Source organism: Mastigoproctus giganteus, chromosome 9, assembly GCF_048544385.1.
Source record: "Mastigoproctus giganteus isolate SK-2022 chromosome 9, ASM4854438v1, whole genome shotgun sequence".
NCBI classification, from domain to species: domain Eukaryota; kingdom Metazoa; phylum Arthropoda; class Arachnida; order Uropygi; family Thelyphonidae; genus Mastigoproctus; species Mastigoproctus giganteus.
The window spans coordinates 9667873-9956230 of NC_143583.1; positions in this window are offsets into that span (position 1 = coordinate 9667873).

A 288358-nucleotide genomic window follows, 5' to 3' on the forward strand; every position below is an offset into this window, starting at 1 on the left:
TTTCCTATAACGACTGCTTTCGCCGTTTATGGCACCAGACAAAACGGATATCTTTTACACTGAGTACCACGGATGAGTTAATCTGTTTTAGGCGAATATTAGATGCTTGTGTTAAACGCCGAAGTAACTACGGCAATGAGATGAGAGTATTCTGTGGTGGATTTGCCTGTTTTCAGGACGAAAAACCAATGTCTCCAGGAAGAAAACCGTGCAACTCTAGCCTGAGATCGATTAATTCAGCCACGTTGTGAAAATATTCCATAAAAAATCCTTCCGTCATTAAAATTATTCGAACATGGACTTTTTCCTCTGGATGTGGCGTGGATAGTGATTATATCCACTTGATACACGCGTGGGTACCTCATTCACTTAATTATCTCTCTGCAAATATCACCAAAATTATATTCAGTAGACGCACAGCTATTGCGGTTACACTGCACAGACTGAATGCTGGTACTGAATGATATGGATATCCACGTCATTCAATATCAAACATGATCGGTACAAGGAAAGCCCACCATTACTAATTTTTACAATCAACTGCCACTCATTATAGAATGTTGTAAAGGTGCCGAGGCTCTGTAAAAAAAAATGATGCTGTTGTTGTTTCGGAGCATTAGCAACTAAGGCCATATTGCTCCGGGATATGCGGTGGTCATTCCCTGACCCTTCCACATCCTCCGTATTTGGGGGGGACGGGCTTGAACCCCGGTCTAATCAAGAAGCGTGTGCTAACACTGCTGCTGCTCCTTCCCACCTGGCTACGGAGGCGCCCCGAGGCTCTGTGATCGGAGACGAATATAGTTGTCTTCCAATCTATACTCCATAAATTACAAAAACATTAAAGAACCCTTCAGATACTGTCTTTTCTAGGCGTCCCCTACACGTGCAATAGTAACAGAAGTAGTAGTTTTAGGATTTTCAGAGCATCAGCGACTGCCATGTTGCTCCTTTTACGTTGTCTGTAAATTGCGTGTATTCTGAGGTCAATTTTCTGTTTTCTGGACGAAAAACCAAAGTTTCTCGAGAGAAAAAAAACCATGCTACCTTAGCCTGAGACCGACTAACTCAGCAAGGTTGTGAAAAAAGCCCATAAAAATTCCTCATGGCAGCAACGGGACTCGAACTGAGATCTTTTCCGCCTGGTGTAGGGACTGCACTTGTGAATTGGCTGGCGTATACACACCAATATAAATCTCGTCGTTCAGTTCATGCAGTCTGCGCGTGTAGCACAGTGGTATCGTCACCGTCCTCCCCACACCGAGTGGAAAAGGCCCGAGTTCGCATCCTGTCGATGACGCGAGAAACTTTAACGGGCGGCTTTTTTCACTCCGTGGCTGAGTTAGTCGGTCTCAGGCGTAGATAGCAAGGTTTTTTCCCCGCAGGATCTGGGGTGGTTTTTCGTCCAGAAACACAGACAAATCGACCATAGAACACATGCAATTAATAGACATAAGACACACAGCACGGCAGATGAATTTCATTATTCGGGTGGCCTAAAAATAATATTATATTTTTTTTGTTCCGTTTATACAGTCTAGGTGCCTTCGTAGCCAGGTGGGCAGGAGCAGCAGTGCGTAGCACGGACTTCTTGATTAGACCGGGGTTCGAGCCCGTGACCACCAAATACGAAGGATGCGGAAGGGTCAGGGAATGACCACCGCATACCCCCAGCCCGGATAACGGGTGAGGGCTGGCGTCAGGAAGGGCATCCGGCCGTAACAATTTCATGCCAAAACACTAAAAAAAAACAAAAAAAACCGCTGACCTCATATATAAAAAATGTGAAAAAAGGCGAGGGCAAAAAAAAAAACAGTTTATGCAGTCTGCGCGGTAGCACAGTGGTATCGTCACCATCCTCCTCATACTGGGTGGAAAAGCCCTTGTTCGAAACCCGTCGATGAGGCGAGGAACTTTAATGGGCTTTTCTCACTCCGTGGCTGAGTTAGTCGGTCTCAGGGGTAGACAGCAAGGTTTTTTTTTTCCCCAGAAACTGGGTTTTTTTTCGTCCAGCAAAAGAGGCAAATCGACTAGAGAACACACCAACTTACAGATATAATACATATACGAGAATATGTAAGAAATTACGGATGGCTCTAACATAATAATTTTAATTTTGTTCGGTTTATGCAGAACCAGTAATTTGAAAACCAGTATTGGTCGTGGACCCGAACTTCGAGGCTTTCAAAGTTAGATGGGAGAAATCCCAGGTGCCGTCCGACACGAACATACCAGTAACGTTTCTTTGCGCACAACCTCGACTAGTCTGGATCTCATAAAATCTAATATGGATGTTCATCAAAAAAGGTCAAATTTTATGACTCATCAACAAAAAAAGAACAGTCTGGACGGCATCACAAACACAGTTCGATAAACGATAATGATGGTAGTTGTTACTTCTCGTTTGTCGCATATGGAAAACATCACGGAGCAGGTCCAAAAAGTCATAAAAAGTGTCCTCTCTTGGATCTGCCCTAATTACGTACTATGGCACCGACTTCGACTGCCAAGAGCGAAAGCAGTGGTGTGTCAATGACTGAAAAGTCCAAGTCAGTACCGAAATACTTAAGTGGACCTCCATTAGTACAACAACCATTCATACTTAGCTGTCCATAAGCCAAATATCAAGGCAATCCATGCGAAACAGCGTCTAGCGTGTGTTGCTCTCGAACAACATTAGTAGTACTGGTAGTGTCTGAAATAATGGTATCCATTACTTAATTGTAGGTAGTAGTAGTAGTGGCATGTGATGCAAGAAAGCAAGTGTATGAGCTTATGCAGAATCAGCAAAAAAAAAAAAAAAATATCACACCATTCATTCCCTCCAAATGCCTGTCCAGTTCCTCCTTAAATTTATTTAACCTAACGACTTCCACAACGACAGATGGAAGTTTGTTCCAGCAATTAACCACCCGCTGGCTAAAGGCAAATTTCAGCACATCTATTCTACATCTGTCTTTTCTTAATTTGAATTTATGTCCCCTTAGGTTCGTAATCTGAAAAAAAAAAAAGTGGAAGGATCCCATCAGAATTCAGCGTGCTCAACCAATTCAAAGCCTTATACACCTCAATCAGATCACCGCGCAGGTGCCTAGTCTCCAGCCACTGCAATTTGTAGAATCTAAACCTCTCTCGGTAGGAGTATCCCTTCATTCCCCTCACCAATCTTGTTGCCCTTCTCTGTACACGCTCAAACAAATCTAAATCCTTCCTAAAATGAGGCCTCCAGACCTGTACGCAGTACTCAAGGCGTGGCCTGACCATTGTCTTATACAGAGGGACAATCACCTCCTTTTCCCTGCTAGCAAAATTCCTATATATCATTGACAAAAACCCCATGACCTGTCCTGGCAGCCTGTCTGCATTGCTCAGAAAACTTCATATCTGACTGCACAATTACTCCCAGGTCTTTTTCATTTTCTACCACCTTAAGTGTAGTACCACACAGTTGGTACGTTTCTCTGGGGTTACTTCTACCCATATGCAGTACTTTGCATTTGTCAAGGTTAAACTTCAGTTGCCACTTCTTAGCCCATCTGCCAAAATTATCTAGATCCTGTTGCAGCAGCACACTGCCATTACTGTCATTAACAACCCTACCAACCTTTGTATCATCTGCAAACTTCGATATTAAGCCTGATATACCTTCATCAATATCATTGATAAATATACAAAACAACAGTGGACCCAATACCGAACCCTGTGGGACTCCACTAATAACATTAGTCCACGAAGAGCAGCACCCATTGATTACCACCCTCTGTCTTCTCCCACTTAACCATCCTTTTATCCATTGTAGCAACTTACCCTTAATACCATTATGCTCCAATTTGTACAATAATCTCCCATGCGCAACTGTGTCAAAAGGTTCTGGACAAGCATGCATTACCTACAGTAAAGTGTGTTAAGGGTCAAACGGTACCAGGGGTTTCCCTCATCTCTGCGTCGTATTCATTGTGATTGACACCATTCGCTGTAAAACACCAGAGATTTAAAAGTGTATGGATCTTGAGATGTGTAATGTTGTGTACCGTTGTTCTTCTGGCCGTTTAGCCGCCAGGCCACTGCTGAGGCCCGACGTAGTGCCCACACTTCGTACCGTGGAAGCAGACCAGGTACCCAGTAGTTTGAATTTTACTCTAGCAGGTCCTGCCACTTTTCCTGGGATTTCGGTGGCTTGGATCAAAAACAACACACACACTTTGTGGATCGATTGCATGGGGAGGAGCGTCCCTTGAATTTGAAAGGTCGAAAGAGTGAGCGAAATCATCATTTGGAAATTTAGATTTAGATGTGTGAGGTATTCGCTAGTATGCAGATAGACAGGGGGAGACTGAAGACTGGGGGAGAGAGAGAGAGAAGTATGGGGTTAACAGAGAAGGCAACCCCACTTTGGTGCCAGTGAGGCATGCCCATGCCCCACCAGGAGGAAACATGGGTGGCGAGGAGGGGAGGAGACAGGGGAGAGGGAAAAACAGTGTGGCCGTTCCGTTGAAACCTGCCTGTTAGTATTAGCAATTCAAGTAGACTGACCAGCGTTAATATTTTATTAACGGACCTTGTCACCATCGTCAAGAGATCTCAACATCACCATTTTTTTTCTGAGATCATATCAGTAAAAATTTTAGAAAAGAAAATTGGAAATCTCTTTTTTTAATGTTTAAAAAATATACTAAAGAACTTTAAAATTATATGTAAATTCTTCTGGACTCGACCGTATCAAGAATTAAAGGAAATTTATTAACTGATACATTCTCTCATCAAAGACTTTGCAAATGTTCATAATTTGGATAAATATCCCTTCTGGTTTACCAAAGAAATGACATAAACCTGAGAGGAATTGTAGCATAGCAGCTATGGGAATGCTGATAAATCAGTACATCTCCAAATCTAATAAGAGATTGGTCGTGAAACCCAAAACCTCAATAATCCTACCAAAAAGGTACATAACCAAGTTCTTTTGAAACCCTGTCGTAACCGATTAAGATTAGTTCAAGGCCTCCATTCAATCCATCAGCTGTTAAGGATCATGTGTCTTAAATCATCAACACACATAGCATATTTTCATGATATATAAAAATCCTTTACGGATTTTTATAGATCATAAAATGATGCCAAACGCACATCATGCAAAATCCTTAAAAGATTTTATAACATCCTATCATTTTAAAATGCCAGAAATAATATTTTCTGACATTGTATAAACTATCACAATTAATGAAAAATATCAAATGTGGCATTAATTACTACAGAATTGGTCAAGAGTTAATTATTTCGTAGATATCCCGGCGGAAGAACATCAGCAAATTATCACCAACTATATTCCACCTACCGAAATTATAAGTTCACAGAATACGTTTCACAAATTAAGCAGTATGAATATTCACTACAGAAAACTGTATCAAATTAAACTTTTCTAAAATTTCTTTTATACAGATCAAAGCGAATTATTTAATTTCTGCGTTGGACCACCTATCTAATGATTAGAATGATTATTCCCATTATAATGACATTGTCTTGACAATATGCCATTATTTATTTATTATTATTTTTTTTTTTGGAAGAATTGCGTACCTCTTTTAACGACTCTAATATTATCCTTATTTAATCATTCACTACATGAAGGAACTCATCCCAAAAGTTTTAAGCAGGCCTACGTATTTTCAAAACATAAACGACAATTAAAACTGCAAGCTGCGAACTGTAGAACTACAACGCTAATAAATCCGTTAATAAAATATTACACACTAGATCTCAAAAAAACTAGCTAATTATTTTCATCACTAGCATTTTGTGTTGATGAATTAACCCTATTTCATACTGGTGGGTCTATGGCTACAAACCTATTTCTTTCTGACAAACTACCCTTTAAGTAATCTTTAATGGCGCTTGAGTCGATACTGTATACACCGGTTTAGCCAACACCATCAAGAGATTTTAAAACAAACTGAAAAATTACGGTATTGATGATCCCCTTCTCAATCGGGAACCCGATTGCCTTATCAGTTGACATCAGGTCATCTATAATGGCTCAACATATCGACAAATATCCTTTCTTACAGGCGTCTCTCGGCGCTTCCCCTTTGGACCATTACTATGTTGGTTATAAATGAACTAACCAAAATCCCAAGACCAGAAGTAGTTCATTCACCACTATATGCAGATGATGTCAACTTCTTGGCCACTTGTTATTCACGTACAGATTGCACCGATTGTCCATTTTTTCTCTCTGGGCTAATGAAAATAACCTTTCCATAAATACGAAAAAAGCACAAAATAATATCTTTAGTGAACCGCGAAAATTACTATGGTGGAGTCATATATTATAGCTACACTATAAATAATCATTCTCTGACTATTTTATTTAGAACCAATGCAGTAAAAGATTTTAAAATTTTCCAATTGCTCATTTACTATTCATGTAGATGCAGCAGGTAAGCACGCTTTTAAGAGATTACATTTCATTAAACGTTTTTCATATTCACTAAAAAGTCCCAAATTAGCTAAGAGTCCATTCGCTTAATTAGTTTAACCGCTATTGGCAATTTCTTGTGTAGTGGGACAATCACGAGCCAATTCGCATTTGAAAATATTCAAAACCAAACTATAAAACTTTTGTTAAAATTGAATGATAGACAAAAATGCTTGTTTTAATCATATTTATTATTTAACGATGTACCACTTACGGTCATTGATTTTTAGACAGTTAACAAGTGTATTAAAAATTATTCATAACGTTCTTCGCAGTAAATCTACAATTCCCTGGTATTTCTCTAAGTTTTGCTAAATATTCCAATACATTCTACAAAAACCAATTTTTAATTTTATATCAAATATATAGAATATTATGGAAAAAAAAACAGCTGAATGCGTTTATTACTGAGCCTTTTGAATAAGGAAGAAATCCAGCATAATATTTTATGATGCGATGAATTCGCTATGGTTGATGTATTCTATGAATGTTCTATGTATTATATTTTTATTCTATGGATGTTCTATGCAGTTTGTATGTAAGTGTAAGTAAATATAATGTCTCCAATTAGATTGTTAGATTCCTCTGAATGCCTGTAACGGGAATCGTATCCTTGCAAAATTTTATGAAAAAGGAATTTTATTATTATTATTCTGTCTTAAGATCATTCTATATTTTGTTATTTAATGTTGTGTTTAATATTGTTATATTCTTCACATGTTGTTATTAGAAACCATTCCCTTATGTATTTATTAATAAAATCCATTCTTTCCTTTCCGCAACATGACTTACCAGTGGAGGAAGTTTTTGATCTCTTTATTCGTGGAAAGGAATATCACCGATTTATTGTAGACTGCTGTCAGACTGATGTGTTTTTGAATAGAAATTCTGCCTTTTACAAGAGTCCACATAAAATATTGTTAAATAAACTCTAATACTATGTAATTTTGTATTTATTTTGCAGACGGTTACTTAATGAACTCGAAGCGAAAACATTCCCTTTAACTAGTTAACCTTAACTACTTTTTCACCATATCTGAAGGCTTTTCAGTAAGCGGTGTAGAAGAGCACTTATCTTTAACAATCCAGTAATTTTAATTCTCTCTCTCTCTCTCTCTCTCTCTCTCTCTCTCTCTCTCTCTCTCTCTCTCTCTCTCTCTCTCTCTCAACTTCCTTCCTGCTCCTTCCCGTTATCAATATTAAGATTTTCAGACCCTCTTAAATCTACTGCATCTCATTCATAAATTCATAATGATTGATAAATATATTTCATTGATTCCATTCTTTCTTTTATTCACACGTATTATGAAATATTTGCGATAATATTTTTTAAGTTAACTTTTTTTATTTAATTTAGCGCTTCAATGATTTTAATAACAAATTTGGAAAATATTCCGAAAAATAAATTCTTTAATAATGTTCGAAACTTATCTTGGTGATCACATTTATTGTCAGTGTAGTCTGTCTCCAAAATTAACACCTTGGAGTCGTACTCCTGGAGGATCCCACAACTTCATCTCAAATGACTTCCAATTCTAGTCACACGAATGGAGTAACCCACTCTGATAAATTTCTTCCGAAACAGATGCTCGAAACACTCATTAAAATAGAGATCAACCAATTATATTTGGAATCAGCAGTTGCTTTCCTTGTGAAGGCATGCCAGATATGTTGCAGATAGTGGAGACAGAATAAGATTTTTAAAAAAAAGGAGCGAGATCCGTTCAGAAGTGATACTAAGCTATACTATACTGGTTATTAACTACTTCCCTTGGAAGAGATATTTATTCAGGGTTCAATACCGAGGAAACTTGGTGGACCCCAGAAATAGCCGTGCTTCGACGCCAGATGCAAAAAGCTAGGAAAGATTTCCAGAGAGCCCGTAGGACTTGGCCTGCACATGAAGTGGAGGCTTTAAGACAGCGCTATCGAGAAGTCAGAAATCAGTATACGGACGCGATACAGAAAAGCAAGAAGCGTTCCTGGGAGCGTCTAGTATCCACGACAGGAAGAACTGACCCCTGGGGTGTAGTTTACAAGGTGACTACAAACAAACTGCCCAGGGGGGAGGTGATCAGCACCACAAGGACCTCGCAAGGAGACTATACAACCACTTGGGAGCAATCAATGGGTAATATACTCGACACAATTTTCAAGGAACCCGCGACCCTAACTCTGCAAGAACAACATAAGATTTGCGAAGAAAATGAAAAATATATCACCGCTGCGCTCGAGCCCCCCTTCACCCATGAGGAACTCGGCGCGGCTGCTACCAGGATCAAAAACCGCAAATGCCCGGGACTTGATATGATCGAACCGGAGATACTGAAAAAAATAGTAGAAATTGCTCCGCAAATCCTACTCACCCTCTACAACAGATGTTTGGAAACAGGGAAATTCCCTGCAGCATGGAAAACTGCAAACACCAAGCTAATTCTGAAAAATCCTACTAAGAACCCAGAATGTCCATCATCATACAGACCCATCGCTCTGCTCTCAGTAGTCAGTAAATTGTACGAGAGGCTACTCCACATGCGGATACAGAACCACTACGAAAGGGCAGGCCTAGCAGCTAAAAATCAGTTTGGCTTTAAGCCAGGATCCTCTACGGTGGATGCCCTTGGAAATCTGCTTAGGAAAGCACAAGAGTGCAGGAAAAAATATCTATTGGTCATTTCAGTCGATTTTGCCGGGGCGTTCGACTCACTTTGGTGGCCGAGCGTCCTGAACAGACTGAGAGAAGCTGCAGTACCAATCAACTTATACAAAGCAATGGAAGACTACCTTTCAGGCAGAAGAGTGGAAATAAATACAAATTATCAAAAAATCACAAGAAACATACATAGGGGATGTCCGCAGGGGTCTGTCTTGGGTCCTCTCATTTGGAACATGGTCTTGGACGATTTCCTGTGCCAGGACTTGGGGCTGGCTGAGGCCCAGGCCTTTGCGGACGATCTCATTGTTACTATTGAGGCAGATTCCAGAGTCCAACTGGAAAACATCGGCAATGAGGCAATGCAGAAATTACAATACTGGGCCACAAAAAACCAGCTAAAAATTGCACCGACGAAAACCATATCCATCTTGCTGAAAGGAACTCTTCAGGTACAGCGTCCGCCCCAAATAAAAATAAATGGCCTGACCATCAAACTCACCAAGCAAATGAAGTACTTAGGAGTTATCTTAGATAATAACCTATCCTTCATACCTCACCTGAAACACATAAGAATGAAAATAAGAAGATACTCAGCCCTAGTGGCTAGGATTACGAGGAAGGATTGGGGACTGAAAAAACGAACCCTAATGCTATATTATAAGTCAACCTTCATTCCAGCAATAATCTACGCAGCTGCAGTATGGTACACCAAAACATCACTGGTAACCAACAAGAAAATCCTGGATATGACACATAGGACCATCCTATTGACAACCACACGAGCTTGCCGCACGGTAAGCACACCTGCACTGCAGGTGCTTGCTGGCGCGCTACCCCTGGATTTAGAAGCTGTGAAAGCAGGACTGCTCTACTTGCACTCAAAGGGAGTGGCCGCAAATCATCAGGACTTCACAATCAACCCAGCAAGCAGTCAAAAAACGGAAAGAGCCCGACTACAGACCTACCTCCTTCAGGAGTGGCAGCAAAGATGGACAGAGACGACAAAGGGCGAGATCACTCGTAAATTCTTTCCAGAACTGAACAAAATATACCCAAGGCAACCGGGTTGGTTCTTCCCGGGCTTGCACCTGACCTCATTACTCACAGGACATGGACCCTTCAACCAGAAACTGTTCAGCTTCTGCCTCGTCGATGACCCAAATTGCACGTGCGGGGAGGTCGAAAGCTGGGACCACCTGCTTTACGACTGCCCACAATACGAAGACCTCAGATGCACCCTCATCACGAAAATCCATTACCTCCCCAAAGGACTTGAACATCACTTCATTGACACGGAAGAGGAGTACCGAGCGCTCTCCCAGTATGCACAGGACCTCTTCACAAGGAGAAGGGTGTTAATTGCTATACATCGAGACTGATAGTACAGTAACATAAATCGCATAAGACAGAGACAATTCCTGGAAAAGAAAACTGTGGAAGAAAAGAAAATGAACGGAAAAGAAAGGAATAAAGAAAATAAGGAAAAAAGAAGAAGAAAAGAGAATCAACGGAGAAAAAAAAAAAAAAAAAAGGGGGGGACAGGGATTGCCTCATGAGTGTCCCAATCTGAATCAAGTGGACAAGAATAGAGACAACAAACTGCAGCCTAGCTCCCAAAGCCTCACGGCAGCCTGAAGAGGGCACCCTAGCCCCCTTCACCTTTAAACCCTACTCCCCCGGGGAGACGATTCTCTCGTCGCCCCCCCCCTCATTTCCACTCTGGTGGGGCATGGGCATGCCACACTAAACTTGGGGCTGTCTTCCCTATTGGCTCCATATTTCTGTCTTTCTCCCCCCAGACTTCAGCCTTCCCCCCCTCTCTATCTTCACGCTAGCGAAGTCCCACACACCTAAATTTAAATACATCCAAAATATCTTCACCCACGTTCTGGCCCAATTCAAGCGACGTCAACCCCACGATTGACGTTGGCACATGTATGCACGTTGTGTGTACATATATGTGCTTGTATACATGCATATATGCATGCAATATAAATACATTCTTTTTTTTTTTTTTTTTTTTTCTTATTATCCTTTTATTTATTTATCCTTTTATTATTATTTTATTTCTTTATTTATTTTATTTTCTTTTATTTATTTATTTATTATTATTTTTTTTTTTTTTATTATTATTATTATTATTTATTTTTTTTTATTTATTTATTTTATTTATTTATTTATTTATTTATTTATTTTTTTTTTTTTTAGGTCCTAGCCACTGAAATCTCAGGAAATTAGGTGGCAGGACCTGCCAGAGTAACTTAAGTCTACTGGGTTCCTGGTCTGCCTCCACGGGGCTAAGGTGGGGCAACGTTGGGCCTCAGCAGGGGTCCAGCGGCTAAACGACCAGATGAACAACGGTACACGGCACTACACATATACAATATCCATACACTTTTAAATCTCTGGCATTTCCAGTGAACTGGTACACCCACAATGAAAACTACGCGGAGATGGGGGGAACCCCTGGTGCCGTCTGACACTAAATACACCTTACACCTTACACCTTACCGAGGAAACTCATTACGATAGCCTCACGTAATGAAAGATTACCTTCATATTTTTTATATATAACGGAGCCATCAGAGTATATATTTCTATTTTATATATTGTTTCTTCGTAAACTGAGAGGTTTGCCCTGAATCATGGATTTTTTTTTTTATTTTTAATTTGTATCTGAAAAATAAAATATACATATATTAAATTTCTAATCTTAGTCACAGCATACTGCATTCTCCAATAATAATCGTTTTAATTTAGTCTAGTCTGTATCTAGTTTGACTAAATTTTAAATAAATAAATCTAAACACCGTTCTTATAAAGTTATGGAGAATTTAGATGCTCTTTAATCACATCAACATAGATATGTATCGTAAAAGTCTGAGCTAATTCATTAGCCCTTGATGTCATTTTTCTCATTAACGAATAAGCGCAAGCTTTCTCCTCTTGTATTTACATAACTGGGGAATTTTTGAAAATATTTGATATTTTATATAGCTGGCGCCTCTATAACGGATAACGCGTTTTCTCTTCTTCATCGCACGTGCAGCCAACATCAACGAATAAATTTATTTATTTTATCTGTTTAGTTGTACAAAGAATTAAGTCATTCTTCACAAAGCGTATATCGAAATAACACTTTCAAATTACTTCTCTTGAAAATGAAAAGCGAAGCTCGAAAGAAAATTATTTAAATATATTAATCCACACTCGATCAGTAGTCATTACGTGTAAAAGTGGCCATGGGCAATGTAATGAATAATTTAAGAAACAAAGCAGAGTATTTAATATTTGTTTTTTATTGTTTTTTTTCAAAAGGTAATGATACTGGTTGAGCAATATGTAATTTAACTAGATATTAATTCTGAAAGTAAATTAATTTTGTTTAGTCCTATTTTAAATATATATTGCCTTTCTTGAGTAAGCTACTTAAAGAGTGTTTGAGAACAGAGCATCTTTCTTTTTCATGAATATAAATAATGAAATACTTTTTATTTATGGACGCTCCAATTATTTATTGATGTCACTTCATTGTGTAGTGTTATTTGCGGGGGTAAACCTACCAATTAGAACCGATAAGTGTTTGCATGGACTGCCCATGTTGTCGCATATCTTATTGGGACATGCTTATGTTTTGTGGAGGAGGTAGCTGTTCGCATGCCTTTGATTACTTATTTAATTACTTATTAGCAGTTGTGGTATTTTCATAAGTGGCGATTAGTTCAGTAAAATATGAATACCATTTAATGCATTCTCATAACGACAGTGCAATGTAAGTTAATACCGCTTGTCTTTTAACAAAATTGAAAATATTGTAGCCTTATTTCCCTGCAAGCGAAATACAGATTAGAAGAGAAAAAATCTTAATAAAATATAATATTGATATTAACAAACCGATACCATTATACATCTAGAAGAAACTTGCACATTGTGCCGATTACCTGTAGGTTTTTAAGTTTTTATTATTATTTTTTTTTATTATTATTTTTTTTTTTCATCAGGCCCCTCCTCTACCTCATCCCTGAATAGGTCAGATAGAATACACAGAATGCTTTATGCATACTAGCGTGTGAGGAGCAGAAATGATACAAATCAGCTAGCTGAACTTTTGAAGCTGAGGTCACAATTTAATGATATTCACATGTTAAAATTAAAATAAAGCATAATTGGCCAAGATTTAACTAATGAAACAATTAGCAAATCAACTTCTTCAACTCTCTTTCCTACTGCTCACGATATTTCGGTGAAACGTGGTCCACAGTGAAAAAATACAAATAGAATATTATTACTTCAGTAACAAGTACCATGTTGTTTGTAACTTAACAAATACACCATGCCATAAGTTATTTATTTATTATTATTTTCATTTTTAACTTATTTTATTTTAATTTTTTGGTGGGGAAAGAATAACTCTTCACCATTCAGTTATGCTCTCCAAAAGTTTAGATTAACATGTCTGGTTATAAATTGTGACTATTGCGTATCCCGTTGGCAACTGGCAGGCCCAAAAATAACTCACAATGTTTCTTTTTTCATGTACATGTAAGCCCTTAGTATTCTTCTTCTAAGAATCTGCCCTTTCACTATTTCATTACTCACGTCCTTATTCAAGATGGGAAATATCGAAAAATTTTTCTTCTTGTATACGAATGAAATGCAACCCTCTCAAGTCTGCAAGGACTTGGAGAGTGAATGGATTTTTATAAAGTTTTTATCAGTTTGCTTGATTTACTTAATTTTTAATAACAATAACGCAAAACTTTCATGATGATTTGAAGTCGGCTACATATTTGTTCTTCACTATCTTTCATAATCCAATGCTACATATCTCTGCATTACGAAGTTGGACACTGACACGTATTCCGTGGTGTATTACCATAAATCATTGTGAACTACAGTAATAAAAGTCACATCGCTTGTACATAAAATACAAAACATTCTTATTCAACACATCCTGGCAAAATTCCAGGAGATCACTTTTTCAATAAAAGCTAAATCCAGATTTGCAATAAATATTCATTCAGTTATTTTATTGTAGATTTATTCTTATACAAGTCGATCAATAAAAGGGTGGTTGTCATCATGAATCGCTAAACTCTATATTTCTAAAACCTGTAATAACTACATTTCATTTTCTCCAATGATCCTCTTATATTAGGCCTTAATAAATGAACACAAATAACTAATTAGAGCGGATTAACTATACTGGATAGATGAAATGATACACTTCATTGCAAAATCGATTTGCCTACTTTTCAAAACACTGTTTTTTCCTTGTTTTATATGACCATTAGAAACCAACAGGAAATTAGTAAATTTTACAGAGGAATGGTACTTCATGTCAAGATACGCAGATTAGTTAATGGTCAGCTCCAAGAAACTCTTTTCAGCACGACTTCAGACTTCAGGGATTGTCAAAAAAGTGGTAGTAATAATAGTAGGATTAGAGTTTTAGGAGTATCGAAAACTGAGGCCATATTGCTTGCATATACTGTTTGGAAATTGCGCGTGTTCTGAGGTCGATTTTCTGTTTTGCTTGAAAAAAAACCCGAGTTTCAGGGAGAAAAAACCATGCTACCCACGCCTGAGACCGACTAGCTCAGCCCCATTGCGAAAAAGGCCCATGAAAAATTCTCACGTCATCGACGGGATATTTTCCACCTGGTGTGGGGAGGACGGCAATTCTATCAACTATGTCACTCACGAGGGCCAGAAAAGTGGCAGCAATGTTGTAATGCAAAAAAATACAAGACCTTACGCTTGGGGTAACAGTAACTCCAAAAATAACGTATACGCTTGGTGAGAGTGAACTAAAACAGGAGAACGCCGATAACAATTTTGGAGTTGAGATGCGAGCGGACACGAACTCTCCGAGCATTGTACACAGGGAGCAAGGAAAGCCCAGTGTGCTATCAATGATTTATTGCAAATTTTCTTGCATAAATAGGGAAGTAAGAATCCCTCTGAATAAGGCAATTTTATAAAACCACACTTGGAACACTGTGTTTAGATATGAAAGCCGCCCCAAAAACAAATCGAAATTCTTGAAAGGGTCCAAAAACTAGCAGCGCACATGGTGAGATAAGTAAAATGGCGTCCGTATAAGGAAAGACTGCTAATATATGAGTACAGTGATGGAAAATTAGGATTCTTAGACGAAATTGATTGAGGTGTATAAGGCCTCAGAGAGATTAGAGTAAATTAATGAACATGTTATAAATGATTCCAGAACTAGGGGCCGTAATTTCAAATTACAGAGAAAGAGGTTCATACTGAAAATGACTGCTGAAAGTTTTCTTTTAGCCAGCGATTTTTGAATTACTGGAATACGTTGTCTCCATGATGTTGAGGATGTCAGCTTCGGAAAATTCAAAGAATAACTAGATACCTACGTGAGAATGGAGTCAAATAGGTAGTTTATTTATTTATTTATTATCTTTTACTTAATTAATTAATTGCTTTTTTTTTTGGCCGGCGCAACAAAAGCTTTCTTGCGCCATCTTGATAATACTAATAGTAGTAAACTAATGTTTCTTACAGAGTATATGAAATCAAAAAATATGCTAATAATTATGAATGGCATAATAATATAAAGCTGGAGCTCATATATTAGTTTTTTAGGAATCAGAATGATCTCATTCTGATTCCTGAAAAACTGAATAACTATTTTGCATGTACATTCACAATTAAGTGTTTAGGGAAGGGAATACCCAAATTATAAATGGGAGTAAAATAATTTTGTGATAACTGAATAGAACGTGCTAAACCTAAAAGTAAACATAGCACTTGGGGCTGAACGAATCTAACCAATTACAGTAAAAGGATAACTGCATACCTACGTGAAGATTATGACAGCATTCCTGGACTCGAGATACGTCACTACAAATTGGAAATGTGCACGTCTGTCCATTCACAAATGGGTGGGGGGTCAAAGGGCGAAAAAAAAACTTTCGAAAAAACAACATTCAAGTTATTTTTCTGATATTTCTATCAGGTCTCCTGATTGAGCATCAGCAACCTTCAGAGAAAAAATAGTTATCTGCTGAATTGATTTTAGCGACATGGTTAGCTGCAGCAGAAGTGTAAAGTATTTTCCATTAAACTTATTAAAGAACAGCATGAAGTTTGAAGCTCTTTTAGACTTGTGCTGCTGATTCTTCATGAACGAACTCCACTCCTGAACGACTGAATATCAAAACAAAAAAGCCCCAGAAAAAACTCGCACACTGACTTCTGAAACGTTATATTAAAAAAAAAGAAAAAGCAGTAGTGCTCTGGTGTAAATCTTGATGGACGGTGTTTAAGAAACGTGTAGATTGTATTTATCGCACGTGGTTTAGGAAAATCTCTTGAAAAATAGCGCGGAATATCGTTAAGCAAACGCCAGCACTCTGCTGCTTAAATCCACCCATCCAAGCCAAACAGCTCACTTTGCTGAAAATTTTAAGGACAGTCGATGCCACTCGAGACCCCACTAACTTTTTATATCCCCTCTCCGCTGGCAGAACATTTTAAACACACTTGTTTACTTTAAAAGTGTTTGGGAACGTCACTCCTGAATTAAGCTTTAAATTTCCCTTCAATTTTAGATCGCTCTCCAGTTTCCAATGAAGATGTTTAATGTGTCACCGACTGTACTAATTATTGCGCTTCTCGTAGATATGAGCGAGGTGTCCATTACACAAATCATCCGTTATATAAGCTCAAGAAAAAAAGAGACTATTGTCTTCTTCCACTAACGAAAATCTTATTAACGATATTACTTTTTATGCACAGAATTTTTTTAACCGCAAGTAATTACAAACACCATTCAAAGATAAATTAAAAGCAATACTCAAGCTGTCGGAACCACCTTAAGACAATAACCGCATTAAAAAAAACGAAATTAATTAATGTCCAATTAATTAGTCGTTATATTATTTTATGCAAAAAGCTGTGAGATGCTGTACTGCAGTCGCCGCTATAAACGACAGTTTTAAAGAAGGCGACGAGATGAGTTCTTGAATTAAAAAGAACAGTCAGAAATGAATTCATTTAAAATTGCAAAAAGATATTCATTTTGGCACCGGGTAAGAAGATAGGACGTAATTTCTAAAATAAAAATAGACTGAGAAATAATCGATGTTATTATTGCCGAATTAAATTATCTTAGCTGAGAGAGACAGAAGGGGCAAAACAAATAGACACGCTGCTCTTCCAAAATATTAGAACATCGTAATGTTTCCTAAACTTGAACATCACTGCATGTTGTTTCTCACAACTCCAACAGCTATTAGTAATTAGATATTTTAAGTAAAAGGCTGAAGCTGGGGAGTATATTAAGAACCGGGTGTCTGCCGCTTAATTGTTTTGGTTTTTTTTTTTTTCAATGTCTCGAGTTGTTTTCGCCACACGCGGTTCTGCCATCCGGTATGATAAAAAAGAATACGTGATTTTTCAGACTAACACAACTTTTCCTATTCGTCGATTATTCAATCACCATGATTTAGTGTTGGTAGATATCCGCTGTTGTCCCCCAGTAGTGTAAGAGTAATCCTGAAGAAAATGGGTGCGGATTGCCCACCTTATTCCAAAGTGAATGACACTGCCTTACACTTTCCTTTTGCTACCACATCACTCACTTATGACCATTTGTTGCTTTGTAATCAATGCAGTGTTGTTACGCCTTTATAACAGTTCTTGAATAGAGAGAAAGAGAGAGTGATGAACTAACAATCATCTCTCTTTCAAACTCCAACAAATTTGGGGATGTTTCTCGTGCTTGGTACAAATGACCACTTAGCAAATGCTGAAACCTTATCTTAATGAGTACTATCAGGGAGAAACCTAGTTCGCCTTTTGATCTATTTAATGTTTTAGTGATGAAAAAACACAATTTTTTGGGATAAAAAAAGTATGCAACTCTTTCACAAAATCGTTTAAATAAACGATTAACTGCAGAGCATAGTATTAGTATTATTATTATTTTTTTTTATTTGGTAGTTATTGGCGCATCGGCTTCTGTGGCCATAATGCACCTCCCAAGGTTTTTGCATTACTTTGATCCAAGCCCGAGGCGGGATTCGAACCCGCGACCTTTGGGTTGCTAGGCAGGCGCTTTACCCACCTGGCTAGCCCGGTCGGCATTCGTATTATAACGGCTAACGATGCAAATAACGAGCTTTTTTTACATCTTCCAAAAAAAAAAAAAAATCCTATCACTCATACCCTTCAGGTGGTAGATGACTTTCGTCAACCGGTGAAATACCACCACTTTGCTTATTGGAGGCTTGAAGTGGTGAAACCCATGTTTAGTCTCTAGAGCAAAGTTTCCGGCATCCCCCTCACCCCATACTTCTCCTTCAACCCATGCATGGTACTATGTACTATAGGTTTGATACCTTTCGTGTTTGGGGTTTTCATTAAAAAAAAAAAAAAAACCTTCTCGTCTTCAAAAAATGTCTGTCCAGTTCCGCTCTGAACTTTTTTTTTTCCAAACTATCAACTCAGACCACTGTTGCAGTGGCAATTCATTCCCATGATTTACAACACTGTCCAAAAGTAAACTTATGAAATCCAGACTTCTGCAACTCCACAAAATTTTATATTTGCGCTCCCTGCTTCTTCTTCTCTTCTCCCTCCATCTCAGAGAAGACAGTAACGACTTGGAAAGAACGGATTTGCAGAAGCACTTTCTAAATTTTTACCATCTTCTTATACAAAGGGACAAAGATAATTTTTCTCCTACTTGCACAGGTGGTCCTGTACATCAGAGACAAGACATGCCTTTCTAGCCAGCCGTTTATACTGCGTTGAAAATATCATGTCTGACTCAATCGTAACCCCTAAGTCTTTTATGTCCTGGACCACTTTTAACTCCACTCCCCTAACTTGCAAGTAACTTCTGATTTCTGTTCCCTAGGTCCAAATCTTACATTTAGAAATACACGTCGGTTGCCATTGCTCGAAGGGAGGTAAAAGGGAGGGTAGTTTTATAAGGGAGGCGAAAATAGGGAGAGGGCAGTGTGATATCCTATCGAAAAATTGTTTAGTGATAGAGATGTTATAATTTCACTACATAAGTTGGTGATGTTAGGCGATGATATTTGTTAAGAGCCAAAAGGAACTAAGGCCATGAGAGGTAAAAAAAAAACTATTTATTAGGGTCACCTAAAAAGTCACTTCAACTACCCATGTGTGTTGTGTCTGTAAATTGCGTGTGCTCCCTGGTCGATTTTCCTGCTTTGCTGCACGAAAAACCCCGGGTTCCAGGGGAATTCTTACCCAAGACCAACTAATTCGCCCTCAGCTTGTAAAAAAAGTTAATAAACGTTCACTTTGAGGCAGGATTATAACTCAATCCAGGATTATACACTGTTTAGAAGGATGGCGAATATAAACCCTGTGCTAACTGCCAGGGTGGTAGTTGTGAGATCACTTAATCAGGTATGGAGAGCCTAAACATGAATCTAAACTTATTGTTTCTGTAACAAAACCTAAAATGATATTTAAAGAAAGCTAAATTATGTGTAACCACCAGTCATCAAGTATCAAGGAACTTCCTTTCCACTTGCAAAGGCACATAAATATCTTTGTGTCCTACTTGACGATCGTATTTCCTTCTTTCCACTTGTCTATAAATATTAGGAAATGGGTGTTGCTACAATCTTCATAAATTCTAGTAATGACTACGGGTTAAAGAATTATACCTACGTCGGTTGTTTGTTATTTGGTTTTTAGGAGCATTAGCAACTAAGGTCATATTGCTCCGGGGGTATGCGGTGGTCATTCCCTGACCTTTCCGCATCCTCCGTATTTGGTGGTGACGGGCTCGAACCCCGGTCTAATCAAGAAGCGTGTGCTACGCACTGCTGCTCCTGCCCACCTGGCTACGGAGGCGCCAATTATACCTACACTTACTTTACTTACTTTATAATACTATTTTCACACATAGTAACGTACGCCTATTGTGTCTGGTTTGGACGCACTGCTCTTCTCTTTATCCAGGCACGATTGGCAACCACCCAATAATCTTTTCTTTTTTTTTTTCTGGCAATGTTAAGAATGTGCTGAACAATATCTACTCCCCCATTACAGTTTTAGCAGAAACTCCACTCTTCACCTTCATCCAACACATACAGGAATTAATTACCATATCAGAAAAAGTATACCATCATTAAATTTTGTAGTTATTTCTTTGATGTTACAACTGCTAAAAATTAAATGATTAAATACTGGAACGCTATCCCTAACATCTCATTTACTTCAGCCATGAATATACAAAAGTGGGTTTTCTCTGGACTCTTCACTGTATTACCTTTTAACAGTCTATATTTCGCTTTTAGAGAACCATGGACTATTAAAAGGTAAGACGAGTGAAGTCCGCGGTTCTATGGAATTATCATGTTTTGTCTACCAACAACTAAGGCTAGTATCATGTTTTGTCTACCAACAACTTCAGAAATATCAACCTCAACACATGAGATCTCTCCAGGAATGAACCTGGCATACCTTATTTAGCAAATTAGCATGATCTTATTTCAAACCAACAAAGTTTCACTGCCTTACTTTTGGAATTTCGACTATCGAAAATACTATCAATACTTATATTCTAAATTCCTTCTATGTCTTGGACCCCTACTGATGAACTCAAAATACACTGCTGTTCAACTCTTCATGCGTATAATTTAGGATTGTCTTCTGGAATAACTTATGAGTAGAAAGTCTTTCATTTCTTCTTTTTCGAATTGATATATACACTGGTTCAAAAAAAGTGCATCACCCCTTAAAATTGTAATTGTCGTCCGAATAACGTAAGTATATGGCAATATTTCTTACAGATTGCATCAGATAAGATTGGCACGCGTATGTGATGACGTAATATTGCATCAGATGTTACTTTCAGCTATAAAAGTACGCTCTGCAACAGTTGCAGTCATTCCTTGCGTGTATGTCAGGATGGCGATTTACGTGCAGTTGACGCCACGAAGAAAGAGTGATATTGTTACTTTACGCGACGAAGGATGTTCTTCCTGTCATACTGCTTATAGAGTGTCTTGTAATCAGTCGACAGTGAGTAGATTTCTTTCCAAACTCAAGAATACTGGTTCCGCTGATATGAAAAAAGGAACCGGACGCAAATGAGTCTCTACGCCAAAACAGAACCGCGTTTTGAAGCGCTTGTGCCTTAAAAACCGAAAAGCTTCTTGGTCTGAGCTGAAAAGAGAATGGGAAGAACATACAGGAATGGTAGCAAGTGCAGTACAGTCAAAAGACGCCTCTTCAAAAATGAACTTGAAGCCCGTCGTCCTAAGAAGAAGCTCCTCCTCACACAAAAAATGAAAAAGGCTCGATTAATTTGGTGTAAGGAGCATGTCAAATGGACCCCCAAGCAAGTGGAAGTCAGGTATTTTCTCGGATGAGAAGAAATTCAACCTGCGTGGCTCTGATGGGAGACAAACGATTCGCCGTAGACGTGGTGAAGAATACCATCCAGACTGATGGTGTCTACAGTGAAATTCCCTACTAGCCAAAAAAATGATATGGGTGTGCATTGCGTATCGCGGAGTAGGTCACCTGCAGTTTATAAAAGATTCCGTAAATGCTAATGGATACCTGGCTATATTGGCAGGCAAATTGCTGCCAACCATTAGAGACCATTTTAACCTGCCAAATAACTGCATCTTTTCTTTCAGGACGACTCTGCTCCTTGTCATCGGGCAAAAAGTGTAAGTAGGCACTGCTGTTGTTACTTTAGCTTCATTTCTGCATTAGAGGTTCGACAGTAATGTGTTTACATTTGTTACAGGTGAAAAAATGATTAGACGAACGATACATTACAACTGTTAGCTGGCCAGGAAACGGCCCGGCCGGACCTAAATCCTATAGAGAACTTGTGGCATCGTGTGGAATCTGCAGTTGCCAGAAAGAAACCAAAGACCCTTCGTGAACTTCAGGAAGCCATAATTCGTGTTTGGAACCACGAACTATCCGTTGATTATCTTCAGAAATTGATCTTCTCAATGCCTCGACGGTGTGCTGCTGTCATCAGGGCCAGAGGCGGTTCAACTAAATATTAGTTTGCACCTGGTGAACTTTTCATTTTGTTTTTCATTTAAAATGATAAACTGAAACAAATTCTGATAACATTTCAGCCATAATTGTCGTGTTTACCAAAACTGTTGTATAAAGGTTGCAAATTCTCATTTTGGAATATTTTGAGATCACCTGTCAAATATTACTTAGCTTGCCTTAACTATTAATAGATATCTTTTGTTTATATTTCTATTTGTGATGCTAGTCATTAATGTAACATACCATCGCGGAAAAGGGTTAGAAATGTGAAATTCCTAGGTCATGCGCTTTCTTTGAACACCAGTGTATATGCATGTGATTCTGTGTGTGCTTGTGAGTGTGTATGGATGTTTTACCGACCTCAAATGAGGTGGGACGCTGTCATCTTTGGATTGAGACTTTTGTTTTCCCACTGATGGGGAACTAGCAGGTGATACGGAATTACTAGTACTCACAGGTCTTGCACTATTCTAGGTATGGGATTTAGTCCATTAAGGCAGTACATGCAGAGTTGTATCCTGCCTCCTCGTGGCATGGACGGATACAGATAAACATCTTTCTTGGTGATCGTTGCTTCCTAGTAGCAAATGGCCAGAAACAAATGCAAAAAACAGCCCTGCACTCATTTCTATTCCCATATTATTAACCATTCCGTGTATATAATCACGAGTATTACTTCTACCTCTCATCATAATAACTACAACTAAAGCGCCATCTGTGTTCAAAATTGGAGTGTGTCTATGCTACTGGTTGTTTGTTTCTGTAGAACTGCAGACTTCACTCGTCTTACCTTTTAATAGTCCATGCAGAATGTATCTTATATTGGCAACTTCATATTCATATTTGTGAACATGTATTGTGTCTTATGTAGGGTGGCTCCTGAACGCTAGTTACATTCCGCAATGGAATGTAAATTTGTGATGATACAAAACTCTGTAAAATGGTAGAAATGAGTGCAGGGCTGTTTTTTGCATTTGTTTCTGGCCATTTGCTACTAGGAAGCAATTGCCATTCAAAATGTAATACCAATTGCTATTCAAAATGTAAATTAATTTTAACTTATCCAGTATACTTTAATTTAATTAATTAAATTCATAAAGATTTTTTTGAATAAATAAGATAGTAGGCCCTATGTAAATTTTAAAGATTTAAATTTATTCGGGCTTTTTTTTTTTTACTTAGCATACCACCAAGTGGCCCGTGAACACGCTCAATTTAGGAAGACAGCCCACATAATCCTTGTCTGTCCTGGTTTAACAGGAGATTTAAATGATTTTCAAATAAAGTTTACTCCCATGGAGATAAGCCCAAAATCGCTCGTTATTTCCGTTACATACAAAATCGTTCGGAAATGTTTGCCAGGGTGGTGTATATACACAAGACTCATTGTTTTGTCGCACTGTTCAGAACACGGAGTAAGAGAGTAGGTAGACATTAACTATTACATAACAGCACATTGCCAAAGTTCGGGAAACGTCGGAGAAACAAATGATAGTAGGAGTACAGCTGGGAGGAAACAGCTGGCAGGTTTGGGATACTGCAGCTGGCCGAGTTTGAGAAGAAAGCCCAGAAAAAAATACTAGTGAGATGTTGTACATGCTCATTTATCGTATTGCCATTAGCAGAGGGTTCTGGCTGTAAGTGAAGCAGCTTTCTCATGCTAGGGTTTGTTAAAATATACCGGTAACTTGGGGTAACGATCTTACCGTTTCCAGATTTGGCGATGGAAATATATTCAGTTACGACCTGTTTTAATACTCTTCGCATTTACAGTTACAATGCTTGTTGAGGAAGAAGTTGTTTCCAATATGTATTGAAAGTTTGGCTTCAGCTGGAATTAAAACTGTTTGATTCCAGCTGTTAACTCAGTTATTTCGTCAAGCGAGCGAGTGGGAAGTTCTGATAGTTTTGGGCAGCGAGTTGTAGATCAATCCACACAGAAGATAGGAATTAATTGAATCACGCGTGATTTAATTTCCCCAAGAAATTGTTCTTTAAGTGTTTCCTAATGTGTGTGAGGAGGAGAAGGCGAAATGTATCATACGAGCGCACTCAAACAGTCCCTTTCCTATCGCTATCTCGATAATTGCAATAGCCATGTGCATAGCGGAGTTAACAAGTCCGATGTGGAGATGTGTGATGAATAATAATTAATGTCGTAAATCTAATCACAGGTGATTAATGGGAGCTCCGAAATCACATTACCAAATCTCGTATTTACACCTGCTTACAGTAATATGGACTAATGGGGAAATGCTCTGCGGATTCAATTCCGAAATTAAGTATACGAATCAGTCTATTAGATTCTACACTGCATTATCAAAAGAAATGGGATACCAAGCAGCAAACTGACAGATAATATACCGAAATTTCGACTTCTATTACTCTTGCATCCTTTGTGCCCTCTAGCCCATCTATCTGAATAGAATGTCTAATGCTTACACGAATGCCTTCGACGTAATAACCTTCGTTATTTTCCGTCAGTATGGCAAATAGTTGCAAAAATGTAATATACAGGGTCATAAAGTCCTTGTGCAGTTTTAAATTTTCATAACTTCCGTTCTATAGATGATAAAATCAATCTGTAAAAAGGGTGAAAGAATTTATTACAGATTTACATACATTTATTCTTCTGAATTTTAATTCTCAACATGTCCACCGTCATTACGTATACAAACTGAGTACGATTCTGAATTCTACAAATACGTTTTGCAGTTGATTTTCAGTAACCCCTGAATCACATTAGTTATGCTAGTCCGAAGATAGTCTAAAGAGCGAGGTTTTGTTGAATAAAAATAGCCTTAACATGTCCCCATAGAAAAAAATCCAATGGGCTTAAATCTGTTGAATGTGCTGGCCGAGAGATCGGTCCACCTCTCCCAATCCATCTGTTAGAAAAATTTTCATTCAAAACTCCTTAACACTAAGAAGGCGCACCAGCTTGCTGAAACACTGTATCACCTATGTCCGAAATGCATTAGTTCAGGAATAAAGTAATTCTGCAGCATTTCCAAATAACTCCCACTATTAACAACCCGTCCTTGACCTTTCGGATCGTGGTTTATCATTAACGGGACCTGTTTCTTTAAACCTTTTCATTACATAACTATGATTTACATCATAGTTATGTAATTCCTGTGTTGTCCATCTTTGTTGTAATGGATTCTAAAACGTTTTTGTATTGCGATTACAGACTTTAACTCGGCCAGCCACAGCACACAATTTACTTTCTAATCTACTGAAGCCATTCTTCAAAGGAAGTTTTGCTAAACTACAATAATATAAATGGTTCACTCTTAGTGCATACTAAACTTCACTAAATTACACTTCTAACGTTTTTTTGCAGATTGATTTTATCATGTATACAACGGAAGTTATGAAATTTTAAAACTGCACTTTGTAGAATAATGACCTTGTAGAATAAATCACATGTTAAGAGAAAAAACAAATGAAATAATGCAACGGATGAATTTTTATTTCAAATAATTATTAAAACTGACCGCTGACGAAAACCGTTAACTAGTAATCTCTGAAATCATTCCCATGTGTACTGCTCCGAGAATTTCGCCTCCAATAAGGCTGTCTACTGGAAAAAGTTAGTGCAAGAAAAATCGCACAAATGTCTATCCGTATGCCGTTGTATTTTTCTATAGATTTTTCTTTTTCTTTTCGTGGTAGCAGACAACATGGAAGGCATTTTTTCTGCTACTAATAAACCATAAATTTGGAAAGGGCACCTTCCAACTATCCCTGTGATTATCGACGATGCGCTTTTGTTCTCCAGAAGCAAAAAAAAAAAAGTTTTATCTAATTAGCCAACGAGCTAGAAACCCTCATTGAATAGAGAAGATAAAAAATATTTAATTAATGATACCTTGGTCTTTACCTAACAAACTCTAAGAATTGATCTTCGTTCCTAGCGTCCAACCTAAACTTTTTTTTCCTTTATTTTTTAGATTCAGAGGAGCCGACTGTTTACTACAGCCTGGTCATGCGAAGTTCAGACATTCAGGTAGGATACTTCGGGTTAGCGCGACTCATCACTTGAGGAAAAATGTAGATGTTGTCATCTGGCAATCGATTAGGGTCAACGGAAATCGGCCATGAAGCAAACACACTCTAAAGGGGTGTCTTTGATCAGCGAAGCAGAAATGACCTATGTTAAGGAATTAAGGACATTAGATGCAGCTCTCTTCGCTATTATTCGCCTCACTACGAGTTTGTTCCTTGGTGTAGACTCTTCTAATTCATTTTCAGACTTCTTTTCAACATAAAATCAATCGTTCCGATTTAAAATTATGTATCTATTTTTAAAAATCAAAAATAGGTACATAAGAGTTGAAACTTCCCATGCCGGCTAATAAAAGTCAGGGACTTTACAAATGCTTTACAAAATGAAAACGAATAAATAATTTTATCAAGACAGATCTCTGTATAGAGATAACTGTGCATACAGTTGCTCTATCTGCTCACGTATTGTGATCACTTCGGCACTCAGCTTAATTGATAAAAATTTCACTCTCTGCGATGTCAAAAATTAAACAACTAGAACTGCAATTCTTAACATGCTGATACTTAAACTACATATTCATAATGCGCTTTATTGCTAACTGGATATCAATAACAATTGAGATATAGCTATTTCATATCTCTGTTGTGATTAATATAATAAACAATTAGTACAATTCATGATATATTTAATAAACTGATAACAAAATAGTGAACCTTCGCAAAAAAGCAAGTTTTATGCGCGAACCGAGAACATTTCTGCGCATCCGCCATATTTCCCATTCATTCTCCAATCAGCACAAAGAATTAAAATATAATATCCAGTGCTTCAGCTACAATATATGGTATTGATATATGATAGTCTATGGGAGATATATGAAAAAAACATAAATAACTGCTGAATTTCTATTAGTCCGATTTTAATGGTATTTGGGAAGACATGGAAAATCTTTCCAAAAGACTTAAATACGAATATGTATTAAGAACTGCTGGATTTCTTTTTTGTCCGATTTCAATGAAATTTATGATGGGTCGACAAATCCTAAACCACTCAGATATAAAATTTCATGAAAATCCATTCACTGAGAGTCGCGTTAAATACGTGCGGCATGACAAAATCGCAGATGATGAAGACAATGGGCGCTTATGCGAATGCGGCTAAATATAATTTTCAATATCATTTTCATTAATTGTATCGGCATCAACAGTCAGAGTATACCGGATTTATTGCTTGTTATTCGTTTAGAGAGAGATGGATTCGAAACTCGTTCGAAATCGAAGGAATTGTTGAAGAACTTTTCAATCGAGAGCAGATATTTCAAGCAGGGGAGGTGCAGTCTCGTAAGTTATTCAGGATTTTTCATTCAACATAACATGTAAATCGGCCCTTGATCAGATGGGCAAGGACCGTCTTGTCATGTACCACAATACCCAATTAAACAGACTGCAGTATCATGTGAAGCGGTGCAATATTCCCAAAGAGATCGGTGTGCCAAGGGAACCCTACTCTATTCCCCAAGCGATCAGCTAACAATTTTTGTCAGTAGCAATGGGCAGTCACTTAATTTGAATTGCTCTTCTACCATGTAAACTGCCTTGTATTTTGCATGGCCATCAGATCTCTTTTCAATCAGGGGTACGGTTTAATGTGAAATATGTTCAAACAAATATTTGAACATATTTTGTTGTCAATTTACAATGGTTTCATTCTAATTGATAACCAAATATATTCAAATATTTGTTTTAATTGAATGCGCAGAGTGCGTCAAGTGCATACCGAGGTCACTTTTTGGAAGTACTTTATTGCCTTTGTTTCCACACGGTCGAAGCACTCTCCATTCCAAATTTCTTCTGGCCAAAGCGACACACTTAAAACGTAACCACTTTATATAGCTCGAGATATATTCTTCTTCTTCTTCTGGTTTTATAACCCAGGGTGGGTTCTAGCTTTCTTGACGATGTTCCAGCAATAAGTCCTCCCAAAAGCCAAACTTCTCCAACTTCTTATTCTCATAATCTTTAAGTCCTCTTCTACCTCATCCATCCATCTTTTCCGCAGTCTTCCTCTGGCTCTTCTTCCGGTAAGTTTCCATTTCATTTCAGCTCAAGATATAAATGGCAAACAAAAGCGATTTTAATGAAATTAACAGTACCTAAAAAATAAAAATAAAGAAAGAAAATAAATAAACATTTCTCAAGATTTAAATATAGAATTTCATCTGTACCTGTCCATTTAGAATCCAGTTGTAATGTGCTGGCAGACGGACGTAAACGTCGAAGACAACTGGCATTTTGTACCTTTGCTAACGAATTTAAAAAGAACACCTTTTATTGATATCAATTACTTAAGTAAATACATATCTTCAAGAAACAACAGGCATAACGATTGCAGAAAGTATCAACATTAGAGTCATTAATGCCAAATGGAGATCCGAAATACTGTCCATGGAAACTGTAAAGGGCGAAATGCAGGAAGAGATTTGTGCATTTGAATTTCCATTGTTTTCATCACTGGGGCCACAACATCCACATCAATCACCGTGTCGACTTCTTCAAAAGAAATTAAAAAACAGATTGTCAGATTTTTTTCCCTTTACTTTTTCCATCATTTTTGATGGTCACAACTCTTCTTTCTGAACTTATCAAAAACAGAAAAGGTCGCTGTCATTACTCGAAGACGAAACCGGAAAACGGATTAGACAGCACCGTGATGACCTCAGCTTCCGGAAGCCTCGGAGAAAATAACGGACACAAAAAAGTTGTCCGATTCTTCTTCTTTGACAGATGCCAAGGGAAACAATAGACGCCAAGTCACGTGACAAGATCTATAACAATAGCCTTGAGTATCACACACATATACACATCGCAAGTAGGGGATTATCTTACATCGGCCGTCCAATACAGCAAGAAAACAATGCGGAGGCACCGTCACAGAAATAATTACTTCTACGAAGGAGATTCCTAGGGATTTGACAAGCATCGACACTTGCAAACAAACCTACACTGACACTAGCGCAGCGCATACCAACCACATTCGCATTTCGAATTGCACTACAGACACAATCAATATCACCGAAAGAAATTATGTAAAGAGATTTATAAGAGATTAACATTTAGAAGCTTTAAACCACTGGTGTAGAAGGTTATTAAATTTCAACTTTCAGTAAATATTCCTAGTTTTGTTTACTCTTATTCAGCTAAATAAAACAGGCAAACAATTCCTGAAACAATGAATGTCATGCTATGTACTGACATTATGGATAATGCTACAGTTTTGTTTACTTTTATTCAGCTAAATAAAACAGGCAAACAATTCCTGAAACAATGAATGTCATGCTATGTACTGACATTATGGACAATGCTACAGTTCATGCACTCCGATAGAAGTATGAGAACGACCCTCTTCTATTCAGTATGATTGGGCACCATGCCATACTACCCAGCTTGTAGTAATTTGATTTGAAGACATCGGTATGCACTGGCCTGCCCCGAGCACAGACGTGAACCCCATCTGGGATCATATGGAACTTCAGTTTCTGGCCAGGACAACATTTTCACGATATCAGCAAAAATTATTTTTAAAAAAATTGGATATTTTAGAATAATTCAAATAACATGAAGTAACTAAAGAAAGGGCATTAGCACGTACTGTCATATGAAACGTGGTTACGCAATGGGTTGTTTTTGTAGGGTTTTAGGAGCATCGGCGACTAAGACCACATTCCTCTGCGTCTGTAAATTGTGTGTTCTGAGTCCGATTTTCTGTTTTCTGGATAAAAAACCCGAGTTGCCGGGAGGAAAAACCATGCTACCCTCCCCTGAGATCGACTAACTCAGCCACGTTGTGCAATTGAACCATGCCTGCTTTCAACATTATGAGCTTTGGTTTGTTCACTGGTATTTTTATTTGAATATAATTAATGATTTCCTACGAATATTTACCTACATTATTTGTTTCAAAACAGTGGCGCTTTCTTCGGGGGCCAAAAGAGTCCAATCTGGCTGCAGGTAATTTAAGGTTTGTTTTTGAATTGAAGGTAATCTGATATCTTAGTATTTTACAGGATATTTTATTCTCAGAACAAAAGAACCCACTGCTAGAATAAACAGATTCATCAGAGCGTGCCATCTGTTGAATGGGAGCCTTCTTTTTGTCTCTTAAAAAATGTAGCGCTGACTGCTCTCAGGCGTGCTCTTGTTTCTTAGCAGAGAAGCTTTTTCTTTCCCACAGCGCTATAAAAATATAATCCCAGGTTACTAGAGCTACAATACAGGTATCGCTGTCCATCCCAGCTCCTCTCAGACACACTCCCACCTGTAGCTCTGAATAGAGTACGTAAAATAAGCCACTACACTACATTAGGATGCATGACTCTAAATGGATCCTGCTGAAATTTTATTATGCTGGTCTCCACGGTGGAAAGGCATGTAACAAAACTTGCATGTTCCTCTCACAAGATAAAAGTCCCTTATCCCCCACAGGAGCTCGGCGATAGCACGCAAACAAGCAAGTGCCATAGGTTTTTTTGTCAGTCTCTTGTTCTCCGGAGATAAACACTTTATTCTCGGGTATCCAGGTTTCCCAGCCTCTACTTATCTATCATGGAGATCTTCCAGGTCGCTACCCAATGACACTAACCATGCGCTTTTCGTAGCATCGCCTCATCTGGCAGAAACGAGCTAAAGAAATATTCCACTGAAAATGCGCCATAAACAAATAAAGCTATTCCTTATTCCGTATTAAGTGAATGAGGGGACAGGAAACAAAAGAGACATTCAAGAAAACAACAGTGGGAAGCTCTCCGTGCATAATCATCAAGTTGCTTCGCGACAAACACCGGTGACACAGAGGAACAGATATCTCCATCAAAGTTGTGTACACATTAACCAAGAATTATGCACAGACAGTTTAAAGAGTTCTTTTACGGATGTTTATTTTTTTAATTTTTTTTTTTCTTTGTTAGTTGTTGGCGCATCGGCTTCTGTGGCCATAATATACCTCCCAAGGTCTTTGCACTACTCTGATCCAAGCCCGAGGCGGGATTCTAACTCGCGACATTTGGGTTGCCAGGCAGGCACTTTACCTACCTGGCTAGCCCGGTCGGTACGGATATTTATGTTAAACTGAGAACCGGTTTATAAAAAGTTCCAGTTTTCTGTTTGCGGGATGAAAAACGAGCGCTAGTTTCCGACAGAAATCCTCTACACTACACTTGAGACTGATTAACTCTGACACGGTGTGTAAAATCAATCGAAACCTTTTTCCGATATAAGACAGCGATTTTATTTACAACGTTAGTCGAAAAATATAACTCTGTTTGTACCTCAGCATGACCACATAGGATAGGAAGTTTCAAGTAATCGTTTTGACCAGAACACGTATTTAGCAGTCATGTGGGTTGAACCATATTCGACCTGAGGCAATGTACACCCGCAGTCTGAAGAGAATTCCAAATATATCCAGCAAAATCCTTGATTCCCACAGTTGAAAAGGGAGTATGTATCGGCGAGAAATAAAGGAGGACTCACTAATAACTATTCTCCAGTATTTTGGAGGGTAGTGTATATGAAAAGCGTGCACACACAGGCCAATTCCGCCAGCTAAGCCCTTTATAATCCATGAACCTTTTTTAAGTGAAGTGTACCTTTTTTTTTGAAGTGTACCTTTTTATAAATATTTTAACCTGCATTATTATTCCTTTCGAACTATAGTAAAATTATCTTAAATATTACAAATATCACTGAATATTTATTACCTTAAAGTAATCTGTACTTTAAAATGTTCTTTGGTTCTTTCTTGTTCTGAGAAGTCATTTTTTTCTGCCTACATCTATTATTGTAATTTGTTTGTGTCCAAATCTTGCGAACAAAATCTTATGAAGTATTTATCTCATCAAAGTCATCTTTCTAATCTCTTAATGGAAACATCTCTGGCTTTCTGAGCACTATCCAAGCTTTTAAAGGTTGTGGAGTGCTGCAAAGTGAAATGAAATACTTCGTAGTGATCTGAGCGTAGAAGGATAACTGAGCGCAATAATGGGATGGCGAACGATAAAGAATGCCAAAGTAGATTACGAGAAAATATTGCTTTCCTTTATACAGTCGAGCTAAAATTAGGGCAATTAGGGTGTGATGAAACTGAAGGAAATTATTTCGTTGTATTCAATATTTGTTTTCTGTGGAATACTAAACTGTTTTCGAAAAATTGGTCAAAAACCAGTAATTTTCGTCTTGGATCATAGAAGGTTACGTTAGGCTAATGTTGGAGGCGTAAAGGGCCATACCCGCATCAAAGAAGGGAAAACATTTTCAGACCCATCTCTTCTTCTTCTCAGAAGAGAGAGAGAGAGAGAGAGAGAGAGAGAGAAGATTTTTAATCCTCTTACTAACCGCACAGAGAGAGAGAACCACAATACATACTTATACTCAGTGCCCCCTCTGAAGTTGCGCTGACAGCTTAAGCGACCATTATTGTCTCCACTCAGAACATTGGAGAACCCTTAACGTGTCGGTTCAGAGAATGATAATGCGACAGTAAGAAATTCTTAGTTAAAGTGCCATGAATTAGAAAACTTATAATGGTATCACTTTCCATAGTTCTTTTTCAGTTAGCAATAACAGCCGATAACTGGCATATTGTTATAAAGCACCACTGTTCTTACACTATCTTAAGGCATTATTTTATCTACTTATTTTTTTTTTAATTCCATTATGGAGTCATTGTGCTTGCTCCAGCAGGATCATCACGGTTTTATCTGCTATTGAAATTATTAGACATTTCTTGGGCCGGAAAAAATTGGTCAATCTATTTTATCCGGCTAGATTTCAGTCACGTGAAGGAAGTTTCGAGTGCCATCACGGAAATCGAGCAGCGTCTGCACAGAAAACTGTATCGTCTGCTAGGCAGACAATGCAGCTTTCTGATATCGTCTGTTTCTCCTCGTCTACTTAGCAGACTGTAAAACGATAAGCATGTCCATTGTTCAACAACTCTTCATATGTTCTTACTGGTTTAGAATTACAAGCAGTGGCAATATGATGCAAGGAAGCAAAGCTAATACAGCCACAATGGGCAAATAATTTGGGGAGGGGGGCTCCCCAAATTATTTGCCCATTTCTTTCAACAATTTGTCCACAACATTAGGCGGAAGTTTATTCCGACAACTGATTATTCTTTTTCAGAATTCAAATTTCTGCGGATCTATTCTAAAGCTATTCTTTTCAAATTTATGCTAACTTGTGTTGAACTTCAGAAAGAGTAAATATGTCATCAATATTTACTTGTTTACTTAGCCCTTTTAAAACCTTGTACACTTTAATTAGGTCACCTCACAGATGGCTAGTTTGCACAGATAGCAAGTAACAAAATCCAAGTCTTTCTTAGCAAGAATACTATTTTGTCCAACAAATAATCTTGTTGCTCGTCTCTGCACCCATTTTCCACCAGATATGTGTCCTCAAAAGAAGATGTTTCTAAAGCTGTACTAGTATGCAGTGTTCCAGAAGCAGTCTTGCCATTTCCTTATAACAATGGGATAATCATCTCTTTTTCCCAGTTGAAAAAATTCCTGTATTTCACTGACAGAGCTCCCATGAGCTGTTCTAGCAGCTTCTTTGTGCTGCAGAGGGAGAACTTCATGTCACATTGTACAATTATCCCTAGATATGTTTCTACACTACTTTGAGTTTATAACTTCCCAAATGATATTTTACTCTGGAATTACTGGTACCCAAATTCAGTGCTTGCATTTATCACTGTTAATTTTCAGTCATCATTTTACAGCCCGTCTGCGTCCAGATCTTCCTGAATAAGTGTTACCCTGATTATTATAATTAACTACCGTCCCCATGTTTGTATTAACAAATTTGGACATTAAAATTGAAATACCTACATCAATGCTATTAATAACATTAAAAGTAGTAAGGGGCCTAATACGAGCCGCTCTGGAACTCCACACATTGCATTAGTCTTAGTATTAGTATTTAGTATTAGTAACGGCCGTATGGTGCAAGAAAGCCTATGGCTTATGCTGCACCAGCCAAAAAAAAAAAAAAAAAAAAAAAAACTACAGAGCTTTACAGAGCGGTGGCCATTTATAATAACCACTCTTTTTCTCCTACCACTTAACCATTCATTTATCCATATGAACTTCCCCCAATGCCACACTGCTCCAATTTATAAAACAATCGTATAGGCGGTACAGTGTCAAAGAATAATTTGGATTTCCTTTGAAATCTAAGTAGATGGTGTCAAAATTATTCTTTGCATACAGTTCCCGTGTGACAACTTCATGGTAGCTAATCAGATTTGCGAGACATGATTTCCTTTAAGAAACTCTTTCTGTGATTAATTTATGATTCCGCTTCTTAGTTAAGCTATGCTATCTTGCATAGCTTAACTAAAGATTATATTATTTTCCCTGTCAGCTTAAGCTAATATTTATATAGTTAGTCACTTCAATTTTAACGCACCCTTGTAAATAGGGGATAAGCCAGTGTTCAAACGCAGAATATTGATTGATTATCAGCAATCTTTAAAGGACCATCGATAGACAAACCAATTTTATCCAATGGACCAATGCGATTCATCCCTTTCCTTTTAGTGTAACACACGCAAAGAATTCCTTGCTGCTTTTCTTTACACTCTAAGTCAAGAACTTTTCGTAATCTGCTTTAGCCTGCCTAATCCCCCTGAGTACCTTGGTTACACAGTAGTTTGTACTTATTGTAGGACTCTGTATCCTCTGATAATTTATAATCATCCTGTGCATTATGTTTCTCTGCTCTAATCTCATTAGTTAATCTGACATCCACTTTGGTCTAAACCTTGAACAATATCTTTTAATTGGTATTAAATGCTTGGTTGCCTCTAAGGTTACTTATCTAAACATCCGTTTGGCATTTACATTTTTTACAACATCCATTGGGTCCCACTGAAAACAATTAAAATGTCTGAGTCCGTTATAATCACCCTTGCGAAAACAAAATCATTTTCTTTCACCCTAATTTTTTTCTTTTAATAAATTCCATATCAATATACAGTGATCACTGCCCCCTAAAGTTTCCTTAATCTGAAGGTTCTTAATACACGAATAATCACTGCTGATAACCAGAGATCGAGGAAATTTCTTTTTCCCTTGTTATCTCTCTAACCCGTTACTGTAGAAAGCAGTCATCCAACAAATCGAGAAATGCTTTGTTCAGTGTAAACTACCAACTCATGATTTCCAATCTATCTGAAAAATTAAAATTACACACGATAAGACATTCTGATTTACTGGCCTACTCTATTCCTTTGAACACATTGCCATTTCGCCAACTCATCAGAATTCTCTTTGAATTAGTTTTGTCTCTTTCAAGGAAAAAGTTTTCCTTTAAAGGATAATTTGGACTTTCATATTTTTGTTTCACACTGAAGATGGACAACAATACTGACCCTAAACTTCTGCATAATCTTTACTTTAGAATATATATAATAAAGTTTCTTTTCACCTTGCTAAATGTAGGCTACATCTTGACATGCATTTTAATCCACGTAAGTAACTGAGAATCGTGGTGATATTGAACTGAAAGAAAGAAATCGTACCTGAAAATTCATGTGCGTATGACAGTAACTTCATGTGCAAAAAATTCTCGAAGTCATGGGGTCGGGTCTCTCGACAACAACTTTAGAGCAACTTGGTGATTTAATTTAATTAATTTATATGATCAGAGATGGAATTTTCAGCGCTGTGCCACGAACCCTCTTGATATTTGACGCATGGTCAAATACCAAGAGGGTTGTACAGTCCAATGGCCAACAAAACGGCTGTCGCTTGAACTGAGTGATGATAACAAAAATTAAAAAAAATCTATACTCGATGAATAAAAATAGCAACATCACTACTTTTAATTTGTGAACTACGTTGCACCATTGTAGTGTACTATTTAAACCGCTATGAATATTCATAAATTCTATCTTTTCTTTCCGAGTTACACCCACATATTTGCGCCCGATGTCCGAATAGACCGTCATGCTGTTTTTTTTCTTTTATTTTTTTTTATTTGTGAGCGAAGTAGCGAACTTCCTTGCAGGAACTATACTGGGATGAGTTGACTGTTGTGAAGAAGTTTGTTAGTTGATAGTGAATCACGTGATCGCTTAGTTGGCAGGGTGCCCGCTTGAGCCACACATGACTGCCGATTTTTCCTCCTCCGACCTATCGAGGTAAAAAGGAAACTTCGCTAGTTGGAAGGAAAAATCGAATTTTTTTTTTGTTTTTTTCTTTCTGTCTCTCACAGTGTGTTAGATGCAAGTGTACCATCTGGCGATATTAATTATACATTGCGCAAGCGGCTCGGAAACAGGCCACATTGGCACCCAACACACCACAATAATCTTGTTAGGTGCCGATTACAATGGAAAAATATTAATAAGTGGGAGTGGACGATGAACTAGAACAGTACAATTGGCCTAATTACATCAGACTGGAGATAAAAGACCTGTTTGAATTATAATCAAAAGCACCGTGAAGATCTCGCGTTATTTGACTATCCTTATGTAGTCGAAATACCCGCTGTTTTCGAAACTACACCACGATTCCAAACCGAACAGTTTCCATGAATTAAATATGTATAAAAATGAATGAATTTATAACTTTATCTCCGATTTTTTTTCTGTTAATACCGAATGCTATTTGGTTTTTAAACAGGATTGTTCTGACACACACGAGACAAAGCGTTCTAGGACGCCAGCTTGTAGCGAAACGCATTATTCAAATCGGTCATTAAAATTCCTCAAATTTTCATAGGAAGCAGCGAGCTGTGGTTAGAAACATAAGAATAGGAAGAAAAGGAGTCGGTTTATGAATTTGAGAACGAAATGCAAATACGTGGCTTTCGCGTACAATAGACTTCGGGGATGACACTCCGCTCCTCGGATACACATTGTTTTCTTTGCTGATATCAGTTTTGTCATCCTTCTAACAAAATTTATCTGTTATGGAGCTCGAATGCGTGGTGAATTGTTTTCAAACACACGTTCCAATCACTCTACCATCCACTAAGCGAGTATTTTATCTTAATGGAACAATGGCAAAGTGATGTAGTAGAATTATTTAAATTTCTTTACTGAGTATTTTGCTTTAATATGTAAATTTACAGTTAGTTTTTTTTTTTTTTTTTTTTTTAACTAATGCCACTAAAAGGTTACATGATAAGAGCCGAAGCGTGCGGCTTGGTACAGTTTATTAATTTTAATAGCTCTCTTACTTTCTTTTGAATGAATTTTTGACCAGAATTTCGTTTAATTTATATAATCAAAATTTATAACCCAAAACCGCGTAAAAAATCTCAAATATAGCGTATAATTAAGTAATCATAGGTAACGTTATCAATATTAAAACCGTAAGGCACATGCTCAGTACCAGTAACGATTTTTTTCAATGAATGCTCCTCGGAACAATCTTATTGAAACATTATAAATTGTCATGTGTGTCCCGATATTATCCATGAGATACGCACTTTAACTTTATCACAAAATAAAACTCAAAAATTTTATTTGTTCTGCTAAGTATACACTCAGTGATCAGTGGATTATGACCACCCCTTATGTAATGGACTATGCCGCATAGCTGGCAGTATAAAAAGCAAAACAACTTCGTACGATAGCACGGTGGTAATCAGCATCTGGTCGTGCAGGTCAAAGTACCAGTTATGGGATGTAGTAAAGATATCACGGATTTCCACAAGGGCATGATTGTGGGAGCTCATGTGTCTGGTGCTTCCATAACGGAAAGGGCACGTCGTGTTGATTGCTTATGGCCCACTGTGGTTAAAGGTATACAAGGAACAGTGTTGAACAAGTCAAACCACCTCCTGCCGACAGAATTGTAACAGATTACGCAAGGTTTTTTGGTAAGCGTAGGGTGCAGTGCGTTGTACGGACTCAACGGTGGGGCACTGTGGAACAGTTGACATCGCAATGCAGTATGGGAATGCAAAAACAATTTCCCAAATGACGATGCGTCACACACTCAGATGTATGGGTTTCACAATAGACGACCCAAGAGACACCCTTTCCTTACCACTGATCATCGTCGACGGTGAATGCTGTAGTGTTAACAACAAGCTGGTTGGACACTGGAGGACTGGAAACGAGAAGGCTGGTCGGATGAGTCCAAATACCTGGTGCAACACACTGATAGATGCTTTTGTGTGTGGCGCAAGCAACATGAGTCCGTGTATATGAATCAACGTTTCACTAGTGGGTCAGGAGACCATTTCAATCCTGTCATGCTGCATTTCTTTCCGGGCAGAATCGGGATCTTCCAAGACGATAATACGCCGTGTATTCGAGCTCGCAAGCTGCACGAGTGGTTCAAGAAACACAGCTAAGATACCACTCATCTTGATTGGCCTCCAAATTCGCCTGACCTCAATCCAATTGAATACCTGTAGGATGTTTTAGAACAGGCGTGCCTTATGTTATCCTCTTAAATTAGCACACTCTGTCAGAATATAGAAACGTTCCGTTTCGGTTGGCTTTTCCAATGTCATTTCACCGTTTGGTGTGGGTTAGAAAAACGGTATACATTCATTTGAGAATTAATATTCCAGCAATGGGTCAATTTAAAGGAAAATCAGAATGAAAAAAAAAGGTGTAAATATTTTTCAGAGAAATTGACTTCAACAGCTATTAGATTTTTGAGATCGCTCGTTAAGCAGTTGTAAGCCTTTTAAAGGCATTTGAACTGACCAACACCAATTCCTTTGCTACATTTCGTTTAATATCTTCTACACCGCCGTTAAATCGTTGTTCTTTCATCGTCCTTCAAGTGTGAGAATTTCGGGAAGAAGTAGTCCGAGCGAGATAAATTAGTGAAAAAAAAAAGAAGATAATCGCTGCAGAATGTGTCCTAAAACATGAACCAGCTCTGTTTTACTCAAAACTAAGCCTTATTTTCTCTAATTTTTTTTAACTAAACGATCCAAAATATGTGCATAATACTCCTTATTCAGTCTGATAGAACAAATTCCTTGTGAATACCACTGTCAACGACACGAATTGTTTCTGGATTCATGTGGCGCTGTTCTTTTCATCCTTCGAAGAATCATCGAACGATCAGAAGCGCGAACTCCACCGTTTTTGTAGATGAATTTGGAGCATTGTTTGCCTCCACAGTACTCGTCGTCTTCTGGATCTTCCTCGCTGTCCCTAGCAAAGCAGTGAAAAAACGAGAAAGACAGATTTCTCGAACATAGAACAATTTTCATTTCTCATGACACATCGATTATACCATGTTTGATAACACTAAATATTTCACTAAAGACAGTTAACCATAGCTAAGACTTAAGTTACAACAAACAACTCACTGACCCCACTGTTATCACCTGCAAATCTTCTTTCATGATATAACTGATTTCAGAAGCCGTGTCTATACTGACCCAAACAGATTCCCCTAATATTGGGGGCCTACATCCATCCCGTTTCATCTCAATAATAATGGTTCTATCCTCGATATTAAAAAGAAAGAAAGAAAGAAAACGCCATTCTCGCTCGCTTTCCACCATTTCCCTGATGACGGTTATCTGCGAAAAAGGCTTCTTTGTCATTCGCTTAGGAATGGTTATCACCCTCTCTTGATTGTCTGCATTTAGCCCTACTAAGGTTTCCCTGAACATACGTGATGTTCGCATTTTTTTAAAATTCTTTTACTTTAAACTAATGATATTTTATTTTCGGGATTTATCCTACTTACTCGTGATCGCTGCACCCCGATTTAACTCGTCTTTAATACTTTTTCGCTTGATTCCGACACGGATTTTTTTATTTTTCTTGAAACAGGTAAACATTTTATAATCCTTTAATGGATTATTTTTTAGATAAATTAGTCTAGCCAATTGAGAATATCCTCCAAAAACAACATTTCCTGCTATCTTATTAAAATGTAAAAGACTTGGGAAATAACGAATGAGATTGAATCCTTATATGGAAATAAGAACAAAGATTTAGAAGGTAAATCATATTTCCTACGTATCTTCTCCAGCTGTATCAGAATGTTGGCACTTGACAGGCTACCTGACACCACATGGCTTACTCTCCTTATTCTCCTGCTCTCTGTGTGTGTCTAACTGGCTATATGAAGTCATTTTGGCGCTAAATTAAAATAAACATCTATAATGATTCTATATTCACATAAATATTTTATTCTTCTCACCAAATTAATCGCCTACTATGTAGAATGAATAAATGCGTTCTGAAAACGGCTTCCTTTTCCGAGAACATACAGTAACATCATTAAAATCATGAGTCCACACCACAACTAAATCTAATGATATATTCTCGAAGACAAACTAAACCACCAGAACCCAGTGTAAATTATGTTACGATTCACTTCATTTCTTTATAATTTGAAAAATAAATGGCGAAACCTTTCGAAACGTAATGTTCCATTCTGAAAAGTTGGATAGTTTCATTATCGGAACATTCTGAAACACTTAAAAAGAAGGATGGGGCCCCTTATCTATGTCGGTATTTTTTCTCATGTGTCCCCAAATTAAAAAAATAATAATAATAAATAAATAAAGTTCTCTTTTTTAGTATCATATCAGTGTTTAATTCTAATCCCGCAAAGGATGATATTCAAAGAGGGTACGAATTTTGAAAAGCTCTTTTTTCAGTGGAATGTACCGAATATCATATTGGGTCTGAAATTGTCCACACAATGGAATATAAGAAGTATCAAACTAGGTGAGCTTCGAAGGTCCACCTAGCGTTAATGTTCAATTATTTTGAAGCCGCATTTATCCATTAAGATATACCAACCACAATTAAAAGGACAGATGTTATGAGTCGGTTTAATTTAAAATATTGATTTAATGCAATTCAAGCCGGGTTGGATTCCACTGTTGCCCATTTGCCTGCCTAGGGCAGAAATCCATCCCGGGAATCTACGAGATTAAAGCATTTCTTGAGGTGAATCAATTTTTCTACACTCATAAGAGAAAAAAGGCTTCCAACAAAGTCTTGTAAAGAGAAGTACTTGCTGCTATTCAACATTCTTTGCGGATGCCAGGCACGATCGGGACAGAGGTCAAGTGAGAAGGACCGACATGAATCAGAGTTAAACGTTAATTCCCTTAGCTGCAAGCGCACCCGAAACTGAGATAGATGGGATGTGCTGGGACAAAATATTAATCCTACTTCCAGGGACTAATCGAATAGCCATCGTTGAGGCTCACTTGTGTCAAGGATTGCGTCTCATTTGCACATATTGATTTTTCCATTACAGACGCCGGCTGCCGTGTAGATGTGGTTGTTTAGGATGAGCGCTACACATAGTCTGCGAACCCTCAACTTTTGTCCTGCGAACAGTGGAGAAAGTGGTGCCGATCGCGAAGAGATGCAATGATAGGTGGGACAAGGAATCTCATTACTTCATCTCTCATTAATCTTCGGATCGAGTGCTATCCAAGACATGCTGACTCTTCCCCAAGATTTCGTTGAAATGAAGACAGCTTTCGTCTTTGATCTCACAGCCTAAGTAGTTAGAAGTAGAGCTGTCTGGCATTTGCTTTTGTTATGACAAGAAAGGTTAATTTGGTTTCCCTTTGCTCAGAAAGTAGAACAGAAGCGTTTGAAACAAAAATTTATAGCATATACTCAAAGTCAGATAAATAGGTTTATATATGTGTTCGTTACTCTGAAAAGATGCACAATTCGAATACAGTGAATTTAGTATTCTAATCAGAGCTCTTTTCCCGTTATTCAGACTATTATTTTAAGTAGAATAATGGATTTAGACGGATGTCCTATCTTTAAAGTAATAGACCAAAGGCAACATTTAGCAGTAAAATGAAGAGACGCGAATTTTAAAAATTGATTCCTTATTGTTTGACTTATTTAATAATTGGAATGATGGAATTGTAAACTAGAATAATTTAGTACTTTTAACTCACCGTTTGAAACTTATTAACCAGTTCTTTTAAGACTGTTTGTTGCGTATTCTGAAATTGTGCTGGCATCTGCTGAGACGGCGACTCATCATACTTGAATATTAATTATTTGGCATCAATCTGACACGGATATTCTGAAAATAATAGCATACATAAAAAACTTTTTCATTTAACTTATTCCAAAAATAAACACATCATTAAAGCGCAACTACTTATTATAATTCACGTAAAAGCATCTTGACAAACAGTTCATAGATCTTGAAGAAGTATATGGCCGGAGATCGTTATGTATTGAGCACAAACAAAAAGAATAATAAAAAATAATCAAATAAAATAAGAGAATTCAATTTTAAAAAAAAGTTGCCGTATCCCCATCCATTCAGTGAGAGCCTTTCCAACCCTGCGCTCTTCAAATACAAAGCCTACAATTAACTTGATAGTTTCTTTCCAGCCCAAGACAGAAGAGAACAGAATACGTCCTAGTAATTTTGGTGGAAAGAAACATGATGTGTTATTGTGCTGTTCTTCTTTTGGGTAAGTGTCTGATTCCACTTTGAGCTTGGGAACCTAATGGATTATGCAGTTCTCCGATGAATTATTCTATTGACTACTCGGCGGAGTCTCTTGCTCGCTCTTCCTACTGAACTGGACTGTTGCTTATCTGACTCCCGTAACGGACCTTCTCGAGTTCAAAATTGAACAGTTCCTTATCGTTCAATTTTGACAGTTCCTTATCGTCCAGGACTCTACAACCAACTCAAGCCAGGGATAGAAACCTGTAAAGGACTTACTCAAACTTGAAATAAAAAATCTACTTGACTGTTTTACCAGCATCGACTTGCTAACCCTGGAACATCCAAAGTAGGATTACCTGCTAACTTTCCATATGGTTTGGTAGGCTCCAGTGGTCTTGACCACTCCACCGCAAAATATAAGTCACACTCAGCACTCTCGCTGAGTGGTTTTTCTACCCTTCTGGAGTTATCCCCTCCCCTTTTCTCCTGGTGGGGCATATGCTCCACTGTCAATTTACGGGATGCCCTTACCTACATCCCCTTACTCTTACTTTCATCCCCCATCTTCTTCCATACACCCTGTATTGCCGCACTCTACCTTATTTTTTATTTATTTTTATTATTTATTTACTTATTTTATTTTCATTTATTTTATTTTATTTTATTATTATTTTTTAATATTTTTTTATTTATTTTTTTTATATTTTTTTATTTTATATATATTTTTATTTTTTTATTTTATATATTTTTTTATTTTATATATATTTTTATTTTTTTATTTTATATATTTTTTTATTTATTATTTTTTTATTATATATATATTTTTTATTATATATATTTTTTTTATTATTATTATTTTCTATTATTATTATTATCATCGGTTTTTTTTATTATTATTTTTTCTTTTAATTTAATTAAATTTTTTTATTTTTTTATTATTTTATTTTATTTTATTATTTTATTTTATTTTTTAATTTAATTTTATTTTTTAATTTAATTTACTTTTTTATTATTTTATTTTATTTTATTATTTTATTTTATTTTTTAATTTAATTTTATTTTTTATTTTAATTTATTTTTTTATTATTATTTTTTTTTTTTTTATTATTATTTTTTTTAATTGGTCTCCGTTCAGAAAGCTCAGGCGACCCTGACGGAGACCTGCCAGAGAATAATGGGCAGCCTGGCTACCTCCTAGTGGTGTGTGTGGGTAACGTGGGGTTCCACCAGGGGCCCTGCGGCCAAATGCCAGGACACACAACAGAACCCAACACAAAACTACACATTCAACACACTACACTTTTTCTGGCATTTACAGTGTTCTGTATTTCTTCACAGTGTACATATGGCGCAGATGTGGGAAACCACAGGTGGCGCCCGACCCTCACACTATGCACACTATGCAGTTCCTTATCGTGTCTGCGTGGGTAGCACAGTGGTATCGTCACCCTCCTACCCGGGTGGAAAAGGCCCGGGTTCGAATCCCGTCGATGACGCGAGGAACTTTAGTGGGCTTTTTTCACTCTGTGGCTGAGTTAGTCGTTCTCAGGCGTAGATAGCAAGGTGTTTTTCCCTCAGAAACTGAGGTTTTTTCGTCCAGCAAAACAGGCAAATCGACCAGAGAACACACGCAATTTACAGACACGAATACGGGTTAACGTAATCATTTACGGGTAACCCTAATATAGTAATTTTTTTTAATAGTTCCTTATCGTAGACCAAAATAAGTTATTTTTTATTATTATATTTTTAATAGTCTTTTACTTTCTATCCTTTTCATCACTGACTTTTTTCCTTGGCCTTATAGGGTGAGATTTCTTTTACTGTATAGTACATAACTGCTCAGAACAAGTTGCATAAGTTGACTTTTCTCCATGGGATAGGGATGGTAACCAGTCACTGGCGGTTGTTTGCTACTCTTTTCTAGGGGAAGGCGCCAAATCATTCAACACTGCCAACATAACATGACTTATGGTACACAGACACCACTTTGTTGATTGGCTTTACCAATTGTTACACAAATTGTTACACTCTGGATTTTCCCATGTGCCGGTAATTGTACATATTATGAATAAAATAAAATAAAACCCCAAATGAGTTCTATCGTGCAGAATTTTGATGGGCGGCGTAAATTCATCTTCAATACGCTATACAAAAGGAAAACTTTACAGAGTTTGAATGGATATCTTGAAGAATCTGGCTAGACTTGAGATAAAGAGATCTCTCCAAGATCTCTCTTTTTTTTTTTCTTGTTTTGGACTGAAACTGCAGTGTTGCTCGTACTGAATTTTACGTAAACTATAGTTTCCGTACTTTAATATTCTTATTCTTAGTTGCATCATTATGATATAATTCAAATCCCTGTCCTTTCTTTTCAATGCACAATGTACGAGAGGAGCAAGCTGCGTCTCTGATCCTCCCCATCACGCGATGTTAATTTTTTTTTTTAAGTACTGTAAATTTCTGGCATATTTATTGCCATTGAAGGCACTGCTATTTGCTTAAGGACCTCTTCACCCGAGGCCATACTGAGCTGATCAAAGAAGAAGCATTACGGTTTTCCCAGTAAAATATTTCTTGTTTTTCACCTTAAAAACACTCGAACAAACACTTCTAATTTTAGGCCACTAATTATATTTAGGAGCAAACGCCATTCAGGGTGAAATGAATAACGAAAATGGCCCAAAAAAAGACCAGTGCTCAATATTAATGCTGGAGGCAGATGTCAAGGACAGAATGAGAACAGAACAAAGGGAGTTATTAAGATTTCTCTATTTCCCTCTACATTAAAAGGGTCCCAAGTGACGTTCGAAGCCTCCTGTAGCTGAACATTAAGGCCAAAGAGCCTCGTGGGAATCATTTGGACAAGTCAGGATCTATAGAAGCCACTTTTTCAACAACTTTGAACACCTTACCCAACAAGAGTCTTTTCCTCAGTGTCAGCGAATAAGTTAAAGAAGAAAGTTCCCTAACTAAAAGATTTTCCCACGCAGAAATCATAGCGGTGTTCCACCTGCACTAATCAACAAATCGGCCCAAAAAAATATCGATTTTTCTTTTATGTCGGCGTTTTTGATACAGCTTGTGCGAGCTAATAGAGAATGTCGCCAAGCTTAATTTGTCTGACGCCAACATTATGGGACAGTGGAGGTCGTTCCGTGTCCCTACCACTAGCGGTCATCATTTGTCTCATTACCGCCACACAAACAACGCATTACCCGGCTGTCATTCATTACAGTGGGTGGTAGGCAGCGCCAGACGCACGTGCCAGTGACGGCTTGCCGGCAAAAAGCGCAAAAATATTAAAAAAGAACATCTTCATTTCTTTAAGCACTCGATGCCGAACAGGTCGCATCAGCTGGCGAGGGACGAGACCAGGGGTCTGATGGCGTTAATTTAGCATTCAGAGATGACAAAAGCATTTTTTGCCGAAAACTTCAAACTGCAATATGGGATGCCAATAGACTTTTTCCCCAATAGATTTTACTTAATTCACTGGCAAATTTCTTTGGTAGGGTGCAGGTTGCTATGGTACTGTATTATGTCTATCCTGTTCCATAGTTACACCATTAAGAGGAAAATCATGTTTAAAAAGTATCCTTTACGCTCAAAGTCTGCAGTGAACGTACAAAAACTGAAAGAAACATAAACCTCTCAATCAAATAGCAAGGAATAAGCCGATTATCAAAACCTTTGTCAGCTTTTCATCGAACAGATATTCCCTAAATGACTACACAAAAGGTTAGATGTGTATTAAGGGCCAAAGCAACTAAAGCTATGAAGCGTTAACATATTGGGTCTGAAACTGAATGTATGCTTCGGCCAGTTTGCTGTTTTTAAGACGATAAATTAATTTCGGAGGAAACAAACCTCGCAATTCTCGCTTGAGACTGACTTACTCAGCCACACTGTGAAAAAATTCCATAAAAAGATTAATTTGATTACTGAAAAATTAAGATGTTGGCTTCGAATTATGTGCTCTTAAGAGAAGCGCATAATTCGAATAGGAATAATAACTGTGGGAACATTCAATGTGAGGTTTATTAAAGGGAAAGAAAAGAAACAGTGGGAGAATTATAAAGTTGAAAAAGTTAAGATTTGCTTTGCACACTAAATGAAACCGAAAGGGAAATGTGTAAAAAATATGGGGATAAAAATTCAAATAAATACAGTGCGATGCAAAAAATTGAATTAACAGCTAATAGGGTAGAGATTTAACACGTGAATTATTGAAACAAACAATATTCTTTGGAATTGGAAGAATAGTGTACGTAAAACTGAAAACGTTCTGAAGACTGGAAACAGTTTCTATGCATCTTTCTTCAACATTGGACATAAAACAAAAATTGACCTTAGTCAAATGTGTTCCTCATCCGCCCTACAGCAGGGCTGTACGGCGGATGAGGAACACATTTGACTAAGGTCACGTAACATTCGTATGACGTGGCACAACATGCTGGTAAACCATTCCTTGATTGTCAAAAAAAAAAGATCAAGCCATAACTTTGCTTTTTCAGTGTTGGTGATGATGTAGACTTCCAAATAAAGGATACGGATAAGACATGTCTCATCCGCTGTTATCACCTTTTGCAAAACCTCACCACCTCCAGTAGCCATCCATTGCAGCCCCTGAAAAACCTCCACGCAACTTGTTGTTGCTCAGATGTGAGTAGTCTTGGAACCAAGCGTGCACAAATCACGTCTTATGCAAATAGTCACCGTGCGTGCTTCCTATTGATATGCTCAACATCTCTGCCAGTTGCCTTACTTTTATACGACAATATTCTCTCATGATTAAGGAAATAGTTTTTGTGGATGCTGTTGTGCGAGCAATGGTTGGAGCTGCAAGACCGCCGATTTTTTTGACTGAATCACCATCTTTAAACATTCTAAACCACCTCCGAGCTATGCTTTATGGAAGCGCAGATTCACCATAAACCACTTTTAACATTTATACGCTTCATCTAATGTTTTCTTGAAACTAAAACAAAATTTGAGAGCTGCATACTGTTCCTCGCGAGTCACGTCCAGCTTTACGTAGGTGAAATTGAATAAACTTGAGCGACCGCCAAGATCACACCGTGCGCACGAATCAACTGCGCAGTTACTATGTGATGAGGTTTGGTATGGTCTAAAATTCCACAGCTCACTAGAAATGGGAAGCAGTACGGTTGTTCATGAAAAATTATGACCAATATTTAGTGAACAGCCCTCGTAAAATCTCTTCCAATATTCTATGAGGGCTGAATGTCGGAGGTATTCTGTCCGGATGCTAAAGTTACATATATAAAAACCATAGTAAAAATTATAGAGACGAATGCAGCTGAGACAAGAGGTAAAACAGCAAGTATTAAAACAAATAAATGAAACTGCAGAAATGAAAGATTTAAAGAAAATAAATCATTAAGAGATAAAACTAAGGAATCAGGAAGCAATATAAAACGCAGCCTATTAATGAGTGAATATATAACAGGGGGGATAAGAACGGGAGAAAATATAGGATGGAGAATGATAGACTGACAAAATATTAAAGAACTGGAGACTCATAGGCAAACCAAGTAAAGGAAGACCAATAAGAAGGTGGAAAGATGATCTATCCTAACCCAACAAGCAATATGCTTAATGGGAAAGTAAAAAGGAAAGAAGACTTTTCCTTTTAAATCTCAGCATTTTCTTACCACAGCACTCTCAATACTTTCTTCCACTTCGCCCACCCTGCCGCTATTCTGACTCCATCCACTTTCGTTTTCTGTCATTATTCCCCTGTATTTAAACCCCTTACTCTTTGGATTTTAATTCCCCTAGATGGATTAACTGATTTTGTTCTTCCGATTGATCTAGTCTCTTTCGTCCTCTTTTTGAACGGTTCTATATACTCTGCGTTGACGGAATTGCGCTTAAGCGGCCCATGTGCTCTTCCTCCAATCGTTTACTATTCGTTCTAATTCCTTTCTATCATATACAATTCAAAAATGAAAACATTAACTATTATTATTCAAAATGAAAACACTTTAAATTAACCATTTTCTTAAATTGAGAATAGCTAGCAACGACAATCAATCTATCCATCCCCACACTTTCTGAGCTACAGGGCATGCTTAATCTGTAATCCCGCGCTTTACTATTCTTGTTTAGAGTCACTGACCGGGCACAACTGTTTTCATCGACTTGACCGCTAGTCACGGCTTCCCCATATCCAGCTAGAATTTTCTGTGAGAGTTAAAAAAAAAAAAAAAAAAGCCTTGGCTTTTACTGCAGCTAAATCAAAAGTTATTTTAAGGTTTTCCAACATTCCAAATCGCTGTTAACCTTTTCCTGTTGTACCGCACGAAGATCATCTTCGCCCTCTTCCAGTACAGTTTCCAAGTCATTGTACTGACATTGCAGTCGACCAAATCATCCCAACGATAGCCAACAACGTTACTGCATTGGTTTTATCACTAATTCCAACCTGGGTAATTTCTGAAAAAGATTCGGCACCATTAGTAAGTGCACAAAATTATTTTAGCAACTTTTATTGGGCATTAGAAAATTGGTCTGGCATATATCACTCATTTTTGACGCCACCAGCGAGTCATTAATACTTCTATATTTAACCTCCGGCCTATGATTACGACACCGAGGTATTTCACTCTATCTGGGCCTCCATTAAATTCTCGCTTTTCAGCAAAGTACATCAGAACTGTTCTGATTTCATTAGGCTGCCCATGTTTGCCCATTTCTTGATGTTGCAGTTTTAATTCCCAAGCGTAGATAACGTTGTCAGTTAATAAGCGAAACCTTAAAGAGAAAGAAATATTGAAGAAATTTTAACTTTTAATTTGAACTCATTCATATAGACTACAGACTCATTCATTTTCGAAAAGGAAAAAAAATATTTTCTCCTACAGCAGACTACACTGGCATAAATAAATGTTTGATTAAGTATCCATAAATTTGATTAAGGATCCACCAATCAACCATTAGTGGGTGGGTGATTGGTGGAACAGACTTCCATCTTTTGTTCTGGAAGTTGATAGCCTAAATATTTTTAAGGCTGAGCTGGACAGGCATTTGGAACGAATGGAGAGGTGAAATGGGAGGTTTTTTTTTTTTTTTTCGGCTGTTGCTTCACCTCTACTAATGCTAAAAGTATCAGTATCAATAAGCACATATAATGCAATATCAAAATTATAAAACACACCTTATATTTCAATTGTTTCCAATGCATATAGCATGTTTTCATTTCATCCAAGCCCTTGTGGGAAGAAAAATTGGTATAATCACCGTCCTCCCACACTCAGTGGAGAAGACCCGAGTTCGAACCTCGTAAGTAATGCGAGGAATTTCTATGATTATTTTTTCACAACGTGGTTGAGTACATCGATCACAGAACATACGAAATTTACAGACATATTACATACGGCGCAATTATTCCCTAAGGTACTGATTGATGCGCCTACAAAAACAACCAACCATTTCATCCAATTAATTCGCCCTAAATAAATATCTGTTTATTTATTATACTAGGGGAACATCGGGTTTTAGTCACAAAATGTAGTAAGTTTTAGGAGCATCAGTGACTAATGCCATATTGCTCCGTGTATATTGTCTGTAAATTGTGTGTGCCCTGAGGTCGATTTTCTGTTTTCTGGACGAAAACTCCGAGTTTCCGGAATAAAAAACCATGCTACACTCGCCTGAGATCGACTAACTCAGCCACGTTGTGAAAATGGCCCTAAAATTTCTCACGTCACCGATAGCATTCGAACTCAGGTCTTTTCCACCCAGTGTGGGGAGGACGGCGATCCTACAAACTGTGCTACCCACGAGGGCACCCCGATAGCCGTCTAGAAGAGAAATAGCTCACATCAGAGCACAAAGACGCATATATAGTATACAAATATGAGTCTTATTTACATCGAGAATCAAGAATATAGACACACATAGAAAACAGGATAGAAGACATAGGTATTGGTGGACTTACAGAGAAAAATATATATCAACTATAAACTGCTGACAAAAAAGTGTGAGCAAGGGATAAGAAACTGTCGCATTGAGCCACCCGTGAACGTGTCCGTTCAATCTATCCATTTTTTTTTTATTTTATTTTTTACAATCTATTTTAAAAAATCCATAAATTTCATGTGTTCTCTGGTCGATGTGCCTGTTTTGTTGAAATAAAAACCAGAGTTTTCGGGTTAGGAAAACAGTACTGTAGTCGCCTAAGACCGACTAACTAAGTCATGGAGTGAAAAAAGCTCATAAAATGTTCCTCGCGTCATTGACGGATTTCGAACCCGGACCTTTTCCATTCATTGTGGGAAGGTGGTGATTATAATCACTGCGTCACCTGCATGGTGGGCGAGGGATAAGGAAAGAATCTATCAAGGAAAAAGATTCGATTAGTGACAGAAATTAATGATGGCTTCTGTCTAGTAATCCTGGGGGAAATATGCCAGAAAACCTTGTCCCAAATAGGAGGGGCCCTGCCAAGAATTCCAGAAGACTTTGGAAACTGCCTGTAAAGATTTAATGTGAAAAAACTTCTTGAGTGGAACGAAATTTTTAAGGTTTCTGTCATTGTATTGCAAGTGGTGGTTTCAAGGTCAGTTTTTAGGTTAGCCCAAGTCGATGTTCCACCGAGAGGAGACTCTTAATGTGGAATGGTATCGCAGTTTGTCAAATTTCAGCGGCATATAAATTGAAGAAAGAAGATTGGTTTTTATATAGCAAAGAATAACAACTGGGTTGGAGACATAAAGGTGCTGTTGCCTCAATATTAACATCTTATGGAGAGTAGTTTTAAGAAACCGTTCTGAGAAAATATCAATGGACTTAAAACGTTCATGTTATGTCAAGGGTATGAATTAAAAATGTTCAAGGGTAAGCAGCGTATAACGCAACCGTTTGACGAGATTGATATTAATTACTTAAAGCGGTCCCAGCCAACGAATGGCAACCCCGCTGTCAGTTACACGTAATTTAGCAGTATTCTTATATACTCCCTCTCCTGTTTGCCCAAGTACAGGGAGGGAAAAAACCTGCCATGACCAAAAAAGATATGAACAAATTGAAAAATAATCAAATTACATAAAAAATAAATATACATATAATTAAATTTCAGACAAAGTCCAAACTTCATTGGAAAGATCTGCATCTGTTCACAGTCTGTTGGAAAGCCAGGAGCTGCCGACAGCAGAAATTCCAGCACAAGGTGCTGCCGAGAACAGAAATGCCAGCACAAGTAGCTGGAGTTGCAGTGGATATAGCAGACTCAAGCCTCCACGATTTCACAGAACTCTAGGTAATTCGGTATATACCATACCGCATTACAAATCCAAGGCTTCCAGATGCAAAAGAGTCTTCCGCCTAAGAAACATTGCAGTTTCAAAGGCTTGGAAAACCAAGAAGTTCTCCTGTTGATCAACTAGAATTGTCTCGACGAGACAATTCTAGTTGACGATAGTTTGTCTCGACGAGACAAACCGTTTGACGAGAGGAAAAATTTCTAAACTTTTCTCTAGAGCCCTGGCCTTGTCACACGTAACTTTCGTTGCTTTAAACGGAATAAGATGATAATGCCAACACTTATTAACAAGTCTGCGGCGTTTTTGCTGGGTAGTCACTAACCGAGATGTGTCTGCTCTCATCCTCAACATTCATATTTATTAAATTAAACCAAACTGGATTCTTTGCACGATGCACACTCCTAAATTACAGAAAAGGGCGTACAGTCCTCACATCTCTTACGTCTCTATTAGCAAAGTGGAGAATTCTCTCGAGGAAAGAGGTTGACTATAATGAACTGTGTAATGGATTACGGCACTCTGCTAACCTCCCCGTGATAAAGTGGTAAGCTTTATACCAAACAATGATGACACTTGCAGACTGACGGGGCAATCTACAGCCGAAGCTTAGAAACTTTAATTAAAATATTAGAATGGAATATAAAAATGGATTTAATTGGATTATAGTGCCTGCTACAAATATCCGCGTCTACTCACATTGCCTGGTACTCTGTGTGGGAGCAATTTATTTCGAGGCTGTGAGAGATTACTGACTATCATTAAATAATAACTCTTTTAAAATGGGTGCACGACGTCTGAGTAGACAAGAGATCGCAAGAGCATCGCTCGGACAGCTGTGACATTCACTTGTTCTCGATGGAATGTAATGTCATCAGCATCCCGCAAAATAACAATTCATCCATTGGTGCTGACCAGTAATCGCTCACTGCTCTCGAGATTAATATTAATTCACCTTTCTGTGTATATCTTCAAAAGAAATGGAAGGAATTTAAAGTCGAAGATCGATTTTTCCATCGAAACTAGGTATATAGAGTTTACCAGTTAGACGTATCTGATTATTTGAAAAGACCCACTGAAATATTTAGTAGTTTCCCAAAGTACCGATAGGACAGAAGGTTGTACGATGCACTTAAGAAACCTCCCAAGAGAAAAAATTCTCCAGTATCGTGGTTATCGACCCTGGATGGAGTAATAGAAAACTTGCAAACCACCTGTACCCCATTTCGAAAAGTCAGACATCTGGAAGAACAACAATATTAATGAATAATAAGTAGAGAGTCAGCATTGAGTATTCTGTACCTCCGCTCGCAAGAGCAATTGCTTTATATCGACAATCACTCTTAACTCCCTTGGAAAATTTATCACGGAGTGCCGCACGGACAAGATACAAGCTATTCTAAACTACAAGAGTCTTACATGAATATTTGCAAGCTGTCTTAAAGCAATAAAAAGTCCACGAAGCTCCTTATCTACTGAGCGAATAAGAAGTCCAGTGGATAATCTTACGAACAATTTATGTATATGTTTGTGCACGATACGGTGTTTTAAGATGCTTTGCTAGTGAACTAGGGTTATAGTACTACGGTATTTTAAGATACTTTACTAGTAATGTGGTGTTAGTTTATTATGTTTGCTCAAAGTTTATACTCCCAAACAATCATAAGGCAATATGATTATTAACTTAATTAGTAGCAATGTGCATATTTTAACTTGGTTAGTAAAGAATTTTGGATAATACAGCCACAATCATGAGAGAGTAATGAGATACAAGTTAAGAGTTATGAGACAGTGTCGTCGCTGTTCGTAATAAATAAATAATTTTTTTATAAATGGAGCAGCAGATTTATATTATCTGTCATCTATGCGTGATGAATACCTATCATGTAGCATCTGTTCGTACTTCTACTGCCTTTGCTGCATTCCTTCCAATCGCAAGCTGTATAGAAAAGCTCGGAATCGTTGGAAGTGTGGGGGACTGTCTCCTTATCTCTAAATCTTCCACTCACTCCTCCAGTTTTTGGTCATATAATACTGATATTACTCCGAATGACAGTTGTAAAAGATGTTTAGTCAGTCACATTGATGATCTGAAGCTTGTCTTTAAGGAACCTAATTCTGTCAGAGAACGTTATGAGGCTATTAACACTGCATACAGCAAATAATTTCTAAGCTTGTAAGATCAACTGACAAAAACGTCATCCGAAATGTAATCCTTACAGCATAGTGATTCTTTGTTATGTAACCTTCTCGAAAGGCAAATTGCTGTAACAAGTAATCTCTTGGGAGCAATAACTAGTCTATTGCAAAATGTAGAAAACATTTTTCAAATACAGAGCACGGATTCTAAGCATGACGCTTCGACTTACCCAGAATTTATTTCCGGTTCTACCATAACTGAAGAACGTTGTTGTTCAGGAGAGAAAAGTTTCCAATTTTTGGAAACTTTGCTCTCCTGAACAGCAACGTTCTATTCCCTGTTATCCGTTTGAATATGACTGTCTTGATAGATTAGTTCTCACTACTGATGATATCCAGTCAGCCATTTCTCGGGTTAAAGATTTCACTGCTCTGCTCCTAAAACTCTCCCTGCTCTTTACTTCAAGGGGGTGCCTACGTAGCCAGATGGGAAGGAGAAGCAGTAGTGCGTAGCACACGCTTCCTGATTAGACCGGGGTTCGAGCCCGTGACTACCAAATACGGAGGATGCGGAAAGGTCAGGGAATGACCACCGCATATCCTCGGAGCAATATGGCCTTAGTTGCCAATGCTCCTAAATGACAAACAAAAACAAACAACTTCAAGGAAAGCAGTTCGTCACTAGCTCCAGTTCTTACAAATCTCTTAAATTACTGTCTTCTTCATGGTAGGACCTTTCAGCGTTCAAAGAGGTCTATATCTTCCAGAATTATAAAAAGAAACAGGGTGGGGTGATAAAGCTATGCCTAATAACTGCCGACCTATTATTATTATATCGAATACAATTGCGAAAATTTTGAACTCCTACTTTATAAACAACTTAGTTCCTATCTTCACCCTTTTATCAATAATCATCAGTATGCTTTTCTTCCCAGGAAATGAACTGTTTCAAATCGGGTCTTTTGAAATCTAGCAAATCCCTTTACTGGATTTGCTTGATTTTCTGCTTATAAATCATAAGCTATCCGTAATAATTGATGGTACTTCATCGACTCCGTTTACTGTTTCGCAAGATGGTCGTCAAGGCTCACTCTTGGGTCCGCTCTTCTTTATTGTTTACATTAATGATCTGTCAACTTTATTTCGGTCCGTTAATGTTGAGTGGCAACTGTATGCAGATGATATTAAACATTACAAAGTTATTTATTCTTCAACTGATAGCGACGAACTCCAATCCTGTCTTGATTCCCTCTCACTCTGGCTCAATAAAAGTAACTTCTTTCTAAACCCATTAAAATGTAAATTATGTTGCTTTCGCTCAAATCGTGCAGTTATACCCTCCTTGTTTACTGATTATTATATTGTAAACTCTCTAATTGAAAGTACTGATACAGTCAAGGATTTAGGTTCCCTATGTCGAAGTGAATTTCATCCCGCTTCCCATGCTGATCATGTAATATCTCAGACTTCCAAACTTATCGGATTAATTAAGCGTTCTTCCTTGATTTCTAAGACTGATAAAGTTATAATTCTTCTCTACAAGCAGCTTATTCTTCCCATTTTTGATTATTATTTGGTCCCCACAACAGGAACATCTTTCTCACAAACTTGAGAGAATTCAAATTAAATTCATTAAATTCTTACGCTTTCGAAATCGCCTTACGTTTGACCGTCGAAACTATGGAGCTCTTTGTGGTAGCTTCAGAATCGTTCTTCTTCACTCCAGACGACAACTTCATGGGTCTCTTTTTGTCTACAACATCACAAACTCCATTATTGATTCTCCATCTCTTCTTCAATAAAAACCTTTCAGTATATCCCCTTGAATTCCCATTATAAAACAAATATTTCACTATCTCTCGTACTCAACACTTACTTGAAAGTTCTGTTCCGTTTTTTCCACAATTAATCTATTAATCACAACATTGATTTTACACTTAAACCGTCTAGCTATACGAAACTGCTCTTTACTCTGTTTTCTTAATCCAAATTTTGTATGTATTTTAATACTAGTGAATGCTTTTTTTGTTTGTTATTTGGCTTTTCAGGAGCATTAGCAAATAAGACCATATTGCTCCAGGGAGATGCGGCGGTCATTCCCTGACCTTTCCGCATCCTCCCTATTTGGTCGTCAAGAACTCGAACCCTGGTCTAATCAAGAAGCGTGTGCTACGTACTGCTGCTCCTGCCCACCTGGCTACGGAGGCGCCTGAATGTTTTGTATTGATTCTCTTAATTCTCAGCGTTCTCACTATTATCTAGGGTCTGCATTCCTTGTGAGAACTTTTTAAATAAATAAATAAGCAAATACAATACAGTTACAATCGTGCGCATTGATCATAATAAATGTGGCAGTTTATCCCAAGAATGAAGTTTTCCTTTAACTTTTGTAAATCAAATGACATCAACAAAATCTTAAGTGCATGTATCTCATTTAAGAGTTTGCGTTATTTCTGTATAACACTTTTACTGGAGGAGAAATGGTTTACTTAAACCTCTTAGCGAAAAAAAAATATCCACGTAAACAATTTCGTTAACAATCAGCGAACTGAAAGGAATCCAAACACGAGGATATAATTTTGAAACTGGATTAAGTTTGTGCGCAGTAAGATGCTTTCGTCACCCTCTACTTGTAATAAAGGCAACTGAAATGACGCATGAAATCCTATATTTAGAATGTGTCAACTACATTTACCTTCATGTAAACTGTACGGATCAAATCAAAATGTTCCTTCTTGGAACAAGATTGCAGAAAGCGCAAATCTCTAATTTTAGAGCACCCATTTTATAATTCAACAGCAGTATATTGCAAAATGAATAAATGGGAAGAAAAACCATCTCAAGTTGCAATCACGTCTTTTGGATTTTAATAAAAGTGTTCTACCTGTTAAAACTGCATACTTACTTGCTTAATTCAATGTTCTAGCGTTGTATGGTGTTGACTCAACAGGCTTGCTGCTCTCCCTGATGCTTCTGTCAACTGCGAATACAGATGATGCAATTTCCTTGTTTTCTCTCGCTCTTAAAAAGAAAATTTCTAAGGCCGTTGATGTTTTCTTTTTTTTTCTGCCCTTTTTGTGCTAAAAGTGTTTGGCCACTTCGTGTATGCTTATTTTTGTTTCAACTTGGGAAGGACTGATGTCGTTATCACGTTCATACTAAAATGCAATACCGTGTTTTCATAACGGGTATACACTGAAGTAATTTCACCTTTCCGTTTTTAACTCTGAGTCGAGCCCAACTAGGGAAATTAGCCAGTTCCGCTGGGAGAACACATTAACCCAGGCACTAATGGACTACATCATAGCATATGATGACTGGGCGGTAATTTTTCTGTTCCCTCTCCTAGCAGTAATGATATAACTTCGGATTCGTAAACTTCAAGTAAAACCTGATAAAGGAAGCATCAAAATATTTAAGAAAAGTACATAAATTAGACAACAAGTAATTAGGCTAATTGCACATCTTATAAGACGCTTGTCGACTCAAGCAGCAATGGGAATTGGTAAAAACAAAATTGCAATGTATGAGCTGCTGCTTGCATTGCAGGGAAATTTGATTTGCCAATTGTTAATATCTACATTTGCAACGTATCACATTGCAAGGGACGGGCACGAATGCATATCTTCATAGCGGCACAATAGAGATGTCCATGGAATTTTAAACTTCTTATTGTCCTTCAATAAAAAAAATCTAAAGACAGTATCCACTACGCATCTTTCTGGCGAATATTGTTTTTTGTATTTAAAATAGTTTTGAGTTCAGTTTTCTAAAACACGGCGAATCTTTGTGACCTTTTTGTTGCCGAGCAACACGCACGTTTGGGGATCAAATTTATGAACGGTTGGAGTCCATCTTCGAGGCAACGGCAAAGATTGGTAAATCGCCTAAGCTATTGAAAACTTCAACGAGCTTAAAATCAGAATGGTAGAAAGAGGATTGTTAGAGATAGTCGGGAAACTATCTGTAAGCCAATAGAAAGAGCCGTACGGATTAGTTTTTAACAAGGTAAGAAACGATAAGATCATCAAGATGAAAAGGGATTACAAACGTTTCAATAGAGGAACATCAACTTGCACGAGACAAAACTGGAACTCCGAGTCAATTGAGATAAATCGGATTACAGAAAAAGAAGTTTGTTATTGTTCGGGTGTGTTCGGAATTATCAAGAAAAAGACTGAAAATAAAATTTGCAAAATATCAACAGTGCAGAGTTGCAGAAACTTCTACGTTGTGTCTCTTTCACAAGAACTCTATAAACACAGAAAGGTAGTCTACGGTACAACAGGAGTTGAACGAAATGTCTCTTGTTCAGTTATTACTGTCTCGAATTCGTTTTCGACACCATTTCTGTGGCCAATTGTTAGACAAGGTTTTAAAGTCACTCCGGATGAAGTCACAAAATGAGTGAAATCTACTTTACAGATGACTGATATCGAGAAGGCGGGTTAGCAGCTCTGCATTAAGAAACTTATCAATTTTATGGTCGAGCCGCTAGCGGTGTCTGGGTGAAACGGTCTCTGTGAATTATCACACCACTGTCGGTGCCCTCTTGTACGACACTTCACTGCATCACCCCCAGAAATCGGTGGCTGCCTTATGCACTGTAAGAACTTTATAAGTTATCCAATCTAGCTATCACCTTTATTTTAAAAAAAATTAAGCGATATATCATACGAAAAAGACTAAAACGTTTTCGTCTATCACTTAAAAATGGCCAAAATTCTTTATCGTAGCCATCGTGAGTTATGCTTTTCTTGTTAAACCACATCAAGCGATAAAACGAATTGAAAAATGTCCGCACTCTAACAACTTTTTCAATACGGTGCTTGTTCTTCCAAATACCAAATGGGAAAGGCCAGTTGATATCATTAATGAAACAAATGAAGGCGAGCAGCAGGCAGAAGCCTCTTTGGTAAAATGAAACCATGTGCTGAGAGGACATAACGTGATCGTTCATAATTAACTAAATGCGAATAACACTACTAAACTATTATATCGAATTTTATCACGCACATAAATTACTTAATAATTGGTGACTTTTGATTTCTTATTGAACCGTGTCGTCAGGACTAATCAGGAGAGATTCCTAACTTTATACGATGGAAGATGGTTTTCTAGGAAATTCTCTGAGGCAGATAGTCTTTGTGGTGAGAGGCTGAGAGGTTTGATCTCCTCCTTAGTTGTTTTTGTTGTTGCTGCTTAAGGGTTTAATGACACAGGGGCATCACATTCCAAGATATATATCTTTCTAGATTTCTTACTGCACCTCATGTGTTGTTACATTTATTTATTAAAGCGAATTTGCTAAATGAAATAAAACAGTTCTAAATCACCAGAGTTGCCAAATATCTGTTGAACGGTAGGTGAATGAATTCGGATTATTGCAAACATTCTAGAAACATAATAATTTGGAATTTCTGAATCGAGGACACACCAAAATAATGTGTTTTTACTGAAAGTTTAACTTGGAATTAAGCGCAAACAGGGGCATTTTCAATTATCTGATAGATGATAAATGCCTAAAGTGTGTGTGTGCGTGCGGCTAATTCGTAGTCAAGCAAGCGTTACTTCTCTGAGATTTTTCTGATTGTGAAGTCCCACATTTATCGATTAGGTTTTCTTTCATATAATTTATTGTTGGTTTGGTTTCTCCATACCTCGGCTCATTTGTCTTCACCTGCTCATCTAAAAATTGTCTAAAGGCAGTTTAAGGGACTATCGTTGTTTTGTTTGGTAGGTGTGAAGTTGATTTAGCTGCATTATCTGCGTTGCCATTGCCTGCTGTTCCACAGTGTCCTGGGATCCAACAAAGAGTTATATCAGAGCGATTTTTTCACATAGATTGATTAAATTGCCCATTTCCTGTAGAAGCGGGTGATAAGAAGAATATTTACCCCGTATGGTTGAATGATACTGAACGAATCAGAATATATTAATAGAAAGTGATGACTGCTGGCATATTTCGTTTAATGCAAGCGGGATGGCATATAATCTGCCGAAAGTATGTTGTATTCAACTGGAAAGGATTTTAAGGCTACGTGGAAATACAGGTGTTTCACTTACATGTGAGTGGGACTTAAAACTATCCGAATAGATTATGAATTTCCTAGTGTGTTCCGAAGAATTATTAGCATGTAGCTGTTAGATGTTAAGTGATCGAATAGTACTTTTTATCAATATCTACCTCAAGTCTATCCTATGTATCTCCTCCGTAGTGAATCCATGAATTCGCTTAGGCGGAGATTGTTGAAGCATGGTTTCGGCATGATAACGCATCAAGTCACACTTCACGCGTGTCTACCGCAGGACCAGCTATCGCCCTTGTTCGGAGATCGCATAATTTGAGAATTTGGTTGCCGTGCTCGACATTATATTTCTGTTTTTGTTTGTATTGTTTTGGAGCTACATCCAAAACAATACAAACAGAAATAATCCACGCACTCCAGAAGAAGGGAAAAGCAATATATCCAGCATCATACCCAACATGCTGTAGTCAATGTTTTGAATATGCTTCATCGTGCTCAGTTCTGCTGTAGTCATGATTGTGATCATTTTCAAATTTTTTGTGAAATATTAAGTAATGTCAAAGAATAAAGTTACTTTTAAATTTAATGTCTCTATAGAATAGAATAGAATAGAATCTTTAATTGCAGCAATGATAGACATACAATTAGTCCCGTCACGGCATGGTGGTGCCAGGGGTTTACAAAACATATTTACAAAAGATACATGAGAAAAACATAAGTTACAACAGATTATTAACAAAGCACAGTTTTACATTTTCAGTTCGACGAGGATACCCTTCCTGTATTTTTTATTATTGACCACTTCTTGGAGGTCCTCGACGATGGCTTGCAGTGAGCGCAGCATTTGCTTTGGCAGAAATCTGTCGGTTAGTACTAGCCGGTTGCGGTTTGCTAGCAGCTGTGCTGAAGACCGGAGATAAGGGGGAGGAATGCGCCAAGAGCAGTGATCCCAGAAGTTCGGCTCTGTAATTTTACCGGTGGCCATCTTGATGGTGAACAGCAGCCTTCTTTCTCCGATGTAGGACTGGAGCCTGCGTAGTTGAAGAGTTTCTGCTAACAGCGTTGATCTGAGATCTGGGGGAAGGTGAAGTTTACTGTTGGCCCATTTTAGAAGCCAGAATTCCGCAGAGAATATTCTTTTAATGTTGGATTCAGCGGCCGAGGCCCATATCTCTGAAGCATACAGTATTGTCGGGTAAAGGATTGATACGATGTATCTTTTTACCAGTTGTGGGTCGGTGGTGTGCAGCAGCTGTTGTTTGGGGATCCAGCGTAGTGAATTCAGCCTCGACTGTATGAGGTTTACGTGATCGTTGAAAGATAGTTTGGAGTCAAAAACGACCCCCAGATCGTGCGTTTGAACACTTGGAACTGAGGAGCCGTTAAGCACAGGCTCCAATGTTGTTGGGCTGCCCTTTAGTGAATAAATTATTTGTGCCGATTTTAGGGGGTTGATTTGAAGGTTCTTATTATCATATGTTTTCATTTAAAATTATCACACTGAATATACAGAGATAAAATAGGTACACAACCAACTGCGCGCGCAAGCGAAAGAGAGAGAGAGAGATAGAGAGAGAGAGAGAGAGAGAGAGAGAGAGAGAGAGAGAGAGAGAGAGAACGAAGCAGGATACTAGAAAGAAAGGACGAAACGGAGTACTATAGAAAGAGAGAAAACGAAATACGAAATAGAATAGTAGAGAGAGAAAACGAAACCCGAAATAGAATAGTAGAGAGAGAAAACGAAACACGAATCGGAATACTAGAGCGAGAGGAGAGAGAACGAAACAGAATGCTAGAGAGAGCGCGCGCGAGAGAAAGAGCGACTATCCCAAGAGACAAATGACACGGAGAATTCATTCTGTGATATGATCGTCTCATCTCATCTCAATGATTTCCCTGCCTGCATTCGCATCCATTCGTACTGACTTGATTGCTAGATGGGTTCCAATGCTATAACTGCGCTCCGTTGTATTTTCATCTCCCCACTGAGGTTCTCGGCTCGCATAATAATTTAGAATTGTGCGAAGCATGTTGTTAAGTTTCTACGAGGCATTTGAACGAAACAAAAGAAATTTTAATAATAGATTCACGAAGGCTTCCACTGTCGAACCAGAAGAATGTCTATTTGACCGACATTTCACCAATCAAGATTGATAGAAAGTTTTTAAAAAAATACTCATTTAAGACAGACAGTGAGCTCCAAAGAATATCGTAAAATAACAATTAAATAAAGTCAAATAAATAAGAAAAACCTTAACTAGTTTTTTTGGAAAAAGGAAACCATTCAGCACATTTTATTTTTATGAAATTCTCAAGTGGAAAGTATAAGTACTTAGCGCAGTGCGTGTGTTGAAGGTTGAGAAGACCGAACATCCGTAATGACATTAGACTTGAATTTCTGTAATTTTCAAGAAACACATGCGAAGAAACGTTATTCTAGAAAACAGAAGAAATGTGGAAGATAACGGGTTCCGTTTATTAGAAATTGGATGGCAAATGATACTGAAGGGGATAACCAAGCTCTAACCTTTGTAACTCGATGTATAAGAAAAAAACAGACATGCATAGAAGCATTGCAGTAAACGTATTTCCTATTATTTGATTAAATGTTATTTGATTAAATGATATTCAATTTGAGCTGCTGAACAGCAGCTTAAAATTCGACTTTAAACAAAAGTTTAAAAATGGCATTGTGCCACCAGATGGCAGCACTATGACCAAAGGGCTCAACGGTCTTTTCATGTTTACTTTTATTGTTGATCAGAAAAAAATCTCACACAAAAAAAAGAAAAATATTGACTATTACATATATTTATCGATCATCTAATGTCTTGTATCACAGAGAACGGTACATAACTGATAATAATCCGATACATAATAATCAAGTGAAACAGGATGCAAGGGAATTATATTAATTTAAGATAATGAATTTAAAAACAGAGAGAGAGAGAGAGCTTAATAAATGTAGATCAGACGGCAAGCTTACGTAGAAGAATGTGTCCCGAATTTGGGCATCCTTTGTACAGAAGTAATTATCACGAAATATCTTTTAATTCTGCTGAGAACTCGCTGACAGGAGAAGAGAAATGCAGAGTTGAGCTCCGAGACAATCTGCTTGGTGGCTGGCCATGCAAATAAAAAGATTTCCACGGAGGAACAGATTATTATTAAACACGTGCGTTCAGAGATTACCTGTTTATTTATGCATGAATCGTGATACAAACGGAGCGCGCTCTGCTATGACGGATAACTGAACACCACATACCTGAGGGGGGTTTTATGCTTTATTGAAGAAACACACGCACAATCACCGGGAGATTTGGCTGAGGGACTCGTAAGGTAATCCCCATCAGAAAAGCCAGCAGCTGCAGCAAACTTTAGATTATCCTCAGCGCAGAATGTCTCTCGGATGAAAATATAAAAAAAGTAGTCAGTGCTGTGGTTGGGGATTATGTCATTAGCCTGCTACTCGCCGTGCCCCAATTACATCTTCGGGAAAAAATAAATTGCTAATAACAAAGCAGAATTATTTCGTTAGCTTTCGCTGTGTTTAGAAAAGCCTGAGGATACGAAATGAATGGTCACCATAATCAGCAGAGAGAGAGAGAGAGTATACCGACTTGTCAAAAGTTGTGCATGCTCTACTCTGAAAACATGGTGACTCCTTCGAATCGTCCCTAAGCTTAATCATATATTTCCCTTTCATAAGGAAAATATATGATCCCCTTATGATGGGTGTAGGCGGCTGTGTGTCCACGGTATGTTCATAAGATAAATTCAAAATAAAATTTCCAGCATGTGGTTTTGTTCACGTTCACGGTTGGATAAATGAAGGAGTGGACCTTAACATTTTAGATACCTTTTAATTCTTGATTAAAAAGTAAACTTATATGCTTGAAAAGTATACTTATACGCTGGAATATACAGTACTTAGTTCCAGACGAGGGTTGAATATCTCATGCCCATCGAAAATCAAAAGTTTTCATCTAGAAAAATAAGCACAGCGATCACAGAATACGCACAGTTCACAGATAAAATACACCGCACAGCCTCGGTAACTTGGATGCAAAAGAAAACACAACTGCTCACTTGTTAATATCATTCACGTTTGATCCTGTTTGATCCGCAAGGGGGTAAAAATCTAGGCCATCACTGGGATCAAAAATTTAGCCCCAAAGGTCACTGGATCACTACAGCAATCTGTTTATCTAGTATTTATTGTAATCATGTGGATTTTTAACGGTTGGTTTAAAAATTGTAATCGACAGTTCTCAGGAATAGTTTAGGGTTGCTTAAAATACTCAACCGCTCAAGTTGGTCCATGGGGGGTACGCTTGCGGTATTCAATTACTGACGCCTTCTCTTCTGTCAAAGGAGGCGCCTGTTTAATAAAGCAAGACAAAGAAACCTACCATTTCGTAATCTCTCTCTCTCTCTCTCACTCCTGTGCCTCTTTCAATAAATTCCATCGTTTCTTTTTGTGAGTTACAAGAAAGCGCACCCAGGCTCAGTAATTGGCAGGAAAAGCAGGAATTATCAGAGAGAGAATAAAGGAGGAGTAAAGTGATGTGTAAAACACTGATGTATGACCTGGTCGGGGTCACCTCTTCCTTTCGGTCGTTCTGTTCTTTGCTGATTGAAAAACCATGTGCAAAGTAACCACCAGTTGCGTTGCATATGTTTTTTTTTTTTTTTTGAGGATTTCTTCTTGTAAGATCTACGATACTCGATTCTTAGAAACGTCTTAAATAGGTGTGGCTAAAATTAAATGAGAATTGGTGCTTACCAACAGCTTACTACTGGGTATGTCAACAAAATGCATATCATGCTGTACAGATCAGTTTTTCTTTCGTTGCAATCGGTTAAGTTTTAACTGAACTATGTCTTTTTAAGTGAAGCCCTCGTGGGTAGCACAGTTGGTAGGATTGCCATCCTCCCCATACCAGGTGAAAAAGACCTGAACTCGAGTCCCGTCGATGACGAGAGGAATTTTTATGGGCCTTTTTTCAAAACGTGGCCGAGTTAGTCGATCTCAGGTGAGGGTAGCATGGTTTTGCTCCCAGAAACTCAGATTTTTCGTCCAGCGAACAGAAAATCGACCACAGAACATTCAATTTACAGACAGTATATACGGAGCGATATGGCCTGAGTCGCTGATGCTCCTAAAACTCTACTACAACAGCAACAACTTTAAGCGAATCAGTGTTTTAACATTCGACGGAAAAATGAGTGATAGTAATTTAGTGCAAAGAACTGTTATTAAATGATTGGCGAAACTCGGTAAAATGGTGCAGAAACGTTGGAGATGTCATGGAAAGTGTGCTGTGATGACACCGTGTGTTAATCACTTGTGTATGAGATTCCGAGAGCGATGGAAGATGTCCACAATGACAAGAACACCGCTAACTTCAACAACAGACGAGAATATGGAAAACAAATTCAAGAGATCGTATGCCAAGACCGTCGGATAAGCTTCGACTAATCGCAGAACAGTTACACATCAACAAAGAAACAGGAAGAACAATTTTGACAGAACGGTTGGGCATGAGAAAGGTGTGCGCGCGAATGGTTCCCAGTGAGAGAGTTTTTAACGAAAACAAGATCACAGCATTGGAGCACCCGCCTAATTCTTCAGATCTGGTACCGTGAGACTTTCTGTTCCCGAAAATTCAAATCCACTTCAAAGGAAAACGATTTGAAGACATAGCAAACATTCAGAAAGACACAAGGCAGAAATTAAAGGCGGTACCTTCCGAGGACCTCCGCTGCTGTTTTAGATCCTGGAAATCGCGAATGAAGCGCTGCATAGGCGCGGCTGGAGAGTACTTTGAAGAGGATAAACATTTAAATTGTTGTGTTTAAAATAATAAATGTTTTTTGAAAAATTGTTTCTTTTTAGCCATACCTTGTGTGACACGTTCTTACAAATAGATATTTTCTTTCTTGTTTGAATCGGAGTTGTTTAATCAAGCAGGAGAGTCAGCATTTGTGAATTGTTTGTTACTTTCAATGTGCGAGTTTAAATGCCCGAATTTTACACATTGATAGCTTGTAACTAACCCTTCCGTTCCTCTTATATTTCTACAAATGGAGTTTACTGGGGTCAATAATAAGATCATGATGCTGTTATCATACACACAGAGGTCAAGTGAACATTTAAAACTAAGGAGCTGATGTGCGTAAGCCACTAACAACTTTGTAGGGATTCGGTTTACATTATTATGCGCACAAGGTCTCAGAGCCCACCGAATGCCCAAAGAAGAAATATCACGTGATGATTTGATGACAAAAAGACTGTTGACTTTCTGAACTCACTGTCGCCTCTTTATTGCAGTATCTTTATTTTCTTTACTTCCAGTCAGCGTTAATGAATTCTTACAATGAGATAACGCATCCTACCTTGAATTTCTCCTCCAAGAAAATCTGCATACAATTAGCCAGGTGGCATCCGAATTCATTACGCCGCAACCCCACTAAAAACTTGTACTGTTTTGCGTAGATTAAGCGGTGCTCAAAGGCTCGTTGGTTGGTTTCCAATTACGTGGCCGATAATGAAATAGCGGTTTGATTTTAATTGACAACGTACCGCGGAAAAACACCAGCTGCCGTAATTTCCGTGCAGAATCCCATCCAAGTTTGCGGCATCGTCCCAGAAATGGGCAGACGATAGGTTAATACAATTCATCATCTTCTGGCTAATTTGCATAAAGAAAATTAGCGTCTTATTAAAATGCGGTCATTTTTGCTAAGACATCATGTCTCGAGAAGTAATTAATGAAGTTGGTTACTTCGCAAAAGATTATTAAACACAGTCAGGTGTGTCTTGTGGGTGGGCTGAGTGACGGAAGAAAGATAAAGACTTTTTTCGTGCGCGGGCGGCACATAAAAAGTCGCAGATTTTAGAAGCAATCAGACGAAGTATTTTCTAAAGAAATACAAATAGGGAAAGAGAGGAAAATATTTCTTCTCTTTCCATGTCGGCCATTTCCATTTAACGACCAATCCTTCCCCCTGACGTCATCCCGCCACGTGACGTTAATTCTGACACGTCAGGGATGTGGTGGTTTTGCATACAGCGTCTTCTTCTCGAGTTTGACGAGAATAAAACTCTATCCATCTAGCCCCCTTGGGTTTTGCCCTACCGCTTTACGCGAAAGAGCCCGCGAACAACGAAGTGGAAATCAGTCACAGAGCGCTCCTTGGGGCACCGGAGAATTCCCTTTCTAAGTCGCGGCTTAATTACTACAGAGTTGCAGTGCAAAAGGCTAATTACGGTTCTTGTCTCAGGATCCGTCGGTGTATGTGTGTGCGCGCGAGAGCGCATGGCTGAGAAATTAGCCCTTGATCCTTCTTAAGATAAAGGTTTGCAAACGTTTCTATGGTTCGTACAGGACGTTTAAGGAGGGTGCGCGCTAATTGAATCGGGCACCTCAGGCGAGCACGCGCTGGGAGGATGCAAACATGTCATGATGGATGACTGGATGAGTTTTCTGCCACAGCAATTTCTTTCTGGCGCTAAACAGCAACTAAGGGATGATTTACGAGCCTTTTGCCGTTCGAGCCGAACTTCGATGGCCGAATTTATTCTGAACGCAGAGCAAGAAGTAAAAACCGGGATTCAGGATATGCAAATCCTCCGAACAGATTTTAGGCCCCATTTGCTGCGAAATCTTTCGTAGACGATTCGCAGAAATAAAATATCGCATTGCAGGCAAATGAAATATCTCTCTGTCGGCACTGTGAGTATTATAGATCAACGTGCCTACAACAAAATCATCCCACGTGCTCTCGAGGACCCTCTAATTCATCTTTCTCTCCTCAGTCGGAGCCGCCAGGTTCGTGAGAGGAATCCTGATTCGAACAACACCGCTGCATTTAATGTCGCGTTCCTCCCTCGCGGCAAATGACCATCTCCATCCATCCATCCACTGCAGCGAACTCTTAAATTTCTTTCCGGAATAACCGAAGAGGCTATTCAAGGAGCTTGTTCATTTAAAAGATTAAAAAAAAAAGGCTTTTTTTTTTTCAGAGTCAAATTATGCAAGACGTTTTGAAGAATCTTCGAAATTAAATGCCTCCGATGTCCCTGTTATCGATAATATGGCTATTTACATTTCAGGCGTGTTAGCAAATAGTAATAATTCATGACTAATAACAAAATAAGTCAACTCATTTATATGAAGATTTGTCAAAAAGATTCCTAAAATAATCTAAATAAGCGTTGAAATTTTGAAATGAATAAGAACGCCTGTTCCAAATTTATAATATTTCTGTAGAAGAGAAACCGTAGCTACGAAATCGGAATATATCTTGAAAATTTGGTAGGAATCCACAATTTCGATTTAATGCGAAAACATACTTTCATTTTTCTGATTGATCTTCAAAGTGTTCCAGGGACCAATGAAAGATGTGCTGAAAATGTCTTATCGATTAAACTTTTTAAGTAATTACTAAACATCCGACAAAATACTTCCAATACAAGTTAAGTAATATATGCATTGAGTTATTTCAGACACAGTCTATTTTTTTTATTAAAATTAATTGGATTTTTTTTTTCTTTTTCTGTGATTTACTGAAATTAAGTAAATATAGTTATCTTCTCATCAATTAATTATACGATCATAACTTTATACAACACTTAATAAAACTATAGAGAGATTCATTAAGTTCTCGAGACTTGGCCGTTCAGTTTAATTGCAAAGATGTAATATATGAAAAAATATAAATTAGTTTTTACAAAAAAACAATTTATATTTTTTTAAAAAAAACTAAAAAAAATTAGTTTTTTTTTGTATGAACCAATTTATTTATTATAACAGGAGTTCTCTGCCAAATAATAGTATCGTGCAGGAAATAAGGCGCATCCATTTAAAAGTATGCAACAATGTCTGAAGTTCACCAACTCACTCTCACAAAGATTAGAACTGCAGTCCATCCGTACATTTTGACAGTCCAGAACTGAACAATACAAGGAGTTGCCCAATCCAGACGATAACAAGACTCAAAACCACAAGGAGCTGCTTAGAGACCACAAGCACTTCGTAATTCATTTCACAAATATACGTGGTCTCAATTCTAATCTCAACGATGTCCATTTCCACTTGCATTCGGCCAAACCCCATGTACTTTTTATGTAAAAATCTCAGTTATCGGTTGATTCAACTGCTGCTCATCTCAGATGCCCAAATTATTCGCTGTATGATTCCTTTCGCCTCAAAGGTGGTACTTGTGCATATGTCCGTTCTGATATTCCCTGTAAGAGACTTGGCAATTTGGAATCTCTTCTCTTTGATCCACTCTGGCTTAAAATCTCTCTACCTCATTGTGTCAAATTGATCTGTCTCTACCGTTCTCCCAACTCCACTGATCACTTGGAGCTCTTTGACTTCCTCTCTTTGCAACTTGACTTTCTCCAGTCCAACTTTCCTAACAGTGAGGTAATTTTCCTTGGTGATTTTAATGTTCACAACTCCAGCTGGCTTCCGTTTTATAGTCACACCGACCCAGCAGGTCGAGATGCTGAGGCTTTTGCAATTACTAATGACCTTGCATAGATTGTTCACTTACCTAAAAGAATACCGGACAATCCTAATCATACAGCCAATAACGCTTGATCTTTTTCTCACTAACAACCCTTCTAAGTACACGGTCGAAGCGAGAGGTCTTTTAGGCACTTCAGATCAAAACTTGGTGATTGTCTCTTCTCCAATGAGAACCTTTATCTCATGGCTATTCCCAATCTCGTGTTGTTTGGCATTACAAGAATGCAAAATGGGATGACCTGCGAGACTTCTTTTCTTCGTTTCCTTGGTCGGATTACTGATTCAAAACTTCTGATGTCAACGTTTGCTCAGATCGTATCAGTGAAATTATTCTTTCAGGAATGGAATCCTTTATCGCACACTCCCCTTTAAAATCTCGTCCTTCATTTAAACCTTGGTTTTCGAATAAATGTGCTAAGGCTGTTCAAGAGAAGAATGTTGCATATCATAATTGGCTTGTTTCTAATTCTTTAGTTTCATTTTCTGCCTACACCAAAGCTCGAAAAAATTGTAAACCAGTTATTAATCAGTCCAAACTAAAGTTTGAATAGGCTAAGAGTAGAAAACCTGCTTCTTGTCCTAATGGTAGCCGAGCATTCTGGTCTTTTGCCAAATGCTATTGGCCGCAACTTTTGCCCATCTCTGCTCCCACATCTGTCCAAACCAGATGGTTCTGTTGTCACTTCAGCCAAGGATAAAGCTGACCTGCCAGCATCCCATTTTTCTTCCAGCTCATGTATTAATGATCTTGGTAAAACACCTCCCACCATTCTCAACATTCAATGCCTCCTGTGGTCTTCCGTCAAAAGGATATCAGAAGGATTTTTATGGATCTTGATGCTAAAAAGCTCCAGGCCCTGATGGTATTTCTCCACTTGTTCTCAAAACCTGTGCTCCTGAACTTACTCCTATTCTTTGCCGCCTTTTTTCACTTTCTTATTCCAAAGGTGTTTTTCCTTCTGCTTGCAAATTTGCTCATATCCAGCCAGTTCCTAAAATGGGTGACAAATCCGTCCCATCCAATTATCGTCCCATTGCAATTACTGCTACTCTTTCTAAAGTAATGGAGAAATCAATTAACTGCCAACTCTTAAACTACCTAGAAACCTTCCGTCTGATCAACGATCTCCAGTATGGATTCCGTCAGTGTCGATCCACTGGTGATATTCTGGCTTATGTTACCCATTTATGGACTAATTCAATGGAAAGGTTCGGTGAAACACAAGTAGTTGCTCTTGACATCTCAAAGGCTTTTGATCGTGTTTGGCATAAAGGTCTTCTAAACAAGCTTCCATCTTATGGTTTGCCGACTGTTTTTAGTAATTGGTTATCCAGTTTTCTCTCTGATCGCTCACTGAGGGTGATGGTAGATGGCTCTCTGTCTTCTAACTTCTCCACTAATGCCGGTGTCCCCCAAGGTTCAATTCTTTTTCCCACTCTTTTCCTCTTGTATATTAATGACCTTCTTCCATTGACTGGAAATCCTATCCATAGTTTTGCCGATGATAGCACATTGTATTCCACTTTCGATTTTGAGAAACCTTGTCCTGCTCAATCAGCTTCAAGTTCTCGAAAATCTGCTACCAATTCCTTAAATGCCGATCTTCAAGTAATTCTCCAGTGGGGCAAAGACAACTTAGTTGATTTCAATCCTTCTAAAACTCAGTCTTGTCTTATATCTCGCAAAAAGGATTCTTCTGCTCCTATGCTTATCTTTAGTGACACTCCGATTTCTAGGCAAAATGATATATCTCTTTTGGGGATTACCCTGACTTCTAATCTCTCTTGGCACAAGCACATTACAAATATTGCTTCCTCTACATCTAAAAAACTTGGTTTTCTCTTTCGCTCTCGGCGTTACTTTTCTTCCAAACAGCTGCTCACTCTGTATAAATCACAAATCCGCCCTTCCTGGAATATTGTTCCCACATCTGGGGTGGTGCCCCCAAACCTCTCTCAGGCTTCTTGATTCCATTCAGAAGAGGGTAGTTAGGTTAATTAATGATTCATCTCTAACAGAGTCTCTCCACTCGCTTTCTCATAGACGCACTGTTTCTGCTGCATGCCTTTTCTACAGATACTTCCATGGGCACTGTTCTTCTGAATTGGCTTTTATAATTCCCGCTCTCTCTGTCAAAACATTCCGAACACGTGCCGCCACCAGCCAACATCCATTTACTGTCCAACTTCAAACCCACACAACCAATTTTTCATCTTCTTCATTTATTCATTCAGCTGCCGTTTTCTGGAACAACCTTCCTTCATACGTATTTCCTGAAAATTACAATCTACAGAAGTTCAAGTCCAATGTCAACAAATATCTTGTTTCGTCTTCTCAACCTCCAACCCAAGCACGGTACTGAGTACTATAGATTCTAATACCTCTCGTGTTTGGGGTTCACATAAAAAAAAAAAAAAAAAAAGAAAGATGAAATTAACTTTCCTCCGTCGTTAAGAATGATGTCATTTAAGGGTAAGCAACCCACCGTTAAACTGAACGGTACCGCATACCTTATGCCTATCCTAATCAAGACTTCCGTTAGCTATAAACCAACTGATACATATTCAGATCTATGTCAGTCCTTTCTCTCTAGCCTAATCATCCTGGTTCTGTTCCAATTGCAAAAGTACATACATGAATCTTCTTCAAAAACCTTCAAGGCAAAGGATTGAAACGCTAGAAAAAGTGTCCTTCATTGCAAGAAGACATGCCTCACATCCTAGCATCAATGACTGATGATTAGGCACTTAATAAAACTCGTGGAAATTAAACAACATGTATTCTCAGTCCTCTCCTTTCCCACAAACGCATATTGTGCGCTCACTGACGCCCAAGGCATTTAGTTTAGCAAAATTCTATGTCCAGTAAAAAAGAATGTGGATTACAGATTTGGATTAAACTAAGTAAGCATACCGCTGCCAATCTTGTTAACATAAGAAAAACATTTTTGTTATCAGTCCTTTTACGGTACTGTCCACCTTTCCTGCCACAAACAACCTCATATCCTCTTCTCTTTCTCCTTGTAGCTACGCTCACATTGCGCTGCGATTGGATATTCTCTCAAGCTTCCATACTTTCCGATGGTGAAAGCACATTGACCTAAAAAGTATACTCAAATGAAGAAGCATTCTTCCTGCTAATGCCTGAAGTGCATCATTAGACACTGTTTGCCATGCCATACTGAGCCGTAACAGAATTGATCTCTGAATTGCAAATATCTTGCGCACATTTGCCTTTTGAAATGCACAGTCAAGCAAGAACACCATAACTAACAATTGGTAAAAAGACAATATTAGAATAGTGCTCTGCCTTTAACTCTCCACTACGATCTGAGAGCCCTCGCCTCGTGCTCTGCCTTTAACTCCCACTACGATTCTTGCTCATAGTGACAAAACGGATCTTCTGCACAATGGGACTGATGTGGAACACAAATCTTAGACCTCTGTCTATTTTTACCCCTAAATACGTTATTGTTTTCAAGCACTATAGGATTACACCTTCTATCTTAGTGACTGGGTTCCCCGTGACGGAGAGATGCCCTTTTAAAAGAATGGAGTTGCAGTTGGTAGGTGATACTGTCAACCTACGAAGAAAACACCAATCATGGAGCTCTGATAAAAACAAAATTTGAACGTTCTTCTAGTTGTAATCGTGAGTCTCCTTCCGCAAGTATGACCATGTTATCTGACTATGCTATCATCCGTGTGTTGGATATGTCTGGAGTAGTCAATAATTTAGCACTAAATTCCACATGAGTGGCCCAAAGACAGATCCCTGCGGACAACCCGAACCACTCGCTTGGGCTATTGGTCCGGTTGCTTGATTTTACCATAACAAATCGATCTTGAAAAGTCTTTTAATAATTAAATAAATTTTAGAAGCGCACTGGGCATTAAGAAACACCATTGGTACACTGTTCCAATCATATTGCCTATATCAAAATGCGCCTTCAAAGTCTATGAATAGATCCAAACAGTACTTTTTTTTCTCACAGCTTTTACCAGTCATTGTCATCCTTTCCAGGGCATCGTCCGTTTCTCTCCCTAACGTAATTCCATAATGATCATCCGACAATGAACACCGCTCTCGAACTGCATCTGAAACTCTTGTCGCTAGCAGTAATTCATAAACCTTGCCTACAACAAGGCATTTGGGCGAAATGAACCCACCCTATTCTTGAGCTTGGCAGAAGATTTCAAGATAAGTTTCAATAGTCTCTGCTTCCATTGGCACAAGAAGATCCATTGCTATCTTCCATAGCTACTGGATCTTCTGGTAGACCCCTGCTAGACGGATGGACAGTCATGGTGAAGATGATAACCGCTTATGAATATATGCTGATACGCCTAACAAAGGCATAAGTTACATGGCCAGAAGGGTTAGCATACGTGATTTCGAATTTAGCATTTATGGCTCTAGCAAATCACTAATCGCAGTGTTATTCATAATAAAAGCAAATGTAATAGTGTGTGAAATTCTCTACCTTGCCACTAGGATTCCGTATTGGCCTAATATAAAAACAATACAGGTATTCAAAAGTGTTGCGTCTTTTGTTGATGGCCTGCATAATAAATATAAAATTCTACGTTTATATTATTCTCTATTTATAATAGTCACAATGCATAATGGTAGCCGTTTGTCATTCTATCCGTTAGGACTCGTTTTGGGAAAGAAATACAGAACGCTCGATTACATCAGCGTTTTCTCTCTCCTCATTTGGGTAGTGAGCATTTATTTTCTGGGACGTTTCATTCTAACAGTTAGAATGAAGCAAAGAAATAAGAGGAAATCATATTTATTAATTGAACTTTTCATTATGAGAATTAAGTGAACCACAAAAATACTAACAAGCAAGCGGAATTAAACTAATTAGCAGTTATACGATGCTTGGCACCATCCAGTCAGATAAAAAACAAGATGAAAACAGAAGGATACCGCCTGATGAAGTGATTAAATAAAATAATCAACATTCTCCATCTACTAGGACAATAGTCATCAAGAGGAAAAAAGGTCAAAAAGAAATTTAAAAAAACCCGAATGCAATAAAAATCCTAGAGCGTAAAAGATAAATGTCAAGCCAGGAAAAAGGAAGAAAAGTAGCAGCATTTTTTGGTGGGTATTAGAATACTTGCATAAGAGCCTATTGTCTTCACCGTGTCTGTCCGTCCGCCCATATTTAACAGAGGCGCTCCCAGTAGACGAATTTTCATGAAATTTCATATTTGTTTCATATAAATAGATTTGTTGAGCAGCCCCGAAATTTCATTAAAATGGGACCAATAGAAATCCAGCAATTATCCATATTGAAAAAAGAAATTCATGTATTAAGTTTTATTTTAATGCAGTAGGGTTAGCTTTAAGTATTCCGTACACGCTTCACATATTATCTAAGACTTATCAACTTGGTGTTGCTTGTGAACAGACGTTTATAGGATGGGGGGATGGAGCGAGTTTGTTGTTTGTCATTTGGTTTTTAGGAGCATTAGCAACTAAAGCCACATTCCCTTGACCTTTCCGCATCCTCTGTATTTGGTGGTGACGGGCTCGAACCCCGGTCTAATCAAGAAGCGCGTGTTACGCACTGCTGCTCCTTCCCACCTGGCTACGGAGGCGCAATATGGAGCGAGTGAAGAAGCATAAAAGTATAGGGGAAGGAGCAATAAATTTTATGCCCTTGTAATTAAACGGATAAGTTTTGAGAACGTAAAAATATATTGTTGTTGTATTTGGGGATTTTGGCACAAGGGCCTCTTGGGCCTGTACGTGGTCAACTTATGACTAATTCTAGATGCTATTATGATAAGAGATAATTATACAAATTTCTGCATTTCAAATAGTTAAACAGTTCTTCGAAATTTGCATCACTGCCGAGAACATGTGATACAGTTAAGGGTTCTTGTAAGTTGTATAGGGAGCTAAAGCTGGATATTCGGATAGTTGATCGTTGGGGACATTCCATGAGATTATGCTTTGTTAACTGTGATTGGCAAAACAAACACTGAGGAGGGTTCTTTCATATAGGCAAATACAGATGAGTTAGATGGGAATGACCGATACGGAATCTTTTCAGAATCATTTCTTCTCGCCTGTTTCTTTTATCATGGATTTGAGTTTTTCAGAGTTGGGACCATTGTTTCCTACATGTTGTTTTAATAATATATTTGTAGTTAGTGTAAGGCACTTTTGGTTGACAGGAAGATCCAGGGATCCAGCAGAAGGTAACCTTCTGGTTGGCGTAAAAATATAGAATTTATGAAGTGCTCCAATAAGTTATAATCTTACTAATGCATTGATAAGAAGATAACTATATTTATTTTTTATTCACTTAATCACATAAAAAGAAAGAAAAAAAATAGAATGCTCCTTAACAGAATCAAATTATTGGATGTTACTTAATCATTACTTAATAAGGAAAAGCTCAATCGATATCAGATTTTCACTTTTCAGCGTGTTTCCGTTTTGTCTCTGAAATGCTTTTAAGAGTAATCAGAGCCCATATCCCCCTTCCTCTGACCACATAAATCTATTCATACAAATGAAAGTATATTTTGCGTATTACTCTAAAAAAAAAAAAAGTCGAATCGAGGCGAAATTTTCAAACATCGTTCTTCTCTTAGTCCTTGGAAAAAAAATTCAAGTCAAATCATAATTTCAGAGAGCCCATTCCCTCCCTCTACAAAAATCGGCATAAATGAAGTTTTTTTGGGCATTACTAATCTTCACTAAAAATGTGACTATGAAATTTAAGATATTTTCATTCTGTTGGTACATTGGATTGTTCTAAGTTCAATTCCCATTTCATACTATACCCTCCCCCAGTTTCCTCCTACAGAAATATTACTATAAATTTGGAACAAATAAATTCTGAGATTATTTTGAATCTTTTTAATAGATTTTTATGTTGATGGGTTTATTTATTTTGTTATAAATCATTAGTTATTACTATTTGCTAACGAGTGAAATGTAAGGCACTGCATATACATTAATTAACTTTTTTTTTTTTAAATTTGGTTGATAATGACGCTGATATTTTGTGCTTTGCTCGTTGCCACATGATGAAGGATTTGAGCTAATGATCAAGGATTTGGTGACATAAAAGGATTTGAGTTAATCTGTGCCTTTTATTTTAATGATTGCATATACTGTTTTATTTACAACTGATTATATTGTATGCACAATGGCGTTCAAAAAAGTTCGTATTCTAACTTACTTCCAGTGAATATGATTATTCAGTATATTTTTCAGCAGATATGTACATCTTCTTTTACGTCAATGTACCAAAAATCTCAGTTTCATGAAATCCAACCCTTCTTTTTGTAGATGATTTCATGAACTAAGGAGTAAAACATTTTCCAAATGAAGAAAAATGAACTACAGGCGGTGATAAAAAAAACAAGAAAAAAACCTGTCTTTGAAAGGAATGTTTCCACTTGAAGTTTATGCTGAAGTAGTGCAGATATTGGGTGATAATGCTCATGCATATTCTACAATTGTGAAATGTCGCACAGAATTTTCTTGAGGCAGGGAATCGTGCGATTATGTAAATCATTCCGGACGACCCTCCACAACCACTACTGAGGAAAACATCAATGGCGTGCATGACCTAGGGATGCAAGACAGACGAATGACGTTTAGGTATACAGTATAGCTAGGTCTGTAGGCATTTCAATCGGAAGTGTCGATTCAATTCTGACGAAATCTTTCAAAATTAAAAAGGTCAGTGCTGGATGGGTCCCACGAATGTTGACAGATGAGCAAAAGGAATACCGCAAATGCATCACCAACTTAAACATGCTTCGTGAGGATCCACGAAATTTCTGGTCCTGAATTGTTAAAATGGATGAAACAAGGGTTCATCACTTTGATCTGGCATTAAAAGCAGCATGGAAAACTGCGAAAAGTTGTATTGCTCCTTCATGACAATTCACCCTGTCAAACCTCTTAGACTGCGATGACCGCCATAATTGCAATGACTACAGGATTTAAGTTGCTTCGGCAACCATCCTATTCTGCAGATCTTGCTGCTAGCGACTTTTACTTGTTCCCCAGGCTTAAGGATGACATCCATGGGAAGGGGTATGCCTCTGACTCTCAGGTGTCGCAGCTGTAGGTACGTGATGTGATTGGAGGACCAAGATTTTTTTTTACCCAATGAGATCAAGGCACTAGAGACTATGTAGAAAAATAAAAAGAGAATCACAATAGTATGGCTTCCTGTATGTGTTAGAATACAAATGTTTTGAACCACCTTCGTAATTAATCAGGGCTGACAGTAGAGGAACCAGTAGCAGGAAGTGATCACGGAGTTCTACGGTGGATGATGACGAGAGAGAGGTAGCAGAAGTAAAAGGCAAAGGAATGGGTTTTAATTTCAGAAAAGGAAATTACGATGCCTTAAGGTACTACATGGCCTCTATTAACTGGGTAGATATCGCGCTGAGAATGAATACAATTGAACTGTGGTACGCTTTTAAAACATTAATCACAGATGCCTTGAATGCGTATATACCATTAAAAAAATACTCCACGAGAAGGGTTCCAAGTTGGATGAATAGTGAAGTTGCCACATTACTTGAGCAGAAAAAGGTGGCATGGAAAGGTTACAGAGCAATAAAAAGTACTGAAGCCTATAACAGCTATAAGGTGATCTGTAATAGAGCCACAGAAAAGGTTCGACAGGCAAAGGCAGTTTATGAGAAATCACTAGCAAACAGAGCAAAGAGGGGGGATAAAGAATTCTTCACATATATAAATGCCAAGAAGAGCAGGACAAACCAGATCGGACCTTTACGTAAGGGAAAGGGGATAGTAATAAATACACCAGCTGCCGTTGCAGATGAACTCAACAGTTATTTTGCATCGATATTTACAAATGAAAAGCCTTTTGTGGCAATGGGAAATTGTGGGAGCGAAGTTAAAAAATATGTAATTAATGATATTGAAATTTCGCAAGATTATTTAATGAAAAAACTTTCGAGCCTACAGACCGGTAAGGCTCCTGGAGTTGATGGAATATACCCTATAATCTTAAGAGAGGCGGCAAGCGAGTGCATTGAACCATTGAGGCTAATTATGCGAGCATCACTAGGCTCTGGGGAGATTCCCCTGGATTGGAAAAGTGCAAATGTATCTCCCATACATAAGGGTGGCTCTAAAAGTGAAGTTGGAAATTAATGACCTGTCAGTCTGACTTCAGTAGTAGGGAAAATCATGGTGGCAATGATCAAGGGTGGAATTCAGGATCATCTGGATCGAATTGAAATTCTCAAGGATACTCAGCATGGTTTTGTAAAGGGAAAATCATGTTTAACAAATCTGGTTCGCTATTTCGAAAGGGTCACTCACGAGCTGGATTTAGGGAATAATTTCGACATTGTTTATTTAGATTTCAGCAAAGCTTTTGACTCAGTCCCACATGAGCGGTTGCTTTATAAGCTGGAACAGGTTGGAATCACTGGGAAAATCCTTAGATGGATAGAAGGATGGCTTCAGGGCAGGAGGCAGAGGGTTGTGATAAATGGCTATTCCTCAGATTGGGTTGATGTAAGAAGTGGGGTTCCCCAAGGATCAGTATTAGGACCACTGTTGTTTTTAATTTTCATAAACGACATTGATGAAGGGATAGAGGGCGTGATGTCTAAATTTGCAGATGATGTTAAAATTGGTAGAGTAGTTAATGATCACTGTCAAGCTGAGCTTCTTCAGAGAGACCTAGATAGACTTCAAGAATGGTCAGAAAAATGGCAGCTGTGCTTTAATCCAACAAAGTGTAAGGTATTACACCTGGGAAACAGTAATCCCAAAAAAACTTATTCACTTGGTGGAGTTCAACTAAACCCAGTACTGGAGGAAAGGGACTTGGGTGTTACGATACGGTCAGACATGAAATTCTCTGAGCATTGTAAACAGGTTGCAAGGAAGGCCCATGGTGTCCTATCGATGATCTATCGAACTTTTGCAAGTAGAGATAGGGACGTGATAATCCCATTATATAAGGCTTATGTTAGACCACACTTGGAATAGTGTGTTCAAGTATGGAGACCGCACCTAAAGAAAGACATCGAGCTTCTTGAAAGGGTGCAAAGAAGGGTAACTCGCCTGGTGAGATCGGCAAAAGGGCGTCCTTATGAAGAAAGACTTCGAATATGTGGGTTGCAGAGTTTGGAAACTAGACACCTTAGAGGAGATTTGATAGAGGTGTTTAAGGCTCTGAGAGGCATCAGTAAAATGAATGAGGACAAAATTTTCAAGATTATAAATGATGCTAGAACTAGGGGACATAAATTCAAGTTACGGGGGAAAATGTTTATATTGGACTGCAGGAAGTTCTATTTTAGCCAGCGAGTTATAAATTACTGGAATAAGTTGCCTTCATGGGTGGTAGAGGCCGACAGTTTTGGGAAATTCAAAGGTCATCTGGATAGTACTTTCGGGTGAGGAAAGCGCATAGGATGATAGGTTTAATTTCCTTTTTATTTATATTTTATTTTATTTTTTTTATTTATTAATTATTATTATTTAGTTATTTATTTGTTTATTTTTTGTTTTTATCATTGTTTTGTTCGGATTTTTTTTTTTTTTTTTTTGGCTGGTGCAGCATAAGCCATAGGCTTTCTTGCAGCATGCGGCCGTTACTTTTTTTTTTTTTTTTTTTTATGGTAGTTGTTGGCGCATGGGCTTCAGTGGCCATTTTGCACCTCCCAAGGTTTTTTTGCAGTACTTTGATCCAAGCCCGAGGCGAGAATCGAACCCGCGACCTTTGGGTTGCCGGGCAGGTACTTTACCCACTCGGCTAGCCCGGTCGGCGCGGCCGTTACTAATACTAATAGAACACTTCCTTGGGCAACTCAGTTGTTCATGTGGATAAATATATTTCTGATTTAAAATAAGTATGATTTTTTATTTACATATGCTACATGAATTGAATTTCATGAGATTCAATTGTAAACACCGGTCTACATTATTTAGTACATAAACAATCATTCGTAACATTCATTCTACTTACATCTCCAACATGCAGAACTTAAAAATTAAAATATTTAAATTAGCTATATACTAAATTAATCAAAAATTTTGATTTATTGTATTTTGCTTGCATTTATTTAGCAAATTTTTAAATTAGAATTGCACTTTTAATGGATGATGCCACAAAGATACCCTTGGGTATCGTTGAACGGGATCGAATATTTTGCTCTAAATTCCGAGCGACTGAATGTACAAACGTCAGCATCGCTGGAGAGAAATTAGAGAAAGGGGACTCGCGCGCAGCTCAAAGACGCTCCCCAATCAAAGGAACTCCTAATGGTGCGCGACAAATTGGTGCAGGCAACGAAGACTAAGGTGTCCTGAAGGTGTAGAAGTGACCGTCTTACACCCATCCCCCTCTCTTTCTCTCCGCAGACACGAAAGCCACCGCCATCCACTCGCGGAATAATTTAAGCCCGCCGGTATTTACTGATGAGCCATCGTGCAGGGGGTGGAAGCTGCGCAAAGCCTCGGTGACTGATGCCACGTCAGCATCGGCCACCCATGTACTATTAATACAGACACGATTTTCTTGTTGATTCTCCTCTCCTCTCCCTCCCTGCTCAGCGCGTGCTCTTGTTTCGTGCATCGGAAGCAAGTGCGGTATCCGACTCGGGCCGAGTGAGAGAGAATTTATTTATTTATTAACGAGAGGTTGTTTGAGCAATCGCTTTGAGTAATGTCGCGCTTACGACTGCAAAACTTTACGCACGTGTAGGGACTACGGGAAGGCGTCGGTTTGTTAGCGGGACTTCCCTCTAGTGACATCAGCCAGATCTGAAATCGGCAGATTTGTACGGAGAAGAATAAAATGCAACATTGAAGCAAATCCCGGTGGATAACGCCTTGCAAGGGGCGTAATGAACGATCTCTTGTTGTTGTTTTGTGTTTCTGGAACTTGCAAATTGTCTTCGTAGTTCCTATTTGTCGCTTGGTTCTCTAAGAAATCTGCTTAGGGAGTTGGTTGGAGGTAGACTTTTCGATTATTCTGTTTCTTTCTATTTCTTCTTCTTCGAATCAGAAGAGCAACAACAGGAATTTAAATCGTACGCTGCTGTTCCCGAAGAGAGAGATTTGAGTCCGAAAATAAGCAGCCAATTGCTTCTAACAAAAACGATTCCTCTCGTATGAATACAAATCAGAGGATGCAATTAATGTTCTCACGGCTTTCACTTTTAAACCAATAAGCAGTCGTTCTAATTCCCACAAAAGAAACAAAAAATAAGAATAAAAAGCCTCTTTCGACAGAACTTCATCGATTGTTTACGACGAAATGAAGTTTAATAATGGAGTTCTGCGGTGTCAGGATTCATCAATTTTAAGTGCGATTTCGTGGAATTTGTGCGTCGGTAGGAAGCAAAAGGCGAATTATTTTTACTAATTACTTTTCTTACGTCCCCCTCTTCTTCCCAGGCGTTAGAAATTAGCAGAGAACTTGCAATCAATTCTAGAAAGAGTAAATATTTAAGGTTTTATCGGATAAAGTAATTGAGTGACATCGTACATTAGATTCTCCAAAGCCCTCGCAGCTAACAGATTTTTTTTTTATATAATGGCTGCTTTCTAGATCTCTCGCTCTTTCAGATTGTACCTCTTTTCAAGTAGTTTTAGTCATAACAAGCTTTAGGGTCCAGTCATGAAGGCAAAATGCACCCATCAGTCTATAAATGACACATTAAATATATCAGAGCTATTATTGACCCAAGTGAAAGACAACATCAAGCAGGCAGACAGTCAAGAGAGAAGCCAGGGGATGACAACCCATTTAAAGTAATCGTGGGGAGGGCAAGGGTGTAAGGCCTCAGCTCATGTTCACTGTATCTGATTAAGCACTTGTAGCTGTTCACGAACAAATATAATCAGTTAATTCTGGCACTGCCTCTATTGTACGAAGAAACTATGAGAAAATATAGTATTCGAAAAGCAAGACAACTCATATTTATTCTGCATCATGGCCTCATGAAAGTGAGGCCATGATGCAGAAGAGGAGATGACGATAAACTAAACGTGCTTGAAATTCTTCTAGTGAAGAATCCTCCCCTAAAGCTCTTGGTAACACGTCATCTCTTCGACCAAGATTGAAAGAAAATCTGATAAACTCATGGTACTATTTATGGGCTCATTTGATAAATCTAAGCGCACACTCTACAAGTTATTGCTTAGCACTGAGGATGAAGAGAAATATTCCAATGAAAGAAATTCTAGATATTTGGGGAAGAAGTCAGATATCACTGTGATTGTTTTATAGAACACAGTGATTGCTTATAGATTGTGGATGTTACATATATTACAACTGAAACCTAATCCTGCACTACACAACCTATAATTCTGTGGATATTTTTTCTCCTGATTGGACTTCATATCAAAATAGCTTTTGTTTTCCATGATATCAAAACAGCTTTTGTTTTCCTGTCCCTTGGTTATGGGGTAGAATTTCACTTGCTGGCTTCATTTAGAGACACGATTCTCTGTTGGTGCTATCAGATTGGGCACTTGATGTTTCACTGGCATCCACAAAAATACATGGATATGGGATTTTTTGCTTTTCCTTTATTTTATTTTTTCTTGTTTTTATGATTTTTCCTGTCCTCTGTTGCTTTCTTTTAAAGACGATTCTCTGCTGGTGCCATCAGATTAGGCAGTCGCTGATACGGGGCTTTATTCCCTCTTCCTATGAATCAAAATCTCAATAGTTCTACCCATTGGTAGGACAGTACGTGTAAAATTGTCGTCCATCTACTCCCCGTGAAATTTGGGTTACTGGTACCCCAGTAACCCAAATTAAGGATAATGGGGCATTATCCTTAATGCCCCATCGTTCCAGTTTGTACAGTCGTTTATGTGCAACAGTATCAAAAGCCTTCCTGAAATCCAAGTATATGATACCAAAATATTTTTTGCATCCAGTTGCTGGGTCACTGCATCCAGTTGGTCAGCAAGGTTGGTTACATAGGTTACCAAGCATTCATTTGATTAGTAACCTATCAGATTAGTTAGACAAGACCGCTCCTTAACAAATCCATGCCTCTCTAAATGGTCTCGCATTACTTCTCGAACCCTGGGACATCTCCAGTCCGTAGAGACCACCCCTGAATCCAAGGATGCTTTCATAATTAAGGCTAGGAGTTTGCTTACCTCTTTTGCTGCCTCCCTTAATATAACTGGATAGACTCCATCGTGCCTTTTTTTAAGTCCTTCATTAACAAATTCTCTTCTATTTTCCTTACAGTTATCACAAAGTCATTTAGCTCCTCGTTAGAATTTTATAAACTTCTGATATCCCCTTCTCTAAAGAATTCTTCATGTATGACTGTAGATGTAAAATACTTATTCAATTTGTCCGCAACCTGAGCAGAATCATCAACAAATAACCCATAGTCATCAAGTGGCTGAATTGGTAATATACGCAGAGAAGGTAATATACCCTGCTGGTAATATACTGTGATCTGCCTTTGCCTGCCTAATCTCCTTTTTGATTTGATTACAGACTAATTTATATCTACTACAGGCTTCAGTATCACCTGATAATTTATATGCATCCCATTCACTTTTATTCTCTGCCACGTGTCTCAATAGTTCATCTGGCTTCCATTTAGGTCTAAGCATTGAACAGTATTCTTCATTGGTATGAAAAGCCTAGTAGCTTCTTTGATTACTTCCTTGAATACTTACCATTTATAATTTGCTGTTGATAACATCATGTATATAGTCACTAATAAACTGTTAGACTGGTCATTGATAAAATGAGTTAGAACTTCGCACTTGGCAGTCTTAAATAACGATAAGTGATTGAGAAATTAGAATAAGTCCTATGAATAAAACTATCGGAAAAGGATGGACAGACGTTCTACCGTGGGCAAATGAAGAAAATTGGCACCATATAGATATTTTCACTGAAGAAATAAAAGCAAGAGAAACAAAACAACATCCAGGAATAAGACCAACAAAACAATGGCTAGATCTTTGTTTAGGAAAAGTGATGGTAAAATTATCTTGCATAAAGCTTAGGAGAAAGTCTTAGAATTGCGAAATGGGTAAGATGTTTAGTATTTGCCGCCCATTGATGGAGCTGTCGTAGAACTCTCCATGACAGGTAAATTTTTATTGTCATTTTTTCGTCTCATATATTGCAATCATAACTACGGTATTGCGAAGTTGGCCCAATTGTGTAAGCAGAAACCTCACCAGGTCAAGGTTGCCACACAATAGGCCTGATTAATTCCCTCGATCATTAAGTGCTTTAAATTCCCTAATGGCCTCCTCCCTAGCGCCAGCGGCCTGAAGTCTGTAATTAAATCTGCTGAAAGTCACCGTAGCAAATCGTCTTGAAAGTAACTCCTCTTCTGAGCTTAACTGAAAAGTCAGTTGAAAGCAGAATACTGAAAGTTCACTACAGTAAAATTTGTCGGAGTTCAAATATGCTAAGCCCTACCCAGAAGAACGTCATGTGCGCCGGAAAAACCACATGTAGCCAGTGTCAAAAGCCTGCGTCTCTCACTGTGCAGTGTGTCAGCTGCGCACTTAGCCTAGGGGCTTGCTGCGTAAATAATCTCTCAAAATTGTCAGCTTCTAAGAGAAAATCGTACCTGTGCCAAGCGTGCAAAACACCTGTACATAAGAAGGTACCACCAAATAGAAGGACGAAAGCGAAAGGAAAGGAACCGCAACCTAATAACTCCACTAACATAGATAAAGCGAAGCCTCTTTCGGTAACCAACGCTGGCAACAGTCTTGTAAGTCCTGCAGTCTTATACAGCTCACCGAACGCTGTAGCTGTCAATGAAATTGAATCTGCATGTGAGGTGCCACCCAGCGTCGAAGATTCTATGTATGGCGACGTACTATTAGCTCGTAAAACAGACGAGCTGATGCCGGAGAAAACACCCGGACATAATGAGAATGACAAAATAGCCGGCGAACACAGCCAACCTGCCGTGTCTACACTAATGTCTGGAATGGATTTTGATATCGGGATAGAGCCTCCCGTGAATGGGTATTACGATGCTGATGTCAAAGGCAATGTTACCGCCTCCATTAAGCCAGGTACGTTTCGAGCGCAACTCTACAGAAATCAATGCAGACGGCGGCATACTAGTGATAGTATTGTGTATGTCAGCCAACATTATAATGAAACCCTGACTGATACTGCTAACAGTGGAAATACTATTGTAAGTGTAAATTTAAATGAATATAACCAAATAAATCACAGCGTGAGTCTAGATGCCCCAAGTGAAGTATCAAACTCGGCTGCGGAACCTTGCCTAGGAACAAAAGAAAAAGCGGAGTACCAACAACCAGATAATACTACATTCCTTCGCCTAGACGACCAAAAACTGGAACTCATAGCGAACGAAATAAGGCATCTAATAATCAACACTCTAGACACTCAACTAATGTCTCTAGTCAAAGCCAAATTATTAAAACTCTCTGAAGATCACGACAATCAGGGTACGATGGCGAATACCCGCAGGGTCAATTCACACACGTCATATCAACCAAGGGTGAGGTCACTTAATGGTCATGATACTAGAGGCACCCAAAACCGTCAACACATGACGAGTTGTGTTCAATCAGTTCCAGAAGCTAGTGTTATCAACGGTATAAATCCTTCGCTAGAAATTGAAACTCAGAATTGGCAGCATTCTAATCTCTCAGTACCTCATGAGGATAAACTGAGCACAAGCAATTCATGTCATAGAACGGAGAAGTTAAGTCTCACACCTGCATCGAGTGACTGCTGTGTGAATAATATCATTTTTCCCACATTAAATAACCCTAATGCGGTAGGTCCTAAGGCCAGATATCTCTACACAAACCAACCAACTGAGTTTCAGAGAGACCACCTAACTCATATGGGAAAATGCATCGACAGATCCACAACAAATAATCCAGTCGCAAATTGCCTTAATGAAGAAGTTACTGAGTGGCCGTATCAAGAAGCTAATACTTCATGCACCAGTCTGCCGGATTGCCCGCCAATCCAGAATGCTACACACTGTCTCAGTAGCCTTATGCCGAATAGACTGAATAACAAATCATATGGGAACAGAAATGAAATTTTCTTCAAAAGAAAAGTTGTTCAAAGACCTCCCGTCCCCTCCTACACATCTAGTCGTAGCGGGTACAGCCCAAACAACTCCATCCTGGCAGCTGGTACACAATACCCTACCAATAACAATTACGGTAGATTGTCAGGTGCATCATTCTCCTCTCGAATAAAACCCATGATCACAAGACCCATCCAACAATCTAAAGCAATCTTTGTTTCCCGAGTCGACCCTCAGACTACTCCAGACCAAATTGTGTCTGAATGCCTACGACTCATGAACATAACTGTAAGAGTCACCCTACTGAAGAGGGCAGCCACATATGCGTCCTTCAAAATTGAGTGTGATGAAAAAGATATTAATAATGTTGCCGCCACTTCCTTCTGGCCAGTGGGAGCTCTCATCAGACCTTTTTATCACAACGGCCAGCCGAGATTAAAACTACCTCGCTATGTATATCCCAGTAAGCCAACCACAAACTCACAAGTATGACGCCAAAGGAAGGAAACCAGTCCATCGCAGAATATATGTACCCCGTCAGTTACACAGGATACTGAACCGCTACCGGATCGCCATTCAGATGTTAATCGAATTTCTACAATAGTCACTACCCGACACATGATACAAAGTAAGACTATACCCCGTAGAAGACCTACTAGGACACAGATAAAACCATTATCCATGGGGAAGATTTTTTATCAGAATGTTAGGAGCATACGAAACAAGTTGGACACATTGGAACAAATGCTCTTGTCACGGTCTGCTGATGTTATCTGTCTTACAGAGACCTGGCTCCAGCCACATCAAGAGTCTCTGGTCGCTGCTGACGCTGCTGGATACAATGCCTACTTCAAATCCAGATCTGTAGCGAGGGGTGGAGGAGTAGCCCTGTTTGTACGTGACATAGCACTTCAAATAATCTCGGTCGCCTACTCAGATTCAGAGTTTTATGAGGCATTACTCGTCACTCTAAAAGTCCACTCAGCACTCTTGGATATAGCAGTCATTTACATTCCACCTGTCCCTAGTCTAGAAATGATAAATAATGTAGTAGACTGGCTTCTCAACAAATTACATGTGTCAGCCACCCATATAGTATGTGGAGATTTCAATCTTACACCACAGCTCAACAACCTACTGGACACCATGTTAAATAAACTACAGCCATGTTCCATCTCTCTTATCAATGACCAACCTACAAGAGGTGAAAATAGACTTGACCTAATTCTGTCTTCTGGTAAATGTATAATTGATGTACCCCCCGAAATGTTCTTTCCATCCGATCATAGCCCAATTGCAATGCTCATAATGCTACCGTATGTGGACTTCAATGTCAAAAAAAAAAAATTAAGAACCAGCTTGTCACTTCGCCAGCCTTTCTGGACCCAAATAAATGCTTATTTGCTGCCAGCTGTATCCCGTGGGAATGTCTACTTAAATGTGATGCCTTATTTGCAACAACTCTCTTAACAAGTTGGATCAACTCTATTACAGAATTTGCGGCTTCCAAAGTAGTAAGGATGTCATCAAAATCTAATACCTGGTGGAACTCTAGCCTATCTACATTGTTTAAACTAAAGCAAACTCTGCACAGAAAATGGAAACTGTCTAATGACACACAAGATAGAGGTAACTACTCGAGGGCCAGAGCAATATTTAATAGGGAAAAATCTAAAGCAATCAACCGCTACATAAAAGACACACTTGACAGGGGAAAGCTACCTCGTTGCACACATAAAAGTGACACAAATCAGAGGCTGGACAAAGAAGCGTGGATGGACCACATCAGCAGATTCTCCAGCATATATCCTGAGTCTCAAGTCAGGGAGTTTGAGTGGGATCAATTAGTTGACAATGAGATGGAGTCTATTCCTATCACTAAAGAAGCACTAATACAGAGTATTAACTCCCTCAGGCTAACTAACACAGCTGGAGTTGATGGAGTCCCCCACTTCATGGTAAAGTGTCTTAGTCCTTACCTAATTGAACCACTCCAAGCAATTTATAGCTCTATCCTTGCTTGCCGAGTTTTCCCTGAGAGCTGGAATAAGTACGCTGTAATTCCAATGCCAAAAATTACAAAGCCTAACCTTGTGGAGCACTATAGGCCAATATCTACTGCATCTACCCTGTTAAAAGTACTGGAGAAAGCTCTGTTGCCAAAGTTGTCGAATCAGATACTAGCTGGGCAGCCTCAACAAATTCATTATTCAATGACTGCAAGATCAACAATAACTAACCTCCTCACAGTTCAGGCCACGATACTAAATGCTTTCCAAGCCAGAAAGGAAATTGCAATAATTTATGCAGATATAAAAGCAGCATTCGATAGTCTGGATGCATGCCTTACTTCATCTGCTCCAACACGCCTTCCAAATAAAAGGAAATTTGCTGAAGTTCCTACAGGCCCTACTTACTTGTCGGTCCATTTATTACCGCACAGATAATCAGATCCTCCAACGCCAACTCCATGCAGGAGTTCCACAGGGTGGAGTTTTATCAGGACTCCTCTTTACCGCCATGATGATCCCGTTCTGCAACGGTAGGGATGATGTATGCACTTATGCAGATGATATTAAGATCCTAACACCTATCCAACCGTCCATGAACAATAGGGCATTATGTGAGCAGATTAATTATAAGCTTCTGAACTTATTCGTGTACTTGGACAAATTTGGCTTGGTCCTAAATCCGCAGAAGACCGTAATCATGGTGTACTCGCTCAAAAAATCGCCTACGCTCGTACACCCGAAACTTCATGGCAAACCTATCCCAGTTGTTGAGACGCATAGAGATCTGGGAGTAACATTTGATACGAAACTCACGTTCAACTCTCATATTGACCTGACTGTAAAGAAAATGAACTACTTACGTTGGGCAACAAAACAGCACCTCTTGCACGTGAAACAGACTGCAACAACCGCACGATATTTAAGAACCACAGTGTATTCAGCCATTTTGTATGGCGCTGAATTGTGGTCGTCAGCCACCCCTACCCACATTAGGAGAATATATGCAAGTGAATTCTGGCTGCTGAAGTGGGCAAACCATAAGCACCACCTCCCACAACAGTTAAGGACCACGAAGCTCTCTGAACAGCTTAAACTGCAGCGTTTACCAGACATCATTGCCTGGAAACGATTAATAACCACAATCAAAATGATGACTGGCACGATATCATCACCATGCTTCTGGCAGCTTTGTGAGTGGCACATCCCGCCATCTGCATTAAGAGGTACAAAATCCTTGAGAATGAAGTCCAACAGACTGAAGATGGCCGACAGGTTTATACCCGCCAGTGCGTTAGAATCAATTCAGTGCCTAACACATATCGGAATTGACCTACTAAAGCTCATAGAAGACCCGAATTATAGGAAACAAACCGCAGTGTGGCTCGCTGAGGCTACTGTTGCCTAGTAGTTGTGTGAATTTCTGTCAAGAACTATGTGTACGCAATTGAATAATGTATATCTCGCACAAGTTGATCAGTGGATGTGATGTTAAGATGAACTTTTGTATTACAATTGCCAGGACTCTAGACAGAAATGTAGTGAAGGGTAATGCAATTTATATGTCATCTTTTCATGTATATTTATTGTATATTTGTTGCCCTTTCTTGTATATTTTAGACATTCTTTTATTCACATTTTATGGTAATCCCCTGGCATTGTCTGCCGTGAAGGGAATTTGTCGCTTACCAATGTACTCATATATTTTAAATTTGGTAGGACAAATAAAGATTTATTTATACCAAATGTGGTTTGGAATTATAAAAGTGGTCTCAGCAGAAGCAAGTTGGAAGTTCTCAGCTTGAGGGTCAGCAAAGATTTTATCAAGATTGGCACTATTCCTAGTTGTAGGTAGGATGATGGCTTCCACACAGCTTGTGATATTTGAGCGAAGTGATGGCGAGGCTGAAGTCGCGATGGGAATGTTTGACGATTTGCGATGGAGATTAAGCAGTAGTTACGATTTCCGAAGTGAGAAGAATACACTGGGGGAGCAGTGAGCCACAATGACAAAGACAGAAGTGGTACGGTATGGCTTTAAGTAGAGGAGTAGGATGCTGATAATGGGAGACAAATAGACGAGAACGAGCAGAGCTGCAACTTTGGAGGATAAAACTGTACATAAAAAATAAAAACGAGCATTTTACAAATGGTAGTCATTAACAATTAACGCCCTCTTCAAGTCGGCACTGCCGATACAATTCGAAATAAAATTAAACATAATAATTAATTCTTCTTTAATCTATAAAATAAATATAAATATTTGTTCAAATGTTATACCGTATATACATTTATATAAATATTTCATGTATAAATTTATATAAAATATAATTAAAACTCATTTGTATTTCTTTAATTTATTGATTGATTTAGATTTCGTGACGAAGCAAGTAAGGTCATGCAGCAATCCATGTAGTGTGGATTTGCCCGTTTTCGAGTAGAAAAACCAAGCATAATCGTTCTGAACGTTATCTGATGCGAGTAGAAACAATTTACAAAGCTGTCTTGTAAAATAGCTGAAAGATGATTGTACTGGTGCAGACTGTTGATCCTGCGAAGCGAATTTTTAATTTTCTCCACGACCAAATAGTAGTAAAGGAGAAGTGCACACGATGATGAATGTGCTGACACTGGTGTGCCCAGACAGTGGATTGTGTGATAGGAGAACAACTAAACAGAGTGTGCTCGAAAACCATTCATTCAGTAAAAATTGTTACACCGCAAACAGAGATATTAATCGATGTTTGTGTTTTTCTTTACATGAATAATGAGCGATAAGCCTTTTTAAGGCATGGCATTAATTAAATACCAAACATACGTGTTGTGCACGTGAGTGAGAAGTTCTGGGGAAACGGGTGTCACTGCCAACTGCCTTTACTAAATTTAGTGAAGTGACGTGTGGTGGCGACATCGGTATACGTGGTTCGAGACACGAAAGCACGAGGTTCAGGTGCAGACGTGTCGCGACGAGGGCCCTTCGATGAGCTATCGCATTAGTCGACTTTTCATGCTGCGAATGGGAAAGCAGCGAGAGCTCAAAGATGTCGGTGAATGGCTTGCACGAGGCCACAAGACTACACTTTAGGTGTTTGCGCGAGGCAATTGGGGGTGGCTGGTGAGTGTAACATTGCTCTAGTAATGGCGTATTGTCAATGGAATGGTTTCCTTTACTCGAGTAGCTTGCTCTGGCGAAACAGGAAAGACGTGTTACGGACCAGAGCGCGCGCAAGAAAATGGGATAATTTCTGACTAACGGTTTCAGTTAGTTGCGTTGCCCTGATGAATTGTCCAGCACTACGGCGGGGTAACCACCTAAAATGGCTTTCGCAAGTACTTTTGTGATGTTTTCTGATATAATGACGGGCACTAAGGTTAAAGCGACACCTACAGGAAAAAAAAAAACATTTTATTGCACTTTTCTGTAAAGTTTCAGGGGGAGGACTCCGAAGTGCAGTAAAAATCAAGGTATTACCTCCGTAAAACCCGATCGCAGACAGACGTTCGCTTCCTTTATGGCTCGGCATCGCGCTTAAGACATCTGAATTAATAGATTGCGTTCGGAACTCAAGCCAGCACTTATTCATACCAAATGCGTGCCATTTATTCGAAGTGACTTTGGGAAGTAATGCATTTTATGCAAATATTCAGATGACTTCTTCCTATCAAAATATCCAAGTAACACATAGATTTGCTGTTTGGAGTAGATTAATTAACTTGACGGATGTTTAGTTCAACTGGAAATTATACATCTATTTACGAATCTCGTTTATTCAACTCGTTCTCTCTCTTCCTTATTTGAAGTTCTGCAATCACAAAAAAAAAAAAAAATAATAATAAAAAAAATACGGTCGTTATTTAATAACTTTCAATATGGGCGAAGAATTTCATTAAGGAGCACGTTCGGAAGAGATGGGAAGGGTCGAAAGGAAAAGGGAGTCATGAAAGAGGAGTCACTCTCTCAGAGGTTTTTTTTTTTTTGTGAAACGCTCTTTTAAAGCGATCATATTGTATCCAGAGTAAGAGCAACTTTACGTGATCGTTCACTATAGGTGGAGCACAGTGACATGTCATTATCCCTGCAGTAGAGGGATAATGACAGTCGAGGTATGTTACCAAATAATTTTTGGAGTATGGCAAAAATCTCTTTACGCAACTTGAAAACGGCGAGCTAATTATGATTGCCTCATTATGGAAGACATCAACCGACCTCTTATAGATCATAAATTGTGGCCTGGCAATTCGTCATCAGGAACCACATTTTTGAGCCATATGGATGGTTTTTATTAAAACAATCTCACATTTCGCTCAACAATTGTTAAACTTTTATACGCAAATAAATCCTTAAAAATCTGCAATGATGATCTTCCCACTGTATCCAAACCAACCACATCTTCTAATGATTCTAAACGGTTCTTTAATCCCAAGGGTCTACCCTCACACAGATCTAGGAGTGATATTTGAATCAAAGCGCCAGTTCCACAGATATTTTGAAACTCTTCATATCAAAATGTTGAGATTGAGATAGATAGCAAAGTAGCATCAACTTTAACGCTGCTTTACTATCCATCTTCGAGACTCTGCAACTTCCATTAAATACATCTATAGAGTGATTCATCCCTCTGTGCTCTACAACTCAAATATCTCAGCTTCACCTTCCGTATTCACTCCAACGAATATCGGATGGTCAGGTGGCTTGTACGCAAACATAACCTCACAAATGACCTCCACACTACAACCATTAGAGTAACTCTCAATTTCACAACCTTGAAATTAAAAGTTGAAGACTGACTGACTACCACCATAAAGCAGATTTCTGGGATATTTGTTAATGGAAAATCCCAGTTCAAACCCTCAGAGACTATTCCTGTCTCTCTGTAGCAACTATAATAGACTCCACCTAGTTGGCCGCTTCCTTCCTACCAGCATGCTTCAGACTGTCCAGAACCTAGATACAGATCTCCACCAATTTGTACGTAACAAAACGTATAGAAAAGATGTCATTGCAAGATTAACATTGTAGGACAGAAGATTTACACCACAGTGATATCACCGGAAGTCCAGTTGGAGAGTGTTTATTATCTTCTGTTACCTGTTTCTAAATTTCTATAATTTGATTTTGCTTTATATTTATGTAGTAGTCTAATTCAACTAATTCAACCTTAATAATAAATTCATCTATTAATTGTCCATCTCAAATTTAAGTAATGGGTTGACAAATTAGTTTAGAAGCCTAGTGACTCAGAATTCCTATGTCAGCTGTCTAGCCTTAATTCAGCTTTTGATGTAAAACCCCTGGCTATTGATCGCAATGAAATAAAGATTTTGATCATTTTAGTAGAAGTTTTAATAGTGCTTCCTTCCATGGTGATGGATATACTCCATCTCTGAGGCAAGCATTAAAAACACTTAGCAAGTGGGTTAGTATCACCTTCAAACTCCATTTTATGACCTCACCTCAATGAAGTCTATTCCTGGGCATTTGTTGTCCTTGATTTTTTTTGTATGGCAGTATCTAACTCCTTCATGTGGAAGCGGTGCTCTTCTCCATTGCCCCTGTAACTTTCATTGAGAAACTCTCTTTCCAAGTACTTCTTTTTCAGTATCATCACCTTCCCATGTGCATTCAGGCCACTTACCAAATGATCTAAAACCAAACCGATGCTTTCTTCCCACGTCCGACAAGTACCATCAGTAGCCTGAAGGGAACATGTGATATCTCCCGCTGGATGTTTAATTTTATTAGTACACGTTTTGTAAACTAAACCCCGAAGGTCATTGTTTCCTAGAACAATAGTATTCCTTTTTTCTACAATATAACTAGGTGAAAAAAATCAAGTTTTCATGGGGAACACGTGGATGTATTACCAACCGATTATTATTATTATTATCATTATTGTTTTCTCCATCAGGGAGAAATAATATATATATTATTCCCCCCGCGCCCACCCACACCCATCTAAACCACCATTGCGAGATCGCTGGCGTGAGAAAGACCTTCCTTACATTAATAATATAATGATTGACTCTTCTATTTCATAAAAAGGTTCTTCCCAAATAAGATAACTTAGTACAACTAATTGATGCTGATCTTTTACGACTTCCGAGGAATCCAGATGTCATGGAGACATCAGGGGACCTACTTCTTAATATAATTAATTTTTGGTCACTAAACTTTTTTCTCGTTCCACTCATTCCTAATTCAGATTCACTGTAATCTCTCCCCCCCCCCATCGCTGTGACACAGAGCCCCACTAGTTAATCAGATACCACAGCCGTTTTAAGATTACCTAATGCCTTGACGAATCAATTAGAATTGCGCTCAACAAAAAACGACTGTGCCATACCGACATAATAAAAGCACTCAAGTGTGCTCTATCCTGGTGGTTACATAACAGACAGATACGTCATAAACGTAATTTTCAATGGAATATATATATATATTCATGTCTGCGTCATGTTTCCCAGTCACAGTGCACCTTTCTGCAAAAATGTGGAGAGAATAGATTTTCTGGATTTCTGCAGGGGATTTATCCATCAATAAGATGGACACTACTATGAGCTTAGCCCCTGGTGAAAAAATTAAATAAAAATGATAATTTATCAGAAGGTAATTTTTGACAGAAAAAATATTCGCGTCGTGACAAGAATTTTCTGATTTTTCGCCATACGACTCTTGGCCATTTCTAAAATTAAAACAGGACACGAAAGAAAATCGATTTAAATAGACCCAAGAAATTCAATCGAATATGACATAAAGCTTCTTGGTGGATAATATATGCTCAATCTGGTAATCAAATATAAAAGAAATTCTTGAGCCCATCTGGGTAAAATTTCGAAATCTTTTAGCATTAATTACGAGGTCAACTAGACGTTGCATTTTTCGAAACCGAAATTAAACAATAATTATTTGATATGGGACCAGACGATTCTGATTCAATGGTGAAACCCATCATCTGGCCACATTTCGAATAAATCATCCCAATGAGCCTCAATATGCAACTGTCTGAATTATTTGCGTTCTAGATATTCCGCTACCTGCATCCCAACTGAATAGGCCTAAAACCGTTCCGCACTTTTCATCAATAAGTTTTTCACACCTTTCCAAATAAATCGACTGTTCAGTGGAGATTGGAAGTTATTCTACCATTTTTCCCAGCTCGATAGGATCTGTGCCCTCTTCCACGAGGCATTCTAATTAAAATGGAAATGATTTAAATGGCGAGAGAATTTATTCTGTTCCTTATTGACCACTCCGCTTTTTCTTCTCGACACCCAAGAACCTACAGAAGATGCTTATCTAAATTAATATTAATGCACTGGGTCAAAGAATGAATGACTCTTTGATGGGTTGGTAAGTTTCGACTGTAACAATCAAACCACAGTCCCTTATCTTCATTGATTGCTTTCAATGAGCTTCATTTGCATACCATAACACAGAATTATCAGATTCTGTATTCTGTATTTCAGATACGCGAAGCCAAATTCTTAATCATAAAATTATTAACACATTCTTTCGATCCCTAGAACTCTTTCATGACTCCTCGACTGCGTTTTTTTTTTTTTTCAGATCGTTCTCAAAGTATGTTGTGTCAATGCCCTTCATACTAACAGATCATCAATAAATGTTCTCTTCGCTCTTTCTTCAGTTTAATCGCAGCTTTGCCAACCGTAATGACACGGTGTGTTTCCGACATACACAATTACGATATAAGAAGTGCGGACGGTTTTCGGCGGAGCCCTATACCATTGAATGGGCCTCTTCCTCTGGCTTTTGTACCTTTCCTCCAATTACCTTTCCAGTACGTCCCTGAATGTTGATTTCGACCGATTCCTCCTCACACGTCGCTCTCAATCTAAGTGGTTTCGATCCAATAGCAGAAAAGAAAAAAACAAGATTATCTGACTCTCGCAAGCACGTACTTTTTTCTATCACCCACTCACGAGCAGCTTTTTTTTTTAATCCCCACATTCCTTTTTTTTTTTTTCATTTTCATTTCTCTTCACTCGCCGAAACGGATCTTAATAATATTCTAACCAGAAAGGGCTTTCAATTTGGAGTCTTCTTTCACGCGCGTGCCGATATTGGAGACATTTCTAGACGGGATGCTAAACACCGCGAGGTAATGTTCTTCATGAACCAACTCCCTGGAAACGCTACAAGCAAAATCATTTCGAAGTATCGAATTTGAATAATCGACTGTGTTTTATACGCAAATATACTTTGTGCCACAAGAAATACGCGCGAGCAATAAGCAGAACTGACAATCAGAATTTCATCTATTGAGCGAGAGCCCGTTACGTCTATCGAAAAAACTTCGAAAAATGGAAATTGTGATTAAGGAGAACTCCTCTGTTGCCTGTAGGAATCTTAACTATTTTACTAGTCAGCGTGACAACAATCTGTTCGGTAGTTAATGTAAACCGATGCAAAAGTCTGCATTCGGGAATTTTCACAAAAAAAAAAAGTCTGTAATGATTGGCTAGATTCGATCTTGTGAGAAAAAGAACCGCTACGTATTTCAAAAGTATTTCAATAACGTTTGTGAAGTCCCCCAAGGCACGCTCTGTATTCGATCAACTAAAATAAATTCTGTGAAAATGTTTCTTCCCCAGTAAGATTCATCAAAAGAGAGACTCGCATATTCCAAGCTAGTAGTTAAATCCATCCGCGGATTATACACAGGAACCTACATACTGAAATGTTCACTGAAACGCGAATACAGAGCGAATTATGTCTCCACGAAGCCTGATTAAAGGCGTTGATCGACTATGACACGACAAGTGATGTGGATGAGAGGGGAGTGAGATCCTTACATCTCGTTCCTCTCCATAGATGGACCAAAGTCGAATTGCCATTCATATTGTGACCGTGATATATACCTACCACGATTATGGCTCATTCAAATTTCGTTAAATCATGGTGCTCGCCTAAGTTTTATGCTCTTCAAAATCTAGATTGTAAGTCGGTGGAAACTCTAATGCCTGCTGTTTCACGCTGTCCTAAAGTGGAATTATTCGGTCTCATACGGTGAACACAATAGGTTTATTTATTAGGAAGATTGCACTGCAGAGAGCAACAGAAATCTGATATTCAGCACATTAGATGTACTAACCGACTGAGCACAACTAGTGATCACTTCGCTGAGCCCCTGTTGCTTTTTATTTTTCGCCAAGGCAAGTAAGGGCAGGTGCAAATTTGTTTGAAAAACCAGTCATGATGTGAAAAACGACCATAGAAATTCTTCCGCCGAGACGCACCCGAACCGAGATCTTTTCCAACTTGTGGAAGCGATTCGCTGTTCCCCAGTATGAACGGCAAACATGGAGTAAACAAATTTTATGCTATACACTGGAGCTTTAAGGCAAGAATTAATAGGAGGCACAAACCAAAAGCTATAGTACAGTACCTCTTAATGTGTGTTTATCCAGTCATCCTATATGGACCTCCTACATACCAAAAGCGTGTTTATACGTTGCAGGATGATGAAAAGTTTGAATCGGCGTGTGAACAGCCTACCCACGATATCAAAATCAGTCCTCTGTGCCACATTTGCCATTTCACAGTGGAAATACATTGTAGTCTCGATTAACATAAACATATTGCAGCAACTAATTTCCCAACGGATGAATGCCCCTGCAGTTAACAATTTTGTGACTTATCTTCTGAACCTACAAGGAGAGAGAAGAATCTGTTTGGAAGAAGACTTTCAAACGTTGAATATTTAAATAGATTATTTCCAAACAACGTAGCGGAATTCTCTTCAAATTGATCCCCGGGAGTTTTTGTTATGATGGAACGCAAGGACTTCAAGGCTGCAGGAAATATGTATATCAATTTCTCCAATTCTACACTTCCCGTTGATTATCCAGGACTCTGACAGTTATAACTTAAGAACTTGTTTGATTGAATAGCTAGCCTTTCTCTTTCAGCTTCTCCAAATTGCTCTTATGAACTGTCAATACTTGGAGGGACGTTTATCTAACAGCCTGCATATGTAGTTGTGTATGTGTATTGATAATATGTTATTTTGCACGTTATTTAAACGACATATTGCATAACTGAAAAAGTGTTAAACAATGAACATCCTTCTAACAAAATTGCTGTTCAGGATTTCATCCCCGGATAGCAATCCTATATTAAACTTATAAATACATAAATCAATAAACGTATGAATTTTAACTCTTGAATTTACTCTAAGATTAAAGTTAAAATTGAATACTTTACATAATTTCTGAGAAAAATTCTTCGTTTATAGGTTAACTAGTGACGGGCTTCAACGAATAATTAGTAATCAAGAGATTTCAGTAATTCAAAATATTCATTCGTTAAAAATCACCAAGTTTATTCGAAATTCCAATGATACAGGAACTTGACTATGGAATTTCGATAGCTGGTTTAGTTTAGAAAAGGAACACCGTATACACAAAATCCTCTTTAAAAAAGTCGCACCCTCTGTTACAGCAATATCAGTTTCTTCCAAATAGGTTTTCCCCAAAATCCTTAAAAATAATAAATGAAGGAAGACATCTATTTTCTTCTAAACATTTCACATTGTATTCTGTTTTGTGAAGGTTAATTTGTATACTTTTGTATTTAAACAAAACTAGAATTACACAAAAACTGTGGATTCTGAAAAAAACTTCTCCTCTGTTTGAAATCAGTATGAAAGAAGTTAGGTGATGTGCGCATGGTTTTACATTTGAGGCGCGTTCGATTATCAAATAACAGTGGTTATAAACTTATATATTGTAATCAAGAAGTATCTGCCTTGGATATACGTCACGTGAACGTGAATGGCAGCTGTGAGTCAGGTTTGTGTAGCATTTTTAGAACAGAGAGAGAGACAGATACCGGGGTTATGAATTAACCTGCCAACATAAAATGTGGCATACACGTCAAATAAGTACTGAAGACTTCCAATGGATGGGAGCAGCTATTCTAATTTTAATTCACTGTATCTCTGGGGCGGTGGGGGGACTAAGCAGACTATGGACTCGCAGTTAGTCATAAAAGCTTCCAAAGGACCAACGACATATGCTGAAAGTTTGCTGTTGATTGAACAGTTCCCTCTACAGTAATATCCGTTTGAAACCAATACAGATTTCTCTAAGGGTGGATAATTAGTATCAGTATTAGACATATGCAAAGAAGCTTCGGGCTTCCTAGCATGACAATTCGAAATTGAATAAAATTATTCGAAACAATCTGTCAAAGAAAATGAATATATACTAACCATCATTCGGAATGTCCATAGCGAGAGAAAAAGCTTTACTAACCGATATGTTGGCCAAGATGCTGGAGATGTTGAGGAAATAAATCTACTAACCATAATCGAATGAATCGACTCAACCTCACGATTATGCCCATCTCGGTTATTTTGCCATTTAAATAATCAAAAAATAATCAAATTAATTTTTCCATAATTTAATCAATCGAATAATTAGTGGTTAGTAACTGCTAATCATTAGAATGAACTAATATTCTGCCCAATATTTTTATGGAGAATGTGTTTAATAACATTCAATGTAGCAGCAGCCCTTCTCCATCGTAACATTTTTTCCTATATCTGCATTGCCGTGTAATGAAATGAAACTATAATTAGCATTTGCAATTTTCTGGCTTATGGCATGCAATCTATGAATAATAATTTCTGTTATTTAGTAATATTTTGATATTTTATACCGTATATACTTCACTTAAAAAAAAAACTTCGCATTTCTATGTGACAGACATGAATAGCCTTAGGTAGTTTCAGGAAATTAAGATCTTTACTGTTTTTTTCATATCCAAATAAGGTGCGTGAACATTAATCACTGTGTATCATAAACTGAAAGAACACTGAGACGTACAAGCTTATCTTCCAAATCCTGTAGTAATCCACTGTATTTAAGCTTGTCATTATAACTGCCTAATACCATACTAATTAGTTTGACATTGTACAGTTCGTTACTAACTGGATTTTTCTCCGCATTTTTGTACAAATCTGAATTATATGACAATTTTCTTATTTAATTATTTTAAAGACATCTTGTAATCCCCATCCTCATGATCTCTTATATTTCTTACTTTATCACAGACGGTTCCCTCTGTACTAGATCAGATAGATCCACTAATAATACATAATAATAATAATTACTACCATAACTATTATATTTTCATCTTTCATATACATTTCAGACTCCAAGGACGAAATTCTTAATTACAGACCTGTAAGCTTGACGCCTGTTCCAGGGAAAACAATGACTGATCAGGTATACAGCAATTACAGTATAGATTTAGGAATCAAAATAATTTTGACATACTATGCTTTTTGACACGATTCCACGTGAAAGACCGCTGTACAAATTGTAGCAGTGTGGCGTTAAGGGCAAGTTACTGCTATGGATAAAGGGACGGTTGAGTGGCAGAAGACAGAGGGTAGTGGTTCTAAACAGAGACTGCTCTTCTTTGACTAATGTTATTAGTGGAGTCCCACAAGTTTTATTGCTGGGCTCAGTACTGTTAATAAAGAATATTTATTAATTATATTGATAAAGGAATATCATGTTTAATGTCTAATTTTGCAAATAATGCAAAGCTTGGCAGGATAAATAATGTAGAATCAAGGCATAAATACTGCAACAATTAGGCAGTTGGGCTGAGAAGTCGCAATTGAAATTTAATATTGATAAATACAAGATACTACATATGTGTAGAAATATTCCAGAATAACAATAGATTACTACTGAACGTTGTGCACAAAACGAAAGGAATGACTATAGGACCTGTGGTGTCCCTGACTGAAGGACATCAAATGGGTATTCTTACCAAGAAAGACTTCAGTTTTGCAAATTGCAGCGCCTGAAAACTAGAAGATGCAACAAATTTGTGAAGAGACGTTATTGAATTGTTTAAGGTTTTATATCGATTGAATGAACTAAATGCTGATGGCATCCTTACTCCTCTTTGTAAAATACACTTAAGGGGACATAAATTTAAATTGAAAAAATAATAGCTGCAGGACAGATGTGCGAAGATCAGCTTTCAACCAGAGAGTAATCGACTACTAGGTGTAACTGGTGTTATAAAAGCGGATAAAATTAAGTTTATATAAATTTAAAGAAAGGTTAAACAAACTGTTAGAGGGATGTGTAGATTAGGCGAGCAGGGTTTTTTAGATAATACTGTATAAGCTTGCTTTTGATTTATCTTTTTCTGCTACCAAGTCAGTATAAATATTTTTACAATTAAATTATGTAAAACTCACACTACATGCAGGTTTAATCGCTCATTACCAAAAATATTTATATTAATATGCATGAAATCCGAGATCTCAGTGAAATAAAATCTTCCGTATATGCATTCCATACGTTTTACCTAAAAGTAATTTATTGGTTTTAAAACTATATTAGTCTATTAAGTTGGGGCAAACACTAAATGAGGAATAGACTACACACACGAGAACTATACCTTCGATGATAACAGTGATTAGAATCTCTGAATTTAGGCCTTTTCACCGTGTGAAAAGGCCTAAATTTGAATCCCGAACAAGCTGGGATTTTATGGGTTTTTACCACTGCCTTTACTCTCGGGAAACGTTTTATTGATGTATCACGACTGATTTATATTTTCATTTACTGATCACTTTGTTATCACGAATCCATTATTGAAGTCTAAAAAAACCTTTCTGTAATTCTGACTCCATTCATTTTTTTTCAGGTAACATTCGTTGTTGTTCAGGATTACCCATCGCGCAACCCATTTGTCAACGATGCGTACTAAAGTAAGTATGACAACCGGAACCCATGATGCCATCGGATATAGGGTGAGATATTTTTAAACATGTAGCAGAGGCACTATGACAGCAATATAGCATTTATGATTGTGATGCGCTATATAATCTTTTCTCAAGAGGAGCGTTATTTATTTTGAAAAGTTACCTACAGTGTGTGTACTAGAGAATAAAAATTACAAGAACAGCTTACATACTCTGGATGAACTGAAACAATAAGGCTGCCTTCCTCCATTAATGAATACATTTTTCATACAATTTTATCAAACCTACTAAGAGTATACATGTATAAATGGAGTAATGGGCAACGTGGAAACTTCCAGCGCATCCTACAACAGCTTTAATGGAATTCTGAATTATTTTTAAGAAAATTGTGTTGTATTATCACTCATTTATAATTGTATTGTGGATAATAATAATGCAATAAGTTGAAATAATGCGGTTAATGCATTATAAATGGAAATAATTACAATTATATACATAATTGCAGTTGTAATTATAGAGATTAGGTTGTTGATTGATTTATGTTATTAAGGATATACATACATGAATTTATAATTAACTATATTAATTAATATAATTAATTCAAAAAATTAATACGAAAATTTCCCCAAAAGCTCTCTCAGCGCAATTTACCTTTATATCATTTCATACATTGATTGGTTGGAGGGTATTATCTTTTAAAAGGACAAATTTTTAAAATATTATATAATTCAATCAAATTAATGCTTTTCGTTTTTACATACTTCGTGTAATAAATTCACTTGTGTCAAAATTCTAATGATATAAACTTTATCCTGCATAGAAATTTAGAAACTTCCTTTAAGAAGAAAAATTCCCGTTTTACTTGCAATATTTGTAGAGTTACTAAGATTCTGTTACAGTAAACTGCAGATATGTGAATATTCGCCAGTCACTGGTGGAAGAATACGGCTTGCAGCAGAGCTCAGAATTAAGACGTGGTCCTGTAAAATTGATTCACGTGTTGATCTTACAATGTTTACAATGGACAGACTCGTTGTCGAGTCTGTCCAAAAGTATCTTTTGCTAAGCACCCCGAGCGAACGAGTATCTCTGATCCTAATTTTCTACAGACACAAAGAAAAAAAGCAAATACTCTTAGCTCTGTGCTAGGAAACAAATGTCACATCCGTTTCCTCCCCAAGGAAAATGTTTGAGCACCTTCTGGAAAGACAGGAGAACGCTGTTATGTGTAAACATCCACCGTCAACGTGCCTTATCTCTGGCCCTACGGGAGGAGTAAACACGGAGAAAAATAACGAAAGTAATCACAGATCTCAAATCAATGAATTCGCTTGCGTCGAGCGCATTACACTCTCAGAAAACAGCTGGTGGGTAGCGATGTTGATTTAGCCACCAGCACTTCATGCGTGCATGGCCTGGCCGAGCAATAATCAATCAATCAGTCAATTCATCAGCATGCTGTCCGGCGCTGTTTCACAGGCATTGCCTGGAGGTCCACAGAAATTTTTATCGAAAGCGATGGGAGAATAGTTTCCTCCCTTTGACGTAGAAGTGACTTGTCTTTAAGACCATTGCGGATAATATGGTATAATTACAGGGAGTTGTCATGCGAGTGAAATGCCCATTGAAGAAATATACACAGTAGAACCATTCAAGCTTTCAAAAGAGTGCAATAAGTTTCACAATCCGATGATGGTCGGACATATTTCATTTTCCTATATATAACGTTCCTCGTTTTTAGGTCCACTTGTTATTACGCTTATTCCTATGACGCGTTAGTATCGTTATTGTGTGTGTGTGTGTGTGTGTGTGTGTGTGTGTGTGTGTGTGTGTGTGTGTGTGTGTATCTAAGAGAGGTTTGATTTTTTTTATATATATGGATCACACAGTTACATAAACTACACTTCCATAATAACATGTTCTAATTTTTATCTAGATTTGAAGGCGAGAGGATGAAAACACCACATTAATTCGATATTTCTTTTTACTTTAATAACAGAGATCGATTACAACATCCAATATTCTTGTATATGTAGGAATAAGTGTTATCCTTAAGAATATGTGCGCAGATAGCTGTTATTACCCAACATCACGTGTTTGAAGACGATGTCCCTCAGTTGGTGTAGTTGTAAATTCTCAACTTTCAGCATCATTCTTGTTGAAAGAATTATCCATCGATTTTTCTATAGCTAAACATAATTCACAAGAACTTCCTTGGCCCCTCCAATATTGCCCAAACACGCACATATTTTCCGATAGCTGGCGAAACATTTCCGGATAGTTAATTTAAACATTAGCGGCAAAGTTCCCCAAAAGCTTTCTCAGCGCATTTTCCCTTGCATCACAGCACCGAATTTAAAGGATCTATTTTAATAGCTTAATTAACCTCCTTTAACAGTCTAATTATTCTCTTTTGATAGCTTAATTATTCTCTCTTAATGAGCTTTTAAGCATATCTGACAGGTCTACCAAACATCGTTTCATGTTTTGCCTTTGTTCCAAATTATCAATGACTTTCGGCCCACGATATCCTGTTCTTGCTAACAAGGGGCTCATGATCAGGGTATTATTACTGTTGTGATCTCAGGTTTTTTTTTTTTTTTTTTTTTTTGCAATTAACGTGTTTGATTTGGGACTTATTGTTATCAATGGTTACTCACTTGATAACTTTTTTTTCTTTTCAACAGGGAGGGGAAAATCTTTGTTCATGAGTACTTCCGGTTGGCATCTGGTCAAGTTTCATTGTTAAACTTGAGATTAAAGGAGTCTGAATGTGTTGTCTTGCTTTTTGTATCAGCCGGATGTATTTTTCAATTTACTGTCTCGCACACTCTCTCTCTCTCTCTCTCTCTAGCTTTGTTATATCATCACAGGATAACTTCTTGATAACATGCGATATGATCACAAGTTATCGAGAAGTTCTGAGTAGAAATTTTTGATATCGAAATCAGAGTTCTTTGTTCTTATTATCATAAACTTTATTGCGATCAAGGTATCTTAACACAAATTATTTTCTTTGTATTAATAAAGGGTCTGACTGAGTGTTTCGGACCCTCAATCGGAACTTTCCGTTTTTCTTGGTGTCCTCAAGAAATCTGAATCCGAGAACCAGAGGTTCAGGCTCGGGATACATTACCTCGTTATCATATATTCACAAAGCACAAAGGAGTGACCACGTCTCGTTAGAAAGAGCGATGACCACGGCTGTTCCTTCATGGTATGAAAAGACGCTAGGTGACCGTTTGATGACTTTATCGACCAAGGCCTTGTTCAGCCGTCCCACGACGAGGTTGGTCACCCATTACTCTCTGTGACAAGGGGCATAGTACCTCGCCACTAGAGCGATCCGTTTTCACGCCTCAGGAATGACATTCGCCTGCGCCGTGCGAGCCCTGCCGCAATTTCCTAGGACTTGCTCGTGCGAGTCGGTCAAACTTGGATATTTCTCCCCGCGAGCCTACTGATGATGCCACGGTTCGTTTCGCCGATCACTAACAAGCGATCTTTAGCCGCCAGAAACAATAACGACACCCCGTTGGACCATGATTGACTCTCCAACTTGTCGACGGATGACTTAAACCAGAAAGAACTGATGGTTCTTCTGACGGTTTTCTGCGATGAGAGTTTTACAACCTTTATCCCTTTAATCTGAAGGGGCCGCTAATTAATGAGATTAACAAGTGGCTTTAAACTTCCCGCATTCATCGTCCAAACTTTAAAACCGAGAGCAACTTTTTCGATATTTCTCCGCTACTTGAAGAATACAACACAGGTAAGCAGAGACGCCTGTGATATCGTTCAAAGCAACAGAAAATGGCATCTTTCCATCGGTCTACTAACAGCGAAATGTTAATTTAATTTTCATGGATGGCCTATTAAAATAATAATATATCATTCAGAAGTTTGATAATCATTTGTCTGCATCACGATCATTATAACTGAAAGAATAATTTTTTGAAAAATGCGAAAAAAAAAGCGATTCGAATATTCTGTTCATAGTATACCAGTGCAGACAGTACGGTTTATTCGTGTATTAATACCTCACATCGGGTGGGGGTGGAGAATCTCTACTCCATCCGCCTGAGATCTACTAAAGCCCTCTAAAAAGTTTCTGCTGACTATAGACCTTCTGGAGTTTAGACGAGTGGCGGGGGAAGATTCAAAAAATATTTATATTTACCCAGAAATAGTTGTGATAGAAAGATGAAATGTTTTGTGTTTGATACCTTGAAATCTCTACAGTTATCAGACAACTTTTCGACCTGACCTTTTTTTTTTTTTTTTTTTGCAGAGCTGAATGAAGTGAAGTGCACAATGGATAAAGTGGAATACAGGTCACTGATTCGGTTCCTCTTTCTGCAAGGGAAAACACAAAACATTCCACGAAGAAATGGTAGCTCTTTAGGGAGAAGACTGCCCAGGTTACAGTGTTGTTGCACACTGGTATAGGCAATTCCAATGCAGAAGGATCTCAGTACATGATGAAGAAATTCCATAACGCTCAGCAACTGAAGTAACAGAAGAGAGTGTTGCAAAAATTGAGGCATTAATCCTGGAAGATCGCCGTATTAGCATCAAAGAACTAGCTGCAGAGCTCCACACTAGTACAAGATCTGTGGAGAACATCATCCATCAACAAATTCATATGAGTAAAGTGTCTGTGGGGGTGGGGTTTTAATGATGAAAAAATCTATCTCTATTTATCCCTGGCTGGGTCGCCAATTGTGGGGGTGGGGTTTCTATCTTATATATATTTTTATATTACTTTTTATTTTGTTATTATTTGTTATTTATATTCCCCACTTTGCATCTGACTGGTTATCTCACAGAAGAATTCCGGTTCTGAGGGAGTTTCTATATTAGAGCACTCCTCCTTTGGGTTTTGCTGTGTGTTCAGAAATGACCAAACTCCATTTTCATTAAGTGAAATACAATCAGTTTATTATACATACTTACAAATAAAAGATAAGACAAATCATTACACATTATTCACTTCATATATAGGTACAAGGCATGGATCACGTTCCTGGTCATTAGGCTCTCCCATCCATCATCTTCTTCTTACTATAGGCCCACTAACATCTCGTACAATCAGTTTAATTTAACTCTTTCTTAATTACAATTGACATTTATTATTTATATATTTATATCTTTCTTTTTCATACCTATCTAGCACAATCCTACATTCTTCTTCATGGTTGATACAATTCTTCTTCTGGAATTAAATGTCCACTTTACAAACTATTCTATTCTATTCTCTCCCCAGCACTTTAAAGTTACATGTAAATGAAATATACATGGGATTATTTATTTCTTCATTCCCTCAAGTAAACTCCAGCATTTAGCGACTAATTTCTCTACATCAGTGACATTATGTAAGTAACATACATCTGTACCTGCTCTATAGGCTAACCCGTCCAAAATTATTACTTTTACTCCATTGATTAATCAGTAAATAAATCATAACTGTAAACCATCCTTCATTAACTATTTCTATGATATTTCCTTACTTATCTATACCTTAACTTAACTCTTAACTGTATGCTTCCCTAAATCTCCCTTAATATTTATCTATCTTCCCTGCAGTCCTTTGCAATTACATAGAGGTAAATTCGTTGTTTAACCACTTACTTCTGGGGATTTGGATCTTACCGCTAATACAACGTGTGGCCTGTGACTTTCTGCTCTGCATCGGGTCCTCCATTGGTTTGGGAACGTTCATCTGGAATTCTAAACTTTGCCAGGGACACTTTCCGCTTTGACGATCATCCTGGTGTCGTATCCTTCTTTGCTGTGCCGGATCATTCTGTAGGAGCCGCTTCTCATCACTTTATTTCTACAGGACGGTACAGTTTTCTTCTGTTAGCATTATCTCGCTGTCCTTCTTTCAAATATATTTCTCGGTGGACGCTTTCGGACTTCTATGTTCCATCTCGAGAAAGTTCCCCTTTCTGTAACTCATCTATACTTCATTAAAACTATCAGAATTTAGTGAACTCACCATAACTGGTTCTACTGGTGGATCGCTTCCGGGGACTGTTTCCTGGGCCTATCTTTCCAAAAAATCACTCTCGAAGAAAACTTTATCATCTTCGGAAAAACTTTATTATCTCCAAAAAAACTTTATCACATCTCGAAAAATCATCTCCGAAAAACTTCATCACATATCTAAAACATCTTATCACATTTTCACTTTTTCCACACACCGTTTTGCACGCGCTCTTCCCCTTTTATTTCCCAAAATTTAGTAACGCCCCTCCTTTCCTCAACCAATCACTTCTATCTGACCATCATCGTCCCCTTCCGGTGTAGAGAGAACTTCCGTTTCTATAGAATTCTCGAATATTCTGGAAAAGACCAGAATTTCGGAGCTCAGACTCCATCCGGAAAACATCTGCGTCCATTTTCTTGATTCGTCTCGCCTTATTATAAAATGACCACACCTGCTCTGTTTGCAGTAAACAAGAGCGCCCCCGCTGGTACCCCTATTGTCATCTCTGGACCAAACCGTCCCTTGCCATACTATCAGTTGACCCCCCACTGTTCCGTCTTGCTATCTTCGCTTGCTATTTCCGGTGTGGGCACTGATCGTATATCTGTTTCTAATGTTTTTCTTCAAGGTATATTTGCTTGTACATTAAATTTAACCTTCTCTTAAATTAATTCCATTAGCGCGAGACCCATTATCTTAAACAATATTAGTGACTTTAAGTGTTTTCTTTTGTGGTTTACAATATCACTATCTAGCGTTCTTTCTTAAATTATATTTAAATTTAACTTGTAAGACTTTGTGTCTTACATGTCCATTAGATGGATTCTCAGACCGGTCTTCAGCATAGCTGCTAGCAAACCGTAACCGGCTAGTACTAACCGACAGATTCCTGCCAAAGCAAATGCTGCCCTCACTGCAAGCCATCGACAGGGACCGCCAAGATGTGGTCCATAATAAAAAATACAGGAAGGGAATCCTCGCCGAACTGAAAATGTAAACCTGTGCTTTGTTGCCTTCCAATAATTTGATGTAACTTATATAAAAATAAAATAAATTTTCTATTTATACTCCGGGACGACCAAATGTTCAGAGGAGTTCACAAGATAGATAGAATACAAGAAACAGCACCGTATTCAGTAGTGACGGGTTTGAACCCCGGTCACTCAAGGCACGTCTACTTATGTTTTTCTCATGTGTATCTCTTTTGTAAATATGTTTTTTAAACCCCTGGCACCACTATGCCGTGACGGGACTAATTGTATGTATATCATTCTGCAATTAAAGATTCTATTCTATTCTGATCCCTTTCCAAAGAAGGAAAGGACACTATGCACATGAAATGTTGTAGGTGTGCCAGAAAAAAAAAGTGAAATATTGCCGCATCCCCGACTTGCGGCCTCGGGTTTCTGCCTCTTTCCTACTCTGAAGTCATTTCTTCGTGGAAAACAATTGCTGCTGATGATGAGATTATTTCTGCTCGTGGTTTCAAGGACAGTCAGAGGACTTCTGCAAAACTGGCCTGCGGAAATGTATTGAGAGGTTGCAAAAATATGTAAATTTGACTGGTGACTATGTTTAAAAAGTGTAATACATGGTGTTTGTTCAACCTTCTATCACAACTACTTCTGGGTGAATACAAATCTTTTTTTGGACCGCTGCCCCTCGTATGTGTATTTGTCTATGCACGTGTTTAAGGGCCAATTTCCGTGGCTGTTTGCAAAACCATAGAATACATCACGGGAAAACTCTAGTACTTTGCCTGAGATTAATTCAGTCCCATTTTAAGCTACCCTAAAAATGGAACTGAATGCAGTTCCTATCCTCAGTGATGGGACAGAAACCAGAACTCTCCAAACAAGTGACAACACTATTATATCATTACGGAGGCAGTTAGAGACGTGTACGAGATTTGATAATTAAGTTCAAGACCAAGTCAATGCACATAGGACCACAAGGCAGCAAGTCGTGGCAGCTGATCTATGTGAATGCTTCCCTCTTCAAGGATAATTGTTTATACTGTCATTCGTACGCAGTCCTGCTGGAGTTGTTGTTAACATCGTGTTAAGAATGTAATGTTTAACAAAGAACACTAAGGCATTAAATCTGAAATATGTAATAAGCATAACGGAAATCAAGATTGAACATTAAATTTGGCGATATGTTAGACTGAAACCTACAAAGTGGTAAAAATCACGGGGGCGAAATGGATGCTCCTATTTTTTCCATCGGTTTGCAAGACTACGTAATGGCCACGAGAGCTGTCGACGTACAAATAATGCTTCGAACAAATCCGTACATGAATTGCGCCTGATCGTCATATATCACCCTTCGAATGACGGAAGAAATTCGTATTAGCATAGAAACAACTCGTGTAATTATAATAGAAAATTTGGGCAAACAATCTCTAAAATGTCCAACAGAAGCTGCTCAGAGGCCAAACCTTAAAAAGAAGAGATCATTCAAGCTATTCACGTTGATCACTCCTTCTTAGATTCGATTATAAAGGTGGCGCTTGTGGTGTTTCTAATACGATTCACAAAAACAAACAAAGCATTGAATTCAGTGCTTTGTTTGTTTTTGTGGATCCGAGACACAGAAAGTTTAGCTTTCAAAAAATATATATAAATAAATAAAATGATGTTGATCACTCTCTTCGACACAAGGAAATTTATTCTACCAGACAGGAGACTAAATAAGAAGAGCTTGGGAAAAATTTTGATTCGTTCAATTAAAAGAATTCACCGCGTTAAACGAGAGCTGGTTCCCCTTAAACTGCACGGATTATCAGAGTTTTTGGCAACGCGTGAGATTGCGGACCCCACCGTAACCCTATTTCTCTGATTTATCATAATTTCATCGGTTTATAATAGCTTATTTTATTAATTTTTCTTATTCTTCGAAAGATTTTTAGCACGCAGATTCTTAGGAAGCAAAGCTTGGATCGATACCTTTAAAAAGCAAAACCCAAAAGCGGACCCTTTATGAGATCGTTCCGATGGAGGGAATAAAAAAAAAAAAAAAAAAAAAACCAGAAAGAAGGTTCAGCCTACAGTCCTCCCTCCATGACCCCTCAGGCGTGACGACCTAGCTAAAACAACCCACGAAGACGACTACAACCATTAATAAGAGAGCGTGTGCCTTTTCCACATCACTTGGCAAAGAGACAGTTAGTTGCCACCTATCGGCGACCGTATCGCACATTCCCGACCCGCACAAGATAACGGAGTATCGTGCGCCCGTAAATCTCTCGGAGTTTAGATTCTTCCAAGGACAAGGCACGGTGAGTGTGGCTTTGTTTGCCCTCCGGCGCTGTCTAAATGGCGGATAAACTCCATTCGGAATGGCTTTTAGCAGCAGTGTGACCGGACAAGACGTTGATCAATGGCCAACTGGAGCGAGACTCCACGGCGAGTTAACATCAACAAGCATTCACTTCCGTAGCAACAGCAAGTGGGAGTGATGTACAGTCCGCTGTAAGCAACGCAAGGGTGGTGTTCGTGTGCATTCAGTCCGTGTTGTTACTTTCTTCAGGAACAAAACTTAATCAGACCGCGCCAATTAATAATGGACGAGACATTTGCCGATAGCAACTCATCGGGTTGCTATGGCAACACTAAAGATGCGGCCCGAAGTTCATCAGTACGTAGCGAAGACAGGGTGAATACAGCATGGCACTAAACAGGGACGTACTGTCGGCGATGTAATCTTATCGTGATCCCGTTTCCCCCATTAAGAATGAATGCAGTAAGGAGTGGGAGACAGATGCACTTCCCATCGGGCGAAACAGATGCATTACACCCCCACCCTCCTCAGCAGCTTCAGAAGAGTCATCAGTGAACACATCAGCATAAAAACGCGAGTCATTTGCGTGCACCACTTTGGACATTCTCAGCTGGAGGGCTATTCCCCCCTTCCTCTCGCTGGCTTATGCCACCATTCACAATATAACTTTGGTACCTGCTAGTACATACAGGCGGGATGGAGGGAGGATTCTTGACGAGTTTTACATTTCTTGAGTGCACAATCACAATGGGATAAATAGAAGCAGAATACACGCCCACAAATATTCCCGAAAGACTTGTGCCCATAATAAACATTACGCATAAAATAAATGCCTAATGATGGATTATATCCCGTGCGGTGGGAAGCGCAAGGTGTTCTCTACCAATGGAACAAACAGGTGGCCATCAGAAAGAAATCAGTATGTGCATAATAGTTGAGGTGATCTATTTACCTATCTGCACAGTCGTTAGCCCCAACATTACTTGCACACAGTGGAGAATATCACTGTTTCTTCCACTCGTGTGTTTGTGTGTATCGATGCACAGACACATTACTACATAATATATCGTTTTTATAATGAGAAAAATTCATAGAAGAAATCGTATTTCGTTGGTTATCGATCTATGTCGAAGAACGATGTAAAATGGCTTGTACTATTATTTTAATAATGTGTGTACATGTAGTGACCGCTGTGAAAATACTTCTCATGGAGTGCACTGTCTTCAACCGCTTTGAATGAAAATGACAGAACTCGTACATTACTTCCTTCTCAAGTTTCAGTCCGTGTAATATAAATACCACATCCTCCTCATGCGTGGCAAAACTCTCAACTAAAGGAGCGAGGAGTATCGAACGTGACTGTGATGCACCTATCTGACACCAATAAATCTGGACGTAATAAAAATAAGTCTATGACTGAATCCGTGACAATTTTTAATATGTCCCTTTCTTTGTGCCAACCTTTTCCGAATGTATCATTTCCCAGTTTCAGAATTATGATGAAACTATGCATTTCATGTGATTAAAGACAATGTCTGAGCCTAAAGACATTGTCTTTAATCATAGATGAACATATACGACTCTTCGTTAGGTATTTCTTTGAAAACCAAAGTAACTTTTGCTGCATAATTAAATATACCGGAGGAGGAAATGGTTCATATTTGACCGGAACATTTCTTAAGAACGCATATAATTTAACGAAGTTCATTAAATAATGCAGGCTTCAAGAAACACCAATCCTTCTGCCGTCAGTGCGAGAAACAAAATATTGCTCAAAAATGTGTCTAGTTTAGTAAACGTACGCATTATTTAATTGCTCTTAAGGCGTGAAAGAGCCTTAAATCCTTCAGAAGCTTCTGGCACGATATGAAGAATCATGCTCTAATCAGGTGGAATTCAGTAAAGCCCAGTTAGTATCACCAGAATGAAAAGTAATGCAAGGACACATTATCATCAGCTCTCTATGAAAGATTTCAGAAGGAAGAGGGGATGGCATTCTGAATCGCATCCTAACCGTTGATGAAATATCCAAGTATAGTCCATCACTATACTTCCAAAAGTAAACGTTCCAGTATAAAAATGCACGCATTCGCCGAGGCTCAGCAAACATGATGGCCATCGTGTTTTGGGATACCAAAGGACATTATCCTGTTGCTCTCCTAATGGACAAAAAAGTGCACCATCCAGTTCCTCTTTGACGTTACCAAACTGTCCAGCTCGACTACCGTAGCAGATAATTTATTGACAAACAGCCCGGAAGTAAATTTCAGACACAGTGAGACCACCCTTCTACAATTGCCTAAGCTTTTATATATGTCGTCCCCTACTTCTTGTTGTCTCTCCTAACAACGAGAATATACCTCCTCTGTGCATTAATTTACTAACTCCCTCCTTTCATACTTTAATTTTTATTTAACACTCCTATCCCAAAAAGGTGCACGGGGGTCAAAAAATGTGGCAAATCTAACGAAAAAAAACCGAGGTCTTTGATCAATCTGAAGATATTTATTATTTTTCTCCACAATTCCATCTACATATGCCTAACTTGACTGTGAGTGTATTGGCTGAACTGGGGCGGAAGTTCCTGTCTGTCCTTCTTATGGTTTTGATTTGGCACTCGGTATAATGAATCCGATTAGATTCGTGTTATCATTTACATCTTCGTTTCCTCAAATGAGGCGAACTATTTCTTGTCTCTACAAGAAGAATAGAACGAAATGACTATTTTTATTTATTTATTTTTTTTTTTTGTTCTTATCTGTCAGTATAAGAGGAAGAATAAATCTGCCGATGTTTCTTTTAAATTTAAAATGCCCGTTAAACTGTTAAATTCATTATTGAGGAGGATATTGGGGAATGTTTGCGAGTTAGTAAATAAGAGTTCGATAAACAACAAAGTATGTGCGTGGGGTTCCGATCCGCACGCGCATTCATTGTTGATTGTAATTTGCATTTTGTTGTCATGACAACCTTTCGGGAGTTGAAACAACTTTGGGAAGTGATAACAGCGAAGGGAAGTCTTTAGAGGGATATTAAGGTTTAATAAGTGGGCCCCAATAGTGGGGGCCTCGGCGAGATAATGGAATATCACCTGGCCGCAGAATGGATCAATGGAATCTTGCAACTAACTTCTTCATAACTCATTCAAAGCACAAAGAATGAGAGACTGCTGGCGGGGAATCAGGAACCTTTCCCACATCGTCATCTCCCACGCTAATAAAGTAAGCGTTGCACACACACAGACGCGGAGACGGCGACGCGTGAAGTATGCCTTACACGTGAGCAGCAAGCGTAATACGTTAGTGGAGCTAACAAGCTTGTTTATGCATGAACAGAGGCAGGCAGCTTGCGGAAAGTAGTTGAAGAGATGTTTACACATTAACAAGGCCTGAACTGTGAGCGAGGGAGGTAAGAAGTTTACAATACACACCTTCTGCTCGGAGCGATGTTAACAAAACAGAACATTTCGTGTGTTAGGAGGAGGGTGATGGGGGAAGACAAAGCCTTCACCTTTAAACGTTGACGAATTTTGTACGCACCGTTTCAGGGCCATCTCCATTTGGTTTTCGCTAGAAAAGGCGAGTGTCGCCCTATACTAGAAGTTAAGTGGGTTCTCCCCCTGGTTTAAGAGTGTTCGGGACTCTAGATATAAATGGCATATCCAAGGGAAGGCGAGTTCCTTTTTTTTTTCGAATTCTAGAGGATGTTGGCTGCTCGTGAAAATTCTGACTTTATATTGAATTTTTTTATTTTATTTTTATTATTATTTAAATGAAAACTGTTTACTTTTCAGCCTTTTTTTAAAAAAAATTTTATCGCTTGGAGCCTAATAAAAGTATTCCCAGAGAGAGACTCGGGTTTAGTTGGTTCTGAAGATTCGAGACCAGACGTTTAGGTGATCTTGATCAAACTAATGAAGACTAAAGCCTTAAATACTTTAATAACCCCACAAGGGGTTGAGTATATTAAATAATGCAGATTTCTTTTTAACTTCACATGTGGTAAAAACTTGAGAATATTAAATTAAAGATTGGTTTGGTTTGGTTTTGGTTTTATTGGCGCATTAGCTACTAAGGCTATAATGCGCCAAGACCAGGTCATTTATAAAATTTTTTAAATTTTCAGTGACCTAATTAGTTAGGTCACTATGTCAAAAGGTATAACAAATATATATAAGTAAAAAATGTAAAAATTTTATATACGAGTAAAAATATTTATTGTTTTTAAAAAGCTAAAAACAGCAGATACATTGTCATTGTCAGATAAAATCTGACTGAGTGTATACGGCTCAGTCAGATGGTTAAAAGCGGTAAAACGGATATTGGTAAAATCTGGACATTCAATTAAAATGTGTCTAATTGATAAAATTGTGCCACAGGACACATAGGAGGGTCATCAGCCCTCAGCAAAAAAGAATGAGTCAAATGACTATGTCCTATGCTGGTCCGGACAAGAACAACTTCCTCCTTACGATTCCTGCGCAGACTAGACTGCCACGGTTCAATTACAGGCTTTATACGATATAGTTTATTCCCAGTCTGTCCATTCCACAAATCCTGCCATTGGGAATGCACCTTCTGCTGTATGGTTTGCCTGTAGTCTGTATAGGGGACTGACAGGCAGCGATTATTATTGGGGACTGCTGATTTGGCTGCGGCGTCAGCCAAATCATTTCCCCTAATCCCAATGTGGCTGGGAATCCAGCAGAAGCGGATATCATATTCACGTCCAAGGAGGACGTGAATCTTCTGCTGAATACTAGACAGAACTGGATGAGGATTATATCTTACAGATATTAAAGCCTGTAACACACTGAGAGAATCGGAATATAAAATGAACCGTTGGCATTGACATTCACTAATGTGATCCAAGGCTAACTCTATAGCATGCAGCTCTGCAGTAAATATACTGCATTCAGAGGGAATCTGCTCCGATGTAGAGCTGTCTGTAAAGACAGCAGCAGATCCCACATATGATTCCGACTTCGAGCCATCTGTGTAAACTGGCGCGAAGTCAGAATGTTCAGCTCGGTGTGCTGAATAAAGCTGCAGGTAGACCGACGATGGAGTGTCCGACTTTCCTCAATTTCTAAGGGACAAGTCACATGCCGGGACATGAGCATGCCAGGGTGGAAAGGGTTGCTTTGGTGTTTGGGCAACTTGTCTACCTTGATATTAAGTTCTTTGAGTAGCTCTTGGAGACGAATACCAAAAGGACGATTGGCAGTCTTACGGGTGTTGTACAAATTTTCCCATCGTGGCTCAAAAACGAATGGCCACGTAGGATGGTCTGGCAGGGATTTCAGTTTTAAAGCGTACTTTAAAGACAACTGCTTACGTCGAAGCGATAACGGTGGTTCGTTTGCTTCGACGTATAAGCTCTGGACAGGAGATGTGCGATATGCTCCAGTAGCAATACGTAGGGCCTGATGATGGACGGGGTCCAGCCACCGCAGGACACTGTCTCTGGCTGAGGAATATACCTGGGACCCATAATCTACTTTGGATCGCACAAGTGCACGGTAAAGCCGAAGAAGAGTACATCGGTCTGCTCCCCAAGATGTAGAGGAGAGCGAGCGGAGAATGTTAAGCCCACGTGTGCACTTTGTGCGGAGTTGACGAATATGTTCCAAAAAGGTTAGTTTTTTATCGAATATGAGTCCCAAGAATTTTGTGTTCGCTGCTACTGGAATAGCATTTTGTCCGAGCCTTAATTCAGGTTCAGGATGAAGATTACGCTTGCGACAAAAGTGTACGCAAACGGTCTTCTCCGGCGAGAACCTGAAGCCATTAGCAAGTGCCCAGGAATTCAGACTATCGATGGCTTTCTGCAGTTGTCTTTCAATAACCCTCATGTTGCATGACTGACAAAAAATGCTAAAGTCATCAACATAGAGGGCACTGTTTACAGTCGGAGGAAGTTGTTCCGTGATGGAATTTATTTTGATGGCAAAAAGCGTGACACTTAATACTGATCCTTGTGGTACTCCCCTCCTCTTGGCTAAAGGAGCGAGAGAGTGAGGATCCCACACGAACTTGGATCGATCGATTGGCTAAAAAGTTTTGAATAAAAAAGGGCAGATGCCCTCTTAGGCCTAGGCTATGTAAATCTTTTAAAATGCCAAATCTCCAAGTTGTGTCATACGCTTTCTACATGTCAAAGAACACCGACACCAAGTGTTCTCGTTTTAGGAAAGCATCCCGGATGGATGCTTCCAATCTAATAAGATGGTCCAAAGTGGACAGGTTCCTTCGGAAGCCGCACTGGATGTTGGAGAGAAGGTCGTTTGATTCGAGATACCACATTAAACGAGAATTGACCATTCTCTCCAGGATTTTGCAAAGACAGCTAGTCAGAGCAATAGGACGATAATTGGTGGTGACTTTTGGATCCTTTCCTGGCTTAGGAAAGGTAAGAACGATTGCCTTTCGCCAGGAGTCCGGAAACTGCCCTTCGGTAAAGATTCTGTTATACAGAAAGAGCAGACAAACCATAGATTTTGGTGAAAGATGTTTAATCATTTCATAATGGATGCCATCTGGTCCAACAGCACTTGCTTTGGAAAGAGTGAGGGCTCTTTTCAGTTCCTCTATAGTGAATGCCCCGTTGTAGGGATAGAGGCCCTTGGTCTTAAAATTAAGTGCTTGTTTTTCCAGTTTATGTTTCAGGACCAGGAACTCTGGGGAATACGAAGATGTTGCAGAGATGTTAGAGAATGTTTCCCCAAGAGAATTAGCTATTGCAGTTGGATCTGCAATAGCGCATCCATTATAATCTAGGATTGAAGAAGGGCGGGATGTATATTTTCCCTTCATTTTCCGGATTTTATCCCAGACTACCTTAGAGTTGGTAGACTGGTTAATAGATGATGTAAAACGGATCCACGATTCCTTTTGACTCTGACGGCGGATATACCGTGCTTTGGCTCGTGCACGTTAAAAGGCTATAAGGTTGGTCGTGGTAGGATACCGGCGGAATATCCCCCACGCTTTGTTTTGAGCCTTTTTTGCTGCTGTGCATTGTGAATTCCACCAAGGTTTGGGAAATGTTCGAAACCGGGCAGATGTTTTTGGAACAGCATTCGCAGCTGCTTGGACAATATTTTCTGTGATGTACTTAACTGCATCATTGATAGGCTCTTGACTGACTGTGCTAAGATCAAAATTTGCCTGATGTTGGAAGGCAATCCAGTCAGCCTGATCAATCTTCCACCGTGGTAACCTAAAAGGAAGACATGGTCTTCCACTGCGTAACAAGGTTATCACGGGGAAGTGATCGCTTCCGTAGGGATTCTCCTCCACTTCCCAAATGAGTGAAGGGAGTAGAGAAGGGGAGCAGATAGAGAGATCAATGGCAGAAAAAGTACGGGTAGGCATGTGTAAGAAGGTGTTTGTTCCAGTATTTAGAAGGGAAAGGTCATTGTCATTGAGCATACGCTCTATGACTCGTCCCCTTCCGTTGATGTTAGCACTACCCCACAGGGTGTTATGTCCATTCATATCCCCGAGAAGTAAGAAAGGGGGAGGCAACTGCGTTAGAAGATCATCAAGGTCTGCCTGGGAGATGTCGGTCCCAGGTGGCAAATAGATAGAGCACACAGTTAATAAAAATCCCACCGTAAGGCGAATTGCAACAGCCTCTATGCTAGTTGTAATTAGTAAGGGCTGCACTGGGGTCTGGTTACCCACAAGGATAGCTACTCCCCCATGTACAGAGCCATCCGCAATTCTGTCCTTACGAAAAATTGTGGTGTTATGCATCGTGGGATCGTCATTTGCCTTTAGATATGTCTCCTGCAAGCAAAAGCAAACTGGCTCGTGCTTTTGCAGGAGGGCCTTGATGTCATCAATATTTCGCCGGAATCCACGACAATTCCATTGTAGGAATTTAGCCATTATTTTGGCTTGGTGGGTCCATCAGGCGGCTTCCGAGGTGCTGAGGGCTTACTTTTATCAGTCTTGGATTTGTCTTTTTTGGGGAAGAATGGACGCTGTCCCGTGTCCATTTCCTCCTCCGCAAAGAGTTCCAAGACTGAATCTTCGGGTACCTCCTTCTGCTCGACATCCATCTTTTCTTGGGTACTAGGGGGGACTTCCCCTTTCTTATTCTTTTCTTTCGTAATTATCTTTATTGCTTGTGGAGCATTAGGAGGTACCGATATAGGAGTGGCAGCCGATTGGTCTTTTTTTTGTGCAGGTTTTTGAGAACTTAAGAGATACCGCGCAATGGGAGTGAAAGACCCCTTTGGAGGAATGGTCATGTCCGTCTGAGTTCCGACGGAACATCTCCCTGCTACCTTCTGGGCGTAGGTAGGTTTGTTGATATTCAGGGGTTTGACCGATTTCCTTGCCTCCTGGTATGATATATTTAGCTCTGCCTTCAGCCGTTGAATTTCTTTTTCTTCTTTCCACCTCTGGCATGTTCGTGAGTAGGCCGGGTGTTCGCCTTCACAGTTAATGCAGGTGGGTTTTGCGGCTGAACATGCTGTTGTTTCGTGGTCCTTTGCACCGCATCGAGCGCATGCAAGGACTCCACGGTAGGCCATTTGAGAATGTCCATACTTCTGGCATTTAAAACACCGTAAAGGGTTCGGAACGTCCCTCGGACCATGAGGGTAGGGGCGTGGCATTGACACGGTTGACCCTCGCAGGCGAGCCTACTAGCCGATTGATCCTAGCCGGGCCTTCCAGGACCACCCGTTTTGTCGAAGCAGGGGCCAAAGTGGTGTATTGAAGCTGGGCCCCTCAACCACCAGGATCCCCCTTTCCGAATTTCCACGGGTCGCAGCGCACGGCAAACATGCCGGATTCCATTGATGTAAGCCTGGAACCTGGGCTGTGGGCGTTGGATCCCAGTGACGCTAGTCTAGAAGTCCAGCAGCGTCACTGGGAGGTCCCCTCACCACGTACAGGTGCCCACGTCGAGGGGTTAAATTAAGGAAGGTTAATTTTAAACTGAATAGGTAGGAACTGAGAGCTTATGTAAAAAAGTTAAGTAAGGACTGCATAAAACCTGGATATAAGCCTGACTTCCTTACATTATTTTGTGTTTATTAATACTAGTGCTACTACATTGGAGATACGAAATATTTTGGATCAGTGAATTGGCTAATTTTATCTATGGGAAATTAAAAAGTGGATCATGGCGTTGCCAGTATCGAATCTAGTCTTAATTTATATTTACATTCTGTGGTGTAGCTTTTAACTGGACATAGAAATCGGCTTAAATATATATACTCGAAATACTCGAATATATATTCAGTCTATATATATTCGAAATACTTTTAAATTAGTACACAGCTTGATATATTTGATTATCCATCTGAATAGCTGACTGATCATACATATCTTTCTCAATATCGTCTGTTGGAAACAATTTAGTCAATACGTCATCAACGGTATCTTCCCAGCCTGTCGTCTCTTGAGAATCAACTGTAACTGACACAAATACGTCCGAGGAACGCAAATTGTTTCTGTAAATTTTATACAACAACCCCCATGGGTTTTGATTTTCAGATTATTTCACAAATTCCTCCAAATTTCTCATTTACGTGCCACTATGGCTCTACAGAAAGTGTTTTTAACTGTTAAATACGTTTCATGCAACCTATTTACCTCCTCAGGCTTCCAATCACGATGACGCTGATATTGTCGTCGCGCACGATACACAGTTCCACGAAGGGCAGTCGATTCACTTGACCACCAAGGACAGGATTTGGGACTCCAGACTTTCTCCTTAGCTAATTTATTTGCAGCTTTGATAATGGATTCCTGTATGGTATTATGGAGAGATTCCATCACCAACTGATTTGCTTATTCATAGTAAAATCAGCAACAACAGAGTAATCGAATACTGCCCAATCCAACTTTTTAAGGGAATATCTACTATGCTCCAATGGACATTGTTCACTGTCAACAAGCCTTAGACCAATATCAACAATGAAGAAAATAGCACAGTGATCACTAGATGCCTACGTTGCAACTGTTTGCCAATCCCGCACTAGGCGCGAAGACCAGCCGAAACCATAGATTACGACCTGTTTATAACATGCAAATCATGACATGCTATTTAACTCTTCAAGAAGGAGACCACGCGCACCCGTCGTTGCACTATGCCACAAGCCGAATTTCGCGTTGATATCAGAAGTAATAACATTATTTGGTTTTAATATATTCAGAGCATGCTCCATATAATCTAACGATACATGGAAATTCATAGACGATGAACAATATAATAATATTATATAAAATGTCACTGATTTAAATGTAATCATCACACAAGTGGCATAACTATTACACAAGCCATAAATAATTGCAACATCAACAATTGTTCTTAGTAAGAAAAGGGATTATACTATTAAATATTGGAGATCCTAGCTTTAGTCTATTTCCTTTACCGTCATATCAGAGTGATGGCAACGACTCGCCATGTTGAATGGCGATTCGTTGTTACAAATATTTTTATTTTTTTTATTTTCGGATCACGGACAACAAAGATGACTTCGGCAGCACTACCGTGACCTTTAATTCCACCCAGCGGTGATTAGCGCCGTCATTTACTAGCCCACCGAAATTGCATCGCACATTTCATGAAGCAATTACAGGTCAGACAGCGGCAGCGATTCTCGATAGATGAGATAGGCTCTACTATGCGTCCATAAAAGCAGCCCCAGAATGCTGCGAATTAACTTAAAATCAGGTTCGATTATTTTCTGAATTAGGGCCAGGGGAAACTAAAACCACAACGCACTGGAGCCATGACAATGAAATGCGCTCTACTGCATGTTTTTCCTGGTTGCGAAATCCGAAATAAAATAATTCAGCCAACTTGAACAGGCCCCAATAAGTTCCTTATATAATCATCAGGATTCTAATCCAGGCCTTTTTGCACAGATGCAAATAACACTGCCACTAGAATACCACTCAGGCCAACTTCAGTGATTTTCTTAAATAATAAGACCAGTGTTCATTGAATGACGTGTATACGATCCTTATTTTTATTATTTTTTTTTTTCAAAATTAAAACTCGAACATTTTGAACCAACTACAGCAAAATGAAGTCTCTGACAGGACTCTGTAGTTGACGTTATCGGTTCATTAACTTTCATATTTGCATATGTAAGAAACACATGCAAATATGACACTGCAGAACAATGATACCATATTTATTTATTTACAAGCTTCTCGTCCACAGAACACGCAGACCATAGATGCTGGTGAAAAAGCTGAGAATTACAGAGAATCAGTGGAAAGGAGTCACTAGTATTAAAACATATACAAAATATGATTTAACAAAACAAAGTAAAGAGCAATTTCTTATACATCGATGGTTTAAGTATGAAATCAATATTGTGATTTTTCAATATCTAATGGAAACGGAACAGAAGACTACCAAGTAAGCGTTGAGTACGAGGGACAGACAGTGAGAAATTAGTTTTATAATGAGAATTCAAGCGTGGTGTTTTGAAAGGTTCTAGTAGTATCATATGAATGTGATATCACTACTCCATCCAAAATGCTCTTGCAGTAGTGGATGATCTTACAAGAGCATCCAAAATGCCTGGCTTAATTAAAAGTGCCTGTTGTCATTTCTTGGCCGGCATTCCAAAATTGGCTTAACTAGGTTTGTTCTTCCAATTTTAGAGTCTGCTGCAACAGATATGGACTCCCCCCATAGAAGGAACGAGCTTCCATTTTTTTTTATATAAAACCAATATTAAAAGTGAATTTTATAACTTGTTTTATAATTTATAACTATTATGCTTTAATATACTCTTTAAACTAATAAAAATGTAATTTATCTAAATTATAATAGAGTAATATTTATGCGTTTAATGTTTTTCTGCTATCTTTAGGCGTATAATTATAATATTATATTAATATTATATTAATATTATACTTTATAGTGTTTAAAATATTGCATTTACTAATGTTTATATATTTTTAATATTCATTGTTTAAATAATATATGTATGTGTATCTGTACAAGTATGTACATGTGTACGTATATGTGATTATTATAGCGAAAATTTATAGCCTTACAGTTGCATGATTAACAAAAAAAATTCTTTAAAAAAAACATCTAAAACCAAAATAGAAATAACAAATATCCATTATGGTATACATAAAACTGAGAAATAAACTGAACACTAAAATAAATTTCATACGAGTATATTGATTCGGTATTTATTAGGTTTTACGCCGCCAGGGTACAACCAGTTATGTTTCGAAAACATGCCAGTAGAAGACAGGAAACTGCATATCCAAGAATACAATGACAGAGTGGCAAGTTCTGCCATGTCTGTTAATCAAACAGTGGCCTTAAGTTACTTGCTGTTAATGTGATCCATTTTGCGAGCTGCAGAGGCGTCCAACCCGCAACCATGTAAGCAGCCTTCAAGTGTTTTGCGCCCATCGAGTTGAACTAAAATGTAAACAGCCAAACAGAATGGAAGCAGCAAGTTTAAAGTTAAAATGGAAACAATGGAAATCTCTAGAGCGACTTGAAAAGCAATCAGGACAAGATATTGGGTATAATGAAGAATCTAGAATTACGGATATAGGGAGATTTAGCGCGAAGTTTGGATTGGCAGAGTAGATCAAAAGGTAGAAATGAAAGGCCAAAAAGGGTTGGGTGGACATTAAAGCAGAGGTTGGCTTTGAAAAAGACCCTGTGAACAAATAAATTTCAATAATTACATTTCAGTTGATAACGGCTGGGAAGATGCAGCCACTCAGCAGTAACTGTGGTATTCGGAAGAGTAACATGTAAACTTTCTCGAGGAAATTCGCTGTGTGGAACCAGATCGTGCGAAACAGATTTGGAAATTTTGTTTTGAGGAGTAAAGATGTAGTTTTAAAGTGTGCATATTGGTCTAGGGCAGGTTTTCATCACTTAAAGATAGAAACAATTTCCAGATGCAAGATGCAATTTTACATTGACAAATGCAAATTACTGCATATGGGTAGAAGTAACCTCACAGAAACCTACCAACCTTGTGGTACTACACTTAGGGTGGTAGAAAATGAAAAAGACCTGGGCGTAATTGTGCAGTCAGATATGAAGTTTTCTTAGCAATGCAGACAGGCTGCCAGAGCAGGTCATAGGGTATTGTCAATGATATACGCGAATTTTGCTAGCAGGGAAAAGGAGCTGATTATCCCTTTGTATAAGCCAATGGTCACGCCACGCCTTGAGTACTGCGTACAGGTCTGAAGGCCTTATTTTAGGAAGGATGCAGGGTTGCTAGAACGAGTACAGAGAAGGACAACAAGATTGGTGAGGGAAACTAAAGGGTGGTCTTACCAAGAAAGGCTTAAGTTCTGAAAATTGCATCGTCTGGAGACTAGGCGCCTGCGAGGTGATCTGACTGGGGGTGTATAAGGCCTTGAATGGATTGAGCAGGCGCAATTGTGATGGGATTCTTCCTCTTGCTCAGATTACGAACCTGAGGGGTCATAAATTCGAATTGAGAAAAGAGTTGTAGAATAGATGTGCGGAAAATTGGCTTTAGCCAGCAGGTAGTTGATTGCTGGAACAAACTTCCATCTGTCGTTGTGCAAGTTGATAGCTTAAATAAATTCACGGAAAAAACAAACGTTTAGAGAGAATGGATGTGTGAAATGTTTTTTTTTTTTTTTCGGATGATACTACATAATTCTTGCATCATATGCCTCCACTACTACTAATCCTGTTTCGACAACGCTTGAAATATAGTAATTATTATAAAAGTAATGGCTGACATTGAGTTACTACTCAATTGTGAATCCTTAAGCTTAATGTGATGTAATAACATATAAGGGAAAAAATAGAGCGGAAAACAAAATGGCAAGAGGAAGTCGACGAGAATCAAGTGTAGCATTCCATTGGCGAACTACGACCTGTGGCTTATTGTGAGCCAGGGTATAAGTGTATTGAAATTGCCTAGTTCAGCTCAGGTGCCTAGTTCTATTAACCAGAAAAACTAGGAACTGGAGACGTAAAAATATAATAGTCCGCGAAAAAATATGAGGTATTCTTATCAGAAAGACGGTCTGGACGGCTTGGAAAAAATGTAAGTGGTTCAGAACTATCAATAAACATTATTAATTGAGTAAGAACATAATTATGTTATGCAATTATAGTAGAGAAGGGGGCTAATGTTCAGTAAAGTTTCAAGCAATTTGAAAGTTTATCTTAAGATAAATTTTATCGCTTATTGGATGGATCTTTCAAATTGCAGTTAACATGACATATTTTTATATTGATAAGCGAAGCAGTACTTCTGATTAGTGGTAAAAGGAAGGAAAAAGAGGCCCCTTCTTGGTAGCACAGTGTTTAGCAACTCCGTCCTCCCTACACCGCGTGAAAAAAGATCTATTTTGAGTCCCATCGCTGAAAGGAAGAATTTTTATGGGTTTTTCCCAAAGTGGCTGAGTTAGTCGGTCTCAGGGCGAGGGTAGCATAGTTTTTTTCTCCTAGAAACTTGAGTATTTCGTCCAGCAAACAGAAAATTGGCCACAGACCACACGTAATTTACCCACGGTATACACGGAGCAATATGGCCTTAGTCGCTGATGCTGATAAAACCCTACAATTACACAACTAGTAAAAAGATAAAACATATGACAGGTATAGAAAACACATGCACATAGGATTTTAGGCGTATCAGCGACTTAGACCATATTTGATTAGTATATATGTCTGCAAATTGCGTGTATTCTAAAAAAAAAAAAAAAAAATCCGGCACAACAACCAAGTCAGTAGAGTTTACAATAAATCGTCAATACAAATATTTATCGTACTTAGTAGTCACGAGCTTGAACCTCGGTCCACTCAAGGAACGCGTGCTATGCACTCTCGCTCCTGACCACTGGACTACGTCAGGCCCCTGTATTTATTTTGCTGTTTGCTGAACTAAAAGCCCGAGTTTCCAGGGGGAGGAGACCATGCTACACTCGCCTGAGGCCGACTAACTCAGTCACATTGTGAAAAAGACTCAAAAATTCCTGGCGTCATTTGAAGTCGGGTCTTCTTCTCCCTGTGTGGGGAGGACCGCGATTATACCAACTGTGCCATCCACGAGGGCTAGAGATAGAGAGAAACAAAAGTACTGTTTAACGAAATAAGTGGTATAGAAGAAAGGTAAAATATTGAACATAAATATCAAAGTATGATAAGTTGAAAATTAACGTTGTAAATATGGAGAATTGGAAATTATATTTTATTACTAAGTTTGAAAAAAAGGTAATTAGAGTACAATAGATTGAATGAAATGATAGATTTGTCCTTTTGAATGATAAGTATTTGTGAATGGCAAGTTATGAATTATAAGTATTATAGAAAGAACTTAAAATAAATGAACATTAACTGAGAAATTTTAGTATGAATTGATGCACATTTGTTTAGAAGGCATTCTATAGACAAGATTATACAGTTATAGGACTTATATTACTACAGTGTTATGCTGATTATTAGTATTAGTATTAGTAACGGCCGTATGGTGCAAGAAAGCCTATGGCTTATGCTGCACCAGCCAAAAAAAAAAAAAAAAAAAAATCCGAACAAAACAATGATAAAAACAAAAATTAAATAAATAAATAATAATAATTAATAAATAAATAAAAATAATAAAATGAAATTAAAAATTAAATAAAAAGGAAATTAATCCTATCATCCTATGCGCTTCCCTTACCCGAAAGTACTATCCAGATGACCTTTGAATTTCCCCAAACTGTCGGCCTCTACCACCCATGAAGGCAACTTATTCCAGTAATTTATAACTCGCTGGCTAAAATAAAACTTCCTGCAGTCCAATCTAAACATTTCCCCGCGTAACTTGAATTTATGTCCCCTAGTTCTAGCATCATTTATAATCTTGAAAATTTTGTCCTCATTCATTTTACTGATGCCTCTCAGAGCCTTAAACACCTCAATCAAATCTCCTCTAAGGTGTCTAGTTTCCAAACTCTGCAACCCACATATTCGAAGTCTTTCTTCATAAGGACGCCCTTTTGCCGATCTCACCAGGCGAGTTACCCTTCTTTGCACCCTTTCAAGAAGCTCGATGTCTTTCTTTAGGTGCGGTCTCCATACCTGAACACAGTATTCCAAGTGTGGTCTAACATAGGCCTTATATAATGGGATTATCACGTCCCTATCTCTACTTGCAAAAGTTCGATAGATCATCGATAGGACACCATGGGCCTTCCTTGCAACCTGTTTACAATGCTCAGAGAATTTCATGTCTGACCGTATCGTAACACCCAAGTCCCTTTCCTCCAGTACTGGCTTTAGTTGAACTCCACCAAGTGAATAAGTTTTTTTGGGATTACTGTTTCCCAGGTGTAATACCTTACACTTTGTTGGATTAAAGCACAGCTGCCATTTTTCTGACCATTCCTGAAGTCTATCTAGGTCTCTCTGAAGAAGCTCAGCTTGACAGTGATCATTAACTACTCTACCAATTTTAACATCATCTGCAAATTTAGACATCACGCCCTCTATCCCTTCATCAATGTCGTTTATGAAAATTAAAAACAACAGTGGTCCTAATACTGATCCTTGGGGAACCCCACTTCTTACATCAACCCAATCTGAGGAATAGCCATTTATCACAACCCTCTGCCTCCTGCCCTGAAGCCATCCTTCTATCCATCTAAGGATTTTCCCAGTGATTCCAACCTGTTCCAGCTTATAAAGCAACCGCTCATGTGGGACTGAGTCAAAAGCTTTGCTGAAATCTAAATAAACAATGTCGAAATTATTCCCTAAATCCAGCTCGTGAGTGACCCTTTCGAAATAGCGAACCAGATTTGTTAAACATGATTTTCCCTTTACAAAACCATGCTGAGTATCCTTGAGAATTTCAATTCTATCCAAATGATCCTGAATTCCACCCTTGATCAATGCCTCCATGATTTTCCCTACTACTGAAGTCAGACTGACAGGTCGATAATTTCCCACTTCACTTTTAGAGCCACCCTTATGTATGGGAGATACATTTGCACTTTTCCAATCCAAGGGAATCTCCCCAGAGTCTAGTGATGCTCGCATAACCAGCCTCAGTGGTTCAATGCACTCGCTTGCCGCCTCTCTCAAGATTATAGGGTATATTCCATCAACTCCAGGAGCCTTACTAGTCTGTAGGCTTGAAAGTTTTTTCATTAAATAATCTTGCGAAATTTCAATATCATTAATTACATATTTTTTAACTTCGCTCCCACAATTTCCCATTGCCACAAAAGGCTTTTCATTTGTAAATATCGATGCAAAATAACTGTTGAGTTCATCTGCAACGGCAGCTGGTGTATTTATTACTATCCCCTTTCCCTTACGTATAGGTCCGATCTGGTTTGTCCTGCTCTTCTTGGCATTTATATATGTGAAGAATTCTTTATCCCCCCTCTTTGCTCTGTTTGCTAGTGATTTCTCATAAACTGCCTTTGCCTGTCGAACCTTTTCTGTGGCTCTATTACACACCACCTTGTAGCTGTTATAGGCTTCAGTACTTTTTATTGCTCTGTAACCTTTCCATGCCACCTTTTTCTGCTCAAGTAATGTGGCAACTTCACTATTCATCCAACTTGGAACCCTTCTCGTGGAGTATTTTTTTAATGGTATATACGCATTCAAGGCATCTGTGATTAATGTTTTAAAAGCGTACCACAGTTCAATTGTATTCATTCTCTGCGCGATATCTACCCAGTTAATAGAGGCCATGTAGTACCTTAAGGCATCGTAATTTCCTTTTCTGAAAATAAAACCCATTCCTTTGCCTTTTACTTCTGCTACCTCTCTCGTCATCATCCACCGTAGAACTCAGTGATCACTTCCTGCTACTGGTTCCTCTACTGTCAGCCCTGTTATGTCATCTGATTCATGTGTGATGATGAGGTCTAGGATATTCTTTTCTCTAGTACTTTCCCTGACATGTTGATACAAATAACAGTCATCTAGTTGATTTAAAAATTTTGTTCCCCATGTCGAGTTTCCTTCCCATTTACTCCAATCAATTAGAGGCAAATTGAAATCACCCATAATAAGGCATTGACGCTTACTTGCCCATTCCATTTGCATGTAGAGGCTTTTGTCATAGTCTTCACAATCACCTGGTCTGTAGATTACGCCTACTCGCATTGTACCTTTGTTTCCAACTATCTCACACCATACAGACTCTATACTAGCATGTGAAATGTCTGAATCTGGGAAAGCTATCGTCGCACTCAGGCTGCTTCTGATAAGAAGCATTACCCCACCACCCCTTCTATCTACTCTATCCTTCCTAAATACATTATACAAGCCGTACTGAAACTCATCATCCCCAATTTCCGGGTGGCACCACGTCTCCGTAAGCCCTATTATGTCCGCGTTACTTGTTTTAACCAGCAGTTCGAATTCGCTCATTTTATTGACGACACTTCTAACGTTACTGTATAAACAATTAAGATTTACTGTTCTTGTATATTTAACAACCCTAACACAACCCTTGAAGTTTTTTAGGCTCTCTTCCCTGATATTAGCTACCTGCTCACGTGAAACGTCTTTGCCCCCAGAATATCTAGATAATACGTCCAGTTGGGGTAACAGATAAGAACTCTTAAGGTATGTGCAAGAGTTACATTGACCAATATTATCAGATAAACGCGTGTCAGTATTACCCACATCCCCCCTAACTAGCAGTTTCCCTGAGCCTTTAAGGTATCCTCAATAATACTGGCAAAAACTTTTGCACCACCTTTGTTTAAGTGTATCCCGTCTCTACAAAACAAATTCCTTCTACCTACAAGTGATTATACTATATAAAAGATTGTGCTGTATAACATATTATACGGTTATAATGTATTATACAATTATGTAAATACCCTACCTATTCAACTATACATGGTTGAATGCTATACAATTACTCGTATATTCAGTAATAGAGATAGTATTTTAAATTGGAAATAGCTGTTTGCAGTGATCACTATGTTCCTTGAAATGGAAATGTCACGAAGGCGTAAATTATAGGTATGTTATTTTCGGAACCTCACTACAACCACTACTTCATATCGCTCCCAATATCATCTTATATGCAGATGATTTAAAAACCTTTATTATCTTCAGCTAGTTGTCATATAAAAAATTAATCAGGATACCAATGAATGACTGGTGACTCTAGTCCGGTACCTCCTAACCCTCAACTTGACTATTAACACAGAAATTTTTCCCAAATTAGGTATACTTTCCAGAAAAAGTCTAAGCCGGAAGGGGGGGCGGGTTCTCATTCAATGTTTTCCAGTACCAAAGTGTCTTCGCACAATGATATAGGCGTGATCTTTGACAAAAATCTCTCCTTTTCCTGCTATTGTAGTGATACTGTTCTTCACAGAGACACAAGGCGGAGTTGAACAAACGTTCTAGGTGCCGCCCTTACATATACACATGTCCACATGCTATTGTGAAGAAAAAAATTAAGAGAGCCAAACGGCTAATTAATCAAGGAACTAGGAACTATTACAATATACAGAAGACCAAACATGTAATGCGATGCACTATCTCATCCTCGTATATGGAGCTGAAATACGGTCAGGTGTCCACAAGCCATGCATAAAAAATTCCTCTTCTTTGAATAGCGAGTCCTCAAATGGTTCAACCAAAAATTAGGATTTCCATTTACTATATTCAGACAGCAAATGCATCAGAACCTCAAGCATATAATAATAAAACAAGCAAATACAATCAGTGATCACTGAATTCTAACAACCCCATCCATAACGGACTATGCCGCATAGCTCGCAGTTTAAAAAGTCGAAGTTTCCTAAGCTAGAGCAGTGATAATTTACATCTGGTTGACATAGTAAAGATATCAAGAAGTTTCAAAAGGGCATGATTTTGTGAAGCTCATGCGTCGCGTGCTTCCTTGTGGGAAACGGCATGTCTTGTCTGTTTCATAGGTGTTCGTGGTAAGCGAAGGGTGTTGTAAGGGCAGTGTGTTTTACAGCCTCAAATGCAGGTCACTCTGTGACAGTTGACTCAAATACAATATGGGGAATGCAAGAACAATATGTTGGCAAGAGTTAGGGTTCCTAGAAAGAGCTTGCACATGCACAAACGTTTCATTAGTAATGTGTGTGTGTGTAACGGCAGCTCTTAGGAGCTCATGTGCACCTTGCCATGTTTAATTTTTTTCCCGGAAAGATGATGATCATTATCTTTCGGCAACGCAGCGCATTATCTTCATCCAAGATGATAATGCGCCGTGTCATCGGACCCACACTGTGCACGAGGAGGTAGAGGCACACAGTGAAGATATCACCCATCTTTATTGGTCTCCAAATTCGCCTGACCTCAATCCAATCGAACCTCCGTAGGATGGTTTGGAACGTGAGGTGTATAGACACGCAACCGTCATTCGACATTGTGGAAAGCCTTGCAGGCACCATAGCTGCAAATCCCTACGGATGTCTTCAAACGTCTAGTGGAGTCAATGCGTAGGCGAATAGAGGCTGTTATTCGTGTACGAACGGTGGCCCAACACGGTATTATATCTCAGTGCATATCTCTCCAGTACATATTACAATCAGAAGTGGTTGTTTCTCCCAAGAACATCACAACTATAGCGCCATCCAGTCAGAACACGCGGACGAGACAACTCTATCTATAAAGTAGATAGGCTTGCACAAATGGACACGCTATTCTCCAACTCCGCACTTTAACTAATTAATCAAAATAGGTTCGACTGTCACAAATTTGTTTCTAGCAAATCTTACATACATGAAATTTCCAACTTGATCATAAATAGCTGAAGCTTCATCACTGCAAATTCTGCCTGCCTTAAGACTTAGGCAAATTGTGAGAATACTATTTGTAATTATACACGATTAACTGAAGTCGCATTGTAGAGATATTAAGAAATTAAGAAATTTAAGAAATTTTAAGAAATTTTTAAATCAAGGAACCAAAGTGAATATATAAGGACACGGGACATAAAATTAGTCAGCTGTGGTATTTGTGGAATAGTTAAACAAATAAACGTAATTTTTACGTTTATTTGTTTAACGTACTGAAATTAGAATATATGATTAACACATTTTATCTGTTCATAGCAACACTAGCTATACTGAAGAAGCAAGGGGTTTCGCCACTGAAAACAGTGTGATCTTGTTGGAGAGCGGAAAAAAGAATTATAGCATTTGGCACCCCTAAAGAACATCCTGTTAAGAATTCGCTGGCGTTTTAGAAGGAAGTAAAAAGCGTTTTATTGGAATGGAGTGAGTCGAAATCATGAGTCCAAATACAAAATACAACTAGAAATCAGCGGAAAACTGTGGTCAAACGTCCATGTTAAGTGACCATCGACAAATATCGCCTCTAGTAAACGAAACACGATTTCAAACATGGGTATTTGTAGTAAGGTACACAGAAAACGACTAATGTTAACAGCTATGCAAAAAACATCATAGATAATATGTGCAAAAAGGCATAAAAACTGGAACTCTTGATGAATGGAAAGCTGTGATGTTGCCTGACGAATCCAAATTTTGGCCCAACTCTAATAATGACAGGCACCGAGTTCAGAGGAGAAGCATCAGACATTTCGTCTAGATTTGAGGATATTTTAATTATAATGAAGTGGGTGATTTTGATGTGTGGGTTCCCTAATTGATATGCACAAATATTCTGGATGATTTAGATATTTTTGTTTCGTTGCCTTTTATTATTAGCCGTAATGCAAAGGAAGCATGTGGTTTTGCTGTACTTGGCCAAAAAATTAATTAATTCTTTTTTTAAAAAAAATACTAATAACACAATATAATAAATAATACTATACAATAAAATAAATGTTGATTTGGCTCCATCCTCATTTCGACATATGTTCAGCTAACCTTTTAATTTCCCCAAGTTGTCAGCATTTACCACCCATGGAGGCAACTTATTCCACTAATTGCCAACTCACTGGCTAAAAGAAAACTACCTACAAGGCAGTAAAATCAACCCCCCCCCCTTATTTGAATTTATAACTTCTAGTTCTGGAATCATGTTACCAAGTTACCAATCAATCTAGTTACCAAGCAATGTAGCCCACATATTTGAAGTTTCAGATGCACGTTCTTTTGTGTAGGCCCGTTTTCCCGTCTTTGGACCCTGTCAAGATACTAGACGTCTTCTGTTAGTTGTAGTGAATTTTGGGTGCGATCTCTATACTTGCTCTGCTGAACATTTGAGAAATACTCATAACTTCGATACTCCAGTATGATAACCGTCCGTTTCACAGGCCTCTACTGTTTTAAACTTGCACGAGAAACATGAGAGATTGGTGAAGCATCTAAATTGACCATTCAAGTCACCAATAAGGCGTCAGTATAATGTATTTGTATTCGGTAGTCAATTTGTCTGTTCGCTGGAAGAAAAACCATTCAATCTTCGGCTGAGCCAGACTAATTCAGCCATGAATCGTGTCCTACATTTCTATTAATAAAGAATTTTATTATTATTATTATGTTGTGAAAAAAAACCCATTAAATTCCAAAACTCAGGCCTTTTTCACATAGTGTGGGAAGGACGGTGAATATATCCACTGCGCTACCCACGAAGACTCAAGTCAACAGAATTAAATCCTATACCTTGAACGGAACTTGAAACACAACAACAGTATCCATGAAACCTGAACCTACCAACTAGAATTCTTGAGCTGATTGGTGCTAAAGGAGTCCCCACAAATTCTTAATTTAAAATTACAAAGATGACATTTTTTTTAAATTGGGGTGCTAATAACAGATTGTAAATTTAAATGAAGAGGGAGATGGTCATTTCTTGGGTAATGTTTCGTCTTTATGCATATGTATACGTATAAAGAGCTTGTTGTATAATAAAATTATTCTATTTTGTGTTTTGGCCTCAACTTATATCTTATATGCCTTGGCACAACATACAATCTAGTATGCAAGATTCAGTCATGCAATGTGTTTTAAATTAATAATGAAGTTGTAAATTAATAAGTTAAATCTAATTATACATAACGTAGGGGAGGGTCAATGATGCTAAACAGGTACCAACAATCTATCAAGTACCGTAATCCAGTTTTCTAAAAATAAAACTAATTTAGGTTTTTGCCTGGTGTTTTAGAGGACACAATCATTCTTGAAGACAGGTTGTGGAATGATATATAATATAACAAGGAGCTTTACACGTGTAGAAAAAGTTCTGTTAAATAAGATATATTTTTTAAGTAAGAAAGCTGCAAGCATTTGTAAGTCCTTAACAGCATTAATAATAACATTACAAAAACCAGATATGCAGCATTATTAAAGTATTTAAATTCAGAAACCAAAAGAATTAATGCATAAGTTAAAACAGCATTGACTGCACACTCTTCATCGATGTAATGGTTTTGGCCATAATTGTTAATGGGTCTCGATATTAGGCAAAACCTAGATCTCGAGACCCGTTTACAAATATGAAAACAATAACCAAATAATTAATTTATAGTCTGGCTAGTGGTGTTCTTGTTTTAAATAATTGTAATATTTTACACGCTATTGGTGCATCACATCCTCTGTTGAATTGACACAGCTACCCGTTTAGAAGATGGTTCGCCACTAATTCGAACTCGCTCTCTCCTAATTCAAGACACAACTGAAGCATTCTCCACTCACAATTTAATATAAAACGGACGACTGCCACTTGGCATCAATAAATACAAGAGCCAACATCCTTTCCCATGAAGAATATACCCCTGGAGACATGGAAACTGATAAATTGTTTTTCCTTGTCAGAAGAAGCTGAAAAACATGTTGGTGAGATTATTAATTCAATTCTCTCCATCACAAAGATTCTTTGGGGGATAGATCCCATGAAACTTTCAGCAGTGGTGCGTTGAACAGTTACTGCGGTCAGTATGGTCCGAATATAATCTCATATATTTTGAAATAATTCTGAAAATTTTATTTTACTTGTGTCCAATAAATTGGCTTTCTAAGCTGGAAAATATACTGCTTTGAGGCCAGGGTTTTCGGTAATAAGTAACTTTTCTTATGGATAGATGGTCTCTCGTCTCCCCTTAGCATCTGTACTATAGTCTAAACAGGGATATTTATTTACGTTTCCTCTTCGATTACTAAAGAGCATGATTATGGTTTCATTTCACAGTGGCTTGTATAAAATACATTCACAAAGAAGAAAAATTTTCCACCTGGACGTCCCTGGTTCTGAATTCTCGGTAATAGCGTTTAAATCTCATTCTCTTTACCAGCACCGTGAATTTTAATTTGTCATCCATGCAATTAGTATGCAGAAAAAGATCCTACACTATATCAACATCCATATTGCTAATTCATGAAGGTTTGTTTTCGTCTCTGCCTTTAACGTTTTGCCCCTCATGAGACGGCAGTTACATACGTGCTGGATGGTGGTTATATTTTGACTTAAGTAGCTGTTGATATATGCGGGAGAGATCGAAAGCCTTCCCGCCCATATAAAATTCCGATCACGACCATCTCAGTAGGTTTGATTCGAGTACGATGAAGTGGTTCTGCCGTAACAGGTAACGATTGGACAAAGCCTCTCCATTATTCCCTGACAAGACCGTGAAAAACGACGATGTGTATGGAGCCTGAGCGAGGAACATTAATTATGTACATGTTAGCCGTCCGGACAACTGCAAACACGTATTATAAATTATGGCTAACGATTTCGCGGAAAGACAACATCATATAAAAGCATATTAAGCAGCACGAGCGTTGACGTCCAAAGTTAGTTCGGCCATGTGAGTGTAAAGTTTGCGAAGAATTAAATCGATTGTAAGAATTTTATTGGCTTTCAAGATGTTGCCAAAAGAAAACTGTTGACGGCAACGCCAAATCTCGTAGCACGGCGAGATATTATCCCACGGCCATTTCCTTAATGCTTAAGCATCTCGTGGCACGACTTCTGTATAAATAAAGAAAGAGTTATTTTAAAATGGCGCCATTCATTCAATGAACTCGAAACCGCTCGTGCGTTTGGGCCATTACAGACTACTTTGAAGTTTTCTCCCAGAATGCAACACGCAAATAAAGTCGCGGCTGACAGGTTGAATTGGTATTCTGAAACACACACACTATACACAGAACACGGTTCTAAACTATTAGTGGATGCATAGGGAGGCCAGCAAATTTACACGAGCTAATATTTTTCGAACCAGCCACTTTTATTTTGAAGATTTTTAGAGACTTTATGCCAAGTACGATCTACGATTTTGTTGACTAGTATGATGTTCATTGTTATAATTTACCTTTGCAACCCCCTCCCCATTACACTGAATTACTAAACATTTAGGCGATATCAGCTCGTCCATCAATCTCTTTAACAATTCACTTCGACCTCTTTATATGTTGTTGTTGGGTTTTAGGTGCATCAGCAACTTATTGCGCTCTATCTAATATATATGTAAATTGAGTGTTCTGTGGTTAATTTACTGTTTTTCTAAAGGAAAAACGAGTTTCTGTGAAGGAAAAACCATGCTAACTCAGACAAAAAAGGCCCATAAAAGTTCCTCGCGTAGTTGACAGGATTCGATCTCGGGTATTTTCCGCCAGGTGTGGAGAGTTCGAGGATTATACCAACTGTTTTACCGACTAGCAGGTGTTTATATGATCTGAATTTAAAAAGCAAATAATAAGATAAACGCTTGAAAATCATAAATTATTTTCGCTTGAAGCATTAATTCAATTGGCCATGGAAATTGCTATTTTTGCTCATTTTCTCCATGGAAATAATCTAGTTCTATTCCCTTCAGAACAGAGAGGATTTTAATCACTTTTTATACTCTCAGTACCCACTGAATTGTGACTAACCCATCCGCAATGGACTATGCCACATAACTCGCAGTATGAAAAACGAACAACTTCGTACGCCAGAGCAGTGCTATATTGCATTTGGTCGTGCAAGTCAAAGTGATAAAGTAATAGTTATGAGACATAGTAAAGATATCACGGAGTATCAAAAAGGCATGATTGTGGGAACTCGTTTGTTGGGTGCTATCATATCAGAAAAGGTACGTCTTGCCGGTTGCCCATGGTCAACTGTGATTAACCTGCATTGCTGACCGCATTACACACAGCTTGGTTGGCCATACCTGCCGAATGCTTCCGACATCTCGTTGAATCAATGCCACGTCGGGGCGTCTCCGTAGCCAGGTAGGCAGGAGCAGCAGTGGTAGCACACGCTTCTTGATTAGACCGGGGTTCGAGCCCGTGACCACCAAATACGGAGAATGCGGAAAGGTCAGGGAATGACCACCGCATATCCCCAGAGCAATATGGCCTTAGTTGCTAATGCTCCTAAAAAAAAAAAAAAAAAACCAAAAAACCAGCCACGTCGGACAGCTGCTGTACTGAGAGCAAAAGGAGTACCTACCAAGTATAAGGTAGGTGGTCATAATTCAGGGCTCACTCAGTGTAGAACGCGTCGAACCACCACCTCCTGTCGACAGAATTATAAAGCATTGCCAAGGTGGATAGATGTTCGGGTTGAGCGAAGAGTGCAGCGCATTGTACTGGGCTGAACGGCAAGTCACTGAGCGACAATTTGACATCGCAATAAAATACGAGGAATGCAAGAATAATATCCCAAATCACGATGCGGCGGACACTCAGACGCATGGAGTTCCTCAGAAGATTGTCCAAGAGACATCCCTCTCCTCACCGCTGATCATCGTCCAGGGCGAACGCTGTGGTGTCAACAACTCGCCAGTTGGACACGAGTGGACCGGAAACCTGTGCACTAGTCGGATGAAACAAAATACTTAGTGTAACCACACTGACAGACGTCTTCGTGTGTGATGCAAGCAACACGAATCCATGTACCCATCGTGCATGGTGCCTCTTATCCAGGCAGGTTGCGGTGGTTGCTTAACATGGGACATCTTTTATTGACAAGTACTAGGACATCTGGTGCACATGAACCAGGGTTTCTAGTGCTTGTCAATAAAACTTTTACGAGCTAATTCTGTATTCCTTCTAATTATATTAATAAAGGACGAAATTTTTGAGAGTTTTTTTTTATTATTCTCACTAATAGTTTCTTTTCTAACTGTTAAAAAAAAATTCACACAGAAAATCTAACTAGCACTTTTCAATTCAACATTTCAACAAAGATGCTGGTACTTGGATGAATATTTAAAGCAGATTATGCAGATAACATAAGTAACATGAAAAAAAATGAATATGAAAATAATTATCCTTCGTGAAAAATTCAGTTGCCTTAGAATCAGTGCATCGCAGGGGAAACATTTATCAGGGATGATGTATGTTAAATTAAGCTTAAATCGTACCTGGGATCGTAAGCTTCGACATTACAACTCTTCTGACGTACATTAATGAAGTGTAATATTGTGATGTGCATAACAAGGCGTGTTCCAAAAAAAAACACTTTTACAGGGGCACACTTTTACTCACCAGCAGATGTTTGTAGAAATTGGTTTCAGATATTTCAGATTTCACATCTGCTCATAAATCATCTGAATTTTCCAAAATGAAGGCTACCATCTCATTTTTTCTACCAGAACGAACTATTATCAGGAAATTCATGAATATTTCAGCCTACAGCAAAGTTTTATCAGTAATTCATATGAATGTAACATCGATATCAAATATAAAATAACCAGGCCTGTCCCTGCGTGCTGATTATGTTATTTGTACGTGATATCACGTGAATGCACTCAGGTTGGATTAAAACACTGTGATTATGGTTCAGCTTTACTTCTACTGGTGCTAAACCTCGACCAGTTTCGCTACTTCTTTGGCATAATGCCTGATAATTACAGGCCAGTCCTAGTTTTTCTTGAACCCTGTACTTACCGGCGCAGCCAACGGTTCCAGGATTTCTATTGTGCCATGGAAGGTTTTTTTCCGCGAACATAACAACTCCTACTAATTGTTCTTTTCCCCGCCCGAGTAGAGAAAAAAGTGAGATCCCTTTGACTGACTGATTGATTAGAAGTTAACGCACTCGCTTGCAGACCGCAGTTAATGGCACTTCTGGCGAACTGTGAATGTTATCGGTAACTTTTAGATGACAATCTAATTACGGAAATTAACTTAGTATAAAGACCTAGTCTTTCTCTCTTTTTTTGGAAGTACGCGCATCCGTTTTTATTATTTTCTTAAGAAAACTTCGTTTTTACTATTGTCGAGAAAGAATCGCAAAAAATGTTTCCACTTGTAAAAGTGATTTTCCAGAAAATCTGATGACGTTGATTTGAGAATGAAGAACGCTACATTAGCCAGCCAATTCATTATTTATTACGGTGGAAAGTGTACGTTATTCAAAAGGTTACAATTTTAGTTCATCAACATAATATTTAAAATTAACATTACACCGAATAACCAAAGCTGAATCATTTTTATTGATTACTTGATTTTCCACAATGGAACTCAATCTATAGCAAGTCTTATATATTATCTGTAAATTTTATGTGTTTTAGAGGTACCCTTGTTCTCTGTTTGCTTTTTTTTTTTGGGGGGGGGGGGGGTTGCGCCAATTTAACCAAGGATGTGAGGGGTCAGATGTACTGCGTCTGTAAACTGCGCGTATTTTGTGGTCTATTTGCTTGTTTTAACTGGAGGAAAAGCCATAAAGCAAATCTAAAATATCATCCAAGAACCAAAATTTTCGCCTTTCATCAACATTACTTGAATGTCATAGGGGAACGATACAAGTGATTTACTTATTGAGAAATTGAAAAAACTGCAGTCGCACAGTTGTTGTTGTAGATGGGTTTTTTTAGGAGCGTCAGCAACTAAGGCCATATTTCTCCGTGTATACTGTCTGTAAATTGCGTGTACTCTCTGGTCGATTTTCTGTTTACTGGACGAAAAACCAATGCTGCCCGAGACGAACTAACTCTTTCACGTTGTGAAAAAGCCAATAAAAATTCCTCACGTCATCGACGGGACTCGAACTCGGGTCTTTTCCGCCCGGTGTGGGGAGAATGGCGAGTCTACCAACTGTGCTACCCATGAGGACCAGTCGCACAGACCTATACATTTCAGCGATTCTTAAACTAAGAACTCTCAATCATGTTCCGAAATTTAGATGTCTGAGGTGATTTCGAACCATTTTGAAGAAAATTTATTCTTCTCCAATAGCCAAATGTTGCAATGAAGAGAAGCACATATGCAATGTTTTTCTTCTTGTTACAGGATCCTGTACCTGACAATAGGTAAACAAACCAATATGGCTTGAAATGTAGATAACCGGAAAGCGTACGCCGGGGCTAACGGAAACGCGCTATCTCGAAACAGGAGATGGTGAGTTTATAGAGGTAAGGATATTCAAAGCCTGATCATTACCCGCGAATCAAATGACTCCACATGGCTCATAGTGCAGAAACCATTAGCAGGAAATAATCACGCAATCCTCCTTTGAAAGATGGAGAAAGAAGTTGCAGTTGAAGTAAAGAAATGGGATTTATTTCAGGCAAGGGAGCTATGAGTTTAAGATGCTACATACCATCTATCAACTAGGAAAACTTCATATGGAGAGTGAATACATTAGAACAGAGGTTCCCAAAGTTTCTCGGTTCACGGCGCCCTTAGTGTCCCAGTAATTTTTTCACGGCACCCCAGGCCAAAAGAAATACTTAACACAGTGGTTTGACCATTTAATAATCTGATTCTGTGTGTGTGTGTGTGTGTGTGTGTGTGTGTGTGTGTGTGTGTGTGTGTGTGTGTGTGTGTGTGTGTGCGTGTGTGTGTGTGAATAATGACATAGGAAAATTATGAAAATAAAAAGAAAAAATAAATAAATAAGAAAATAAATATAAAGTTATCATTAGAGGCAGCAAAATACACAATCCTCCACATGATGCCCAATGCATAACCGATATTAAGTTTTAAAATTAAAATCAAAGCATATGCCAGTAGTATGCTTTGATAATAAAACAGGCCTACGTGCTCTGGATTCATAATGCGCAAATTTTTATTTTGTTACACAGAGCATTGATAAAACTACAATAAATAAATTAGCTTTCGGCTGGGTGGCAGCCTTCATCGGATTAAAATACTTGAATGGCAGTTGGAATAGAGATGCACTGCCAGAATGGTGCGTGAGGCACGTGGTTAATTGTTTGTTGATGTTTGTGGCTGTGACGTATGGTGGTGACGTGGCCAGCGTTTGTCTATGGATAGAATTACTGACTCTGTGATGGGGTTAACTTGACAACCACTGTTCCTGTTCAAAGCGGTGTCCGAGCATTTTATATTTAGCGATTCCAACCAGGTACGCCTCAGGTAATGGTGGGACCTGTCCACAACCACGACATCGCGGTGTGGGTCGATGTCGTGGTGGGTTGTCCAGACATGCTCGGCGATAGCTGAGTGTTCTACATCTGCCAAACGGATCGCCCTTTTATGTTCTGAGAGACGTTTCTCGAGTCGACGTCCAGTCTCTCCAAAGTAGCAGCTCGTGCAGTCACGGCAAGAGATGCGATAGACCAAACCACTCTGTAGAAGGGTGGGGACAGGTGTTTTTATGTTGGAAAGGAGAGAACGCAGTTTCTTGCCTGGGAGTTGGATGCACTTTATCCCATGCGATCTTAGGATTCTACCGATCTGCTGTGACAGGTTGGGGTAGTATGGGATGAATGCCCTCGTGGATGACTCGTCACTGTTGGCGTTGCTGTTGGTCGTCACATTGTCGCGTGCTTGTAGATCACACCTGTCAAGGACGTCGATGGGGTAGCCACACCTCGTAAGGTCTACTTTGACTCTGGTGATCTCTTTGCGCCTTTCATCTGCGGAGCTGGAGTGTGTCCAGGCGCGAGTTAGCAAGGTTCGGGCAGTTGAGAGGAGGTGGCCCCGTGCGTATGCTGACTGGAAGTTGGTAAATTGGCCAGCACACATAGGCGTATGATAAACTATCGTCTTCAAGCATGTGTCTTCGCGCCGGACAAGTGTATCTAGGTATGGTATAGAGTTGTTCGACTCCAGCTCAATCGTGAATTTTATGAAGGGCGATAGTGAGTTGAGGTGGGTTAGGAGTCGCTGACCTGAGTCTCTAGGGATGACTACGAACACATCGTCTACATAGCGACACCAAAAGGCGATGTGATCTGGTGCGTGTGTAAACGCACGTCCCTCTAACTCCTCCATCACGAACAAAGACCTGAGTCTCTAGTCATCCCTAGAGACTCAGGTCAGCGACTCCTAACCCACCTCAACTCACTATCGCCTGTAAGATTTGAAAAATCTTACAAAAATAAAATATTTTTTTTATTAAGACTTTGAAAGTTAGTTTTCTTTTGATTCTTGCCGTTAATAGGATAAATGGGTAATATATGCAGTTTCAGAAATAAGAATTATTCTGGTAAGAGGTATAAAAATTAAAAGAGTAGCGGGAACGAAAGCAGAGCCATTAGCTTTACTTCCGTTAAACCAGGGAACAGATGGAGGATACTATGGCAAACCCACCAGGGGGTCCGGCGCTACAAAAACAACTTAAAGTTTATGAGTGGGCACACACCGGAAACGTATTCTGTACAACACACACTAGTTTCTAAAAATAGACGCTATAGTAGCCAGTGTCACAATTTGTGGTTTTTTTTTGAGTGCAATAGAGACAAGCTGTTATGAGACAGGAAGAGTTGTTTTCGAATATTCGGCCGACATCAAAGAACACATGTTAACAAGTTGAAAATAATAAAAGAGAGGGATATTGGGAATCACGTGCTAGTGCTACGGGGCAGGCTGAATTAGGCCTTCCAACAAATGAAAAGAAAGAAAAAATGAAAAAGAAAGAGTGATTGGAAGAAAACACTGTGGGAAGGCGTGGAAAACTCCTGGAGAAAATTGTGGATGGATATGGGCACAGGTGGAGAGAGTGGAAAAGGAAGAGAAGGGGAGAGGAGAATTTTTGAGCGGTGCTAGTGAAAGGGTGAGTCGGGTACAGTTGCTTGAAAGATGATGAAGAAATAGCCGACGAAAAAAGTCGAAGTGGGGTTATCAGTAATGTAGTGAGTGAGAAATTAGGAGATGAACCGGAAAGGGGTAGTAAAAGGAAGTTCTGCAAACAGTGAGAATGAGAGAAGAAGATTCCCTTAGAACACCAGTCCACCGAGGAAGTCGATAAATCCTGATATAGTCTTGAAAGGCAAAGGTAGCCGTCCTGACAGGAAAAAGTAGCAGATCCTGAAAGCTGAGTAGCAGTTGCGAATGCCGTATGATAATGCCCTGGAAGCTGTAAGATGTTGCCCTGGATAGCAGAAGATAACAGCTCTGGATAAGGATAGGATAGGAGGCCCTTATGAAGACACCTGATCACAGAAATTAAGTAAGTGAAAGTTAATTTGAGAATACTGTAAGTTAAAAGCTAGAGAAAGGACTGTAGAGCGATATTTGGGGAATTCAATGATAAGAGAAAGTTATTTTTGAAAATACTGTAAGTTAACTGCTAGAGAAAGGACTGTAGTGCGATAATTGGGGAAATTAATGATAAAGATAAGATTAGACGGGTGAACCAAATAGGAGTAAATTCTACTCTAAGGCAATTATGGTTGGTTTAGGCAGTAATTTGGAATAAGGAGGATAGTAATGTAGATGAGAAAGTGAACGGAAGGAATTGTAGTAAAAAATAGAAATATTAAATGTGTGGAGATAAAATTTATGTATATTGCCAACCCTTAAAGGTGTGTTTGAATGTAATATTGTATTTTGGTAATCAAGTTCTGTAACTGATAATGGTTAAAGAAATATATAAGAAAGAGGAATAGGGAATTAAAGAATAAATTGGTAGTTATGATGATACATAAAAGTAATATGATCAATGATATGTTTAACTTTAATGATTAAATAAATGTTAATGACACCTATGAGGTATGATTTGATTGTGTTGCAATAGGAGCAGAAATAAGGTGAGCATATAAAGAGTGTAACTATTTAACCTGTGTATGTGTAATGAGAAAGATGAGATAAAAAAAAAGTCAAGTCTGTAAAGGAGCCTGTTAGATAGGAAGAGACTGGATATGTTGTAAGTACCTTGGTGTTGAAACAGTGAAATTTTTTCTTAATGAGATTTGTTATGATTTAACTGTAAATAATGCATAATAAACTTGTTTTTTTGTATAACATTTGTGTGTGTGTAATTGTTGTACTGGACACAAACCTAACCAATGGGAATTAAACATATAAGAGTTTCTCCCCTATGAACTTAGAATTTTCTGAGAAGTAAAGTCAGATGCGAAAGTGGGGAGATATTATAAAGGGGGGATGTTTTAATAGGGGGATAAATATAAATAATAAAAATAAGGGAATATAAATAAAATAATATATATATATATAAAAACAATTATAACCCCCCCCCATACGCCCTTCATAAAATTCACGATTGAGCTGGAGTCGAACAACTCTATACCATACCTAGATACACTTGTCCGGCGCGAAGACACATGTTTGAAGACGACAGTTTATCATAAGCCTATGTGTGCTGGCCAATTTACCAACTTCCAGTCAGCACACGCACGGGGTCACCTCCTTTCAACTGCCCGAACCTTGCTAACTCGCGCCTGGACACACTCCAGCTCCGCAGATGAAAGGCGCAAAGAGATCACCAGAGTCAAAGTAGACCTTACGAGGTGTGGCTACCCCATCGACGTCCTTGACAGGTGTGATCTACAAGCACGCGACAATGTGACGACCAACAGCAACGCCAACAGTGACGAGTCATCCACGAGGGCATTCATCCCATACTACCCCAACCTGTCACAGCAGATCGGTAGAATCCTAAGATCGCATGGGATAAAGTGCATCCAACTCCCAGGCAAGAAACTGCGTTCTCTCCTTTCCAACATAAAAACACCTGTCCCCACCCTTCTACAGAGTGGTTTGGTCTATCGCATCTCTTGCCGTGACTGCACGAGCTGCTACTTTGGAGAGACTGGACGTCGACTCGAGAAACGTCTCTCAGAACATAAAAGGGCGATCCGTTTGGCAGATGTAGAACACTCAGCTATCGCCGAGCATGTCTGGACAACCCACCACGACATCGACCCACACCGCGATGTCGTGGTTGTGGACAGGTCCCACCATTACCTGAGGCGTACCTGGTTGGAATCGCTAAATATAAAATGCTCGGACACCGCTTTGAACAGGAACAGTGGTTGTCAAGTTAACCCCATCACAGAGTCAGTAATTCTATCCATAGACAAACGCTGGCCACGTCACCACCATACGTCACAGCCACAAACATCAACAAACAATTAACCACGTGCCTCACGCACCATTCTGGCAGTGCATCTCTATTCCAACTGCCATTCAAGTATTTTAATCCGATGAAGGCTGCCACCCAGCCGAAAGCTAATTTATTTATTGTAGTTTTATCAATGCTCTGTGTAACAAAATAAAAATTTGCGCAGTATGCTTTGATTTAAACATAATAGCTAAATTAACTAAGATGCATTTAGGGCTAAAGCTTCAAGCTGCGAGCAAATTTAGACTTTATGATGATGCTATTGCAGTTAATATATACATAGCTAAATTAACATAAAGATTAAATCAACGGGAGAGAAAAGTAAACGTAACAAGACTAAAATTGTAGCCGAAAATCTCCGAATAATTTAGAAATATTTTAATTGAATAATTATTTTAATTGGATTTTTAACTGAATGTCTAAATTATTCGGAGACTTTCGGCTACAATTGTGTGCCGCGGCACCCCGGTTGAAAACCACTGTATTAGAATAATGTAAAATCTTTAACGCAATAATCACAGAGTCCATAAATGCATATATCCCATTAACAAAATATAACAAGAGGAGGATGACGAGATAAAGAAATTCAGAGCTGGCTTGTCTAAAACAGACAAGCACATGAAGTTATTGGTTAATTTTTTATTTTTATTTTTTTAGGAGCATCGGCAAATAACGCCATGTTGCTCTGAGTAATTGCCTGTAAATTGCATGGGTTCTGAGGTAAATTTTCTGTTTGCTGGATGAAAAACCAAGTTTCCGGGAGAAAAAACCATGCTACTCTCGCCTAGAACCGAGTAACTCAACCACGTTGTGAAAAAGGCCCATAAATATTTCTCCCATCACCGACATGTTTCAAACTCAACTCTTTTCCACCTGGCGTGAGGAGGACGGCGAGACGCACTGACCTCGGTGTCAGTTTTGATCCGAAGCTGAGATTCGGATCAAATTTGACACCGAGGTCCTTATAGCAGGTAACCACTGGGATGAAAATGCCAGAAACTGATGGTTGAATAACTGTTGGTTGCTATTTCAATGAGTAAATCATTATTGCAGATTTTGAAGGGTTAAGGTTTAACCCAAATATCTTCAAGTAAATTGAAAGAGCGGTCAAGTTCTCAGTGATTGAAAACGTAATTGCCTTTGGGTTTGCAGACGGTGGAATTAAGGTAAGGAACTTTATATTATCAACGTATACTAGAGCATCATCACGAGGACACGTGAACGGAATTAGAATGGCTAAGAAAAGGAGGTCAGACAGGACGCCACCTCGTGGAACCCCTGCACTGATTTTCCTTGTAAAGTGGGTCTTCTTCATAGTGAGATGGACACTTCTATTCCTCATTAAAGCGGTGAAGAAAGCTAGTAGATCTACATTTATACTGAAGAATTGCAAAAGGCTGAGAAGGGCTGTGATGTCTAGGCTGTCAAAAGCAGCTTCAATATCGGCGTACACAATAGCTAATTCGGATTTAGTTTCGAAGGCCTGAAAAATTTATGTCTGTGCTGCCATGAGGTTTCTTATGATGGATCTTTTTGCGACTGCGAAGTGGAACTGTTTCAGTTTCTGTGGCATCAGCTGTTTGTTTAATGCTGTAAAGAGTACCTTTTCAAGGAGTTTCAGGAGGGTGGAAGAAGTTAAGGTTGGTCTTAAATCTTTTGAACTTGTTGGCGCTTGAACCTTAGGCAGTGGACTCACAGAATATTCATTCCATTGAGCAGGGAAAACTCGTGTGTAAAGAACCGAGTTATAGATTGAGAGCAATGCATCCAGGATGTAGAGGCTAAGGCACTTAATTATGAGAGGTATTTTATCTCGGCCTGCTGTACTAGATGGATGCAAGGAGTTTATAGCATTTTTCAGTTGCTGTCTTGTGATGGAGATGGAGAGGTCATCAGTAGGAGCAAATTGAGAGTTTTGGAGAGGAATTTCGGTAGAAGCGGAATTGACTTTATATCTTGAAATGTAGTCCATCCAGTTATCCAAATCAAGATTGGTATTAATGACACTGTGTCTGGATGAATATGGCGATTTTCCTTTAGACAAGATAGCATTGGTATATCTCTTTATGGCTGATGCCTTGAGTCGGTTGAAAATAGCTCTTGCTCTGGAATACAGGATCCAATCTTGAGTTGTGTCAGAGATTTTCCATTCCTTGTGAAGGTACTTCTTATTGTGGAAACTGCGAGCTCAATCTTTGGTCCATCAAGCTCTAGTCCTTTGAGAAATGTGTACGGTTTTGGCTGATGCATAGAGGGTGACTGTATTTATCCATCTTTTGATTAGGTCAACTGCAAGAAATGGATTACACCCATCAAGCACATGCCTTGGAATACACTGTGCTGCCTCGAGACACTTTTTGGGATCAAGAAAAAAAAATTTTCTTTTCCACAGTATTATGGCAATTGAAGCTGGGCATAGGCAGTAACAAGACGTAATGAAATTGGGTAGTGATCTGATTTGACGGACGTTTCAGGTGGAATGTCGACTCTGCAAAGAAGGAGAGTCGTTGAATCAGGTCGAGACGATTAGTGCCTCTCGTAGCCTTCTCATTGATAAATGTAAACGTTAATGGACAGAGATTATTCATTAGTCGTTGAAGAAGAGGGCTCAGATGCAGTGAAAGGTTAAAATCGCCACAGAGAATGTGAATAGCAAAGGTGCGTAACTTACTCATTATCCAGCTGGTAGCATCGTCAATTGTTGCAATATCTGGAACTGGAGGGATATAGATTGCAGCTAAATCGGTTAACCAGGCATTGGCATTAAACTTCATAGTCAAGAGCATTGCTTCATAAAATAAGGAGTTGCTAGATGAGACGTGCACAAATTTAAGGTTGCAATCTTTGACGAAAATGGCAACACCGCCGCCTCTGGATTGAGACCTTGATGTAAAAAACGATGAATATCCAGCAGCCGGAGTACAGGCTATTGACTCCTAGTCAGGTTCGAGCTATGTTTCTGATAGACATTTTACATCTACGCTGTTGGACAACAAGAGTTCGAGGGTTTCAAGCTAATTTCGGAGGCTTCGGATATTTTTGATAGAAAACTAAGGGTGAGTTGAAAGGGAAATTTTAGAAGTGCTGATCTATTTGTTGATACTTTTGGATACCGCAACAGATTAGGCCTAGTGGGAATTATACTGTGAATTGACAGTGATTGAAAAGCAGAATTATGAAGTGTCACATCCGATTAATGATCAGCTCCAAGCAATGCTCCTTCAGGATGACCGAAGAGGAGTCTAGGATGGTCAGAAAAGCAGCAATTCATGTTTTATTTCAACAAAATGCAGGGAATAGTATTAGTATTCGCCATATAGTGCAAGGAAGCCCCATGCTTTTGCTGAACTGGCAAAAAAAAAAAAAAAAACAAGTAGATAAGAAAACACAAATTTTATGCTACCCTCCTCATCCAGTTGACCATTGAATTAATTCAAACTGTCAGCCTCAACTACCTGCGACGGAAACTGTTCCAGCTATCAACGACTCGCTGGCTAAAGAAAATCTTCCAACAATCTAATCTAAAACTGAACCCCTGTAATTTGAATGTATGGACTGGAAGTCTTTATAACAGTGAGAGTTCCACCTTCATTCATTTTACTAATCCCTCTCAGAGCCTTATAAACCTCAGTCAGGTCATCTCTGAGGTGCCTGGTTGGCAAGCTCCGTAGCCCACATATAGGGAGTCTTTCCTCATACAGTTTTCCTTCTTCCAGTCTTACCACTCGAGTTGCCCTATCAAGACGCCCAAGGTTTTTTTTTTTCAGATGAGATCTCCATACTTGAACACAGTGTTCCAAATGTGGTTTCCAATTGCCTTATGCAGTGGGATTATGACCTACAGGACAGCGTTCGATAAATCATCGATAGGACACCATGGGCTTTCCTGGCCGCCTGTTTATTTACACTATTCAGAAAGCTTCATATCTGCCCTCATTGTAACTCAGATTGCTTTCCTCGGACTCCTCCACTGTTTTTATTTCAACTCCACCACGTGTGTAATTTGTTTATGAGTTACTAATTATTAATCATGGAATAGCTACCATTCCAAAAATAACTTAATCACTTGGTGGGACAGAATTAAAACTGTGGAGGAAGAAATGGATTTGGCAGTTACGATGCAATCGGACATGAAGTTCGCCGCGCAGTGTAGAAGAGAGAGCAAGGTAAGCCCATGGTGTCATATTAATGATTTGTCGAACATGCGCTTGTAGAGATGGGAGGTCATAATTCAATTGTATAAGGCAATTTTAAGACCAGATTTAGTATTAGTATTAGTAACGGCCGCATGGTGCAAGAAAGCCTATGGCTTATGCTGCACCAGCAAAAAAAAAAAAAAAAAAAATCCGAACAAAACAATGATAAAAACAAAAAAACAAAAAAAAAAAAGGAAATTAAACCTATCATCCTATGCGCTTCCCTTACCCGAAAGTACTATCCAGATGACCTTTGAATTTTCCCAAACTGTCGGCCTCTACCACCCATGAAGGCAACTTATTCCAGTAATTTATAACTCGCTGGCTAAAATAAAACTTCCTGCAGTCCAATCTAAACTGCTTTAGATTCTGGAAAGGGTCCAGGAGCGGACAACCCGCTAAGTGAGATTTGTAAAATGGATTCGAACTCAATAGAGAAGTAAGAGGACGGTAACATGAAGTTCGTTTATTTTCTTTTGGTTTGTCGATTCATTTATTTCATTTTATTTTATGATTCTACAACTGGCAACCATTTTCAGTGAAGTTTCAGAAAATCCGCTTGTCTTAGTATTTTTTTATTATTTTTCTGTATACAGTATTGTAGAATTGTTGAACTATTCATTATACAGCCGTGCTGTATTTACGGTACAATCTCATATGTCACTTTAAGTAGTAACGGTGGATTTAACCCAAGCATTTCCCGGAACAGATCTCCTTCATAAACTTGACAGAAGCTCGTCTTAATTGCTACACACACACGAAATCTCTGCACAGAAAACTCCCAAATGCGTGAGGTTATCTTTAGAGATAAAATAGAGATTTTAAATGTTGCAGACTTCTCTTCCAGAGTACTCCACTTATAACCTAACTCGGTTCAGCAGACATTTCTGTAATTTATCGTTGGATTCTCTTCATTGTTTCCTTGAAACTTCACGTTCTCGGCTGTTTAGCTGAAGTACTTAGACGGGGCTCTTTACTACACGATATAAGCGATCACTTAAGTCAAACAAAGCTACAATGGCTTGTTTACAGCAGTTTCTCAGGAATGCATTCTATGAAATGGTCTTTGTTATTGAGTATACATCGCAAAATAATTGCTTCGGATAACAAAATGTCTTTTTTATCGCTGAAAAGGAAGCAGTAATATAATTATTACATACACGGATATATATACAACTGTGTGCCTCTATAATGATGAAGGGATGAACAAATAACGTTTTTAGATTTCTACGACTTATCGCATCGAATTAACCCAGCTGTAATTTCGAGCTCTATTTCCATTTACATGAAGATTCTGATAACATTTAAATGCATACTTTAACTCTAGGTAAAACTCCTAAGGCAAAGTTTGGAAGTTCCTCTTTGTTTCGGTTATACTTTTATGCGCACATGAATGGCTTCTTGGGTGATACGCTGAATCGTTTAAGAGATTTATACATTTAGTAAGTCTTTATTGTGAATATTTTATATGTAGAGCCGCTAGACAGTTGGAAAGTATTGCTTTATAAAATCATAAATTTTAAATTCTATGTGAGTATATAATATATAATAAAGAAGTAAGATAGGTAAACATATCGTGTTAGAATTCCACACTTAACATACACTGCCCTACCATTAATATCTGAAGCCTTGTATCTACAAATAACCTTTACTTACTCATGATAATTGCAAAAGACACACCAACGTTACATATGACACAAACTTCAATAAAAATTAAATATAAATAAACACAAGATAATACTGTACTGTATATTTAATATAAAAATAAAATACATTGAATATAGTATGGAGTTAAAAGCGACTTTTGTGGATTTATTGCATAATTGTTTTCAACAGCAGCATGATGGAAAAGCAACAAGAGGAATACTTTTGATCTGGTTATCAGCAGTGATTCTTTCATTAAGAATCTGCAGGTAAAAGACCCACTGGGTGATCACACTGTACTGACGTCGGATTTATCTAAAGACAAAACTACTGTCAACGGTAAACGCTTTTGATTTCGTAAGGGTGACTACAGTGGTCTCAGACCTTAGTTACCTTACAGTTGTAAATTGTGTGCAGGGGTACCAATTGATGATGTTACCAACAGCAAATTCTAAAATGGATAGCATTCCAGGAAAGTAATCATAGAAGATGCTAGGCTTTCTATAACAACTTTTTTTTGTTAGTTGTTGGCGCATCGGCTTCTGTAGCCATAATGCACCTCCCAAAGTTTTTGCATTTTACTCTGATCCAAGCCCGAGGCGGGATTCGAACCCGCGACCTTTGGGTTTCCAGGCAGGCACTTTACCCACCTGGCTAGCCCAGTCGGATCTATTGTAAGGACCCAGCCTTACAATAAATTATAAAGTTTGTTAAATATTGGAAGAATTAATTGTGGCGAATATAGTTAGTTTCAGTCAAGTATCATTTGTTAAGAAACACTGAAATTCGAAGTTAGTCCAAACCCTCCCAGTTAGTTAAATCTCGGTTGTAAAGAATTCCTTAAGCGAGTCAGTAAAAGTAATTATAATGGACCGAAACAAATCCCACTTAAGACAGGAGCATATACTCTATAGAAAGGGCACTGAGTGCGGAAGTGGCCCTATTAATAAATTTCACGGTTCTACCTCTAGCAGGTGTGGGCGACGTAGTAATGGGGGTGAGGTCACAAAGAAAGCCTGAAACTCTCTTAGCTGACCGGAACTTACGTTTAATTTCTAGAATGTGCCAGTAATTTCCAGACTAACGGAAGTTCGGTCACACTAGGAAAAAGAAAACACGCCCACGGAAATGAAGGGAGACGAATAGGATCACGAAGGAAAGGATGGGGAAGTCAACGATTGGCCAGGAAGAAAGCGGTGGGAATTTTGAGAGAAAGGAGAGAAGGGAAAAAAAAGTTGATACTGGGATCATTCGGAGAGGAGTTCTTGTGGTGAAGAGAGTGAGAAGAGGAGTCGTGATCTAAGTTGGGTGGTGGAAGCAGTCCTGGGGAGATGGAAGCTGTAGTGGGGGAATTTATTATAAGAAATTATTTTGTGAAAGTCTAGTGTCGGAAGTATCGTTCCCTTGAAGAAGTTAATGCAGTCTATGGAGGAAGAATGGTGAAACGCCCTAGAGGCAAATTTCTCGATTGAGCAGTTGAGTGACTAGTCGACCCGGAAGGTATCCCAGTCCTCGGACGCAACGCAGATGGAGGAAGAAAGGAGATAAGATCCGGTATTATCTTCAGCCGTGCAGTACCCGGTAGAGAAACCCAGGATAGATTACTGTGTTCCCCGGATGAGCAACCTTTCGGTTTCCAGTCCTCACCCCGAGCAGATAAAAAGAGAGACCGAGCAGGGAGGAATACCAGACCATTGCGTAAGTGCTAGAATAAGTACTGAGAATATAAAAAAAAAAAAGGGAAACTAATTTAATAATAAAAAGGACTCTAGGAGGACGCTATAAATTTTAAGAGAGAATGTCAAAGTACTAACTATATATATATATATATATATATATTTGAACGAGTGTAATACTTAAGGAGTGATAATTCAATTTAGTATAGAGATCAGAGTAATGCAATTTAAGAGTAAGTTAACCTGTAGTAGGAAGTAAAAATTTTGTCCTTGAATTATTGTGAATGTTAAATTGCTGTGAGTATGACTTATTTGGGGTAGAAAATGATTAAACAGGTAAACAATTAAATGAGCATCTAGCCCTAATTATGAAATAGTGGATTAATTGAACGGAAAGGTAACTAAGTAAATTGGTTGGATATTGTTGACTGTTGTCATTAAATTTTTTAAATTTTCTGTTTATACTCCGGCACGACAACCAAGTCAGTAGAGTTTACAATAAATCGTCAATACAAATATTTATCGTATTTAGTAGTCACGGGCTTGAACCCCGGTCCACTCAAGGAGCGCGTGTTATGCACTCTCGCTCCTGACCACTGGGCTACGTCAGGCCTCTCATGTTTGCAAGGAAGGATTCTTGAATGAATATATATGTATTTCCTAATAAGTTGGGAAACGAGCACTTATGAAATTATATTCTTGTCTGTTCATTGGCTGATGGTGGTTTATTGACTTACATGGACTGTTAAAGAGCAAAGAGACAGATTGTGCGTTGTGAGGGGTAATAAATGCCCGGACCTACTGAAATCTTTGTAGAGCAACATGAAGAGACACAATGATATATATAAATATATGTAGATATATATAAGTATTAGGATTTAGCAGTTCTTTTGATAACAAGGTTGACTGTAAATTACAAGATATATACACATTTAAAAATTAGTAAAATAACAAGTGTCAAACTAAATACTGTATTCTGTTAAAGGTTATTGTAATTTTCTTATATATGATATGACAATAAAAAAAAAAAATTTTTATATTCTACATTCTTGTGTGTGTGTGTCTGTCATTTCTAAACTCAGCCAGTCCAGTGGAAGAATACCTTAATATATTTGGGGTCCCCGTGAGTCTGGGAATTTTCTGAAATCAATCAAGTCAGGTGTTAAAGTGGGAGGGGTTAAAATAAGGGGATATAAAAAAAATATATAACATAATATAATATAATTGTAGGCCCCTTTGAGCAATAGGATTTTCAGAATAAATAAAATAACATAAATCCCCCCTGCCAAACTATAACAACTGAGAGTTACAATTCAAGGCATAGACCTAAATGGATGACAGATGAACTGATGAGACTCACAGCAGAGAAGGAAAATGCGTGAGATGCATTTAATTAACAGACGATACAGAAGTCTATGGAAGATATAAAATAGTCGGTAATCAAGTAAAAAAAAAAAAAGTTTGTTAGTAAAGCTAAGGCAGACTACGAGAAATCTCTGGTAAAGAAAAGCAGCATTAATCTTCTTAACTTATATTAAGACTAGAAGGACGAGGGGTTGAATCACACTGATCTACTTGATGTCGATGGTTTAGCGGCTGATGATCCTGCTCAGGTTACTGAAAAACTGAATAGGTATTTTGCATCTACATTTACATAAGGAATTCTTAGGGGAACCGAATAGCAGACGGAATTGGAATTATCCAATTATATTAAGTGAGGCAGCAAACTTGTCTAACAAAATCTTAGTTATAATTATGAGAGCATCACCGATTTCAAAGGAGCTCCATAGGAACTGTAGATGTGCGAATGTATTTCCAATTCACAAAGGGTTATCAAAAGGTGACATGAGTAATTACAAACCTGCAATCACAGCATGTTTTGTTAAGGGGCAATCTTTTCTGATAAATCTCATTATCAGCAGCGATTCTTTCATTAAGAATCTAAAGTAATGGACAAATCAATTAACTACCAACTCTTAAACTACCTAGAAACCTTCCGTCTGATCAACGATCGCCAGTATGGATTCCGTCAGAGTCGATCCACTGGTGACATTCTGGCTTATGTTACCCATTTATGGACTAATTCAATGGAAAGGTTCGGTAAAGCACAAGTAGTTGCTCTTGACATCTCAAAGGCTTTCGATTGTGTTTCGCATAAAGGTCTTCTAAACAAGCTTCCATATTATGGTTTGCCAACTGTTTTTAGTAATTGGTTATCCAGTTTTCTGTCTGATCGCTCACTGAGGGTGATGGTAGATGGCTCCCTGTCTTCTAACTTCTCCATTAATGCTGTTGTCTTCCAAGGTTCAGTTCTTTCCCCCACTCTTTTCCTCTTGTATATTAATGACCTTCTTCCATTGACTGGAAATCCTATCCACAGTTTTGCCGATGATAACACATTGCATTCCACTTTCCATTTTGAGAAACTTTGTCCTGCTCAATCAACTTCAATTTCTTAAATGCCGATCTTCAGGTAATTCTCTAGTGGGGCAAAGACAACTTAGTTGATTTCAACCCTTCTAAAACTCAGTCTTGTCTTATATCTCGCAAAAAGGATTCTTCTGCTCCTATGCTTATCTTTAGTGACACTCCTATTTCTATGTAAAATGATATATCTCCTTTGGGGATTACCCTGACTTCTAATCTCTCTTGGCACAAGCACATTACAAATATTGCTTCCTCTGCATCTAAAAAACTTTGTTTTCTCTTTTGCTCTCGGCGTTACCTTTCTTCCAAACAGCTGCTCACTCTGTATAAATCGCAAATCCGCCCTGCCATGGAATATTGTTCCCACATCTGGAGTGGTGCCCCCAAAACCTCTCTCAGGCTTCTTGATTCCATTCAGAAGAGGGTGTTTAGGTTAATTAATGATTCATCTCTAACAGAATCTCTCCACTGGCTTTCTCATAGACGTATTGTTTCTGCTGCATGCTCTTCTGCAGATACTTCCATGGGCACTGTTCTTCTGAATTGGCTTCTATAATTCCCGCCCTCTCTTTCAAAACAGTCCGAACACGGGCCGCCACCAGCCAACATTCATTTTCTGTCCAACTTCAAACCCACAGAATCAACTTTTCGCCTTTCTCATTTATTCATTCAACTGCCGTTTTCTGGAACAACCTTCTTTCATACGTGTTTCCTGAAAATTACATTCTACAGAAGTTCAAGTCCAATGTCAACAAATATCTTCTTTCGTCTTCTCAACCTCCAACCCAAGCACGGTACTAAGTACTATAGGTTCTAATACCTCTCGTGTTTGGGGTTCACATAAAAAAAAAAAAAAAAAAAAAAAAAAATTATCGCGTCTTAACACGAGCAGCACGATACAGAGCGTTGTCCTACTGATTCAGGAATGCATCATCCCCAACGCTGGAAACGGATTATTGTCCACAATGCCTAGATAGTAATCTTCATTCATTCATTCATTGTTTCTTTTTCAAAATAAGAAATGGTCAGAGGCAAAATTATGAACAACAGCCGCAGACCATCACGCTGCTTCTGCCGATCTTCACTTTGTGGACGGTAGACTCCTGCATGACAGTCAGACTGGTAGATTGTATATATCGTGATTCGTCACTCAAAAGCACAACTTTCCATTGGTCTAATGGTCTTGGAACCTTACACAAAACTAGACCGCGTCTGACATTAACTTGGCTTATGGAGGGATGCACGACCATGGTAACGCATATCATGTAATGATATGCGTTACCATGGCGGAGTTTTGTCTGCCACACTTTTTGCCATAGCCCTTGAACCCTTCTTAGCCCAGAACAAGAAGCACTTCATCACATACGCCGATGATATAAAATTTTTTATTAACTCAGGAGATCAGAAATCAGCTGACTACCACAACCAAGTGGCTAATACTAAAATAAAAGAACTTCAAGAGTACCTAGATTGTATCGGGCTGCAGTTGAATGGAAAAAAGACGGCACATATGACTTTCATAAATAAAATAAAGCCAAACAAAATGGAAATATTTGTGAACGGCATCCTCGTCCAAAAGACACAGACACACGTTGATCTTGGTCTCAAGTGGGATGAAAGCCTAACCTTTCGCCCGCACTTCACATACATCCGCAACAAAACATACGCGGCGCTTTGGGCAACCAGGCAAGAGCTCACCGGTATTAGAGACCCCGGTCTGATGAAGCAATACATCAACAGATGTGTTACTCCTATTCCCCTATACGCGGCACAGATCTGGTCTTCTGCTCCCGAATGCAGTATCAAAGCCTTTCTAGGACTCGAATACTGGCTCTTGAGATGGCTGAACAGAATTTCAGCTAAACCTTTTACCATCTCAAGAGCTATACTATACTCCAATTTAGAGGTCACACCCTGGAGACAAATAATCACGTCAAGGAACATAATGACCCCCGCTCAGCTTTTAACAGGACGACTGGATGCACCGAAAGCCCGAGAGTGGATAGAAATACCCGGCGAAAAATCAAGACGAGTTGCAGATAAAGAACCACAACTGAAAGCGGCATTTACGCAGTTGGATAGCCTCGGAAGATTCTTTCCAGCAAACACCATCCAGCTATTCAACAACCTCAACATCAATCCTGAAAAGCTCTGCAATTGCAAATCCTACAGAAAGGAAGTTCTCAGAAAAACTTACTTGCAAATACAGATGTGAGGATACAGTTTCAGCACCTTGTTAGGCCAGGCACAAGCCACTGGGCTTTAGGAAACCGACCTCATCAATGTGTAAGGATTGACCTACCTACACAACTTTAAAATTTTTATTTTGCCGTATCACGGTCATTCGTGTTGTTTCATATGCTGTACGTTGTTTTGGCTGCTGTAAATATTTGTGTTTATGTAAATATGGTAAAACTCCCACTTGTGTGTGTTTAAGCAGAAGGTATGCTTCAATTGTCACGGTATGTTCTTACCAGTTAGTTAAGTAGTAAATGTATTTGCGAATAATTAATAACTCAAATAGTGTATTTTCCAGATAAAATGTAGTTATAAATCAGATATTATGTATTTCATGTATTTTATAATTGTAACATAGATGTATTTTTGTAACATAGTTGTATATGTATTTTCACCCTCTAGCCAGTAGCTGTAACCGGGTGTTCTCCTAAGAGAAATAAACTGATGATAATAATAATAATAATAATAATGTTCTGCGGATTGCGTATCCTAATCGTCGCACTGAAAGCCTGTGCGTGTTGCGACAACATCGAACTGCGTTCCGAGCGGACGATCCTTTGAAGGGTTCTCCTATTATTATTATTATTATCATCAGTTTATTCAACAAACACCCCTGTACAGAAATTATCTAGGCTAGGAGGGTGGCTCATACATACATCCAACTAAACTTATTAGAGTGTAACATAGGATAAAATATCAGCAAATACATAAGATATATAAACATAGAGGAAAAATTACATACATACAGAAATCATACATTCATAGAAAACTTGCAAAATTACAAAACAATATACATATATAGGAAAATGACATCGTCATTTACACTATGAATTGGCCCTCATTGTCATTCTTAAGGAATACCCTAAATCCTATAAGAGTCTTTTGGAAATATAATATATCGTTCATTTAAGATTTTTATGAGTGCGAGGGCACTTGAAGTCTTTTTTGAATTACGTTCTTCATCATATTTGTAGTTTCGTATACAGATCCGCTGCAATGAGCTTCTTGCAAGTTTTCTCATGGCAGTACCTGTCCTGGTCTATTTTGAGGTCTCTAAAGGGCTCCAGAATATTGGCAGGAAACATCCGCCTTAATCCGTCCGTGTGGTGGAGAGCGCTTCGGAGACTATGAGGGTTGTGGAGGCGGGCTCCAGGGCGGGGCCTTACTACAAGATTTTCAATTTGAGGGGCATCTAAACTCCCAGTGAGAAGTTGTGCCAGAGTGCAGATGTTACGTATTGTGATCATCTGAATCCACGGAGCTGTGTTCAAGTTTGCGTACAGTATGGATTTCGAAATTGTGAAGAGCTTCCTGGCAATCCTATTTAACCACCGGAGCAACCAGTATTCTAGGCTGAGAAATTTCCTAATATAAGTATTTGGAGCTGAGGACCAAATTGTCGAAGCATATAAAGATACAGGAACGATACATCTTTGGATATATTGGGTTACTAGCGGCTGGTTTAGAATCCCAGTTATTTCCTGTCTTACAGCCCATATGGCAGCGAGGTTTTGTTCTCGCGTTCTGAAAGTGCCTTTGGAAGATAAGGCCCTGTGCTCCATTGATAGATAAATTGATTTGATTTTTTATCTTCTTATTAGTTATTGTCAGTTGTGCTGCCTTGTCTGAGTTTAGCCACAAACCGATTTTGCGTAGGTATGTCTCCAGTTCAAACAGCATAGCGTTGGCATGTAAATTGACATCGGACACCAGAGATCCTTCGTTAGAGACAACAAAATATTTTATATCATCGGCGTAGGAAATAAAATTCTGATTCCGCGCCAGAAAAGGCTCCAGGGCAGCAGGAGGGTGCATCTTGAGAGATGCCCCCAAGTGAGGGTGTATTCTTCACGGAATTCTTTATGTTGTAGAATTAGGTGCCTTGGCTTCAAAATGGTCTTGATGATCTGTAATACCTTACCTTCAATGCGGAAATAAATTTTCAGTATATTCAAGTGCAGGGAACGATGCATTATCGAAAGCTGCCTTAATGTCAAGGGATATGATGTCAATTTGAGCCTTTCATTTAAAGCGTGTTGCATTCTGAAGAGTCTCCAGCAAATTAGTAATAGTGGATCGTCTCGGTACTACGGTATGGAGGTGGGGTGGCCTGTGCGCAAAACAGTGTTGGGTTAAAGCAGGAAGGATGACTTTTTCAAAAAGTTTTAAAAGAGAACAACTGATGGATATAGGTCGAAAGTCTGAAGAGGCCTTAGGGTTCTTCTTTTTTAGCACGGGTCGCACAAAGTAGTGATTCCATCTCTTGGGGGAGGACTCCATCTCTCAGGATGTTTTGGAAAATGTGCAACAGCACATCAACAATATAGGCACTGCATATTTTTAAAATAAAGGATATGATATCAAGCAGATTCCTTGCCTACCAAATCTACGATTTGGTAGGCAAGGAATTTATGGCATTGATGAGATCTCTAGAAATAGTGACTGTGGATAAAGCATTCTCGCAAACGCCTCCTCTCGCTAAAATATATTGTGCCATATTCTCCAGCTGATATCCTTGGACATTTTTTGCTTTATCTTCAACTGGCAGCCTTTCAAAGCACTCCTTAGCCCAGTATCCGAATGTGTTTTCTTCTATTTCAAATTTAGCGGCCTTTTTGCTCACGATTCTTTTCGAATGTCGAAGCTTTTTTAATAACCTCTTCGTAGCGTGAATGTCGTTTCTTTTTAAGAAAATGGCTCTTTTTTCCTTGTAGTCCGTGAAGTCTTCATTCAGTCCTGATTTTTTTTCCATCTCCTATAAGCCTTTTGCTTGGCCACAAACGCCTGTTTTAAATACTCGTTGAATCACGGTTTAGTTTTGTCGATGACCCTTACCTCTTTTGAGGCACCCAGGTCAGCAATAAATAGGAGCTCTTTCTCTATCAAGTTGGCAGCTTCTTCCACCGATTTATTGTATAGAGCATTCCAGTTGTAGGTCTTGAGATGTTTTAAAATAATCTCAGGTCTAATGAACTGAAGAGAGTAAATCTTCTTGGTTTGACGAGTTTTCTCATCGATGTGTTGCTCACCTGCACTATTGGATAGGAAAATTTCACAACATATTGGGTTGTGATGTGACTGGAATTTAATTTGAGGGGGTGACATTTTTTATGTTTATCAGATTATGATATAATAAATCCAAATGCTGCTCTTCCCTGGTCGGAAGCGTATCAAGTAGGGTCAGTCCTGAGATTTGGAGGATTGCATCAAGGTATTCTTTAGCTTGATCGTGTCTTGGGCTAGACATATTAAAGTCGCCAGTTACAATCATGGGAATATTTGTGCCAAGATTCTCTGAAATCCACACAAGATCGCATTCTGTCAGAGGCTTTCAGATAATCCCTGATTTCAGCACCATTCCTTCAGAGGTTTTATGGATCATTTCTGGTTTCAGCACTAGTCCGCTTCCATTTGCACTCACATCACCAATCGTCGACCTAGGGATCTTCAGTGCCATATTAGAATGATAACAGCGTGGTATACGTACTACTAACCGATTTCTTATGTTTCACCCTATTATCATTCCACGCTAGAAGTCTGTTATCTCCGTTGATTGCTGAATCTTGTATTTAGAATCGTACTACTGTCTCGCAGAAAGCCTCCAAGAATAATTATAGTTGTCTGACATTCGGTGATGCTCCTAAAACCGTACAACCCGTGTTTTTATAGTCATTAATAATTTGCATAATGTGCGTCTCTGTAAGGTTGTAGATCGATTTCTATCATCAGATACTCGGAATTCGCATGGCAGGTTGTCTATTATAGAAATATTCGCCTTCAGCGACACTGTCCACAAAATATTCACGAGAAACATTTTGTTAATTTTGTCGAGCAGCGTGACATGATACCTTGAAAAAAGAAAACAAGCAATAAAGATAACAAAGATATGTTTGGTGGGAAATGTTTTAAATCTCGATGCTGCTTAAGCCTCGGTTTTCCTATAGAACAAATGAGACTCTCTCCGAAAACGAATTCAGTCAAGGTGTGAAAAAAAAATCCCAGTCGAACCCTGTTCTCTTTCTCACAGGTTGGAAAACCAGCAATCGCAGCTATTGTTACAGCTTCCAAGGCAGGATTTAAAAGGTTAGCTGCAGACTAGATAAGAAAAATTTCCTTAATTAGCTGTTGCAATAAATTTCAGACCAACCTTGTGAAATTAGGGACCTAATGTAGATTTAAAGGATTAAATATGCTTGGATAAAATAGGTGATAAAGGTGTAGTCGGTAAGAAATTTTTTAATGCTGCTTAAGCTAAGTGCCACAAGAAGCTCCTGTCCTTTTTATAGCGCTAAACATCGTTGAAAAAAAAACTCTGGGAGGAAGAATACACGTTTTATCTCTAGAATTAAGACACAAAATATTAAGAAATATATATATATATATATATATATATATATATAATGATAGAAAAAAATATGTTAAATATACCATTATATTTAAATAGTAAAATAAATCATGAATTAATTTTAAATGTGAATAAAAATAATTAAGTTACTTAAAATGTTCTTACTGAATGAAATTTACTGCATTATCTTAAATTCCCACACAATACGACAGCTGAAAAATTGGCGAAATTTCTAGATTGAAGTACACCCCTGAAGTGGAGACAGCTATTTCTCTAATTTCTTTTAAATCTCACAATAATGGGATTTAATGCTGCATAATAAAGTACAAATAGAGATTTACATTTGCATTTTAGAATTTTCCATCCATTGCGCATGAAAAATCGGTTGCATACAACCAAATCGTAAACTTTGTAAGATTTAAGAAATGTGGAGATATGTAGTCTTATTCATAGATTGAGACTACTTTTTTCTAGTAATTCGTTATTTCATATCCTTAAATGAACAGTATTAAAAATATTGTTCTGAATCGGTATTCTTCTCTTCTGAACCGTGTGAAATCGTGTAGGAAGAAATACACAGATCGCTTAACCTATGTATCTGCATGTTTCGAAAATTTGATAAGCTCTTTTGGAAAACTCTTTAAAATCCAGCACCTTCAGTGATCGAGAGATTATTTTAAAATGTTCCGGATTTTAGAGAGTTCACATAGCATTTCACATTTTTTTGTCTACTTTAGTCATGCATATTTAATGACATACACATTTTTCCAGCTGTACCCACACTAGGCATTTCCTATCTCTCTGTTCTCGTCTGACTTCAGTTCAGATCAGCTGATTATAAAAATTACAGCAATGTGGCTGGTAATAGAGCTATAAAGCTGTAATCTGCAAGACTAGTTCTCACTATATTACGAAGTGTACTAAATGAGGGACAGCCCTAAAAGTGAGAAATTCAAAGTTATAATATAAATAAATAAATAAATTTTCTGTTTATACTCCGGGACGACCAAACGGTCAGAGGAGTTTAAAATTCTGTTTATACTCCGGCACGACAACCAAGTCAGTAGAACGGGATTGAACCCAGGTCTACTCAAGGAACTCCTGATCGGTCGGCTACGTCAAGCCCTAAATATAGCTAAATCTATCCGTCCTTAGAGAATTTATAAGATATTTATAAGATTTTTGTCCTTATCTTGTTTTGCAGCTAGCAGGATTTAAGCTGAATCGGAATTGCAATGGTCATAATTCACACAGTAGAACAAAGTTGTCTTTGTAACAAGTTGTCCTGAAAATTTACTATTTTAAAACAAAGTTCGTGACAAATGGTCACAAACACTGCTATGACAACCTTATTCGTGCTTGACTGGTCGCTCATTAGATAGCAGGCGGTATCTATTGACAACATTCAGAAAAAAACAGACAACTTTAACTATATTATTGCTTTTAAAAACACTGTTTTTGTATACTGCATAGCAGTACAAAAACTCTTTTTCCGATCTCACTATGCGAGTTGCCCGTCTTTGGACCCTGACAAGAAGCTTAATGTCTTTTTTTCAGATGAAGTCTCCATATTTGGACACAGTATTCCAAATATGGTCTTACAATTGCCTTATACAATACATTGGAACTATGATCTTCCTATCTCTACATTGTCATTGTATATTATTGCCTATGGTAGCACCTAGACAAATGTCCATCTCCACCATATAATCTGTATTAAATGGAATCTAAAAAAACAGGCCACTTTTCCACCAGGGGAAAGCACCCACAGGGGATGTTTGCCAACTGGTTCCCCGTACCTAGGCTCAACAGGATAGCGTTCGATAAATATTGTTTTTGTATCTTGGTACAATTTCGGAAGGCAGACTAACCTTCTCCTTTCACTTTAATTACCTCGTCTTTACGTCCTTGGCAGATTCCGGAAAGCAAAACTACCAGCTAATTTGTACAATTGTATAAAAACCTATCTTGCAAACAGAACAGTAACCGTCAGTGCTCCGTACTGTTCAGTCACACGACCAGTCTATAGAGGATGCCCACAAGCCTCAGTACTTGGCCCACTTCTCTGGAACGTGGTGCTCGACAGCTTTCTAAACCTCGACCTTGGTAATGTGAGATCGCAGGCCTATGCGGATGACCTGATCCTGATGCTGGCGGCAGACTCAAGAACTCAACTAGAGATCTCTGCAAACCGTGCTATAAATATCCTACAAGACTGGGCCACCCAAAACCACTTAAAGATATCCCCAACAAAAACCTGCTCCATCCTACTTAAAGGTTCTCTCAATATCAGAAGGCCTCCCCAGATAAAGATTCAGGAAACAACAATTAAGCTTTCCACCGAACTTAAATATCTTGGTATTCTGCTGGATAAAAATCTGTCGTTCACACCCCATCTTACTTACCTCCGAAGCAAAATCAAAAAATACTCCGCACTAATAGCTAGAGTCACTCGTCGCGACTGGGGACTTAAGAAGAGGACCCTAGCCCTCTTCTATAAGGCAGTCTTCTTACCAGCAATAACATACGCATCAGGAGTCTGGTTCCACAAGGCGGTAACAGCAGTAAACAAAAGGAAGCTAGAGACCATTCAACGTTCAGTCCTACTAACAATCTCGAGAGCCTGCTGTACTGTAAGCACCCATGCCCTCCAGGTCCTCTTGGGTGCTCTCCCACTGGACCTGGAGATCGTCCGCTGTGGGTTGCTTTATCAACTATCCAAAGGCAAATCAATCACCTGCCTAGACTACACAACTGATCCGGCGAACGATCGTAAACTTCAGAAAAAACGCCTTCTCACCCATCTACAGCAGGCCTGGCAAACCCGCTGGACGACTTCGACAAAAGGGGAAGTCACCTGAAGATTCATACCGGATAATCAACTAGTGTTTCCCAAAAGCCCAAACTGGTTTTCACCGGGTCTGCTGACATCTTACCTGCTCACGGGACATGGCGCAATAAGAGCAAAACTCTCCAGTTTCGGATTGAGTGACAACACTCCTCTCTGCCACTGTGGACAGCCAGAGACGTGGGAGCACCTCATGCACCACTGCCAACTATACGAAGACCTCCGCTGCCTCTTAATAACTAGAATACGTTTCTCACCAATAAACCAAGAACAATATCTCCTGGAGAGCGAGGACAACTATAAAGCCTTAACGCAGGATCTTTTCACTAGAAGAAGAACATACCCACAACCTTAGCAGGAATTTTCCCACAAACTAACCATTCATCATCCATAATAAAGACCAAACAAAAACCTAACAGCTACAATCTGAAAAACTAATCATTAACTTAACCTGGATCTGACCACTGGCTTAAACCGGAGTCATTATCTGGACTTGACCACTCACACGGACGGGACAACATGTCCCAGGAATGGCGTACGAAGACCTGACAAAGCCATTATGCTGTTTGCTGCCAAAACATCATTAGGCGATCTGAACCGGGTACCCTCACTCGGTTCACTTTCTTTCCCTTCCCTTGGCAGGGGATGGTTACTCTGTACCCTCCCCCCTGCCATCCCCTATCTTCACCTGGTGAGGCATGGGCCTGCCCCGCCGACTTTTGGAGTTATCTTCACTATTGACTCCATATTTCTGTCTTTCACCCCCCCCAGTCTTCAGTCTCCCTTCCCTCTCTAGCTATCTTGCGACTAGCGTTTGACCCTTGCCAAAACTACACAAGCCCCACACAAAAATTTAAAAAATAAAAAAATAATAAAAAATGAATTCTAACCCGTACAACTTATATCTCTTTCGGCCTGACCCAATTTCTAGCGTTCCTCCCCTCCCCTCCGCTTTTTTTTTTTTTTAAGTCCTAGCCACTGAAATCTCAGGAAATTTCTTCAGCCAGAGTAAATAGTAAATTTCTAAAATACTGGTGTACCTGGTCTGCCTCCACGAGGTATAGTGTGGGCAACGGTGGCCCTCATTTGAGACCCAACGGCTAAAAGACCAGATGAACAACGGTACAAAACATTACACACCACAATATCCATACACTTTTAAACCTCTGGCCTCTACAGTGTTCTGTATCACACCACAATGTATATTACGCGGAGATGGGGGAAACCCCTGGTGCCGTTAGACCCTAAAAACACTATACACTATACACTACCTCGCCTTTAAAATTAAGATGTTTACCCTCATTTACAAATCTGACAGTGGACTAAATAAGAAGACTCACTTACTATATTATACAAATGTACAGCAGTATTCGTTCTAATAATAGCATATGATTCAGCAGTCTGGTTTCACAGAGCCGTTAATGTTCAAACTTCGTTCCAAGCTTATCTCCATTCAACGATTATACTTCTTGATATGCTGTAGGACAGTTTATTTTTTTTTATCCCAAACATAAATAAAAGCTTAAATGAGCTGTGTTAGAAAAAGCTCAAAAAGAAAACACACTGCTCGACAAAATTAACAGAATACGTAGAAAACGTGGTGTAACTCGTGCAACTTGCGGTGAAGCGCGCTGCGATGAAATAGGCCCCAGGACAGTGTTTTCTACTCTTCTGCATGATCTTGCTGGAGTGTTACCACTAGACCTGCGTGTCAATCAAAAATGAGAATTTTGAATAAACTTATCAATGTGTGACAATCACGATGGGATACTACTACTGGTTAAGTCACTCACTCTGTTGTACCTGTAGTTACCTTCAATTCAGCGACAACGTTCACAAATGGTTTTCTCCCAGCTTAACAACGTCGTGTATGCCTACTGGGCAGGGCTCCATCAACTCCAAACTATTTCAATTTGGCTTGTCTGACACTAATCTCTGCTTGTGTGGTGTTGAGGAAACCTAGACGCACATTTTGTATCACTGCAACCTATACCACGACGACAGATCTAAACTACAAACTGCTGTTAGCAATTTTTCTGAAGGAAATGAAGTGACACCGACAGACAATTCTCCATCGTTCTCAGCTCTGCAACAATTTACCTCTGCGATTTTCACGAAAAGAAAGCAACTTTTCTCGAGTCTATAATCATCTCAACAACAAGAAGGAACCAACCCAACTCCTACAACTTCTGCCATTACGTCTAGACACCGGCTTTTCCTGTCATCTTATCATCCACAACATCCTTGATGTTTTTCATGTAAACCGTTTCAAAATGCACTGCTAGACTCACTTTACACTCATTTTTATATTCTTATTTTTTCTATTCCTTTATTTTATTTGTATTTATTTTCCACTTTTATTCATTTATTTTTAATATTTTTATTTTTCTATTTATTTATATTTTAATTTATTGTTTTAAATTTATTATTATTATTTCATTTTATTTATTTTTTTGCTGGTACCCCAGTTCGGGTACCTGTGGGTACTGGATCTGATATAGCATTATCTCCAGCGGGTACAGTTTTCGTCCTTCTCAAGACAGAAAAAGATTGTGGCCTACATCCTGGTGATTAGGGATACAATTAGTTGGCCCACCTCCCCGTGGTGTCGACGGACACTGGGCAGGCTTTTCGGGTAATCGCCTCCTGGTGATTTAAGTGGCCAGAAACAACTAAACAACATACACACTACAGAAACTTAACATTATCCACATTTCTGGCCGTTTTACAGTTTCGCTGTACATAAGATACTATTCATGTTTATACATGTACGTTGCGTGTGTTTCTGTGCTTTATTTGCTTGTTTGCTGGACAAAACCCGAGTTACCGGAAGGAAAAACCATGCTGTTCTCGCTGTTCTGAGACCGACAAACTCAGCCGTGTAGAGAAAAAGCCCATAAAAATTCCTCGCGTCATTGACAGAATTCGAACGAAGGTTTGGTTTGGTTTTTTTTTAGGAGCATTAGCAACTAAGGCCATATTGCTCCGGGGATATGTGGCGGTCATTCCCTGACCTTTCCGCATCCTCCGTATTTGGTGGTCACGGGCTCGAACCCCGGTCTAACCAAGAAGCGTGTGCTACGCACTGCTGCTCCTGCCCACCTGGCTACGGAGGCGCCTTCGAACCCAGGACTTTCCCGTGCAGGGAGAATGGTGATTATTTAAAATATGTTACTACCTGTGTGAACTATATACACAATACTGCCATAAATACTGCCACAAAAGTAAGACTCCCGTAAAAATAGAATGATGTCACAGAGCTGTGGGTTTTGCATCATGTGTACTACTAATGTATGGTTTTCTTTAACAGGTATCATTAACTAGTAAAGGAAGCCAGTGAAATGGAATGGGAGATAAAGAAAACAGGACTACTGTCATAGTCTTCATAAGCCAAGACATGATACACCTACAATTTTCAAACTTCTGAAACCACTTGCAATAAGCCGAAGATTTGTCTACAGGGCAATTGATAGGTACAATGAACAACAAAGAATTGATGAGAGGCCCCGGTCCGGCCACCCAAGAACTGTGAGGATTCCTGCAGCTATCAAGGCGGTGGAGAACAGAATTCGTATAAATTCCCTACGAAAATAGAAAATCACGTCCAGAGAAATGGGAATATCACCAAGATCGATATCACGCATAATCAAAAGTGAGCTAGGGATGAGTGCCTACTGCAGAAGAACAGGACAATTCCTAACTCCAGCTCTGATGGAAAGGAGGCGAAAAAGATCAAAGGCATTGCAGCGTTAGGACGCAAATAGTAAGCATTAACAGATACTCTTCACAGATGAAAAGATTTTTACTATTGAGGAAAGTTACAACCGTCAAAATGACAAGGTCTATGCCCATGGCTCTGCAGAGGCATGTCAGGCCGTTAAAAGAGTTGAAAGGGGTCATCATCCAGCATCAGTGATGGTTTGGTGGGGTCTCCTACGAAGGTGTAACAAAGATGCATTTTTGTGTTCAGGGGGTGAAAACCAGTGCAAGGGTGTACCTGAATGATATTCTGGAGCCGCATATGAGACCCCTTCAATCAGGCTCTCTTCAATGGCCAGCACTGAATCTTCCAACAGAACTCAGCGACTGCCCCCAAGGCAGAGATCGCCCAAACATGGCTGACAGAGAATGTTCCTGAGTTCTTTAAGCATGACGAATGGCCTCCTGCCAGCCCAGATCTTAATCCATTTGTTTACCGTTTGTGGGCTATTTTTGAGGGAATTGTCTGTGTTAAAAGGCATGCCACGTTGGAGAGCCTGAAGACATCATTGGAGTATGCTGTGGCCAATTTCCCGCTGGACATTTTGCGTACCTCTATTGATGAATGGCCGGAACGTTTGAGGTCTTGTCTAAAAAAGAAGGTGGGGGGACATTTTTAATATGTTGTGTTGCTTCATTTGTTGGGGGTTCAAGAATAAACCCACAGAGTTTTGAGTTCCTTCCTGTGTCTTTTTATTTTGTGGTTACATGCAGTAACATGTGACAGTATTTATGGCAGTACTGTATTCATGTACATTATAACAACTATAGTGTTTCCTGTAATTTCTTAATAATATCTATGTTCCATTATCAATCTGTAAATTATTATACGTCCTGTAATAGTTTACAGATTGATAAAATATTGTTGTTATACTGTACACCCACCAGCTGAACTGTGGACTACAGGGATTAAATAAATAAAAAAATTAGTGTACCTTGTATGAATGCTGCACATGAAGAGAACTGGAAGTTGTACATAATTACATTTTTAAAATGATATGTTTAACATATCGCCTTAAAACGTTGAACAAATAATATTTATTAGCGAAGTGCATGGAAGCAAACTTCTTTCTGAATCAGTCAAAATTGAATAAATAAATAATTTGGGAGGCGCGATTAGCCTAGTCATTACGACGCCGAACAACCAACAATATCATGGACCCTAGTTTCAATTTCGACGTGGAAAAAAAAAAAAAAAAAAAGCTAGGGAAAAGAAAAAATAGCGAAAGTCACTGCATCGGACCTACTTCTGCCAAGGTCGAAGTGATGGCTAAGTAGCACACTGTGGTGTCGCTCCCAATAACTACCACCCGCCACTTGATATGAACGTGGAGCTGTTGTCGTCGTGCAGTTATTGTACGGGTGCTGCCACACGTACGGCTACCACAAGGAAAGTCTGCCCAGCCAAACGAAGCGGAAGTGCTTCCTGCGCAAATGCGTTAATGATCACCCAGGAAAGAAGAAATAATCAAAGCATGAGCTGGAGCATCGAAATGGATGCGTTCATCATGGGTGCATATTACGAAGTAACAAAGCTAGCGACCGACATAACAATGTACACGACGAAAATACACACCGAGTGGTTAGAACTGTTCGCGATTGTTCAGGTCAGCGAATAACACCAGAGACGGACCATCGTCACGAAGAACCTGAGAGCTCCTAAAATCTCGGAGAAAAAAAAAAAAAAAAACCAAGCAAGATTCTAGCGACCAACTAGAAAGAACAAAGAACGCAAGCACAACCAGAACTGAAGAAGAAACACCCAGTACAAGAACAACAAGCCGAAGTACAAGCAGATCAGGTCGCGATATCCAAAACAGAAAAGTGGAAGAAGGCCCTGACAGAATTTGCTGCCCATCCATGAACTTTATGAAATCCAATCTTCTATTTTTCCCTGAAATTTTACATTTATATCCTCTGGTTTCTTTTGTTACCCACGAGGGAGAGCAGACCTCCTTTAATGTCTGATTGTCAAAGTTTGCAGCCCACACCGTCTAAAACTTTCGAGTAATGTGCATCGCCTTGCACCCGTCACCAATCCGGCTGCCCTTCTCTGAACCCTCTATAAGACCTCGATATCTCATTTTTAGGTGCGATCCCCTTGAATGCAATACTGTATTCTAAATGCAGTCTAAAACCATCGCCTTGTAGAGAGAGAGAGAGAGATGGCGTCCTTCCTACTAGAAAAGGCTCTAAAATTCATAGATATGACCCCAATGTCTTCCTAGCCGCCTGTTTACACTGCATAGAAGATTATAATAAACTATAACGAACCCCAAAATATATGGGAAAACAAGATTTTAAGATTAATGTAGTGCTGTGCAACAAAGTACCTGTAGGATAAGTTGAAAATAACTAATATAGTGTCTAAATTTTTACAATCCTAAGGGTCTCCCTATAAGAAGCGTCCAGTAATCGAAATTCCACTGTAAAGAAATATTTGAAACGTTTTGTTTTGATGATTTTTAAGACTTCAAGAATCGTGCCGTTTTGGGGAATGTTTGGATGAGATTCGGAAACTGCAGATGAAAACCAGCACTAAAAAAGCATAAAGTTGCATTCGTTCGTTCCATCTATAAACTGTACGGATTACAAACCATAACGACCTCATACTAAAAAGGCAAAAGACTGAAACACGCAGTCTTTGAGTAAAAAAACTAATCTCTTCTAGTGACATTCTGATCATGCGCTTTTCCTCTTTTTTCTTTTTTTTTTTTTCAAAGAACGAGTAGGGATGTATTTAAGACATGATTCATACGTCTTGCTACTTTTCGGAACTTTTTGTTTTCAATTCTTTACTTTATTATTTGGCTTTTTTCATTTTTTAGATGTTTTCCACTCGTACATGAATGCTGCGCTCAAATTTGAAGTAAAAGTTTCCGTCAGCTTTTGACTGGATTTTTAAAAGGAGTAAAAAAAGTTTCAGAGAAGAGTTAGTACTACTTTTAGGTCATCGTAGAAAGAAAAGCTAAAAAAAGTTTAGAAGAATGAAGGATTCTGATGTTATTTTCTTTGCCACCTGCACCATCAGCTGGCCGTCCGATGTATTTTCTTGATAACCTTCAAGGATATTCGTAAAACACAAACTACATGTTTTCTCCCTTTGATCTGATTTGTGCTTCGCATTTATTGATCCACAGTCTGCGTTTAGTAGTGCTTCTTTATTTGCCAATAATTCCTAATTACACTGAATTTTACGTATGTCTTAATGATTAAACGGTTTGATTTCTAATCACATAAAAACGATGCGTCTCTATTACAACTTCTATAAATATTGGAATCATAAGTAAACCACAACATCCTTTGGATTCAAAAATGGTCGAATGTGCATTGCAAAATGTTGTTCATGGATATGAAATAGAATAAGCCACACTAATCTAAAGAAAGATTGTTAAACTCCAGTAGTTTTCATTCCACATCAATCCAAGAGGCATTCTACAAGCCTAATGACTAGAAACAGACTTCTGCAAACATTGCCAAAATCTTTTTTTAAGTATTTCTACTGAGGTGTTTCCATTAACTTGTAATATTTGAACTAAAACAACTTAATCTTTACACGTCGTAGATTACTGCTACTTACTGCTGTATTTCGCATCCATAAGACGAATAATTTCCCTCTTTCAGCTATTTTTTTAGTTTATATGATATAAACAGCACCTTGATTATAATATAGAGATTAATCCATGCAATTGTGATTACATGTTGTCATAGCAACAAATCAGAAAACAAACTTTAGAATATTTCAAAACTCTAATACCGACTGGTTTCCATCGAATTAACTATTCATTAATATAACCAACTTTAGGCTATTTTATGGCTTAAAAATCTTGAGTACAAATGTAATCCATTGTCCTCTGTGTTCAATTGCTATCTTCTGTAAATCTTCGCCAACGATAACATAATTACTTCCCTGTCCAAGCCATTCATATACAAATTTCACAATAAGAGAGAAGCTGAATGTGTATCCCTCAGGGAATTTCCTGTTAAATGCACTGAACAAATATATCCCAACTATCTACTAAAGCTTCGAGCCTTATATTAAAACAGTCTTCAAATTCATCCCAATAATTGACTGCTTAATATTCGATTCCAACGAGGTTCTCAGTTATGAGTTTCCTAGCGCACCTTCAAGTCAGAGTATAATGAAGGCATTGCAATAGAATTGCAATTTATCTTAACCACGCGGTCTGAAAAATCATTTTAAAAGAGGCCCTTTCAATGGAGTTTTCATGAACTTTACGGAACACATCGAGTTATTCAGAATTTCATAAGGTTTCCATGGATCGCTTTTAATACTGTCTTATTCATAATCGATCGGAGATTAAATTGGTAATGAGTGTTTTCCAAAATGTTATTCGTTCCATTTGATAATTGAAAAATATTTTCGTGACCAAAATTCTGTCGATGAACTTAATATAGGAATGAAAAATAGAACTTTTGCCATTATATAATTAAACTCGAAAAATCCAGAGCATATTTCTTCATGCGTACTCAATTTTCAAACATTCTATTAATACATTCAGCTCTTTCAACTTTCGACTTAAATATTCAACTCGAGCATGAACAAAGTTTGATTTTAATGCTTTTACTAATTTTATTGTTCGATTGATTAACCAATCCGCACTTTGTAACTAGGCTATCCAGCAAATAAAATAAAAAACAAGCTAAATACATGTTCACTGAGAGAGTTCAATTTTCGGCTAACCCATGTCCTCCATAATTTTTTCATGTCCAGAAAAACTGTTTGTCCATTCTGCTCGCTTGGATAAATTTACTTGCACTGAGCTAATAAGATGTCCGGAAGTCGGAACTGATTTATTTCACTGTAAGTTTGAGGTAAAAATTATTTAAAAAAATTTTGAGCATTAATTGAAAATAATAAAATCATTATCATATCTAGTATTAGCTTCGTTAATTAAAAAATAAGAAACCGGATTTCATTACCCTACACAACAACCTTTAATAATAGTTGTGAAGCGCTTTTTTGCGGATCGCAGTTATCTGAAAAAAATTGTTTCCTGAGCCACAAGGCGGAATTTGCCGTGAGATTCAGGTAGCCATAGTAACTTCGTGTTGCTATGATTACATGAAAGTTTTTTTTACAGTACTGTAGTTGTTTTAGCTGAACCACTTTATAATACAAAATGGTAAAAACGTACCCCAATAAACACCAAAAGATTAACTTTTCCTGTCCTTCATTTTTAAGACACGCTTAAAGGAGGGCAGTCATTTTGGAAAATTTATCATCTTTCAAGAGAAGGAAATGAACACCCTCGCTTAAAATTGAAACAATAACAAGTGTCTATTGGTGTTAAAATTACAAAAAAAAATGTCTCCCAGATTGTCTGACGGAAGAGATCGAATTCAATTATACATTACTCTTCTGTATAATTAACGTAGTGCATCCAGTTCAATAGCACCATTTTGTATCAACATCAATGATCTGTCAAGGGCAGGTTCAAGCACACACCTCAGCAACCACTTCTCCATATCATCCAATCCACATCACTCCTCTTCATCTTACCATATCCATTATCCCCTCTCAATTCCTCCATCATAGTTTTCCTCAATATCCTGCTGAGCCTCTTTCCCTCCATCGCATCCTTCGTCAAACATCCTACATATGTCCAAACGAGTGACAAATTGCGAAACCATTATAGTATCATAAAAGACCGCTGCGATACAGAATTTACGAATTTTGCAAGTTAGAACATAACCTCACGACCTTTAAACGTGAAATTCTTGTAAGTTACCGGAGAGCATTTATCTGTTGAAGGGTACCTCCAACATTCCTCAACTGCCGAAATGCGCAAGAACATTTAGTAGCATAGAGGCTAAAATGTAAACAGCCTGTGCACGAACTGTGGCCGAATGCCAGCAACTTACATCTGAAAAGAGAGGAGATTGTTTGTTTGGATTGTATGGGTCAACAGTAATACTACAGTGAGAATAAAATTCCAGTTCAATCACAGAATACAGTGGCAAACATGTACGTGGAACGAGTCAGGAATTTCACCACCTAAACTACAGAAGTCATCCAAAATTGCTACCTGCACGCAACAGAACGAAAAACCTAAAGTGGACTATTAAGCGTCAGAACTGGAAAATAGTAGACCAAAAAGGTTGGTGATTCAATGAGTACTGTCTCCAGCTGCTGATAATGGCAGGACTGGGATATCGACAACAACATGAAACCATGGACACTTGTATTACATGGCCGCTGCTCAAAAGGCTACCTAGTAAAGTGTGATAGTCTGAATAACTTTCTGTGAATTCAAGAGTTTTGATTCGTGTGAAGCAATGCCTAAAGGTTAAAAATCCTTCACACATAGTTGCGGACCAGGTACACCCTATCATACTGACTGCCTACACATTTCAGCAACACAACACGCTGGTCCATTGTATTTACATAGCGCCAGACTGGTTCGAGGAACATAATGACATGAATAAGCTCCAAGTCTCTAAATTCTTTTCTAAACCCTTCTGGCCTCGTTCGTGAAGTGAATAGATGGAAATTTATTATTTATTCGAGTCGTAATCCTATATAAAATGTGTGGGATGATATCGAAAACGTCATCCCGCAAAAGAAACTACTGCCATTCACTGTACAAGAACTGCGAGACACCACACTATGTGTATGGACTAGCATTTCCGTAAAAAGTCAGTTATTGGGAAAAAATGACGAGAGAGAGAGAGAGAGAGAGAGAGAGAGAGAGAGAGAGAGAGAGAGAGAGAGAACTGAGAATTTTAGGTTCCCTTTATGAACCTGGAATTCATCAGTCGATTGTCCTTCAGGCATCAACATTTCTGTAGTTCAATTTTTCAAATTAATGCCAAGTATTTGGAAGTTAAGCTTTTGAATCGGAGCCCCACCTAAGTGTACCCGATCGTTATATCCCGATTAAAGCCAACAACTCATAGCTTTGGAGTGCGTTAAAGTGAGACTTTAAGAACACTCGCACCATGAATTCTGATAACAACCGAGACCGACGAGGGACTATGTTCTATAAAACTCAGAATAATGGAATCTTTTTTCTTTTTAACCATAAAAAAGTCAGACTGTGGGATTAAGCAAAAGAAGCGACTCTTAAGGGTAAGTCGAAGAAGTAAAAAGGGGATCTAAAATCCGGAAATGATGTATCGGACGCATTACACTGAACAATCAATAACTGTGTGAAAACGGCAATCAATTTCTTAAACCAGTCAAGTGACCTTAACGCTTGTCGTGCAGTTCGCAAAGAAAGATTGGGTGTCATTATCAGAAATAACTTAAGTGATTTATGCAGCTTCGAGCACGCGTTCTCAGAGCAGCAAGTGACAAAACATAAGGAATTGGAAATAAGGTAAAGAGATCACACTCAGGGATGACAGCATAATTTACATTTTTCTAGTCTAATTCACCGAAAGAATTACGCTCGAGCTTAAGTTGCAGCAATTTCATATCTGTGTTTGTGATATTAATCTCAAGAACAATATCAATGGCTCGCTGCACCCTTACTCTTTAAGTGCTCCACAAATCATAGCTAAGGATTACTGAGAGGCAGCGATTAATATGGAGGAGGGAGAGAGAAATTTGATTGGAAAAGTTGGAAAGTTGCTTATCGAATGTATTCTGAGAGAACATTTAAGTTGAACAGATTGTCGAAGCAATTAAAACAGGCAATTAACCGAAAGGTAATATTACGAGTTGTATGAAACAAGGCAGCGATTGCATCGTAACTGGAGAGATAAATTTAACCCTCAGCACTTAAAATGCATTAACAACACTATGGTTTGATATCATTTATAAAGTAGGATGTGAAGATAAAGGCGGATTATTCTTCAATAGAATTCTTCATACACTAAGTTGGAAATTGTTCTCAGTTGCCCTCGCGGTTACCACAGTTGGTATAATCATCGTTGTCCCCACACAGGGTGTAAAAGGCCCGAGTTCAAATCCCTCAACAGTGCGAGGAATTTTTATGGGTCTTTTTAACGTGGCTGAGTTAATGGGTCTCAGGGGAAGAGTAGCGTGGTTTTTTCTCCTGGAAACTCGGGATTTTCGTCCGGCAAACAAAAATTAACCACAGATACATAATTCACAGACACATCATTATGTACGGCGCAATTATATATGTACTATGTTGCTGATGCATTTAAAACGGTACCACAGCCTACCAACTTGTTGTCAGGTGGTGTTTGTGTGCAAAGCGTAGGATACCTCAGCATTTGATTAGTTTCAATTTTAGTATTATTTTCCGTGCAATATAAATTATATGTGCAACTGTTTTATGCATACATACGCATGATCGACATGCATCTTTTTCACGAAATATATGTTCAAATGCAACGGATCAGTCTGTACGAAAGTGTGAAAAAATAACAAAAAAGTTTCAGATAGCATTCCTTTTAAGCAGAAAAGTGATCTTAACGTATTTTATCTAAATTAATCCATTTTAAAGATCATCCAAATTCATACAGAATGCCCATGTGGCTTCGTGCAGAGATTAGTATCTCGGAAGAAAAGTTTATTTTATAATAAACTTTTTTTCCTAATTCTGTATCTGTAAGAAGCCAAATTTATCCAATTCCAGAATTTAGAAAGTTCTTCAATCACGTCCTTTTAGGTTTTCTAAAATTTTCTAAGAAAATTGTTAAAAATCACCTTCCCTGAAATGCATGTTCAATAGACTCCAACTTATTGCTAAGCACTGCCTAGCTCGAAATTTATGAAATAATAGTGATGCTTATGTACGCTGATCATCCCAAAGTTTATATTCCTTTTATTTTAATAAAACTGCCTGAAACACGTGTTTAATTTTTGTACACTTAATTTTCTACACAGGGTCCATTAAATTATATACATTTACATTGATGGGAAACTAATAACTCATACATTCGCAAAACTAGTTTTATCGTGCTCAAGCAACCAACGACTAATTTATCTTTGTGTCATCATCAGAATCAAAATCTTGCACCCATACATCATCTCCACCAGCTTCGAAAATACTGTTTTATACTCCAGCACGACTACGTAAGTCAGTTTTGAAAACAGTGGAGCAAAATCACAGCTATTCTGAGCTACAGTTATTTTGAGTCCACATTCACACATGAGGAATCCTTCAGGGAGGGCTATGAAAGACGTTTATCAAACTCTAACAGAGACAGCTAAATGATTTTGTGATAACTGAGAGGAAAGTGTAAAAAAACTGTTGAAGCTAAACATGAAAAAGCGCCTGAAGTTTAGGCGATCTATCCAATTATAATAAAGGAAGCAGCAAACGCTTGGCCATAATTACAAAATCATCTTTAGATTCAGGAGAGGTCCCTATGGACTGAAGATGTACAAATATATCACCTATTCACTAAGATGACATGAATAGTTAGAAATCTGTGGGGGTGGGGGTATTTATTGTGGGGGGTTTGTGGGTATTATTGTTTATTCTTTTGGTTGCCCTAATTTTCTTTATATTTTAATTATTATAATTTATCCCCTTTTTTTTTATATGTATATCCCCGTAGTCCAATCCTCCCACTTAGCATCTGACTTGTTTGTTCTCAGAAGATTACCTGACTCGTAGGGGACCTTAATTATTTTAAGTATTTCTCCACAGGATTGGCTGAGTTTCGGAATGACAGACTCCAACACATGAATGTAAAATAAAACAATGTTTATTAACATATCATACAGAAATTAGCAATAGTGTTTGGCCAAACTATATTTGGCTGGTGACTTGTTAATTCATTAACCTTTATATGTGTAAATATCTTGTTCAAACTCAATTGTTTCATCATCAGATATTCTATTCTAATACACATTATTATTCATTATGACATGGTGTCTCTTCATGTTCTTTACAGGGACTTCAATAGGTCGTGTCATACACCTTACGTAGATTCTTCCCACTCTTCTTCTGAACAGTCTGTATAATAAACCAACTACCAGCCAATGAACTGGCTCACAAAAACTTTCAGAGTTCGTGTCTCAATTTGTAAGAAAATTTCATTTATTCAATCAGACACCCTTTCTGCAATCAGGTCAACAGGAATTATTAATCAATTCAATTTAACATTACCCTTCTGAACAGTTAACCCTCTATACCTTTATATATATATCACTTATTAATTAGCCCCTACTCAAAATCAGAAATACTCTCCACAAATCAACTCATAATAAATTGAAATTTCAACCTTCAATTTCATACATATTATAAAAACCTTTCCCAACTTTAAACAATTCTTAGTTATCTATTATACCCTCTCCTTCCATCAAGCATTTATATGAGGGGCTTCATTTCAAATTTAGGCTACGTCTGTTTTAAATACATTACACCTTTATACATATATTCATTGCTTAAATCTCCCTCCTTAACTATATATATACTTATTTCTCCTAAAGTCCTCTCCTTAATAAATTAGGTACACCTATTTCGGTAAACTCTATAGCACTTACATGTTTGGCCTGGAACTTTCCTCTCTGCTCGGCTTCCTTTCATATCGGTCATTCAGGTACTGGAATGCGGGGGCGCTCATTTGGGGATCTCGGTGATTTATGGTGTCTCCCTACCGGATACTGCGTGGCTGGAATCAATCAGGGTCGTATATTCTTTACCGGTCAGCATTTCTTCTTCCGTGGATAGAGGAGTTGTCTAGTAGGTCAATGGTTCGACCACTCATTAGACTGGCTTTGCCTATATAATTTTCAGGATGTGATTCTTCCTTGCTACGGCTTCCATGCTTACAGGTGAACATTCCTACGGGCTGTCGGGATACGCAGAATTTCTATCATTTCTTCCATCTACCTCAGGTCTGCAGCTATCACCCAAATTAGACTACTGCTCTGCTTTGTATCGTTCTCCACTCATTCCAATCATTCTCCAGACCGCTTCGAGAACTTCTTCCGACTCCCCCGAAGACTTCTCCCGAATCCTCCGAAAACGTCTTCCGAATCCCACGAAACTTCTTCCGAATGCCACGAAAGCTTCTCTCTGAATGCCACGAAAACTTCTTCCTAATCTCCCTCTCAAAATTCCCTCCACTTTCTTCCTGGCCAATAGGAGATCTGCGCATCCCTTTTCCTGTGCTCTCATTTGTCTCCTCTCATCTTCCGTGGGCGGGTCTTCTTCCCAACTTCCGTGGCCTAGAATATACGAGAACCATCTAGAACGAGAGGCGGAAGTTCAGGTTAACTGAGAAACGTCACAGCTCTTCCCGTGACCTCACGCGCGCACACCTGGTGACGTCGCCCACCTCTAATGGCGTTTCACCGTGAAATTTCTAAGAGAGCCAACTTAAGTGCTCTTGGCCCTTACTATGGTGCATCTGCCTCTGTCTTAATGGGGATTTGTCACGGTTATTTACTTTTACTGACTCGTCAAAGAATTTCCATACAAACAAACTACAACTAAACAGGGAGTGACTGGAAGGTATTTTTGAATTCCAGTGCTACTTAACTGATGTTGTTTTTACCAGAAAACCACTATTCATATTACAGTTAAATTCTCATAATATTTAACAATTTTTATTAATTAATGTAAGGACGGGTCCTTACAAATCTCTTGGCTTAACTTCTGTTCCACAGAAAATAATGGAGTCACCGGTTAAAGAAGTAATGCAGGACCATCTGGAGAGTAATGTTATTATATTGGTCACATCATGGATTTGTTAAGTGGAGGTCTTGTCTGACCAATCTAATTGGATGCCATGATGCAATAACAATGGAAACTTGATGCAAAAAATAATGTTGCACATAAAAGACTGCTTTACAAGTTGAAATAATGTGGCATTAAGGGCAAGCAGCTTCGATGGATAAAGAGATGATTAAGTGAGAAACAAAGAGAGTGGTTATCAATGGACACTGCTCCTCTTGGACTAATGTCATTAGAGTATACAATGGTTCGGTGCTTTGGGGGTTTGTCAATGATATACACCAATTTTACTAGAGGAGATAAGAAGGTGAAGAATATCCCATTTCACAAAGAAATGGTTAAGCTGCATCTTGAATACTGCATACAATTCTTGTGGTCTCATTTTAGGAAGGATGTAAATCTGTTGGAACGAGTTCAGAGAAAGGCAAGACATTCGTGAAGAGAATGAAAATGTAGACTTACCAAGAAAGACATCAGCTGTGCAAATTGCAGAGTGTGGAGAATAGGCATCTGTGTGGTGATCTCACTGAGGTGTTTAAGGATTTGAATGAAATGAATAAGCTGGTAGTACCCTTCCTATTGCTCAGGTTACACACATGAGGGGCATAAATTCAAACTGAGTAAGGATATTTGCAGGACAGCTGTGCGAAAGCTGTGTGTGGATAGTCGATTTTTGGAACAACCTCCCATCTGGTGTTGTAGATATAAGTAGTTTGAATAAATTCAAGGAAGAACTCGGAAAGTATTGGAGGGGATGGACAGATGATGTGGGAAATGTTTTTAGCTGATATTGTATAAGTTTGCTTTCTTGCACCATTTGCCACTACTAACCTATATATAGGATTAGAAGAAGTGATTCATCCCAGTATATAAAGGCTTGTATGTGATCTGACATTTTTCACAACCATATCGGCTGAACCTTGCCAATACATATTTCTTATATTTACATGCTGTTTGCGGATTGCTATTGAATCATCACATTAGGTAATAGTCCAGTTTATTTGATTGGGTAATAAGCCATTCAAAAAATTCAATCACAATTCTCCATGTAAATTGAGAATTGTGAAGGATTCTTGAATTGAAAATAACCGATATATCTGTCATTTTCAATTAAAGATCCATTGTTGGGAAGTTTATCTTCGACCTCGCTTCCAATACACTAATACGCTTTGTATAAAAATAAAATTAAGTTCAAAAACCAAAGTTAAGCTACACTAGAGTGTGAGATATTTAAAAAATTGGGTAGGGTTGGGTTGGGTAGGGAAAAACGTTGTTGTAGGGATTTAGGAAGATCAGCGACTAAGGACATATTGCTTCTGTAAACTGCATGTGCTCTATGGCCGATTTTCGTTTTGCTGGACGAAAAACCCGAGTATTTCCTGGAGGAAAAAGCCATGCAACCCTCGCCTGAGACAGACTAACTCAGCCACGTTGTGAAAAGGTCCCATAAAAATTCCTCACGTCACTGACGAGACTCAATTCAGGTTTTTCCTACTCGGTGTGGGGAAGACGGCGATTCTACCAACTGTACTACCCACGAGGGCAATTGGATAGTGAGAAAGCATATCGCGAATACGTGTTTACCCTATAAGTTATTTAGAAATTTGAAGTGCCTAATAACAGATGACTATACATTCTCTGAATTAAGTTTCAGTTGCGCGATACATCATGTCTCTTAGAAGAAGACGAACAGTAAACATTATTTTATTATTTTTTTATTTACATTAAGTAGAAATGTGGACTCCTCTGAGAGCCGGCAAGATGTATCAGCAGGTAAGCACAATCATGACATAGGTATTTGAGAGAGTAAGAGATATTTTACAACAGTAATACTACCTTCAGTGATGACAACGATTGCAGTTTATGATTGTTTTCTTTATATTTTTAACCTGAAACGGTATTCTTACAATGCGCCTTATAAATCCGAATGTTATAAAAGATTACCACCGTTTAATCTCTAGAGTATCAATGATTATTTCCTATTGTGCAATCAACTTGACCAGCATCTGATAAAATTGAAAACAAGTTAGTTAATGTACGCAGTGTGTTATATTTTAGACGCGTTAGCAGTAAATAGTACTAATTTACGACTTACTTATAACAAAAAAAAAAAAGAGCGAACCGAAGTTACTTTCGTTTCTACCAATCCATCACATTACCCTTTTATTCCTCCAGCCAGGGTATCATCATCAGTAATTCAGTCTTGTGACTGGACAGTTCCTCTGATGAGCTGTCGCCATCTTTGCCTCTCCTGTGCCGCTTGTTTTAGTTCTTCAAAACTCCTTCTTCATCCAGCAACGTCCGGATGAAGGTATTTTTTGGTCTACCCCTAGGGCGTTTTCCCACCAGAGTCCTCTCCATTGCATCCAGAAGCAAACTACCATGTCTAATTACGTGGCCCACCCATTTGAGTCTAATTGATCTTATTCTACGTAGAATTTTCCTTTGTTCTTGGGCTCATCTTAATATTTCCATATTTGACGCACATTTTCAGTCCATTTAATTTTTTCCATCCTTAGAGATCTCTAATGCCCCAAGTCTCTTTATTAGAAGCCATATCTCTGCTGCATACAGTGCCCTTCACCAGATATATGTCTTTATTGTTTTCTTCCTAATTTCTTGTGACATCTTCTGTGTAATCAATGACAGTTTATTCTTGAAAGATTGTCTTGCCATTGCAATTCTGGATTGTATCTCAGTCTGACATTAAATGTCCTGTGAAAATAACTGCCCTAGATTCGTAAGTGCTCTACCTGTTCTATTCTTATTCCATCGATGTCAATTCGGAAGGGAATTAACCTTTTACCAATCATCATTGTCTTCATCACGTTTATCTTCATTCCATACTTCAGCGCTTTCTTATTTAGCCTTTTGATAATTTTTTGCAGCGCAACCTGCTAGTATGGCCTGATCGTTTGAAACTTAATGGCCTATACGTACTTTTCACCTATTTACCCCCCCTCCACTTCTTATGCCCAAGTGCCTCCTTTATTATCACCAAAGCATTTAATGAAACAGGTGAAAACAGGCATCCCTGTCTCATTCATTCCATTTTAAATTTAGCTCTTTCTGTCATTCACCCCTCACTCTTATCATCGCATTTTGTCTTCTATATAAGTCATAGATGAGGTCAATAATAATCTTGCAACCGATTTTCTCAAGCAATGAGAACAGTTCTTTCCATATTACTGTATCAAACGCCTTCTCGCAATTCACAAAACACAGAGGTTTCATCCCACGTTATACATTTTCTCACTCAACACTCTCAATGTTCCAGTAGCATCTCTCGTCGATCTGCCTTTGCGAAAACCACACTGAGTTATCCAGAAAATGTTCAATATGACTTTCCATACGGAGTCGGATAACTTTCAGCAGAATCTTGGCTGCATGGCTAACCAGTGTATGGAAAAAAAATAATAATGTTCCGTGCTGATTCAGCTACAATATATGATATGTGATATGTAAGGAAAAAAATGAAAATAATTGCTGGATTTCTATTGGTCCGCGTTTAATCAAATTTGGAATGGCCCAATAAATTGTTCAAAACGAGTGAAACCTAAAATTTCATTAAAATACGTCTGATGAGAGTAGAGTTATTATGTGGGGACGGACGGCCAGAGAAATAATAGACGCCGGATTTTTATTGGTCCGATTTCAATGAAATTGGTGATGGCGCGACAGATATTTCTAAAAGGTCCAATATAAAATTTTATAAAAATTAATCCATTGAAAGTAGAGTTATTATATGTGGGCGGACGGAGAAAAAAATAAATAATACTTGCCGCATTTCTATTGGTCCGACTTTAATGAAACTTAGAAAGGATAAATCATTTTAAAATGTAAAATTTCATAGAAACCCATCCACTGGAAGCTGAGGTGTTGCGTACTCACGGACAGATATGGTGATGGAAATGCAAATGCGCCTAAAAAAATTACTAAATGTTTGTGAACATAAAATTTTCATGTAACGTATAAAAAAAAACAGCACCCTTCGAAAAAAATTATACTATTTGGCATCTAGTTTCATTTCAGCCAGGACAACTCATAAACGGGGCGTCTGTCACCCAACTCTCGAAAAGCCGATCTACAGGTAATTGTCCAATGCGGAAAAGACAACTTAGTTGATTTCAGTCCTTCTAAAACTCAGTCTTGATCCTAAAACTTGATCCTATCTTGCAAAAAGGATTCTTCTGCTCCTATGCTTATCTTTAGTGACACTCCAATTTCTAGGCAAAATGATATATCTCTTTTCGGGATTACCCTGACTTCTAATCTCTCTTGGCACAAGAATATTACAAATATTGCTTCCTCTGCATCTAAAAAAAAACTTGGTTTTCTCTTTCGTTCTCGGCGTTACTTTTCTTCCAAATAGCTTTTCACTCTGTACAAATCGCAAACCCGTCCTACCGTGGAATATTGTTCCCACATCTGGGGCGTTGCCTCCAAAACCTCTCTCAGGCTTCTAGATTCCATTCAGAAGAGGGCAATTAGGTTAACTGATTTTGAGACTCTCTAACAGAGTCTCTCCACTCGCTGTCCAATAGACGTACTCTTTGTGCTGCATGCCTCTTCTACAGATACTTCCATGGGCACTGTTCTTCTGAATTGGCTTCTATAATTCCCGCTTTCTCTTTCAAAACAGTTCGAACACGTGCAGCCACCAGCCAACATCCATTTACTGTCCAAATTCAAACTCACAGAACCAACTTTACACCTTCCTTGTTTATTCATTCCACTGCCGTTTTCTGGAACAACCTTCCTTCGTACGTATTTCCTGAAAATTACAATCCACAGAAATTCAAGTTTAATGTCAACGAGTATCTTCTTTCATCTTCTCAACCTCCAACCCAAGCACGGTACTAAGTACTATAGGTTGTAATACCTCTCGTGTTTGGGGTTGTCATAAAAAAAAGCCAGAACCGAAACATTTTCAGGTAATCTTCAGAACGAATTAATTTCAAATTTCCCAGAATTTCAACATCCCCATATATAAAAGCAGCATAATTTATCTCAAAGTGGGAGTATACCACTAATTGCACTAATAATCTTATGCGTTAAACAAAGTGCAAATTATTTAAATACTCAAAAGGAAAGGCTGTGGACAAGATAAAAGACGTTCATCTCCTTCGATTATATGGAAAAACGAAATCAAATTGGGCCTAAACTGAGGAATAAGAATTTCATTGGAAATGTTCACTGTATTAATTCGAAGGTTCCGCCCATTATAATCTGCATAATCAATTAGGCTAATCTTAAGTAATTTCATTAAATTGGTCGATTTCAGAACGAAAGATGAGTGGAGAAGGCAGAGATGTTTTCTCAAATTAGTTCCAAACAAAGTCAACAGTAAGGGACGCTGCGTGGCTTTTCTTTATGTGAATTAGTCAATAAAATTCCTTAATATATTTAATAGAACGCCTTAGAGGACCTTAATTAATCAAACTAGTTAATTAATTAGAGCTCGTTTAAGAAAACTTTTATTTTTCTACGTAAAGAGATATTGAATGAAAGACATCTGAATGCTTCAAAATTAAGTTTCGGTACTCCAAAAAGCTACTAAATAAATAGCAACTGAACATTCAATAACATTCGTGACTTTATATTGCTTGGAATGCACAGAGAAATAACAAGGATCACCCTTAAAAGCATGCAGCCAGGAATTTCCAGAGAGAGAGAGAGAGAGAGAGAGAGAGAGAGAGAGAGAGAGAGAGAGAGAGAGAGAGAGAGAGAGAGATCGGACGGACAGCGACCCACCAGGATGAAAGAAAACGATTCATTTGTTTAATAAATTGTAATGAATCATAATTAAAACGCTCATCTTTTAAACTGAAATCTAGTAAATGATGCTTCCTTAAATAAACAATCTTTATGAAGTTAATAAATGCATAACTGGTATATCTGAACTATTTCGAAATACAAAAATGGTTGATGCAAAAATCTAAATCATATCTTTTTGAATATGAATCAGGATGTTCTCCACACGTACATGTTGATTCAAATGACCATGGATAAAGATGGAAGCGCAAGCTAAACATTTATTTACCCAGATAACATTTTCCATAAATATTTAAGAAACATATCCCAACGTTACACTAGCAAGTTGAAACTCTTAGGTGATATCAGCCGCCGAAAGAATTCAATTCCCATGTTGTACAATAAATACTCTTTATTGTACAACGAGAAAAATCAACACTACTATTCTACAAGCCCTTCACGACTAGAAGGCCAGGGGTTCGATAATATCATTCCAGTCATTCGAGACGGTTCCAGTCTGATGATGATTTGAAGAAAACTCTAAGGGATGGTAGATTTGGACGTCGCAAAAGGATAAGTTGGAACTACGGGGAGAATGGAGAATAGCTTCATCATGCAATAAAAGGGTGCAATAAAGTCATAAAATATTACTTGCCTTAAACAACATACAAACTACATTAAAGATTTTTTTGGTTGGTTATTTGTTTTTTTTAGGAGCATTAGCAACTAAACTAAGGCCATATTGCTCCGGGAATATGCGGTGGTCATTCCCTGACCTTTCCGCATCCTCCGTATTTGGTGGTGACGGGCTCGAACCCCGGTTTAATCAAGAAGCGTGTGCTACGCACTGCTGCTCCTTCCCACCTGGCTACGGAGGCGCCCTACATTAAAGATATATCTTGTCTATTTACAGTGGTACTGTGAATACGAGGTCGAGTTGAACGTTCTAGGAGGCCCCCAAACGAAAATACATACATATACCTGCCTTAAGCGCGCTAATGCGCAGTACCTTTGAATAATGATTACTACACCAGATCAAAGAAATTCAATCAAAAGCGGTCTGTTGATCTTGAAAATCGCGAACATTACTTGGATTGAAATCCTTTGTGGTCGGAGAAGGAGATATTTCGAAAGCATGTTCATGTTATTTTTTTACAATTTTATTTACTAATGCAAAAAATCCTGGCTTCCTTACATTGTTTAGTGTTTAACAAAGCGTTTACTTCTTGCTTATAGAGCGAGAAGCTGAAGATTTCTGTTTATAAAAACACACCATTCAGTTCACCGTAAGTCGCCTTCAATCAATTTATGATCTCTTCATAAATGTGCCAAAACGGAATAAGTTTTTGTAGTTTATACAATGGTTACACTCGCCGTCCTCCTGCAGTATGAAAAAAGCCTGAGTTCTGAAAACATCAAGGTAGGAAGATTTTCATTTTTCATATTGTGGAGAAGTTAGTTGATCTTATGGCCTTAATTCCCTCAGAGCAAATTCTAAACAACAAATCCATAGTAATGTATATTACTATATCCATGATGTTCGAATGTTGCTGCTACAAATTGCGTGTTATTTTCATGCTGCACATACCACGATGTGGCAATTTAAGAAACAAGTTAAGTTTTGTGTAAGTTTGGGAGGGTCTATTGAAAAAAATCTTCCAGAATCAAACGAACTGCATTATTGTACTACTCTTTGCAATACAACAGTTTAGTACAAAAATACTGCAAAAAGAACATATGTCAATATTTCCGAATCTACAGAAACTTACTGAGCGTGTATTCCCAAAAAAACCATAACTATATAATCCTAATACGCAGATAGATTCGCACAGGCAGACAGATGGTGCATCCTTCTGCGGCTATTTCGCGCAGGGTCCTGAGTAACTGCGCAAAGTTGTTAGTAATCCAGATCGAAAATGTTGAAATTATCCAATTTTAATTTCAGCACGCCTTATGAGTTCCTTCTTTCTAAACAAACAAGAGGATTTTGTTAACGCTCCAATGTTAGTTTTGTTCACGTGGTTGCTTCATCTTCGTTTATCCTCTTGGAAGCACAGACAATTTCAGAATCAAATCCACTTATCACGAAATTTCTAATTAAAATTTAAAATCTTCATTCGCTTTTCTGTGTTTCTAGTTTTTTTTTTTTTTTTTTTGTAGTTGTTGGCGCATCGGCTTCTGTGGCCATAATGCACCTCCCAAGGTTTTTGCAGTACTTTGATCCAAGCCCGAGGCGGGATTCGAACCCGCGACCTTTGGGTTGCCAGGCTGTGTTTCTAGTGTCTCTATCTTTATCTCTATTCACAGCCAGTATTATGATGCAACAAATTATCCCAATGATGTACGCAGAACATTTATTTATTTATTTATTTATTAGTTATTTGTTTGGCGGTCAAGCCAACCGCTGTCATTGATTTATAACATCATACAGATAAAGGCCATTAAAAATAGAAGTCAGTTTCTTCGATGCCCATCCAGATCGGGAATGTCATTCTCAGAGATTAAATATCACTGATTCACATAATAGGATTTGGCAAAGATAGAGATGACTGTAGTTAATGCAGAGTATTATTATACTTCAGTAATGACTGACACGTCTTTAGAAAACAACCTTTCTACTCACATGGCAGCATTAACACCACGTGGTGCTGCTGAAAAATGTCTGTTAATGTTAACTCTCTTATAATTACTCATTTAGGAGGCTACTGGAAAACTTTATTGGAGGAAATTTCTGTATTTGTAGGCGAAAAAGGACGATAGGTTCATATCTGCTATCAGTTAGATTTTTAGAGCAACATTTCTAAATTCCAGTATTCTAAAAAAAATCAAAAACGTCACGTCTCACTGATCTTTTCAACAGGAGACAATCATGATAAGAAGCAGTTTGGTCTTTGTTCAGTATTAAGCAATTAGACACATATCCATCCTCCTCTTATCTCCAAAAAAATGTATAAAGTGATTGTCGTAGTCTTAAGAAAGAAAAGAAAATTTGATACTGTCAGCGGTTTCTCATTTTCATTCATAAGAGTTCAAACTTGCAATAAGTTTGAATAAATTGAAGTGAATGAACAACGGAATACACAATGTTCAAAATCATCTCAAGGGAAAGAGCCTACAAAATTACCATATTTGAAGCGTAGAAATTTACCAAAAAACTAGGCTGATCCCTTTTTTTCAACCCTTTTTTGAATGAGATATTAAAATGCAAGGCTTTGTAAAGAATTAACAATAATGAAGAAGAGTTTACCATTGTTAATTCTTGGAATAGGTCTTGTTTATCAATTTCTTATTTCGCGAAGACATGATTTCAAGAGGATAGCGTGCATTCTGTTAACTTAACATCAAGGTTGCTTAAAAATTATTTCGTAATATGCAGTTTCCACATCAAGATCTCAAAAGCCAACACCGTCCACACAGCGGTTTCGTCAATAACTCTGGAAAACAAAGCTTTCAATTTTTTCCCTCCTGAAATATGGCTCATTAACTGGATATTACCTTGTTTTGGCGCATTATAGCCTTAGATGTAATGCGCCAATAAAATCTAAATCAAATCAAATCAAACCTGGATATTGATGAGATATTGCCTAGAAATCATAGATGTAAAGAGGAATGCAAGCTACGCTTATTGAAATTTCTAAATTTTAACAAGTATTAGAGTAAACGGAATAAAAATATAGATAATATATTTTTGTCCCTTTTTTTAAGAATGATCAGGAGCGAGCCTCTCAGGTCAATGACTAGCACTACTCTGCCAGAAAACTGGATTTCCACCTTTCTTCGTAACATTTTTCCAGGTACCAATACTCTGATCAAAAAGCTCATCATTTAGTCCCAAGTACATTTATCCCCAGATGGATGGAATATATTCTAAAACCCCGTGGGCTAATTAATCTCTCTCTCTCTCTCTCGTGTGTTTAAAATGATGAAATTGCAATCTTTATAAGCTAAGTTACTAAACGGCGCCTCGTATTCTCAGACAATTATGTTATACCTCTTATATACAAGGCTATATGATAATATAGTGTTTTTTTTACGTATATACGATAATAATATGTGAATGTTTTACGTATATACGATAATATTTAAATAAACTACAATCATTGGAAGTAAAATCTGCTTGACTACAATCATTATCGAATAGTAAAGTAAAGTAAAATAACGTGTTTTTTGTGAGGTAAATAGTTCTTTAGACTCGTGTGGAATTTCTACACATTTCACAAGATGATCTATGATCCAAGTTAAAAAAACAGCGCACTAATCAAAACTCCAATTAGCTTAGTTATCTAAATACATGAGGAGGAGGGAGAAAATGCCAACGCATTCACTGACCCTATATCAACGACAACCATGCTTTAAATAATCACGACACCACATAACAGGAGAAGTAAGTGCTCACTATTTAAAACTAGAAGATGGATTATTCGTGGTCATAGAAAAAGAGCTCTGGTATTGAAAAAAATAAATAAATACCGGAGTTCCTTAATTTAAGACTGATGCCATAACAGGCATTTGCTAGTGAAAATTAGGATCAGAATACCAGGCAAGTGCATATCAATCAATGTTATTATGAATTAGAAAGAGGAGTACGAAAAAGCAGATAATGAAAAAAGATATAGGAGCCAGAAAAATGAGCAGTGGAAGATAATAAATTATAGACAAGATCAATAGGTAAGAAGACGGATAGAAAAGTTGTCTGAGAATGAAAAGACAAATTAAGTCATCCTCAATTAATAGGGAGCACAAAATATCAGACAATGTATTGTTTAATTATTAGAGATTGATTTGGTTTATCCATGATATGACATTAGTTCTTTGCTAGCGGATTACTACTCAGCTAATTCTTAATCCTGTATTGAAAGCGAAAAAGGAATTTTTCTGGAGTGCAATAACCCTCGTAAACACCAACTGCAAGTAAGTATTAATTACTTTTCCCTTATTTTGTCTGCAATAATGAATTATCTATGGAAACCCTGTCTTTTTCTAATTGTGTTTTTAGACAACAGAATAAATGATCCTTTAGACAATCTTGTGATGGCTAAGTAGAAACATTTGATGATTTTTACCCAAATGACCTCGGTCTTTTCCCATATAATTATCAGAAATGTAGAAAATTGCTTTTAAATATTATTCTGTGTCTGTGATAGTCCAACGACTTCTCACATAACCGTTTCTTTTGCTAAAAGGAGTCTGAATAATTTTATCAGTCAATGTACGTGAACGGATTCTTGTCAGAAATCGCAAAACCCAATGAAGCGAGAACAAAAACAAAATATATGTTTTATGATGAGTTAGCGAAGTCAAATTAGTTCTACTCTGAATGCAATTTACCCAAATAACATTAAAACCTCATTTGAATTAACATCCGTCAGTAATCGAAAACAAAAAGGACATCAGATTGCTTCTCAGAAGCGCAGATAATCTTCTTAATGGCGGTAAACGAGTTCTCATTCAACCGCTAACAATTATTTTCCATCGAGGTTTTTATTGGTGGGATTTGTGTGACATTCCTACCGCTTGTCCATCGCAATGGTTCTTATCAAAACTTTTGTGTCTTGCGTTTGCTTAATTGCTCGGTAATGTCCAGATTCATTAGCAGAACAAATTAACTTATGGCTGCACCAGAAATCGAATTCTTTATTTTTGCAACTTGATGGCCGTAAAGGGAATACGCATGACATTTAATTATAGTTTACGCGTAGTCGATTTGCGCTAGCGAAAACCTTGAACTTAGATTTAATTATTATTTATTCAAGGAGAATTATTATTTCGAATTTCAGCTCTCCTCTTTGTCCATCTACCGCTTATGACAAGTTGATGCAACTTCTTCATATACTGGTATTATTATATTCACTCCGCTACATATACCGTAGTATTTAGAGATCTTGTGCTTCGTGATGCGAGGCCGCAGCTCGCATCACGGGGAATGTATGTATAAATATATGTATTATTATTTTCTAGTTTAATTATTTTTGCTTTCGTGAGATTAGTAATTTACGAAGTCTTGGAAGTGTTGCACACTTCTCTTCTCTTAAAAGAAAGATTCCTACAATTTGCAATAAATTACAGTACTTATTTATACTTTAATGAAAACAATCCAAAATATCCATTAAATCCCTATACGGAATGTAGCCATCAGCAAAAAACCAATCAATTAATCGATATCCGTTTATTGCATCAGGTCAATACAAGGTTTTTACCCGAACAGGCTACAACGAATGTTACAAAAACACAGATTGGCAGGAGAAATCTTACCCAAGTGTTTAATTAAAAACTCCGCAAATAGTAGAAAATTTACAAGCAAGAATTAAGAGTATGCTTAGCTCTATTACAGCCATAAATAATGGCAAGATGGGAGAATACAACAAGCATGATAAACTTGCAAACTTAATACTAAAAAGGATATAGATACTGAAGCTGAATAGGAGCATATAAAAATAGTGGATGAAGGCTTGCTAGTCAATTTGATAGCTATTCACGCCTTTGTCAAAAAATGGTATACACAGACAAGGGTAATTATTGTCCAATTTATTAATATTAATTAGGCCCTAATAAGTTACTGATTAAACCAATGTTGAGAATATTTAAAAATTTATAATTTTAAAAGGAAATTTGTGTTCCACTATCAAAAGACTGTTATTGATGGGGATTAAGGACGGTTTAATTCTAATTGATCTGAGGAGAATTTTCCATCCCATAAAGGTCCCTTTCGGGTAATCTATGTCAAAATTATGGAGGTTGGTGAGGACTAAGTTTTTCATTCCAGTTCGTATAATCAATGTATTTACTCCTGGAACATTTTGGACCTCACTCTTTCAAAGTAAGAGCTAGATTTGAAGAATGTCCAGGCAGAAATCAATATTCTCGAGAAGTTCGATAGAGCAACAACAGACAAAACCAGATGGGGAGACGTATAAAATATTGGATTTAAACATTTTCCTGAAGTATTTAATGAATTATATATTAGAAAATGAACGTGTTGTCCATTCACCAAATTTCTTTAATAGTTATAATGATAAGCTAGAGTAAAATTAGAATCATAAAACACTCGTATAAGTAATTTCTACCACCAAAAACATTCTTTCAGTCAAGGTTGTTCTAATTTGTAGGGCTCTCCAAAATCTTCGTTTTCACAACACGGAGTAATAGCTAAAACCTTTAGAAACACATTTATCCGGAATGATTATTAAACAAAGTCCAAAGCGCCTCCAGCAATCAATTAGTACGTCCAGTGAAACCGTTTTACTCTCTATTTACTTTTATGAAACTGCTTGGAATGTACAATTGTCTCATTTTATTTCCACTCTGTGCAGTGTTATTACTACTTTCTGAAAAATCCCCGTATATACTGAACTCTATTTGTGGCATGCCGCGTTTCACGTTAATACTGAATATATTTACTCAAATAATTAAAGAACAAAAGTAAATTTTGAAGTCACCAATCAAGGTAGTTAAATTTCTTGAATCTCACGAAATCAATTATTTGTGTTAATTATTAATGCTAGCTTCATAAATTATCCAGAATGTTATTTTATATTAATATCCTTCGCCTTTCCTAGCAGGAAATAATTATTCTCTTTTTCAATTATTTATCTTCCTAAAGGGAGAGTTATGAAGAGTTATGTGTACATCGCCGTTTATTTTTTATTTTTTTAATTTTTCTCAAAAATTTTAAATTGATGGAGAGACTGTCTGTACACGAAGGTCTATTGAAAGGTGAGCTACAGCCAGCGGTAATTGGAACACACTCGCTCACTCACACATACACTTGAAGATGTTCAGCGTAACAAAATTATGATAATCTAGGGGATGCCCATCCATTGCAAAATAACGGGAGCGGCCCCATTTAGGGACATTAAGATCGCGATGCCATCTATCACGGCAGTTTTTGGACAGTATTTCAATTGAGAAGGCATCAAGAGACTAAGCATTTCAACATTAAGGAGATCTTTAAAGTCGTTAACCTAATGACGGAAAGTTGAAGAGGCAACTGGGATCATTAACAGTAAAAAGACAGAAAAAGACCGCATTGGACCGAAACGTGGGGAGGTTCAAATAAATATATCCGACACCACTACGGCTGCTAAATTATAGAAACAAAATTCAAAAATAGCGTCCTTTTAGTTAAAAATAATTACTTATCCTAAGGACGAAGCCATACCCATCTTCTGTAAATAACTACACTGTATTACCAAAGTGGAAGAACATCCCCATTTGTAGCGCTTAAAACAGCTTGTTCATAATTTAATGCAGCCGGTACCAAAGAATAGTCCCACACGCCGATCCCTTCCCATTAATCCTTTATATTTTAAACCCAGAGCAAATGTCCCTCTAGTTTCTCTTCCGCCTATCTTTAGTTAAATAAGAAACTAATAGAATTCCATCGTTAAACTTTTATGGTAACCCCTTCCCAAAGCTCAAAGGATATTTATTTATCAGACGCTTAGTAAATACAAAATTATTCTTCGAACCCATACTTGGCCGCTTTTGTGTGCTTTCGATTTACTAAGAAATTTATCTGTACCATTTTGGCATCTAATATACGACTGTGGCCGCAGAGACCATGTTGTCACGCGAATGTGGAGTTATGCTCCCTAAAGTACGCACGTCTAATGTAATAGGTCACTCAGTAGCCTTAGAAACAAGCACAGAACAAAGAGATCTGTTCTCTCTGTAAAACCCTCTACATCGGGAAAAAGCATTACTACAAATAGTTAAATACATTATAGATTCAACTGTAATTACTGCATCCTACTTGGTAATCTCTGGGATATGTTGTTTTATTTTTCTGATCTGATTAAACAGTCTAAATGTGCTTGATCCAGCCCCTTATTAGTATTCAGTAAAAACCGACGTTTTCACTTGGCCTTAATAGGACTTAATAGGAATACAGGACTGCAGTACTCTATTGCTATGCAGAGAAAATATCTTTTAAGGGAGTTAACTTGGCTTAAATTTCAGATTTATTTTCCATATCTATTTGATATTTACCTGCAATAAGGCAATTTGATATTTACCTGCAATAAGGTTCGTCCCCCAGGGCCAACAAGAAACGTATTATATTGTTGGCCCTGGGAGACGAACCCGAACTTCGATGTGGGCCCCGTCCTCAAGGCCTTTGTACACCAGCCAATGTGAACCCCCTGGCATTCCTGCCGTGAAGGGTAAATTGTATACATCCTTTGTACACAATAAAGATTATATTTATTTATTTATTTATTTATTTATTTATTATAACAAAACTCGATATTTGCAGAGCTAACCCATTTTAGAGAGTATAACTTGTTTAGGTATTCTTAAAATAAATTCTGGATAAATTTTAAAGACACTTAAAACATTGCACGCATCACATAATTTTAATAATGGAAACAAAATTAACACCAGAGAATGGTAACCTTCTAAAGGTGTGGCACATAAAAAGATTAAAAAAAAAAAAAAAAACTTGCTACCTCAGAGAGATAGATAAAGTAAAGCTAGATTGCGATTGGTTGTGCGCAGTTCTATTAGTTGTTTACTTTATAGAACGGACTATTTCCTTTAATTAACTAGAACCTAATTATAAATTATTTTTTTTATTCACAGTTGATTTTACTCGGTATCATAAAAGCATCTTTAACTTTTGATTTATGGAAGAATTTGTCAACTGTCTAAATTGAATGGGCAATAGAAATTTATAGTAATTAATACTGCATACTAATTAAGTCACTGTACATTTAGATATGTTATCTTATGTAGGACTGCACCTGAATGTCAGTTCAACTCCGCCTTTGTACACTGTTGAATACAGAACTCTGTAATAGGTCAGAAATGTATTGTGTGTGTGTGTGTGTGTGTGTTATATCGTTTAGTTTTTTCTGGCCTCTTTGTCACCAGGCAGGCGATCACCTGGAAAGATTGGCGAATGTTCTTCTACACCACGGGGAGATGGGCCACAACTACACATATACTGTGGCGGAGCTCGACTAGTTCGCAAAGAATGCCCAAAACGAGTTTGGGATCATTCCAAGAGAAAAATAAAAGTAATAATACTAAAATAAAATAAATAAGCAATTAAAATAGTAATATAAAAACATCCAAAGTCCACTTGTTAAGTGCAAGACTAGTAGATGCCACGATACCGTACCTAGGGAGCCCAAACCCAGGCACCAGCAAATCACGCACCCACAGACAGGAATGAAGTCCTTGGGTGCCAGCAAGGAAAAAATAGTAATACATGGGTACAATAAAATTATTTAAAATACGAATAGGATAGGAGAAAGAATTAGATAATAAATTCGTAAAATAAAAAAGTGTATATAATAAAAGGTAAAATAAGACTGATAAAATTAAAAAAGTATTTAAAATGAAATAAAAATAAAGATTAAAATAAAAATTAAATTAATAATCCGGCACCACATAGAGAAAGCAGTGAGCGCCAGCAATTTTGTACCACAAGAGATCCAAATCCTGGGTACCAGCAAAAGAGTTGGCCTCGTGAACCACAATTTCTTCCCCTTTAGGAGCTGTGGAGAAACAGAAAATAAAAAATCCGATCCATGGAAGGAGAAGGCAAGTTTGTATCTCCAGGTAAGTGCACCCAGTAAAGTCCAATCAGGTGCATCCTATCGTAAAGTCATTCTGGTTTAAAACCAGTTGTTCTGGAAAAAGAACTATCTAGGTACGTCCTGTCAGATAAGCAGGTCTCTTTTGTAATTTTAATAACCGTGATAGGTACGCAGAATATGTAAGTAATAGTTTCAATAGAGTCCAAGAGCCTAATCAAGAACAGCATAAGTTTTTCCCCTCTCTTCTTCTCCGTTGTTTGAAGTTTAGGATACATTTCTAGACCAATGCAAAAAGCTTCTTGTACAGTTAACATACACTGTGTAAAGTGGTCAGAATTTTAAGAGTTTGTTGTAGATGGCGTATGTGTATTTACTAGCGGTCTGACAATTGAAGAAAAAGCAGAGAATGGAGCAGCTTACATCTCTTTTCTTTTTGTAAATACTTCTAGTGCAAATCTTTGGAATGCCTTAAAAGATTTTCCACAAGAATAGCTTCATTTCCTTCAGCAAAATTATTGATAAGATTTTATTGTAAAATTAACTTCGGCTCATTTGATTTATCTTTGGAACAATGATAAATCACATGAACCCAAGTTTCCTCGGACCCGCAGGGGCAAAGCTGTGAGTCGACAAGTCTAAATTACAAGTTATGCCAAGAATTTCCGTGGGAATTTATGTTTTATTCGGTAGCAGAGACCTTTGTTCACGAGGTGAAGGTCCATTGGGAGCACATCTGCCAAGATCTGCAGTGCAGAAGAGGATATCGTCCTGCAAGCGAGGAAGCATAGAAAGGAGCATAGATCTTTGAAGTGTGATTAGTTTAGCTTTAAATTTGATGTTTGTTGCCCTGGAAAACCACGCACCAGAGGCGTACGTGGCAACTGGGACAAAAACAGTCTTGTAATATAGGTAACGAGTTTCCTCTTTAATCCGGTCTTGGTGATTCTGATTAGAGCGTTTGTATACTCTTTGATCTTTGAAGTCAGATAGTTGACGTGGGCCACAGTTTAATCGGTCATCCGCAATAACTCCGAAATATTTCAGCTATGGAACCACTGGGACGGAACTGCCATTAGTTTAATTGAGCGGAGGTCTTCCATATTCGAATTTCATCATCTTGGTCTTTGAGGGAGATATACTCAACTTATTAGTAGCTGCGCAAGCAAGAAGATCAGATAGGACTATGTTGCGCGAGACTCGAGATCCGAGCGAGATTTGCTCGCAAAGATGAAAGTCAAATCGTCGGCATATGCTATTGCATGTGTCTTATCAAAACTGCGGAGTAACCAATTGTATAGGACTATATTCCAGGTGACGGGTCCCAAGACAGAAGCTTGGGTACACCACTCTGGAAACTTTTCATGTTTGAGATTGCTGTTTTGAGATGACTCTGATATATCTGTCTTAAAAGTAGCTTCTAATTACGTGAAACAGTTGTCGGGGGCAAAAGTCTTTTGGTCTAGATATGAGTAAAGAGGGTTTGCTACTTAATGCATGGATGTCATATTGTAGAGGCACTTAGCCAGAGTTGTCTTGGTACTGCACTACCTAAATAAAAGCACTGCTCCGATGAACAGGTATATGATTAATTAAATACCACGTTTTCCTCTTATTAAATATATATCTCAATCAAAACCTTGTATATGTCCTGATAAGTAAGAGATCTCTATCAGTTTTTTTTAAACAGTGTCAATTTAAGATGATATAATCTCCCGTATTAATTCCATGAGAGTATTTCCTATGGAGGACTACTGCTGGTAAGTAATCGTTTTTAGTTTCCATCCCCCTCCAGCTTTGTTCATTGGTATATATATTCAATGGTATATTGACATTGGTGTCAATATATTACATTCCTTCCAGAACTCTAAGGTAACAAAAATGTTATATGGTAGCATTACCATATAACATCCTAAAGAATACACTTCAAAAGTAGGATACCGTCACAGTACCAACCGGAAAATATGCCTGTATTGGTGGCAGGAAAGCAAAGGATAGTTAATTACGCCCAGATACCTGGGGATAATTGTGCTGGGGATAATAGATATGAAATTCTCTATACAATTCACACAGGCTACCAGGACAGCTCATGGGGTTCTGTCAATTATATACAGAAATCTTGCTAGCAGGAATAAGGAGGTTATTATCCCATTGTATAAGGCAATGGTCTGGCCACATCTCGAGTACTAAATACAGATCTAGAGTCTTCATTAAGAAGGATGTAGAGATGTCGGAGCAGATAGAGAGAAGGGCAACGAGATTGGTGAGGGGAACAAAGGGGTGCTCTTATCAAGAAAGGTTCAGTTCTTGCAAATTGCAGCATCTGGAGACCAGTAACCGGCGAGGTGATCTGACTGCAGTAGTATGGTTTATAATGGATTGAGCAAGCCGAATGCTGATGGAATTCTTCCCCTTGCTCAGACTACATACATGAGGGGAGCACAAATTGAAATTGAGGAAGGATAGTTGCAGAATAGATGAGTTGAAATTTGCCTTTAGCCGGCAGGCGGTTGATTGTTGTAAAAACTCCCATCTGGTGTTGTAGAGATAAGTGATTTGAATAAATTCAAGGAAGAATTAGAAAACGATTGGAGGGGATGGATAGATGAAATGGGAAGGTTTTGTTTTGGCTGATGCCGTATGAGCTCGCTTTCTTCCATCATTTTCCACTATTATTACTAATAAAGGGACTGTAAAAAAGCCATTTGGTCGAACCAAATGGCTTGCTTACAGATCTTCCATCGGTGCCTTCCCAGCACCGATGGAAGAAATTACAAATGAAAAACCACATGTGGAACTTGGAACATCCTGTTATGTACCGTGGATTATTTATTTCTATTGTGTAAACGGTTTTCTCTCATCTGGCAAACCCGCGGTGTGTTGTGCAACAGTAAATATAGGGTTAATGGTAAAAGCCAATCAGTGTATAGTGGTGTTCCATAACTTTTAATATAAATCTATGGTGTTTTTTTGGTGATGGTGTTTTTTTTTTGTCTGGTTATGACTGGCGTCTTAGTTCAGAGGCTCACTGAGCAGTACTAACCTCCTTCACGCCGGTGAAAGCCAAAAAGGTATCTGAACATCGATGCTGATCAGGTACATCCGACAATGTTGCATGTTTACTCTATAGAAATAGGTTCTTTAAAGATAGCATTTCAGCCATCGATCAAGCCAAATGTGCAAAAACAGCGATTTGAGGAACAGTAGGAATACTTAAGGCATCCTCAAGCCAGCCCAATCACTGGATCTCAATTTCATCCAAAACCACGGGTTTAATTGAAAGGTGTGTTTGTCAGCACAATCCTCTGCATTTGAGGCCAGTTTTGTTACATGAATTGTTCAACGTGCCGATTGTTACTTTTCAACGCCTTGTTGATTCCATGTCACATCGTATCGGAGCAGTGATTCAAACTATATGCCTTGGTTCAGAGTCCCAATAAACTGAGCAGGCAGTGTATTTGTTCCACAGTTCTGAGAGAATTCATCTTTAAATTTCAAAGGTGGTAAAGTATTAGTATTAGTAACGGCCGCATGGTGCAAGAAAGCCTATGGCTTATGCTGCACCAGCCAAAAAAAAAAAAAAATGAAATCCGAACAAAACAATGATAAAAACAAAAAAAAAAATAAAATAAATAAATAAAATAAATAAATAAATAAATAAAAAGGAAATTAAACCTATCATCCTATGCGCTTCCCTTACCCGAAAGTACTATCCAGATGACCTTTGAATTTCCCCAAACTGTCGGCCTCTACCACCCATGAAGGCAACTTATTCCAGTAATTTATAACTCGCTGGCTAAAATAAAACTTCCTGCAGTCCAATCTAAACATTTCCCCCCGTAACTTGAATTACCTTTTCTGTGGCTCTATTACACATCACCTTGTAGCTGTTATAGGCTTCAGTACTTTTTATTGCTCTGTAACCTTTCCATGCCACCTTTTTTCTGCTCAAGTAATGCGGCAACTTCACTATTCATCCAACTTGGAACCCTTCTCGTGGAGTATTTTTTTAATGGTATATACGCATTCAAGGCATCTTTTATTATTATTATTATTATTATTATTATCCGTTTATTTCCATAAGGAAACCACCCCGGGACGGCAAAGTGCCAGGAGGGTGCTAAGTACAAATCAGGGTACGAGATACTACGTGCAGTGGGTTACATATACTGAACACGTAGTCTCGTCCCGAAATATTATATACACATTTTATGTTTAATATCTACAGTATTTACACATTGATGATTCTGTACATACATTATACAACTGATATATTTACAATTCACTAATAATTCCATCTATAAATTACATATTTACATAACTGTTACAGAAGGTATATTTTTACAGTCAACAAATTATTATTGTTCTGAAAGCAGAAAGTTTCTCTTTTACTCTAAATTCTTTGGTACTTTGCAGCCGATTCATATCTGTGATTAATGTTTTAAAAGCGTACCACAGTTCAATTGTATTCATTCTCTGCGCGATATCTACCCAGTTAATAGAGGCCATGTAGTACCTTAAGGCATCGTAATTTCCTTTTCTGAAATTAAAACCCATTCCTTTGCCTTTTACTTCGGCTACCTCTCTCGTCATCATCCACCGTAGAACTCCGTGATCACTTCCTGCTACTGGTTCCTCTACTGTCAGCCCTGTTATGTCATCTGATTCATGTGTGATGATGAGGTCTAGGATATTCTTTTCTCTAGTACTTTCCCTGACATGTTGATACAAATAACAGTCATCTAGTTGATTTAAAAATTTTGTTCCCCATGTCGAGTTTCCTTCCCATTTACTCCAATCAATTAGAGGCAAATGGAAATCACCCATAATAAGGCATTGACGCTTACTTGCCCATTCTATTTGCATGTAGAGGCTTTTGTCATAATCTTCACAATCACCTGGTTTGTAGATTACTCCTACTCGCATTATACCTTTGTTTCCAACTATCTCACACCATACAGACTCTATACTAGCATGTGAAATGTCTGAATCCGGGAAAGCTATCGTCGCACTCAGGCTGCTTCTGATAAGAAGCAGCCTGAGTGGAAAAAGGTTCAGCACCAAAGCAACAAATAATGTGTCAGTATAGTCTAGGGGTGGTGACCAATCTTTGCAGCAGCATGCTGCTTATTATGTTAGAAATTCGTCCCGTGCCATCATGGGGCAAATTCAGCAGCTACCGAAATCAATATCCCCCCAATCAATCCGCACCCGGTCCCACTACATATTTTTTCTAATTACAGTATATAACGGAATTTTATGCTAAACTTTTTAATAACAAATTAAGACAATTTTATGGTTATAAAATACTTTTAACATAGGTTACTGAATAAATGTTTTCCCTTACATAATCGATGTTTTGAGAAGTTCACTAGCGCCTTCTTACCAGCTTGTCTGCGCTAAATTAACGCTAAAATTTAATAAATATCAGCCCGTAAATCAGTTTCTATCATGATGAAACCTGGATAATAATTTCCAGCAATAAGAGTGGAATTTAAACTGTACTTCAGAGTATCCCAAACTTTTTGACGCGATGTCTACGCACGTGCCAAAAATTATTCGGCAGCCCACCCAGAATATTTTAACTATTGTATTTGGCACTACAGCCTTTTTCTTTGCCTTATCTTTAAGTTGATGGCGAATTCAACTGTACTCATTTTTTTTTTTCATTTGTTACAATTCAAAAACATAAAGCGCAGTAAGAGAGTGAAAGGTATATATAATAACGCTATAATATATATATATATATATATATATATATATATATATATATATATATATATATATATATAAAATGACATTTTTCATTCTATATTATATATATAGAACTTTTCATTCTATACATATAATATAGAATGAAAAGGACCTGGGGTAATTGTGCAGTCAGATATGAAGTTTAATGAGCAATGCAGATGGTCTGCAAGAGTAGGCAATGGTGTCTTGTCAATAATATACGGGAATTTTTTTAGTAGGGATAAGGTGGTCAGGCCACACCTTAAGTACTGCGTACTGGTCTGGAAGCCTCATTTTAGGAAGGATGTAGATTTGATTTTAGGAAGGATGTAGATTTAAGAAGCATGTAAAGTTGCTAGAATGAGTACAGAGAGGGCAACAAGACTGGTGAGGGGAACAAAGGGGTGCTCTTAAGAAGAAAGTCTTTAGTTCTGCAAATTGTAACATCTGGAGACTAGGCACGTGCCTAGTCTACAGATGCTACAATCAGATCACCTAATACATCTCAATTAGGTGATCTGATTGAGGTGTATATGGCTTTGAATGGATGAACAAGCTCAATGCTGGTGGGATTCTTGCCCAGAATAATCGCCTGAGGGGGAGCATAAATTCAAATTGAAGAAAGACAGTTGTATGATAGATGGGCGGAAGTTTGCCTTTAGTCAGCGGGTAGTTGATCGCTGGAACAAACTTCCATCTGTGGTTGAAGTTGATAGGTTAAATAAATTCAAGGCAGAACTAGACAAACATTTGGAATGAATGGATCAATGAAATGAGAAGGATTTTTTTTTTTTTTGGCTGATGCTGTATAAGCTTGCTTTCTTGCATCATATGCCTCTACTAATGCTAACTATGATTATATATGACTGTCACTTTTAGTTTTTTTTTATTATTCATAAACGGATGCAATATTTTAATTTTTGCTTTTCATGCAAAGTCTCTAGATTTATACATTGGGCTTTAAATAAATGCATTGTTATTGGAGAACAGAAATTTCATAGAACGGGTAAACAGTGTTTACCTTGAAAGAAGATAATTTAGAGCATTCGCCGTCTGTCCGCATGTAAAACGGACTACCAAATTTAAATGTAGCATTTTAAAAAAATTGCCAATTCGTTCCAAATTCTCATTAAAATGGGACATAGAATGCTAATTCATCTAGGAAATAAATTTTTGAATTTCGGAAATAAGATCAGACAAGAAATATATTAGCATTAGCATTAGTAGAGGCATTTCATGCAAGAAAGCAAGCTTATGCAGCATCAGCCAAAAAAAAAAAAAAAACCCACTTCCACTTCACCCCTCTGTTCGTTCAAAATACCTGTCCAGCTGAGCCTTAAACTTATTTAGGCTATCAACCTCCACCACAAGGGATGGAAGTCTGTTCCACCAACCAACCACCCGCTGGCTAAAGGCAAATTTCCTCACGTCTATCCTACATCTGTCTTTCCTCAATTTGAATTTATGCCCTCTCAGGTGATTTTTCTGAGCTAGAGGAAGAATCCCATCAGCATTGAGCATGCTCAAACCATTCAAGGCTTTATACACCTCTATCAGATCACCTCGCTAGTGCCTAGTCTCCAGACACTGTAATTTGCAAAACTTAAGCCTTTCTTCGTAAGACCACCCCTTTGTTCCATTCACTAATCTTGTTGCCCTTCTCTGTACTCGTTCCAGCAGCTCTACATCCTTCTTGAAATGAGGCCTCCAGACCTGAATACAGTACTCTAGGTGTGGCCTGACCATTGCCTTATACAATGGAATAATCACCTCCTTATCCCTGCTAGAAAAATTCCTGTATATCATTGACAATACTCCATGAGCTACTCTTGCAGCCCGTCTGCACTGCTCAGAGAACTTCATATCTGCCTGCGCAACCACCCCCAAGTCCCTTTCATTCTCTACCACTGTCAGTGTAGTACCACAGAATTGATACGTTGCTCTGGGGTTGCTGTTTCCCATGTGTAGTACTTTACATTTGTCAATGTTAAACTTCATTTGCCACCTCTCAGCCCATCTGCTCAACCTTTCCAGATCCTGTTGCAGCAGCATAGTGTCAGTAGTGTCCTTGACAACCCTGCCAACCTTTGTATCATCTGCAAACTTGGACATTAAGCTTGATATACCATCATCAATATCATTTATAAATACAGAAAACAATAATGGACCCAACACTGAGCCCTGAGGGACTCCACTAATAACATTAGTCCACGATGAGCAGTGTCCATTGATTACCACTCTCTGTCTTCTCCCCCTCAACCACCCCTTTATCCATAGCAGCAATTTGCCTCCAATGTCACACTGCTCCAATTTGTGTAGCAGTCTTCCATGTGCAACAGTATCAAAAGCCTTTCTAAGATCCAAGTATATAATATCAAAGTTATTCCCTGCATCCAGTTCTTTTGTGACTGCATCATAATATCCAATCAAGTTGGTCAGGCAAGACTTCCCCTTAACAAAACCATGCTGTGTCTGAGCTATAACTGAAGTTTTGTCTAAATGATCCTGCAGTGCTTCTTTAACCAGTGCCTCCATTAATTTTCCTGGAACAGAAGTTAAGCTCACAGGTCTATAATTACTTGTGTCAGCCTTTGATCCTCCTTTGTATATTGGGGTCACATTTGCACATTTCCAGTCTATGGGTACCTCCCCTGAGTCCAAGGAAGCTCTCATAATTATGGCTAAGGGTTTGCTTACTTCCTTTGCTGCCTCCTTTAATATAACTGGATAGATCCCATCCACCCCGGGTGCCTTTCTTGTGTTTATCTTCAACAGTTTCTACTCCACTTTACTCCCAGTTATTTCAAGATTCTGTAGCTTACTGCTAGAGTTGAATACACCTCTGGCATTCCCCTTGCTGAATAACTCCTCATGTGTGAATGTCGATGCAAAATATTCATTTAGTTTGTTAGCTACCTGAGCAGGATCATCAACAGTTGACCCATCAATATCAAGTGGACCAATCTGATTCATCTCCTTCCTTCTAGAGTTAACATAAGTAAAGAACTCTTTGCTGTTTTTCTTTGCATCCCTTGCCAAGGATTTCTCGTAATCTGCCTTTGCCTGCCTAACCTCCTTTGTAACTTGGTTGCATATCAACTTGTATCTATCATAGGCTTCTGTGTCATGTGTTAATTTGTAAGTATCCCATGCATTTGTCTTCTCTGCCATATGCCTCATTAGTTCATCTGACATCCATTTTGGCCTAAACCTTGAACAATATTTCTTAGTTGGTATGTAAAGCCTAGTAGCTTCCAAGATAAGTTCTTTGAATGCTTCCCATTTTGAATTTGCTGTTGGTAACATCATCAGTTGGTCCCACTGTATAGAATTTAAATACTGTCTCAGTCCATCGTAGTCGCCTTTACGGAAGCAATAACCCTTCCCTTTACCCCTAATGGTAGTTACCTCTTTGAGTAAATCCCACTTCAGCACACTGTGATCACTGCCACCTAGTGGTTCGTTTATCTGCAGATTCTTAATGCATGAAGAATCACTGCTGATAATCAAATCAAGAGTATTACTCCCTCTAGTTGCCTCCCGAACATGCTGATGTAGAAAACAATCATCAAATAAATCCACAAAAGCCCTGCTAGTGTGTGAGTAACCAGCCCCCAAATTCCAGTCAATATCTGGGAAATTAAAATCTCCCATTATAAGACTCTCTGATTTACTGGCCCACTCTATTTCCCTGTACAGTTCCTTATTATACTCATCAGAGTCATTAGGCCTATAGCACACTCCTACTCTCAATTTTGATCTCCCAATGCTTATGTCACACCAAACTGACTCAACACTGCACTGTCCGGCGATGTCGACTGGCTTCACTTCCTTGGTTTTTATGTGTTTCTTAACTAGATAGTATGAATCAGAGCTGTGCTACTCAATATGTTCTACGTTGATAATAATATTAGTAAAATAATAAGAGGAGTATACCTCAATATAGTGCGTAGAACCCTTCTTAACTAATAGCATAACCCCCCCCCTTCCTATCCTGTCTATCCTTTCTGTAGACGTTGTACTCCCCAAATTGCAGTTCTGCATCCCTTATATCTGTGTGACACCACGTCTCTGATATCCCAACAATATCTGCCTTTGATGTTTTGAGCAATACCTCAAATTCATCAAATTTATTTACTAAACTCCTAGCATGCGTACACGCAAGTATACCTGCACCTGTTTCTATTCTTAGCTACCCTAACACAACCCATGTGTTTACTTGTACCGCAATGGCTCCCAGCAGTCTCTGAAATACCATGCATCTTGTTTTCCAGGCTTCTGCTCATTCTAATAGAAGCAGTGCAAGAATCTCTTTCACCTCTGCCAGTGGCTACTGTCAATCTATTGGTCTTTGTCTCCCCCCAAGCTAGCAGTTTTCCGACCCACCTAACACTGCCTCGATAGCATCAGCAAATATTCTTGCACCCTTTCTATTTAAGTGTATCCCATCCCTGTAGAAGCAATCCCTCCTGTTAACAAGTACAGTCCAGGCTGAAAAAAATTCTACCCCTTGAGCCTTGCACAATCTTTCCAGGGCCGAATTGATCGACAAGGCTCTCATCATATACTCCCTCAGAGTAATGAGAGTATACTCCCCCATGGAGTATACTCTCATCATATACTCCATCATATACTCCCTCATATATATCAGAGTAAAGGATCCACAGAAAAAAAAAAAAAGATCTCATGAAAAAATTCACGATACTACTGCATTAAAGGGATAATCTCCGGTTTTTCTCGTTTCGTACTGCGCTATTCTTAAAATATCTTCAACAAAATCTCAAAATATCTAAAATAAAGAGTTTTTCTTCTTAATCCCTCATTAAATCTTGCAAAACTGAATAAGTTTGTGTTTTCGGAGGTTCCAAGAAATCTAGACAGTTTACAAGGAGCACGACCATAAATTTATATCGGGATGGGGAAAAGTTTTTATTTTGTTAATAAATAAAAGCAAAGGATTGGAAGACAAATCAAAACCATAATGACATTTGAAAGAATCCAACCAAAGTACCCGTAGTCAGATTAGACAAATACGTACAGATGTTGTGAAACTTAATGCAAGAATAATTAATAATTAACTATTAATTAATGTCCATATCACAAACATTATCAGTTGCTGAATTCTATCCAAAGTTAAATTGTACTATAAATTACTTCAGTCTTTCCAGCTCTTCTCCTCGCGGAAGTTGGAATATTTTACATCTCATCACTCCGAAAGCCCACGTAATATCTTTACTTCTTTGAAAGTATCTTCAACATTGGCATGAATCCGCCCCAGGTATAAACTGTTAGAACTTGCACAGCATGGAACTATAGTGTCTTTTCAGTTAGTTTAACATCCAAGGAGTGCGTTGAAGACGAAGAATGAATAAATTCTATTTGTTCATCCGTAAGGGCCATGCTCAAGAAAGGGAGATTCAATATACCAAACTTTCTTCCGGAGGTTGAAAATGTTTACTGCTCCTTCCTTTTTGTCTTATCTGATAATAACATTAAATTCCTTGGATTCGAACCTATCACGGCATAGTTTTTGGAGGGGTTTACAAATGAGATCACATTTAACTAAAAAAAAAAAAATCATCACATACATCATAGTTTCAAGTAAGCGTTTTCGTTTAATGTATTTCTAAATTAATGATAACTTTCTTTACACGTTTGAAGTGAAAATTGAAAGCATTTTTGTAGGTCAAGTGCATATTCAGAATTTTCAATGCAGTAAACTTTTCAAATGTCAAAGCATAGCCTTTACAAGCTTAGCATTAACTAGATTCAGTGTTCTTCAAACTTCTTTAAGTCACACTCTTCAGACATTTCGACTAATGGTGATCTGTATACTTAGTATGGTCATTCTCATCAAATCACACCTCACATGAAATGTTTGTGCACCCTACAGGTTTAGAACCACCATTACTTGAAAACAATATTTATTTGTGATATCTACTATTCTAAAACTTCCTAATCTTTAAGAGATAATAATGAACTTAAACGTATGAATTATAAATGAAGAGGAGGGTCTCTAAGAAGTTCGTTCAAAACATGAACTCAGAACGATCCCCATCGGTTACAATAAGGGTATCTCTCTCTCTCTCTTGGTAGAAGGGGAGCAGAATTTTTTTTATCAGCTATTGCCGCAAAAACTGAAAGAACAGAGTAAATCTTAGATTTACCAACCTTCAAACGTGAAACGCAGTTTTTTACTCCCTTTGAAAACAACCCCTCCGTAGGACTCTGGGGACAAATGGTCTACGTCCGATGTGTGAATTTTAAGGTTGGATTAGCCTCGCTTCTATTCACGAACTCGCGTGTCAAGAAATGCACGTGGAAACTAAGCCTCGTGCATCTGTAAAATATTGTTCGTCAGTCCCTGGTGCCTTCAGAATTGCGACATCACCTCCCGTTTCTGCACAGTCTCACATAAGACCGCGTGCACTCTCCAGTCACAGTAGCTACTTGACATTCTTGTCCACATTCTTGTGTCTCTACGAGGTCACAGTTGGGTACAGAAATGTCGTAAAATCGTGAACAACGACAGAAGTAGAATTCAGAACGAGTCTCTCTCCCACAGCGTGGTCTGAAGTGTTGTCAACACCTGATGAGATAATTAGTTTAGTAACATTCTTAATAACGCTAAACGGTACTCGAAAACTTCCGATGTAGCCTTCCATGTGGTTCGCTTTTCCCCAGTTCTTTAAAGGGTCCTTTATGAAGAAAATACAAAGACATAAAAACGCTTCTGATATGACACTTCACACCCAAAAAAATCTTTTCTCCTTCTTTTGGATAAAAAGCGGGTTGTCTATTTAAGAACGCATCCAAAGCCGAGATGATTAAACAGGTAGGCTCTGTGCCGTTAGAGATGTCAAGAATTTCAGTGCAAGCCTTATCTTTAAAGTCAGCAAGACTGTATAAAAAAGAGGTGGCAGTTTAAGAAAAAATTTCCGTTTTCTCAGGGCCAGAGAGGTGCTGGCATAACTGTTATTAAGGAAACTGCTTCGTCTACTTCAACTGTCCAATATTCTTGTGAAGAAAAAAAAAGCGTTTGGCTGAGACAAAACGAATTAAATTTTCGTTGAATAAAAAACAATTTATGTAATTTAGAATTAATTCTTAAATTCAAATCGTTTTCGGATGCAAAACAAACTGATATGGTTTATTTAATACTCTTAATGCATAAAAATAATCATGCAGATGATTGCAGTGTATCAATCATCAATATTTCATCATATCGGAAAGGTGCTTTACAGCAAGGATATGGACCAATCTCTGATTACATTTCCGAAATAATATTTCTGTATAAATTAAAGAGCAAAGATCTTAGAGATACAAAGAAAGTTGACCATTATTTTAAACGTTAGAAAGGAAATAAGGTACTCATTTCCTTTAAAATATTTCTTTTTTTTTTTTTTCGTCCACATGTAATAACTCGACTTCCAGGGTAAGAATTTTCATACAATTTTATATTTCTGTCTTTAAGAAAGTTTTGTCGATTCATCTGAAATTTCATTAAAATCGCGCCAATAGAAATACGCCAATTATTATAATTAATATTTGGGAGTTTTATAAAGATTTGTCGAGTCATCCAAAATGCAATTAAAATCGAACCAATAAAAATCTCGCAATTATTATTTTTTTGTCCGTCCGACCATCCGCATGTAATAACTTCACTCTAAGTAGATGGATTTTCATAAAATTTTATATTTTGAACCATTCATTGAGCTTCCACAAAGTAATTCAAATAAGACTAATATAAATGAGGCAATTATTATTTTTTTTTTTTATTTCACAGACTCTCCAAATACCTTATTTTGAAGCTGAAGCACTGGATATTATATATTGTGCCGCGCGCTGAATGGAGAAATGAATGGGAATATGGCAGATTCAAGCATAAAAGTCGTTGCTTTTGAGTCTTTCATTTTTATTTTATTATTACTTTTTAATTGTTTTTTTAATAAAGAATGTATTATTATTATAAAAACTTTTTCTCCTTTGCGGGATATTTTCCGCCAAGTGACTGGTACAGGTACCAAGTGCATGGGATGGTTGGTGGTGTCCGGTTACCATTATTATTACTCTTGGTGGGGAATTCTTACAGGCGTTCAGGATTGCGGCTTTCTGGAGTTCCATGTAAGTGCTTGTTGTTGCGAGGTTCTTATGGAGGCTCTTTGTCACTATGTCGGAGGTTGACACAGTGATACGGATGGTCATTACTTGTTCAATATGCCACTATTTCTTTGACTTCCTGTCTTAGGTCTGTGTACCTCCTGATCTCTTTTCTCGTAGGTTTTCTAGAGGTTACCGACGTTAGCACCGCCAGGTCAAACAGGTAGGTAGTCCATTCCTTCTTCTCAATGAGGCTAATGTCTGGTCTGTTACCTTCTTTATCTAGTCCCTTCACGAAATTTTTTTATCAATCCAAGTTTGATGTGCAGGGGTGGAAGAAGAAGAACCTTGTTTGATTGCGCTAAAGGAATATATTTTACATTACATTGTCCTGGTATGAACTCGTCCCGCTTGACCGAATGTTGCACAACATAACGTTCTTCTGTCCCACAAACACAAAAAACATATTCACAATATTTTGTGAACCCCCCCTGCAAACCAACAAGCAAAGTAATAATCTTAAGATCACTGCATATGTTCCAAAGATAATCCTGGTAATTTATAGCATGTAGAACCTTAGACATGCTTTCATGACTTTCTTGTCCAACTGAATGAAACACAAGAAATGATGGAAAATTCATTCGTTGCCATTATGAAGCAAAACTGCTTTTAAACTTAATTTTGAGGCATATATATGAATAAAAACCATTCATCTGATTAATGCATGACATATAGTTCTTTCAGATTCAGAAGTTCAATGTCTTTTTAAAAAAAACAATATTTTGTCTTCCGTAACAAAATATTTCGAATAACTGTCTTTTTTGAAACACTAAAATCTTTGTTCCTGCTACGAGTAGAGACATTCCACTGCGCTAATCTAGAACCTACTTGGAAAACCTTGGCACAGTCTACAAAAATCCTCACCAAAAACGCTATGTGTTCTCTTCAAATTATAAATTGTTGCATCGGAATTTGAACCTAAGAACCATAGATAGAAGTCTGATTACGTTTATCACAAGAAAATGGAGGCTAGAATAGTTTGCTAAAATTAAGAGAAATTAGCTTTTATCTGTTAAAATAAATCAGTATGTCATACATTACAGGCAAGATTATGTGAAATTGGCATATTTTGGTAAAACGTAACTCCCTCTACTTAAAAACGTGATGTGAAACTATGATGGTGATTTTCGAAATCTATGCATAAAATTAGTTAAAGACAGCATTTAAGTTCTTGGAAGTAAAAATCGTGTTGGCTATAGTTATTATAAAAGGGTCCCAATATAGTTCCAGAGTAGGAATCTAGCACGGCCTGAGGTTCATACTTGGAATACCGTACACTTTTTTTGATCAACACTGGTGTTTTTGCACTAACTTCTGATGTATTATTCATCTCGCCTGGTCCTGTCTGTGAGGGTAATCACCCTGCATCCAGCGCTGATGTGCTGGATTGCGTCTGGGGGCCAGGTGATATCGTCGGCATGTGTCATCTGTCAAACCGGGTCCATGGCGATATATTTCTTGTAGTTCCTGTTGTTCATTACTTGGTCTTGGATGGCAAGCATGAATCTATCGGTCTCGGGGAAGAGTTTCCCGTAAGTGAGCCAGGAAATTAGGTGGCAGGACTTGCCAGGGTGAATATCTTAAACTACTGGTGTACTGGTCTGCCTCCACGGGGCAAAGTCGGGCAACGTCGGGCCTCAGCAGGGGTCTGGCGGTTAAATAGCCAGAATAACAACGGTTCACAACACTGCACGTAAAAAATACCCATTTACTTTTAAATCTCTGGCCTTTACAGTATTCTGTACCCCAAGACAATATATACCACGTGGGGATAGGGGAAACCCCTGGTGCCGTTTGACCCTAAACACAATTTACGTGAGCCATGCGTTGGAAGCCATCTTATCTATGTACTCATGATGGAGATCATTATATTGTCCGCCATGTTAAGGTTGGGTGTAGTGAGCTGTTTGTCTATCTTTTTTATGGCTTGGTAGATTGGTACTGTGTTTTCCTGGAATTAATCCTGCAGGTAGGTTGTTAATCGCCTTTTCTCTTGTTCAGTGAGGTCAGTCAATACTCGCCCTCTTTTCCAGGCTATGGACATAGTCTCGATGGCCGACGTCGGGTGGTGTTGGCTGCTCTTCGTCATCATTATCCTGTTCGAACTGATAATTTACTCCAGCTTGGTACTGGTCAAATCTATCAGCCGGAAGGAAAACGTTAGTATTGGGACTGCATAAGTGCTTATGGCTGTGACCACGTCCCGCCATTCAAGCGTTTATTTTAGCAAGCTTCTCAGTATCTGATGATATTTCTTAGTCATGCGGACCTTGATCTCCTTGCATTCTAACTGGTGAGCTTGTATCATCTCCAGATATTTTTAGATTTCTCCCTCAGTCATGGCTTCATTCTCTTCACCCGTCGTCAGCTGGTAGTTTCGTCCAACTGGATGTTGTTGATGTATTTCCATTGGCCAAATTGAATCCTGATGTCAATTCTTCGGTGATTCGGAGTAGGTTTTTTTTTTTTTTTTAATGAAACCCTCAAACAAGAGAGGTATTAGACGCAACAGTACTTAGTACTGCTCATAGGCCGAAGGTTGAGAAGATGAAAGTTGATATTAGACTTGAATTTTTGTAAATTGTAATTTTCAGCACATACATATGAAGTAAGGTAGTCGAGGAAACAGAAGCTGAATGAATAAATGTGGAAGAAAAGTTGGTTCTGTGAGTTTGAAGTTGGACAGTAAAAAGATGTTCACTGGATGTGTCACGTGTTCGAACTGCTTTGGAAGAGAGAGAGAGAGAGAGAGAGAGAGAGAGGAGACCGAGCGAGCGGGAATTATAAAGGTCAGTTCAGAAGATTAGTACCCATGGATGAATCAATAGAAAAGGCAGGTAGAAGATAAAGGGCATCTATGAGACAGAGTGGAGAGACTGTTAGACATGAGTCATTAATTAGCCTAACTGCCATATTTTGAATAGAATATAGCAGCCTGAGAGAGGTTTTGGAACATCGACACGGATATGGGATCAATATTCCGTGCAGGGCGAATATGCAATTTGTACAGAGTGAACAGCTGTTTTGGAAGAAAAGTAACGTCAAGAGCAAAAGAGAGAACCCTTTTTATTTGGATGCAAGGGAAGGAATACTTGTAATGTGTTTACGCCAGAAAGCAGAAGTTTGAATAATTCCCAACAGAGATAAATGCTCTTTCCTGGAAATCAGAGTGTCATCTAAGATAAGAATAGGAGCAGAAGAATCCTTTTATGGCGATATATATAATTCAGGACTGAGTTTTAGAAGGATTGAAATCAACTAAGTTATCTTTGCCCCACTGGAGAATTACCTGGAGATCAGCATATAAGGAATTGGTAGAGGATATTCGAGAAGTTGAAACTGTTTGTGCAGCAGGGCAAGATTTCTCAAACTGAAAGATGGAATGCAATATGCTATCATCAGCAAGACTATGGATTGAATTTCTAGTCAATGGAAGAAGGTCGTTAATAAGAGATAAGTAATATACAAGAGGAAAAGAGTGGGAGAAAGAACTGAATCTGGGGAACATCAGCATTAATGAAGTTAGAAGACAGAGAGCCATCTATCATTACCACCCCAATGAGCCATCAGAGAGAAAACTGGACACCCAATTATAAAAAAAAAATATTTGGCAAAGGTAGAACTTTATTAGAAGACTTTTATTCCAAACACGGCAAAAGCCTTCAAAATGTCAGAAACTACTTTAGTTTCACTGTACCTTCCCACTAAAGTTGTTCACACATGGGCAACATAAGCAAAAATATCACCAGTGGATCGAAACTGATGGAATTCATACTGGCGCTCAGTGATCAGATGGAAGATTTCTAGATAGTATAAGAGTTGGCAGTTAATTTATTTCACTATTACTTTAAAAAGAGTAGAGGTTAGTGCAATGGGACGATAATTTGACACTCATTTAAGAACTGGCTAGATATGAGAAAATTTTCGAGCAAAACGGAAAGCACGTTTGGAATTTTGAACACACAGAACAGGAGTTACGGATCGCAGGTTTTGAGAACAAGTGGAGAAATATCATCAGAACCTGGAGCTTTCTGAGCATCAAGATCGTTCAAAACCCTTCTAACATTCATTTACGGAAAACCACAGCAAGCACTGGAGTGTATTGGGAATTACAGGAGGTGGTTTACCACGATCATCAATTCAGGAGTTCGAAGAAACGTAGGATGCTAGCAGGTCAGCTTTATCTTTGGCTGAAATGGCAATAGAACCATCTGGTGGGAACAGAGATAAGCAAAAGTTGCGACCAACGGCAGTGCCAAGAGACCAGAATGCTCGAGTACCACTTGAACAATAAACAATTTTCTATGCTTAGCCTGTTCGAAATCTACGCTGGTTTGCAAAACTTAAGGACCAGTTCGGTTTTCACCTGTAGCTTCTCATAGGAGTGGCCTGGATATGGGAAAAGCATACCAAAGGAATCTCATGAGGTACAGAAATCATGAAGGAAACAAGACAGACACAACAACGGAAAAAAAACGATACACATGAACTTTAATTTGTGTAACTAATAATTTCCATGTAATGGTAAAAAAAATGTTTTGCCAATTAATCTCAATATTATAATGTAAAACTCCTGGCCATGTCGCCGTGATGAGTATTATTGTCTCTAGTACATGTCCTGTACTTATCAGCAATAAAGAATTTATTTATTTATTCAAAAATGGCAACATAGCACTGGCTGCTACGATACAGATGCATCATTGCCAAAGATGAAATAAAGGGAAGAGGTGGTCCTCAGTAGGAGATATGGCCACCCCTAATGTCGATGCAGGCTTTGCACCGCTTGGCCATACTTAGAACAATGTTGTTGATAAGTTCTTGCGGTAAATCGTCCAGTCCTCTGTCAGCGCCATCTTCAGCTGGTGACCATTTTCTGGTGGGTGTGGACGTGCTGCTAGGCGTCTCCCCAGAGCTTCCCATATGTGTTCGATGGGATTTAAATCGGTGGAACGTGCAGGCCCATCCATATGAACAATGTCCTCACTTTCCAAAAGTATATCAACAGCTGCAGTGCGATAGGGTGTGGTGTTATCATCCATAAACACGAACTCGGGACCAATGGCACCTCAGAACACACGCACATGGGGAAGGATTACCTCAGTACAGTAGCGTGCACCGGTTACAGTACCGGCTTCCAGTATCTGGAGTTGTGTACGTCCATCCCAGATAACGCTTCCCCAGACGAGAACACCTCGACTGCCATATCTATCCCTTTCAGTGATATTTGCGGGGTGATACCGTGTGCCGTCTTGGGTAGTAAATGGATGGCCATTGCACCAAACAGAATTAACTAGAAAGTTTCTAGAGAGGCCTTCATCCTGCAGTGGATTTAAAATGGCTGTTAATGATAATGACCGTGTGCCAACCTCTCGCCAGATTAGCTGACGTCCAGAATCGCTGCTGAGACTGAATCTATCGTGGACTGCTGATCGTGGACTAATGTTATTAGTGGAGTCCCTCGGGGCTCAGTGTTGGGTCCATTGTTTTCTGTATTTATAAATGATATTGATGATGGTATATCAAGCTTAATGTCCAAGTTTGCAGACGATACAAAGGTTGGCAGGGTTGTCAAGGACACTACTGACACTATGCTGCTGCAACAGGATCTGGAAAGGTTGAGCAGATGGGCTGAGAGGTGGCAAATGAAGTTTAACATTGACAAATGTAAAGTACTACACATGGGAAACAGCAATCCCAGAGCAACGTATCAACTCTGTGGTACTACACTGACAGTGGTAGAGAATGAAAGGGACTTGGGGGTGATTGTGCAGGCAGATATGAAGTTCTCTGAGCAGTGCAGACGGGCTGCAAGAGTAGCTCATGGAGTATTGTCAATGATATACAGGAATTTTTCCAGCAGGGATAAAGAGGTGATTATTCCCTTGTATAAGGCAATGGTCAGGCCACACCTAGAGTACTGTATACAGGTCTGGAGGCCTCATTTCAAGAAGGATGTAGAGCTGCTGGAACGAGTACAAAGAAGGGCAACAAGATTAGTGAATGGAACAAAGGGGTGCTCTTACGAAGAAAGGCTTAATTTTGCAAATTACAGTGTCTGGAGACTAGGCACCAGCGAGGTGATCTGATAGAGGTGTATAAAGCCTTGAATGGTTTGAGGATGCTCAATGCTGATGGGATTCTTCCTCTAGCTCAGAATAATCACCTGAGAGGGCATAAATTCAAATTGAGGAAAGACAGATGTAGGATAGATGTGCGGAAATTTGCCTTTAGCCAGCGGGTGGTTGGTTGGTGGAACAGACTTCCATCCCTTGTAGTGGAGGTTGATAGCCTAAATAAGTTTAAGGCTCAGCTGGACAGGTATTTTGAACGAACAGAGGGGTGAAGTGTAAGTGGGTTTTTTTTTTTTTTTTTTTTTTGGCTGATGCTGCATAAGCTTGCTTTCTTGCATCAAATGTCCCCTACTAATGCTAATGCTAATCTATTCTCATCAGTAAAGAGTACCTTACCCCATTGCGCTGCTGTCCAGTCCTTGTGTTCGATGCACCACTGTAAACGGCGTCTCCAATGGGCAGGTGTTAAAGGGACATAGCGTACTGGCAGTCGGGCAAACAGTCCACCTTTGTGGGGTCGCTTGGCCACAATAAACCGCGATATCCTGCGTCCTGTGCAGTTGGTTTGCAATGGATCCAGCTGTCTGCTGTCGGTCCTTCTTGGCCTGTAGTAGTAGTATATAGCGGTCATAATTGGGCGTTGTTTTTCGTGGACGACCAACACTGGTCCTTCGAACAGCTGTACCTTATCGTTCTGAAGGCCGACCACGCACGTGAGACGATGCTATGGGCGACACACTCAGCTACACTCCTCGCACTCGACCTTCCTCGAGCTTCCAAATTATTCGACCCTGGATAAAGTCATCCAGATGTTGTCTACTGGCCATTTCGTTGTCTGTAGCACTGCATGAAACCAATCGAACGTCTGTAACAATCGTGCTCACCATTCGGTAATTTGCATTAACTGCTGCTTTTATCTGTTTACGTGAGCCCTCTCATCACGATTCAAATTTCTGCATGTGCATCAGCTGTCTGCTGAACGGCCACAGTTATGCAATTCGCCACAGGCTGTTTCGTTTGATTTTGTGGTTGTGTCCTTTAGAAATAGTGTTGGTCCTTAAGTTTTGCCATCAGTGTAGTTTGGCTGATTAATAACTGGTTAACAATTGTTGCGAGCTTTCGAGTAGGCAGAAAAAGAACATGCAGATATGGATACAAGCCATTTGCGATATGCAATTTTCTTATCTTGAAAGCTTTAGCACATTTTTTGGAAAAATTTAGACAAAGGACGAGATTTTAACGTGGAGTATGAAATAAAAAATTTGATCCTTACAAGAATAATTTCACTTATACCATCAGTGCAACCGTTGACATCAGAAGATTTGAAACAGCGATCCGAGCAAGGAAAATAAAAAAAAATCTCATAGATCATCCCATTTTTAATTCTTGTAATACCAAACAACATGAGGTTGAGAATGGCCACAAAAAAGGCTCCATTGGAGAAAAGACCAACACTATTGTGGTGCCTAGAGGACCACTCACTTCGACCATGTACGTAGAAGAGCTGCTTGTGAGAAAAAGATAAAATGTTCGCCGCATGGTTAGGACTGTCTGGTATTCTTGTATATAAATGAACAATCTGTGCGAAATCATTAGTAATTGCAAAAGCCTCAGCATCTCGACCAGTTCGATCCGTGTGACTAGAAAATGGAAGCCAGTTGGAGCTGTGAACATTAAAATCACCAAGGGAAATTGCCTCACTGTTGGGAAAGTTGGACTGGAGAAAGCCAAGTTACAAAAAAGGTTAAGTCAAAGAGTTTCAAGTGATTAATGGAGTTGGAAGGACGATAAAGGCAACAGACGAATTTGACAGAGCGTGATAGAGAGAGATTTTGAGCCAAAAAAGATCGAAAAGAGGAGATTCCAAATTACTAAGTCTCTAACACGGAATATTAGAATGGACATTACACTACCATCTGTGAAGCGAACGGAATCATACAGTGAATAATCCAGACAATGAGATGAGCAGTAGTTGAATCAATCGATAAATGGGTTTCTGTCAGAAAAAGTGGGTTTGGCACTACAAACACTTCACCATCATTGTCAATTATTCCTTGCATCCTTTGCTCATCTGCTTATATCCCTTCTGCTATTCGCCCATGATGTTCTGGCTATCCAAGTGGTCTGATATCTTCTTAGTTATGGTCTGATTAGGTTCTGATAAATTGTTGGAAGACAGGTGATTGTCTGTACTTCGCCGGGCTTTGTGATATATTTGTTCTTAGCCCTCAGATAGGTGATTCCCTGAGTCAAAGACTCTTGGATTGTGTCAGAATATCTTATTATTTCGGTGAACTGTTCCGCTATGTGCCTGTGTGTGCAGTTGAACTTCTTGTATCAGTAGTTGTGGATGTTATCTATTCCTGGGGTTCGCCAGTTGCGGGACTTCCTAATCGACTGTTCTTTTTGTTCCTCCCGAATCTCCATTTTGTCCTCCTTTCTTGTACGCCCTTGGTTTTCTGCCGTTCTCAGGGCTATCCAGGGGCCACGGCCGTTATAGCTAACTTCGATTCTCCACTGGTTGCCCCAGAACTCTTTGAGCGCTTTCTAATTAAATTTATTCAAATGCTGAGCTCAATATTATATGACACAAGATCGATTAAATGTTGTCAATGTATATGGGTAACAAATACAAATATTTATTTTTTAAATATATATATATTTATTTTTTTATTGCAATGTTTCGCTTTTGCAACAGATACCCACAAATGAAAAACTGGTTGTGAATAAATTCTAGGCGAGTTGTAAACCAAACAGTACTGTCGGCGAGCAAATCTCCTTCGTAACCAACATGATGGTTTGATTTTTATCATGAGAGCTGTGTACGCTCCACGCTTCTTGCATATAACATACGCAAGAATGTGAAATAACAGTGAAAAATATTACGGTTAGTGGGAAAATGCATGTAAATGCGATAGATGGGGGAGAGGGAGGCAAAAAAAAAGATAGAAAAATAGATACAGAGAGAAAGAAAGATTAGGAAAAGGACTGTCATGAAATAGAGAATAAAAAGTGGGGAAATAAAAGAGGGATAAATAAAAATATTAACGGGTCGAAATGGCCAGAATACAAAAAAAAGAAAGAAGGGGGGGACAAACGAAAAAAACAAAAACAAATAGGAGAAATGATACCTGAGGTACGTTATTAAGATAACGATGACTACTGAACAACAGAATTGATGGTTAAAAATAAGCCTCCAGGAATTCGATAGTTCTGATGATCAAAGAAGAAGCTTTTCTTCTTTGACTCAGAATAAGCTGAGTAACCGATAAGTGGGCCCGTGAACACAAATCAGCTTGTACCTTGCAACCCTCTAGTGCTCAATCGCTAGATATTCGAGGTATTCCGATATAACTAGGAGAGAATTCCCGAATATTCGACAGCCAAGATCCTAATAGAACTGCATCAATTTCTTACACATCCGAAAATTTTTCTTGAGCAACATTTCGAAATGAACGAAAATAACTGATATTTCTCTCAGGCCAGCTCTCCTGTTAACGAATGAAAGCCTGCCTGGATATTCTGTAAATAATGAGAAATCCTTGTGATTGATCCAACGATCAACAAGACGAACATCCCTCTAAATATAACTCTTACTATTACGGACCATATTTCGATGAAAAACATCCGTAGCTGTAAAATAATATCAACTTTTTTTTTCTTTCTTACTCTACAGTAACCATACATATATCCTGTTCGTTGTCTATCAGACTGTAATATTTCTTCATTCACCCATTTCTCTATATCTATCCATCTTTTATTCTAACTTCCATCAGTACTGCTTAGTGCTCCACTGATTTTTAAATTCAGTAATTCTTGTCCAACGTCCTATCAACCACATTTATACTCAAAAAGCATTTCGAAACATTTTTTTTTTTTTCGAATCATTTATTTACATTTCATGCATTCCAGTCCAATTGTGTTATTCTTTTTCAGCAGAGATAATTTTGGAGCATCAAAACACATTTTGAGAGCAACGCTCAGAGGAGTTTAGAGAATACGAGTTAAATAACTTCGGTCACACTCCCTACATGAATGAATTCCAAATTATCCTGTATCTCAGTTCCACTATTTACATCTGTAAGGCAGCTAATCCTCCGGTATTGTTAAACGTTTCCTTTGCACTCCCCCGTGCACTGTGATATTCATATGCAATTGGGTTAGATGTGACCCAGAGATTTATTCGACACTAGACAATGCGGATTCCCAGCCGAGGTCCGAAGGCGGCCAGGAAGAAAGACAGTTTCATTCAGCATTTAACTCAAGGCTCTCAATTGTAAAGGGGGTTGCCACTTTGTTGCATTGTACAACCAACAGTCAATTTTCCATGTACATTATCCGCTGAACAAGATGTTTGCTTTCGCATCGCAAGGCCACAAATCTGTTGTCTGTTATTCATTAATTCCAAGAGCTAGAAGGTTCCCTTTTATTTATTGAAGAGGGCGTTGCCGTCAGTTGGCACTAATCCAGCGAGTCTCTGGTTAGTTATGAGATAGGCCATAGCAGTTTAACAAAGCGCACATCTCGCGTGTTCAATGTTGCCATGGAGAAGTTATCTTTTCATCGTAGTTGTCAGTAGAGAGGTGATAAAAACACTACATCACGCTTCACTACCGACATGGGAAAGAATACCAGGATGGTCCTTCAGGAATTGAATAAATACCATGGACCCACGTATTTTTTTTTATATATAATCCAAAAAAAGTCTCCCGATACACATAAAAATCATAATAAATGATTTAAGCGTAGTATTTCTATTTATGGAATGCAATTATTCCTCTAAATGGACTCCACCACCTTATTACTACACTTCCATGCCTAGTAGACCTAAACAAGGCTTAAAGACCAGGTATGATGATGGATAGAAGAAATAGTACATTACTCACTTGCAACGCCTGTAAACACACGATATTCTGCGGATAAATTTCCAAACGTCCTCCCCTCGATACTTTTTGATATTGCGTCATGCTACTCCCTTATTTTCCCCCAGAGGGGATACTTATCTCTTTTATATTTCACTCCAAACGAGTCTCCAATTCTATTCGCTGTTTCGAGCTTGGAGCGGCTTCCGACCGCTGACATTACACCAACTTAGCGGATATGAAAGTTCCGAGTAGTCAAGAAAGTGTGAAGAAATTTTGAAGGGAGGAAGAAAGACTCGCTCTACCATACAGAGATCCATTGTGACAGCGAGGTTGATCCTGTGTTCTATATTTGCGGGCCACGAGAATAGAGTCGGGCTTACAGCAAATAAAACAAGGAATTGTAGCCAGATCGTATTGCCACCTCGCGCTTTATCGATTCCAAATAATGGCGCTACAATGTGTCCCCCTGGTGGAGAGAAAAACAAAGTTCTAACCACTCGAGGAACACACACACGGGACAGAGTTGTTATCTTCGGCTATTTCTTGAGCAGAACTAGTCCTTATCTTCTGAGACACCTGGACACGTTCGTGTGGCGATTCCCTCCTTTCAACAAAGAACGGAGGGACTGTAAACACAATAGATAATGAAATAAAAAGGGTTGCTGAATGATAGAAGGACGCAATGGTGGGAGATGTTCAATACGAGAGGACAGTTTCTCTGTGCGCAATCGTAAATCGATTGAAACTTTTCTGAATTTGGGGAAGTTAGCAAAAAAAGTACTTCTTTCACAAAAGGTGCATCTAATAAAGTACTGTCATTGGTGCGCTGGTATACAGTTAAGTCATGTTCCTGTGGCTGGGCATCTCGCTAGAATTATTATCGTAGGTGATCTGAGAGAGATCTGAAATGCTCCGAGTAACAAAGTGAAAGTCAGAGAAACAATTTACAGATTCATCTGCAAATAACAGAAACCAAAAAGTAACCCTGTACTTACTCAAAATTACAAAATGTAAAATACAAAATACAGTTTGTATTTTACATTAATATTAATGTATACTTGAAAAAAAATGTTTTCTCTAATCTCAGATACAACACTGGTAATCGAGTGGTGTACCTCAGATGACCAGTGGTGTTTAAACTTCATCGTTTTTACTGCAATCGATATAACTGTACTCAGCTAACAATGGTTCACTACTTTTTTTGTGATCACGGATGCCTGAAACTGCCGCATGCTTACTGCACTGGTGTGCAAAACTAAAGGACCAACACTATTTCTAAAGGTTACAACCACAAAATCTTTACTTAAGGTACTCTTTACTGATGAGAGTAGATTCAGTCTCAGCAGCGATTCTGGAACGTCAGCGAATCTGGCGAGAGGTTGGCACACGGTATCACGCCGCAAACATCACTGAAAGGGATCGAAATGGCGGGCGAGGTGTTCTCGTCTGGGGAGGCGTTATCTTGGATGAACGTACACAACTACAGATACTGGAAGGCGGTACTGTAACAGGTGCACGCTACTGTCCTGAAGTAATCCTTCCCCATGTGCGCCTGTTCCGAAGTGCCATTCGCCCCGAGTTCGTGTTTATGGATGATAAAACCACATCCCATCGCACTGCAGCTGTTGATATACTTTTGGAAAGTGGGGACGTTGTTCGTATGGATTGGCCTGCCCGTTCCACTGATCTGAATCCCATCGAACACATATGGGATGCTCTGGGGAGACGCTTAGCGGCACTTCCACACTCTCCAGAAAATGTTCCCCAGCTGAATATGGAGCTGACAGAGGAATGGACGATGTTACCGCAATAACTTATCAACAACATTGTTCTAAGTATGGACGGGCGGTGCAAAGCCTGCATCGATATTGGGGGTATGCAACTCTTTTGTCGCATCACGAGGATTCGAACACATTTATCTATGGTCTACTAGCGATCAAATGTCACGAATTGTTTAATGAATAAAATTCTGATTTTTGTGAGAGTGGTGTCGAGCGTAGACCGAAAACCATAAATGGCTAAGCCAGAAAGCTGAAACAGGCTACAGTAGCTCTCCAAGTGATATAGAATTCCTTTAGCCTCGTTTCACTGTACGCTTTATTAAAATGCGCCATCTGGTGGCCATTTGGAATAATAGGCAATAATCCACCTCGCTTAATGCTACTTCCAGCAGATGCAACTGAGCATAAACAGGCATCCTTTCAGTACAAATTCTAACGTAACTCTTCAATCAGAGCAATATTCCAGGTTTTGAGGTTTCGACAGTCTAGTTAAAAGAAAAGTTTGGACAGTCTAGTTAAAAGAAATGCGAAAATGTAAATTTATTTATTATTATTTCGCCGCAGAAAGTCTTGACTAGTCATTTAAGATTATTAAAGATGAACATAGGAGCTCAAGTGCTTTATAATTCTGAAAAGAAAGGAACCATATTGCTCTTGATCATGCACAATCCCATCCCTTAAAGAAGCAATAGAATACCTCAAATAAAATTACTATCTTTGCACAAACTGTGTTAAAGGCATGTTTTAATTAGAGAGATTACTAGAATTTTCTTTATATTTATGATTAGAAACAACTTTATTCCGTAGAAAGAGAGAAAAAAAGTGTCGAAAATGAAGGAGTACATTAAGTGGTCAAGTGAAGGATCAATGTCCAAAGAGGTCTAGTTAGCGCCAACATTCTTCATCATTATCCCGACGCGATTATAAATTTGCTCAGAAAGCGGTGGCAAGCAAGTGAATGCAAATTGAAATAACCTCGGCAGCATAAGTGATACATCACCTTTCCTCTTGGCGGGGAGCACGTTCTCAAGAAAGCAGTGTGGGATTTCGAGCTACGTAACAATTTGAATGTTGTCATGCATAACATATGGAAATGACCAAAGCAGACCCGATTTTATTTTCACCTTCTCGAGTAGAATACAATCACAAAAACGGAGTGTTGGTAGCTTTGTGCAGGTACCGAGATCTCCGAGGGGTTTAAAAAGCGCATTTACATGCAAATAGAGAGAAAGGTGGAGTAGCGTTTTGCTTCATATGCTAATTTGCGAGAATTGCATTCTTTAGTCTTAAGTTACTGGCGAAGTTGGCGGTGTATATTTACCAGCGTTAGTGTTGTCTCGTCGCTCATGCTTTCATTGCCCTGCTTACCTGCTCTGCAGGAGACACGCATAAACGGCTTCTTTCGGCCCACTTAAAACGATACAAAAACTGGAAATGAATATCTCAAAGGATTTAATTTTCTTTCAGCTTCTTTCTACAGTGAATCTCCCGTGATTAATGGACTCGCATTTCGGAGCTCAGTCTGCGTCTTAAACTTTTTAAGTATTCAATTTGGTTCTTGCTGGTGCTAGAAACAAAGTGCCTTTGTTGGATTACCAAACGAAGTTCTTTGTTAGGTCCAAAATGGCGGAGTATCGAAGGGCTCTGATGTTGACTCCAACAGCAAACTTCCAGTTTCGTTTCTTTAGTCATTCCTGGAAAAAAAAAAGGAATTGCAATTTCCTTTTCATTCGACACAGTTTATTTTTCTGGATTTCGGTCTATTCGATCCTTGGACAAATTTTTCATAGTGCATCATTTAGTTTCGTCGTATAATTCGTCGTCTACTTCATTCATTTCGTGTGATATCATTTTATGCTAGTTTTCTGGTTAATAATATATAATTATAGATACTTATGATTATCTCCAAGGCAGTTTAGGATAACGAGATGTTATTCTGTTGTACTTTGGGTGTGCTAGTGTGTGTTCTAAAAAGAAAAGCAAGCCTTAATTCCTCTGTAATAATGGCTTATTTCTATATTTCCGAAATTCTTCCAGGAAAAAAAATCTCCTCCTACTTCGCCTTAGGCTAACGTAAATTTGAAATGTGTGTCCTTGCGCATAATCGTATTCGAATCCGAAACGTTTTCAAAGGAAGTGACGTAGTCACTATCTTGTATCTCTCTCTCTCTTCAGCAAGGGTGTCAGCTGCTGATTAATAGCGAAACTAGACGGAACCTGCCCACTACATATGATCACAGCATGCTGTTGGGAATGCGAATACAACAACTCCATCTGTTAACTGCAGATTAAACAAGAAATAGTTCTCCGTTATTGGAAAATTAGCGATCGGAGAAAGACACTGAAATATCCTTTCAGAGAGCAGTTATATATCTCTTGACAAGTTTAGGCACAGGTTTCTTATATAATGATACGATTATCTAAAACACTCAAGGAAATAGGCGCTATGTTTCTGATGTGATTTATTCATTGCGTAGGAAAGCGTTTATTGATGCTCTGAATTCCGTTTGCTTGAAACCGTTGAGAGAACGAGAAAGTTTGCTCTCACAAGAACCTGGCTTACAGTAATACATTCAATATCATGAACGAGAACATCTGAATTTTATGTTCTTTGGATTTTCTTTAAATCTACAAAAAGAGCTCTTTGTTCTCATAAAAGAAAGCATATGTTAAGCAGCCTAATGAGACTCGCTATGCTATTCCCTCACTTTTATAATGAGAGAACTCGATATCATCGCATCAGTTATATTGCAAATATTAGGAATTAATAGCTACGATATTGCAAAATAAATTTTTCTATAATTATTACAACAAATATCAGGTGAAAGATATTTATCCTTAACATTTGTCAGTTCAAGGTAATTGATTTAACCTTTAAGCTTCAGCCGGGTACCGAAAAGTAACAACACTCAGAGATTACAAGAAACTCAATCATGAAAGTAAAACCACAGAAACATGTATTAAAAGAACGAACGAAAATGTTCCTTAATGAAATCGATAGTACGATGATTTTAGATCTTCTTCGACTGTTCAATGTAATCGCCTTCGTGTAGTACTTCATGTCATCGCAGCTGCCTGATGATTCCGAAGACCATGAAAAGTGTTTCGTTGACTTCTTGGTGTTCCGTCATTTATTTTTACGGTCAACGTGGAACGAAACGTTTATGAAGAAGCTCCAGAAACTAATCTTGTTCGGGCGTCTGTCGCCGTCCTTAGCGTGTTTCGAACAGAGGACGAAAGTTTACAGTAAGGCAGATTATAGGATCTACGTGACCCCATTTCGAGAGGTTGGGCAGACACCAGTCGATATAATCCACTGCGAATGTTTTTGTTGTTTTTAACAAGGCATTCCCCATTATACTAGTTCGCTCTTCGGAACCCCGTTTCTCTACTTTCTGTGTGTGTGTGTGTGTGTGTACGCACCTGAGTTATTAAGTCGCGTGCGCAAACGACTTTGTTCACTAAGCATACACACGTGACGTCGCCTGCGTTTTCTGCCACAGAGCAGAGGACGGATCCCAAATTCAAGTTCCATTATTTGTTCTAAACTCGGGGAATACGTGATCGGCATGTCTGCCCGTGCCTCGCTACCGAGCACGATTTAGCTACATCCTTAGTCTCCGCGATCCAAATGATTTTAGCGGAAAATAGGATCCATCCATCAAACTCTACCACTCCCTGCTAGGCTGAGAGTAATAATTAATCAGCAGACGTAGCCATGGATACAACGTTGTTGATGTTGGGTCGAAATCGTAGATGAAATATGCTTAACCCCTTCACTATAACGCCAAGAATATGTGCGTACTTCGCGGGAAATGACACAGCATGTTCTAAGTCTAATCTTGCACAGAAAACAAGAATTAAACTAGGAAAAGGAAATCAAACAAGAGGATTCTTCCCAAATTAATCTCTTAAATAAATAATACATTTATATTTCCATACATTTCTTAGTAATGTTTGTTATATTTAACATATAAATGGCTCCTTTGTTGAATTACACAAAAACAGCGTCGTCTATCCCAGCAAAGAACAACTGCGATGGCAACCGCACTAAACTTTTCCCGACTGCCAAATCTTGTAATGGAAAGACGCCTCGTTCTAACTGCTAAAATGACTACCGGAATCATCTTGGAGCTAAACATCCGGGAATTGTGCGGCTGGAGAATCTCTCAACCCGGACTGAGGTCAGCTCCCGAAACCTAACAGCCCACCCTAACAGACTAGCCCTTAGTGACCATTTTCTCCCCATGCAGATGCTCATCCCAGTCCAAGCAATCGACGGCGACCTCTACAAATTTGCCAAGGATCGGAAATACCGGAGACAGATCCTTGATGACCTAACCTCTCCATGGCAAACTGTACAGTAATGTGGGCAGTACAGTATAATAAAGTCAAAAAGTGCAATGTCTGTATAATATTGTAAATACGTCATAAGTATAATATTTTTATGAATATATTGTAAATAATTTACCAAACTTATTCTGTTGTTGGCTCTGGGGGATGAACCTGAATCTCGATGTGGGCCCCGTTCCCCAAGGCCTTCGTCCACCAGCCAATGTAAAGTCCCTGGCATTGCTGCTGTGCAGGGTACATTGTACACTGAAAGGACAGAATTCATGGGATGCCTGGTTCCTCGGCAACGTGACTCAATAACCCCTCTCGCTAGTACGCGAACCCACCGCTTGGCAGTTATATAGGTACATTGCATCACTGTATTCGATGTAAGTATGGATAAACGTCGTGAGTTAACCGACTTTGAAAGAGATGATAGTGTTTGTTTGTTTGTTATTTGGTTTTTAGGAGCATTAGCAACTAAGGCCATATTGCTCCGGGAATATGCAGTGGTCATTCCCTTGACCTTTCCGCATCCTCCGTATTTGGTGGTGACGGGCTCGAACCCCGGTCTAATCAAGAAGCGTGTGCTACGCACTGCTGCTCCTTCCCACCTGGCTACGGAGACGCCCGAGATGATAGTGGGTGCCCGACGCATGGGTCACTGTATCGCGGAGGTAGTACAGAAATAGCACCATTCCCGTTCAACAGTATCAAAGGTGTATCGGGAATACGCCACATCCGGAATAACATCTCATCGTGGACAGCGCTGTGGACATGTGTTTATGTAAGGGGTGGCTCCTAGAACGTCAGTTCAACTCCGCCTCGTATCTCTGTGAAGAACAGTATCACTACAAATGGGCCAGATATGTTTGTGACGTCGATTTGTGTGTATTGTATGTGTGTGTTCTGTTGTTATGTTCTGACCGCTTGGCTACCCAGAAGCATCAGTCACCTGGACAGATGTTTCTGGATTCTCGTCCACACCACGGGAAGATAGGCCAGTTCCAGTAGCTGAAAATAATTAACTAAGATAACAAAAAAATAATAATAATAAAAAAATAATAAAAAATAATAAATAAAATATAATAATAATAAAAAAATAAAAACCGAAAGGAAGAGAAAGAAATGAATAAAAATAATTAACTAAGATAAAAAATAATAATAATAATAAATAAAATAAAATAAAAAAAGTAAATAAATAAATAGAAAAAAAAAAATATATATATATACTAAGTATATATATATATATATTAGCGCTGTGGGCTGAAAAAGGTGTTGGATGAACGTGGCTGTCGACATCTGTCTCACATTGTTTCAGCCAACTGGAGAGCGATAGTGGCACAAATCGATGCCTACTTCAACGAGGCAGGTGCCAGGTCTGCATCAAGACCATCAGGCAATCATTAGCCGCAGTAGGTTATGGGAGCCCCTGACCCACCAGAGTGTCATTGCAAACACCACAACATAGGACTCTACGCCTCAACTGGGCGAAAGAACATCGGCACTGGACCTTGGATGTTTGGAGACGGGTCTTCTGGTCCGGTGAGTACCGTTTCCAGTTATTTCGAGAGGACGGAAGAGTGCGTATCTGGCGGAAACTGCACGAAGCTATGCACCCGTCATATCAACAAGGAACTGTTCAGTCAGTTAGACGGTCGGTAATGGTCTGGGGCATGTTCAAACGACACACGTTAGGACCTCTGGTACGTCTAGACACATTTTCTGAACGGTCCAGGTTACGTGTCCATCCTTGCAGACCACCCTTCATGGTCATCGTGCACCCACAGAGCAATGGACTCTTCCAGAAGGAAAGCGCCTCCAGCAGAGCCGTGGTAACTAGAACATGATTCGAAGAGCATTCCGCAGATTTTACAACCATGGAATGGCGTCCCCGCTCACTGGGCATGAACCCTGTGGAGCATCTTTGGAATGCTGTGGAAAGGTGCGTTCGAGCTTTGGATCCACCACATAGGAGTGTGGCGGAATTATGGACAGCGGTGCTACAAGCGTGGATGGATATACCGGTGGAATGCTTTCATGAACTAGTGGACACAATGCCTCACCGCGTGACTGCCCTTATCGGGACGAAAGGTGGGCCTACCCATTACTAGGTAGGTGGGTATCCCATGATTTCTGCCCACTCAGTGTATATATTCTTTTGTATACAATAAAGATTATATATATATATATCAGATGTTTAATACTCGTATATTGTCTAAAACAGTTCAAAATCCGAAAGATAAAAGTTAGGTGAATATTTTCGTATACACATCCGGAATGTGTTTAAATGACCATGTTACTATTGGTTATCAGGGGCCATCTCAAAAAACAGAAAATTTTCATTAATTAACTATTAGATCTGACGTAGCAGAGTGGTCAAAACACATCTACAGCATTACAATCGAATCACAAAAATAATAATAATAAACAAATAATGACAATAATTTTTTATATAAATACGGTAATGACAATATTCGTATCAAATGACTAATTGTAAATTCCTCTAACCTCTGTGGTTGCGTTCCACTATAAACAAGATCTTCTATTCTTAAAATTAAGTAAAAATAACTAATGAAATATAAGTTAATTTATAAAATCTATAGATTTTTTTAGAAAATTGCAACAAAGAAATGACAGCTATACCTCTTAACTGTTATTTAAAACGAACTGGAAAGAATGTATGAAAGGCAGTAACTTGAGTTGAGGTGGAAACATTCACAAGGCGTATCACACAACGAAAGATCGATCTCACTACGATTAGTAAATATAGGAAACCGCGCAGATATTTACAGCTTTCTTTTCCAAAATGAATAGCTATCATAATAAGAAATTTCAGCTAATGTGATATAAAATTAATGCGTGTTTAAAAAGCGATACAGAATATTTCATTCTAACTCAGAAATAAAAGCGATACCTTAAAAATCAATAATCATCTCTTTTCTGATATCCGATATTCACTTTATCACTTTTTTTTCCTGCTGTGTATTGTTTTGGTGAGGTTTTTCAGAATTAAAAATATCTTAGGAAAAAAGGCTGGGTGACATCAGCGATAACTCAAAGGAAAGAATAAAAGGGGGACATAAACTACCCCAATACCTCATGAGCGAAGCGAAAAGAGGCAATATAGCAAATGACTCGAGAAAAAACGGTCTGCTTCCTTAATAGAGATGGACAAACCGCAAGATATTTTAACGTGTGATCGAGGATAGTTTGGCTGCACGAGGAAACTCGCCAAATGAAGTTCCTTTTATCCATCTCATTGTCACAATTGGGCAACGTGAAATTTCCAAGTTTTATTTACAAAACTAAACAAATGGCGAACATTTCGGGGCACTGAGAAGATAAATTGGGGGATTAGGTGTACTTCCCCCGATTCATTTTCTCAGTGTAATGCATGACCGGCATGCAACAACGCGCCTCCTTTCCCCGGTCCAATATCGCGAATATCGCCGCCTGTATTTAATGAATACTTTGGCAGCCATTACGACCTCGTGCTGAGCACTGATTGGAAGACCTCTCAGCCCGTAACCAGATTGAATTTCTGCTGTACTAGAGAGGGATTTAAAAGTGAAAGAAATTCCTTCTCACCCACCATCCTTTCTACTAGATTTATGTCATTAAACATTCCTGACTCGTCTCTTTTAGTCGGATGTTTCTGTAGCAATGGATACGCCAACAAATGGTGGAGGAGGGAAATAAATTGAAAAACGCCGTGCTGCGACTTCGGAGTAAAGTTTACCCAAACGACATCATTTGGAGTCTGCTGCCAGTGGTTATCCGGAGTGGCGGAGTCGAGGCATGTAATCAGGGCAGGATAGTATCTATAGAATTTGATTATCCTCTTTTGACTCGGATCTGAATCTAATTTAAATTCTAGGTTTCACCAGATGTTGGCTGTGGCTTCGCCACTTAAAGCGCTTTTTTGCGCATGTCTCATCCGATATTCCGTTTGTTGCACTTTGCCGTTACAAATTCGGACATTTGTGTTGCAAATAGCGAGAAATTACAAATAAATCAAGATTGCAAGAAAAGTCAACAAACGGAAAGTTCTCTCTAATCCGGAGAAAAATACTGCATGCGGGGCCCGATCACGGAAAACCACCCTAGAGACGACGCCAAAGTCCGTAACTACATGAAATATTTAAACGACTATTGTAATCCTGCAGCGAGAATTAAGTCCCTCGTTCTTTCAATAGGGCAATCTTTTCCTATCGTTAAGGATCTTGAAACCTTTAGAGGCCTCCAAGGAAATCTATTTCGGACTCTGGCGCCTACAACCAGACCTCCTTCAAATTTAAGATTCATTTAATTGAAGCTGAAGCTAAGCGTCCTGGAAAAAAAATCATTTCTAGTAAAATTTTAAAATCCGTCGCGCATTTCTACACTGTGTATTCAAATATTATGGTACAGTGAGGAATAAATATGGACACGGTCTATTTTCCAAGTGTACCAGTTTGATGATTAGATTTTATGCACTCATTAGTCTCAATAATTTTTAGTGCTGTACTAACAATGAGACAGCAAAAGCCAAAAACAGGAACGGCCCCACTTAAAATCGTTGTTTTTTTTGTTTTTTTTTCATATTTTCGTTTCAAATTACCAAACAACAAATCTTCTGTCCAGGGAGGACTCATCAGTGAGTGAAATGATTTATTTTTGATCAACACTATACACAAATAGAATCTTATTTAGTTCTGATTTGTAAAAAAAAAAAAATGTACCTGATCTCTTTATTTTCTAGAGTACAATTTTTACTATTATTAAAATGTCTTTTAAATTATGCTGTATATTAAAATAATGTACTTTTTATTATTGTCAGCATACACTGGTGTTGGAAAATCGCTCTTCTAGTAGAGCGATTTTCATTAAAACAAATAATGACATAGTTAAATTCAATCAGAGGTTCCACGAGGTTGTTGTTGTCAGGGCCGAATTAAGGATGAAATAGGCCATCGGTCATGTTTAAAATTTGGAGTCCCCCCTTCCATATTTAAATTGGAAGTCCCTTTAACATATAAATATAAATACTACATAGGTTTTTATATTTATATTCTGAATAATAATTCCTTAAAAATGTAAACTAAGAGGTCAAAAATTTATGTTTTTGACTTTAAAAATAAAATGCTAATAAAATCAATTTTAATAGAAACTTTTAACTTATTTATTGTACAATAAAAAGGTATAAGAATAAAATTTAAGCATTTAATAAGCTAAGTTTAAGAATGCTTTTATATTACACGTTTTCTTGGTTTATTATTATTATTATAAATTTTATCACTACTTTAGAAAATATTTACACTGAATATGAGGCGCTTCTTCGGGCAAGGCCCCCGACTATGGTGGGTTTGGCCGTAGTGTTAACGCGGCCCTAGTTGTTGCTATTGTTGTTACAGTGGGTTATTTAATGGTGCACTGGCTACTATGGCCAGATTACTCTTCTTACATTGGAATATTGATCAACTTATGGCGAAATAGTTCTGGAAATAAATGTATAAGTTAGGTAAATAAAAAAAACTATGATAAACTGGCCATTCATCTTCCTAAGATTTTGTTGGTAAGAGGTATTGTTGGGGGAGGGGGTTTTGATGGCGCATAAGCTGCTTCGGCTATAATGCGGTACTGTTTGGTTTCCCAGCGTCATTTCAGGATCTGAAGCTGACGCTTTTTCCAAAAGTGGATGGCAGTGATTTTTGATGCAGAGAAGTGTCGGCCATTGTGGGTTGCCCATGACTGTTTATTGAGAGCTGAAGCTGTCGTTCAATGTAGGGCATGTTTTGTGAGCGGTATGTAAGGCCATCTACAGAGTAGTTCGGGATATACTCTATATCGAATTACTCTAAGATAAGAGTAGTTCGGGATAGAGTATTACAATAACGCACTTGAAAACTATTGTTTTGGAGAAAGTTTGTAGGATTAGTAGTAGTTGACCCCGAACTCCTGTGGCATACAAATTTTGAAGAATGTAATAGCGCCAGGTGGTATCGAAGGCGTTTCAATGTCTAGACAGACGATGACCAAGTGATTTCGGATAAAACCATTCCGTACGTTCGAGTCTGCTTTGATCATAAGGCCCAGTCTTAATAGTTTTTTACGGAATCCGTACTGGTTCTTGTTCATCACCGACCGAGATACTAGATACCATACTAATCGATTGCTAATCATTTTTTTAATACCTTACAAAGGCAAGATAAGAGATATTGGTCGATAATTTCATAGAATATCCGGTTAAAATACATCAGCAGTTGTTATTTGGTTTTTAGGAGCATTAGCAACTAAGGCCGTATTGCTCCGGGGATATGCGGTGGACATTCCTTGACCTTTCCACATCCTCCGTATTTGGTGGTCACGGGCTCGAACCCCGGTCTAATCAAGAAGCGTGTGCTACGCACTGCCGCTCCTGCCCATCTGGCTAAGGAGCAGCCACACACATCAGCAGTGAATTCAGATTTCTTGTCAAATGTGTGCATAATATATCCCGTCAGGTTCTGGTGCACTCTGTGCTGATCTGTTTAGGAAGATCTCTAGCTGGAAAACTGGAAAAGATTGGTTGTATGGAAGAGGCACCTTTCCACTGGATTTAAGCTTATATCATTCTGCGTATGTATGTATTTATTTGTGTATGGCGGCACCTGAAACGTCAGTTCATCTCCGCCTCGTTTCACTGTTAACATACAGGACTTTGTAGAAATGGCCAGATTTCTTTTGTAGAATTCCGGGTAATCAAACTGGTCGTTTGATTACTCGGAATTAGCAAGACGGAAACACGTCCACCACCACGGGAAGGTAGACCAGGGCCTACCAACCAGCAGCAGCAAAAGAGAGAGAGAGAGACCCCTGGAACCGTTCTGCGTAGGCTGTTTCTTGTTTAAAGTCAAACTCATATGCTGATGTGACTGATATTTTAGGAAAGGATTGTGCCAGAGCATTTGCAATTTCCGCTGGAAAGAAGTTTCTTTTCCGTTCCATCCTAGAATAGGAGGTAATACCAGGAGGAATTTAGCATTCAGTTTTTTTTTTTTTTTTTTTTTATCTTGTTCCAGGGATTTTTTTACTCTCCGTATTCCTCATAATAGTGAAGAAGAAAATCGGATCCACAAGTCTTTTTTTTTTTAGCTCTTTTTTTCCATACATAGCGTGCCTCAGCTGTAAGATTCGATTCTTGAACTTAAGATTGTTAGTTGTTGTGCACTTTCCGAACAGATTACGTTTTATTCTTCTATTTTTTAGCATCACAGCATGCATCATTCCACCAGATGTTGGCACGTCTGTAAGGACCAACTGAGGTTAGAAGTATTCCACAAGTTGCAGTTATCTCTGTTATTATTTGATGGCTTTTGATGACTTGGTCATCAACGGAAATAGCAGTGGTGAACATGTTCCAGTTTGCCTTCAATGATTTCCATTTTCATACGACTGTCTGTGTCATGGTTCTATTTATTTGCAATTTGCAAATAATTGGGTAATGGTCACTATTCAGTGTATTATCTAAAATTTTACGCTTAACGATTGGGAACAGTTATGAAAGATCTACAGCGGTTGATGTTCCTGTAGGAAAGTTGATATAAGTGTCAGCAACAATGTTTAATAATGTTAGATTCTGCTTATCTAGGATTTTTTCACTGAATTTTTCTTGTATCCATCCGGAGATCCCCACATCGGATGGTACCTCTTGAAATCACCTCAATAGTTACGGAGGAGCCCGAAGCTGCATAAGATCCTTCAGCTCTGTCAAAATGAATTCTTCGTTTGGGAAAAATATATAGAGGTGGTTAACCTAAAACCAAGCAACACGTACCAGTACATATTCTCAAATGGTATGCAGAGGGATGTGTCTGACAGAAACCTTGTATCGACAAGAATGGCTATTTAGGAGCATCAGAGACTAAGGTCATATTGCTCCGTGTATATTGTCTGTAAATTGCGAGTGTTCTGAGGCCGGTTGGTTTTCTGTTTGCTGGAAGAAAAACCTAAGTTTCCAGGAGGGGATATCATGCTACCTTTTTAAGAGCCTTGTGGATTAACTCAAGACTTGAAGGAATCTGCAAGGCTTTAGGGGGTAAATTTCTATCAGCATGGCCCACACTAGTAGGTAGAAGGAATTTGTTTTGTAGAGACGGGATACACTTAAACAAAGGTGGTGCAAAAGTTTTTGCCAGTATTATTGAGGATACCTTAAAGGCTCAGGGAAACTGCTAGTTAGGGGGGATGTGGGTAATACTGACACGCGTTTATCTGATAATATTGGTCAATGTAACTCTTGCACATACCTTAAGAGTTCTAATCTATTACCCCAACTGGACGTATTATCTAGATGTTCTGGGGGCCAAAGACGTTTCACGCGAGCGGGTAGCTAATATCAGGGAACAGAGCCTAAAAAACTTCAAGGGTTGTGTTAGGGTTGTTAAATATACAAGAACAGTAAATCTTAATTGTTTATACAGTAACGTTAAAAGTGTCGTCAATAAAATGAGCGAATTCGAACTGCTGGTTAAAACAAGTAACGCGGACATAATAGGGCTTACAGAGACGTGGTGCCACCCAGAAATTGGGGATGATGAGTTTCAGTACGGCTTGTATAATGTATTTAGGAAGGATAGAGTAGATAGAAGGGGTGGTGGGGTAATGCTTCTTATCAGAAGCAGCCTGAGTGCGACGATAGCTGTCCCGGAATCAGACATTTCACATGCTAGTATAGAGTCTGTATGGTGTGAGATAGTTGGAAACAAAGGTATAATGCGAGTAGGAGTAATCTACAGACCAGGTGATTGTGAAGATTATGACAAAAGCCTCTACATGCAAATGGAATGGGCACGTAAGCGTCAATGCCTTATTATGGGTGATTTCAATTTGCCTCTAATTGATTGGAGTAAATGGGAAGGAAACTCGACATGGGGAACAAAATTTTTAAATCAACTAGATGACTGTTATTTGTATCAACATGTCAGGGAATGTACTAGAGAAAAGAATATCCTAGACCTCATCATCACACATGAATCAGATGACATAACAGGGCTGACAGTAGAGGAACCAGTAGCAGGAAGTGATCATGGAGTTCTACGGTGGATGATGACGAGAGAGGTAGCAGAAGTAAAAGGCAAAGGAATGGGTTTTAATTTCAGAAAAGGAAATTACGATGCCTTAAGGTACTACATGGCCTCTATTAACTGGGTAGATATCGCGCAGAGAATGAATACAATTCAACTGTGGTACGCTTTTAAAACATTAATCACAGATGCCTTGAATGCGTATATACCATTAAAAAAATACTCCACGAGAAGGGTTCCAAGTTGGATGAATAGTGAAGTTGCCACATTACTTGAGCAGAAAAAGGTGGCTTGGAAAGGTTACAGAGCAATAAAAAGTATTGAAGCCTATAACAGCTACAAGGTGATGTGTAATAGAGCCACAGAAAAGGTTCGACAGGCAAAGGCACTTTATGAGAAATCACTAGCAAACAGAGCAAAGAGGGGGGATAAAGAATTCTTCACATATATAAATGCCAAGAAGAGCAGGACAAACCAGATCGGACCTTTACGTAAGGGAAAGGGGATAGTAATAAACACACCAGCTGCCGTTGCAGATGAACTCAACAGTTATTTTGCATCGATATTTACAAATGAAAAGCCTTTTGTGGCAATGGGAAATTGTGGGAGCGAAGTTAAAAAATATGTAATTAATGATATTGAAATTTCGCAAGATTATTTAATGAAAAAACTTTCGAGCCTACAGACCAGTAAGGCTCCTGGAGTTGATGGAATATACCCTATAATCTTGAGAGAGGCGGCAAGCGAGTGCATTGAACCACTGAGGCTGGTTATGCGAGCATCACTAGACTCTGGGGAGATTCCCTTGGATTGGAAAAGTGCAAATGTATCTCCCATACATAAGGGTGGCTCTAAAAGTGAAGTGGGAAATTATCGACCTGTCAGTCTGACTTCAGTAGTAGGGAAAATCATGGAGGCAATGATCAAGGGTGGAATTCAGGATCATTTGGATCGAACTGATATTCTCAAGGATACTCAGCATGGTTTTGTAAAGGGAAAATCATGTTTAACAAATCTGGTTCGCTATTTCGAAAGGGTCACTCACGAGCTGGATTTAGGGAATAATTTCGACATTGTTTATTTAGATTTCAGCAAAGCTTTTGACTCAGTCCCACATGAGCGGTTGCTCTATAAGCTGGAACAGGTTGGAATCACTGGGAAAATCCTTAGATGGATAGAAGGATGGCTTCAGGGCAGGAGGCAGAGGGTTGTGATAAATGGCTATTCCTCAGATTGGGTTGATGTAAGAAGTGGGGTTCCCCAAAGATCAGTATTAGGACCACTGTTGTTTTTAATTTTCATAAACGACATTGATGAAGGGATAGAGGGCGTGATGTGTAAATTTGCAGATGATGTAAAGATTGGTAGAGTAGTTAATGATCACTGTCAAGCTGAGCTTCTTCAGAGAGACCTAGATAGATTTCAGGAATGGTCAGAAAAATGGCAGCTGTGCTTTAATCCAACAAAGTGTAAGGTATTACACCTGGGAAACAGTAATCCCAAAAAAACTTATTCACTTGGTGGAGTTCAACTAAACCCGGTACTGGAGGAAAGGGACTTGGGTGTTACGATACGGTCAGACATGAAATTCTCTGAGCATTGTAAACGGGTTGCAAGGAAGGCGCATGGTGTCCTATCGATGATCTATCGAACTTTTGCAAGTAGAGATAGGGACGTGATAATCCCATTATATAAGGCTTATGTTAGACCACACTTGGAATACTGTGTTCAAGTATGGAGACCGCACCTAAAGAAAGACATCGAGCTTCTTGAAAGGGTGCAAAGAAGGGTAACTCGCCTGGTGAGATCGGCAAAAGGGCGTCCTTATGAAGAAAGACTTCGAATATGTGGGTTGCAGAGTTTGGAAACTAGACACCTTAGAGGAGATTTGATTGAGGTGTTTAAGGCTCTGAGAGGCATCAGTAAAATGAATGAGGACAAAATTTTCAAGATTATAAATGATGCTAGAACTAGGGGACATAAATTCAAGTTACGGGGGGAAATGTTTAGATTGGACTGCAGGAAGTTTTATTTTAGCCAGCGAGTTATAAATTACTGGAATAAGTTGCCTTCATGGGTCGTAGAGGCCGACAGTTTGGGGAAATTCAAAGGTCATCTGGATAGTACTTTCGGGTAAGGGAAGCGCATAGGATGATAGTATTAATTTCCTTTTTATTTATTTTTTATTTCATTTTATTATTTTTATTTATTTATTAATTATTATTATTTATTTATATAATTTTTGTTTTTATCATTGTTTTGTTCGGATTTTTTTTTTTTTTTTTTTGGCTGGTGCAGCATAAGCCATAGGCTTTCTTGCACCATACGGCCGTTACTAATACTAATACTACCTCGCCTGAGACCGACTAACTCGGCCATGTTGTGAAAAAAGGCCCATAAAAGTTTCTCTTGTCATCAACAGGACTCGAATGCAGGCCTTTTCCACCCGGAGTGGGGAAGACAGCGAGCGATCCTACCAACTGTTGAGTTAGTGATGTTTGTCTTGTTAACAGTTGTATAGGTTTTAATCACTAGGGTCACCTGTGGGGTTAGGTTGGTATCTTGAAGGGAGATGCTTATTGGACAGTAATATTTGATCTCAACAATCGTAAATATCATAAATGGTGCTGCATAGACCGCTATAATTTCTATAATGTGTTGCATTATTTGGTTCTTAATCGAATTGAGTACCTATTTGATGGGGGAGGGACTAACTCTTCGGAGTAGAAATCCGCAACGATCTAATTTGCAATAATTGTAGGAAGCAACATCCGTGTGGAACGATTTTGGCACTTCTCAAAGTCTGTGGCACTTTTCGGCACTTCGCTAAGGGAGACTTACTTACTCTTATGTAGGTGTACCTAATAAAGTGGCCATTCAATGTATGGAGTGAGGAGACAAAATAATGTTGAACACGAGCTTCAAATGGGTTTATATTCAACCTACTTGCACTGCAAATATAAATTAAAGGTAGGGTTAGTAAATGCTAGCATTCTAATTTTGCATATTCATCCAATACAGCATTATCTAACGATTAACCATTCAATGAAGAAATAAAATATAGTAATTCCCTCACGGCATATGGCAATATACTGATAGGAATCTTCTGGAGAGAGAAACGATTGCATGTGGCAGTTATGCAGGGAAGAATGTTGTCCGCGGGGTATGGGGGTGGGAAGAGAGAGAGCGAGCATCTTTGTTCTGTTTCATTTTCTAGCTTGTTTCCCGCTTGCGTGCAAACAAGCTTAGAAAATGAAAGCTATTTCTTACTTATTGGAATGAGACTGAAGGTGGAGCTGTACGAAACGGGGATGCTGAGAAAACATTCTTTGTTACGGAAGAGACGGAATGACTCTCGAAAGAAGCTGAGACAGACACGTGCAGTATACAGCCTTCCTCGTGTACCCAAGATAAATGTCTCGCCGTTATTGACGGCAAAGAAAACAAAGACCTCACTTTAGTGCCTTATTTGCAAAGTAAAATATTCCATCTCGCGCGAGACACTGCTCGTCCCGATCGAATGCCTGAAGGCAGAAGAGTGCGCTCCTATTGTAAGGAAGATGCTTCAAACCAACAACCCGGATTAGTGCGTTGCTACTATCAGGTATATTTTTCGCAATAAAAATGAGACATTTTACTTTCGACTTTCTTTTATAAGTCGAAATTAGTTAAAAGAATATTGTACAATGAGTTCGTCACTTTTACTGATTTTAATGTGGCTCATTTCGTGTTAGCTCCAAGAAAATAGAAGTATGATGCAGCGGATATAATTCCCAGTGAATAAATATTTTCTGAATGACAAAAATGTGCTGCAAAACAGCTATCTGAATTAGACATAGAATTATTTACACACCACTAGAATGTATCCCCTTCAAAGCTTGCCACTGAATAACCGTATTCTCAACCTGTTTCAATGATATTCTCCCTATTGGCAAATCGCCTTTCTTTAAGCTGAGCTCTCAGTATAGGAAACAGAAAGAAATTCACAATGATCCAAATCGATTGCAAGATCAGTATAAATTACATCAACCTGTCCTCCGTTATCAATAGTGCCAGAAATATCGTCAGATGCTCGACTACAGACATGGCAGATGGAACGCGCATCATCGTGGTTAAGGAACTAGGTGCCATTTTCCTATGGCTATCGGAATTTCCTTCTAACAGGATCACACATGCACTGGGAACTCTCGATAGAATGGCTGATTCGCATATCATTTTACTGAATGTGCTCGTGGTGAACAAGGTATTCTCAATCAAAAATACCATAAAAAATTTCACCGTACCGTCCATACTTTTTTTTTTCTACAGCTCTTAAACTTTGAAATTAACTCAGATCCTCTTGTTGTTCAGAAACAGCAAATTCAAACTGAAATGCAAAGATGTGTATGTTAAGCGTCAAACAACTTAGGCTATGAGAAGTCACATATAGGACGTGTAAACTGCATGTATTCAGTGGTCAATTCGCCTAGTATCTGGACGAAAAACCTGATTATCAAGAGAGAAAAAACCACAACACAGTCATTGTGAAAAAAAAGGCATTAAAAGCAATGCAATATAATGCTTATAAATGACGAAAGGATTCTATGTGCGATTCAATACACCATAGCGTTATGACTGTGGTTGACAGCTCATCTGAACACTTTCTGAAAGAAAGAAATCATTAGAAAATAACTCTAGTTGTCCTGCTGCATACAGATAAATTTCAAACGAAAGCTAAAGTCTTCCGACAAATCAATATGAAGGTGATTAACCGAAATGCGGTTCTGTTGATGAAAGAACATTTTCTGAAGCCCACATTAGTTCTGGGGGGTATGAAATGCTACTTATAACACCTGGCCTGATGGCCTTGAAGGGCAACATTGCAATGAATCGAATTGTAATATTATCATTATTCCAATAAAAATTTCTTACCTAGTTCAATCGGAGGGAACAGAAACTGCTGGCTGGTTTAACTATCCAGATCTGTTCTGAATAACCTTATGAAGGAAAGAGATGGCTGCAGTCATCCTACGGTTGTTATGGGGCAAAGTTTGGTTGTGTGAAATATCGGGTTGCAGAAAATGATATGCCTAATGAATTTTCTCTATTGAGCCTTCAAAGCACTGACAAAAGGCTTTCGTAATGAGCACAAATAGGGAATAAAAACTCCAGGACAGGGAGACCGTGAGACCTTTAAAAAAAGCATCACACTCTGAAGGTAATGAAAGGTGTATGGTCTCGCTGAATGGGGCCGATTTGTTTGTTTACAAAGCTAATTATGTTTTCAACATGTCTGAAAGTTAAAATTTTTATAGAAAATGATCCTTAGAACTTTTATGCGGGATATTTTGTGAATTATGGCTTTCATATATGTTCCTCATCATAAGTTCAGCAAACGTCATGGCGCAGCAGTTTTCTCTGGATTGGCTCTAAGTCATTCTTGATATCAAAACTACAAAGAAATCAGTGGCACTTTGGAAAGAGTTGCAGAGGTGAATAACATCAGCGAATATGAAGATTTTGAAGCAGCCGAGTGGTCAATTTGAGAGTTTATGAATGGTGCCAGTATCATATGCGTTTGAGCTGGCAGTATTAATTGCTAAATACGGTTAATGACAATATTCATGTCAAAGTGATTGGTTGTAAACACCTCTGATCCATGTGGTCGTGCCGGAGTATAAACAGAACATTTCAAGCAGTAATCAAGATCTCTAATGAAAGACAGATGAGCCTCGAGTGCTGCCTCTATTTCCTGTTAGCGTTGTAACTGCCGATAAATTTCTTAAGTGGATGTAATGATCCCAAACTCAGTATACCGTTTAGAAGAATATGAAGAAACAATCAAATCCTTTTTTTCAACTTCAAAATAAATTTAATCAACCTGTCCTTTATCGATGGTCCCAGAAAGAGCCAAATTAATAATCTAAATAATTTGTATTATTCTGTAAGTAACAAATCTTTTAGCATGGTTCTACCGCAACACAATCATAATCGTTATCATACATTCTAATGAATATGAATTTTTTAGGTGAAATTTCACATATCAAAAAAATTCACCTCACCTTTTCTTTCGAACATTCCGCATTACAACCATTTACTAAATAAATGAGAGTTGTAATTAAATTCTCACCAGAATGTCTTTATTGCCGAACGATTTTGGTGTTGTCTCGCCGTTTGCAGAGAAAGCACATAAAGAAAAAGCAGCATCAGTGGGTGAGATGAATCAAGTGGCCAAATCCTCTCCTATCCGGAAAGGTGAAGAGTAATACAGTAATAATAAATTATATTTGCTCATAAGTACTCGTCGAACGGAAAATGGAGGAAAAAAATAAAGCCATTTCGTTGAAAACTCAGACTCTAAGTAGCCCTCTCACCTGCAACGTGGTTCGAGATAAAGACAACCACTGCACGCGCGCATCTGTCACAGTAAACGACTTACGTTTTTCATGCCCATTGTTTGAATTAGGGCAGCAATTCTCTCGGGAGTTTACGAAGGAAAAAACACCTTAAACCAGTTTGTTTTCGGCGCAAAGAAGTTCTTCAGTCGCCAAAAATGAGCACTTGGATTTGTTGTGGGCAGACGTGTAAGGGGCGAAGACAGACAAGATACTCTCCAACGTGATCTTTTGTTTCATTCAATTTGTTGGATTGTTTCTGGAAAGTCTCCTGACAGAATTCTAAGCTGTTTGTAGACGACGCAAGACTTAAGATTTCCATCAAAGTTTGGCAAGATTCAGACACAAAGCTTTTAGCCAATCACAAGGAATAGTCTACTGAATCGAAAATATTATTTTAATCGGAATCAACTGATGGCTATGGAGTCCAAATAAACAAGAGCAGAGGTTCCAAAAATGTTGGTCGCGCCCGCGGGGGACACATTATGGGCACTTATTTTGATGAAGCACTTTTTTTTAACGAATATGGACAAACCGTCCCACTAATCCAGACACCAAGCGCCATTTTTATTTCTTTATATCATTCGTATTATATTTCTTTGAGATTAAATGTATTGAAGTATATATTAATTTATATTCATAAACAGATAAACAGATCATCACATAAACAGATTTATGTGAAATCTGTTTATTCACACTTGTTCTGGAACTTTACGAGCCCGTGAAATGAATGAAAAATTTTGGGGGAGCTCAAGGCATAACAGTCTGGGAACCTCTGTATTAGAGTGATCAGCACGATTAGAGTAATAAGGACATTTATCGGTGACAAGAAATCTAAGGGTCGTGGTGGGAGGCGCCAGTCTTCAATCAGTTAAAACTCTAAAACATCTGGGAGTGTGACTGACAAGCAGATGCGTTTCATAACACACATCACATACATTGCGGATAAAATTATAAATTTTATGAGCATGATAGCTCAAATTACAAGGAAAAAATGGGGCATCAGGGTAAAAGCATTGGCCTTATTTTTATGACTGCATTTTCCTGTCAATTGTGGGGTACGTCTTACATATCTGGTTGGGCTCCGCTTTGAAGAAATTCAATGTGAACAAGATCTTTCCAATTCAGCGATTTCTCCTATTGGATAGGTGTATGGCCTATCAAAATACAGGTCGTCTATTGCTGGATTTACATTTGGTGTTTCTATCAATGAGTTACCATCTAAGAAAAGGACTGCCACAACTGTTTGTCACTTGAAATAGACGGTGATGCGAATTACAAAGATGAATGAAAGCTTCTATGGACGGTATTGGAAAAACGGTGGCAAGAAAGTTGGCGCAATTTGTGTGAAAGGAGTGGTAACGAAATTTTTCAAATTGGAATACTAATGGCAAACAGTGGGAAACTCGGTTTAATCCCAACCTCCATGCAACTTATCTTTTGATTCGGTTCGATCAAAGTTAAGGGAATTTTTGATACAAAGTTAAGGGAATTTAGAATCACTGAGCGTACCCTATGTACTTGTGGTCTCCCTGAAGATTGGAAATATATTTTCTTATTAATGTATTGAGTATTGTGACTTGAGGAGACAATTAATCGAAGAAGCTCCTAATTTCCACTCCCTTACTCCTGGATGTGAACCACTGTTAGTTAATACAAAAGAAGATTTTTACGCATGTCGAAATTTTGCAGTACAAATATTCAGGAGGAGGATCTTGTTGCAGCTGGAAATCAGCCAGATACTGATTGCACAAAAAGTTAAAAAGGATATGACGAGCTACATTAGAACGGAATATTATTATGGTAGACAGGATGGATGCAGGATTAGTGGTACCGTTCTGATTATAGATGAAAGTCGACCCCGTGAGCACTACAGCTCTAAAGAAAGGCATGGTATGGACTATCCTACAGATGCCTCTTCCACTATCAGGTGATTCAGAGCAGTTGTTGAGAAGTCCGCAGACCCTTTTCTGGAAGACTCATATCGGAGAAATTGGGACTCCAGTGAAGGGTTAGACCACTACTACGGCTAGCCTGTTGGATTTGGATTAAATTGTGGTTACTTCCTCGATGGATGACCTGTGATACGTTCCCTGTGACCTATGTTCCCCTTTACCATTAACTGCTGTACCGTTGGGACTGTTCAGGTTTGAAGAAAAGTTGACTTCGTTGTGACCACAATTCCTGGTTAAGGCTTCTTTCTTCCTGGACTGAACTTCAACTCATTTTGAATCTTCGTGGCGGAACTGCAAGTGTCAAGTGAATCGTTGAAGATCATCACAACCTCATGGTGTGGCTTTATAGTGTGGGATACCTTCATAGTATCGTACTGTGATATGACCATTATGTTGAGAAAAAAACTCATCCTCTAGGAGGGATATTTGTACATCAGCAATGTTCAATGGAACCGCATTGCAAATACGATGCGGAGGTGGTGGGAAATCTGGCCGTGACCGCATAGTACAATAAATAAAAAATCATAATAATGGATTTAAACCTGTTTTAGTCTAAGTTCCATAAATATCTTTCCAGGACCCCCAAACCATAACGTCTTAAATTAAAGGAACACTCGTAATAGAACGGAATAAACAATCTCAGAAAAATATCTTGAAGTATAAGTCAATGGATTTTATGAATTTTTGGCAAATTCATAAAAATAAAAATGTATCCGAGTATGTGACTATCATACACCAAGAAGTTAATAAAGAAGTAGTTATTAATTTCCTGTGGAGAGGGTAATGAACATGGTTTGAGATCGCTTCATAGCCGCTATTAACACCATCTACATGTTGCTTCTTTAACAATAACTAATTTCATTATCAAAAATTACTTCGACAAGCATTAATTAGTGTTACCCGTAGACAAGCCTGAACCACTTAAAATCAACGCTATTGCAAATTTGCGGCGTGCTGCTAGTGCTCAATCCCCATCCTCAATCCTTTTAAAACAAAACTACATCAGATATTACATATTAGAATTTGTAAGTGTAAATAAGTAGAGATGTTATCGCTGTGACATATACACTGAGTGATCACTGAATTATGACCACCTAGCTAATACTTCGTAGGTTCCTTTTTCCCTCAGTACAGCAGCTATCCAACGTGACATTGATTCAACAAGATGTCGGCAGCGTTCGGGAGGTATGGCCAAATTAGCTGTGTATAATGCGGTCAGCAATGCAGGTTTGGACGTGATTGGTATATCCAGATGCCTGATATGCCTTTACATAGTATCCCACAAGTGCTCTATGGGATTAATACCGTCTACTCACACATCTTAGTAGGAAACTCATTAGCAGTATGGATTCATTGGGTATCAGCCTACTTAACTGCCACCCCACGAGAGGATCTAATCTCTTGGATCTGACTTTCTCTTCAGCACCATGCGACCTCGAACACAGTCCTCACAATATATTTCAATCCGATCACAAGCCCATCGCCATACTCCTGCACTTAGCCGCACCTAACTTCGATATCCAAGGCCCAAAAAAGAAAACGCAGCACCTAAATTCATTGATCCACCACGATGTCTCGAAGCTGCATCCTCCATACTTTGGGAGGCTCTCAATAATTGTGATCTCGAGCTAGCTGTGGACCTCATGACCAGATAGATTCGAACCATTGCAAGTTATGATACTACAAAGACTGTCTCCACCACTCCCCGTTCGAGAGCTTTGGTGGACACCAGCATTGCACAACAGCTTTCAAGAAAAACAAAATCTGCATAAGAGATGGAAAGAATCAGGCGCTATACAAGATCGTATTGTCTTCTACAGAGCCCGAGCAGTTTTCAACCGCCAGAAATCATTTACAATTAAAAATCATTTAAATGCAACCCTACGAAAAGGCAAATCGTTTTATGACTCTCAGCACACAGGAATTCCTCAAACACTGGACCTTGAACTGTGGATGGACCACATTGCATTAGAAGCTAAAGCAGAGCTTGCCGTCACGTCCATCGACCTGGAAGCTGCCTTCGACTCCATCAGTATCCCCTCACTTGTTCACCTCCTAGAAAACTACTTCTACATAAAAGGTGACATGTTGTGGTTTATTACAACTCTGCTCTCTGACAGAACCATTCTTCTTAAAGCGAATCAACACACAATCTGGAGAAAGATCACTGCGGGAGTTCCCCAAGGCAGAGTCCTCTCCGGAGCATTATTCAACTGCAGTTATGATTCCGTTTGTGCAACAGAGAGAAGACATACTCTGCTATGCCGATGATATTAGGATATACAAAGGGTACTAGGAAAGTTTTGCAATACAGCTTTGTTTATTTAATTTTTTCAAAGTAATTTCCTCTACATTCAATACACTTCTCCATCCTCCGAAACCAATCTTTAAACCAGTTCTGCCAAGTTTCACTAGGGAGTAAAGCACACTCGTTGTCCCAAGCCCGTAGAAGGTCCTCATCACTGGAAAACCGCCTCCCTTTTAGCTTCATTTTCACATGCGGGAACAGTGCAAAGTCGCAGGGAGCAAGGTCTGGACTGTAGGGAGGGTGCTCGAGAAGTTTCAGTCCTGTCGTGGTCAAATATTCGGTGCAGGCTTTGGCGCGGTGAGCTTTAGCATTATCGTGATGGAGGTACCAGGTGTCCATTCTTGACTTTGGCCGCAGGTTCTTCATAGATCCAATGACTTTAGGCAGGCATTGTGCAGTATACCGCTTAGCTGTGACTGTCTTCTGCGTGTCCAAAACGACACGTTCCACAATTCCACTCGATTTGAAAAATACAGCTATCATTTTCTTCTTTACAGATCGGGATTTTCTGACAATTACGGATGTGTCGTCATCATCAAAGACCCAAACTTTGTTTTGAGCCTTGGTCGGCAGATCGTAATAGTACAGCCAAGTCTCGTCACCTGTCACGATGTTGTTCACATACCGAGATTGTCCCTTATCAAACTTTTTTAACATCTCCCGGCACCAAGTCACACGTCGTGTCATCTGCTCTTCAGTCAGTTGATGCAGCACCCAGAGAGAACAAAGTTTCTTCACGTGCAAATGATCTTGCAGAATCGAACGAATTGCTGGTGCATTTAGCCCAAAGTATCCTCTATCTGCTGGTAGGTCACTCGCCTGTTTTCGTCAAGCATTTTCCTCACAGCAGTAACGTTTTCCTCCGTAACTGACGTTCGTGGCCTTTCTGGCCTCTCAGAATCCTCCAGAGTGAAATTTCCCCTTTGGAATTCTCTATACCACCTGAATATCATTGTACGATGTGGACAATCATCATCTAGTGCAAGAGTCATTTCTTCTAAGCACTGGTCTATGGTTAAACCACGCACGAAATTATACCGCAAAACTGTCCTTATCTCATTTCGTGATCACGATGCCATCGCAAGCACTTTACACTCTCACTACTAATGAATAACTGAGCCCATCGACTTTGCGCGGCGGCTACTATGCACGTATGAACATGTCTCGACATGCAGCAACAAGCAGCTTCCTGTGATTCACTGTTGCGTCATATTGCAAAACTTTCCTAGTACTCTTTGTATACTCAGATAAACCCCGGCGAACATCTTTCAAACATCAATAAAAATGTAAGTGAAAAGTTACACAGCTTCAAAAGCACACAAATCAGCCCAAATTGTCTTTTCTCTGAAGCGCCAACCCACTGAAATCCAAGCTTCTCTAGACGGCATTCCCTTCCCAGTGGTCAAGATGCATACAGACTTGGGAGTCGTCTTCGACTATAAACTGAGCTTCACCCCCAATATTGACAAGCTCATAGCAAAATTCTGTCAAATGCGCTGGACCACAAAACAACAACTGCTCCACGTTAGGGATCTGGATGTGACTCTTCGGTACATATACACCTCGGTATACTCCGTCGTATTATATGCCTCGGAAATTTGGGGGCCCGTGGCCCCTATCAACATCAAGCGCGTGTACTCGGCCGAATACTGGCTCCTTCGTTAGATAACACAAAAACATTGTTGTCCACCCCAGCAAAAGACAACCGTGATGGCGATGTCACTTAAATTTGCCCGACTTCCAAATCTTGTATTTGAAAAACGCCTTGTTCTCGCTGTCAAAATGACAACCGGAATAGTCTCGGAGCCAAGCATCTGGGAGTTGATGGAATATACCCTATAATCTTAAGAGAGGCGGCAAGCGAGTGCATTGAACCATTGAGGCTAATTATGCGAGCATCATTAGACTCTGGGGAGATTCCCTTGGATTGGAAAAGTGCAAATGTATCTCCCATACATAAGGGTGGCTCTAAAAGTGAAGTTGGAAATTATCGACCTGTCAGTCTGACTTCAGTAGTAGGGAAAATCATGGAGGCAATGATCAAGGGTGGAATTCAGGATCATTTGGATCGAATTGAAATTCTCAAGGATACTCAGCATGGTTTCGTAAAGGGAAAATCATGTTTAACAAATCTGGTTCGCTATTTCGAAAGGGTCACTCACGAGCTGGATTTAGGGAATAATTTCGACATTGTTTATTTAGATTTCAGCAAAGCTTTTGACTCAGTCCCACATGAGCGGTTGCTTTATAAGCTGGAACAGGTTGGAATCACTGGGAAAATCCTTAGATGGATAGAAGGATGGCTTCAGGGCAGGAGGCAGAGGGTTGTGATAAATGGCTATTCCTCAGATTGGGTTGATGTAAGAAGTGGGGTTCCCCAAGGATCAGTATTAGGACCACTGTTGTTTTTAATTTTCATAAACGACATTGATGAAGGGATAGAGGGCGTGATGTCTAAATTTGCAGATGATGTTAAAATTGGGAGAGTAGTTAATGATCACTGTCAAGCTGAGCTTCTTCAGAGAGACCTAGATAGACTTCAGGAATGGTCAGAAAAATGGCAGCTGTGCTTTAATCCAACAAAGTGTAAGGTATTACACCTGGGAAACAGTAATCCCAAAATAACTTATTCACTTGGTGGAGTTCAACTAAAGCCAGTACTGGAGGAAAGGGACTTGGGTGTTACGATACGGTCAGACATGAAATTCTCTGAGCATTGTAAACAGGTTGCAAGGAAGGCCCATGGTGTCCTATCAATGATCTATCGAACTTTTGCAAGTAGAGAAAGGGACGTGATAATCCCATTATATAAGGCTTATGTTAGACCACACTTGGAATACTGTGTTCAAGTATGGAGACCGCACCTGAAGAAAGACATCGAGCTTCTTGAAAGGGTGCAAAGAAGGGTAACTCGCCTGGTGAGATCGGCAAAAGGGCGTCCTTACGAAGAAAGACTTCGAATATGTGGGTTGCAGAGTTTGGAAACTAGACACCTTAGAGGAGATTTGATTGAGGTGTTTAAGGCTCTGAGAGGCATCAGTAAAATGAATGAGGACAAAATTTTCAAGATTATAAATGATGCTAGAACTAGGGGACATAAATTCAAGTTACGGGGGGAAATGTTTAGATTGGATTGCAGGAAGTTCTATTTTAGCCAGCGAGTTATAAATTACTGGAATAAGTTGCCTTCATGGGTGGTAGAGGCCGACAGTTTGGGGAAATTCAAAGGTCATCTGGATAGTACTTTCGGGTAAGGGAAGCACATAGGATGATAGGTTTAATTTCCTTTTTATTTATTTTTTATTTTATTAATTATTATTATTTAGTTATTTATTTTTATTTTTTTGTTTTTATCATTGTTTTGTTCGGATTTATTTTTTTTAATTTTTTTTTTTTTTTTTTTTTTTTTTTTGGCTGGTGCAGCATAAGCCATAGGCTTTCTTGCACCATGCGGCCGTTACTAATACTAATACTAATACTAACTGTGCGGCTAGAGGATCCCTCTACCCGGACTGAGGTCAGCTCCCACGCTCACAATAACAGACTAGCGCTCAGTGACCGCTTTCTCCCCAGGGAGATGCTCCCCACAATCCTTTCAATTGACGGCGACCTCTGTAGGTTTGCGAAGGATCGGAGGTACTGAAGAGAGATCCCTAAGAGCCTGACCTTGGCCTGGCAAAGTGCACATTGATATGAGCAGCATAATGATTCCCAATATATTGTAAATAACTTTCAAAGCACGATGTCTTTATGTGTTGTGAACAAAGTCAAGAATATCTTTAAGAATATAAATATTAATATAAATGTATTTATGAATATCTTTATTAATTAATTGTAAATACTGTCAAAAGCACAACATCCTGTAAATAATCTGACACTGATTCTATTGTTGGCTCTGGGGGATGAGCCCGAACTTCGATGTAGGCCCCGTCCCCACAAGGCTATTGTCCACCAGCCAATGTAAAACTCCTTGCATTACTGCTGTGAAGAGTCTATTGTATACACCACGTTTGTATACAATAAAGATATATATATATATATATATATATATATATAATCAGCTGCACATAAAATTTATATTTTACTTTTAATTTATTAGTAATGAAAGTGCTCGTTAAACTTTTGAACGATCCTCCTGAGATAGTTAATTCTTGAAACTTTATTTCGCTAAATTATATTTAGCATATTCCTCGGTGTAGTACGTTAGGTCTCTCGTATGATCAAACGGTCTTTTTCTATACTCAAAATCAAGGCCTGAAGACGGATTTCAGTACAAAAAAATCCGAAACGTAGCCACATTTCATTTAATCGTTTGGAACTGTAAGGGTCCAATTGTATCATGCCCTTTTATACTAAGAAACTATTAAAATATTTCACATAGTATAGTGTCTTTTATTTTAAATTTCTTTCTTAGTAGTATATCGACGCCTTCCTTAATCTTTTATTTTCTTTTCTTAATAGTATATAATGTCCTTTTCAAGTTTAATTAATCATTTAGCTTCTGTAAATGAAAAGAAAGGGGTCAAATGAAATTACAAAGTAAAACAAATTAGAATGAAAAATAATCACCGATAAAATTAAAGTATTTTCGCTTAATGGAATAGATACACTCACAAATAGAAATCCAACAAATGGAAAGTAAATATTTTGGTTGCTTAGAAATTAATGTGCTATTTAGAAGAAAAAGACTCCGAAATTAATAATTATTACAAAGCATTAAGATTATTAACAGTTTGCAAAAAGTAAAACGACAAAGTAAACTAGAACTTTAATTTATAAAACATTAGGTAAACTGAAAACAGTTTGTGGAGAAAGCTACGAGAGGATAATTTTTCGTGTTTTGTGCTGACGAAAACCACAGCTGGCTATGCAAGAACAGAAGGGGAGAAAAGAAATGAGTAAATACTAAATTAACTCAGAAAAAATCGGGTGGAATATGATTGATGAAAGTCGAAATAAGAGGGAAGGATGCATTAAAAGAATAATTAGCATTAATCATTTTCAGAACCACATAATTGCTAAAATCCCGTATATACACACTATCATCTCAAAAGTATTGAAACACAGTTATGTTATCTTGAAGAATAGGATATTTATTAAAGAAATTAACAACTGTTCGCTTACATTCACTGTGAATTATAGCCGTGATCCCTAATGGAAGCTTCTAAGAGGCTCCACATTTAATTGCCATCATTCTAAAGATGTTTGTTTATTAAGCGCCAAAGCAATTTAGGTTTTAAGGTGTGAGTATATTGAGTCTGAAAAAAATTCCCTTAAAAGTTACTCGCATCTATGGGCGGATTTGAGCTCAGACCTTTTCCACCCGGTATTGGGACGACAGTGATTATATCTATCGTGCTTATCCATGACGGTTTCTAAAGATATGTTGAAGGTGATGATGATGTAAACTTTAGGCGCATCTGCGATTTAGACTGTATTTCGTCATATTGGATTACATATTAATCAAGAAAAGACAGCTCAAATGACTATCACCTGGAAGAAGACACAATGATATCAATCTTACCATCAACGGATCACCCATTCAAAAGGATCTCTGTTAGTATGGGTTGAGGGGGCTGACATTCCATGCTCGTCTCCAGAACAAAAAAACAAAATGTACTCTGTTATGTGGGCGATCCTCCAGGAACTAACGAAGATTCATGACGCTGAATAGGTAAAGAAATATTTTCTTCGATGCATCTATCCCATATCTCTTCATGCAGCAACTATTTGGTCCTCTGCCCCTACAAACACACTTTAAATTCCTCATCCTGGAATACTGGCTCCTGAAATGGCTAAACCGGCGCACTGTCAACCAATACACTATTTCTAGGTAGCCCAACTCCATCAATCTCGAAGTCATCCCATGGAAACAACAGACTGTGGCAGCTAACCTTCTTGCACTGGCCAGACTAATCACAGGACGACTCGACGCTCCTGACATTACTGAGTGGATAAAAACTCCCCGAATTGATAATGATAATGATAATTTATTTATCCCTATTTTGTGTTACAATTGTTGGAAGATAACAGCAAGAAGGGGGGGGAGGGAGAACACATAAGCCAGACGCTTTTTAGGGGATGTTCCCTTTAAAAAAGATAACAATAAAATACACCATGAATCACATACATACATATTTCTACATTTACCACATACATATTGTATATTTCCACATACACCACATACATATTTCTACATTCCATTACAGAGACTTCGTAAACCAACCACACATGTCGCGTGGTTAACAACAGTACTTATAATTACATTGTGAGTACTTTTACAATAACAAGTATGAAAGAAAAAATTATGAAATAATTGCGTAGAGTGTTAGAAGCTTTTTGACAGCTATTCTTTCAACTTGTTTACATAATTTCCAAACTGGTATGCATTGTTGAAAGTTCAGGAGTTGAGTGGAAGGTGATTTAGATCAGACATCCCTGGTGATATGTTCAGTCAGGAGCTTCTTGAACCTGTTTAGTGAAATAGCATTTTTGATATTTTCAGGAAGATTATTCCAGGTTTTTGCACCTCTGTATTTTATATTTTTCTGACCTATGGCTTTTCTAAAAAGCGGAACCTTCAGGTTCACTTCATTTTTTAAATTATATCTTATTCCTTCTTCTTCTATTCTTATAAAAAAGGATCTGAAGAGAGGAGGAAAGTTTGGTGTTTCCAAAGCATTGTAGACAAAGACCGCCTCAGCTTTTTGTATCAGTTGGCAGATGCTTAAGAGTCTCGCTTCCTTATATCTCGAAGTCACCGATGCATTCCAGGGAAGGCCCAAAATTGAACGAACACATCGATTGACAATTGAATTGATTCTCGTAAGGTTATCTTGACTGGTCGTACCCCATGAGATGATTCCATATGTGAATTGAGGCTGTATTAAGGAAAGGAATACTAGTCTGAGAAGGGAAGGAGGTACCCAGGCAGAGACTCGGGCGACTGTTAGTGACGAAGTCTTCTTTCGTAAGGTGATCATTTGTTTATCCCAACTCAGCTTGTCATCTAGCCAGATTCCTAGAAACTTGGTATCGTTCACCCTTTCGAGTTGTTTTCCTTTGTATGTTATTTCGAAATCAATATTTAATGGTTTATTTTTCGTCCTAAACACCATATATTTCGATTTTTCTGGGTTTAGTATCAGCTGATTCTTTTGAAGCCAACTATGCATTTCAGAGAGCAGGGCAGAGATCTTGCATTGAAGTTGGTTAGGGTCTTTATCAGTGATTAGAATGGAAATGTCATCGGCATACGCTACTAGGTGGGAAGATGGAAGATGAGAGAGAAATTCATTAATGTAAAGAACAAATAGGATAGGTCCGAGAAGTGAGCCTTGAGGTACTCCCCTGGAGAAATAAGAAATGTCTGAAAAAGACTGGTTTGTTTTAACGACAAATGGCCTATCAGTAAGGTAGTCTTCAAGGAGAAGGTTAATCTTTCCTATCAAGCCAAGATTGTTGAGCTTGTTGAGTAGGATTTTATGATTTACGCAGTCAAAAGCTTTTGATAGGTCTAGAAACAGTGCTGTTGCATAGTGACCCTTTTCAAGACAGTCCGTGATCCTAGAGCAGAAGTGAACAATTGCCAGGTCAGTGGGTCTTTTTGAACGATAAGCGTACTGAATTGTTAGAAGAAATCAAGTGGACTCAAGGCTCCCACTTAGAATCAGTTTCATCAGCCTCAAAAGCCTGACACGCATGTTTCCTGGAAACATGGTAGAGCTGGTTAACAATTTATCCATCGATCTTGATAAATTTTGCCAGCAGCATACATACAGACTCCAGAAGCTAATGGACACCTAGTCAAATCTACTATTGTGACTCACAGGAACACCATCAGAAGGAAAATATGGACTGCCTCAACCAAAGAAATGCTTTATATTTTTGTACGTACATTTCATGTTATTGTTCAGCACGTTTAGATAAAATAATATCTTTTTTAATTCGGGATATTTTGGTATTCCACAATTTTCAAGTATGTAATTAAAAAACTCTGTAAATACTGTACCTTTCAGGTTAAGCATACATATGTTCCGTGTAAACCCGGACATATGCCCTGCCTTAACCTTTGAATGTAAATATCACCCCCCCCCCCTAGCTTACTGCTGTCCAGGGGGTGACTCCTGAGCAGAGAAATAAGAAATAATAATATATTATGTCTGTAAATGGAGAGTGTTGTAGATTTGCTGCTTGCGAGTGAAAAACCCGAATTTCAAGTTTGAGATCATGGCTGATGATCTTGGATTACTAACTGTGGTACCTCTTTCGCAAAAATTTATTCAAACCACCCACTTCTACAAAAACAGAAGTTTGTTCCAGCAACCAGCCACCCGCTGGCTGAAAGCAAACTTCCTCACAACTATCCTGCAGCCATCCTTCCTCAATTTGATCTTTATGCCTTCTCACAAAGCAATTTACTATACATCGAGGGTAAAACTTAGATATATAATAAGCGCAAATATCTCACGCTTTGATTCCACAGCTGGGGTGTCGAAGAATATCGCAATTCCCCGGCATCAACATCCCTCTTTCATCTTCACTTCAACATTATCTTCAACATTTACTTCCTGTCAATTTTTTGAAATTTTATAATTTGCATTATATAAAAGAGTTAATATATAAGTATTTTTTTTATAAATTATTATAAAAAATCTTCTTTATCAACTTCAATTTCCAAAATTTACCTAACGTTTAATGGTTACTTGAATAAAAATAAAAAAGGAAACTCGATGTTCACAGCTGGATTTGAAGTCTGATCCAAATAACAAATTGCTAATAGAGAGCATTACATCTCAAGAGAGAGACAAGGAGTTTGCAGAAGTTTATTTTTTAAATATGCACCGACTGTTACTTAAAAAAAAATTCTGTTTTTCATATACTACTTCATTTATTTGTAAAGCTTCTATTGACATCACGAATTTCGCTAATTTTAGATGTCCTCTTTATTGGATAAGTGGTGTTTATCCATTACTTTATAAACACACTGCACGCGGTGTTTGTTTTGCTATTTTTCATGAGCTGATCAGCTCCCTGACTCAGACGGTTGTCCATGGATATAATTTCAACTAGGAATAAACATGTATGGGTTTAGAATGGCACTAACTGACGTAGTGGTGTACTTTTAGAAATGAAGTTGAAACCTAGCAAACTAGATAGACAACAGATGGCACCATGGTAAATTTCACTAAATGCTAATTGACAGAGAGCGGACACCACCTGGTATTAAGGTATAAGGTATGTTCGTGTCAGACGGCGCCTGGGATTTCTCCCATCTCCGCGTATGTTCGCTGTATCGAGGACAGTACACTGTCAAGCCAGAGACTTGAAAGTTGTGTGGGCCATATCTGTGCAGTGTGATCTGTTGTGCCCATTGTTTGTCCGGCTTATTGGCCGCCAGGCCCCTGGTGGGCCCGACGTTGCCCATACCTTGCCACGTGGAGGCTAACCGGGTGTCCAGAATCATGACGAGTTGCTCCGGCAGGTCCTGCCACCTAGTTTCCTGGGATTTCAGTGGCTAGGAGCTAAAAAAAAAAAAAAAATAAAATAAATAAATAAATACAAAAAAATAAAATAAAATAAAAAAATAATAATAATAAAAGTAAAAAATAAAATAAAATAGTAATAAAAAAAATAAAAAAATAATAATAATAAAAGTAAAAAAATAAAATAAAATAGTAATTAAAAAAAATTAAAAAAAAATATATATATAACGCGTTTGACGTTAATTCTTAAGGAGATTGCTGTTAGGAAATCGCTGGTTGGGGTTGAACGCTAGAAATATGTGTTAAAAGGCCTAATAGGTCGGGCAGAATTTTGTTCTTATTAAATTTAGACGTGTGGGCTATACGTTAGATGAAAGATAAAAGTGGGAGGGAGGGGAGGTTGAAGACTGAGGGGATAGAAGTAGAAGTAAGGGGTTGATAGAAGAGATAACCCCTGCTAGACAGTATGGCATGCCCATGCCACACCAGAGGGGAGTTTGGATGGCGGGTGGGGGAGACGAAGAAGAGTTATCTCCCCCTGGTATTGGGAATTCTTGGCTTTCTTCAATTCTCTTTATGCGAAACTACGTCTAATTGATATTAGGGAAAGCAAATTTACCAACAAGCATCGCTACTGGTTCTGGGAACTGCAACTCCCTAAGTTCCTGAATAAATAATGGGTTCTGGAAGCGTATTTCGACCTACCTTCTAGAATAGAACTAGAACACACTCAGAAATACAATACACTTTACACTGCCTTCAGTCATATAGATCTACACCTGAGTATATTTGTGATTTTCTAATAAAACAACGTTTACGGGAAGAGGACTGTTAATTCATTTTAAGTGGAAATTTCTCGTGTAGTTTAGCTTTAAAATTCTCTATAATGAATTCCGTTTAAGGCACAGAGACGTTAACTATTAACCTTAATAGCTGCCCGGGTAGGTAAACTTTCCATTTAGAACATTACATTTTACTCACCAAGTTACATCAAAAGAGGATGTAAAATGCATAAAATTAGACTGAGTCCGTCTGGAATTGCTAAAGTTCAAATTTTTAATTTAAGTGATTTGGTTACCCAAATGGATCTCTCTCTCTCTCTCTCTCTCTCTCTCTCTCTCTCTCTCTCTCTCTCTCTCATTATAACCAAAGTTCTCAGCGCTCCTTAGTACCTCGTCCCATAGTATTTATTCTAAAAATTATGGAATGCACCACCACCACCATTTTTACATCGCTTATGCCTATTCGCTACATTTTGCATAAGCATTTTGCTTTGTAAACAGGTGAGTAAAACTATAGGAATTATACACCATATTAACTTCTATATATTTTAATATACGGATTATATGGTATATAATTCCTTGGTAGTGTTCTGCCGAACTATGTTCAACAGCACTCACTTTCCGATCATGCAGTGATTTCTAATGGCTTCAAGGGCAGCCAAAGTATTATTCTAAAAGGACCTCTAGAAGTGTATCCATGGCTGGTGAGTACGAAAAAATAACTAAAGAATATTAATATTAGTAGTGGAAAACGATTCACGAGAGCAAATTTATACACCGTCAGCCAAAAAAAAAAAATTCCTATCGCCTGTCATCTGTCCGCACTCATAGTTTTGGTCTAGTTCTTCCATGCATTTATTCAACCATTCACCTCTACAACACCAGATGGAAGTTTTCTCCTACAATCAACTACCCGCTGTCTGAAGGTAAACTTCCGCACATGTATTCTGTAACCATCCTTCCTCAATTTAAATTTATGCCCTCATGTGCGTTTCTCTCAGCAAGAAGAAGGATGCTATCAGCATTAAGCTTACTCAATCCATTCAAAGACTTAAACACCTTAATCATATCTCCTCGCAGGTTCCTAGTCTCCAGACCCGCCAATCTGCAGAATTCCTTCGTCGTCAGAGCACTCTTTTTTTCTCCCTTCATCAATCTCACTGTTCTTCTCTACACCCATTCTAACATATCCTAATTGTTCCTAAAATGATGCCTGCAGACCTATATGCAGTACTCAACAAGTGGCCAACAGGACTATCAGGTCCTTATCCCTGCTGACAAAATTTCTGTTTGACAAAACCTCATGAGCTGTTCTATCAGTCCGTCTACACTGCTCCAAGGACTTAATGTTTGACTGTAACTGTATGATTACCCCGGACTTTTTCATTTTATACTTACCTGAGCATAGAACCACACAGTTCTTCTGTTATTCTGGGATTACTGCTACCAACATGCAGTACCTTGCATTTACCAATGTTAAACCTCAATTGCCAATTCTAAGCATATCCCCTTAATTTGTATAGATCTTGTTGCAGTGCATACGCTAATTAATTATTATCATTAACTACTCCGCCACCCTTCGTACCATCTTCAAACTTACACTAAGCACGATATGCCTTCATCAATATTATTAATACATATAAGAAAAAAAAAAAAAAAAAAAAATAGGCCCAGCATTGATCCCTGTGGAATTTCACTAATAAAATTTGTTCAAGTAGCGGAGTATCCATTGATAACCACTCTCAGTCTTCTTCCACTTAACCATTCCTTTGACCATAGCAGTAACTTACCCTTGATGCTCCAATTTGCGCAGCAGCTGTTATGTGGAACAGTATCAAAAGCTTTTCTAAGTATACCATGTCAGCATTATATTTTTGCATCAAGATAATCATCATTTCCAAGCAGACTGTTCAGAAAGATCGCCTCTTATCAGATCCATGCTGCGACTGCGATATAACTGTATTTCTGTTTAGATGATCTTACATTACTGCCCTCGTGGTAGCACAGTTGGTGTAACAATCGTCCTCCCCACACTGGGTGGAAAGGACCCTAGTTCGAATCCCGACAATGAAGAGATATTTTTGATGGACCTTTTTCACAACGTGGCTGAGTTTGTCAGTAACAAGCGAGGGTAGCATATCCAACAAATCAACCAGAGAATACATTCATTTACAAACATATTGTATACGGTGCAATATGATCTAAGTTACGGTTGATCCTACAACAGCCAACCAACCTACATTATTTCTTTAACCTAAGCCTTAATTATTTTTCCTTTCTTTTTTCGTCAACAAATTTATTAACTATTTTTCTGTTCTCACCAGTAATTCTAGGTTAATCTTTACTTGAATCCCCCGTATCCTACAATCAATACTAACATTTTACACACGAATATTTATAATATGAGTTCTCATATTGAAAGTTCGAATTTCATTGATCAGAACATATCGAAAATTCTCTAAACAAACTATTATACTGTAATAATATTCCACTCCTCCGCGACGAATGAGTCGGTTAACTTCTTAATTTGTCGAGCTTAGCTGTTTCAATTCATTATCCGATGGAATAGGCTCACAGTTGAAGCAGAGTCAACCACTACTTACCGTCTGTATTCTCTCTTGCGGATGCTGATATACAAAAGGCCACATTATCCACACGCATTTGCTTCTTTCATCTCCCTTCCTTGCTGCTATGATGTTGTAGTAGGATGTTTTCGCCTACAACTCAAATCCCAGCTATCTTCGTGGTTCCGTTCCTTTTTTCAAGAGGGTTATTTGTTTCCCTAGGTAACCACTGTTTATGTAAAAGTTTTCAGCCTCGTAAGCATTCAATAACAAATCTGTTCAAAGCCAAAAACAGCCTTGGGTCTCCGATTCAAATTCATGCACCAAAGCCATTCTTTACGATTTCCAGAACGCAAGATCTGGTCTTTAAGCGAATGCAGCAGCATAATACAATACAACTCACACGTGTCTTCTCCTTTGCATTCAACCCTTGATATTTGAAATGTTATTTTAAAACTGGATTAACCGAGCAGAAAGCCTTAAATGCTAAAATTCCTCAGTCTTCTCTGGTATTCATGGAGATTTCTACAACTGTGGGGATGAAAATTAATAAACAAAATTACACAGTAACTAAGTTCATATTACCTAGTTTAAATTATTTTTTTATTTATCTACAATAATTAAAGCGTTCTTTTGTAAAAAAAATATTGAAAATAGCAGAAATGACAATCGGGAATCGAGATGACTATGAATACCATTATTATTATTTTTTTTTATGATTGAATCTGTCAAGCGTCTTTTTGAAACAGAAATCTAGCTACTGAAGTGAATATCCTCTCTTATCCCCTCATTCTCCCAACTGAGAACCACAGCTATGACCAAGTCAGCTACGATAGCTCGAATTCTGACACTAAATGAAATCCGCTGTCGCATTATTCCGTAACTGTTGTCAGGAATCGTTATGGCACTCAGCATTTGGGATAAATGTTAAGAATCCATAATGTGCTTAAATCAAAGTCTTTCAGTCTCAAAACTCTGGATGAAGATAACAAAACGTGTCGGTGGAATACTCTGCAATAAGAGTATTTTGCAAAAATACTATTGCATACGGTTTGCTGCCCGAGGCACAATTGGTGAGACTATTTACAATGTGGTAACATCTAAAGGGTGTCCAACAAGTCTGGAAACAATAGTGGAGGTTCCAGAGAACCAGTGGATTGGAGAGAGGCAGTGGAGTGGGCACCACGATTCCAGAATTTTCGAACACCCTCTATTTGATGTGATTTTCGTATTGGCGAAATGAGCAAGGATCTTTCACATGTCTAATCTCGATTTATACTCTATCTTCAAAAGTATATGTACTGTTATCATTTTATAAAAGTTTTAGAGTTATGAAAGTTGTAGAGAACTGCATGGCGGGTTTGTTGGTCAGATAATCGGGTGTCACAAACAATCCACCTCTTTCGAATCTTTTCAGTAGAATATTATGTTATGTGATTCATTATAATAAGATTATTTCCTTTATTACGTTACATTGTATTCGTTATTATTTTAATTTTTTATACAATTATTGTTAAAAGAAACACCAGTAAACCATGTGAATTACTTTTTAAATAGAGCTTGAAAATGTATTATATTTCAAAGGTAAAAAAAAGAAAAAAAAAAATTTCTTAAACATTTGCGGTTTCTAGTTTCCTTGTCATTCCTGAACATGGTTTTCCAGCGCTGAATGAAAAAGATTACTCAATATGAAAAGAAAATAAAGATGTCTGCTTAATGTCCGAGAAGAACTAGTTCCTTCATACTCAATGTACAATGCAACTGAAATATTTATTTATAAACCAATGTTCATAATTTTCATAAGTACGCAGATCCTAGTACTGAAGTATTAGGATAATTATACCATAACATGAACTGAAAACATGGAGAAAAAACGCAAAAAGGTTTTGATTTGATTTCGATTTTATTGGCGCATTAGTAACTAAGGCTATAATGAGCCAACGGAAAAGGTACCGGTTATTAAAATTACTTAAAAAAAAAAAAAAAAAAAACAGATGAGATGAAATGTAAAAATGAGCCCCGCCATTGATACCGGATATTAAGAAAAGAATTTGACCGACAAATAGGAAAGTAAATTCGAGCAGGAATGGAGAAATTGAAGTTCTGGGCCATCAGGGGATAAATCAAGGACTTTATACTCCACGAGCATGACTTGGGGAGTGTACTGATACGTTAAAATATAATACCTCCATGGAAGTTTTGTAATACTATGTCAGCTAAATTTTGAAGGTCTGAGAAAAGTTATTACCGATGTGATGGTGGCCAGATATCTTCAAGGAGTCGTTGGTAACCAAATAAATTCAATTCTGAAATCGGAATGCCATCATAATATCTTTATATCAATATATCTTTTAATCAGTGTATTATTCTCTTACGGTTTCGTTATCAGAACACATTTTGATTGTCAATGACACAAAATGATGTTTATATTGCTATCCAGAACTAAAACGAATACTGGCATGTTAATCAGTGTATAAAAGATCATTATTAATCCTCTGCGAGATAGCTCACCCTTCAAATTGAACTACCCATAATTACAAAATGCTGGGTTACCCTTACAGAAAAAAAAAGTCCTTAAAAAAAAAAGGCAGTTTTTATAGATGATTTTGTATATCGCGTTCGCCAGATGTCTCGCTAATGGCCAAACATCCTTACATCCATTAATTATATGTCAATATCGTTGTAATTATGATAACGATGCACCCTTAAAAACGGCTTAAACTTCGGAGGAGTACCAAGAAGGGGAGGGAGAGAAAGAAAGGGGAAGTGAGTGCTGAAAGACTGGATGTCTAGCCATGTAAAGTGTGAAATAAATACATTGCTGTACACGAAAATATACTTGAGAAAAAATTGATAAACCAAGCTTTACAAATCATGCAGTACATTTACAAAATATCGTTCCCACTCGATCAGCAATTTTGGCAGAGGATCGACCTTTAGTTATTTTTAAATTCACTCCCATTCCCAAGAACAGTTTCTTTCAGACAACGAAAACTTTCCATTAAGCATGTGCAACTCCAGAATTTGTTGCAAACTTAAAAGACTGCATTTTAGCAAGTTCCATCCGGTGGGCATCCATCCATGTGGTAACTGCTGGGAGAGATTCGCACCGTTGTCTTGACAGCGACTTCGTCTCCTCTGCGACAGGTGTACACGGCTGTCTCTCTTGCTCGGAGGATTCGCTAATGTCTCACGAGACGCTCATTACGGTGACATATCTCAGGTGGCAGCTATAGTGCACGTTGCGGAGGAGTAGAGAGAGTGCAATAAACCAAAATAAAATAAAAACGTTTCATTTTAAAGGCAGCAGACAGAAGCGTGACTGGAGCTCAATCGACAGACGAAAAAGAAAAAAAATATCGTCTGGAAATTCTCTATAAGTAACAACGTGAATGCATCTCGCCTATATGTTATCTAACAAAAAAGGCAGCCTACACTGATACTATCATAAACATCTAGGATAAGAAAACCAAAAATCATTTCCGAATTATCTGATGGCTTGACATTCGAAAACAACCTCGGACTAGGCTGCTGGCTGTTTTCTTCTGCCCTTCTGAGAGGTATTTTCCCCACACAACCCTAAATATTTCGGTTTAACATCCGAAATCAGTATGTGATCCTACATGGAAAAGATTATATAGATCTTTTGTAGATGCATTACTGATCAAAATGTTTCCTTACGTATATTTCAAATGTTTCCTGTCTGTGGGGTGTCTACGTATTTGTCAATGATTTTCATTTCTTACTTACAATTTACCATTTGACAAATACACATTTGTCCAAACGCTCTAATAACTAAAATGGGTAACTGTAATGAAAGAAAACTCTCAATCCTTGCTGCTGAGAATAGCTTGGAAACTTCCCGAAACAACAAATAATCTCTCAGACTTAGAACTAACAATTAATATATTAAAAATACTTCCAAAGCAGGGCGGAATCACATCACGAAAGGTATGGCTGCCCTTCTTGTCAGCCAGTAATTACTCATCACTACTATCATGCAGTTTGAATCATGACTCTGTGGGTATGATGGCGAAATCCGATATTCCTTACATTTCGAGGGTACAGCTCTAAAACGGTTTCCGCTAGATATAACACCGGAGCAAACCTATTAAACATTGATTTAGATGTCCCCTAGAAAGTTCTAGGGGGCATCCAAATCAGTGTATAATATAATGTCACTGCTTCTGTTCTGGCAGCTAACGACCGGAAGAACCCCGAGTAGTGTGCAAGCGAAGGCGCTATCGGGATCATCAAGGAGCTGGGTATATTCTTACTGTGTACAGCATATCAAAATTTTCAGGAATACACACGTCTCACCCTCTACTTTTACCTTATTTACCAAATACAATGTATATAGTCAAACTAATAGAACAAACTCATCTGCGAAAATTTCTTAACTTTCAAAAGTCTTCCTCATTTATTTCATAAATAAATATATGATTTTTTTCAATCTCAATGATGTCCATTTCTGCACTTACTTTTTGTCTTCCAGAATCGCAATTATCACTTGCTTCGACTACCACTCATCTGATTTGCCCTTATTATTCATTCAATGATTCCTTTCGTTTCAAAGGTAGTATTTGTGCATATGCCAGCTGTAATATTCCTGTCAGAGACTTGCTTATCCACAATTTTTTCTCTTTGATCTTCTTTGGCTTAAAATCTCTTTACCACATTCTGTCAAATCCATGCCTTTATTGCTCTCCCAATTCTACAAATCATTCAGAACTTTTTTTTTTTACTTCCTTTCTTTGAAACTCGATTTTCTGGAATCTAAATTTCTTAACTGATGTAATTTTCCTTGGAAATTGCAATGTATGCAATTCCAGCTGGTTTTTCGATTATTAATGACATTACACAACTTGTTCATTTACTTATCAGAATGCCAGAGAATACTAACCAAAATACACCCTAAAAAATATTGATCTTTTCTTCAGCAACAACAATTCACAATACACAATCAATGTTAATTATCCTCTAGATATCTCAAATCACAACTTTTAGTAATGGTCTATTCTCCAATGGAGCGTCTCTCTCTCTCTCTCTCTCTCTCTCTCTCTCTCTCTCTCTCTCTCTCTCTCTCTCTCTCTCTCATGAACAATTTCAGCCTTGTATCTTTTGGCATTATAAGAATGGACATTGATGATGACCTGCGAGATGTCTATTCCTGTTTTCCTTGGTTTCATTACTGTTTAAATCTTCCAATCCTAACATTTGGGAGAATTTTAATGTTAAAAAAGTATCACGTTAAGTATAAATATACTCCCGCAAAATAGAACTAATTAAAAATTTGGGGGCGTTTCTAGATTCCGTAACGAAAACTGAGGTTTATTATTGTGCATGACAAGGAAAGATTTTGGATAACTGTGTACAGGGTAGATAGTTTTCTACTCTATAACATTAGGAACAGGCACTAAATCTTTCCTGGTTAGACCTGATTCAGGAGTGGGCAGGAGCGGGAGTGCAGTAGCACACGCTCTTTGAGTAGACCGGGGTTCAAGCCCCTGACTGCTGAATATGGTCGATCTGCCAACCCGCACTGGACCAGCGTGTCAGATTATGGTCCATTTCTCTCAGCATGAATTGTTGAGGAGGCTTCCATCCTGCAGTGGGTTGATAATGGCTGCACTTTACTTTTACTTTATGTGTTAAAAAAAGTTAGGAAGAGCCACCAAATCTTTCCTGGTTAAGTCTGATACAGGATTCCATATTGAATGTACACCACATTAAACCATAAGGAAGAGCAGTTTTCTTAACATATTGATTAAATCATAAAGCAAACATTACCATGAATGTTATATACGTAGTGTGATAATGACTTCCGCAGAGAAAAGAGACATAAAAACTTAACAATAAATTATCGAAAGGAACTGAGGGGATGATTTGAATCTCAGTTAATTTGCTAGCACATAAAGCCTGAGGATCGATTTTAGTATAATTTCGAAACGTTTCCAATAAACCTTGCATTCAGATTGAGATGGTAAAGTTTCCAAAAAAAAAATAGTACGTGGTAAAGTGCAGTTTTTCAATTAACTTTAAGTTTCAAACACAAATCGTTTCTGCTACATTTATTCAAACTTTAAAATCACACATAAAAAGATGCAGAGAGCATGTCATGCTGAGCATAGAAAGAAACCTGGATTACGTGGATAATAACTACTGGGACAGTTTAGTGATTCTGAGAAAAGTAAGGGAGGATTAATTGATGTAATTCAGTTTTCTTAAAACTATATGAAGAAATTTTATCTTCAATATACAAGCTTCTTTAGAGAAGCCTGTAATATGAAGGCATAGAAATGACCAAATCCCCTCCATCCCCAACGAGTTTTATGAATGGTGTAATTGTCATTGCACGGGAGAGCGCTTCCAATCCTTATTCCAACCGCAAATCCTTTTATATTTCCGTTCACCTGGAATGCGGTCACAAGATGTGCATTCCGACATATTATACGTATGTAAGAGTTGTGCATTGTGAACTCCTCAACTAACCGTCAATAAGTTCAGTGAACCATCAATTCGAATGCATTCCCAATTAAGGAACTTCGTAACCACTAACAGAACACCCTGACAATCAACACACGTTCATTAGCGAGTTCATTAAATCGTCCTCGTATTGCAATCAATGGGCCTAACCCACTAATGACTCGTCCTAGGCAGCTTGTAATATACTTCAAGAAAAACGTATCAATTCTTCTTCTTGATAATTATCTCATTAATTGCATTTCTTCCTTAAATAACGAACGAAATCATTACTCCAACGAGATGAGGCCAATAATCTGTCAAGCAACGTCTCATGTTCCTTACATTCCTTACAGCAAAGAACAAAAAAATCTTAAGTTTTTTTTCCATGCGCAACTCACCCGTCAGTTTCTATAAAAATCAACACAAACATACTTAATTAAAATACAGTGCGCTAACCCTAAACTTGGTAGTCGTCCCATTTGCTTGTTTCCAAGTTGTCTGTCTCTATTGTAGTATGTTTATCATGACTTATTCATTTGCGAGTAGAATGGCAGCACACTAGATTTCACAAGCTTCACGAAGGTGAAGCTTGTGAAATCGGTGGAATTTCTCAAGACTACATTAACTGGTAAACCAACAGGATGTGATCTGCTTGTAACAAGTGCCCTGGTGTAATAATCCTACCAGAGAATATTATACTTTAATTACGGCAATATAATTATCTTCTAACGCAAGATTTTGTCATCCCGATAAGCAATGCAGTTCAAATTTAATGACGATCTACTGCACATGCTCAACGTCTGCTTTCAACTAAGAGACACTGGCTAACTAATTATCCTTTAAGACGAATGTTAAAATTATTCATTGGTTATTAAATACATATTTTATTTTATATACCACTCACGACAACTGCAATTTTCAAGATGACAAAGTACACAAATCCGGAGAGAACGCGACGAAACTTGAAAGAGTTTGCTATTAACCCAACGCTCTCTATTTATTTGGCAGAAGTGCGTCTGTTGCGATTGGCTGCAAGGACCCCGGCAATCTCGTTTAAAATTTATAAAGGGAACAACGGTTTTCAGCTCTAAAATAAACTTACCTTTCAACTATTTGACTTTTAAACACTATAGATGGCAGAGCTTTCATTACTGTTCTCTAACAAACCCGAACAAGATTCCCATCCATCATTGCCACGCACTGGAAGCGCCCACTGGGGAACTGAAACAAATGCTACTTTCTGCCGTGTTTTTATTTCTTTCGTTCTTTCCAATAAACAACTAAAAAAGGGGGCTCCGTGTCAGCCGAGCGAATTCTAGCGATCGTTATTCGAAAACAAAGGAAAGAAACAGAGCTGCTGTGCGGAAGACATTGAGCAGCGTAAGGAATGGATGGCAAAATCAAACCTCTCCGCGAACTCTACAACAGTTTTTGTGCAAACTAGCAAAACTCCAATTCGGGCTCATTTTACTGGATCTCGTTCGTCACCTGCCACGACTTTGATCAGATTAATGAACGCTAGGAAATATTTCGGCGTCTGCATACTACTTCGAAAAAGTTTAAATCAATAATTACATATGATCGCCTTCCCACTTCTGTATCCTCGCCGTCCCTCCCTTCCACTCCACCTGCCTTCTCATTTAAGACCAAAGACGTCGAACTAGATCTCGTTATCTCTTCATCTGCCAAATGTCTGCGGTTGTCCGACATCCAGGCGAAGAACATCGGTTGACCCACCGCTTGTCAAAGTGCTTCTGTTCAGTACAGATTTCGGAGGCAGCTGTAGCTCCTTCTTGCCGCCAGACGCGCTTGACAGCCCGGAAGCGAGTGGAAAAGCGGGATATTTCTTAGTTGCTTAGAGATATGACACGTGAACTTTTGCACTTAGTGGTTGCCCCTTTCCCTCCTACACCACAGCCCAGGCGATATTTTCTTTTAAGCCAATAAGTGCAATTTTTTACTTCGTTTCATTTCATTAATTTCTGTTTTTATAATAATTATCGATTTGATTTGAAATTGTTACAAAGCAAAGTCAGCTGTTTCAGATTTAAACCAGTCTAAAGGTCACAGTCCCTTCCTAATGAGGCAGGATATGCCAAAGTGTAAAAATAATCCCTTCTTAACAGATTTACTTGCGCCCAAAAGGTAAATAAATTAAAACCATTTATTAGATTAAACAAAGCTTCAACGTAGCATTCTTTTTAAGGTGATATAGCATTATATATAAAAAAGCATCAATCCCTGGCCTCTTTTGACTCAATATTCGAAATTTTTCAAATGGTCCATAATAACAGATTATCCATCATTTTCAAACATTAATATTTTCGAGTTGCATTATATTGTACCATACCTTGCGTAGGGCGGTTCCTAACTCTTAGTTCAACTCCGCCAAGATTTTCGTATACCACCATCCCAGGAAAGAAACTGTTATGCATACTTTATGGTATTGGTTTAGTGCCTTCAAACATCTTAGCCCACAAAATTGACCATCACTGGTTTAACCATTCTAACCTCGTGAGCTTCCACAGAAGAATAGTGCACGCGTTGCCCTGCTGCCGTTTCAAAAAAAAGTTTGGGTTTGGTAACTGGCCACAAAAATTCTGTATAAAATCTCGGCACTGCACTAGCCAGCGACTCAGTAAATGCGTACGGTTTCTCCTCTCATGCGCATGCAGTTGGTGTACAATATATGCAATTTACAGATACTGTTTCAGAATAATAAATTTGGTCTGGGTTGCAAACAAAAAAAAAAAAACAACTACATTCAGGTCTCGAGAAATTCAGCTCTAACAAAAAGTAATAAGTTTGTGCTTGAATAGATTTCAAGCACAAATAATTGCTCTTAAAATAAATCTAGAAGCATAGCCAGAGAGCCCCCCACTTCCCCGATTCCACCATCTCGAGCGCTCGTAAATAAATGATTTAACAGTCCTCAACATGAACTCGTAAACTTCACTGCAGAATGAATTTTAAGCTTCATTTAAATTACTCCAAGAGGTTTAATTCTTTATTTTATTTTATTATTTTATTTTTTTTTTTTTACTTTGGGTGCGTGTGAGTGTGCTTCAGGCCGTTATGACTCCACAATCACTTTCTTTACTTTGACTTTTAATAATCTTTTACGATTTCATACGTCTCCCTGCAACAGCTGCAGTGCCTTACGTAAAAATAAATCTTATTAATAACAGAAACGACACAATCCTTTTAGCGGCCTCTTTTTTATTGTCCCCGCAGGTTTTATGGAGAGACTCTACTGATTTTAAATCAAAGAAATATTCAGCATCCATCATTCTCCCTGAGAATCTTACTACATTCTTTTCTTTATTTCATATTTTCTTCCTTGCGAACTCAGCCATCGAAGCCCTAAGTCACACACTTCAGCCATCTATTGTATTTCTAAACCCTCCCATAAAAGCTAATCCCTTAAATCCATTACCCTGTCCCTTTCATTTACTCTCAGTGTTCTCAGATGCTCTTGGACTTATGTGTAAGCCTAGACCGACTCTTTTCTCCTCTTCCGCCATCAGCAGTGTGTTGGTGATAATTCCTGAGCCGTGAGCCGACTGCTAATTACCCCCGTGGGTCTCATTTGCTGTACTCCGCATTTCCTACCCGCTTGTTATCAATAAACATTATGGGCTGTCATTCTCTACTGGACTGAGGTGCCAGACATCAGAGGATTACGCCAGCGGCCACTTTTATTTGTGCGTTCGCGCGCACATACATACAGCTAATAACCGTATCCTGTAAACTCAGCAATTAGCTACCGCCTCTCCCCCACCCCCTCCCCCAGGTACTAACGTTACCGTTCGGATAAATATTTATTCAAGAGCTGATGTTTGCACACATGATTCATCGACACTGGACACCTCGCTCAGTGATTTGCGATAGATAAGCACATCCTAAGATGCCTCCACCGGCTGTTATATGCCATTGTACGGAACACCGAAGGGGAAACTGTAACAATCTCATAACTATTGATGACAAACAACATTGTTAAGTTGGAGATTTATTTAAGTGAATCGCTCCTGATGGACAATTTCTCAATATAAGTTCCACCAGCGTTGAGAAGCTTTCACCAGACTATCAAGTTTGTCTCTACCAAGCGACTAACTTTCTAATACTTACAGCAATTCAGTTCGATGTTGTTTTATGCCAGAACGGGCATCCCCGCCTAGGTGTGGGTGGGGAAGTCACACCTCTGCACCCCACCCTACGTTTCAGGGATTAGTAATTGTCTTGACTACGACTCAAAAAAAAACCACCTAAAACCCGCTAATCCAGGACAGCAGCTCTAACAAAGACTTACTTCGATATCATGTTTTGATACCACAGAATGACAATGATTAATGCTCTTCTACCAGTAGTTATTTTATATTTCAGTCTGATCATACGAGACGCTGTCCAAAGTTTTGAAAATGTACTTAAAAACAGACTTTTATAACTTGGCTAATTTTTCATTGATATTCATATAACTTGATTCGATCCTGACACCGTTGGAAGAACAGGTTGATTCAATATTCTCCCAAACAAATATGAAAGAGCTAATTTCTCTCTTTTAGTACCACACGCATATCTTACAAAACTGTACTGGTGGCAATTCTGTATACCTCCACATGTAGAACAGTAGTTGTTAGATTACACTTAAATAAATAAATCTGCAGACATTGTCAACCCACTGCAGGATGGAAGCCTCCTCAACAATTCACTCTTGTTCCAGCAATACTCTTGTTCAAAATCTATGTGAATATCAAAACTGGATTTCAGAAGTACCAAAAAAAAAAAAAAAAAATCAACGATTTTGCAATTAACAAGAATGCGACCGGAGCATTGATCTCAATCAGTTCATGTTACTTCGGTTCGCTACACAAGAATTTTTGAAATTGTGGGAATCGCAATAGAAAACAGACACTACAGTTGCTAAAATTCCAAATTATAAATAAGTAAATGATCTTTATTATAGCACAGCCCTGTACAAAATACCCTTCACTACCAGCGGTTTACATTCTATTGAGGAACATGAAAGGTGAATAGTTTAAACATACGTTAAATTTAAGATTCACATAATTATGTAAAGACATTTATATTAAGATACGCTCAGCTCCATTAGCTGATTAAGCACATAAGTTCTGAAAACTGAACATTCGGTCATTGAATTATACATTTCATTCTGCTCTTATAACAACCCGTTCTCACAAAAAGAAAGTGTAGAAAAGTGCAATCTTGCAGTTCATTTAGATCTGAATTATTTGATTAGTCAGTGAGTTATTCCTCCCAGGCACTAAAAGGTGGCAGTGATGGAAGTTATTCCAACATAAAGTAATAAGCGACAACAACATGGTGTCACGTAAAGGTTAGATTAGATTAATTAGATTTTGGATTATTGTAATAAAAATGGCAACTGTCAAGTAGCATACATTATTAACATGAACTGCACTAGGAAAATTCTTCAACGTGCTTTATCTGTCGAATCTTATTATTCAGAGACCTCAAAGTATTGTTCTTTCAGATCTACTGCATAAATTCCGTTCTAGGCCACAACCATTTCCTCCAAAATCCTCAAAGACATCTTAAAGGAGGGGGGGGGGGGCTTTAACGTTTCTAAAATTTTTTCTATAGCCTACAGTTGTTCTTCCGTTTATTTGGGAACTTAATGAGAGCTATTGGATCCAAGCAGTGAAATATGAGTCGCATCAATGGCTGGACATTTCTCCTTTCCTACTGATTTATAGAGAAATTATATTTTAATCCTAGTTTACGCTATCTTCTTCCAGCAGCTGAGCCTATGTCGGTTTCGCTGTGTGGCTGTTCACTACAACAGAAGGAAAGGGTCATTTAGGTCTCTTGACACCACAGATTATTTTTTATTTTTATTTTTTCCGACTTCATCTAGCAGCAAAACAATTGGAAACAAGAATGGATATCTCGCATACAACGATTACTGAGATTTGGCTTGATACAATGTCTTTTCGTGGAAACTGTAAAAAGAGAAACCTTGGGTGCAAGTAAAAGATCTAGAAAGATTCAACCATCGTACTGATCTCAGTGAATATTCACTGATCATATTCCAAATAAATCCAATTTTATTAACTAAAAATTTAAGGCTGTCCTGGTGGTACTCTGTTGGTGTTGTTAATCATGTCGTTACACGTTGTAGATTTGACGTACGTGATAAAAAAATGTAGCGTTTCGAATTATTTAATATAATTCGAACAGTAGCGACTTAATGAAATGCAATAAATGAAAACATATCTTGTTCGTGTGTCATCTAAGATTAAGTCACTGCACAGATTTTTTCTCTTCTACGAAAAACACAAAACGCAATTAAATTGACAAATGACTTCAACCTTATTTAATCCATCTATTTAAGAAACAGTACTTTGATGTTCGTTCGTGTCTTATATCTGTAATTGCAAAGATTGATTAATTAGCATATCTTTCTTAATTGAAAGTGTTTGTCTGCTCCATTTTTACTTTTGCGTAATTCCAGAGCTCAGAAAGTTTCTATTCAAGAATAAGGATTAGAAGAGGAGGAGAGGGAAATTTTTTAAACACTCGCCGCCTACATAAGATGTTGACTCGGTTATCTAGCAAATCTACAGTAACGTTAAGCAAAGACGAAAACCAAGCAGCGAGACACGTTATGCTTTCCAGGGTTAGACGAAGCAGGTTTCGTGCCTGAAGGGGAGATGTCCAACAATAGCAGGGTATAGTTAATTATCACGTGACGATCTTTGGCGCCGTACTAATGAGAAGATGCGACAAGAGATTCGATAATCAATGCTGAAGCGTTTCTGGATGCGGAGGTGAGGACTTGGCGTATCATTTTAGTCGTGTAGAGACATGCGGACAGTTATCGCTGAGCATCTTCCTAATCCGCACTTACATCGCGCATTCTCAAGTAGCTGGCAGCTGCGTGTTGTATGCCCTTAATTTCCGACTCCTCGAATCAACCAGCCAACGCGTATCCATGGTTACAGCAGATCCTTCGGTCATTTACTCCTTTACAAGGTTTAAAATAACAAGGAGGAGCCTTAAGACCATCCTAGAGTGGGAGACATCTCTCGGTGATTAGGAGGAGAGAGCGAGAGAAGCAAATTACATTTTCATATCAAATGCTCACATCACCAAGATGAGCAATTGATACGAAATATAACTGGCTCGTTTCTAATAACGTGTGGGATCTTTATGAGCCCCGAAACATCAGAACAAGTACATGATGGATTCAACAAGTTGCCACAATATTTCTGATACGGGTTTCTCCCATTCTTTTATCTGTCGACTAGCAATCTCTTTCTTTACATAGTTCATTTGACATGATCCCTCGTGGTTGCCTTTCATTTTTCGCTTATAAATGTATACTCTTTTTCACTCAATAAAAACTCATAAATGACTGCAATAGTCTAAAGTAATCACAAGCCATTCCTATGGTATCTCTCATCGGCTTTTCCTCCGTTACTTGAAGTTGATACACCACAAGTTACTTTATACTGAAATAGTCTTTTCAAATTAAATTACTCCCTTTCTTTCATTGTTATCAATGATATAAAACTAAAGGAAAATGTATCTACAGTAAGCTTATGCCCATAATGACATCAATAACTACAACGTTCGAAATCAAAGTTCAATTCAAATCATTCATCGATACTTTCTCTCCTTGCATTTTTTTCCTTAATTATCCGAATAAATTATCTTAATAAACTAAACTGAAGTTAAGCAGTTTTCCATTCCAGTGCTCAGTTAAACTTGTTTTGTACGGGCAGACAAAGACTTGGCTCATGACAGAAAACATTCCTTAAAGTAACTTAAATGGCGGCTGGGCTCGAACTGCAGTTCTTTGCAAATACTATTAACTCATTCGCATTTCATTATCGCCTCTTCCAGACTGAGCTGAATCGGCAAGTAAAATATGTTCATATTTGGATCACCGTTAAACATGTGCCAGAAGTACATTCTACTCCATTACTTTTTGAATACTCTCCCGCGTACTACATTAGACTGCCGATAATCCGAGAAAAACAGGACTAGATTGAAATCGGATTACTAAAATTGCACACTTTAATAATAATAAAAGTGTATAATTAATGAAAATGCAAGGGCAAAACGTGCATTCACAAAAATTCATACTTTTCACGTTCATTAGTCTATAAAAAGTTATTTCATTAAAATGTTTTGGTTTTTTTTTTTTTTTTTGATCGAGGTAAACATACAGCGGATTTAATTTTTAATGAAGAAACTTAGTTTACATATTTGTGTTACCAATCTATGATATTGCATAACTTCCTACATTTTTCAGCCAGGTTCAACGTAATCCAGTTCATATAGTTTTTATATGGTGTATGATGTCTGTAAAAGTGTGCCTTCTGGGCCGATTTGCATGCTGTGCGTGATTGAAAATCCCTACTGCCTCGGATTGAGTTCGGCTAACTGCAGTGATGGCTGAAGAAGCTAAAGGCCTGTTGATCCTGAACCAGCCTGGACTCCAACCCCGATGCCCAGATTATGGGAGCCAAGTTCAGCACAGGCTTCCATTATACAAGAATCCCGGATCAGGATGAAACTTGGCCAGCAGCATGGTCTGATGATAGATATCAGTAAGATCCTGAATCAGCCTGCACACCAACTGTGATGTCCAAAATGTGGAAGCAAAGGTCACCCAGGGATTCCACTACACAAGAACGCAGGAATCAGGATAAAAACTTGGAACTATCCGATTGGTTAATGGAGTTAACCCCTCACCTATAAATTAACTGCTGGTCTCTTGCCTGTATGCGCATCAAGTTCTGGGAGCATCGGCAAGAGGAGTCTGTCAGCAGGTAAGAATTTAATCTCTTTGTATTTACCGTAGATTTCCTATTTTCTATTGTAAAGGCAATTCAAAACGTAATACTTTAGAATCGTAATCTGTAAATTGCAATATTGGTGTTGTATTATTGGTATTTGTAACTGTAATATTCTAAAATATTCAAAAATTTAACCCTTTCTATTTTCTGTTCCCCCAACAGCTTTGTTTGATGATGGGTATTGGTAAGTTACCGGAAACGTCACCTTATTGTATAGTAATTTAGGTGAACAGCCTAATAAGCTATATTATTTTTTTCATATGGAATTGATATAACAATAACTTTAAAGTTATTGTTATATCAATAACATGGTATTGATATAACAATAACTTTAAAGTTATTGTTATATCAATACCATGTTTAGAATTCCTCAAGTCTGAGACAGAATTCGAATTCGGAACCCAACTGGAAAGTGTCGAAATCACTATGCCTGTGAGAATTAATTCGTGTTTCGCTTAATCCAAGATACTACACTCTGATTGAGTTATACTCACTTTAACAAAACTTGGATTATCGAGATTTTACATTATTAATAACATCTTCAATTCATCACATTAATGTAAGTTGAAATTACTGTATTGTAAACATCACTCAATCGAAACAATAAGATGATGGGGGTTAACATCTTAACCATGTGACGTGCTGCCGACCTCATACCATCAAGATATTCTAAACTATGGCGACTCCAACATTTAAATATGAAAACGAGTCGAAGATATGATATTACTAGATTAAACTGAAGCATCTTGAATTAAATCGCTTAACCACTTTTCTCAGCTTACCATTTACCTCTGCATCTATTTCCTATTAGTTTTGCGTGACATCAAGTTTTCCCTCTGGAAAGTCTTTCACAATTCAGTAGTTTCATGGATTCGTTGAGCCGGTACCGGCAAACAGCAATAGTTTTCTTTCGGCAAGCTGCAGCCGCCCTGGAAATATAAAGCAGATATGAGGACTAACTCCTATAAAGAAATCTGAAGTCACGCAACATTTAAGGAAATGCAACGCAAGGTTAAATGGAAGACGCGAAAACTCTTATCCTGTAAGTCAAATTAAACACAGAAGCCAACTTGATTAAGCGCACAGAAAAAGCTTCAGACGGTGTTCAGTTTGATTTGCGGGAGATGAAAGAGCGAACGCAAATCGAGTGTTGGCTTCTTCGTCTAAACAAGTTTAATACAGTCTTCGCAACTGATTCCAAGCGCATTTCGTTCCATTAAAACGATTCAAGCGGCGATGTGGTGAAGGCGCAACAAATACTGAATACACTTATAAAATTAGACTTGGGCGGCTGATGTTATCGAAGTTATTCTCCTCTAATTAGCTCTTAATTAAAGCTAAATACATGCTTCCTTTAAAAATAAATCAGTCTAATTTAGAAATAAATATATTTAAGTTATTCGGTTTTTTTAAGAATGGTTGTCATTCTCGACTTTTAATTGCAAACATTAATAACATAACTTATCATTACGATTAACTTCTGGAGAGCAGCTTTCTTGATAAAGTGATGAAAGTAGCAAGCGGATTATTTACAAAATTAAATATTTTACAATCAACAAAGTGTTGCAGAACGTTTCTACCTAAGTTGTTCTACTTATGTTTGAAATTAATTTAAATATAGTTTGGAATTTGGATTTCTCAAACGTGAATTAATTTTAATTGGTCAAAATGTTCTTAAATATATTTGAAGTTTTTATTTATCCAGCTACAGTAATCTCAATCGATTTGCATGCCACGCGTGCTAAAAACCGGGAACGGATCGCTAAAGAAAACCAAACCTAACTCTCTCTTCTAACACAGTTCGCTAATTATAGTCCCGATTGAAAATGTCCTTAAGAATTCCTCCAGTCTCAGTAGTAGAGGCATGTGATTCAAGAATGCAAGCTTATGTAGCATCAGCCAAAAAATAAAAATAAAATAACTTTTCACGCATTCATTCCCTCTAAACGTTTGTCCAGTTCCTCCTTGAATTTATTTAAGCTATCAACTTTCACAACGACAAATGAAAGTTTTTCCAGCAATCAACTAAACGTGTGTGGGTGATAATATTGATTAATTATTATCTTCTGTTATTTATCCTTTTCTAATTCTTTGCTATTTTCTTTATTTATATATTTTTATTCTAATCTATACTCTTGGCTTTTTTCTTTCCCCCTTTACCTTGGAACCACAAAGGCTGTTGTTTTTATTTCTTTATTCCTTTAAACAGGGGGTCCTCACTTCCCTTCCAAGGCCCACATTCTACCTGCTGCATAATATATTATTTCCATTAATTTTATCCTGTTTGTTCATCAGAAGATCCAAGTACTGAGGACTTTATTTTATTATTTTTCTCTTTATTCTAGCTTCCCTAGCTTGGATAGTTCGTACTACTAATTATAGCTCTGAGGTGTCAGTCTATTAAGACGAAACAAGGGGTATTAACATAACAAGGATTTATTTACCATTTGTACAAAAATTGTTTACACATTCTAAATTATTCATGATTATCATAATCTTACAACACAGTAATTATTAGTATACATGAAATGGTGTCCTCCCTTAATCACCCTTCTTAAACAATTCATAAACTTCCACTCATGTTTTCAATACAGAATCTTAAATATTCTATCTTATACACCTTTATATGGTCATATATATATATATATATATCTCCTTTCCAACATAAACTGAATAACTCCAATAATTTTTCACTCTCTCTTACATACTCTATGGAGGAAATTTCTACTGAATACAATTCACTCCGTTAATAGCAATTAGACAATTCATGAAATCAATTCTTACTTTTAACACGTTTCTTATCAATATCTCTAATCACAGATGATTAACATTCACTCACTCTCTTTCTCTATTTCTATTATATCTTATTCCTATCCTTACAATATAGTAGTCATCCTGTGGCTGGAGGATCCCCCCTGCTGCCCTTAGGGCCAATCCTGAGCTCTACTCGCATTCAGCACAACTCCATCTCTCGGACAGGTTCCTCCCTCAACAAATGCTCAAGCAAACCCAGACACTTGACGCTGACCTGAACAAATTCGCTGTTGACCGGACTTACCAGAAAAAAATTGTGACTAGTAGGACTAATCAGCAATGACTGATGTGTACCTTGCATCTGTTCCTGTCTGATTGAACTGGTGCTCTTATCTCGATGTTAAGTCAGCTCAATCAAACTTAACTCTCATAAGGAGAGTTAAGTTTGATTTCCTTTCTCTCCTTTGTATCAAAATATGTTTTCATTTGTAAAATTACTTTTTTTTGTAAATAATTGTTCGAGTTTCCCCGGAAGTTTCGGGAGGCTGTAAAAATGTAAACCCCTGGCTTTTTGGCGTGAAGGGCATTAAAGATCATCTCTCTCTCTCTCTCTCTCTCATCACGTTCCAATACTTCTCAAACTGTCCTGTCCAATTTTCTCCCATGGATTTCTTTACAACACCGTTCTCGTTAGTAAAATTCAATAAACTGACTGACTTGGTATCTTTTTTCTACCACCTGGGTGAGTTTCCGATCCTTCAGGTCTTCCTCCGATTTCTTCCTTGATCTGCTAGGCTTACGGCTCTTTTCTGCCTCCACGTCGATCTTCCCACACTCAGGACTTTCTCCGGGTCATTCTGCCTTTCGTTATTACCTTTACTCACTAAACTATCATGATCGGACTTTCCGTACGCATATCCCGCACTCCAAAAATATCCTTCCGCCACTCTCAACGTGCCTCTCCCTGCGATTCCCCTCCAGATCCTTTCCTTTCAGGTTTCTTGACTCTGACCCTTCGGCTCTCGTCTGCTCTCTGTATCACCTTTTTGTTTCCCTCCATACCCGTATGTTTCGTCCAATCATTTGGTAGTCCTCCATCACACTCTTCTTTTTCATTCGCTCATTTCTTATTCCTTTGTTTTTAATCAGATTCTGGTAGGTTAAACTGACTTCTTTGTGATGAGAGCATCAGGGCGCTACATCATCACTAGAATTTTATCTGGGATGCCCGCTACCACTTACCTCTTCCATCACGCTTCCTTTCAAGTTACCGCCCTTGAAATTATTGAGTGCCTTCCGTGTCGGCCTGTTTGTACTTTGTTTACCGCTCGAACACGGTGTGCTCTCTGATCTGGAGTCTTCCTTTTCTGATGGAGTCCGAAACCGTTCTAGAGTGTGGGCGTTCTTTTGTCCCCTGCTCCCGTAAGTTCGGTACAGCCCTACATTCTGTAAACAAAAGCAGCATCAAAACTGGCCTACCCATTGTATTACCATGCGGTCAGCTTTTGAATGTACACAGCGCAAGCAAATCTGCTGAGTGCTTGTCTGTTTTAAACATTAGATATTTTCCAAAAAATATGGTAAATTTTAAATTCCTAATTATACGTAAGAATGGTTCTTACAGCTAGCTAAACAAAAATTTCCACACATGTAATCTACAACTGTCTTTCCTCAATTTGAATTTATGCCTCCTCAGGTTCATAATCTGAGCAAGAGGAAGAATCTCATCAGAAGTCTCCTCAGCCCATTCAAAGCCTTGTACACCTAAATCAGATCACCTCGCAGGTGCCTAGTCTCCAGACGCTGCAATTTTCAGAACTTAGCCTTTCTTAGTAAGAGGACCAATTCGTTCTCCTCACCAATCTTGTTGCCCTTCTCTCTACTCGCTCAAGCAACTCTACATCCTTCCTAAAATGAGGCCACCAGACCTGTGCGCAGTACTCAAGGCATAGCCTGACCATTGCCTTATACAAAGGGATAATCACCTCCTTTTTTCCTGCGAGCAAAATTCCTGGATATCATTAATAATACCCCATGAGCTATGCTGGCAGCCTGTCTCCACTGCTCAGAAAACTTTATATCTGAGTGCACAATTACTCCCATATCTTTTTAATTTTCTACCACCCTAAGTGTAGTACCACTTAGAATTTTCGCGTGAATACGTCATTAAATTCGGTCCGATATAGGGGATCTCTATGAAAACTCTATCGACCAAAAAAATGGCAAGATTTGTCGCGCTTAAATCTCGTAAACGATAAATGATAATCTAATGATTTAAATTTTGTTGGATAGAGGGTTTATGTCCGTATCCAAAATGGTGGGTAGTGGGGGATGCCGCGGTGAGGGGGGTGGCGCTTGCGCGTGAACACTGAAAATGGCGACGCCGCGCGGCGTTTGGGCAGTGTAACTTTGGACTGCGAAGAGATAGGACATTGAAATTAGTGTCGATTTGTAGAGAATAACAGGATCTACAATATTATTTAGTAATAATAACCGATAAAATAAAATTTGTAAAGTTATAAGCCGATAAGTGTGCTGAGTTGAAGAAAATTTTCATAATGTCACAAAAATTGCAAAGGAAATATGAACAGAAATGTAAGAAACGTATATCATTGGAAAGAAAAATTCAAAAGTTCAACATGGGTTAAAATTGAAGTACATTTCTATATTGCCCACTACTCTGGGCAACGCTTGTATAGCTTTAACCTTTGTAAGAAACATCGATGTAAAAACTATGCCATATGTATCTTACTTCTCCTATCATCGGCCATTGATAAATAAAATTATACTTCACTTACAACCACCAAGACTTTATTCATTTACATCTTATCCTTCCTCTAATAACATAAAGACGGATTCACGCCTAAACGATTGCGGTTTTGTCCCCGTACACAACCCATCCCAATCAATTTTATTTTTGTTTTTAGTGTGCTGAAAAAAAATGTTGCAATTCAGAAAGAATTCGAATTCAGACCTCTCCTAAATAGTGTCGAAACGGCTTAATTCTTGAAAGTATTCTGTTGTTATAGGCTTTGAGCATCAGCGACCAAGGCTATATTGTTCCGTGTATATTGTTTGTAAATTGTGTTCTGCGGTCGATTTTCTGATTGTCGAACGAAAAGCCAGAATTTTCTGGAGGAAAAACCATGCTTTCCTCGCCTGCACCCGACGAACTCAGCCAAGTTGTGAAAAATGACCATAAAAATTCCTTATGTCATTGACAGGACTTGAACTCAAGTCTTTTCCACCTAGTGTAAGAAGGATGGCGATTCTACCAACTGTGCTAACCACGAGGACGAGAGTATTGTGAATTACAGTTGCTGTTAATGATATCTAAATTCCCACTTGGAAGGGGTTCATAACTGCATTTTACGCGTTTTACGGCAATCGATATAACAACGCCCAAGTTAATAATAAGCTGGGCATATTTGGTACTCTTGTACAGAATCGACTGCCAAAAAGTTCAAATTTTAATAATTAAAAAAAATTAAGTATAAAATGATTATATCATAAAATATAACGGTAAATAACTCTTTATGATTGTGCGCATCGAGGAAAGTTTAAAATTTTACGAGTCGTGTTAATAAAAATTTAAACTGTTGTTTTGAAATTAAATGTAAATAAAAACAAAACTTAAGTACTCCAACTACCTCTTGAGAGGAAGTGCACCACTTCGCGGATATTTTACTTATGAAGGCAAAATTTGCATAATACTACACCATGAAAGGTAAATTTCGCACATCGAATGCAGAAGTTCACCGGCCAAAATTAGGAGTCAGCCGTTTTTTCAGACCACAACGTTAATTTGTATCATCAGCATCGCAAGTAGCATTCTTTGCAAAATTAAACTATTTAACAAAAACAATTTCGATTATTATTATGATTATTATTATATTATTTTTCCTTGATGGGAGGTTTCCAACCCGTGACGGGTAGTGGTACGTCTGGTATTACTGTTACTGTCTGTGAGACAATCAGGTATTACTGTTACACCTGTGAGACAGTCAGGAACTATCTGACTATCTCACAGGTGTTCAGAATTGTAACTTTCTGGAGTTATTTTTATGTGTTCTCTGGGTTATGCTGTTATTAGGGTCTTTGGCACCATACTGGTGGTAGACACGATGATTGGGATGGTCGTCATTTGCTGTACCACATCCCTTTGATCTCCTGTCTTAGGTCCGTGTACTTCCAGACCTTTTCCTCGTGGTTTTTCTGCAGGTGTCGGGCACCCTGACGTCGATCAGATAGGTAACATTTTCCCCCTTATCGACAAGGATTACACCCAATCTGTTTTGCGAGATTTTCTTGTCTGATATTATCGCGCGGTCCCAATACACCTTGTGTGTTGGGATCTCGAGTACGGCCTGAAATTCGTACTTTTAATACAGTACACTTTCTTTGATCATCTGGTATTTCCTCGCTAGCTTCTGATGTATTATCCTAGCTACCTGGTCGTACCTACGACTGTACTCCGTCTGAATGACGATCCTTCATCCTGAGGTGATATGTTGAATCGTTCTGAGGCAAGGTAGCATTAAACATCTGTCACTTCAGGGTCGTTGGAAATATTATTCTATAGTTTCTAGTGTTGATTGCCTGGTCTTTGATGGTGAGCATGAATTCTTCAGCCTCGGGAAACAGCGTCCCGCTCGTGAGCCATGCACTCGAAGCGATTTTAGTCTTGATGGAGGTCATTGTGGTGTCTTCCTTGCCCATCGTTCTATCTTCATTTGTTCCGTCCAGGCAGGAGTCGGTCTCCTCGCTTAGGTTGAGTGGGGTATGCCGCTTACCTGTCTTCCTTATGGCCTAATAGAGTAGAGTAGAGTAACGCTTCGTTTTTCCTAGAAGTGATCCTTCAGGTCAGCTACCGCTGTCTTCTGTTGCTCGATGGGGGTCTATCAAACCCTTCATCCTCCTCCTTTCTGAACAATAGTTCGGAAAGTAGGAGGAGGAGCAAGTCGTGGAGTAACTGAACTATTATTCAGTCACTCCACGGTTGACTTCGAGTGGTGTTGCGGTCATCATTGTCCTTGTCTTTCTCATGATATCCTCCAGCTCGGTTTTAATGGATCTATTATCCAGAAGGAGTATGATAGCACTGAGACTGTAGATGCGTTTATGGCTTTAATTGTATTACCTCCGTTCAGCTTTGCTTACAGCAGGTTTCTGAGTTTCGGATGCTATTTTTTCGGGCAGGCAGGAATTAATCTCCTTGTGTTCTAACTACTGAGCCTCCATCATCCCCAGGTATTTGTAAGTCTGTCTGACCCCACAGTGGGCTCAGTGCATCTCCCGGAAAGGTTCCTCTAATGCATGGAATCGGTCTGTTTGTGATGTTCTCGACCTTGATCGTGGCGCTCCATTTCGCCACGATTGTTTCTATGAAGTTTGTCACTGTCGCATTGACTATGTAGATCTTCAGCGTCTCTGTTAGCTAGCTATGAGGCACGGAGTCGAAGGCTTTATGGTAATCGATTTAGGCCGTGTACAGGTTGCGGCGCTTCTTGTAGGGTTGTTCTATAAGTGTGGCATCAATGGTTAATTTTTAACCATTAATTAACAGTGGTTAATTTTTCCTTGCATTCTTTACACATATGCTTGCATCCCTTTTCTATTCGGTCATGATGTTCTAGCTCTCTAATTGGTCGGTTATCGTCTTCGTTATGCAGCTAATCAGGATCCCCCATTGCGAGACAGGTGACCGGCCTGTATTTTTGCCGGGTTTCTTATATCTTGTCCTTTTGCCTTCAGATATGTGATTCCTTTAGTAAGAAACTCGGGGGTTGTCTCGGATGATTTTCATTCGGTGAACCACTGTTGGTGTCTGTGTGTGTAATTGAACTTCTTGTTCCAGTAGTTCTGGATGTATTCTATTCACGGGGTTGCCAGTTGTGGGACTTCCTGATCGAATATTGTACATTTTTTTTTCCGAATCTCCCATCTCTTGTACTTCCTTGGTTTTCTTCCGTTCTAGTTCTATTCAGGGGGCTCAACTGTTATGCCTTACTTCACTGCTCCATATGTTGCCTCAGAACCACTCGATCGATTAATTTCCGTCTTACCCGATTCTCGTAAATTTCTTACTCATATTATCCCGTTGGTATTGGGTCAATTGGCCTATCTTGACTGAATCCTTCTATCTTCTGCTGAATTCTTCTTTCCCAAGCTGGCGGTTCCTTCTTTTTTGCGTTTCTTCAGCTGCTAGTCTCTCGTTTCTCTTCCATTAATCTCAGTGGCTGCTACGGCAGCACAGTATACGGCTGTATGGATGCCCTCCAGTGTTGCAACGTTGTTGTTGAGGTAATGTGGTATTATTTTTAGATTGAGGTGGTCTATGAGTTGCCACAGGATTCTATTGGGTCTCTGCTTCGGTATCCAGTGGGTCTTTGTGGAGTCCATTTGATCGGATTTTGTTAGGGCCTTGTTCCACTCGTCTTCTATTCTAGATATCAGAACGCCATCGCTTTGCACTTCAGCTGCTGTGGGTTGTATTTCTTCTTGCTCTGGGTCCATGTTGTTCATATTCTTTATTCTTTGAATTTGGTCGCTGGACTAATAAGTCGACTCCCAGTACACAAAGTTTCATGAAAGTTTGTTTGGACCTTCTAAAAATATTTATTGAACCATTTCAAATTTCATTAAAATTGGACCAATAAAAATCAAACAATTGTTATTTCTTTACCTGTCCGTAAAAACTCGACTTGGAGAGGATGGATTTTCATGAACGTTTATATTTAGCTCGTTCGCAAAGATTCATTAAGTCTTCCCAAATTTAATTACAGTTTGACCAATAGGAATTACTATTTTTTTTCCATGCATATGTATGTATATGTTTCTTGTTTTTGGTGGCCCTTAGACGGAAGTCCAACTCCACCTTGAGGTATTCTGTGATGAGAAAGAGTACAACTGTCTATAGGCCTAAATGTGTTATTTTCAGTGTAAATGCATGGTTGTGCTGTTTCAGGCCATTTTGCTGCCACGGATTGAGAGCCACCTGGGCAGAGTCGATTCCTGGTGGTCGTCCCTGGGCACAACGAGCCGAGCCTGGTTCTACTATCTAGTGCATTCCCACACTGGTGACCCGTCCATCGGAGAGAGAGTGTAATACCTATGGACGGAAAATGTCTCCCCAGGCTGTCCAACCTGAGGGGAAAAAGTAGTGGTAAAAATCTGTACATAACTTCAACTTTCCTAATCACTAGGACATGTAAAAAGCACCAACAGGTATCAAAGGATTTAAGTTACATATGAGGCCCACTTTGCCAAAATCATATCATTACAGTTCCACGAGTGTCCTCTGGCCAGACTGATCTGTCTCATTCTTGCAACAGGCTCCGTTACAAAACATGTAAATCACAAGCACAACTTTACTTAAGTTTACTAAAATTAACTTTACACACAACACACCAACTTTGTGGGACAAATAAACAGATAGTGCATGGGTGTCCTACACTATAAAAGTCTAATGCATATCTATATGCACATTACTATTCGTTAAATTTAAACACGCAATTATCTGTAAGATACCTGCGTGTTATACGACAGAATATCTCAGACACAATATGATGCAGAAATACAATCCGTAACTTGCAAAAATTTAAAATCCCTATAAACTAAACTTATAACACAGGGAACATAACACACACACACAAAATTTGGCCTGCACAATCATCTGTGTAACTATACAGCCACAACACAAAATATATATACTTAATTTACAGATAAACAGAGTTTAAATTTTTTAGGACTACTAGTCCAAATTCTTTATCCAAGCCTGACGCGTAAACTTAAACTCAATGGTCATTCTCCAAATCAAGTGAATTTGCACAGATTGACCAAATAAGATTGTTTACAAATATATCAAACATTTTAGGTCAAAAGCCTCAAAGTTGAGTAGTGAGTTAACATGCTTAACAAGTTAGTGAAAATGCATCAAATCCGCTCGCAACTAACTACTCAATAGTTATAAGATTGGCATCATTATGTACATCTCATATGGTGAATACCTTCACAACGAGTTGCCATGATATTGCACTACCTCGAATAAATAACTCTTATTCTCAGCGGATGCCACTACCCAGACGGCACCGTTTCGGAGCTGATCGGCTCCTCTTCGGTGGGAGGGCAGGCATCCTGATGTTGCAATGCAGCTTGATATAACTTGCAGTGCATTTGTGGAGGGTATCCTACAGCATCTGTGTGTAGCTCAGGTTATGATTCTCTGTATAGATAATAATTTGGCCCTAACTGCACGAGTATCACTCTTGGGAACCACGCAATAGCCGAAATAATTGGCAGAAAAATTGCCTTGTAGTATAAGGCCAACGTATGGTATTTAATACCCAAGTCATGTCTTGATAAACGATTAACGTTAGCAGTAATTTGTTTTTTAATTTTCTTCGCTAGGCTCTTTAACGTGGGCGATAAAGCAAAGCCTGTCATTAAGTAAAACTGTCAGATATTCATTGTGGGAGACGTACGGTATCTGAACATTATTAATTTTAATTGATGGTGGCTGGTTATAATCTAATCTGATTTGGAAGATTATAATCTTTGTTTTTGAATCTGATATTTCCTTTCCTTTGTCTTCTAATGTAACCTCGACTTCCCTGGACTACATAGCATAGGTCATCAACATAAGCTATCTAATATTTTTTACATATAGTGTTTTGTTTTATGAGCCATTGATCTAGAACACAGTTCCAGATGCTATGCCCAAGGATGTTAATATAGATTATTCATATATCGTATACTGCAGTTAAAGCTTTCGCTCTTTTTTTCTTTATTAAAAATCGTTAGGTATCACTATTCGCTGACATGCCTGAAATGCAACGCATTACGTTAAGTTAATTCTTCTATACTATAATTAGCGTTGTATATTAGCGTCTACTGGATATAGTTTAACATGCGATCATCTTAAACTAATAAGAATTCATTTCGAGAACCACATTGTCATAGTAATTTAATAACGTCAGGCGAATTAAAAGTTAATGTAAGCAGCGTATTAGATTTCGGGCATATTAGTAATAATTCAAAATTTATAAAAAAAAATAAAGAAAGAAAAATGAGCGAAAAGCAACAACAACTTTTATCTACGAACCGAAGGTATTTGGTTTCTTTGCATCTGCCATATTCTCATTAATCCTTCCAATCAGCATGCAAGAAAATCTAGTGCCTCAGCACCAATATCCCGTATATTAGCAAAGGATGCAAAAAAGCAAGGTTATGCAGCATCAGCCAAAAAAAACTCCTCTCATTTCACTCCTGTTCCAAATGCCTGTCCAGCTCCACCTAAAATTTATTAGGCTATCAATTTCCACAACAGAAGGTGGAAGTCTGTTCCACCAATCAACTACCTGCTGGCTAAAGGCAAATTTCCGCAAATCTATTCTACAACTGTCTTTCCTCAATTTGAAACTGTGCCCCCCCCCCTCAAGTTCTTAATCTGAGCAAGAGGAAGAATCCCATCAGCATTGAGCCTGCTCAAACCATTCAAGGCCTTATACACCTCAATCAGATCACTTCGCAGGTGCCTACTCTCCAGGCGCTGCAATTTGCAGAACTTAAGCCTTTCTTGGTAAGAGTACCCCTTTGTTCCCCTCACCATCTTGTTGCCCTTCTTTGTACTCGTTCTATCAACTCTACATCTTTCCTGAAATGAGGCCACCAGACCTGTAGACCTAGGTGTGGCCTGACCATTGCCCTGTATAACGGGATAATCACCTCCCAGTCCCTGCTAGCAATATTCTTGTATATCATTGACAAGACTCCGTGACCTAGCCTGGCAGCCCGTCTGCACTGCTCAGCGAACTTCATATCTGCCTGCACAATTACCCCCAGTCCTTTTCATTC